We start from the raw sequence: 256,464 nt of genomic DNA, 5'->3' as shown, positions 1-256,464 counted from the left end.
CACCTACAGACATGGCTGCTGGGGACACAGTAAAAAGTCTGACAACAACAGGTTTTAGTCCAACCGATTTATTTGATAATAGACTCACAAGCTTTCGGGTTAGTCCCTTCGTCAGGTGAATGGAGAGTTCTGGCCTCAGACAGAGCATATAAAGCACAGACAGTTTACAGATTACTGATTAGAATGTGAATCCTTACACCTAAGCTGCTGTTCAAGACCTGAAGTGGCTGACAATGTGAGTGGAAGGAGCACTGATCACAGTTTAAAGAGATGTGTATTGTCTCCAGACAGTACAGTAAGTGAGGTTTTGCAAACCCAGGCAAGTCACGGGGGTTACAGATAGTGCGACATGAACCCAAGATCCCTGTTGAGACCGTCCTCATGTGTGCGGAACTAGGCTATCAGTCTCTGTTCAGCGACTCTGCGCTGTCGTGTGTCGTGAAGGCCGCCTTGGAGAATGCTTACCCGAAGGTCAGAGGCCGAATGCCCGTGACCACTGAAGTGTTCGCCAACAGGAAGGGAACAGTCTTGCCTGGTGATTGTCGAGCGATGTTCATTCATCCGTTGTCGTAGCTCCTTCCACTCACATTGTCAGCCACTTCAGGTCTTGAACAGCAGCTTAGGTGTAAGGATTCACATTCTAATCAGTAATCTCTAAACTGTCTGTGCTTTATATGCTCTGTCTGAGGCCAGAACTCTCCATTCACCTGACAAAGGGACTAACCTGAAAGCTTGTGAGTCTATTATCAAATAAATCGGTTGGACTGAAACCTGGTGTTGTCAGACTTTTTACTGTGTTTACGCCAGTCCAACGCCGGCACACCCACATCATGCTGTGGACACACCCAGAGATCGGTGTGGTAGCACCTGATTGGACTCTTATCGATCAGGGTGATCAAGTCCTGATCAATTGATTGGCAATGGCCAAAACGGGGTATAAAGTGTGCTGTGCAACCAGGAATCTCTGTCTCTCTTTCTCTGACCCCACGAACAAGCTACAACACTGGTGAACCTCGCCAGCAAGAGGATAGCCACCACACCCGAGAAGGAAGGAAGGAAGAAAGACCACAGCTAGAGTGCCAGACCGGACCAAACTACACAGACAACTACCAAGACCAGTGCAGAGATAAAGGCCAATGGCTGTTTGGGTACTTGTCAGTCACACAAAGTTAAGTCAAGGTCTTGTGTTGTACTTGAATTCTAGTATTTCCTGTAAGATAACTTATTGTTGGTCGGGTGGGTGATTTATTGATTGTGTGGATTTAAATAAATATTGTTTGTACTAATAAGATGTCTACTTGTAGTTATTTGTCCACCATATAAGGGTTAAAATAGACCGATTTTACAATAAGAGAAAGATCAACATAGTGTGAGGTAGGTCCATTCAAAACTCTTGACAGCAGCAGGGAAGAGGCTGTTCTAGAGTTGGTTGGTACGTGACCTCAGGCTTTTATATCTTTTTTTTCCCGATGCACTGAAATGGAAGACAGCATGCTCCTGAGTGCATTCTTTTCTGCACACGTGTCTGATGATAATCGCGAGGGCGGGACACAGCAGATCCCCAAGATTGTATGTAAATTATAAACAGTGACGCCTGTGTAGGCACACACAGGCTTTGGGTGACTGTGTGTACTGAAAGCACGGGATCTAATGATATTTAATGACTTTTTAATATTCATTCATGGGACACGGGTGTCTCTGGCTGGCCAGCATTTATTGCCCATTCCTAGTTGCCCAAGGACAGTTGAGAGTTGACCATATTGCTGTAACTCTGGAATCAGGAATGTAGGCCAGACCAGGTAAGGACAGCAGATTTCCTCCCCTAAAGGACATTATTGAAACAGATGGGGTTTTTCTGATCATCGACAATGGTTTCATGGTCATCAGTAGATTCTTAATTCCAGATATATTTTTACTGCAGCTGTATAGGGCATTGGTGAGGCCGCAGCTGGAGTACTGTGTGCAGTTTTGGGCGCTGCACCTGCGCAAGGATATTTTGGCCCTGGAGGGAGTGCAGAGGAGGTTTACTAGGCTGATACCGGAGTTGAGGGGATTGAGCTATGAGGAGAGGCTGAATAAACTAGGCTTGTACTCGTTAGAGTTTAGAAGAATGAGGGGAGATCTCATTGAGACGTATAAGATGATGAATGGGATGGATAGGATAGAGGTGGAGAGACTCTTCCCGCTCAAAAAAGACAGTAGGACTAGGGGGCACAGCCTCAAGATAAAGGGGAGGCGGTTTAGAACGGAGTTGAGGAGGAACTTCTTCACTCAAAGGGTGGTGAATCTCTGGAATTCTCTGCCCGTTGAAGTGGTGGAGGCTGCCTCGCTAAATATTTTTAAGAAGCGGGTTGATTGGTTCTTGATAAGAGAGGGGATTAAGGGTTATGGGGAGAGGGCGGGAAAGTGGAACTGAGCCACAACAGATCAGCCATGATCTTATTGAATGGCGGGGCAGGCTTGAAGGGCTAGATGGCCTAGTCCTGCTCCTATTTCTTATGTTCTTATGTTCTGAGTTCAAATTCCACCATCTGCTGTGGCGGGATTCAAACCCAGTTCCCCAGAACATTGAGTAAGTGGAATAAATAATAGAATTAAATATGAATCACTTTCTGAAAAATGAGATTTACTTCCCCTTCTATTGCTTCCACTCTCTTGAGTTAATAAGACCTTGGACTGGTCAGTGAGGGTCAGTATTGGGATCAGTGAGTGAGAGTACCTAGTGAGGGCCCACTCTCAGATGAGTGATTTTATTATTGTCACAGGTATTGGGATACTCTTGTGAGATGTTACAGACAAAAACGTACTGTTCGTAGGGGAGAAGGTAAGAAGGTGCAGGATGCAGTGTTACAATTACAGATAGGTTGAAGAGAAAGATCAGGAATTTTCCCATCCCACCTGCCATGAGGATCTCGCAAAGGTCATAAGAACATAAGAAATAGGAGCAGGAGTAGGCCATCTAGCCCTTCGAGCCTGCCCCGCCATTCAATAAGATCATGGCTGATCTGTCGTGGCTCAGTTCCACATTCCCGCCCTCTCCCCATAACCCTTAATCCCCTCTCCTATCAAAAACCCATCAACCCGCGTCTTAAAAATATTTAGCGAGGCAGCCTCCACCACCTCAACGGGCAGAGAATTCCAGAGATTCACCACCCTTTGAGTGAAGAAGTTCCTCCTCAACTCCGTTCTAAACCGCCCCCCCCTTTATCTTGAGGCTGTGCCCCCCAGTCCTACTGTCCTTTCTGAGTGGGAAGAGCCTCTCCACCTCTATCCTATCCATCCCATTCATCATCTTATACGTCTCAATGAGATCTCCCCTCATTCTTCTAAACTCTAACAAGTACAAGCCTAGTTTATTCAGCCTTTCCTCATAGCTCAACCCCCTCAACTCCGGAATCAGCCTAGTAAACCTCCTCTGCACTCCCTCCAAGGCCAAAATATCCTTGCGTAAGTGCGGCGCCCAAAACTGCACACAGTACTCCAGCTGCGGCCTCACCAATGCCCTATACAGCCGCAGCAAGACCTCCCTACTTTTATATTCAATCCCCCTCGCTATGAAGGCCAGCATCCCATTCGCCTTCCTGACCACCTGCTGCACCTGCAAGCTGGGTTTTTGCGACTCATGCACAAGGACCCCGAGGTCCCTCTGCACCGTCGCCTGCATTGACGTCGGGTGGGAGTCTCTGGTTTTGGGGCGTCAGAACACCGAATCCCATCCTGGCTTAATGTGTGATAGGGCCACACAAAAGTGTGATGGCAGCAGGGAAGAAGCTTTTTTTTTAAAGTTTATTTATTAATGTCACAAGTAGGCTTACGTTAATGCTACAATGAAGTTACTGTGAAAATCCCCTAGTTGCCACCCTGTTTGGGTGCGCTGAGGGAAAATTTTACCATAGCTAATACACCTAACCAACATTTTTTTTTGGACTGTGGGAGGAAATCGGAGCATCTGAAGAGAGACAGGGAGAACGGCAGACTTCGCACAGACAGTGACCCCAAGCTGGGAATCGAACCGAATCCCTAGTGCTGTGAGGCAGCAGTGCTAAACCACTGTGCCGCCCTAGAGTCAGTTGGTGTGAATTTGCAGACTTTTGTATCCTTTTCCTGACAGAAGAATGTGGAAGAGAGTTAGCCCGAGGTGCATTGTATCCTCGATTAAACAGTCTGTTGCCCTGAGACAGCGGGAAGTGTAGACGGAGTCAACAGATGGGAGGCTGCTTTGTGCGATGGACTGGGCTATGTTTACAACACTTTTATAATGTCTTGCAGTCTTAGCCGGAGAGGGAACTAAACCAAGCTGTGATACATCTGGAAAGAGTACTTTCTAAGATGCATCTGTAGAAATTGAGAGCTGTAGTCAAATTTAGCCTCCTGAGAAAGTAGAGGTGTTGGTGGGCTTTCTTAATTATAGTGTTGGTGTGGAGAGACCAGGACAGGCTGATCATTTCCAACGCTGGGGTGAGTGAGTGAGGGTCATCAGTACTGTTGCCAGGCACTTTATATTTCACATTTTTCGAGTTTCTGCACTGGGAAATGGAAAATGAATCAACCATCACGGGAAGTGCAACACTTTCAAGAAATATGAGCTATATTGAAGAATTTCAATCTATTAATATAGAAATATATCTCAAAGTGCAACACATTATTAACAACCAAAGCTTTCACATTTATTCCAAAATGAAGTCAATTTCCTTGGTGAATATAAATATGCAGTTAGAGCCAACATGAATATTAACTGGCCAACATTAATAAAAGTTATTTATTAGACATCCGTTGATTCTGGAATAGAAATTGGGCTTCAGTTATGAATATTAATAAATGAATAATTACACAAGAAGTTATCTAAAGCAATAGAAAGGCTTAGTTGGCTTATTTGTGTAACTGAATTTGCCTCAATTAAAAAAAAACATTCAATGCAATAGAATGGAAAACGCCATGAATCTGTTTAATAAATTAACATGTTAAAATTGGACATCTTTTTGATGTTCTTATTATTCTATATTTTGTCAAATTAAAATATTCAACCCCTTAACCCCCGAAACAGGACCAAAGATATGAACATTATCATTGCAAATTAAGTGTCACATTATGTTGAGTTTCGTACACTCAATGGATTTGTTCGCAGAAGGGTGAGTTTAAAAAATAAGAAACTGCCTCCTTCGAAACAATGAATGTTTTCGTTGGTGAGACTGTGGTAAACAAAATGTGCAAGCTATCACCCTGTACGCAATCCCCCTGACCTTGTTTCTGCCATCTTTCTCACACAGGATGTTCAAGAACCCCATTAAGGGGTTCAAATCAGGACAAAAATGAGGCTAACTAAGCTCTCTCTCTGTTTGCTTGCCCCACTTTTTTAAAATTCATTCATGGGACCTGGCGCGTTGCTGGCTGGGCCAGCGTTTATTGCCCATCTCTAGTTGCCCTTGAGAAGGCGGTGGTGAGCTGCCTTCTCGGACTGCTGGGTTGACCCACAATGGCGTTAGGGAGGAAATTGCAGGATTTTGACCCAGCGACTGTGAAGGAATGGCCGATATATTTCCAAGTCAGGATGGTGAGTGGCTTGGAGGGGAACTTGCAGATGGTGGTGTTCCCTTGTCCTTCTAGATGGAAGTGGTTATGGTTTTGGAAGGTGCTGTCTAAAGAGCTTTGGAGAATTGCTGCAGTGCATCTTGTAGATAGTACACACTGCTGCTACTGAGCGTCGCTGGTGGAGGGAGTGGATGTTTGTGGATGTGGTGCCAGCAGGCTGCTTTGTCCTGGATGATGTCAAGCTTCTTGAGTGTTGTTGGAGCTGCACCCATCCAGGCAAGTGGGGAGTATTCCATCACACTCCTGACTTGTGCCTTGTAGATGGTGGGCAGGCTTTGGGGGAGTCAGGAGGTGAGTTTTTCATTGCAATATTCCTAGTCTCTGATCTGCTCTTGTAGCCACTGTGTTTATGTGGTGAGTGCAGTTGAGTTTCTGGTCAATGGTAACCCCAAGGGTGTTGACAGTGGAGGATACAGTGATGGTAACACTATCACTTGCCTGGGACTCACCATTGACTAGAAGCTGAACTGGACCACACAAATAAATATTGTGGCTACAAGACCAGGTCAGAGGCTGGGAATCCTGTGGCATGTCACTCACTTCCTGACTCCCCCAAACCTGTACACCATTTAGAAGGCACAACTCAGGAATGTGATGGAGTACCCTCCAATTGCCCGGATGTGTGTAGCTCCAACAACACTGAAGAAACTTGACACCATCCAGGCCAAAGTAACCTGGCCTCATTCATCATGTTAAACCCTCACTCCCTCCACCATGCACAGTGGCAGTAGTGTGCTCCATCTACAAGATGTACTGTAGCAAGCCACCAAGGCTTCTTTGATAGCACCTTCCAAAACCTGTAAGCCTCCACCATCTAGAGGGACAAGGGCAGCAGACACAGGGGAACACTACCACCAGAATATTCTCTTCCAAGCCACACACTGTTGTGGCTTGGAGCTGTATCACTGTTCCATCACTGTTGCTGGGTGAAAAGCCTGGAACTCCCTTCCAAACAGATTGGATTAGATTTAAGAAGGTACTGATCAGCATTTCTCAAGGACAATTCAGGATGGGCAATAAATTCTGGCCTTGCCAGTGATGCCCACACTTTCAGAACAAAGTTTTTAAAAATTTCACTGTATAGACACGAAAGGCTAGCCTTAAGTATCCAACCCTATATATGTTAATGCATGTGACAATAATAAATCAAACCAAACCAATGTCTGAGAGTGTGGTGGAGACAGATTCACACAGCGAGTGGTTAGGATCTGGAATGTACTGTCTGAGAGTGTGGTGGAGACAGATTTATACAGTGAGTGAGTCTCAGCAGTAGAGGTAAATGTGCATGCACTGATAAATATTCAACATCCCTGAGAGGTGATTGTAAGCAATTACCTTCAATGCATCATGAACAACCTTGCTTAAGTTCCCAGGTTTTTGTTTAAAGTTTATTTATTAGTGTCACAAGTAGACTTACATTGACACTGCAATGAAATTACTGTGAAAATTCCCCCTAGTTGCCACACTTGTTGGAAAACCCGGAGGTGGATCCTCTATGCAAACAGCTCTATGCAAACATTGTTTGAAAGATGATTTTGAAGCACGTCTTTTTGAGAGTGGAGTTTGGAGGCAATCATGTGACCACCATCAGGGGAGAATTTGAGAAGTGTACGGAAGATCGATTGAGTGGGATTGGCCATTTAATTTTAGAGTGGGGTGTAGCTTCAGGTGTGAATGAAGCTGAAAGCGCAACAGTTTGGCAACAAGGCGTCCCACACAATTAGTACCATTGATGGGATCCATTTTCATTTGATGCTCATACATGTACACATGAACGTGATTGTGTGCGAGCATCTGTGACTGGGTGAGGACTGTGAGCGTGCATATGTATGTTTGTGTGAGCATGTGTCTGTGCATATGTGTTTGAGCATGTGAGTGTACTTTTGTGCATGTGTGAATGTGTTAGCATGTGTGTCTTTGTGGATGTGTGCATGTTTGTGTGAGCATATGTATCTTTGTGTATGTGCATGTGTGTTCATGTGTGTGTGCGTGTGACCACGTGTGTATTTGGAAATAGGTATATATGGGTGTGGGCATGTGTGTCTTTGTGCATGTGTATATGTGAGTGTGTTTATACACGGGTATATGTGAATATAAGTGTGAATGTGTTCGTGAGTGTGAGCTTATGTGCATATTTGCTTGTGTGTGAGTACATATAAGCGTATGGGTGCGTATGAATGTGCGTGTGTGCATGTCATTAGTATGTTAATTGTATTGTTAAGGACATAGAAGTATGTTGATGTGTGAATGTACATGACATGAGTGAGTGTGTCAGTGTAGGCGTGCATGTGCATGTGAATGTGTCAATATGTGTGTGTGTGTGCGTGTGCATTGTGTGTGTGTCAGTGTGTGTGTGTGCATGTGCATAAGTATGTCAGTGTATGTGTGTGTGTGTGCGCATGTGCATAAGTGTGTCAGTGTATATGTGTGTGTGTATCAGTGCATCTGTGTGTGCACATGTGCGTGAGTGTGTCAGTGCGTGAGTGTGTCAGTGTGTGCACGCATGTGCATGAGTGTGTCAGTGTACGTGTGAGTGTCAGTGTGTGTGTGTGTGTACATGTGTGTGTGAATGTGTGTACATGACAGCACAAGACTACTCTGAAAAATGTTGAAAATACTTTGACAGCTGTTTACAATATTATTGAGTAAATTGGTTGAATATTTGCATTGTTCCCTATTCACTGTCTTAGAATAAATTCAGTCTTGTCGCATTTACAGCTGTAGTAAATAAATGAAGCTACTTCTTCGTGTTTCTGTAAACCACAATGTGAGTAGCTTGTTTAGTTTCCTGATCAAAACAGAACGAGTGCATTGAGGTTCATAAATTATTAATGAGGCAAGGGCCTGTGACAAGGTGACACAAATGCTGTACTGTTTGGATCATAATGTATTGCGTGTGATTTCTCTGATTGAAATCTAAAATAACAAGTAGTAATTTTAGAAGTCCCAATGAGTGAACAGAACAGCTGGCTGGCAGGAAATCTGGGGGGAAATTATTCTGTAACTGCAGAGAAATACCAAACAATACAGTTTCTGATTGTAACTCCAGAGGACAGAGAAACTCTCCCTCTATTACTGGATAAATTACTCTCAAATTGAGGCCCCAGTGATTCAACAACAACTTGCATGTCTGTAGCATTTGTGTACAAGAGTTGGCAAATCATGTTGCAGCTATATGAAACCTTGTAAGGCTATGTAAAACTACTTGCCTTTAAACATCCTCGCAATCTCACACAGAGCACTGTTCGTAACAAACATAAGAACATAAGAAATAGGAGCAGGAGTAGGCCATCTAGCCCTTCGAGCCTGCCCCGCCATTCAATAAGATCATGGCTGATCTGAAGTGGATCAGTTCCACTTTCCCGCTTTCTCCCCATAACCCTTAATTCCCCTTGTCTATCAGAAACCTATCTACCCGTGACTTAAATATATTCAGTGAGGTAGCCAACTACCCAGTCTTCTGGAGAATAGTGACCACGACACCACACAACCCTCCCATGGCAATCTCTGCAAGATGTGCCGGGTCATCGACACGGATCCCACTATCACACGTGGGAACACCACCCAACAGGTGCACGGTACGTACTCACGCAACTCGGCCAGCGTTGTCTGCCTGATACGCTGCAGGAAAGGCTGTCCCCGAGGCATGGTACATTGGGGAGACCATGTAGACGCTACGACAACGGATGAACCCCGCATGACAACGACCAGACAAGAGTGTTCTCTTCCTGTCGGGGAACACTCCAGCGGTCAAAGGCATTCAGCCTGGGATCTTTGGGTAAGCGTTCTCCAAGGCGGCCTTCATGACACACGATGAATCGCTGAGCAGAAACTGATAGATAAATTCCGCACACATGAGGGTGGCCTCAAACAAGACCTTGGATTCATGTCACACTACGTATAACCCCTACCATTTGGCCTGGGGTTGCAAAGTCTTACTAACTGTCCTGGAGTGAGGCAATTCACACCTCTTTAACCTGTGACTATCCTTCCCTCCACTCACACTGTCTCTATCTGTAAAGATATGATTACCTTGACGATGATTTGTAAAGATTCGCATTCTAACAATTAATGTACAACTGTGTCTCAGTTGTGACGTGCCAAGTGCTCATCCTGGTGCTTTTTAAAGGCTGTGAGGCATCCCACCTCCACCACCCTCCCAGGCAGCGCATCCCAGACCCTCACCACCCGCTGGGTAAAAAAGGGCTTTCCTCGTATCCCCTCTGACCACCCTGCCCTTCACCTTGAACTTACGCCCTCTTGTGACTAACCCTTCAACTAAGTGGAACAGCTGTTCCTTATCCACCCTCCAGCATCTCGATTTTATTCGCTCCACCATTGAACATAGCACAAGAAAGAAAAGCAGGAGCAGGCCATTCAGCCCTTCAAGCCTACCCCCCTCCCCACATTCAATACAATCATGGCTGATCTGTGCCGGCCTCAAGTCCTTTTCCGAGCCATTTCCCCATCGCCCTCTATTCCTCGATCTATCAAATATTTGTCCACCTCTGCTTTGACTACTTCTAATGATCCAGCCTCCAGCACCCTTTGGGGCAGAGAATTCCAGAGATTTTCTCCTGAAGGCTGGGTAGTTTGTTGCGAACAGTGTGAGGTTGCGTGGATGTTTACAGGCAAGTAGTTTTACATAGCCTTACAAGGTTTTATATAGCTGCAACATGATTTGCCAACTCTTGTACACAAACGCTACAGAAATGCAAGTTGTTGTTGAATTACTGGGGCCTCAATTTTAGAGTATTTTATCCAGTAATAGAGGAAGAATTTCTCTGTCCGCTCGAGCTGCAATCAGAAACTGTATTCCTGCAAGAAGGAATTTCTACACACCTCAGTTTTAAATAACTGGACCTTTATCTTGTAGAGATGTCCCCTTCTACAAGACTCTCCCACTGGTGAAAATATCTCACCATCTAACCCTGACAAGCCTAAAGTCATACCAACAACTGTTGTCAAGACCCCAGGCTCAATCAGAGCTCAAAGGATTAAATTGTACCGACCGAAAATAGCTTCTTCCCTGCTGCCATCAGACTTTCGAATGGTCCTACCCTGCATTAAGTTGATCTTTCTCTATACTCTCGCTATGACTGTAACACTTCATTCTGCGTCCTTTTCTTTCCTTCTCTTTATCCATATGGCGTGCAAGGAACAATACTTTTCACTGTACGCTAATACACGTGACTATAATAAATCAAATCAAATTATACGAGGACAGGTTGCACAGACTGGGCTAGTAATTTCCTGACTAAAGGAGATGAAGGAATGATCTATGTGATCAGAGGATTTGAAAGGGTTTGAATCTGATGGTGGCGTCAACATCAGCAGGACCTGACCTCAAAGTTAGAATGAGGCCATTCAGCAGTTTGGAAAGCAAACCTTCACACACCAACTGTTAAAAACCTGGGACTCTCCGTCCCAAAAGGCTGTGGATCGATTGAGAAATTCAAAGTTGAGTTGAATAGATTTCTTTGAGGCAAAGGGGTCAAAGAGTTACAGAACCAAGGCAGGTGGGAGGGGTGAATTTTTGGCTGCATTGCTTGGTGTTGCCGTGCCATCACTGGAATGGTGACCCAGGCTAACCCTCGGCGGACAAGGGTTCAAATCCCACTGTGATAGCTGGTGCAACTTACATTCAATTAATAAAGTTTGGACTTATATCTGCCTCAGCAACAGCCACTACAAATCAATTATTGCAAAAGACCTATCTGGTTCACTAGCCTCCCTTGAAGGAAGGAAATCCACTGTCCTTTCCCAATCTGTGACTCCAGAGCCACTGCAAGTTGGTTAATCTTAAACTGCCCTCTGAAATGGCTAAGAGAGTCACTCAGTTCAAGGGCAATTAGGGATGGGTAACAAGTATTGGCCATGCCAGTGAGGCTCACATCCCGTGTAATTCCAATTCCGATTCTTATCCCATACCTGGCATATTTTGTCGGTTTCCATAGCTAGTTATTCCTGGGGCAGATCGCTAGTCCGTTGCCAGGGGCTTATGGCTTGATGGGCACCACTCCGTATCAGTAATTAGAACATAAGAACTAGGAGCAGGAGTAGGCCATCTGGCCCCTCGAGCCTGCCCCGCCATTCAATAAGATCATGGCTGATCTTTTCATGGACCCAGTTCCACTTACCCGCCCGCTCACCATAACCCTTAATTCCTTTACTGTTGAAAAATTTATCTATCCTTGCCTTAAAAACATTGAATGAGGTAGCCTCAACTGCTTCACTGGGCAGGGAATTCCACAGATTCACAACCTTTTGTGTGAAGAAGTTCCTTCTCAACTCAGTCCTAAATCTGCTCCCCCTTATTATGAGGCTATGCCCCTGAGTTCAAGTTTCACCCGCCAGTGGAAACAACTTCCCTGCTTCTATCTTATCTATTCCCTTTATAATCTTATATGTTTCTATAAGATCTCTCCTCATTCTTTTGGATTCCAATGAGTATAGCCCCAGTCTACTCAGTCTCTCCTCATAAGCCAACTCTCTCAACTCCAGAATCAACCTAGTGAATCTCCTCTGTACCCCCTCCAGTGCCAGTATATCCTTTCTCAAGTAAGGAGGCCAAAACTGTACACAGTACTCCAGTGTGGCCCCAACAGCACCTTATATAGCTGCAACCTAACCTCGCTGTTTTTAAACTCCATCCCTCTGGCAATGAAGGACAAAATTCCATTTGTTTCTTAATTACCTGCTGCACCCGCAAACCAACTCCTTGAGGTTTCTGCACAAGGACACCCAGATCCCTCTGCACTGCAGCGTTCTGCAATTTTTTACCATACAATGACTGATCAGGAGTCTCTCCCGCTCTTACCGCCAGCCATTGGCGCGTTTGGAAGGATTTTGCAGATTGACACGCAACCTGTTTATCGCATATTGAATGCACCTTCTTTGGCCATCGAGTGCTGGGATGGGACTCGAACCTGGAACTCCTGGCTCAGAGATAGGATTACTACCCACTGTGCCAGAAGACCTTATCCTATGTAAAATAAAAATACATGAATAAAATATTGCGTTCAATTCTGGTCGCCACACTACCAGAAGGATGTGGAGGCTTTGGAGAGGGTACAGAAAAGATTTACTAGGATGTTGCCTGGTATGGAGGGCATTGGCTATGAGGAGAGGTTGGAGAAACTTGGTTTGTTCTCACTGGAATGATGGAGGTTGAGGGCTGACCTGATAGAAGATTACAAGATTATGAGAGGCATGGACACAATCAGAAGCTTTTTCCCAGGGTGGAAGAGCCAATTACTAGGGGTCATTGGTTTAAGGTGTGAGGGGCAAGGTTTAAAGGTATATGAGGCAAGTTTTTTACACAGAGAGTGGTGGGTGCCTGGAACTCACTGGATGTAGTGGAAGAAGATACAAATTGTCCCTGAACTATTCTCCCCGGAATCTGGTTTCCAATGGGGATACCATACGCATACACACGGGTCTAGGTAGGTGTAGGAAAATGCTTTGTTAAGATGGCGGCGCGGGCTCGTTGGGCCGAAGGGCCTGTTTCCTGTGCTGGGTTGTTCTTTGTTCTTTGATTTTAAGGGATGCCTTGACAAATACATGAATAGGATGGAAATAGAGGGACACGGTCTCCGAAAGTGAAGGGGTTTTACTTTACAATGTAACATGGTCGGTGCAGGCTTGGAGGGCCGAAGGGCCTGTTCCTGTGCTGTAATTTTCTGTGTTCTAAAAAGCTTGAATTGTCAAATGTCTTCTTTGGTTTGGTGCCAGTTTCTGTTGGTGAAGAAGCTCAGGATGTGTCACGGCGCTATGTAAATGCAAGTTGGGCGCGACGTCGCTTGTTGGAGGTTATCCAGGTTTGGAATTGAAGGAGAGGATGATACCTTGGCTGTGAATAAGCAGCTGTCTGCACATCTCACCGCTGATACACAAAGCGATGCCAACTTACCACAGCTATCCATCTGCGCGTAACTCAATCCCTCTCCTTTCACTCCTTTACTTGCCAGCTTTGAGTCAATTAGTCTCCGTAATTTTAGTCTGGGGACATTGCACCCTTCAATCTGATTGTATTTCACACGTAATGTCTGATATCTGTGAGTTTAGGAATTGGCAGCTAAATGTGCAGGTGATGACTAACAGAAATGATCATCTATCAATCTCTCACCTGCTAACCGGTTTCCCAATCCTGTTTGAGCAAAGTCAGCTTCTGATGTCAATTAGTAACAGGATTTTATTGGGTTTGGAACACAATTACAAAATCAATAACTCCTTAAGTAAACATTAACATTCTCATTATTACCCTGTTCCTGAGGCTCACAATTTCCTCAGAGTAATAAGTTTTTAAATCTGACTCCTATTCAATGATATCCCTAAAAATCCATACATTCCTGTAACTTTCTACCAAAATGTTTCAGTCTATCCTGGTTACAGCTCAGAGGGGGGGCCATTCAGCCCCTCAAGTCTGTGCTGGTTCTTGCAAGACACCCACTTTGCGAATTTAAAGTTTATTTATCGGTGTCACAAGTAGGCTTACATTAACGCTGCAGTGAAGTGACTGTGAAAATCCCCTGGTGGCCACACTCCACCGCCACATTCACCTTATACATGAAAGGCAGCACCTCTGACCGAGCAGCACTCCCTCAGTGTCAGCCTAGATTTTGAGCTCACTTTCTCTAGATGGAGGTTCGAACCCACAACCTTACGACCCCAAGAACTCCGCGTGACACCAACCAAAATGCCTGGAACAGATATAGGTCCTTAATTCAGATTTGCAGTTGTTTTTTTGAGAAGGAAATCTGCCAGAGTTATCCGGGCTGGCCTACACGTGACTAACTGACCTTTGAAAGGGCTTAACAAGCTCAAGGGCACTCAGAGTAGGCGGTGAATGATGCCCTTGCCAACAATTGCTACATCCCAATGAATCAACTAAAAACTTGACAGTGTGATTGTTATGATTGGTCAACAACTTTGATGGCAATCAGGGTAGTCATTGGCAAACGCGACAGAGCTCTGAGAACAAGGGAACTACTGAACCGCAAGACAAAGGAAGTTAATGGGTTGAGTATTGTGCAAAAAGCTTTTGTGAAAGGAAAAGTCCACGCCAAGTCTCTTGGAAATCCATGAATAGATTTCCTGGGTGCAAAGATATAGGAAAGCATTATTAAAGATTTATTTACCCCATGTGGTCCCGAGGGGTGTGGGTGAAACATAATCCAAGACCAGCACTTTCTTTCCATACCTGGCAGCCGCCTGTGAAACATTGAGCACAGTGTGAATGAGATGTAGCCGTGTATCAAAACCCACCTCACAAGCAGCTTATTCAGCCTTCCACGCCTGGCTCCACACTCCACTGAGCGGTAAAGTGCACTCACTGCTGTTATTTTAAAAGCAGCAGCCAATTTGCACACAGCAAGACCCCAAAAACCTGGGGAGAACTCCTCCGCCTTAGACATCCACCCAACAGACCACTTTACACACGAAAGACAGCACCTCTGACCAAGCAGCACTCCCTCAGCGTCAGCCTAGATTTTGAGCTCACTTTCTCTAGAATGGGGTTTGAACCCACAACCTTACACCCCCCAAGAGCTACATGTGAAACCAAGCAAAACACCTGGAACAGATGTAGGGTCTTAATTCAGATTTGCAGTTGTTCTAATTCCAGCAGATCGAGAAGTTTTCCATTTTCAAACTAGTTGGAAAACTTAGAAAAAAATCTCATAAAATTTTCCCAGGACAGAAATGTCAATTGCTCAGCATCATAGAGCCTTTTATGTGGTATGGTGTGCACAAAATAATATCTTTCACTGTACACTAATACATGGGACAATAATAAATCAGATCAAGTAATACAAGGACAGGTTGCACAGACTGGGCTAGTAATTTCCGGCATAAAAAAGATGAAGGAATGATCAATGTGAGGTGTTTAATATGATTAGAGGATTTGATAGGGTTTGAACCTAATGGTGGCGTCAACATCAGCAGGACCTGACCTCAAAGTTAGAACGAGGCCATTCAGCAGTGGTGTTGGAAAGCAAGCCTTCACACACCAACTGTTAAAAACCCGGGACTCTCCGTCCCAAAAGGCAACGGACCGACTGAGAAATTCAAAGTTGAGTTGGGTGGATTTCTTTGGGGCAAAGGGGTCAAAGGGTCACAGGGCCAAGGCAGGTGGGAGGGATGACACATCTCTTGTTCCACCAGAGGCCAAAACATCCTACACCGCTGCTACACAAATATCAAACATGTTCTATCGCCCGCCCACACTCTGGCAGATCAGACCATCAGGCTATGCTCCTGCTCCCAGCTTACAAGCAAAAACTGAAGCGGGAGGACCTGTCAAAGAAAGTCATTCAACGTTGGTCTGAGGAATCGGATGATCTCCTACGGGACTGCTTGGAGTCAGTAGACTGGTCAGAATTTAAAAACTCTGCGGCCAGTCTGAATGAGTACGCAACTACAGTAACTGGCTTCATTATCAACTGCGTGCCAAAGAAGCAAATCTGTGTGTTTCCCAACCGGAAACCGTGGATGAACTGGGATATCCATTGCTTGCTGAAGTCCAGGTCCGAGGTGTTCAAGTCGGGTGACCCTGACCTACACAAGAAAGCCAGATACGAACTAAGGAGATCCATCAAAGATTCCAATCGACAATACCAGACCAAGCTAGAGTCCCAGGCTAGCCACACCGACCCTTTTCGACTATGGCAATGTCTGCAAGACATAGCAGGCTACAAGATGAAGGCATGTAAAACCGCCGGCTCCAGCACACCCCTCCCTGATGAGCTCAATGCATTCAATGCCCGTTTTGAGCAAGAGGTCAGTGACAGCATGCCCTCCACCCTGGAAGCCCCAAATGAACCTGTACCTGGGTCACCATCACAAGCACCAGACCAGCCTTCTCAAAGGTCAACCCACGGAAAGCAACTGATCCGGATGGGGTACCTGAATGTGCACTCAGATCTTGCATGGATCAGCTGGCAGGGGTATTCACAGACGTGTTCAACATCTCTTTACAACAATCTGAGGTCCTTATCTGCTCCAAGTACCTAAGAAAAACCAAGCAGCGTGCCTTAATGACTATCTCCCAGTGGCTCTGACGTCCATCATTATGAAGTGCTTTGAAAGATTAGTCATGGCACAAATCAATTCCAGTCTCCTGGACTATCCTGGATCCACTACAGTTCGCCGACCACCACAACAGATCCACAGCAGACATCATTTCCCTAGCCCTGCATTCAACCCTGGAACACCTAGATAACAAGGATCCTGTGTCAGACTCCTATTTACCTACAGCTCAGCCTTCAACACCATTATTCCCACAAAATCCACCTCCAAACTCCGAGGCCTGGGCCTCGGCACCTCTGTCTGTGACTGGATCCTGACCTTCCTAACTCACAGACCACAATCAGTAAGGATAGACAACAACACCTCCTCCACGATCATCCTCAACACCGGTGCCCCACAAGGCTGTCTTCAGACCTCCATTATACTCTTCATACACCTATGACTGTGTGGCCAAATTCCCCTCCAATTTGATTTTCAAGTTTGCTGTAGTGGGTCAGATCTCCAACAATGACAAGACAGAGAACAGGAATGAGATAGAGAATCTGGTGAACTGGTGCAGCAGCAATAATCTCTCCTTCAATGTCAACAAAATGGAGGAGATTGTCATCGACTTCAAGAAGCGTAAAGGAGAACATGCCCCTGTCTATATCAACGGGGGCAAAATAGAAAGGGTCGAGAGCTTCATGTTTTTAGGTGTCCAGATCAACAACCTCTCCTGGTACCCCCCCCATGCCGACACTATAGTTAAGAAAGCCCACCAACGCCTCTACTTTCTCAGACTGAGGAAATTTGGCATGTCCGCTACAACTCTCACCAACTTTTACACATGCACCATAGAAAGCATTCTTTCCATTTGTATCACAGCTTGGTATGGGCTCCTGCTCTGTGCAAGACCGCAAGAGACTACAAGAGTTTGTGAATGCAGCCCAATCCATCACGCAAACCAGCCTCCCATCCATTGACTCTGTCTACACTTCTCGCTGCCTCAGCAAAGCAGCCAGCAGAATTAAGGGCCCCACGTACCCCGGACATTCTCTCTTCCACCTCCTTCCTTCGGGAAAGAGATACAACAGTCTGAGATCACGTACCAGCCCACTCAAGCACAGCTTTTTCACTGCTGTTTTCAGACTTTTGAATGGACCTACCTCACATTAAGCTGATCTTTCTCTACTATGACTAGCTATGACTGTAACACTACACTCTGCACTCTCTACTTTCCTTCTCTATGAACAGAACGCTTTGTCTGTATAGAACACAAAAAACAAGACTTTTCACTGTACGTTAACACATGTGACAATAATAAATCAAATCAAATCAAGTCAAAACGAAGCTTTGACCAAATTGTTGGGTGTTGCCGTGCCATCACTGGACTAGTGACCCAGGCTAACACTCAGCGGACAAGGGTTCAAATCCCACTGTGATAGCTGGTGCAATTTACATTCAATTAATAAAGTTTGGACTTATTTCTGCCTCAGCAACAGCCACTGCAAAACAATTGTTGCAAAAGACCCATCTGGTTCACTAATCTCCCTTTAGGGAAGGAAATCTGCTGTCCTTCCCCAATCTGGGCCTACATGTGACTCCAGAGCCACAGCAATGTGATTAACTCTTAAACTGCCCTCTGAAATGGTTGAGAGAGTCAGTCAGTTCAAGGGCAATTAGGGATGGGTAACAAGTATTGGCCATGCCAATGAGGCTCACATCCCGTGTAATTCCAATTCCGATTCTTATCCCATACCTGGTGGTGCACTAAGGCAGACTTTTAGAACAAGGAACAAAGAAAATTACAGCACGGGAACAGGCCCTTCGGCCCTCCAAGCCTGCACCGACCATGCTGCCTGATTGAACTAAAACCCCCTACCCTTACGGGGACCGTATCCCCCTATTCCCATCCTATTCATTTACTTTTCAGGACACCCTTTTAGAAGTCACTACCGTATCTGCTTCCACTATCTTCCCTGGCAACGACTTCCAGGCACCCACCACTCTCTGTCTAAAACAACTGCCTCGTACATCTCCTTTAAACCTTGTCCCTCGCACCTTAAACCTGTGCCCCCTGGTAATTGACTCTTCCACCCTGGGAAAAAGCTTCTGACTATCCACTCTGTCCATGCCCCTCATAATCTCGTAGACTTCTATCAGGTCGCCCCTCAACCCCTGTCGTTCCAGTGAGAACAAACCAAGTTTCTCCAACCTCTCCTCATAGCTAATGCCCTCCATACCAGGCAACATCCTGGTAAATCTTTTCTGTACCCTCTTCAAAGTCTCCACATCCTTCTGGTAGTGTGGCGATTAGAATTGAAGACTATATTCCAAATGCAGTCTAACTAAAATTCAATAAAGCTGCAACATGACTTGCCAATTTTTAAACTCAATGCCCTGGCCAATGAAGGCAAGCATGCCGTATGCCTTCTTGACTACCTTCTCCATCTGCGTTGCCACTTTCAGTGACCTGTGTACCTGTACACCCAGATCCCTTTGCCTTTCAATATTCTTAAGGGTTCTGCCATTTACTGTATATTTCCTATCTGTATTAGGCCTTCCAAAATGCATCACCTCACATTTGTCTGGATTAAACTCCATCTGCCATCTCTCCGCCCAAGTCTCCAACTGATCTATATCCTGCTGTATCCTTTGATGGTGCTCATCGCTATCCGCAAATCCACCAACCTTTGTGTCATCCACAAACTTGCTAATCAATCCAATTACATTTTCTTCCGAATCATTTATATATATTACAAACAGCAAAGGTCCCAGCATTGATCCCTGAGGAACACCACTTGTCACAGCCCTCCATTCAGAAACGCACCCTCTGTCTTCTTTGACCGAGCCAGTTTTGTGTCCACCTGGCCAGCTCACCTCTGATCCTATGCGACTTCACCTTCTGCACCAGTCTGCCATGAGGGACCTTGTCAAAGGCCTTAGAGTAGACAACATCCACTGCCCTACCCTCATCAATCATCTTCGTCACTGCCTCAAAAAACCCGATCAAGTTCGTGAGACACGATCTCCCCTTCACAAAACCATGTTTCCTTGCGCTAATATATCCATTTATTTCCAAGTGGGAATAAATCCTGTCTCGAAGAATTCCCTCCAATAATTTCCCTACCACTGATGAAAGGGTCCTCGGCCTGTAATTATCTGGATTATTCTTGCTATCCCTCGTAAACAAAGGAACAACATTGGCTATTCTCCAATCCTCTGGGACCTCCCCTGTAGCCAGTAAGGGTACAAAGGTTTCTCTCAAGGCCCCAGCAATTTCTTCCCTTGCCTCTCTCAGTATTTTGCGGTATATCCCATCAGGGTCTGGAGACTTCTCTCCCTTAATGTTTCTCAAGAACGCCAATACTTCCTTTTTTTTGATTTCAACATGACTCAAACTACCTACACATCCTTTCCCAGAGTCATCATTCACCAAATCCTTCTCTTTGGTAAATATTGACGCAAAGTGCTCATTTAATACCTTGCCCATTTCCTCTGGCTCCATGCCGAGTTTCCTTTCCCTGTCCTTGAGTGGGCCAACCCTCTCCCTGGCTACTCTCTTGCTCCTTATATATGTATAAAAAGCCTTGGGACTCACATTAATCCTGCTGGCCAATGCTTTTTCATGACCCCTTTTAGACCTTCTTATTCCTTGCTAAAGTTTCTTTCTACTTGCCTTGTATTCCACATTTGCTTTGTGTGTTCCCAGCTTCCTAGCTTTAACAAATGCTTGCTTTGTCTCTTTGACTAGGCTCACAATATCTCTTGTTATTGAAGGTAACTTGCCATACTTATCCTTCATCCTTACAGGAATGTGCCGGTCCTAAATCCCTATCATCTTACACTTGAAAGCCTCCCACAAGCCAGATGTTGATTTGCCCTCAAACATCTGCCCCCAATCTCCATCCTTTAGTTCCTGCCTAACATTGTTGTAATTAGCCTTCCTCCAATTTAGCACCTTAACTTGAGGGCTACACTTATCTTTATCCATCAGTACCTTAAAGCTTACTGAATTATGGTCACTTTTCCCAAATTGCTCCCCTACGGAAACATCGACCTCCTGGCTGGTCTCATTCCCCAATACCAGGTCCAGTATGGCTCCTTCCCTAGTTGGACTATCTACATACTGTTTCAGGAAGCCCTCCTGGATGCTCCTTACAAACTCTGCCCCATCCACGCCCCAAGCCCTAAGTGAGTCCCAGTCAATATTAGGAGAAGTTAAAATCTCCCACCACAATAACCCTGTTACTTGCCAAAATCTGCCTACATATCCGTTCTTCAATATCCCGCTGGCAGTTGGGTGGCCGATAGTAAACCCCCAACATTGTGACTGCACCCTTCCTATTCCTGAGCGCTATCCACATTGCCTCGCTGTGTGAGCCCTCCGAGGGGCCCTCCCAGAGTACAGCAGTGATATTGTCCTTGACCAGCAGCGTAACTCCCCCACCCCTTTTACAACCCCCTCTATCCCACCTGAAACATACGTATCCTGAAATGTTAAACAGCCAATCCTGCCCTTCCCTTAACCAAGTCTCTGTAATGGCAACAACATCAAAGTTCCTAGTACTAATCCAAGCTCTGAGTTCATCTGCCTTACCTCTTTCACTTCTCGCATTGAAACAAATGCACTTCAGTCCACCACACCCTCTCTGATTAGCAATCCCTCCTGCCTGCTGTGTCTTTGAGTCTTATTGGCCTGACTCTCTGGTTCCCCTTCAGCTAATTCACCTTTGATCTGGTTCCCACCCATCTGCCAAACTAGTTTAAATCCTCCCGTGTGACACTAGCAAACCTCCCGCCTAGAATATTTTTCCATAGCCACTTATTCCCGGGGCAGGTCGCTAGTCTGTTGCCAGGGACTTATAGCTTGAGGGGCCAGTATTGGCTGATCAGGAGTCTCTCCCACTCTTACCACCAGCCATTGGCGCGTTTGGAAGGATTTTGCAGATTAACACCCAACCTGTTTATCGCGTATCGAACGCACCTTCCTTGGCCACAAGTCCTGGGATGGGATTCGAACCTGGAACTTCCGTCTCAGAGACAGGATTACTACCACTGCACCGTAAGGTCTTTTCCCATGTTAAAAAAAATTACATTAATAAAATATAGTGTTTAATTCTGGTCGCCACACTACCAGAAGGATGTGGAGGCTTTGGAGAGGGTACAGAAAAGATTTACTAGGATGTTGCCTGGTATGGAGGGCATTAGCTATGAGGAGAGATTGGAGAAACTCAGTTTGTTCTCACTGGAACAACAGAGGTTGAGGGGCAACCTGATCGAAATCTACAAGATTATGAGGGACATGGACAGAGTGGATAGTCAGAAGCTTTTTCCCAGGGTGGAAGAGTCAATTACTAGGAGGCACAGGTTTAAGATTCAAGGGGCAAAGTTTAAAGGTGATCTACAAGGCAGATTTTTTACACAGAGGGTGGTGGGAGCCTAGATCTCACTGCCAGGGGTGATAGCAGAAGCAGGTACGATACTGACTTTTCAGAGGTGTCTTAACAAAGACATGAATAGGATGGGAATAGAGAGATATAGTCCCCGGAAGTGTAGGGGGTTTTAGTTCACACAGATAGCATGGTCGGACAGGCTTAGAGGGCCGAAGGGCCTGTTCCTGAGCTGTAATTTCCTTTGTTCTAAAAAGTTTGAGTTGCCGAATGTCTCCTTTGGTGGTTTGGTGCCAGTTTCTGTTGGTGAAAAACCTCAGGATGTCTCACGGCGCTATGTAAATGCAAGTTGGCCGCGACATCGCTTGTTGGAGGTTATCCAGATTTGGAATTGAAGGAGAGGATGATACTTTGGCTGTGAATAAGCAGCTGTCTGCACATCTCACCGCTGATACACAAAGCGATGCCAACTTACCACAGCTATCCATCTGCGCGTAACTCAATCCCTCGCCTTTTGCTCCTTTACTTGCCAGCTTTGAGTCAATTAGTCTCCGTAATTTTAGTCTGGGGACATTGCACCCTTCAGTCTGATTGTATTTCACACGTAATGTCTGATATCTGTGAGTTTAGGAATTGGCGGCTAAATGTGCAGGTGATGACTAACAGAAATGATCATCTATCAATCTCTCACCTGCTAACCGGTTTCCCAATCCTGTTTGAGCAAAGTCAGCTTCTGATGTCAATTAGTAACAGGATTTTATTGGGTTTGGAACACAATTACAAAATCAATAACTCCTTAAGTAAACATTAACATTCTCATTATTACTCTGTTCCTGAGGCTCACAATTTCCTCAGAGTAATAAGTTTTTAAATCTGACTCCTATTCAACGACATCCCTGAAAATCCATACCTTCCTGAAACTTTCTACCAAAATGTTTCAGTCTATCCTGGTTACAGCTCAGAGGGGGGGCCATTCAGCCCCTCAAGTCTGTGCTGGTTCTTGCAAGACACCCACTTTGCGAATTTAAAAGTTTATTTATCGGTGTTACAAGTTGGTTTACATTAACGCTGCAATGAAGTGACTGTGAAAATCTGCTTGTCGCCACAATCCACGACCACATTCACTTTACACACGAAAGACAGCACCTCTGACCGAGCAGCACTCCCTCAGTGTCAGCCTAGATTTTGAGCTCACTTTCTCGAGAATGGGGCTTGAACTCACAACCTTACGACCCCAAGAGTTGGGGATGAAACCAACCAAAACACCTGGAAGAGATGTAGGTTCTTAATTCAGATTTTTAGTTGTTTATTTATTATTGTCACGAGTCGGCTTATGTTAACACTGCAATGAAGTTACTGTGAAAATCCCCTAGTCACCACACTCCAGTGCCTGTTCGGGTACACTGAGGTAGAGTTTAGCATGGCCAATGCACCTAACCAGCGCGTCTTTCTGATTGTGGGAGGAAACCGGGAGCATCCGGAGGAAACCCACACAGACACGGGGAGAACATACAGACTCCGCACAGACAGCGACCCAAGCTGGGAATCAAATCTGGGTCTCTGGTGCTGTCAAACCTTTTTCATCAAAGTTCCAGCCAACTTTTCTGGCGTCCGCTAGGCTTTGGTGCAGAATCGCAGCTTGATGCATCAGATTTTTTTGGGATACAGCCCACATTGACTCATGTCCCACCAAGAACTTAAGGTGCAAAAAAGGACAAAACACAACATTGTTTTTAAAAGAAAAGCTAAAATTTCCCCAATTCCACCTGGAGTTGGGAGAAATACATGGGCTGATTCAGACTCAAACAAACTAGCTCATAAAAGAGGAGCTGGAGTAGGCCATTCAGCCCCTCTACCCTGATGTCATTCAATAAAATCATGACTGATCCGACTGTGACCTCAACATTCCTCATGGATTCATGTTGCTACCGGGAACTCTTACACGCCAGCGACGTGAATCAGAATTGCGCACACACTGCCTGGCTGCTGTAGAACCAGACAGCAAGGAGGCCTTTCAGTCCATCGTGCCTATGCTGGCTCTTGAGGGATAATTCAATTAGTCACATCCTCTCAATGTGAAGGGACAGATTCCTCTGGAAGAGGAACAGACACCTCCGAGAGAGGAGTTACTAGGGATTAATGTGGGAATTTTGGAATACTGGTGAAGTATTATTTTGAGGCATTGTATGTGATCAAGTGTAGCAGGTTTAGAATCCATGGTTCCAAGATTGGCGCCTTTCTCAGCCTCGTGTGTGTTGCTGCCTCACATATAGAGCCGGGAGGAAAATCAGCCATGATCTAACCTAATGGAAGAATGGGCGCAAGGAGCCAGAAGGCCTACTCCTGCTCCCAATTCATAGGTGCATGGGATAGTGTAGTGGGACCTTTAATCCAGATTGCTTTGGGGAGTTGGATTCAAATCCCATTACTGCAGCTGATGGAACTACCTGGAATATAAAACTAGCCTCGGTAACAATGATGCTTATAAAAACTCATCTGGTGCACCAATGCTCTTTAGAGGAGGAAATCTACCTGTGTTATCCGGTCTGGCTTACACATGACTAACTGATCGTTGAATTGGCCTAACAAGCCCATCAGCTCAAGGGTAGTCAGAGTGGGCTGTGAATACTGCTCTTGCCACATCCCAATGAATCAACTAAAAACCAGCGCAATCCCGCAAGAATGGAGGATAAGTATGGTAAGAATCTTGCATAAGGGAATTAAGGGTCATGGGGAGCAGGTGGGTAAGTGGAACTGATCCATTTCAGATTAGCCATGATCTTATTGAATGGCGGGGCGGGCTCGAAGGGCTAGATGGCCTAGTCCTGCTCCTATTTCTTATGTTCTTATAACGAGAGATATTGTGAGCCTCGTCAAAGAGAAAAAGGAAGCATTTCTCAAGGCTAGGAGGCAGGGAACACACGAAGCAAGTCTGGAATACAAGGAAAATAGAAAGAAACTTAAGCAAGGAGTAAGGAAGGCTAAAAGGGGTCACAAAAAATCAACGGCCAGCAGGATTAAGGAAAATCCCAAGGCTGTTTATACATATAGAAAGGGCAAGAGGGTGGCCAGGGAGAGGGTTGGCCAACTCAAGGACAAGGGAGGGAATCTATGCGTGGAGCCAGAGGTAATGGGCGAGGTATTAAATGAATACTTTGCATCAGTATTCACCAAAGAGAAGGACTTAGTGGATGATGAGTCTGGGAAAGGGTGTGTAGATAGTTTGAGTCATGTTGATATCGAAAAGAAGAAGGTATTGGGGTTTTTGAGAAGCATCAAGGTAGACAAATCCCCAGGGCCTGATGGGATATACCTCAGAATACTTATAGAGATAAGTGAGGGAATTGCTGGGGCTTTGAGAGAAATCTTTGTATCCTGACCGGCTACAGGGGAGGTCTCTGAGGATTGGAGAATAGCCGATATTGTTCTTTTGTTTAAAAAGGGTAGGAAGAATAATCCAGCTAACTATAGGCCAGTGAGCTTTACGTCAGTGGTAGGAAAATTATTGGAGAGGGTTCTTTGAGACAGCATTTACTCCCACTTGGAAATAAGTGGACATATTAGCAAGGGGCAATATGGTTTCATAAGAACATAAGAACATAAGAAATAGGAGCAGGAGTAGGCCATCTAGCCCTTCGAGCCTGCCCCGCCATTCAATAAGATCATGGCTGATCTGTCGTGGCTCAGTTCCACATTCCCGCCCTCTCCCCATAACCCTTAATCCCCTCTCTTATCAAAAACCCATCAACCAGCTTCTTAAAAATATTTAGCGAGGCAGCCTCCACCACTTCAACGGGCAGAGAATTCCAGAGATTCACCACCCTTTGAGTGAAGAGGAGGTTTCGTGAAGGGGAGGTCGTGTCTCACAACTTGATCGAGTTTTTCAAGGAAGTAACAAAGATGATTGATGAGGGTAGGGCAGTGGATGTTGTCTACATGGACTTCAGTAAGGCCTTTGACAAGGTGCCTCATGGCAGACTGGTGCAGAAGGTGAAGTTCGATGGGTTCAGGGATAAGATGGCAAGGTGGGTACAGAACTGGTTTGGACATAAATGATGGAGGGTAGAAGTATAAGGGTGTGTTTCTGAATGGAAGACTGTGACAAGTGGCATTCCTCAGGGATCAATGCTGGGACTTTTACTGTTTGTAATACATATCAATGATTTGGAGAAAAACCTAACTGGTTTGGTTAGTAAGTTTGCGGATGACACAAAGGTTGGTGGATTTGCGGATAGCAACGAGGACCATAAGAGGATACTGCAGGATGTAGATCGCTGGAGACTTGGGTGGAGAAATGGCAGATGGAGTTTAATCCAGACAAATGTGAGGTAATGCCTTTTGGAAAACCTAATACAGATAGGAAATGAACAGTAAATGGCAGAACCCTTAAGAATATTGATAGGCAGAGGGATCTGGGTGTACAGGTACACAGGCCACTGAAAGTAGCAACGCAGGTGGAGAAGGTAGTCAAAAAGGCATAAGGCATGCTTACCTTCATCAGATGGGGCATTTGAGTTTAAAAATTGGCAAGTCATGTTGCAGCTTGCAAAATATAGTGTTCAATTCTGGTCGCCACTTTAGCAGAAGGATGTGGAGGCTTTGGAGAGGGTACAAAAGAGGCTTACCAGGATGTTGCCTGGTATGGAGGGCATTGGCTGTGAGGAGAGGTGGGAGAAACTTGGTTTGTTCTCACTGGAACGGCGGAGGTTGAGGGGCGAACTAATAGAAATCTACAAGATTATGAGGAGCATGGGCAGAGTGGATAGTCAGAAGCTTTTTCCCAGGGTGGAAGAGTCAATTACAAGGGGTCACAGGTTTAAGGTGCGAGGGGCAAAGTTTAAAGGAGATGTACGAGACATGCTTTTTACGCAGAGGGTGGTGGGTGCTGGAACTCGCTGCTGGGGGAGGTAGTGGAAGCAGAAATGATAGTAACTTTTAAGGGAAAATAGAGGGGTATGGTTCCCAGAAGGTAGGGGGATTTTGTTTAGACGGGCAGTATGGTTAGTGCAGGATTGGAGGGCTGAAGGGCCTGATCCTGTGCTATAATTTTCTTTGTTCTTTGATATTTTGATTGTTATGATTGGTCAACAACTTCGATGGCAATCAAGATAGTCATTGGTAAACAAGATAGACCGCTGAGAACAAGGGAACTACTGAACCGCAAGACAAAGGAAGTTAATGGGTTGAGTATTGTGCAAAAAGCTTTTGTGAAAGGAAAAATCCACGCCAAGTCTCTTGGAAATCCATGAATAGATTTCCTGGGTGCAAAGATATAGGAAAGCATTATTAAAGATTTATTTACCCCATGTGGTCCCGAGGGGTGTGGGTGAAACATAATCCAAGACCAGCACTTTCTTCCCATACCTGGCAGCCGCCTGTGAAACATTGAGCACAGTGTGAATGAGATGTAGCCGTGTATCAAAACCCACCTCACAAGCAGCTTATTCAGCCTTCCACACCTGGCTCCACACTCCACTGAGCGGTAAAGTGCACTCACTGCTGTTATTTTAAAAGCAGCAGCCAATTTGCACACAGCAAGACCCCAAAAACCTGGTGAGAACTCCTCCACCTTAGACATCCACCCAACAGGCCACTTTACGCATGAAAGACAGCACCTCTGACCAAGCAGCACTCCCTCAGCGTCAGCCTAGATTATGAGCTCACTTTCTCTAGAGTGGGGTTTGAACCCACAATCTTACACCCCCAAGAGCTACATGTGAAACCAAGCAAAACACCTGGAACAGATGTCGGTTCTTAAAACAGATTTGCAGTTGTTTATTCGTAGGTAGGCTTACATTAACACTGCAATGAAGTTACTGTGTAAATCCCCTCGTCGCCACACTCGGCGCCTGTTTGGGTACACTGAGGGAGAATTTAGCACAGCCAATGCATCTTAACCAGCGCATCTTTCGGAGGAAACCGGAGCACCCGGAGGAAACCCACGCAGACACGGGGAGAAGGTGCCGTCTCCACACACACAGTGACCCGAGCCCAGAATCGAGCCCGTGTCCCTGGTTCTGTGAGGCAGCTCATTGTGCCACCGTGCCACCCCACAATTTTACACTCTAACGCTCTCGCCAATCGCCTTGGGGTAATTTATCATGTTCGGGGTGCTATATAAATACAAGTCGTTGTTATATCTCCACAGCGGGATAAACTCTGATTGGAACATGTTGCTGTTTGCCTTGCGGTTTTATTTACGTGACCCTTGAGAGCTTTGTACGGTCATTTGTAAAAAATATTCATTCACAGGATATGGGCATCGCTGGGTGGGCCTCGTATTTATTGTCCGTCCCTAACTGCCCTTGAGAAGGTGACAATGAGCAGTCTTCCTGAACACTGCACTCCCTGAGGTGTACATACACCCACAGTAGCTGTAATGGAGGGAGTTCCAGGGATTTGACCCAGCAGTGATATATTTCCCTGTTAAGACGGTGTGTGATTTGAAGGGGAACCTCCAGATGGTGGTGTTTTGCCAAAATAGAGCTTTATTTAGTTAAATGATCAAAGGAGAGCTGCACACCCTGGTGTCTGTTTTAGGTTTATTTATTAGTGTTACAAGAAAGGCTTACATTAACACTGCAATGAAGCGACTGTGAAAATCCCCCTCGTCGCCATACTCCGGCGCCTGTTCGGGTACACCGAGGGAAAATTTAGCGCAGTCAATACACGTCTTTCAGACTGTGGGAGGAAACCGGAGGAAACTCACGCAGACACGGGGAGAACACGCAGACTCCGCACAGACAGTGACCCACACTAAGAATCGAGCCCGGGCCCTTGGTGCTGAGAGGTAGCATAAGAACATAAGAAATAGGAGCAGGAGTAGGCCATCTAGCCCTTCGAGCCTGCCCCGCCATTCAATAAGATCATGGCTGATCTGAAGTGGCTCAGTTCCACTTTCCTGCTTTCTCCCCATAACCCTTAATTCCCTTGTCTATCAGAAATCTATCTACCCCGTGACTTAAATATATTCAGCGAGGTAGCCTCCATCACTTCAATGGGCAGAGAATTCCAGAGACTCACTACCCTCTGAGTGAAGAGGTTCCTCCTCAACTCCGAAAACTCAGTTACTGTGCAATTGTACCTTGCCCTGCCAGTCAGAAATAAGGTTCCAGCATCATTCTGAGGGGCCATGTGCAAAGGAAAACCTCAAGGTGAGGTAATTTATCAGGGTGAAGGTTTTACAAAGTTTATTTATTGGTGTCGCATTAGTAGGCTGACATTAACACTGCAGTGAAGTTACTGTGAAAAATCCCAAGCCGCCACACTCTGTTCGGGTGCACGGAGGGAGAATTTAGCACGGCCAGTGCGCCTAGCCAGCGCGTCTTTCGGACTGTGGGAGGAAGCCAGGGCGCTCAAAGGAAACCCACGCAGTGACGGGGAGAATGTGCAGACTCCACCACAGACAGTGACCCAAGCTGGAAATCGAACCTGGGTGCCTGGTGCTGTGAGGCAGCAGCGCCAACCACTGTGCCACCGAGCTATCCTTCAATAGGGGATTTTCACAGTAATGTAATTGTACTTGTGACTAATATATAAACTTTTAATAGTGTGGGAGTGATTTTTTAAGATGGGGCTTCTTTTCCCTGGACAGTGTCAATCTTGAGTGAAGTTGGAGTGACAGTCAGCCAGGCAAATGAAAGCCATGTAATCTCCTGGGAGTGAAAGGTAGAAGCCCATGTTTCCTTAGGGGCAATAAATTACTCTTATCATTTAATTCAAGTGCTGTTTGGGATTAGCTTGTTCTCCTCGTTGGTGCATTGAATCATTGGGTTGAAATAAGATTTGGAATCAAAGGCACACGAGCCAATTGTGGCAATGACAGTACTTCAACTGGAATCACTCACTTTAACCCTGTGTTCTTACCCTTTCCATGTACTCTTTAATCATCACTTACTTTTCAAATGCTTATCCAATTCCCTAGAAATGCTGCTCCAGTTTCTAACGCAGTGGGAGGCCTTCACAGGAGAAATTTTGAGAGTGCAGAGTTTGTCTGTTCCTGTCAGGATTAAAGGCAAAGTAAATAAGAATAAGGAACCTTGGTTCTCGAGGGATATTGGAACTCTGTTAAAGAAGAAGAGAGAGATGTGTGACATGTATAGGCAATAAGACATGTATAGGCTTGAGGAGTATAAAAAGTGCAAGAAACTACTTAAGAAGGAAATCAGGAGGGCTAAAAGAAGACATGAGGTTGCTTTGGCAGTCAAGGTGAAAGATAATCCTAAGAGCTTTTACAGGTATATTAACAGCAAAAGGATAGTAAGGGATAAAGTTGGTCCTCTTGAATATCAGAATGGTCAGCTATATGTGGAACCATAAGAAATGGGGGAGATATTAAATGGGCTTTTTGCATCCACATTTACTAAGGAAATTGGCATGGGGTCTACAGAAATAAGGCAAACAAGTAGGGAGGTCATGGAACCTATACAGATTAATGGGGAGGAGGTTCTTCCTGCCCTGAGGCAAATCAGAGTAGATAAATCCCCAGGACCGGACAGGATATTCCCTTGGACCTTAAAGGAGACTAGTGTTGAAATTGCAGGGTGCCCTGGCAGATATATTTAAAATGTTGGTATCCGTGGGTGAGGTGCCGGATGATTGGAGGATAGCTCGTGTTGTTCCGTTGTTTAAAAAAGGCTCAAAAAGTAATCCGGGAAATTATAGGCTGGTAAGTTTGATGTCAGTAGTAGGTAAATTATTGGAAGGAGCACTAAGAGATAGGATCTATAAATATGTGGATAGACAAGGACTTATTAGGGAGAGTCAACATGGCTTTGTGTGTGGTGGGTCATGTTTAACCAATCTATTAGAGTTTTTCGAGGAGGTTACCAGGAAAGTGGATGAAGGGATGGCAGTGGGTGTTGTCTACATGGACTTCGGTAAGGCCTTTGACAAGATCCCTCATGGGAGGTTTGTTAGGAAGGTTCAGTCGCTAGGTATACATGGAGAGGTAGTAAATTGGATTAGACATTGGCTCAATGGAAGAAGCCAGTGAGTGGTAATGGAGAATTGCTTCTCTGAATGGAGGCCTGGGACTAGTGGTGTGCCACAGGGATCAGTGCTGGGTCCATTGTTGTTTGTCATCTATATCAATGATCTGGATGATTATGTGGTAAATTAGATCAGCAAATTTGCTGATGATACAAAGATTGGAGGTGTAGTGGACAGTGAGGAAGATTTTCAAAGCTTGCAGAGGGATTTGGGCCAGCTAGAAGAATGAGCTGAAAAATGACAGTTGGAGTTTAATGCTGTGAGGTATTGCACTTTGGAAGGACAAACCAAGGTAGAATATACAAGGTAAATGGTAGGACACTGAAGAGTGTAATAGAACAGAGGGATCTGGGAATACAGATACATAATTCCCTAAAAGTGGCATCACAGGTAGATAGGGTCGTAAAGAGTGCTTTAGGTACATTGGCCTTTATAAATCAAAGTATTGAGTATAAGAGTTGGAATGTTATGGTGAGGTTGTATAAGACATTGGTGAGGCCGAATTTAGAGTATTGTTGTAGTTTTGGTCTCCTAATTACAGGAAGGATATTAATAAAGTTGAAAGAGTGCAGAGAAGGTTTACAAGGATGTTGCCGGGACTTGAGAAACTGAGTTACAGAGAAAGGTTGAATAGGTTAGGACTTTATTCCCTGGAGCGTAGAAGAACGAGGGGGGATTTGATAGAGGTGTATAAAATTATGATGGGTATAGATAGAGTGAATGCAAACAGGCTTTTTCCACTGAGGCTAGGAGAGAAAAAAACTAGAGGACATGGGTTAAGGGTGAAGGGGGAAAAGTTTAAAGGGAATATTAAGGGGGGGCTTCTTCACGCACAGAATGGTGGGAGTGTGGAATGAGCTGCCAGATGAAGTGGTAAATGCGAGGTCACTTTTAACATTTAAGAAAAACTTGGACAGGTACATGGATGAGAGGGGTGGGGAGGGATATGGTCCAGGTGCAGGTCAGTGGGACTAGGCAGAAAAATGGTTCGGCACAGCTAAGAGGGGCCAAAAGGCCTGTTTCTGTGCTGTAATGTTCTATGGTTCTAGGAGTTCCTTAAACCCCCCCTCCCGATTCTGAACATTCTCTGTATGAAAATCTTTCCTTCTTCAGCCTAGTGTTTTGAGCATTTAAAGGATAGCAAAAAGCATGGACAGAAATTTACCTGACTCCAGCCTTTTGCCAGTGGTGTTCCCGGATTGAGATCCTTCGATTGCAGAACATCCTTCAGGATCCTATGGGATTGTAGGGAAAGTTCAGCACTCCCAGGTTTGGGAAGTCCTGACCAGCGCTGTTGAGGTTCTTACCGTAACCGTAACTCTGGAGGGAGTGCAGCATGAGGGCCACAAATTAAGTCACCATCCTAGATAGATTGGACCCCACTCTTCTGGTGACCCTGGAAGGAGGCATTGCCTCTGCCTGCCTCCGATAAGACCAATGTGGAGTGCAGTTGGAGCGCAGATAACCGAGTGGACCTTTGGCCATCTCAATGGTGGTTGTGAGACGCCCCCTAGCAAGTTCTGAACAAGGACACACATTGGGTCCTAGTAGAATCAAGAAAAAGTTGGGGGATGTTTGCCCTGCCAGTAAAGAGGACATTCATAGAATGACAGATTTGTTGCAGCACAGGAGGAGGCCATTCGGCCCATTGGTCCTTGCTAGCTCACTGGAAGAGATGCATCATTCCCTCACCTTTTCCTGGTAGGCCTGCAATTTTTTTCCTCTTCAGATAATTATCCAATTCTCTTTGAGTGCCTCAAATGAATTTGCCTCCACCGCGCTCTCATCCCAGATTCCAAATGCTGACCGCTCGCTGTGTAAAAAAGCTTCACCTTGCTGCTTCTGCTGCCAGTCACCTCACATTGGCATCCACCGATTCGTGACCCTTCTGCCAATGGGAACAGTTCCTCTGGATCTTCCGCCGTATCTATCCAATCCAGACCCATCATCAGTTTGAAAGCCTCCATCAGATGGCTTTTTAATTGGTTTTCTTGGGAAAGGAACTCAGCTCCTCCAATCTTGTGATTAACGCTGCAGTTTGGAGGGAAGGGGTCAGGACAAGTGGCATTGTTTTCAACTCGGGTAATTCAAATGGGATTAACACAACTCAACAAACACTGGCAGGTTGGAACAGTAAGGCTAGAGACAGTCCCTTCGACAGAAGGTTACTGGAAGACAATGAGTGCTCAAACACATCATCATGGATAGCCATCCCTTGGATATTGTAATGGACATACATCACTCATCTTGCAGTCTGAGTGGCCTATCTGCCTCATGGGGGCGGTGCGGTGGCACAGTGGTTAGCACTGCTGCCTCACAGCGCCAGGGATCCGGGTTCGATTCCTGGCTTGGGTCACCGTCTGTGTGGAGCCTGCACATTCTCCCCATGTCTGCATGGGTTTCCTCTGGGTGCTCTAATTTCCCTCCACAGTCTGAAAGACGTGCTGGTTAGGTGCAGTGGCTATGCTAAATTCTCCCTCAGTGTTACCCGAACAGGCAGCTAGGGGATTTTCACGGTAATTTCATTGCAGTGTTGATGTAAGCCTACTTGTGACATGAATAAATAAATAAACTTTATTTGAAACAAGTTCTGTTGCCCACACTGGCATTCCACAATGTAACAGAATAAGCAACAGAATGATGTTGTTAGCTGTGACTCAGCGCTCTAGCCTCTGGGTCAGAAGGTTATGGGTTCAAATCCCACTCCTTCACTTTGAACACACAAATCCAGGCTGTGACTCACAGTGCAATACCGAGGGTGTGCTGCTCTGTTGGAGGTGCCGTCTTTTGGATGAGATGTTAATCTGAGGGCCCGAGTTATAAGGAGAGGCTGGATAGACTGGGATTATTTTCCCTGGAGCGTAGGGGGATTAGGGGTGATTTCATAGAGCTCTATAAAATAATGAGGGGCATAGGTGACATAGATAGGCAACACCTTTTTCCAAACGTGGGGGCTCAGGTGGATGTAAAAGATCCAATATTCAGAGAACAGCTGGGGGGGTGGTTCTCCTGGTGTCCTGGCCAATACTTATCCCTCAACCAATATCAGTTGTTACAACGCAGAGGTTAATGTCCTTTACCTTGCTTAACTGTTCCAGAATAACGTTTGGAGATTCATTAACAGAAAGACCTGACACACTTCAAGGGAATAATTAAGAAGTTATTTATTTAACCATCTGGGAACTTTAACTAAACAAGTAACATATTAATTACAGTAAGGTTCGACTGGAATGCTGTTCAAATAAATACAAGGGTCATTCATTACCAAAAAAAAAACTAACTTAGTCACTCTCAAAAAACATAGAAACAGGTTTTGTGGCTTTGGAAAAACCTCTGGTGTTCTTTTGTTGAATTCGCTGTCAGTAAACTGTTTCTGATTTGGTACTCTTTTGGGAGATCGATGGAGAATTCTCTTAAGAGATCAAAGAACAAAGAAAACTACAGCGCAGGAACAGGCTCTTGGGCCCTCCACCCTGCACCGACCATGCTGCGCGACTGAACTAAAACCCCCTACCCTTCCGGGGGCCACATCCCTCCATTCCCATCCTATTCAGGTATTTGTCAAGATGCCCCTTAAAAGTCACTGTTGTATCTGCTTCCACTACCTCCCCCTGGCAGCGAGTTCCAGGCACCCATCATCCTCTGGGTAAAGGACCTATTTGTTTAGTTGGCAGAGGACTGCTCTTGGTCTCTCCAAGTCTTGAGAAATGGCAGCTTTACAGTTCAACTTCACCGAACTGAACTAACTGAAGGAAATTGACTTTCTATTTTTATCTTACTGATAACCCTATCCATTTTTTTACACCAGGATTGGCCTGATGGTGTCAACAACAGCAATTTCAAATTTGATGGGGTCCTGATGGCTGAGTGTCTTCTTTAAACTGATAGGCTATCAAAGTGTAAAAGCCTGTTACCAAAGCAACCCTGATGCTATGTCCTTGTTACAACTGTGGCAATCTGTGTCACTTGTATCTTAAACATCCAAGAACTGAATGCAAGACCAGGGACCACGTTTCATAAGCTCAACTCCCCAACACAATAAAACCTGTTGAGTATGGCGTTGCTGTTTGCGGGAGGTTGCTGTGTGAACATTGGCTGCTGCATCTCCAACATCGCAACAGGAGATACACTTCAACGGATCTAAATATTTTGGGACATCTTGGAATTAAAAGTCCTGCCTATTTATAGGTAGTGAAGCTCGAATCGAAAAGAGTGATTCATTTTGATTTGATTTTTTTTTACTACCACGTGTATTAGCATACAGTGGAAAGTATTGATTCGTGCCTGCTATACAGACAAAACATACTGTACATAGAGTACATAGAACAAAGAACATTACAGCGCAGTACAGGCCCTTCGGCCCTCGATGCTGCGCCAACCCGGTGGAACCAATCTAATGACCCTCTAACCTAAACTATTCCAATGTTATCCACATGCCTATCCACTGACCATCTGAATGCCCTTAGAGCGTTAGGGGAGAAGGAAAGGAGGGGGTGCAGAATGTAGTGTTGTGGAGTGGGCAGAAGGGTGGAGTTGAGGACGAGGGAAGATCAGCCCTGATCGTACTCAATGGCAGAGAAAGCTCGAGGAGGTGAATTGTCCACTCCTGTTCCCAGTTCTTGTATTTTTATAATGATCAAATGATCTTCTGCTTTAGCAGGGGATCTCCAAACTTTACAACACGACGGCCACATCATATATTTTACACATTTTCACAGGCCAAAGGGAAAAAGTGGTTCTAAAGTTAGGGGGTTACTCTTATAATTAAATTATTTTTCTAAAAAAGACGCCAAGTAATTTTAAATTCATTGTGGTTGGTGATTGTGTTACAGCAGCACACTGCAATTGGCTGCAGCAGATGTCAATCACATTGTGGGTGGGTGTTGCACTGAGCACATCACTCTACGATTGGTCGGAATTGCCACTGTCATTGTCCTCGCTCATGTCAGACAGATGGAGCTTACGGATTGGGTAGAGCAGCTGTCACTCAGACAATGCAGAGTGGCAATTGGGTAACAGATGTCTCAATCGCTGATTCGTTTAATGAACTGTCTGTCACAGGACGGCAGCTCTGATTGGACAATAGGCTAGTAAAGAGGGCGGGGATTACCATGGGTCCATCAGACACCGGGCAGAGCGGCGGCAAATGTCCGGCCTGTGGCTTCCGTCCCCGCGTCCGGGTCCTGAGTCAGCGGCGAGGCTCCCGTCCCACCCCACTGGCTGTGGGTCAGATGTGGGCCGTAGTTTGGAGACCCATGTTCTATAGAAACATTGAAACATAGATGATAGGAGCAGGAGGAAGCCATCTGACCCTTCGAGCCTGCTCCGCCATTCATCACGATCATGGCTTCATCTATCCTTTATCCTTCATTGGATGAGAATTTAGGAGGCATGGTTAATACGCTTGCAGATGACACCAAGATTAGTGGCGTAGTGGACAGTGAAGAAGGTAATCCAGAACTGCAACAGGATCGTGGTCAATTGGGCCAGTGGGCTGACGAATGGCGGATGGAGTTTAACTTAGATAAATGTGAGGCAATGCATTTTGGTAGATTGAATCAGGGCAGCATTTACTCAATTAACGATAGGGTGTTGGGGAGAGTTATAAAACAAAGAGATCTAGAGGTACAGGGTTCATTTCTCCTTGAAAGTGGAGTCACAAGTGGACAGGGTGATGAAGAAGGCATTTGGCATGCTCGGTTTCATTGCTCAGAACATTGAATACAGGAGTTGGGACGTCTTGTTGAAGTTGTACAAGACATTTGGAATATTGTGTACAGTTCTGGTCACCCTAAACTAGAAAGAGTGCAAAAAAGATTTACTAAGATGCTACCAGGACTTGATGGCTTGAGTTATAAGGAGAGGCTGGATAGACTGGGATTCTTTTCCCTGGAGCATAGGAGGCTTAAGGGTCATTTTATAGAGCTCTATAAAATAATGAGGGGCACAGGTCAGCTAGATTGGAGTCTAAAACTAGAGGGGAGTCTAAAACTAGAGGGCGTAGGTTTAAGGTGAGAGGGGAGAGATACAAAAGGGGCATTTTTTTCATATAGAGGGTGGTGAGTGTCTGGAACAAGGTGCCAGTGGTTGTAGTAGGAACGGATACAATTTTGTCTTTTAAAAAGCATTTAAACAGTTACATTGGGTGAGATGGCTGTCGAGGGATATGGGCCCAATGCGGGCAATTGGGACAAGCTGAGTGGTAAAAATGGACCAGTTGGACCAAAGGGCCAGTTTCCAGGCTGTAAACCTCGATAACTCTATTTCAGAACATCTGGAGTAATTGGATTGGTTTCTGTCACCCAACTTTGGGACATAGTCTGGGATAGATCGCCCCTCACCCCCCTCCTTGTTGATGGTAGAAGACTTTCAGACTGTCTGACCCCACTCTCCTCCTTTTCAAAAGAGACATCCACCAAAATGATCTCTGACCAACCAGCTTTATTTTGTATGAGGTAGGTCCATTCAAAAGTCCGATGGCAGCAGGGAAGAAGCTGTTCTTGAGTTGGTTGACAGGTGACCTCAGAGTTTTGTATCTTTTTCCCGAAGGAAGAAGGTGGAAGAGAGAATGTCCGGGGTGCGTGGGGTCCTTAATTACGCCGGCTGCTTTTCCCGAGGCAGCAGGAAGTGTAGACAGAGTCAGAAGTGCCATCTGCAGGTGCAATTCGCAATGTCATACAGTCATAGAGTCATAGAGGTTTACAGCATGGAAACAGGCCCTTTGGCCCAACTTATCCATGCTGCCCAATTTTTACCATTAAACTAGTTTCAATTGCCCCGTGTTTGGTCCATATCCCTCTTTACCCATCTTACCCATGTCTGAATGCTTTTTAAAAGGCAAAATTGTACCCGCCTCTACGACTACCTCTGGCAGCTTGTTCCAGACACTCACCATCCTCTGTGTGAAAAAATTGACCCTCTGGACTCTTCTGTATCTTTCCCCTCTCACCTGAAACCTACGCCCTCGAGTGCCCTCTAGTAAAACCAAGCATGTTGAGTTGGACATTGCCTTGTACAATGAAAAGAGTGTGATTTCTTTTGTTCTACTGCAAATAACATAGAACAAAGTGCTCCTGATGATGCTATGATCAATGTTTCTGGACCAAGGATCATTTTTATTGAGCCAATTCACCAAAGTGCTTGTTTCAACATCTGTGCTGGACGGCTAACTCTGTAACCGCTGGAGGGTAAAGCTCCCCGACCAGTGTTGTAAAAGGAGGGAACAGCTCATTAAAAAAAAACATTCTTTTCGAATAAATTCAAATAAGGAGCTTTGAACCCGTGTGTTTTGCCACATCAGGAACCGTTATGAAAGAGGACCTGACTGTTGCATTTTATGATACGAATTTTACGAAACTTACATCTACCTTCCCAGTAAAACCACCAATTTGTCTGGTGCTGGTCGCTGAGGGCAATGTCCCAAAGGTGAAATTTTTAAACATTTGGCAGCCCTTAATTCTGTGCAATGAACTATATTCAGGCCCATGTTTTCAAAATCTATATTAATCCAATTTCTTCCTTCCATTTGTCCACCAAATTCCTTTGTCATCATTGTTTCAGCATTTTAATTTTTAAAATGGGGTGGCGTGGGGGCCCAGTGGTTAACACTGCTGCCTCACAGCGCCAGGGACCCGGGTTTGATTCCTGGCTTGGGGCACTGTTTGTGTGGAATTTGCATGTTCTTCTTGTGTTTTGTGTAGCCACCGGTTTATCCCTATAACCCCATGCATTTACTCCACTAATCCACCTAACCTGCACATCCCTGGACCCTAAGGGGCAGTTTAGCATGGCCAATCCACCTAACCTGCACATCTCTGGACCCTAAGAGGCAGTTTAGCTTGGCCAATCCACCTAACCTGCACATCTTGGGACACTAAGGGGCAGTTTAGCTTGGCCAATCCACCTAACCTGCACATCTCTGGACCCTAAGAGGCAGTTTAGCATGGCCAATCCACCTAACCTGCGCATCTTGGGACACTAATGGGCAATTTTGCATGGCCACTCCACCTAACCCGTGCATCTTTGGGCTGTGGAAGGAAACCGGAGCACCCAGAGGAAACCCACACAGACACGGGGAGAACACAGACAGTGACCCAAGCCTGGAATCGAACCCGGGTCCCTGGCGCTATGAGGCAGCAGTGCTAACCACTGTGCCACCGTGCCATTCTATCAATTAGCAGCAGTATCGGTGGACCATCTCTTTCCTTTGAAATCAAATAACTCTAATAAAAAACAGTCAGAAGGACAAATATGTGAAAATATATCACGCACCGTTCAAATCAAAAATCCCCAAATTCCCTTTTCCAATGGTGTTTATTCATTTCAAGCTGCTTGCAATACCGGCTGTGTCCAGTAGATGGGTCTCAATCTGCACTTTATGGATCATTGAGGTACGATACTTGTCATTGGCTCCTGGAGATTGTAGACATTGGGACAGTTTTCCTTGGAGAAAAGAAAGCCAAGAGGAGATTTGACCAAGATATTCAAAACCCTGAGTGCTATGGACAGGGTAAATAGTGAGAAACTGTTCCCACTCAAGATAGCATCAGGAACTGGAGGGCACAGATTCAAAATAATGGAGAAAATGAGTAAAAAGGGCTATGAGGAAGATTTCCTTCAAACAGAGGGTGATTGGAATTGGAACAGAATTCCTGAGAGGGTGGTGGAGGTAGGATTGATCAAGGTATTCAAAAAGCATGGTGGCGCAGTGGTCAGCACTGCTGCCTCACAGTGCCAGGGACCTGGGTTCAATTCTGGCTTTGGGTCACTGTCTGTGTGGAGTTTGCACATTCTCCCCGTGTCTGTGTGGGTTTCCTCCGGGTGAAAGGAAAGGTGGGCGGGTGCACAGTCCAAAGATGCGCGGGTTAGGTGGGTTGGACGTGCTAAGTTGCTGGTTAGTGTGGTTGTGGGGAGGGTCTGGGTAAGGTGCCTCTTCAGAGCGTCAGTGCAGACCCGATGGGCTGAATGGCCTCCTTCTGCAGTGTAGAGATACTGTGGTCCTATGGAATTGGGTTACTATCTGAAAAGGGAGAACGTGCAAGGTTACGGGGATACGTTGGAGGAATGGGATTAGATAGGATGTTCTTTCAGTGAGCCAGTGCAGACCAGATGGGCTGAATGGCCTCCTCCTGAACTGGAAAGGTTTGCGATATTAAGAGCTGTACCATATCCAGACTGAAAAGTATATTGGCTGCAATCTATATATCACAGAATGATTATCCAAGCATTCATTGAATCCTACACTGCAGAAGGAGGCCCATTGAGTCTGTACTGACTACAGTCCCACCCAGGGCCCTATCCCCATTACCCCATGCATTTACCCCTAGCTAATCCCCCGACACTAAAGGGCAACTTAGCACGGCCAATCCACCTAACCTGCACATCTTTGGATTGTGGGAGGAAACCGGAGCACCCGGAGGAAACCCACGCAGACACGGGGAGAATGTGCAAACTCTGCACAGTCACCCAAGCCCGTAATCAAACCCGGGTCCCTGGCACTGTGAGGCAGCAGTGCTAACCACCTCCTGAGGGGCGATCGAGGAGATTAAAACGTTAAGAAGGATTTGATGGGGATTGGGAGAAACAATTTCATCGGGTGGGGAGACAAGGGATCAGGGACATAATCTCGAAACTGGAGACAAGCCACTGCAGAGAGAAATTCAGAAACATTTATTCGCACAATGGGGACTAAATAACTGGCACTTTTTCTCCTCATGGGCTGTTGATACTGGGGGAAAAAAATCAAACCTTTCTACATTGAGACCGATGGATTTTAGCTCGACATGGAGTTTTGGTGTCACAGGAGGAGGCCATTCACTCATCAAGTCTGTGCCGACCCTCTGCAGAGTAATCCAGTCTGTCCCATCCCCCGTTCTATCTTGCGCGGAAGGCACAGTGGTTAGCCAGAGATGCAGGTTCGATTCCAAGTTTGGGTCACTGTCTGTCAGAGTCTGCATGTTCTCCCTGTGTCTGCGTGGGTTTCCTCCCACAGTCTGAAAGATGTGCTGGTTAGGGTGCATTGACCATGCTAAATTCTCCCTCAGTGTACCCGAACAGGTGCCAGAGTGCGGTGACTCGGGGGATTTTCACAGTAACTTCATTGCAGTGTTAATATAAGCCTTACTTGTGACACTAATAAATAAGCTTCAAACAAAGACCTGGTGACTTAATTAAGGTTGTTCATGTTGCGTTGAAGCCAATTGCTTACAATCATCTTTCTTTCAGGGGTGTTGAATATTTATCCGTGCATGCACATTTACCTCTGCTCCTGAGATTAGGGGTAAGTGTTTCTCTGGAAGGACAGATTCTCAGCTGTAAGCCTATTAGTGACAATAATAATTTTTTAAAGAATCTTCATAGCCCTGCTAGTTTATTTCCGTCAAGCGTCCATCCAATTGCCTTTTGAAATCATTCACTGTTTCTGCTTCCATCACCCTCGTAGACGGTGAGTTCCAGATCATTACCATTCGCTGTGTTAAAACGTAGCAAAAGACATGGAGTGGAAGTGGGTGAATGGAGTGAGGTGCAGACTATGGAACAGTAGCACAGACTCAAGGGGCTGTTCGGCCTTCCCTCTGCTGGTACAACGGCCAATGCACCAAACAAAAATGCATCTTCAACCTTACAATATTTACACATCCTTTGGAATAATTTCCTCTTTCCTGGAATGTCGGTGTGGTTACACTTCCAATAAAGGTTTTCCTTACGATACATCTGCGTCTCCTGACCAGATGAAAGCAAATATTATTCCTGACCAGTTGCTAATGCTGTTATTTCGATATTAATCTCTCCCCACCGCAAGTAATTCACATCCACCTTACTGGTAGTGAGTGACTCAAATTAGAACCCAGGGTAGTCTAGTCTCTGCCAAGTCAGAGACTGTAACCTACCTCATAGCCCCTTTCCTCATTAACATTCACACACAGATATAAACCATGAGAGACAGGTAAAGGCCCACTTCCTTGTCATTTGGACTGGGAGGATAGATCGGAGAAGTTATGGTCCTTCCTTCACTGAGAGTTCCCTTCCTCCACTGAAACCCAGCCTTCCGTGTGGAGTTCCCTTCCTCCATTCAGATCCTCTTCCTTCAACAGAGCCCCCCGCTCCTTAGAAGCATGGAATCCCAACTTCACAGAAGAGGCCATTCAGCCCATCGAGTCTGCACAAAGTCTCTGGCAGAGAATCTTACCCTGGCCCTCTCCCCCGCCCTATCCTCATAACCCCACACATTTACCCTGGCTTATCCATCTCTGCTGCACATTTTTGGACACTAAGGGGCAATTTAGCATGGCCAATCCATCCATGCTGCACATTTTTGGACACTAAGGGACAATTTAGCATGGCCAATCCAACTAATTTAAACATCTTTGGACAATAAGGGGCAGTTTAGCATGGCCAATCCACCTAACCTACACATCTTTGGACACTAAGGGGCAGTTTAGCACGGCCAATCCACCTAACCTACACATCTTTGGACACTAAGGGGCAGTTTAGCACGGCCAATCCACCTAACCTACACATCTTTGGACACTAAGGGGCAGTTTAGCATGGCCAATCCACCTAACCTACACATCTTTGGACACTAAGGGGCAGTTTAGCATGGCCAATCCACCTAACCTACACATCTTTGGACACTAAGGGGCAGTTTAGCATGGCCAATCCACCTAACCTACACATCTTTGGACACTAAGGGGCAGTTTAGCACGGCCAATCCATGTAGAAAATTGAAACATATAAGATGCTGAAATGTGTTGATAGGCTGGATGTTTCCTCTTGTGGGAGATTCTGGAACTTGGGGGGGGTGGTTACTAGTTAAAAATAATGGTGTTGTGAGACTTCTTGTTGTGTTTACCCCAGTCCAACACCGGCATCTCTGCATCTCATCCTCCTAAGGCAGAGGTGAGGAGAACTCTTTTCTCTCTGAGGGTTGTGAGTCTCTGGCACTTTCTTCCTCAAAAGGCGGTGGAAGCAGAATAATTTTAAGGCAGAGCCAGATAAATTCTTAATTAACAAGGGGGTGAAAGGTTATCGGGGGTGGGCGGGAATATGGGGCTGAGGTTACAATCAGCTGGGATCTTATTGAATGACGGAACAGACCCGAGGGGCCGAATGGCCTACTCCTGATCCTAATTCAGAGGATTCCCGGAGCGCTGTCTGTGTGATAACGTGTTTATACATTTTCAGCTGAGTTCCGAGTGTGGATGGAGATCTGTGCCTTTAATTCCCCTCGCCTCCCGATGGCCTTTATCCAGGTTATATCTCACCGTTCAGACTTTCTAACTCAGTGAGCAGACAAGAGTGACGTACAGCGGAACTGAAGGGGAAGTAGGAATGTGTAGGGAATGACTAATCTGGTCCGAGTGTTGGACATGATGTGGAGATGCCAGCGTGGGACTGGGGTGAAGACAGTAAGGAGTCTCACAACAACAGGTTAAAGTCCAACAGGTTTGTTTGATAGTAAATGCCACGAGATTTCGGAACGCTGTTCCTTCATCAGGTGAGTTACCCTGAAACCCTTATGTATATATTTAGTGTTCAATTAAGGGCCTCATCCCGCTGATGCTGGTATTAAACATTGATGTGGAGATGCTGGACTCACCTGACAAAGGGGCAGCCAGCACTCCGAAAGCTAATGGGTTTGCTATCAAATAAGCCTGTTGGACTTTAACCTGGTGTTGTGAGACTTCTTACTGTGTTAAACATAGAATCATAGAAAATAGGAGCAGGAGGAGGCCATTTGGCCCTTTGAGCCTCCTCCGCCATTCATTACGATCATGGCTGATTGTCCAACTCAATAGCCTAATCCTGCTTTCTCCCCATAACCTTTGATCCCATTCACCCCAAGTGCTACATCCAGCCACCTCTTGAATACATTCAATGTTTTGGCATCAACTACTTCCTGTGGGAATGAATTCCACAGGCTCACCACTCTCTGGGTGAAGAAATGTCTTCTCACCTATGTCCTAAATGGTCTACCCTGAATCCTCAGACCGTGACCCCCTGGTTCTGGACTCCCCCCACCATCTGGAACATCCTCCCTGCATCTATCCTGTCCAGTCCTGTTAGAATTTTATTAGTCTCTATGAGATCCCCCCCCCCAATTCATCTGAACTCCAGCGAAAACAATCCTAACCTAGTTCCTTGGCACTCAGTGGCTGATTGATGAAGCCAGCATCACGAAAAGCCATCCCCCTCCCCACTCACCCTCACCATGTGACCCCCACCCTGCCCCCCCTCTCTCACCTTTGCCTGGGGTCTCTCCTTGATCTGAGGCCTCAGATGGGTGTTGTACCGGCAGCAACCACCACCTCTGCAGTGGCGCTGCTGAGTAGAGAAGTCCATATGGGGAGAAGGTGTTGTCACGGTAATGTCACTGGGCTACTAATCCAGAGGCTTGGGTTAATGTTCTGGGGACAGGGGTTCAAGCCACACCATGGCAACTGGAATCTGGAATATAAAGATTGCCATAAAAACCCGCCTGGTTCACTAATGTCCTTTAGGGAAGGAAATATGCCATCCTTACCCAGTCTCGGCCTACATGTGACTCCCGAGCCACACCAATGTGGCTGACCCTTAACTGCCCTCTGAAATGGCCCAGCAAGCCAACTCAGTTCAATAGCAGTTAAGGCCGGGTAACAAATGCTGGCTTTGCCAGCGACCCTCACATCTCCTGAAAGAGATGGCGACTGGAACTTCAACCTTCTGAGTCCTTGGTCCCAGGGGGTCTGTCACTGGTCAGTAAAGTGCCTGAGTGACACAAGATACCTTTCTGGAAAGAGGCAAACTCAGTGGTTTCACCGACAGAAGGCAAGACCTCCATCTCCACCACAGTAGACCAGGTTAGGTAAGCTAAGTGGCTCGCCTATCTAACACTTTTCCATTCCTGTAAAGTGCCAGTTCACTGCCTGTTGCACCAACGGTGATATATTTTCAAAATCAGTTTGCAGGAGGCGAACGTTTGGGGAAAACCGGCACTTATTCCCCATCCTCATTTATCCTCGAGCGAAGGACCATCCTCTGCGGTTTGAAACAACAGACACTACTTTAATGAAACATCATTAAAATTATGAGAGGCATGGATAGAATGGAGGGTCAAAGTCTTTTTCCCAGGGGAGAAGTGTCAATTACGAGGGGACATCGGTTTACGGTAAAATGGGGAAAGTTTAAGGAGATGTAAGGAGTGGATGAGTTTTTTACATGGGGGGGTGGTAAGTGCCTGGATTGCATGGCTAGAGGAGGCAGTAGAAGCAGATTCCATAGCAATCTTAACAGATACATGAATAGGCTGGGAATAAAGGGAAAAGGACCTTCTGCATAGAGGCAGAAGGTCTTTAGAAAGACGTCATGTGTTGGCAGAGACTTGGTGGGCCGAAGGGCCTGTTCCTGTGCTGTACTGTCCCCTGTTCTTTGACGTTGATGTGGGTCTGGAGTCACGCGTAGGCCGGATCCCATAAGGATGGCCGATTTCCTGCCCTGAAGAGTCACCGGTGATTTAGACGTCCGATTCTGGGGCAGGCGAGGTGGTAAAATTCCGGCCGGTGAGTTTTTGCCACAGATTCACGTCAACATTTACCAAAACTGCTTATTTCATATCCAGAAATTCTGAAACAGAATTCGAATTCTCAAACTGTGCTGCTGAGATTGTGAACATAAATTCTCCCTGTTACCCAATCAGTAATTTAAAAAAAGATGTCTTTAATTGGATTTATTCAATATTAAAATGGATTTATAGCCAACATTAACATTCCATTTCACCGTGCCATCAATGTCCCGATTAGAGAGAAGGAAACTCTTCCATTTCTCATGTTTTTTACAACCACCAGACGTTTCAAAGCCCTTTGCACCTGATTAAGTGCTTTGGGAAGGGTAATCGCAGGTGTAATGTAGGGAGCGCGGCAGCCAATTTGCACACAGCAAGATCCCATAAACAGCACCATGATAATAACCAGATGATCTGGTTCAGGGATGCTGGACATTACTCTGCACCCTGGCACTGCCAGGGGGCAATACAAGGCAGCACTGGCATGGAGCAATGCCAGGGGGCACTGGCATGGGGCAATGCCAGGGGGCAATGCAAGGGAGCAGTGGCACGGGGTGACGCTGGGGAAACACCAGAGGCATTGGCATGGGGCACTGGCAGGGGACAATACAAGGCAGCACTGGCATGGAGCAATGCTGGGGAAATGCCAGGGGCATTGGCATGGGCCACTGGCAGTGAACACCTGGAGGGAGCACTGGCAGGGAGGGTTACCCTCCTCCATTGGGGGCCATTCTCCTTCCGGATGTTTGTTGCCTTCAGCCGTTGGGGGTCCCCACGTCCCTGAGAGGGAGGCCTTATATTTAACTTTGAGATTGGATCTCCCGGCATTGCCACTGTGCCTGGGCCCTGCCCCTCCAGCTGGCTGTGCGATCCTCACCGGCGTTCGAACTGTTAACTCAGGCCGGAACAGGTGGCTGGGACGTCGGCAGTTTCGGCTTTTCACACCTGATCCATCACGCTGTGCAATTATGAGAAAACGCCGGGGGCAAAACACTGAATGAGACAGATGCTGCCTTAATTTTCCAGCATTCCTCCCCCCACAACCCCTTGAAGGATCCCCCCACCCCTCGCACCCTGACATGGGCTGTGTTGCCCATGGGCACTCTGGAGGTAAGTTGACAGATAGTGCCCGTCTCCTTGCTCCACCTTCGAGCCCATGTTGCCTTATCTCTGATTTTGAAGACCAGCAGTGATGTGCGCCCATGAGACTTGACCTGTGGTGGCAAGGTGGGGGTGGGGTGGGGGGGGGGGGGGGGGGGGGCGGTGTGAGAACCGGGTGGCCACGGTGCTTTTTGCCAATCCATTTGAGACGGAGTGGTACGGTGTGCTACATACGTGCCTGATGCCGGTTGACGATATGTAAAGCTGGAACTCCTCGCTGGTAAGCGCTATCCCATTGTGCTTCCGGCATACCTGATGTGGAGATGCCGGCGTTGGACTGGGGTAAGCACAGTAAGAAGTCTCACAAGACCAGGTTAAAGTCCAACAGGTTTATTTGGTAACATGAGCTTTTGGAGCGCTGATCCTTCACCAGGTGAGTGACTCGCCCGATGAAGAACCAGCGCTCCGAAAGCTCATGCTACCAAATAAAGCTGTTGGACTTTAATCCAGCAAACCATGAGTGGCAAGGGCTTGCCTTAACTTTTCCAATTTTGCAGAAGAAGTCGTGGATTTAATTTCATGGATATCTTGGCATTTTGTGTGTGTGTCGACTACAAGTAGAGACATAGTGGCCAAGCGTGGGTCTACAGAATCAATATGGAGTCTTACCCATGGCCAAGGGTGTATCGGGGCTGCCAGGAGTAACATTTGTTGCAGCTGGCATTGGTCGCACCGGTTGACCATACTTTCTACATCTGTGTCTAACCCGGGCCAGAGCTGTGGATCCAACATCTTGGACATCCCTGGGTGGGCGCTGTGCAGTTTCACCAGTAGTAACTTCCTGTGGACATGGGGGCGGTCACCCTCGCTCCTCGCAGGGGGACGCTGCCTCCACACCTCCATTCATCCTTCCTTGTTTAGTTGTTCAGACACTGTATTGTAACGCCAGGCATGAAGAACCACATGCTTAACTCTGGACAATGCTGAATCCTTCTGAGCCCAGTATTTCATCTGTTATGATGATACGAGTACTGTGTTGGGGAAATCCAAGGCAAAGATAATTTTTTGTGACACTGGCAGGGTTGGTGTACTATCCAGCAGTGGGAGACGTCTCAAGGGGGTCTGCGTTTGATATTTGTGTCCCCAGTCTCTGTAGATTCATAAACGGCAAACAATAAAACCCAATACTATACTCTCGCATATGCTACTTGAAGGATGGCTTTATCTTCTCTAAGTAAGCCTAGCAGGGTGAGCGATCCTGTGTATGCTTAACTCTGTTTACTTCATTTATGCAAATACTTAATTTTAAGGGAAAATGCTGGAAAATCTCAGCAGGTCTGGCAGCCTCTGTAAGGAGAGAAAAAGAGCTGACGTTCCGAGTCCAGATGACCCTTTATAACAGGTGAGCTACCTACTTGACGGTGCGTGGCTGGGGTGGCACATTGATACAGTGGTTAGCACTGCTCCCTCACAGCGCCAGGGACCCAGGTTCAATTCCGGCTTCTGGTCCATGTCTGTGTGGAGTCTGCGCGTTCTCCCCGTGTCTGTGTGGGTTTCCTCCGGGTGTTCCAGTTTCCTCCCACACCACAAAGATGCGCAGGTTAGATGGATTGGCCACGCTAAATTGACCCTAGTGTCAGAGGGATTAGAGGGTAAATATGTGGGGTTATGGGGATAGGGCCTGGGTGGGATTGTGGTTGATGCAGACTCGATGGGCCAAATGGCCTCCTTCTGCACTGTAGGATTCTACAATTCCATTGTTTCTTGTGTGCTATGCAGACAAAGCATACAGTTCATAGAGTGTGTAGGGTGGAAGGAAAGGAGAGGGTGCAGAATATAGTGTAACAAAAGGGTGACAAGAAAGATCACCAAATCTGTCAGAGATTTAAAAAGAGCATTATTGGGGAGTTTAAAAGAGTTAGAGCAGAGTTTTAGAAGCATAGAACGCGAGTGAAAAGTAGAATTAGAGGGCATGCTGAGGACAGCTCACAAGAAGTTCCCACGCTCCGGCACCATCTCATTTTTTGGGGATAGGGCAGGGAGAGGGCCCGGGTAAGATACTGTCAGAGAGTCGGTACAGACATGATGGGCTGAATGGCCTTTTGAATGTATTCAGGAGGTGGCTGGATATAGCTCTTGGGGGCAAATGGGATCAAAGGTTGAGGGGAAGAAGCAGGATTAGGCTATTGAGTTGAACGATCAGCCATGATTGGCAGAGTAGGCTCAAAGGGCCAAATGGCCTCCTCCTGCTCCTATCTTCAATGTCTCTGCTTGACAGGGATTCTATGGATTTTCTGATTTATTCAGTGTTAATTACGTAACTAGGTAAGCCTCAAGGATAGAGTAAATAGTACGGATACAGGTACAGTCCTATCTCCAAACCGTTCTGCAGTATCATGAGATGATAGTGTAAACATGGGAACCACTGGTTTAAAAAATAAAGTAAGAAGTCTCACGACACCAGGTTAAAGTCCAACAGGTTTATTTGATAGTAAACACCACGAGCTTTCGGAACGCTGTTCCTTCATCAGGTGAGTTCTGAAACCTGTTAGACTTTAACCTGGTGTTGTGAGACTTCTTACTGTGTTTACCCCAGTCCAACGCTGGCATCTCATTAAACCCAAGGTTCATCTACTAGCTCTACCATTCTGATAGACATGTGACACAAGAGTTATGGTGTTGACTAATCATAACTATCTGTCTCTAATGATTATTCATCGGTGGTGACAGACCTGGGAAGGGGAAAATTGCAAGAACTGGAAAGCTTTGGAAAAGTACATCTCCCAAAGTGACATGTTACTCCCACACCTGCTACACTCACTGTCTGTCATGTCTCAAATGACTCACGTACCGTGTCTCAAAATATTATTTACTGGGAGAAGTCTTATCTAAATTTGAATTTGAATGAATCGGTAATAACTGCTTCCATCATTCCCTGAGGGAATCTGTTCCATCGATTGCCCACTCGCTTGTTCCACCCAATACAATAGTTTAGAACTTATTCTCCCTGGGTTAATTAAAGGAGAACCAGTGGATGTGGCGCCTTTGGACTTTCAGAAGGTTCTTGATAAGAGGTTAGCAGGAAAATTAAGGCACGTGGGATATGGGGCCATGCAATAGCCTGGATCGAAAATTGGCCAACAGATGGAAAACAGAGAGTAGGAATAAATGGGTCTTTCTCTGAATGGCAGGCAGTTAGAATCAAAGAATCCCTACAGTGCAGAAGGAAGACATCGAGTCCATTGACCATAGTTCCACCCAAGCTCTATTCCCGTAACATAGAATCATAGAGCCCTACAGTGCAGAGAGAGGCCCTTCAGCCCATCGAGTCTGCACTGACCACAATCCCACCCAGGCCCTCCATATTCCTACATATTTTACCTGCTGATCCTTCTAATCTATGCATCTCAGGATAGTAAGGGGCAAATTTAACACGGCCAATTAACCTAACCTGCACATCTTTGGACTGTGGGAGGAAACCAGAGCACCCGGGGGAAACCCACACAGACACGGGAAGAATGTGCAGACTCCGCACAGACAGTGACCCAAGCTGGGAATCGAACCCAGGTCCCTGGAGCTGTGAAGCAGCAGTTCCAACCACTGTGCTACTGTGCCACCCCTTACATAACATATTTACCCTGCTGATCCTCTGACACTAATGGGCAATTTATCATCGCCAATCAACCTAACCCACACATCTTTGGACCGTGGGAGGAAACTGCAGCACCCAGAGGAAACCCACGCAGACATGGGGAGAATGTGCAAACTCCACACAGGCAGTGACCCAAGCCAGGAATTGAATGCAGGTCCCTGGCACTATGAAGCAGCAGTGCTAACCACTGTGCCACCGTGCTGCCGTTACTGCAGGGATCAGTGCTTGCACCCCAGCTGTTCACAATAATTATACATGACCCGGATGAGGGAACCCAAATGTAATATTTCCAAATTTGCTGATGGCAAAAAACTGGGTGGGATTGTGCGAAGTGAGGAGGATGCGAAGAGGCTTCAAGGTGATTCAGACAGGTTGAGTGGGCAATCACATGGCAATGCAGTGCAACACAGCTAAATGTGAAGTTATGCACTTAGAATCATAGAATTCCTACAGTGCAGAAGGAGGCCATTCAGCCCATTGAGTCTGCACAGACTCTCCAACAGAACATCTTACCCAGGCCCACCCCCCTATCCTATCCCTGTAGTTCCACACATTCATCTCACTTTTCCACCTTACCTACACATAGAATCGTAGAAAAGAATCATAGAATCCCTACAGTACAGACGGAGGCCATTCAGCCCATCAAGCCTGCACTGACAACAATCCCCGTAACCCCACATATTTACCCTGCTAACGCCCCCGAAACTAGGGTCAATTTAGCACAGCCAATCAACGTAACCCACACGTCTTTGGACTGTGGGAGGAAAACAGAGCACTCAGGGGAAACCCACGCAGACACAGGGAGAATGTGCAAACCCTGCACAGTCTCCCAAGCTGGGGGTTGAACACGGATCTCTGGCGCTGGGGGGGGCAGCAGTGCTAACCATTGTGCCACCATGCTGTCCCTTTGGACTTTGGTGTGAAAAACAGAAAGGAAGAGTGTTATTTAAATGGTGATATATTGGGAAGTGTGGATGTACAAAGGGATCTGGGCGTACACTGGTCAATGAATGGCAAATGCAGCAGGCAATTAGGACGCCAAATGTATGTTGGCCTCCATTGCAAGAGGATTTGATTCGGAAGTGGGAGGTCTTATACATGGCCTTGGTGAGACCACACCCGCAGTATTGTGTGCAGTTTTGGTCTCACTACTTAAGAAAGGGTATACTTCCCAAAGAGAAAGTGCAGAGGAGATCCATTAGGCTGATATCGAGATTGGCTTGTCTGTCCTATGAGGAGAGATTGGTTCAAATGGGCCTGTATTCACTAGAGTTTAGAAGGATGTCAGGAGATCTGATTGAATGTATAAAATTCCAACATTTCTGGACAGACTGGATGCGGGGAGGATGTTTTCCTTAGTTGGGGAATCTAAAACCAGGGGACAGAGTCCCAGGATATGGAGTAGACCATTTAGGAGCGAGATGAGGAAGTATTTCTTCACTTAGAGGGTGGTGTATCTGTGGAATTCTTTACCACACAGTGCTGCGGAGGCCAAGACACTAAATGTATTCAAGAAAGAGATAAATCATTTTTTAGATGTTTGGCATCAAGGGATGTGGGAGAAAGCGGGAACACGGCTTTGAGATCGAGGATCAGCCACGATCATAGTGAATAGCAGAGCAGGCTCGAAGGGCTGAATGGCCTAATCCTGCTCCTAGTTTCTATATTTCTCTGTTACCTAATACCCTTCAAACAATGTCCTCTGTTTCTGCACTTCTAGACTAGGTGAAGTAGCTTGTCTTGGCCAACGCTTAACAAAATAAAACTAGTTGCATTTATATAGCACCTATCACTACTACAGATATCCCAATGTGCTTTACAGTCAATGAAGTACTTGTTTTTGAAATGCAGTCACTGTCATTATGTCAGGACCATGCACAGGGAGATCCCATAAACAGCAAGGTGAGAAGGAATTTGTTTTCAATGATGTTGATTGATGGGTAAGGGAGGATCCTAATCTAAATAACAACACTGGAATGGTATGTCCTCACAGCCTTGCCTTTCCCCGTGAGTCCGGAGCTTTGCAACTTACAAATTCGTCCAAAAGTGTGCAAGTTAGGTGGATTGGCCATGGTAAAGTGCCCCTAAGTGTCCAGAGATGTGTAGATTAGATGGCTTATGGGCAGCAGGGTGGCACAGTGGTTAGCACAGCTGCCTCACAGCGCCAGGGTCCCGGGTTCGATTCCCAGCTTGGGTCAGTGTCTGTGCAGAGTCTACATATCCTCTCTGTGTCTGCGTGGGTTTCCTCCGGGTGTTCCGGTTTCCTCTCACAGTCCAAAGATGCACGGGTTAGCTGCATTGGCCACGTTAAATTGCCCCGGGATGCGTTGGAAAGAGAGATTAGCGGGGTAAATATATGGGGTTACAGAGTTAGGGCCTGGGTGGGATTGTTGTTGGTGTAGACTCGATGGGCTGAAAGGCCTCCTTTCTACACCGTAGGGATTGTATGATTGGCCGTGGTAAATATGCGGGGTTATGGGCCTGGGTAAGACACTCTTGGGGGGGGGCCACCTGTCACCGCTTCGATCCCCGTGGCGGGTGGAACTGGAACATTCGCCCCTCTGTCAGAGAGTCAGCACGGACTCGAGGGGCCGAATGGCTTCTTTCTGCACTGTAGGGATTCTATGATTCAATTTCATTGATCGAGTCCCAGGAATCAAGGCAGTGGTGGGTGGCACAGTGGTCAGCACTGCTACCTCACAATGCCAGGGACCCCAGTTCGATTCCCAGCTTGGGTCACTGTGTGGAGTTTGCGCATTCCCCCCGTGTCTGCGTGGGTTTTCTTCGGGTGCTCCGGTTTCCTCCCACAGTCCGAAAGTCGGTTAGGTGCACTGGCCATGCTAAATTCTCCCTCAGTGTGCCCAAACAGGTGGCAGAGTGTGGAGACAAGAGGATTTTCACAGTAAATTCATTGCGGTGTTAATGTATGCCTACTTGTGTCACAAGTAAAACAAAACTTTAAACTTTAAAAAGACCAAGGGCAATTAGGGCTGGGTAATTCCAATGGAGCCCACGTCCTATGAAGGAAATTTGGCAGGTCAGCTGCGACTCTCACCAACTTTGACAGGTGCACCATAGAAAGCATTCTTTCTGGTTGTATCACAGCTTGGTATGGGCTCCTGCTCTGCCCAAGACCGCAAGGAACTACAAAAGGTCGTGAATGTAGCCCAATCCATCACGCAAACCAGCCTCCCATCCATTGACTCTGTCTACACTTCCCGCTGCCTTGGAAAAGCAGCCGGCATAATTAAGGACCCCACACGGACCCCGGACATTCTCTCTTCCGCCTTCTTCCATCAGGAAAAAGATACAAAAGTCTGAGATCACGTACCAACCAACTCAAGAACAGCTTCTTCCCCACTGCCATCAGACTTTTGAATGGACCTACCTCGCATTAAGTTGATCTTTCTCTGCACCCTAGCTATGACTGTAACACTACACTCTGCACTCTCTCCTTTCCTCCTCTATGATCGGTATGCTTTGTCTGTATAGTGCGCAAGAAGCAATACTTTTCACTGTATACTAATACATGTGACAATAATAAATCAAATCAAATGAACAAACAAAATAAAGATTTTAGCAAGATAAGTCTGGGGTTTTTTTTTGAAGTTTTGGATCTGGTTGCCTGGTAGAAACTCCAGCGAGCACTAGGACCGAGCAGATACTGCACTGCCAGCAAGGCAGAGAGAGAGAGAGAGGGTGAGGGAGGGAGAGGGACCGCCCTGTGTGTGTATGTGTGCAGGAGGCTGGCATTGCTGGCTGTGGCTGGCGGAGAGGGGAGGGGAAGGATGATCAGGAACGGGGCTCGGTGTTTGGGGCTGCCGCTGCGCTGGCAGCTGGAGTGAGTGAGTGAGTGTGTGTGTGTGTGTGTGTGTGTGAGAGAGAGAGAGGGAGGGAAGGAAGGAAGCAGCGGAGGAGAGCAGCAGAGCCAGCACTCAGCATCAGCAACACACACACACACACACACACAGCCCAGCCATGAAACAGGGGCTCCTGGATATCATGAGGATGAGCAGAAAATGCCGCATGGTCCTAGTCACTTGTCTTGGATCATTTGTCCTGGTGATCTTTTATTTCCAAAGTATGTTACATCCAGGTAGGTCAAATTCTTCAACGTTTCAGATGTGTGTTTTGTTTCATTTGCTCCCGTTTCTGCTGCTAATCCAATATTCCCTTGTCCTGATATTCTCTTGTCCCAATATCCCCTTATCCCAATATTCCTTTCCCCTAATATTCCCTTATCCCAATATTCCTTTCCCCTAATATTCCCTTATCCCAATATTCCCTTATCCCAATATTCCTTTCTTCTAATATTCCCTTATCCCAATATTCCCTTATCCCAATATTCCTTTCCCCTAATATTCCCTTATCCCAATATTCCCTTATCCCAATAGTCCTTTCTTCTAATATTCCCTTATCCCAATATTCCTTTCCCCTAATATTCCCTTATCCCAATATTCCCTTAACCCAATATTCCTTTCTCCTGATACTCCCTTATCCCAATACTCCTTTCCCCTGATATTCCCTTATCCCAATATTCCTTTCTCCTGATATTCCCTTGTCCCAATGTTCCCTTGTTCTGATGTCCAATTCCCCTTCCCCATCATTTTTTCAATGTGTGATTTTTTTTTAACATCTCTGTTGTGTTGTGTTAAAAATAAAAGGTGTGGTGGGGGGGGAGGTTCTCCTCCATGGAACTGGGGGCAATACCATTCTCCCGGTAGGTTCCCCCCTCTCCCACCGGCACCTTTCAGTGAGGAGGGGAGGGGGGGGGGGTTATATTTCAGCAGGGTGGGGGTCGGGTGGGGGTAGTTGCTGCCAGGGGAGAGAGACCTTGAGACACTGAACAGAAGCCTGACTTGAAATCCTCCTTCCCCTGGTAATGTTACAAAGGGGAAGGGGAAGACTGTGAAGCGGTGGGGCTGGTGGTAGTAAAACATGCCCTGGCGAGGGACTGAGTGCTTGGATACTGTGTATGGAAGCTGCTTTTTAAAAAGGGGGTGGGGAGACCATTCCGTGTGTGTGTTATCAATGAATAGAGACAGCTACAATTGTTGCCCCCCATTCCCGTCTCTCTTTTGGACAGCTATATTTAAAAACTGCAACACCTTTCCCTGAGTATACAGTCTAATTTTCTACCACATGTATAAATGCCAATTGCTTTCCAAAGTTTTCTCACTGAGTGCCTGTTTAACTTAGAAATCCAGTCACTTTTTCCTCTTTGCTAAATGGAGGTTTTTTTTCTCTCTCTCTCTGGTGAAGGGATCGTTTATATTTTTGCCAGGAGTCTCTTGTACGGGAGAAGTTGAATGGACAGTGGGAACAGAGCTGTGGGGGAAGCGGCTTCTCACTCACTCACTCAGTCAGTCAGTCTGAGGCAGAACGGGAACTGAGAGTAAAGAAGGGAGTTTGAGAGCGGGAACTACCTTTTACCCGCTGATATCAGAACAGAAAATGCTGCAAATACTCAACAGTGACTGCGGGAAGGGAAATCCCTCCAGAGATAGTGTACAAATCCCCCCTACTTCCCTGTCTCCTCCAGAACTAGTGATCCTAATCTTCCTATTCCCCTCCAGACCTAGTGTACTAGTCTCCCTACCCCCTCCGCAGATAGTGTCCTATCCCCCCTTACCTCCCTACCCCCTCCAGACCTAGTGTACTAGTCCCCCTACCCCATCTGGAGATAGTGTCCTATCTCACTACCCCCCCTCCCCCCCCCAGAGCTGGTGTCCTAATCTCCCTACCCCCTCTCCAGAGATAGTGTCCTACCACCACCCCCCCCACCTCCCCACCCCCTCCAGACCTAGTGTACTAGTCCCCCTACCCCATCTGGAGATAGTGTCCTATCCCCCTACCACCCTCTCCCCTCCAGAGCTGGTGTCCTAATCTCCCTATCCCTTCCAGAGCTAGTGTACTAATCTCTCTATTCCCCCTGTCCCCCCCCGAGCTAATGCCCTATCATCCCTACCCCCCCCCCCAGAACTAGTGTCCTATCCCCCCTAACAACCCCCCTCACAGACCTAGTGTCCTATCATCCCTACCCCCCCCAGAACTAGTGTCTTCATCTCCCTACCCCCTCCAGAGCTAGTGTACTGGCCTCCCTATCCCCATCCAGAGCTGGTGTCTTCGTCACACTCCCACCTCCTATCCTTCCAGCCAGAACCCCCTCACCTCCTTCCAGAGTTGGCCATGAGTAACTGGGAGATTTGCTTGTAAGCTGAAGAAGAATCGGGAGAGAGGGTTTGCCTCTGTAGAGATCCTGACTCCTTGTTTCACCCGGTTAAACAAATCCCCAAAGCAAAGTGTAGACGTAAGTGCACTCAGCTGTATCCTTACTTAATGCACTCTTCTGTTAGCACAGTTTTTTTTCTTTTTTTAAGTTCCTTTATTGATAAATAGTAATTCTTAGTACGTTCAGGACACAAAATAAACTGAGTTGCGTTATGTTAGATGGATTAGCCAAAATATGTAGGGTTTCAGGGATAGACCGGGGGATAAGGCCTGGGCAAGATGCTCGGTCAGGGTGTGGGTGCTGACTCGATGGGCTGAATGGCCTCTTCAGCGTGGTTGTGATTCAGCTGGGTGCTGAAAGCTTGTTCGCAGGGGTCGGTTTTAAGGAAACGAGGTGGGATGGAGGGGGTGCAGGGGAGGGCATTTTGGGGATGGGATCCAGATGCGGGCACAGTGGTTAGCACTGCTGCCTCACAGAGCCAGGGACCTGGGTTCGATTCCCAGCTGTGTGGAGTTTGCACGTCCTCCCTGTGTCTGCGTGGGTTTCCTTTGGATGCTCTGGTTTCCTCCCGCAGTCTGAAAGACGTGCTGGCTTAGGCTGTATTGACCCAAACAGGCACTAGAGTGTGGCAACTAGGGGATTTCCACAGTAACTTCATTGCAGTGTTAATGTAAGCCTACTTCTGACTAATAAATAAGCTTTAAACTCACTGTTGTAGCAAACCAGCTTGAGCTCAGCAGTGCCACGCAAGTAGCAAGGAGCATACTATTTGTTTTAGAAAATGACATTGCCTAAGGGAAAACTCCCCCCCCCTTCTTTCTCCATCTTTGGTGTCCATCCACCTGCGAGAGTGGTGCCTGACCTGAGAGATGGTGCTCCAGGCAATGGAGCACTCCCTCAGTGCTGCACTGGGTCTAGCCTTCGCGGGGTGTGTGGCCTTGCGAAACAGCAGGGACTGTTTGGAATTTACATAGCGCCTCTGATGCGGGCAAATAATTCCCAGGATGCTGAGGGAAAGCATACCATTCACAGAGTACACAGAGGAGAAGGTAAGTAGAGGCTGCAGAATCATAGAATCCCTACAGTGCAGAATGATGCCATTCGGCCCATCAAGTCTGCACTGACCATAATCTTATCCAGGCCCAATCCCTATAACCCAACATATTTACCCTGCTAATCCCTCTGACGCTAGGGTCAATTTAGCATGGCCAACCAACCTAACCTGCACATCTTTGGACTGTCGGAGGAAACTGGAGCACCCGGAGGAGACCCACGCAGGCATGGGGAGAATGTGCAAACTCCACACAGACAGTCATCTGAGGCCAGAATTGAACCCAGGTCTCTGGCGCCGTGAGGCAGCAGTGCTAACCACTGTGCCACCGTGCCGCCCAGGTATAGTGTTGCAGTCATAACTAGGGTGATGACTAGTTAGTTATTGTAGCCTAGAGAAAGACCAGCTTAATATAAGATAGGTTCTTTCAAGTGTGATGGCAGCGGGGAAAAAGTTGTACTTAATTGGCCGAAGAGGTGGGCCTTAAAGATGGACAAAAGAGGTGGAGAGGCAGAGGGGTCTTGGCGGGGGGAGGAATTCAGTGATTCCATGAGCCATTATTGTGGGTGCGGAGGGCAAATTTGATGTACCAGGGACCAGAATTTGAGTAAACGGAGAAGGGAGGGTGGGAGGCTGTGGTGTAACAATTTTCATTTTAATTACATGTCTGGAAACGTGCAGCTGCTGAAAGTTTACATTGTGATCGAGATCCTCGATTTAAAAGGGGAAAAGCTCTACCAAAGGACACATACGGACAAGCTGTGTTTTCACAACTGTCAGCCCTGGTAAACTGATTGTAAGGAGCAGTCTGTTTGAAGAAAAAGTGCACTTCTGCAATTGGATCCCATGTAACAGGAGAAATTGTAATTGTGGTTCTGTTTGGAATCGGGGGGGGGGTAAGTTGGGTATGGATTGTGCTCACATTGACTTTGCCATTTCCAAAGCAGATGGAAACATGTGTGTTTTCATAAGCTTTTGGTGAACTTATTATCCTGTACAACACTGTTAGTTTAACTTTTATACTCTTATCGCTGCAAGTTGTTTATATTGGTGTGTCTAGTGTTGATATAGAACATTGCGCCTTTCTTTGAAGTTTAAAGTTTATTTATCAGTGCCACAATTAACACTGCAATGAAGTTACTGTGAAAATCCCCTAGTCGCCACACTCTGCCTGTTTGGGTACACTGAGGGAGAATTTACGGTGGCACAGTGGTCAGCACTGCTGCCTCACAGTGCAAGAGACCCAGGTTCGATTCCTGACTTGGGTCACTGGCTGTGCAGAGTCTGCATGTTCTCCCTGTGCCTGCGGGGATTTCCTCCGGGTGCTCCGGTTTCCTCCCACAGTCCGAAAGATGTGCTGGTTAGGTGCATTGACCCGAACAGGCGCTGTAGTGCGGTGAGGAGGGGAATTTCACAGTAACTTCATTGCAGTGTTAATTGTGACTAATAAATAAACTTGAAAAAACTTCAGAATTTAACGCAGGCAATACTCCTAACTAGCACATCTTTCAGACTGTGGGAGGAAACTGGAGCACCCAGAAGAAACCCACGCAGACACGGGGAGAACGTGCAGACTCTCCACAGACAGTGACCCAAGCTGGGAATCGAACCCAGATCCCTGGCACTGTGAGGCAGCAGTGCTAACCACTGTGCCACTGTATCTGTGGCCCGAATGGTGAACAATTTGTCTTACAAAACTTCCCATCCTGGTTTGAGTGTCTCTCCCCCCAGGCGTTAGTCATCTTACCGCCTGATAACCCTTGAAGGGTAAATCAGGGATTTCTCAATTATGACCTTACGGCAAGTCCACAGCTGGATTTGGGACACTTTGCAGCATCATTGTTGGTTCTGTGGCAATTGTTGTCCTTGTTATGTGTCTGAGAATTCCCATCACCACTGTGCGGAGTGACACTCTTAACAAGATTAGGGAGAAATGTGTTGGGTAGGCAGCCCACAATTTACTTGCCTGCGTTGAGCACCTTTTTATGCACACTTCACAGCAGGGAAGGAGACCATTCAGCCCGTCTCGCTCCTGCTGGTTCGTAAAGAGTTATCCAGTTTGCCCCACCTACTCCCCTGCTCTTTCCTGGCAGCCCCGCACGTTATGGACTGCACGGTGGCTAGCACTGCTGCCTCACAGTGCCAGAGACCCAGGTTTGATTCCTGGCTTGGATCACTGTCTGTGTGGAGTTTGCACATTCTCCCCATGTCTGTGTGGGTTTCCTCCGGGTGCTCCGGTTTCCTCCCACAGTCTGAAAGATGTGCAGGCTCGATATCTTGGCCATGGCAAGTTGTCCCTTCATATCCAAAGATGTGCAGATCAGGTGGATTAGCTGTGCTAAATGTATGGGACTACGAGGATAGGGCAGAGCATGGCTGGGCTACTCTTTTGGAGAGTTGGTACAGACTCAATGGGCCAAATACCTTATTCCATAGAACCCCTACAGCGCAGAAGGAGGCCATTCAGCCCATTGAGTGGGCACTGACAACAATCCCACCTCAGACCCTATCCCCACAACCCCACACATCGACCCTGTCAATCCCTCTAACCTACACATCCTGGGACAGTAAGGGGCAATTTAGCAATCAACCTAACCTGCACATTTTCGGACTGTGGGAGGAAACCGGAGCACCCGGAGGAAACCCACACGGACATGGGGAGAGCGTGCAAACTCCACACAGACAGTTACCCAAGCCGGGAATTGAACCCAGGTCCCTGGCGCTCTGAGGCAGCAATGCTAACCCCCGTGCCACCGCACCACCTGTCTGCACTGTGGGGATTCTGTGATTATTATATTACAAGTTACACATCCAATTCTTTTCTGAAAGTTAGCATTGAATTTCCTTCTTTTTGGAGAAGGTGGGGAAGGAGAATTAAATCCCAACAACTGTTGCTTTGTATGTAAGCTGCTCGATGGGCAGTGAAACACAAGGAGATAGTGTCAGAGGAGGCAGTGTACTCACCTTGCATTGTCCTTATATGTAATATTGATGAGCTGTGAGAAATGGAGCTTTGCAACAGAAGGTTGTGTGCCTCCAGGAGGCTGCTGGCTTGAATTAAATAAACGATGGATCAGTGTCAGTGATATCAAAAACAGGCTCTCAAACCATCTTGTTCGCCCCAAAGAAGCTTCTGGCCCTCAATTTTTTGGTGGTCAGAGGCAAAGGAATTCAAAGACGTACTTTGTTTTGCTGTACCCGAGGCTGGGTCACAGCATCAGGTGACCCGGGTTCAATTCCGGCCTCGCGTCACTGTCTGCGTGGGGTTTGCACGTTCTCCCCGTGTCTGCGTGGGTTTCCTCCAGACGCTCCGGTTTCCTCCCACAGTCCGAAAGACGTGCGGGTCAGGTTGATTGGCCGTGCTAGATTGACCCCCGGTGTGAGGGGGATTAGCGGGGTAAATGTGCGAGGTTATGGGAATAGGGCCTGGGTGGGATTGCGGTCGGTACCGACTCGATGGGCCGAACGGTCTCTTTCTGAACTGTGGGCATTCTGTGACTGTCACGGAGCTGGAAGGGTTTTGTTCTAAGCTTTTTTAAATGGGTGTTTCATGTTGATAAGACTGTACGGCCAGCATTTTGAGAGCGAATGGGGATTCCAACTGCTTCAGGTTGTTCGATCATCCGTCACAGAGCTGCCTCACGCTTGTGACTGGCGGGTCCCCGCAGTGTGCGGTTGGAAAAAGGGGGACTAATGCAAATAACCAACTAAGCAGAATTTCTCATTGTGTTGCGAGGCCACCAGCTCACAGGGAGATAGCCTCAGTGACTAGACAGCAGGACAAACAACGCAAGGGTAGACGACCAGGGAATTACGTATGTGATCTGCTCCTCCACAATCTGCGATGAGGCAATCTGTCTTCTCAACGACCCTTTGCATTCCAGGTATGTGAGGGGCTCTGTCTCTCTCTGACCTGCAGTAGAGGTCACAGCACATTCTCTGAAGCTGCCTCTTGCCATCTGAATGCAAAGTGTTTGTGCTCAGGCCTTACCCATTGGGACTGTGCTCTCAAATCCAGACAGAAAAGGACATTACCTTCATTAAGAAAGATTTTATTTGTAACACACTCATCATGGCCTTTGGACATCCCCAAAGCATTTTACAGCCAATGAAGTAGTTTTAAAAGTTAGTCCGGGTTGTAATTTGATTTTGATTTGATTTATTATTGTCATATATATAGGTATACAGCGAAAAGTATTATTTCTTGTGCGCTGTACATTCATAGAGAAGGAAAGGAGAGAGTGCAGAATGTAGTGTTACAGTTATAGCTAGGATGTGGAGAAAGATCAACTTAATGCAAGATAGTTCTATTCAAAAGTCTGATGGCAGCAGGAAAGAAGCTGTCCTTGGGTCGGTTGGTATGTGACCTCAGACTTTTGCATCTTTTTCCCAACAGCAAAAGGTGGAAGAGACAATGTCTGGAGTGCATAGGGTTCATAATTATGCTGGCTGCTTTTCCGAGGCAGCGGGAAGTGTAGACAGAGTCAATGGATGGGAGGCTGGTTTATGTGATGGATTGGGCTACATTCGCAACCTTTTGTAGTTCCTTGCGGCCTCGGGCAGAGCAGGAGCCCATTACCAAGCTGTGATACGACCAGAAAGAACGCTTTCTATAATGCATCTGTGAAAGCTGGTGAGAATTGTAGCTAAGATGCCAAATTTCCTTAGTCTTTTGAGAAAGTAGAGGCATTGGTGGTAGATAAATTATACACAGTAAATCCCATGTACAATAATGTGATAATGACCAGGTCATCCACTTAAGAGTCCAAAGGCCGAGATTTTACAGCCTCGCTCTTCCCAAACCACAAAAGCCCACCTGAGGTCAATGGACCTTCCCATGGTCCACCCCTCATCCGCTCCAATTCCCGTGACGGGCAGTATGGGAAAATTTGACCCATAGAGTCACACAATGCAGAAAAGGCGCTTCAGCCCATCGAGCCTGCACTATCTCCTACTGATATTGACTGAGGGAAAATCATCGTCTAAGATGCCAAGAAGAATACTCTTGCATCTCTTTAAACAATGTCATGAGACCTTTTAGACCCCCGTTTAACATCTCATCAGTAATGTAGCACTGCCTCCCTACTGTAAGAGCGTGTCAGTCTGGAATATGTGGGAAGTGGTACTATCAGACTTTAGTTTTTCACATTCACATTAATCAGAAAATACATCTTCAAAGCTCATTCTCTTTTCTCACCACAGTTACGTAATAGCGGGTGCCATTTTTGGAGCCGTACTTTCAAAGCCCAAATCTTATTGGTCAATATGACTGAGCATCGTGAACCTCTCTGAATTCCCCCATCTCACCTCTAGATTCGATTGTTTCTGACACCTCGACATTCACCCTGACTGAAATCCAACACATCCAGAACCTACATCTATCCTACATCACATTTTAAACATGTTGATCAGTTCAGCAATCACAGAATCGCAGAATATGACTGAGCAGAAGAGACCCTTCGGCCCATCAAGTTTGCATCAGCGCACCTTTAGACCTTTAAAAAACGATCTTGGACTCCTATCTCTTCCACCGAGACTAAGGGCCTCTTCCTTGAGCTCCCGCGTTCTTTCTTCCTCTGCAGAGCAACTTTGTGTCGAAGGTGCCATGCGAATGCAAGTTGTTGTTGTTGTTGTAAAAGTGCTATGTAAATGCCAGTTTTTGTTACAAAGGCACCACCTAAATGCAAGTTGTTGTTATTGTTGTAAAAGTGCTACGTAAATGCCAGTCATTGTTATAAAGGCGCCATATAAATGCAAGTTGATGCTGATGAGGGAGGAAGACTCGATTGGGAAGATTATAAATTGTCGCTCGAGGCTGTGAAGCGATCACGCTGCCTACACTTCCCTTTCTTGTGGAAGATCTGTTTGGATTGCAACAATATAAATAACTGATATTGCTTAAGGACATCCTGAAACCGTTTCTGTTGATGATGAGGGTGATCAGATCCCCACTGCCTTTCCCTTTCTAACAGCCCTGTACGGGCTCCTGTCCGTTGGTTCCCAAATATGGTGGGTGCTTGAAGAGTACACGTACCAACTGAGATCTCAGTTACAATCACTGACTCCACTGCACTTCGAACAGGGTTCAGCGCGTGACGAGAAAGTGCTGATCAGTTAGCTCCTGGGTAGAATTAGAACAAAAGTGTGCAGGTTAGCTGGATTGGCCATACTATATGGCCCCTTAGTGCCCCATGATTTGCAGGTTAAGTGGATTGGCCATGCTAAATTGCCCCTTAGTTTTCCATGATGTGTAGGTTAACTGGATTGGCCATGCTAAATTGCCCCATGGTATCTGGGGGCGTATACGTTAGGTGGATTGGCCATGCTCAATTGCCCCTTAGTGTCCGGGGATGTGTAGGTTAGGTGGATTAACCATGCTCAATTGCCCCTTGGTGGCCCAATGTATGTAGGTTTGGTGGATTGGCCATGCTAAATTGCCCCTTAGTGTCCGGGGATGTGTAGGTTAGGTGGATTAACCATGCTCAATTGCCCCTTGGTGGCCCAATGTATGTAGGTTTGGTGGATTGGCCATGCTAAATTGCCCCTTAGTGTCCGGAGATGTGTAGGTTAGGTGGATTGGCCATGCTAACTTGCCCCTTAATGTCCCAAGATATGTGTAGGTTAGGTGGCTTGGCCATGCTAAATTCCCCCTTAGATGTGCAGGTTAGGTGGATTGATCATGCTAAATTGCCCCTTAGAGTTCCAGAATGTGCAGGTTAGGTGGACTGGCCATGCTAAATTGCCCCTTAATGTCCCAAGATGTGTAGGTTAGGGGGATTAGTGGGATAAACCTTGGGGTTACGGGGAACAGGTCTGGATGGGATTGCCCCTTAGTGTCAGGGGGATTATGTGGGGTTACAGCAATAGCGCTGGGGCGGGATTGTTGTTGATGGGCCAAATGGCCTCCTTTTGCTTTGTAGGGATTCTATGATTGTATGAGAACAGTGTAATGAGTTGAGCGTGTAATCTAGGCCAAATTTAAGTCACAGGTAGATAAGTTTCTGATAGACAAGGGAATTAAGGGTTATGGGGAGAAAGTGGGAAAGTGGAACTGATCCACTTCAGATCAGCCATGATCTTATTGAATGGCGGGGCAGGCTCGAGGGGCTAGATGGCCTACTCCTGCTCCTATTTCTTATGTTCTTGTGTTCTTAATGCTCGTGCAGAGCTGAGAAACTGTAGCACTGACAAAGGTGTCAGCTTCTGGATTGCTTTGTTTAACTCTGGGCCTCCTTCCCCTCTCAGGATGATGTTAAAGCTTCCCTGCCGCTATTCTGGAGCACAGTTGTGTTGTACCTGGTTTCCTCGTCAATACTTAACATTCAACCCACAGCAATTCAATCATTGGTTGAATTGGGGTTTGTGGAGAGCTTGTGCACCCATTGGCTGTCGCGTTTCTGATATTACAACAATGGTCAGACCGCACTTGGAGTACTGTGCGCAGTTCTGGTCGCCTCACTACAGGAAGGATGTGGAAGCCATAGAAAGGGTGCAGAGGAGATTTACAAGGATGTTGCCTGGATTGGGTGGCATGTCTTATGAGGATAGGTTGAGAGAGCTTGGCCTTTTTTCCTTGGAGAGACGAAGGATAAGAGGTGACCTGATAAGAGGTTTAGAAGATGTTGAGAGGTATAGATAGGGTGGATTCTCAGAGGCTTTTTCCTGGGGCTGAAATGGTCACTATGAGAGGACACAGGTTTAAGGTGCTGGGGAGTAGGTACAGAGGAGATGACAGGGGTAGGTTTTTCACGCAGAGGGTGGTGAGTGAGCGGAATCGGCTGCCGTCGTTGGAGGCAGATTCGATAGGGTCTTTTAAGAGACTTATGGATGGGTACACGGGACTTAATAGGATTGAGGGTTATAGGTAAGCCTAGTAGGTCTGGATGTGATCGGCGCAACTTGTGGGCCGAAGGGCCTGTTTGTGCTGTAGTATTTCTATGTTCTGAAAAGCCCTTCATTGGACGTCAAGTTCTTTGCGACGCCTTGAGGCCATTAACAGCGCTGTATAAACATCAGTCTTTATCTCTAATTACATGACAGAAAGAGAAAGTTTTAATAACTCGAGGTATGCAATTGCCGCCACGATGGGAGCTGAAAACAAGACTCAACCCACGGAGGGGGAGGGGGGATGGATATGCCACCCAGAGCAGACACAACGTGTGCGGTGACAAGATCATACTGGCACGTAGCAAGAGATCAGGGTAGTGAATGGTGAGAGGATAGAACACCTCAGAGTAGAGGGGACCGAGAGGTGATCTGATAGAAGGCTAAAATCATGAATTTGTTTTGATAGGGTAGACACAGAGAAGATGTGGGACGATTCTACATTGAGCACTGTAGATAAAAAAACAGTCATTCGTATATCCTGTAAGGAATTTCAGGTGTACTCCTTAACTCATTATTTGGTTAGAATATGGAATTTGCTGACACAAGGTAAATGGCAAAATGCTCTAAAGAAGAATCTTAAAAGACGTGCTGGTTAGGGTGCTAAATTCTCCCTCGGTGTCCCCAGACAGGAGCCGGAGTGTGGTGACTAGAGGATTTTCACAGTAACTTCATTGCCGAAGCCACCTTGTGACAAATAAATAAACTTGATAAATGTACAAGAGGGAAGAAAATAGAATGATATTCTGATAGCGTCAGATGAAATCAGATAGAAAGAATGCACAAATACTCGCGCAGACCAAAAGACCTGTTCCTGTACTGTAAAATTCCTGCTTAATTATATATCATAAGTCAACTGATAATGTTATACAGGATCTGGAGTCACTAAAGTGCAGGTAATTTTCAGAAAATATATAAACACCAGTGAGAGAGGTGAAAGAAAAGATAAGCAGGATTTGGAAGGATACGTGGATATTATACAGAACAAGCAGACTGTTCGGCACCAGGAGTTGGCCACTAGGTTACTCTGATCCAGAAAGCCAGCTGTTGAAGGATAGAAGTGGGGCCAATCTTTCCACACTTTTATAAAAATTTATTCACAGACTTATACAATAGGGCGGCCTAGTGCTTAGCGCTGGTGCCTCACCGCGCCAGGGACCCAGGTTCAATTCTGGCCTTGAGTCACAGTCTGTGTGGAGTTTGCATGTTCTCTGTGTCAGCGTGGGTTTCCTCCGGGTGCTCTGGTTTCCTCCCCCAAAGATGTGCTGGTTAGGTGCATTGGCCGTGCTAAATTCCCCCTCGATGTACCCCAGTAGGTGCTGGAGTGTGGCAACTAGGGGATTTTCACAGTAACTTCATTGCAGTGTTAATGTAAGCCTACTTTTTTACTCATTCGGGGGACATGAGCGTCGCTGATAGGCCAACATTTATTTCCCATCCCTAGTTGCCTGAGGGCAGTTGAGAGTCAACCACATTGCTTTGGCTCCGGGTTCACATGTAGGCCAGACCAAGTAAGGACGGCACAGTGGGTTGGCACCGCTGCCTCGCAGTGCCAGGGACCCGGGTTTGATTCCCAGCTTGGGTCACTATCTGTGTGGAATTTGCACGTTCTCCCCGTGTCTGCGTGGGTTTCCTCCGGGCGCTCCGGTTTCTTCCTACAATCCAAAAATGTAGGAGTTAGGTGGATTGGCCATTCTAAATTGCCCCTTAGTGTCAGGGGGACCAGCTAGGGTATATATGTGGAGTTTAGGGGATAAGGCAAACTCAAAGGGCTGAATGGCTTCATTTGCTGCACTGTCGGGGTTCTATAAAGATTTTCTTCCCTAAAGGACATTAATTGACCTGTTGGGTTTTTCCGACAATCGATAAAGTTTTATGGTCATCAGTAGATTCTTTATTTCAGATTTTTCTACTGATTTCAAATTCCACCACCTGCCGTGGCAGGATTTGAACCTGAGTCCCCAGGACATTAGCTGAGTTTCTGGATTAATAAGTTAAATTAAGTTAAAGTTCATTAGTCAAAAGTAGGCTGACATTAACACTGTCAGTGTTACTGTGAAAATCCCCTAGTCATCACTCTCCGGCGCCTGTTTGGATACACTGAGGTGGAATTTAGCATGGCCAATCCATCTAACCAGCACGTCTTTTGGACTGTGGGAGGAAACTGGAGCACCAGAGAAGACCCACGCAGACGCGGCGAGAATGTGCAGACTCTGCACAGACAGTGACCCAAGCCGGGAATAGAACCCGGGTCCCTGGCTCTGTGAAGCAGCAGTGTCTAGTAATAAATACTAGACTAATAGGCTAGCAATAAAAGAGCTGGCTTTCAAAGAGCTAGTGCGGATGCAGTGGGCTGAGTGGCCTCCCTTCTCTGCTGAAATAGGGCCTATTTTCAATAATGCTTTCGCCCCCTGCCCCCGCTCCCCAACCCCCACCTCTACCCGCCCTTAGTCAGCTTTGGTGAGTTGATGCTGAATGGGCGATGGGGCTAAAACTAACCAGACTAATCAGGAAACAAGAGCTCTTTGATTTCCAGTGGAAGTGGTCGAGAATCTCTTAAAAAACACGTCCAAGGCAGTGGAGTGAGGAAATTGTTGAGCTTGTTTCTTTGTGAACTGTGGGACATTGGTCGGAATCTTTGACCTGTCTCTGCCTTGCTGAGTCACTGAAATAAATCATCGGCCGTGGCAGCTGGCATTCTCTTTGCCTCCTTGGGCTTGGGTCAAGAGGTCTCCTCGTTGCTACAAAGGACTGCTCAGGAGTTTGCTGGCGTTGGCCCGGATTGCTGGGCTGTCCAGGTTAGACCAACTCTCCTCAGTGGGCAGACCTCCGGGGTCAAGGGAGTGGGGGGAGAGCAGCATTAATCTGAAAAAAGTATGCTTTCATCTTTAACTAACCACGTTTTGTACTTTAAACACGGGATGGTGAAAACCTTAAGCAAAGCCTGCTCTGTGGTGGACTGACTAAAAATCAGAGCGGATATATATTTACAACGGCGAGCTTTATGCTGTTTCTACGTTCGAGTTTTAGCGTGTATTCTGAAGGGGAGAGTCATCTTTTTTCCGCTATCTTAATCGCAGAGCTACCTGGAGTTCCCATGTCACATCTCCCATAAATAACCTCGTGCATCCAGTGTACAGACGCAGAATCATCAAAGTAACACCATAAACACAGCAGCCTTTATAATTACAGACTACTGTGTAATTGTTCCAGTGAGTCAGCCTCCCATTATTCAGCCATTAGTTGAGTTGTTTTTGCTACGTGTGTTTGAGGTCATGGCTCTGTGTTCTCATTGGGAGAGGACTGTTGCAATGCCTGTACTAACAGGCTGCTCTGCCGAGTCATTGGAGTTTTGTCAGAACCACGTTGCCTTTTGGGAAGGTGCTTCCTTACAAGGGCAGAGTCTGGGGAGAGTTAATTTGACCAGTTTCACATTCCTGAGTGGCAGCACCAACATAGACTAGAGTTGATTTGGTTTATTATTGTCACATGCATTGCGATACAGTGAAAAGTATTGTTTCCTGTGAGCTGTACAGGCAAAGCATACCGTTCGTAGAGTACGTAGGGGAGAAGGAAAGGATAGGGTGCAGGTAGGGGCGGCACGGTGGTTATCACTGCTCCCTCACAGCGCCAGGGATCTGGTTCGATTCCCAGCTTGGGTCACTGTCTGTGCGGAGTCTGCACGTTCTCCCCATGTCTGCGTGCGTTTCCACTGGGTGCTCTGGTTTCCTCCTACATGTCCGAAAGACGTACTGGTTAGGTGCATTGGCCGTGCTAAATTCTCCCCCTGTGTACCCGAACAGACACCGGATGATTTTTGCAGTAACTTCATTGCAGTGTTAATGTAAGTCTAATTGTGACACTAACAAATAAACTTTGAAGAATATAGTCTTACAGTTACTGATCGGGTGAGGCGAAAGATCAGCTTAATATTTGATTTTTTTTATTCATTCATGGGACATGTGTATCGCTCGACTGGCCAGCATTTATTGCCCATCCCTGGTTGCCCTTGAGAAGGTGGTGGTGAGCTGCCTTCTTGAATCTCTGCAGTCCACGTGCTGTGGGTTGACCCACTATGACGTTAGGGAGGAAATTGCAGGATTTTGACCCAGCGACTGCGAAGGAACGGAGATATATTTATTTGATTTATTATTGTCACATGTATTGGCACACAATGAAAAGTATTGTTTCTTGACAGTGTAGATTGACAAATTTGAAGCTCCTGGGAACAAGAGTGTTAATAATAAAAGGGATTGCAACTAAATGTGAGGAGAGGTGCATCTGTCAGAGGAAAGAATTTTAACTTGTGTTTGCACCTGTGAAATGTGTAGAGTAAAATAACAGAAAGTCTGAAAGGTGCTTGGAATGTGAGAACATGTATTTACTGCTTTGAATATCTGTTTTAATTTGGAGCAGCCTGATATGTGGTGGGTTACTTGTAACTCACTACTTCCTTGGCATCAGACAATTGGGGATTCAAGTCCCACTCCAGGACTGAGTATGAATTCAAGACTGATACCGGAGAGGAGAACTGAGGGGGTGCTGCACTGTCAGAGGTGCCGTTTTTCTGATGAGATATTGAACCGTGGCCCTCTCTGGCCTTTTGGTAGTCAAAGAACAAAGAAAATTACAGCACAGGAACAGGCCCTTCGGCCCTCCAAGCCTGCACTGACTATGGTGCCCAACTGAACTAAAACCCCCTACTCCAAGAACTCCTAAGAGTTCCACAGGAACTATCTTAAAGAGGAGCAGTGGGGTTATTCCTGGTGTCTTGTTCAATCTTTATTCTTGGTCATAATCAGATTAATTGGTGCATAGTACCATGTAATACCTACAGTGCAGAAGGAGGCCATTTGGCCCATCAAGTCTGCATTGACTATCCAACAGAGTATCTTACCCAGCACCCCCTGCTGTGCTGTCCCTGTAACTCTGCACATTTACCATGGCTAATGCCCCTAACCTACTCATCTTGGGATTACCATGGCTAATCCGCCTAACCTAAAGGGTGGCACGATGGCACAGTGGTTAGCATTGCTATCTCACAGTGCCAGGGATCCAGGTTCAATTCCAGCCACGGGTCACTGTCTGTGTGGAGTTTGCACATTCTCTCTATGTCTGCGTGGGTTTCCTCCGGGTGCTCCTGTTTCCTCCCACAGTCCAAAGATGTGTGGATCAAGTTGATTGGCCACGCTAAATTGACCCTAGTGTCAGGAGGACTAGCAGAGTAAATATGTGGGGTTAGGGGAATAGGGTCTGGGTGGGATTGTGGTCAGTGCAGACTCGATGGGCCGAATGACCTCCTTCTGCACTGTAGGGATTCTATGAGATACCCAGTGGCCGTGACAGGCGCTATATAAATGAAAGCCTTTCTGTTTTTCATTGCGTTCCCTGTGTTCGCAAAGAATGGTGCGTAGCTTTCAAACACAATTTTCTTCACCCGAGCGGCAATATTATCTCAGGTTCAGTTGTTACGCTGTCAGGAAAGCACGGGGAATTTGACATGTTATGCTACTCCTATCTTGCTGAAGATCAGCAGTGGCATGACTTAACCGAGAGATAAATGAGGGAGACTTGTTACACCCTAGAAGAGGAAACTGGAGCATAATTTCCACTTTGACTGAGAAAGTTTTCGGCAATTACTCAGCATCAGGTGTGCGTTGCGTTACTTAATCACAAGTTCATCGCAGACTGAGAATAGAAATATGTTTAGCCGCCGGCTTCCTGGGGCAAAGCCCAAAAGCCTTAAAGCCAAGCGTAGCGTGGCAATTAGTGCAGCTCCGCAGAGTGTGGATATGCTCAATTACACAGAACGCTGAGATCAATAAAAATAAAGAAGTAGATGGCAGGGTATTTTAAGCAGTTGCGAGAGATGTATTTATGGTTTGCCAACCACAACGTAGAAACCAATCAGTCTATTTCTTTAAAAAAAATCCTGTTTCGTAATTGATTCAAATTACAAGTTATCCAAGGTGGTCTTGGCAGAATCCTGACAGTGCAGAAGGAGGCCATTTGGCCCATTGGGTCTGCACCAACTTTCTGACAGAGGAACTTACTCCACCCCCTCACTCCCTATCCCCATGACTCCACACATTTATCATGGCCAATCCACCTAATCTACACATATCTTGGGACACTAAGAGGCAATTTAGCATGGCTAATCCACCTAGTCTACACATATCTTGGGACACTAAGGGGCAATTTAGCATGGCCAATTCACCTAATCTACCCATATCTTGGGACACTAAGGGGCAATTTAGCATGACCAATTCATCTAACCCTACATATTTTAGACACTAACGGGCAATTTAGCATGGCCAATCGACCTAACCTACGCATTTTTAGATACTAAGGGGCAATTTAGCATGGCCAATCCACCAAATCCTACATACTTTAGACACTAAGGGGCAATTTAGCATGGCCAATCCACCAAATCCTACATACTTTAGACACTAAGGGGCAATTTAGCATGGCCAATCCACCAAATCCTACATACTTTAGACACTAAGGGGCAATTTAGCATGGCCAATCCACCAAATCCTACATACTTTAGACACTAAGGGGCAATTTAGCATGGCCAATCCACCAAATCCTACATACTTTAGACACTAAGGGGCAATTTAGCATGGCCAATCCACTTAACCTACACATCTTTAGATACTAAGGGACAATTTAGCATGGCCAATTCACCTAACCTACACATCATTGGACACTAAGGGGCAAATTAACATGGCCAATCCATCTAACTTAAGCATCTTTAGGCACTGAGGAGCAATTTAGCATGGCCTATCCACCTAACCTAAACATCTTTGAATTGTGGGAGGAAACCGGAGCACCCAGAGGAAACCCACACAGACACGGGGAGAACGTGCAAACTCCACACAAACAGTGACCCGAGGGCAGTATCGAACCCAGGTCCTTGGCGCTGTGAGGCAGCAGTGCTAACCACAGCTAATGAGAAATAGGTTTCCAAAAGATGGAGTAAACAAGGAGAAACTGGGCGACATTTTCTGGCCCACCTGCCCTGAGACCGAAAATTCCGACCCCGAGTTTGCAGATCAGTCAGATTTTCCGTCCCGCCTACGGCGATTTCTGAGGCCGGCGGGACTGGAAAATTTACCTCAACTTTTTGCTGGTGGGTAGGCGGACAGAGCATGCAGGTTCCAGATAATTGGCGGAGGAAGCCGAGGGGAGATGGAAGAGATTTTTTAGTGTCAGCGGTGAGTTACAAGTCATCATGATCTGGAATGTTCTGCCTCAGAGCATGGAGGAAGGAGGTTCAATTGTAATTTCCATAAAGGGAACTGGATATGAAAAGCAAGGAGAGAAATCATGGAATCCATGGAATCCCTACAGTGCAGAAGGAGGCCATTTGGCCCATTGCACTGGCAGCAATCCCACTCAGGCCCTATCCCCACAACCCCATATATTTACCCAAATTGCCCTGACGCTAAGGGACAATTTATCATGGTCAGTCCACCTCACCTGCACATCTTTGGACCCTGGGAGAAACCGGAGCATCTGGAGGAAACCCACGCAGAGACGAGAACGTGCAAACTCCACACAGGCGGAGACCCGAGCCGGGAATCGAACCCGGGTCCCTGGTGCTGTGAGGCAGCAGTGCTGACCCGTGTGCCACTGTGTCACCCCTTTGGGACATGGGATGAAGGCTGGGGAGCGGAACCCCTCCTCCTCCACCTCCAGGCACCACGCACTGAGAGAGCGCTGGCAACCATGGACTTCCATGGGATTGGCCCATGATCAGGCTTGATAAAGATGCGCGGTGGTTTGCCGCTTCTGCAGTGTGGACGAACAGGAAACTCTCCCACTCTTACCGCCTGCTGTCAAGTGCATTAATCACCCTGTTGGCTACGTTATCAACACACCTTCTGCGACCATCAAGTCCTGAAGCAGGCTGGCAATGGCCATCTGTCCCAATGATGTTCACTGGATCCATTACCGAGAAACCTTACACAGCAACCTTTGTTAACGCTGAAAGAGTGAGCGACCAAACCAGGTAAGAGAAAAGACTATTTCAGGAAAAGCTCTTCCCCAACTTCCCAGGGCAATGAAAGAAATGGCAGCACGGTGGTTAGCATGGCTGCCTCACGGCGCCAGGGACCCGGGTTCGATTCCTGGCTCGGGTCTGTGCCTGTGCGGTATTTGAACATTCTCCCCGTGTCTGCGTGGGTTTCCTCCGGGTGCTCCGGTTTCCCCCCACAGTCCTAAGATGTGTGGGGTTAGGTTAATTGGCCACGGTAAAATTGATCCGGGTGTCAGGGGATTGGCAGGGGAAACACGAGGGGCCGTGCTAACGTGCCCCTTAGTGTCGGGGGAACTATCTAGGGTAAATGCGTGAGATTATGGGGATAGGTTCGGATTGTGGTGGGCGCAGACTCGAGGGGCCGAATGGCCTCCTTCTGCACTGTGCGGTTCTATGGATTCTATGAAAGAAACTCCCCAGAAAAGAAAACGGGGATTTGGATATCACTGAATGAGCAGTGAAGCTGGCAGGCTCTCTGGCAATGGTTTTTACCTGGTTGTTGGTAGGACTGGCTCTCAATCTGTACTTGTGTCTGCCCTCATTATTGTCTCCAGCCTGTGTTTCGGGAGAATGTGTCTGAGCGCACACATGACTGACCAAAGCTGATGGATCGGATTAAACTTAAAAGCGCCTGTTTGGATCTAAGGAGCTGGCAGCGTTTACCAGGAATGTCTTCCTTCCTGGACACTGGGTGGGAATGGGAATTTGGAAATTGCCCTGGTACTTTCTGCAGGCGTCCAGCGCTTGGTTATCTTCTGTATTTAGTCAACTCATTCGCCCTGCTTGGAACTTACATGTCGTACAGCTGAGTCCTGCAATCACTGGCTGTACCGTGAGGGTCGACACTGTCAATCTGAGGCATTTCTGCTTCACTGGATACTTGTTCTAAATGTAATCCTTTTGATATCTGAGCACCCGGTTAAAGGAGTGGTTAGAAGCGGTTTTTGAAGTTTATCTCTGATGCTGGTGTTCCAGCTCCAGGGGCCGTCTCTTCATCCCAGATCCCAGCACGGTGGCCCCCACCTCTCTGCCCCTTCCTTTCCATTCTCACATCTCCTGTAGACGTATTAGCCCAGCGTTTCACCAAGGCTGCAACCTCTGACCAAACTCAGGCTGCACGCAAAGCCAGCGCCCCCCCCCCCACAACAACACACACACACACCCCGCAAACCCACCCCCCTTCACACCCCATCCCCCTCAACACACACACCCCACCAACCCACCCCCCCTTCACACCCCATACCCCCCACACACACCCCGCAAACCCACCCCCCTTCACACCCCATACCCCCCCAACACACACACCCCGCAAACCCACCCCCCTTCACACCCCATCCCCCTCAACACACACCCCCCGCAAACCCACCCCCCTTCACACCCCATACCCCCCCAACACACACACCCCGCAAACCCACCCCCCTTCACACCCCATCCCCCTCAACACACACACCCCGCAAACCCACCCCCCTTCACACCCCATACCCCCCCAACACACACACCCCGCAAACCCACCCCCCTTCACACCCCATACCCCCCCAACACAGACCCCGCAAACCCACCCCCCTTCACACCCCATACCCCCCCAACACACACACCCCGCAAACCCACCCCCCTTCACACCCCACACCCCCAACACACACACCCCGCAAACCCACCCCCCTTCACACCCCACACCCCCAACACACACACCCCGCAAACCCACCCCCCTTCACACCCCCCCACACACACACACCCCGCAAACCCACCCCCCTTCACACCCCATCCCCCTCAACACACACACCCCACCAACCCACCCCCCCTTCACACCCCATACCCCCCCAACACACACACCCCGCAAACCCACCCCCCTTCACACCCCACACCCCCCCAACCCACCCCCCTTCACACCCCATACCCCCCCAACACACACACCGTAAACCCACCCCCCTTCACACCCCATACCCCCCCAACACACACCCCGCAAACCCACCCCCTCACACACACTCTACACAACCCCACCTCCCGCACACACCCACCCCCCCCACAAACCCCGCAAATCCACCCTCCTCACACACCCAACCCCCCCACACACACCCTGCCAACCCACCCCCTCACACACACTCCACACACCCCCCCACACACACTCCATACAACCCCACCCCCCCCTTACACACCCCCCACACACTCCCCACAAACCCACCTCCCCTCACACACACACACACACACCGCAAACCCACCCCCCCCACACAAACTCTACACAACCTCACTCCCATCACACACCCACCCCCCACACACATCCCACCCCCCTCACACACACTCCACAAAACCTCACCCCCCCACTCAACCCCCCCACACACACCCTACAAACCCCCCCTCACACACACCACACAACCCTGACCCCCTCACACAACCCCCCCACACACACCCTACAAACCCCCCCCACACACACACCACACAACCCTGACCCCCTCACACAACCCCCCCACACACCTCACCCCCCCCCACACACACCCTGCAAACCCACCACACCACACACACTCCACACAACCTCACACCCCTCACAGACCCACCCCCCACACACACACCCTGCAAACACAAACCCACTCACACACACAACCCCCCCACACACCTCACCCCCCCACACACACCCTGCAAACCCACCCCACCACACACACTCCACACAACCCCACTCCCCTCACACACCCACCCCCCCCCACACACACCTCACACCCCTCACAGACCCACCCCCACACACACACCCTGCAAACACAACCCCCCTCACACACACAACTCCCCCCACACACGCCGCAAACCCACCCCCCTCCCTTCACACACACTCCACACAACCCCATCCTCCTCCCACCCCCACCACACACACCCTGCAAACCCCTCCTCACACACACCACACAAAACCATCCCCTCACACAAATCCCGCAAACCCACCCCTCACAGACCCACCCCTCACACACACTCTGCAAATCACCCCCCCACACACCCATCCCCCCCGCAAACACAACCCCCCTCACACACACAACCCCCCCCACACATGCCTCAAACCCACCCCCCCTCCCTTCACACACACTCCACACAACCCCACCCCCCCTTACACACCCCCCACACACTCCCCACAAACCCACCCCCCTCACACACACCCCATACCCCACCCCCCCCCGCACACACCGTGCAAACCCACCTCCCCTCACACACACCTGACAAACCCACCCCCCTCACAGACACCCCCTCCCACAAACCTACCCCTCCCACACACACTACACAAATCCCCTCTCTCACAGACAAACTTCCTCACACACACACCCTGCAAACCCACCCCACCCACCCACACACACACACACACACACACTATATAAATCCCCTCTCTCTCACACACTCCAGGCATACCCTCTATCTCATGCACACACACACAGGCACACACTCACACCCCACCCCCCTCACACACACCCCACAAACCACCCCCCTCACACACACCCCACAAACCACCCCCCTCACACACACCCCACAAACCACCCCCCTCACACACACCCCACAAACCACCCCCCTCACACACACCCCACAAACCACCCCCCTCACACACACCCCACAAACCCACCCCCTCACACACACCCCACAAACCCACCCCCTCACACACACCCCACAAACCACCCCCCTCACACACACCCCACAAACCCACCCCCTCACACACACCGTCAGACACATGCACTCACTCTCTCACACATGCACCACACAATTGTCCGTCACACAAACTGTCACACACCAGACATACAATGCACCACATACATAATTTTGCACATTCAAACATACACTGTCGTACACACACACACACATGGTGCAGACAAAGCACCAAGTATGACTGCCTTAACATGTTGTCAATCCTGATCTTCCATGGCAACAAGTCATATTAACGCGAGCAAATATTTGAGGAAATATCATTCCGTTATGAATTTAAAAGGGAAAGCACAGTTTAATATCTGGAGGTTTATTTGACAGGACAAGTCTATCCGAAGGGAGCGCTGAGATAAATGGTAGTGACAAGGTTAATGTAACGTTATAAATTCAAGTGAAGCTTTTTATTCCAGGTGCCAATACTGGTTTGCTGGAGTCAGCTCTTCAACTTACTGAACCTTCCTCACCAAAGAGATCAGAATATTGAGTAATTTCACACTGGGTCACATATTCATCTCAAGCCCAATTAATATTTCATTTCACAGATCGCCATGAGGATGAGCAGGTCCATTCGAAGGTTAAAAATTTTTTTTTTTTTTTGCGAGGAGTGTGGTTGTGACAGGCGTTTTGTTACCCTTCTCTGGGGCTTGCTGGGACATTTCAGAGGGCAGTGCGGAGTCAGCCATGTTGCTGAGGGCCTGAACCCACGGGTAGGCCGGACCAGGGGGAGACGGCAGAACCAGATGGGTTTTTACAGCAATCGGTGGGTGATTGGACCGAAAGATGTAGCAGCAGAAGGAGGTCATTTGAGTCTGTTTCACCCATTCAGTGAGATCATTGGATCCTTGCAGTGCAGAAGGAGGCCATTCGGCCCATCAAGTCTGCCTCAGCTCTCTGACAGAGCATCTTACCCAGGCCCTGTTCCCAGAACCAAACTGCTGCTCCCCGAATCTACACATTTTGGGACACTATGGGGGAATTCAGCCTGGCCTACCCATCAAACCTGCACATCTTTGGACCACGCGGGGAAACTGGAGCACCCGGAAGAAACCCATGGAGAAATGGGGAGAACATGCGGCACTGCCATTGTCAGTGCCAGGGTGCAATGAAAATGGCAGTGCGCCATTGTCACTGCTTGGGGGATGGCTGGCCAGAGGGGCGTTTGGGGAAGGGGGGAGTTGTTGGGGGGGAGTGGGAGGGTTTGGGTCACCCTTGTGCCTGCCTGGTTTGGGGGGAAGGGTGACCTGTTATTTTAGTGGTGGTGTGTGGGGTGGGGGGGGAGGAGGATGCCTCTGAGAGGGTTAGGTGGGGCTCCCCTTGTCAACAGGGGCATCACCATTTCCACAGTGGGGGTGAGGGGGCCCTCTCTCTCTGAATGTGGAGATTAACTAACTACGCCTTGGTCTTGGTGTTGGCAGGCTGGCCGAGGTGCCAGCCAAGAGGCACTACCAGCAGGAAACATTCCAATATTCCCGCTGGCGGCAGCATTTTTGCCTTTTATTTCCCCCCCAGAGAATCGCCATCTTTTGGCTGCAATGTTAATCGGAGAACCCTGGGCGGAATTCTCCAGCTGCGTTGGTCTAAAAGCCAGGAATTCCCACCCGACTGTTAGGGGGGGTTCCACATTGTCCGCAACCCGCCCGCTAAAATTCCAGTGGCGGGCGGGATGGGAGAACTCCGGCTTCTGTCTGCGCTCTCAGGTGTAACTCAGAGATATCCAGGCAGTATTATGTCAAAGGTCGGAGGGATTAGTGGGTATAATGTGTAGGGATATGGGGGTAGGGCCTGGGTGGGATTGTGTTCGGTGCAGACTCGATGGGCCGAAGTGCCTCTTTCTGCACTGTCGGGTTCTGTGGAAGTGCAGCGGAGTTTGCCCAGTGTTCTGACCGATAGCTATTCCTCAGTCTACATCGCTGAGAAGCAGAGGTGATCTGGATCTCTGCTATCAGTCGGTTGGTGTGTGTTGCGTGCAGATTAGCTGCCACACTCTCCTGCACGACATGGACAAGTGTTTCAGCGGCTCTGAAGATATTTGAAAGAAAGGAAATCTTGCATTTAGACCACACTTTTCACAATCTCAGGACATTGCAAATAACCGCGGCCCCAGTGAAATCTTTTTATCTCTCTGGAGCGTAAAAAGCTGAGGGGTGATCTTATAGAGGCCTATAAAATAATGAGGGGCACAGATCAACGAGATAGTCAATATCTTTTCCCAAAAGTAGGGGAATCTAAAACTAGAGGGCATAGGTTTCCTGTGAAGGGGGAGAGATACAAAAGGGTCCAGAGGGGCAATTCTTTTCACACAGAGGGTGGTGAGTGTCTGGAACAAGAGATAGTAGTAGAGGCGGGCACAATGTTGTCTTTTAAAAAACATTCAGATTGTTACATGGGTACGGTGGGTATAAAGGGATATGGGCCAAACGCGGGCAATTGGGATTAGTTTAGGGGTTTAAAAAAAAGGGCAGCATGGACAAGTTGGGCTGAAGGGCCTGTTTCCATGCTGTAAACCTCTAGTCCGCGTTGTAACGTAGGGGATATCGATTGATACCTAGCAAGCTCACACAGATAGCATTGCCATACTGACCGAGTCATCTGTGTTTTTTTAATGTAAGACAAGTAGGCTTACATTAACGCTGCAATGAAGCTGCCGTGAAAATCCCCTAGTCGCCACACTCTGGGCGCCTATTTGCCTACACTGAGGGAGAATTTAGCACGGCCAATGCACCTAACCAGCGCGTCTTTCGGAGAAAACCGGAGCACTTGGGGGAAACCCACGCAGACACGGGGAGAATGTGCAAACTCCACACCCAAGCCCGGAATTGAACCCAGGTCCCTGGAGTTGTGAGACAGCAGTGCTGACCACTGCGCCACTGGGCTGCCCCCCATGTGATATTGGTTGAGGGAACGTTATTAGCCCAGGCACCAGAGAAAAATCCCCTGCTCTTTTTCGAAACAGGGCCAGGGGATCTTTTCCATTCAACAGGCAGAAAAGAAAACAGGAAATGCTGGAAAATCTCAGCAGGTCTGACAGCATCTGTGGGGAGAAAATGGAGGCAACGGTTTGAGTCTAGATGACCCTTCGTCAGAGCTATCCCAGGGTCATCCAGACTCCAAATGTTGGCTCTATTCTCTCTGCAAGAAGTCTCACAACTCCAGGTTAAAGTCCAACAGGTTTATTTGGTAGCAAAAGCCACTAGCTTTCAGGGCACTGCTCCTTCGTCAGGTAAATGGGAGTTCTGTTCACAAACAGGGCATAAAAAGACACAAACTCAATATACAAAGTAATGGTTGGAATCCTTGGAATGATTAAAGACTTTAAGACTTGATTACCTGTAAAGACTCGCATTCCAACCATTATTTTGTAAATTGAGTTTGTGTCTTTATATGCCCTGTTTGTGAACAGAACTCCCACTTACCTGACGAAGGGGCAACGCTCCAAAAGCTAGTGGCTTTTGCTACCAAATAAACCCATTGGACTTTAACCTGGTGTTGTGAGACTTCTTACTGTGTTTACCCCAGTCCAATGCCGACGTCCCACATCCATTCTGTCTCCACAGATGGCGTCAGGCCTACTGAGATTTTCTAGCATTTTCTGTTTTTGTCTCAGATTCCAGATTTGCAGTATTTTGCTTTTATTTAAGCAGGCAGAAGGGGCTGGTTTAATATCTGAACAGTCATTCTGAGAGTCTGGGACTGAACTATCGCTAGGTAACTTTCTGTAAGAATAGCCTTCAGATATAGAAACACTTCTAAATGACAGGGAGGCGATGGCCTCGTGGTATTATCGCTGGATACTCAGCCAATGTTGCGGGAACCCGGGTTCGAATCCCGCCACGTCAAATGGTGGAGTTTGAATTCAGTAAAATCTTGCCAAATTTTCAGGAAAAAAACCCATGGGAAAGGAAATCTGCCGTCCTTACCTGGTCTGGCCTACATGTGACTCCAGAGGCACAGCAATGTGGTTGACTCTCAACTGCCCTCGGGATGGGCAATAAGTGCTGGCCCAGCCAGCGACACCCATGCCCTGTGAATGAGTCTTAAAGAAGTATAGAATCACTACAGAACGAGACCATTCGGCCCATTGGGAATCAAGTAGATAAGGTTGTTAGGAAGGCATACGGTGTCTTGGCGTTTATTGGTAGGGGGATTGAATTTAGGAGCCGCAGCGTCATGTTGCAACTGTACAAAACTCTGGTGCGGCCGCACTTGGAGTATTGTGTGCAGTTCTGGTCCCCACATTATAGGAAGGATGTGGAGGCATTGGAGAGGGTGCAGAGGAGGTTTACCAGGGTGTTGCCTGGTATGGAGGGGAGGTCCTATGAGGAGAGACTGAGGGATTTGAGGTTGTTTTCGTTAGAAAGAAGGCAGCTAAGAGGGGACCTTATTGAAACATATAAGATGATTAGAGGTTTAGATAGGGTGGACAGTGATAGCCTTTTTCCTCGGATGGAGAAAGCTAGCACGAGGGGGCATAGCTTTAAATTAAGGGGTGGTAGATATAGGACGGACGTCAGAGGTAGGTTCTTTACCCAGAGGGTTGTGAGGGATTGGAATGCCCTGCCTGCTGCAGTTGTAAATGCGCCTAGTTTGGGGGCGTTTAAGAGATCCGTGGATAGGTTTATGGATGGAAAGGGATTGGTTTAGGTTAGAGGGTCATTGCTTTTTAATTGGTCGGCGCAACATCGTGGGCCGAAGGGCCTGTTCTGCACTGTAATGTTCTATGTTCTATTGAATCTACACTAACCACAATTCCACCCAGGGCTTATTCCCATAAATCCACATATTTACCCTGCTAACCCCCTGACACTAATCCTCCCTGTTATTTATCGCGGCCAATGCATCTAACCTGCACATCCTTGGAGTGTGGGAGGAAACCCATGCAGACACGGGGAGAATGTGCAAACTCCACACAGACAGTGATCAAACCCGGGTCCCTGGAGCTGTGAGGCAGCAGTGCTAACCACTGTGTATTTATACATCCGAACACTTCCAAAAGACATATATGTATCAAATGTGATGAAATCTAACATTTGCAGATGGAGCCAAGGCTGACAAATTGCATCTGGAACAAAGCCATAAAATTTACAATAGATCTTTGAGGAACAATTGCTGAGTAATGGCTGACTGAACTGTCTATGAATTCATCAGGCAGATATTTCCAGCAATTCCAGGAAAGGCAGGAACTTTATTTCACAACTGATCACAGAGTCTGACCAGAATTTAGCAAAATGACAGAACCCTACACTGCAGAAGGAGGCCATTCAGCCCATCATGCATGTGCCAGCTCTCCAAGAAAGCTACCCAATTACTCCCCGCCCCTTTATTTTCGGAAGGTGTTAAGACGTGGGGGAGAGAGATTCACGGAAATGGTCCCGGCGATGAGAGGCTTCAGTTGTGTGGGTGGATTGGAGGAGCTGGAACTATTCTGCTGGAGAAGCCAACGTTGAGAGGTTGATAAAGATGTTCAAAATCTGGACAGAGCCGTCAAGAGGGAAACTGTTCTCATCGGAGGGGAGAGAAGGAGTTGGGGGGGAGAGGGCTGCTGCTCAAGAACCAGAGGTCACTGGTATGGTGAATGGTGGCATTGACATGAGGGAAGTTAGACCCTGAATGAGTGGTCTGTGTGACACGGTGACGCACTGGTTAATACTGCCATGTATTGAATAGGTTGGGAATAGAGAGATATGTTCCCCAGAAGGGTAAGGGGTTTTAGTTCAGATGGGCAGCATAGTCGGTACAGGCTTGGAGGGCCGAAGGGCCTGTTCCTGTGCTGTAATTTTCTCTGTTAAGTAGCCACTAAAAAGTCACTGTGGTATCCGCTTCCACTACCTCCCCCGGCAGTGAGTTCCAGGCACCCACCACCCTCTGTGTGAGAAAACTGCCCCTTCTGGGCATGGTGGGCTTTTGTACCTCTCACCTTAAACCTAAGCCCTGTAGTTTTAGACTCCCCTACCTCTGGGAGAAGATGGTGACTATCTAGCTGATCTATGCCCCTCATTAATTTATAGACCTCTATAAGGTCACCTCTACACTCCAGGGAAAAGAAGTCCCAGTCTTTCCAGCCTCTCCTTATAACTCAAACCACCAAGTCTTGGTAGCATCTTAGTAAATCTTTTCTGTACCCTTTCTAGTTCAATAATATCCTTTCTATGATAGGGTGACCAGAACTGTGTGCAGAGATGCTATTTTATTCTTTGAACACTCATTATTATTTACTTGGAAAGGATAATGGAGTCATATTTTTGGAGCTGTACTTTATAATGGATTCTAATCTCTGACAGTGAAATAAAATATGCTGTGTTGTTATCACCTTGCCGAAACCTCAGCGTAGTTATAAAGGTCAGATAACAAAGGCTAATGATTTATACAGATAAATGATTTCCCTCTCACATTGCCCTTTGTGTAAATGTTATTGCTTCTCTATCGTGTTCTGGGTAAGAGGCGTAATACCCCAGTTAATCTTTGACTATCGCCATTGTGTCGAGACCCATTCTGTGCCAGGGTGGTTAACGTTGTACTTTCATCATTGCTGATGAGGCAGGCGTAGCTGTTAAAAATGTGGGCCGAGGGGGCAGAGGCCATATAAGGACGGGCAGCGGAATGAGTAACTGTAAGGGCACACAGTTGCCAGATGGAGGTGTAGTTCAGCGGAGTGTTTTTTCCTGTGTTCGGTGGAGGAAGAGGGGGGAGAGCAGAGTTTGGTTATCCCCTGATCGTGATCCAATAGTTGGAGGAATATTCCGGTGGCACAGCGGTTAGCACGGCTGCCTCACAGCGCCAGGGACCCGGGTTCGATTCCTGGCTCTGGTCGCTGTCTGTGTGGAGTTGCTGGCATTTGACTGGGGTGGGCACAGTGAGAAGTCTCGCAACACCAGGTTAAAGTCCAACAGGTTTATCTGGTAGCACGAGTTAAGCATTTGGTTCACAAACAGGACATATATAGACGCAAACTCAACCTCTTTGTAATTGAGTTTGTGTCCGTAAATGCCCTATTTGTGAACCAAGCTCTTCCATCACCTGATGAAGGGGCAATGCTCCAAAAGCTCATGCTACCAAATAAACCTATTGGACTTTAACCTGGTGTTGTGAGACTACTTGCCGTTTGGAGTTTGCACATTCTCCCCATGTCTGCGTGGGTTTCCTCCGGGTGCTCTGGTTTCCTCCCACAGTAAGAAGTCTCACAACACCAGGTTTAAGTCCAACAGGTTTATTTGGTAGCAAAAGTGGCTTTTGCTACCAAATAAAGTCCATGGACTTTAACCTGGTGTTGTGAGACTTCTTACTGTGTTTACCCCCAGTCCAACGCCGGCATCTCCACATCATTCCTCCCACAGTCCAAAGATGTGTAGGTTAGGTTGATTGACCATGCAAGGGGATGAGCAGGGTAAATATGTGGGGTTACGGGAGCAGGGCCTGGGTGAGATTATGGCCAGTGCAGACTCGATGGGCTGAATGGTCTCCTTCTGCACTGTAGAGATTGTATTATTCTGACCAGATAATGGGTTTCTGGTGATGCTGATTGAGGGACAGCTATTCACCTGGGGGGCTGGGGAGAACTCCCCTGCCCTTCTACTGTAACAGCGCCATTGAATCTTTGACACCCACCCGAGCCAGCCAAAAGGGCGTCGGTGTAGAGCCTCATCCAACAGAAATGGTCGAACGAGGCAGCTGGGAGGGATGGAAGTGGTTTGGTTAGGGTGGGAACACTTGAGGGTAAGAGTAGCTATTTTGGTGATTCTCTTGCCGCGTCCTTACTGGTCAGTGGTGATATTAAGCCTCCACAAATGTCACACACAACCCCAACCATGCCACTTACATTCTAATTATCCCATCCTCGCCTACTGTAATAACTAGGCTTCAGTGAGCTGGCAGGTTAGAAATAGGATCCATTGCATCAGGGAATGATTACAAGGTTTGGCCCTGTAACGTCATGTACGAATCCAGAATGATTGATAATGCATGAAGCAATACCAAGTAATTATGTAGCTGGTTTATGACTCCTGTACATGGGTGTGATGCACCAGAATTCTAAAATTGGGTCAGATATAATTTAGGATTTAATCCAGACTCATCCCTCCCCAACCTAGCATTTGGATTCTTTGTGGAAAAATCTTAAAATTGACTTATTCAAATCATTTCATTGCAGTTTCTGAGCTTTTGGATCGTAAAGATTCAATATTACTGGACTGGGTTATATTATATATCTGGAGTCTTGCTGTTCATTTGGCAGTGATTTTAGCTCAGAGCTCTGACAGAACTGGGGTGGGTGTTCAGATCAAATGACGCACGAGTACATATGCCCTAACTCCAACCCGATTCTCCCCGGTCACTGTTTCAACCACGCATTTCTCTTTCGGCCTCACGTCAATCCTGGATGTTTTGGCAATATTCGGACCCCCATTCTATTAGCCCGCTGAGCAGGGTTCCCTATTCAGTGTAGATCCTGTCCTGTCCTCTGAGCGGGCAGCTTTCCAATAGGAGGGCTGGATAAAGATGAAACCTCCACTTGGGACTCTGGCCACCACTCCCCGAAAAGGGTCTGGTTCCGTGGCCACACCGCACAGAGTATCTTGGGCATCATGAATATGACCTGCTTAACTTTGCCCAGTGGGAAATCTTGTGGTGCAGTGTGTGACGTCCCTGTCTCTGTGCCAGAAACTCCAGGTTTGAGTCCAATCCCAGGACGTGGTGGCCAAGGAAGGTGCATTCATAACGCGGTCGAACAGGTCAACCTGCTAACGCTTCCAAACACGCCAATGGCAGGTGGTAAGAGCGGGAGAGACTCCTGGTCAGCCATGGCTTGATGTGGAATGGTGCCCCTCGAGCTTGAAGCCCCCTGGTGACAGACTAAGACCTTTCCAAGAATTAATAGCTATGAATAGCTTATGGGTGACATGGTGGCACAGTGGTTAGCACCGCTGCCTCACATCGCCAGGAACCCAGGTTCAATTCCGGCCTTGAGTCACTGACTGTGCGGAGTTTGCACATTCTCCCTTTCACTTTCTAACAACTTTTCCCTGAATTCTTTATTGGCGATTTATAATTGTGACTCCTAATTCTGATCACCCCTGCCATTGTCTAACCCAATCAGACCCTTCCATAATATTAAAGATCTCTATCTGGTCAGTGAATCATAGAAACCCTACAGTGCAGAAAGAGGCCCTTCGGCCCATTGAGTCTGCACCGATCACTTTCCCGCTTTCTCCCCATAACCCTTAATTCCCCTGTCTACCAAAAACCTATCTACCCGTGACTTAAATATATTTAGCGAGGTAGCCTCCACCACTTCAACGGGCAGAGAATTCCAGAGATTCACCACCCTTTGAGTGAAGAAGTTCCTCCTCAACTCCATTCTAAACTGCCTCCCCTTTACCTTGAGGCTGTGCCCTCTAGTCCTGCTGTCCTTTCTGAGCGGGAAGAATCTCTCTACCTCTACCCGATCCATCCCTTTCATTATCTTATACGTCTCTATAAGATCCCCCCTCATCCTTCTAAACTCCAGCGAGTACAGACCCAGTCTATTTAGTCTCTCTTCATAGTCCAACCCCCTCATCTCTGGTATCAGCCTAGTGAACCTCCTCTGCACTCCCTCCAAGGCCAAAATATCCTTGCGCAAGTGCGGCGACCAAAACCGCGCACAGTACTCCAGCTACGGCCTCACCAATGCCCTGTACAGTTGCAGCAAGACCTCCCTACTTTTATATTCTATCCCCCTCGCTATGAAGGCCAGCATCCCATTCGCCTTCCTGACCACCTGCTGCACCTGCAGACTGGGTTTTTGCGACTCATGCACAAGGACCCCCAGGTCCCTCTGCACCGTAGCACGCTGCAGCTTTTCGCCCTTTAAATAGTAATCACAATCCCACCCAGGCCCTATCCCCACACCCCTACATATTTTACCTGCTAATCCCGCTAACCTAAGCATCTCAGGACACTAATGGGCAATTTTGGCACGGCCAATCAACCCAACCCGCACCTCTATGGACTGTGGGAGGAAACCGGAGTACCCGGAGGAAACCCACGCAGTCACGAGGAGAATGTGCAAATTCCACACAGACGGTGACCCAAGCCGGGAATCGAACCCAGGACCCTGGAGCTGTGAAGCAGCAGTGCTAACCCACTGTGCTACCGTGCCACAGCTTTTCTAGCGAAAGGGATCTCACTTTGTTCAATCATCACTGATGTTATAGACATTACGCCTCGGCTCCTGGCAACCCTCCCCTCGTTCTGATTTACTAGCTCGCTTACTATCCGGGGAGAGTGACAGAGAGAGGAGACGGAAGCATTTCCTTCTCTTCATCCACCCCCTCAGTACCACTCAAAGCAAAAGGTGAAGCACGATCGTTCTCCTGAGGTGTGGATGGCTCCCACGGGGCCACTCTTTCCCCAGTGCAGGTGAGAGGTCAATCTTCTTACTAATAAACCCGGAGTATAGATTATACCTCCGCTCCATCTCCTGATGTCTTGCTGAGTGAAGATACAGTTCGTACTACCCCTTTGGGAGATTCTGAGACCATGAAATGTGCCATTTAAATGCAATGTTTTTCCTGCATTCTTGACAGTCCGAGAGAGTAACATGTTGTATCCTGGTCGCTGCTGAAAGAGACATGTATCTAATCAGTGTTTCCTGGCCTCAAACCTCCCAAAGCCAACAAATTTCTTTTGAAATCTACCTCCCATTTCAGAGGGCATTTAGGATTATAGAATCATCAAATCCCTATAGCACAGAAATAGGTCATCGAGTCTGCAGCAACAATCCCACCCAGGCCCCCAACCCCATGTATTTACCTTCCTAATCCCCCTGACCCTAAATGGCAACGTAGCATGGCCAATCCACCTAACCCGCGCATCTTTGGACCGCGGGAATGTTGGGTTGTATGAATACGAAAATGTAAAATGAATTTGGAGCGTGGGAGGAAACCGGAGCACCCGGAGGAAACCTACGCAGACACGAGGAGAATGGGCAGACTCCAAGTTAGGGTTCCAACTCAGGAGGGGGTGGATTCAGGACAACATTGAACACTCGTATTAAAAGTCTCCACCCTGGAGGAAGTTTACACTCTCTGCAGAGTCGTTGCTCCTCCGTGCCAAGGGGCGACGGAAGTGATTGTTGACTTCAGGAAGAGATGGAAATGACGACAGGATGCCTGAAGCATTCCACTCGACCCAACCTCCTGTGAAAAAGAACTGGAATCCTTGCCTCAGCAACCCAAGGGATATGTTGGGGGGTGGGCAGGGTGGTGAAGAAAAGCTAAAACATCATTACAGAATGTTCCTGAGAGCATTGAAAGTGGTGGCTTACTCAAATCTTCACTTTACGATGGGGGGGTGGGGGCTTGCTAATGACCTGCCCCGTGAGTGAGCCAATCCGTGTGTTAGTGACAGGCTGCTCCCTTAATCATGGGAAAGAAAGACAGCGGCTAAGGGGAGATCTGAGAGGTTTGCAAAACTGTTGTCGTTCATCCATCGTCATCGATGAGGACCTCGACACCATTAGTCATTTTGAGGCTGGTTGCGGTGTGTCCGAAGATTTGTGCCAGTGTTTCCCAGGCGGTCGTGTCAATGTCAAGCGACTTCAAGGAGGCTTTGAGTGTGCCTTTGAAACGTTTCTTTTGCCCTCCATGCGGGCGTCTTCCAGCAGAGAGTTCCCCAAAAAGGAGCTACTTAGGCATGCGCTCGTCTGACGTACGGATGACATGACCTGATCGCCGGGTCTGCGCTCTCATCGGCAGTGTGTGGACTGATGGTAGACTTGCTCTAGAGAGAACTTCAGTGTCTGGTACTTTGTCTTGCCACCTGATGCGTAGTATTCTGCGAAGACAAGTCAAAACTATGAGAGGCGTAGACAGGACGGACAGTCAGAGGCTTTTTTCCCAGGGTTGGAAGTGTCAATTACAAGGTTCGAGGTGAGAGGGGGGAAAGTTGTAGGGAGATGTGTAGGGGAAGTTTTTCCACGCAGAGAGTGGTGGGTGCCTGGAAGGCGCTGCCAGAGGAGGACATTAGCAACATTTAAGAGGCGTCTGGATTAGGGAAGGAATAGAGGGATACGGGCAGTGTGAGGGCAGGTTTTTTTTAGTTTAGTTAGGGCAAGGTGATTGGCATGGGCTTGGGGAGGGCCGAAGGGCCTGACCCTGTGCTGTACTTTCTTTGTCCTTTGTTCTGCCACAAGTTGCAACCAATTGAGTCAATTTCTGGAGATTGGGAATCTCAATGCCTCTACTCTCTTTGTTCTTTGTGCATTCACGTAACGCCTCTCATCGCCAGTGGACTTTTCAAAGCACCCTGCAGCCAAGTAAACACTTTCTGAAGGATAGAGAGTGTTGTAACGGAGGAAACGGGGGCAGCCAGTGTGTACACAGCAAGATCCCCAAAGCAGCAATGAAATAACAGTGATGCTTGGATGCTGGTCAGGTCAGTGAGTGGGAGGGAGGATTTTACCCCTGTTCTTCACCGGCATGGGAGCATTGGGAGTGGACGAGCCCGCTGGCTCACCGATATCACTTAAGAAAGCTCAACCATAGATTAGCAATAACTCTTGGTGCGGTTAGATTAGATGAACAAATTTGGTTGACGGTCCTCTCCCCACTGAATCAACACTGACGTTAACTCATTTCCTGGCCATGATTGAGCGCGGCACTAAGATAGCAAACAAAAAGGATGTCTTGCAAACGTGATAAAGCATTTCTCTGCTGATCAACTGTTGTTCAGGCCACTCCGCTGAAAGTGAAAGTAATCAGCTACTCTGAAATGTTGACTCGAAAACTGCTGGAGATGTCAGTTTCTATTTTATAGCAGTATTGTTTTTTTTGCCTACGTGCTAACCCGTGTTATAGAAACATAGAAACTAGAAGGAGGAGTAGGCCACTCGGCCCTTAGAGTCTGCATCGCCATTCATTTTGACCGTGGCTGATCATCAAATTCAATATCCTTCCTCCCACACCCCTTGATCCCTTTAGCCCCCAAGACGATACCTAATTTCTTCCTGAAATCACAGTTTCTGTGAGTCCCCCTCTGACTCTTGACCCCTTTTTAAAACTGATTGCTCAGTATCACAAGTAAGCTTACATTAACACTGCGATGAAGTTACTGTGAAAATCCCCTAGCCGCCACACTCTGGCGCCTGTTCGGTACACTGAGGGAGAATTTAGCACGGCCAGTGCACCTAACCGGCAGGTCTTTCGGACTGTGGGAGGAAACCCACACAGACACGGGGAGAACACGCAGACTCCACACAGCCAGTAATCTGAGTCGGGACTGGAAATTGGGTCCCTGGCGCTGTGAGGCAGCAGCGCTAACCACTGTGCTGCCTTGCCACACACGAAAGAGAAAGCTCTTTATATAGGTAGCTTTTCATTCTTTTTCAACATACCCCTTCAATACTGAGGGGCTATATCTAATTTCTACTTGAAATCAGACAACATTTCGGCTTCAACTACATTCCGTGGTAGTGAATCCCACACATTCACCACCCTCTGGGTGAGGAAATCTCACCTCAGTGTTAAAAAGTTTCCCCTTTCTCCTCAAACGATGAACCCCTAGTTCTGGACTGTGCTTTTATTAAGATATCCACCACTTATAGGGTCATGGGGATAGGGTGGGGAAGAGGGCCTGAGTAAGATAGTCTGTCAGAGAGTCAGTATAGACTCAACGGGCTGAATGGCCTCTTCCGCACTGTAGGGATTCTGCATTTCTAATCTACACCTCGCTTGCCGATATCTGCCGTGCTGTTAATCATTTGTCAGTAGCCTACAGGTCAATTCTAAGCACCCTGACTATTTTGGGGTGTACGACAATCTCTTCCCTTGAATCAGTGATCTCGAAGGCTCGGCTGATGCCAGGCAAAGCGGGGTCCTCAGCCGTTCCGATCAGCCCAGGCGAAGGGCTGGAAACACTCAGCAGGTCAGGCAGCATCTGCAACAGAACTATTGTTTCCTATCTTTGACCTTTTGTCAGAACGTCTGACAGAAAGTCATCTGTCTTGAAACAGTTCAGTCCGTTCCTCTCTCCACAAATGCGGCCTGACCGATTGAGTATTCCGAGCGTCCAGTGTATTCACTTCAGTTCGTTAATCACGGTTTGTTCAAGTGCGTTAGTCATGAGTGGTGAGACTCTGATACAGACCCGTTGCCCAAGCTGCAGTGTTAGTGCTGCTACACATTCGCTGAACTCCATTATGTTGGAGCCCATGGGCGGCACAGTGGTTAGCATTGCTGACTCACAGCACCAGGGGCCTGGGTTCGATTCCCGGCTTGGGTCTGTGCAGAGTCTGCACGTTCTCCCTGTGTCTGTGTGGGTTTTCTCCGGGTGCTCTGGTTTCCTCCCACAGTCCGAAAGACGTGCTGGTTAAGATGCATCGGTCGTGCTAAATTCTCCCTCGGTGTACCCGAACAGGCGCTGGAGTGTGGCGACTAGGGGGTTTTCACAGCAACTTCATTGCAGTGTTAATGTAAGCCTTACTTGTAACACTAATAAGTAAATTCTGTGTAGTGTCAATGCCGTGCCTTGTCTGAATCGCTAGCCTGCCTGAAAATGACTAGATGGAATTGTACATTTCCAGATAAAGTATTCATTGCAACATGGCGATATCAGCAACGACAGCCAACAATTAAGAGAGGCAATCATTAAGTGAGATTCCCTGGATCAAGTATGTTGAGTTGATTTGATTTTTTTATTGCCACATGTATTAGTATACAGCAAAAAGTATTGTTTCCTGCGCACTATACAAAAGCATACCGTTCATAGAGAAGGAAAGGAGGGAGTGCAGAATGTAGTGTTAGCTAGGGTGTAGAGAAAGATCAACAAAATGCGAGGTAGGTCCATTCAAAAGTCTGACAGCAGCAGAGAACAAGTTGTTCTTGACTCGGTTGGTATGTGAGCTCAGACTTTTCTATCTTTTTCCTGAAGAAGGTGTGGAGAGAATGTCTGGGGTGTGTGGGGTCCTTAATTATGCTGGCTGCTTTTCCAAGGCAGCGGGAAGTGTAGACGGAGTCAGTGGACGGGAGGCTGGTTCGAAGGATGGATTGGGCTACATTCATGACACTTTGTGGTTTCTTGGGCAGAGCAGGAGCCCATTCCAAGCTGTGATACAACCAGAAAGAATGCTTTCTATGGTGCATCTGTAAAAGCTGGTGAAAGTCTTTGTGGACTTGCCAAATTTCCTTCGTCTTCTGAGAAAGTAGAGGCGTTGGTGGGCTTTCTTAACAATGGCATTGGCATGGGGGGTACCAGGACAGATTGTTGGTGATCTGGACACCTAAAAACTTGAAGCTCTCGACCATTTCCACCATATGGATGGAGTTTAGGTACAGATCAGCCAATGGAATGGTGGAACAGACTTGACGGGCGGCATGGCCTCCTCCTATTCGTATGTCCGTTGTTAAAAATTAGCTCATGGGAACTGGGCACCGCTGGCTGGGCCAGCATTTATTGCCCATCCCTAACTGCCCTTGAACTGAATTGGCTTGTTAGGCCATTTTAAGAGTCACCCACATTGCTGTGGATCTGGAGTCGAATGTAGACCGGACCAGCAGATCAATAAACCAGATTGTACAAAAAAACCCAAATGTTTCATTGTCATATTTCAATTGCGATCATATTTCACCATTGGCTGTGGTGGGACTTGAACCTGCATCCCCCAGGATTATGACCCTGGATCAGTGGGCAGTACCCTGGACAATACCGCTGTGCCACCACCAATGCCTCTCCTTTGCTTTACCTTTACTTTAATGGATAGAACACCTTTGCCCAGCTAGGAGGTGTGAAGCAAGCTCACCAATGGAGGGATATCATCTGCCTCAGTTGGTACCTATCAGCTGTAAGCTAAGTGAGGCTGGCATAGTGGGTAGTGCATAGCGGGATGGCACGGTGGCACAGTGGTTAGCACTGCTGCCTCACTGCGCCAGGGAACTGGGTCCGGTTCCCGGCTTGGGTCACTGTCTGTGCAGAGTCTGTACGTTCTCCCCGTGTCTGCGTGGGTTTCCTCCGGGTGCTCCGGTTTCCTCCCACACTCCAAAGATGTGCGGGTTAGGTTGATTGGCCGTGCTAAATTGACCCTAGCGTCGGGAGGATTGGCAGGGTAAATATGTGGGGATAGGGCCTGAGTAGGATTGTGGTCGGTGCAGACTCGATGGGCTGAATGGCCTCCTTCTGTACCGTAGGGATTCTATGATGATGGAAATGCCAGATTAGTGAAGTGAGCTGGTGTTTGAGTTGACGGGTGGTGCTGGTGTAAGGGGGAGGAAAGCAGATTGAAAAATTAGGAGCTTTAATTTGCCTCTAATCAGTACGAGAAAGGAAAGCTGCCAAGTGGAATTAAAAATTCATCTGGTGTTCATTGCTGCCATCATTCTCTTTGGACAACTGTAATATGACCAATAACTCAGTGAGATACAGCAGATACAACACTTCAACACCCAAGGCCCTGTGTGGGTCTGGCACCCATTTCCTTTAACAAAGGTCGCATTCTGTGTTGCCTCTCTAACAGTTAATGCCTTGTCATAGAATCCCCACAGTGCAACCGGAGGCCATTCAGCCCATCAGGTCGGCACCCCAAGTCCTAATCCCACAACCCCACATATTTACCCCACTAATCCCTCTAACCTACACATCCCAGGGCACTATGGACAATTTAACATGTCTAATTCACCTCGCCCGCATATCTTTGGAGTGTGGGAGGAAACCGGAGCACCCGGAGGAAACCCACGCAGATACGGGGAGAATGTGCAACCTCCATAGTGACCCAAGCCGGGAATCGAACCCGGGTCCCTGGAGCTGTGAGGCAGCAGCGCTGACCACTGTGCCACCAGGCCGCCCACCGTGGCAAATTAGAAATTGCAGAGGTTTAGTGGAACTTGCCGCCAGCGATGTTTCTGGGCTCAGCAGTCGCTGTGTGTTTTCCTTTTGAGTCACCAAAAGTGACATTTGGTACATTCTGCTCAATAGGGGAGTCACTATGACGAAGGCTGCTTGAAGAAGGCCCAAACTCTGACAATCTTTTGTATTCTGTGCCTCATGGCAACACCGTGGTTAACACTGCTGCCTCACAGCGCCAGGGATCAGGGTTCAATTCCCGGCTTGGGTCACTGTCTGTGTGGAGTTTCTTTCAGGTACTCCAGTTTCCTCCCACAGTCCAAACATGCGCAGGTTACGTGCATTGGCCATGCTAAATTGCTGGTTTTGGCCCAAAGATGTGTAGCTTAGGGGAATTAACGGGGTAAATAAGTGGGAATTGGGCCTGGGTGGGCTGCTCTGTCGGAGAGTCGGCGCACATCCGATGGGCTGAATGGCCTCCTACTGCACTGTAGGGATTCTATGATTCTACAGCGCCAGGGACCCAGGTTCAATTCTGGCCTTGGGTGACAATCTGTGTGGAGTCTGCACATTCTCCCCATGTCTGTGTGGGTTTCCTCAGGGTGCTCCAGTTTCCTCCCACAATCCAAAGACGTGCGGGTTAGGTTAGGTTGCCCCTTCGTGTCAAGGGGGCGAGCAGGGTAAATACGTGGGGTTATGGGTGGGATTGTTGTTGGTGCAGGCTTGATGGGCCGAATGGATCTTCTTCTGCACTGTAGGGATTCTATAATTTTACAAAAAAAGTGCGACTCACCCAAACAAGTTTAGTTCTCAAGATCAGGGACGGGGTGCAGGAACCTCAGGCCAGGAGATCGCACCTGGAGTATTGTGCACAGTTTTGGTCCCCTTATTTGAGAAAAGATGTAGTGACATTGGAGGTAGCTCAGAGGAGGTTCACTAGATTGATTCCAGAGATGAGGGGTTTGTCGTACGAGGAGAGATTGAACAGTTTAGGCCTATACTCTCTGGCATTTAGAAGAACGAGGGGAGATCAAATTGAGGTTTACAAGATGATAAAAGGTGTGGATGAAGTAGACACGGAGAGGATGCTTCCTGTTGTGGAACATTCTAGGACGAGAGGCCTTAGGATATAGGGGAGCAAATTTAAAACAGAGTTGAGGAGAAACTTTTATTAGACCTTTTATCAACTTCTCCCAAAGGGTTGTGAATCTGTGGAATTCGCTACCCCAAAGTGCGATGGATGCTGCGACAGTGAGTAAATTTAATTTAAGGAGGAGTTAGATTTTTAATGGATTGAAGGGTTATGGGGAGAAGGCAGGAAAATGGACAGCATATCAGCCACGATCGAATGGCGGAGTGGACTCGATGGGCCGAATGGCCTAACTCTGCTGCTTTTATCTGATAAGGTGTCATGAGGATGCATAAAAACTCACCACTGATCAATTTATTTCTGGCCCGAATCTCTGTGCAGAGGGAGCACGGGCCTCTGCCTTGTTCATTAGCGGGGAAACCGGTGCGGAGGATGTTAAATGGGAGCGTCATGCTGCTACTGCAGCAAGCATTGAGATGATCAATGCGTGCTGTCTTCAAGATGACTGGTGATGCCAAAGCAGAGACGCAGTCTTTCTTGCGGCAGCTTATTGCCTTGTTCTCCTCCCGCTTTGCCCAGTACCCCAGCCATCCCCTATCCGTACACGCTCAAAAGACCATTAAATACCTATCGCCTGTTTCTCTTACCCTTTAGAGTGACATTGACAAATGTTAACAATGTAATTGACAAGAATTAACATGGTGCAACCCACACATCCGGAGTGGAGACAATAAGAAGGTGTTAAGAACACAGCAGAAAATGATTAATTATTTTTCCAGCTTTTGCTTTTAAAAATAGTGACATTTACAAACCCAAGGGCAGAAGGGTAATGTTGCAGTGGGACCTGTTAGTTAAATATTACCCAGATTACGTGTGAGTTGCTTTGACTGGTCGTTGATTAACATGTCAGCCAAATGGATTGTTTTAAAGAGTATTTCTCTCCGTGTCCATGGTATTTGATCGCCTTTCACAGCGCTGACAGCCAGCAGGGAGACCCAACGAGCGAGGACACCGCTAAACATGAGCTTTCTGGTGCATTTGTGTGTGAGAATTCCCGGTGTATAGAACCAAGCACTGAGGGGAAAAATAAGGGGGCTGTTTTAAGTTGGATTGCAATTTTGGGAGAGTGTATTTTGTTACATGTATGATATTACCGTGGCGACCCACAGGTTCGCAAGCTGTAAAGGAAATATGGAAGCCATGTAGAACGATGCACAAATGCTAGTCTTTTTGTCGGCTTAACTGCAGAAATCCATCCGCAGGATAGCGCTGGCTGTCGACACAGTCACATTTATAAATGAAGGCAGTTTAGAACCAAAAGATAATTTGAATATTGCAGCTGTTTTAAGAAATCACTCCATCGCAGAATCCCTACAGTGCAAGAAGGAGGCCATTCAGCCCATCAAGTCTGACCTCAATCCCACCCAGACCCTATTCCCGTAACTCCACACATTTACCCTGCTAGTCCCTCTGACACTTGGGTCAGTTTAGCACGGCCAATCAACCTAACCCCTACATCAGAGTTGCCCCTTAGTGTCAGGGCGACAAGCTGGGTGAATGCATGGGGATAGGGCTGGGTGGGATTGTGGTCGGTGCAGACTCGATGGGCTGAATGTCCTCCTTCTGCAACGTAGGGATTTTATGATCTATGATCTTGTATGATCTTTGGAATGTGGGAGGAAACCAGAACTCCCGGAGGAAACCCACGCAGACATGGGGAGAACATGCAAACTGCAGACAGACGGTCACTGATAGCCAGAATTGAACTCAGGTCCCTGGTGCTGTGAGGAAGCAGCGCTAATCAACATTGTGCCGGATATCAAGAGGGACCATGTGAACTGTTCCCTATTGGGTGGTTTGGGCGTGAGTCTTGGCAGGAGGGAACCTCTAATGTGAGACTGGGAGTTAAAGAACAAAGAGAACAAAGAAAGTTACAGCCCAGGACCAGGCCATTCGGCCCTCCAAGCCTCTGCTGATCATGATGCCTGCCTAAAGTAAAACTGTATGCACTTACAGAGTCCTTACCCTTCCATTCCCACCCTATTCATATATTCTTTGACAAAAAGAGTCACCTGGACTCGAAACGTCAGCTCTTTTCTCTCCTTACAGATGCTGCCAGACCTGCTGAGATTTTCCAACATTTTCTCTTTTGGTTTCAGATTCCAGCATCCGCAATAATTTGCTTCGATTCATGTACTCGCCTATTTGCCCCTTCAATGACACTATTGTACCTGCTGCCACCACCTCCCCAGGCAGCGCATTCCAGGTGTGTACAGGTCTAGTTGTTGGAACTAGGCTTGAACATGCGTTGAGCTCTTTTATGTATAGTTTAATCGTTCCTTCAATAAGTCAGTATTGCCGTTCAAGGCTTTGTCATCCTGACACCTCACACCAGGCACGGCCAATCCGCATGTCGTTGGAACGTGGGAGGAAACCCACGCAGACACGGGGGGGAGAACGTGCAGACTCTGCACAGACAGTGGCCCAAGCCAGGAATCGAACCCGGGTCCCTGGCACTGTGAGGCAGCAGTGCTAACCACCGCACCGCCCTAATGACTAATAGTTTCTGAAATAGACTAATCTTCCAAGCTATTAAACGATCATCTTACTCACAAGAGCCAGAAGATAATTAAGGATATGAAGCAGTGTAAAACTCAAGAGGGGCTAATGAAAGAACTCATCAAATTTAAAATGCCAGCAGTATAACATGTTCGCCAGCACTGCCTCATCGCAATTGCCCTCATTACGTGAGCCTTGACATCCCTCAGAGGTGGAAACACCTTTGTTTTCAATCTTTTTTAGAAGCTCCCAGACATTTCTTAATTGCATGAAATTGTCTACTTTGTTTGGAATGAATTCTAAATGGATATTGCTGCTGGTTTGTAATGATCGGTTACGATTTCTGGCAATGAAAAACAAAGTGCTTAAAAAGGTCAATGGTTCAACGGCCGTACAGTCTGAAAATACCAAATAACTCATTCTTATTTCACCTGGCCACAGGACATGAGCATTGCTGGAGTTCAAAGCTTGTCTTTCAGTGTCACAAGTAGGCTTACGTTGACGTTGCAGTGAAGTTACTGTGAGAATCCCCGAGCCGCCACACTCCGGGTACACTGAGGGCGAATTTAGCACGGCCAGTGCACCTAACCAGCACATCTTTCGGACTGTGGGAGGAAACTGGAGCACTCGGAGGAAACCCACGCAGACACGGGGAGAACGTGCAGTCTCCACGCAGACAGTGACCCGAGCCGGGAATCGAACCTGGGTTCCTGGCACTGTGAGGCAGCAGTGCCAACCACTGTGCCACCGTGCCACCCCTTCTTTGTTAACCACCTCCGATTGCCTTTGGGAAGGTGGCAGTGAGCTGCATTCTCAATCGGCAGTGAGGGAGGGAGTTCCAGGACTTTGACCCAGGACAATGATATCGTTTTATGCCATGTCTCACGCCGAGCCGGCAAGATGGCACAGTGGTGAGCGCTGCTGCCTCGCAGCGCCAGGGACCCGGGTTCAATTCCAGCCTCGGGTCACTGTCTGTGCGGCCTTTGCACGTTCTCCCCGTGTCTGCGTGGGTTTCCTCCGGGTGCTCCGATTTACTCCCACAGTCCAGAGATGTGCGGGTTAGGTTGATGAGCAATGCTAAATTAACCCTAGCGTCAGGATATTAGGTAAATATGAAGGGTACGGGGATAGGGCCTGGGTGGGATTGTGGTTGATGCAGACTCGATGGGCTGAATGGTTTCCTTCTGCAATGAAGGGAGTCTGTGGATTCTGAGATAGTGTGTGGCTCGGAGGGTAATGTGCAGAAAGTGGTGTTCCCTTGTGCCTGCTGCCTCTGTCCCTCTCGGTGTTAAAAGTCAGGGGTTTAGAAGGTGCTGTCGAAGGGAGTTTGGTAGTTTGTGTTAATCTGGAGTAAACAGTCACATCTTTTTGTAATGTATCAAATATCAAAGTTTCTTTTAAATTTTCAGTTCAATTTATCCCCATCATTGCCGGTGAGATTCTGTGATAAATTACTGTGCAGTCAGATGGTTCGTTTCAGAATCACAGACTCCTCCTGTAAGATTGACATGATCTTCATTATATTCTCAACACCCAAGTGCCTTGGGCATAATTGCCTCTGCAGCCTTGATGTCCATTGATTAAGTTTCCCGATAAAGATACCGGGGGGCTTCCCGACAGTGTGTTAACGAGCTGGAAATATTGAAATTAACATTCCTGGTTAAATGCATTTACAGAGTCATCACAATCGCGAATAAATGTTTGGCAAAGCTTCTCTTTTCATCTCATTTGTGCGCAACACAGTGACTTCAATCGTACTAAAGTGTAGCGGCGGAGTAGATGCCTATCTTTGCTGCTCTTGTGGGGGAGGCGAACTGCAGACTCTTTTTTGAGCGTCGACGTTGCTCATTTCTGTTGAAAGAAAAGCCTGTATTTATACTGCGCTAATGGGCGGCACGGTAGCACAGTGGTTAGCACTGCTGCTTCACAGCTCCAGGGACCTGGGTTCGATCCCTGGCTTGGGTCACTGTCTGTATGGAGTTTGCATATCCTCCCCGTGCCTGCGTGGGTTTCCTCCGGGTACTCTGGTTTCCTCCCACAGTCCAAAGATGTGCAGGTTAGTTGATTGGCCGTGCTAAGAAATTGCCCCTTAGTATCCAGGGATGCGTAGATTAGAGGGATTAGTGGGTATAATATGTAGGGATATGGGGCTAGGGCTTGCGTGGGATTGTGTTTGGTGCAGACTTGATGGGCCGAAGGGCCTCTTTCTGCACTGCAAGGTTCTATGATTCATGAACAGCGGTGGTTTCAAAGAACCATGTAGCCAATGACATGCTTGGGTGGCACGGTGGTGCAGAGGTTAGCACTGCTGCCTCACAGTGCCAGGGACCCGGGTTCGATTCCTGGCTTGGGTCACTGTCTGTGTGGACTTTGCACATTCTCCCTGTGTCTGTGTGGGTTTTCTCCAGGTGTGAAAGACGTGCTAGTTAGGTACATTGGCCATGCTACATTCTCCCACAATGTACCCGAAAAGGCCCCAGAGTGTGGCAGCTAAGGGATTTTCAGAGTAACTTCATTGCAGTGTTAATGTAAGCCTACTTGTGACACCAATAAGTAAACTTTAGATTATTTACTTTTGAAGCAATACACATTGCTGAAACTTCTCATCTTACACACTTCAGGACAAATGCAGAAATGCCAAATTTCAGAGGATCACAACAGTTTATACTATAGTAGAAAAGGGCGCTGATTGGTCGGAAAATCAACCCTGATTGGGTGAGGTGTTGCTATGCAGAAAGCAGCCCTGCTTGCAAGACCCAAAACAAAACATTTGCTGTTAGATGCGATGCTGCGTCTGGATGGCACTTTCTGAACAATCCTGAGTGTGCTTAAATCTGCACTAATCACCACTTTAAAATAATCAGCTTGCAACTTGACACATTTGCTAAAAGTTTTCCTGGCCAATATTTATCTCCCAATCAATGTCACGGAAAGTACATTATCTGGTTATTCTCAGTTTGCTGTTTGTTGGAACTTGCTTTTACTTTGCAAAATTGGCTGTTGTGTACAGTGATTACAATTCATTATTACTCAGTTGCTGCAGGGCACTTTTAGACATCCTGTGGTGATGGAAGGTGCTATACAAAAGCAAGTCTTTCTTTTAGATCTTTCTACAGTGTACAGCCTTACCACGCTGTGTCTCCCCACCATACGACCTGCGGCATTTTGAAAACAGGCCAACCACTAGCACAGCTGCCTCAAAGCGCCAGGGACCAGGTTCGATTCCGGCCTTGGATCACTACCTGTGTGGAGTTTGCATGCTAAATTGCCTCTTAGTGTCCAAAAATGTGGAGGTTAGGGGGACTGACCATGCTAAATTGCCCCTTAGTGTTCAAAGATGTGCAGATTAGGTGTACTGCTCCAAAAGTAAATTATCTAAAGTTTATTTATTGGTGTCACAAGTAGGCTTACATTAATACTGCGATGAAGTTACTCTGAAAATCCCCTAGTCACCACACTCTGGTGCCTGTTCGGGTACATTGTGGGAGAATGTAGCATGGCCAATGCACCCAACCAGCACGTCTTTCACACTTGGAGAAAACCCACGGAGACACGGGGAGAACGTGCAAACTCCACACAAACAATGACCCAAGCCAGGAATTGAACCTGGATCCCTGGTGCTGTGAGGCAGCCGTGCTAACCATTGTGCCACCGTGCCACCCAAGTATGCCGTGGGCTACACGGTGCTTTGAAACCACTGGTGTTCATTAGTGTCCAAAGATTGCAGATTTCATTGTCATTGAAATAGACAATGTCATTATCTTATAGGTCTCTATAAGATCCCCCCTCGTCCTTCTAAACTGCAATGAGTACAGACCCAGTCTATTTAGTCTCTCTTCTTAGGCCAACCCCCTCATCTCCTCATAGCTAGGGTTAGAGAAAGGTCAACTTAATGCGAGGTAGGTCCATTCAAAAGTCTGACAGTAGCAGGGAAGAAGCTGTTCTTGAGTCAGCTGGTACATGACCTCAGACTTTTGTATCTTTTTCCTGACGGAAGAAGGTGGAAAAGACAATGTCTGGGGCGCGTGGGGTCCTTAATTATGCTGTTTGCTTTTCTGAGGCAGTGGGAAGTGTCGACAGAGTCATGGATGGGAGGCTGGTTTGTGTGATTGCCTGGGCTTCATTCACAACCTTTTGTAGTTTCTTGTGATCTTGGGCAGAGCAGGAGCCCATACCAAGCTGTGATACAACCAGAAAGAATGCTTTCTACGGTGTTCCTGTAAAAGCTGGTGATAGCGGTCATGCCAAATTTCCTTAGCCTCCTGAGAAAGTAGGGGCAGCACAGCGGTTAGCAATGCTGCCCCACAGTGCCAGGGACCCGGGTTTGATTCCCATCTTGGGTCACTGTCTGTGCGGAGTTTGCACGTTCTCCCCGTGTCTGCGTGGGTTTCCTCCGGGTGCTCCGGTTTCCTCTCACGTTCCAAAGATGTGCAGGCTAGGTGGACTGGCCGTGCAAAATTGCTCCTTAGTGTCAGGGGGACTGGCCAAGGTAAATGCATGGTGGTTTTGTGGTCAGTGTAAACTCGATGGACTGAATGGCCTCCTTCTGCACTCTAGGGATTCTCTGATGCTCTTCTATGATGTTTCACTACACTGTGAGCATGGCGTATTGCCATTGCCAGTCATACCTGCGTGGCCAAGGCAACATTTTATTGTTACACCTATTTTTCCTCAGATTCAACATAAATTGCAAAATGCTGAAGGATGATTCTCACACAGTTGTGTTACTGGCAAGGCATTCTTTTATAAAACTGCCAAGAGGATTTGTTCTGAATCTGATGCACTGTTAGTTCCCCAAGTCATTCTCCCAGATAATCCTTACACATACACAGCCACTGAGACAAAGGTTGATTACAGAATAGTGCTATTCTCCAGCTTCCAACGCAGCAAGTAAGGGGATTTAGCTTTTTTCTGTGCGGCAGGACACATCCTGTTTTGATTTCCCAAGGTTCTGGTAAAACAGATGGGATGGTCTAGGAATAGTCTGATGTGATTAAAGATTTTGTGTGGCAGGTTTGCAGAATTAAACTCATTACATGCCACATAGTAGCAGCGAACATGAACAGCTCTGAATTAGTCAGCCCCACACCAGGGACTTGAGCAGGGAATCTAGGCCGACACTCCACTGCAGCACCTACACAATGCTGCATTGTCAGAGGTGCCATCTTTCGGATGGGCCGTTATGGCGGCACAGTGGTTAGCGCTGCTGCCTCACAGTGCTAGGGACCCAGGTTCGATTCTGGCCTTGGGTGACTGTGCACGACTGTAACTGTGACTGAGATGACATTTTCTCCCCGCATCTATGTGGGTTTCCTACAGGTGCTGCAGTTTCCTCTTGCAGTCCAAAGAGTTCTTATCGGGTTGATGGGTTTTTGATGAGAGAGGGGATTAAGGGTTATGGGGAGAAAGCGGGAAAGTGGAACTGAGCAGCGACAGATCAGCCATGATCTTATTGAATGGCGGGGCAGGCTCGAAGGGCTAGATGGCCTACTCCTGCTCCTATTTCTTATTTTCTTATGTTCTTATGTGCAGGTTAGGTGGATTGGCCATGCTAAATTGCCCCTTACTGTCCAAAGATGTGCAGATGCGCAGGTTAGGTGGATTGGCCATGCTAAATTGCCTCTTAGTATCTAAAAATGTGCGGGTTAGGTGGATTGGCCATGCTAAACTGCCCCTTACTGTCCAAATGTGTGTAAGTTAAGTGGATTGGCCATGCTAAATTGCATGCACGGATTGGCCATGCTAAACTGCCCCTTAGCGTCAGGGAGACTAACAGGGTAAATACTTGGGGTTACTGGTATAGGGCCTGGGTGGGATTGTAATTGGCGCAGACTCGATGGGCTAAATGGCCTCCTGCACTGCAGGGATTCTAATGATTCGAATGCCTTTGGCTAACAAAAACCCAGATTTAAAATTTACCCTCGATGCCATTTGCGGGAGAGCGTTCCTAACCTCCTCTACCGCTCCTTGTTTGCTGAACAATTTCATTCCTTGGGATGTTTTTAATGAGGTTAGAGAGGGTTACAGAAGAGCGAGATGTCTTTAGCAATGCTCGGAGCACGGTGACATGCACAATCAGCAGAACAGAATCATTTTAATCGTGGCGCGATTGCTGTCATGTGTAAAGATGGGTTTACAATAACACAACAAAGGACAGGAATTGCTGGGGTCTCTTTTATTTTGATTCTTGTGCCCGCTGAACTGTAGAATTTCTTTCTGCTGTCGGTTTGTTTTAAGGGTGGTTTTGCGCAGGGCTGACATTTCTTTCCACTGTCTTCAGATGACGGTAGTGCCCTTTCCGATTCCCTTTACCACCCAAGTTCTCCGTATCTATACCGACTCCACTGCCCCAGGAGTTAGCCAGTGCCCTCACTGCCCAGGATTGGCGATTCCATTAAGACAGGCTCAGCACGAGTCGCCGCGGATTCCCGGGTGACGCCCAGCTTTCCGACGTGCCGGGGTGTTCCAGCTGGTTGGCCACGCGAGCAGAAATCCGAGCGTGTGGCAGCGACGACAACTCCCCCCCACCCCCCGCAGCCCCTGTCTTTAATCTTTGTACGTGGCCACTCAACTCTATCATTAGCGCGTCTTTAAGAGAACAGTTCCACTGTGGAATGTAAACACTGAAGATTGCAATCAGGGCCAATCACAATAGCCAATTGTTCGAAACGCTTCAGAAAATGCAACATTACAGGGTATGAGTCTGTCCCAATGTTTTCTTCTAATTGAGCGTCTGCCCCTTTCTGTTCCCTGAGCTTGTCTGCAACAAAAAGTCTGACAACACCAGGTTTTAGTCCAACCGTTTTATTTGATAATACTCACAAGCTTTCGAGGGGACTGCCTCTTCGTCAGGTGAGGACACTAAGGGGCAATTTAGCATGGCCAATCCACCTAACCTACACATCTTTGGACACTAAGGGGCAGTTTAGCATGGCCAATCCATCTAACCTACACATCTTTGGACACTAAGGGGCAGTTTAGCATGGCCAATCCACCTAACCTACACATCTTTGGACACTAAGGGGCAATTTAGCATGGCCAATCCATCTAACCTACACATCTTTGGACACTAAGGGGCAATTTAGCATGGCCAATCCATCTAACCTACACATCTTTGGACACTAAGGGGCAATTTAGCATGGCCAATCCATCTAACCTACACATCTTTGGACACTAAGGGGCAATTTAGCATGGCCAATCCATCTAACCTACGCATCTTTGGACAGTAAGGGGCAATTTAGCACGGCCAATCCATCTAACCTACACATCTTTGGACAGTAAGGGGCAATTTAGCATGGCCAATCCACCTAACCTACGCATCTTTGGACAGTAAGGGGCAATTTAGCACGGCCAATCCATCTAACCTACACATCTTTGGACAGTAAGGGGCAATTTAGCAGGGCCAATCCACCTAACTACGCATCTTTGGACAGTAAGGGGCAGGTTAGCATGGCCAATCCATCTAACCCGCATATCTTTGGACAGTAAGGGGCAATTTAGCACGGCCAATCCATCTAACCTACACATCTTTGGACAGTAAGGGGCAATTTAGCACGGCCAATCCATCTAACCTACACATCTTTGGACAGTAAGGGGCAATTTAGCACGGCCAATCCACCTAACCTACACATCTTTGGACAGTAAGGGGCAATTTAGCATGGCCAATCCATCTAACCTACACATCTTTGGACAGTAAGGGGCAATTTAGCACGGCCAATCCATCTAACCTACACATCTTTGGACAGTAAGGGGCAATTTAGCATGGCCAATCCATCTAACCTACACATCTTTGGACAGTAAGGGGCAATTTAGCACGGCCAATCCATCTAACCTACACATCTTTGGACACTAAGGGGCAATTGACTCTCCATTCACCTGACGAAGAGGCAGTCCCCTCGAAAGCTTGTGAGTCTATTATCAAATAAAACGGTTGGACTTAAACCTGGTGTTGTCAGACTTTTTACTGTGTTTACGCCAGTCCAACGCCGGCATACCCACATCTCGTCTGCAAAGGCAGTATTTATAGGGACCAGTCTGTACATCGTGAAAGATGATGCAATCACCTCCTCAGTTCTCTCTCTCTCTCCTGCTGAACACAACATTGAGCTTGTTCGGTCTGTCACTGTCGTACTGGGTTCGTGGGTAAGTCGGGGGGGTGGGGGGGGGGGCGGAGGACGTACGAATGCGAGATTGCCCAAGTCACTTTCAACTCCCGTGAGGCAGCCCTCTGACCTTTCAATGAGTGACGAATGACGTTCGGGTGGAGACTATCATGGATGGAGTTTCCTGGAATATTCGGAGCAAAGGGGGGGCAAAGGGAGGCCTGTAAACTTCATTGAGAGAGTTCTCCAGTTGTTGTCACCACCCACCCACTCTCCTTCCCCGCGGCTCTTCACACTGATAAGTTTTCGGAAGCTGTTTCCAGCCAGCCTTTGGGACAGCACGTTCCAGATAGCAACGACGTTCCGGTGTGAATAAGCTTCAATCTTTTCCCTGCTTCTTAAGAAGCTTTATGGGGGTCGGTTAGCTCAGTTGGTTAGATGTCTGGTGTCTCAAGCCGTAGGGTTGTCGGCCCAATTCCTCATCCCAACCGAATCTGACTTGGGACCCGCCTCCATTTTCCCTCTTTTTATCACTTATCATAGATCATAAGATAAAGGAGCAGAATTAGGCCATTCGGCCCATTGAATCTGCTCCTCCATTTGATTGTAGAATCTATAGAGTTCCTATAGTGCAGAAGGAGGCCATTCAGCCCATTGAGTCTGCAGCAACCACAATCCCACCTGGGTTTAATTCCTGTAACCCCACATGCTTACCCAGTGAATCTCCCTGACACTAGCATCAACTTAGCACAGCCAATCCACCTCACCCACACATCTTTGGGCCGTGGTAGGAAAACTGGAGCACCTGGTAAAAACCCACGCAGACATGGGGAGAATGTGCGAACTCCACACAGACAGATCAATCCCATTCTCCTGCCTTTTCCCTGTAACCTTTGGTCCCCTTACCAACCAGGAACCTATCCATCTCTATCTTATAGACACTCAATGACCTGGCCTCCACAGCTCTCTGTGGCAATGAATTCCACAGATTGCTGAAGAAATTCCTCCTCAGCTTGGTTCTAAAAGGTTGTCTCTTTACTCTGAGGCTCTGTCTTTGGATCCTAACCTCTCCTAGTAAAATAAACATCTTCCCCACGTCCGCTCTATCCATTCGTTGTGAATGGGTGTCCCTCAAGCGATGTAACCACTCTCTCTAACACAGAGAGAGGAAGAGATGCCAGTGGCCTCTCGGAGAGGGAGAGAGAGGAAGAGATGCCAGTGGTCCCTCGGAGAGGGAGAGATGCCAGTGGACCCTCAGAGAGGGAGAGATGCCAGTGGACCCTCAGAGAGGGAGAGATGCCAGTGGGCCCTCAGAGAGGGCGAGATGCCAGTGGACCCTCAAGGAGTATGGCTAATTACATAATATTAAAGCAAATCCCCCTGTCAGTGGAAACAGCTTCTCTTTATTTGCTGTATCAATGTCCCTTATCATTTTGGAGAACTCTATTAAATCTCTCCACAGAAAAGAGAGAACAATAGTTGGACAAAAGTGGTTTTGAGCGTTGCGAGCTGTTTGCTTCCTTTGTGGTCCCAGCACATGGGTGTTACATGTCGTGTAGAAGTGTTAGCGACTGAACAAAAGTTTCTCAGACTTTCTTCACAACCCCGCCCCAACCCCCCTCCTCAACCCCACCCATTTGGACCACTAACTGCGGTGATAATGCTTTAAAAAGAAGCTTGCGTTGAAACTGCACTTCTCACAACTGCTGGATAGGTCGTATATTTGTTGAAAACAGTCTAACAGTCACATTCTGGGTCTTTTTAAACCACTTGCAACGCGTCTGAGGATGAACAGCGTCGTCCTAGGTCGCAACAGAGCGTCAAGGGGCCAATTCTTGTCATATGGGACTCTTTAAGAAGCAGCTACATGATTATGATGTATTAACATATGTTTTTGTTCACACTTCTGTCAGATCTATTTTATGTAAAGCCATGTTCAGACAGAATTCTGTGGCAACATTAGCGGGCGATGGATTAGTGAGTCAGAGAGTTTGAAATCTAACAGCGGTAGAGATACAGTTGTTAAGGCGCCTCAACGAGTTTATCACCTGAGCTTCATCTGACAATCCCGCTCCCTTTTGGTCAGTGAGGTCCGCTCGTAATGTCAACAGCGCTGATTGATTTACAAAGGGAACGACAAGCGTGAGATAGCGGAACATGGCAGCTAATTACAAACAGTTTCTTTGACTTTCAATCTGTTATTGTCTCACCGTTGGCCTTCAGCTGCTAAAGCCCCTCCGCTCTGGAATGCCCTCCCCGCATTTATTTATTATTGTCACAAGTAGGCTTACGTTAACACCGCAATGAAGTTACTGTGAAAATCCCCTAGTTGTCACATTCCGGCGCCTGTTCGGGTAACACTGAGGGAGAATTTAACATGGCCAATGCGCCCTAACCAGCACGTCTTTCAGAATGTGAAAGGAAACCGGAGCACCCGGAGGAAACCCACGCAGACACGGGGAGAATGTGCAAACTCCACACAGACGGTGACCCGAGCTGGGAATCGAACCCAGGTCCCTGGCGCTGTGTGGCAGCAGTGCTAATCACTGTGCCACTGTGCTTCAAGTTTTTAGGTGTCCAGATCACCAACAACCTGTCCTGGCCCCCCCCATGCTGACACTATAGTTAAGAAAGCCCACAACATCTCCACTTTCCCAGAATACTAAGGAAATTTGGCATGTCCGCTATGACTCTCACCAACTTTTACAGATGCACCATAGAAAGCGTTCTTTCTGGCTGTATCACAGCTTGGTATGGGCTCCTGCTCTGCCCAAGACCGCAAGGAGCTACAAAAGGTCGTGAATGTAGCCCAATTCATCACACAGACCAACCTCCCATCCATTGACTCTGTCTACACTTTCCGCTGCCTCAGTAAAGCAGCCAGCATAATTAAGGACCTTACGCATCCCAGACATTCTCTCTTCCACCTTCTTCCGTTGAAAAAAGGATACAAAAGTCTGAGGTTATGTACCAACCGACTCAAGAACAGTTTCTTCCCTCTTCTGTTAGACTTTTAAATGGACCTACCTTGCACTAAGTTGATCACCCTAACTATGACTGGAACACCACATTCTGCAATTTCTCCTTTCCTTCTCTATGAACGGTATGCTTTGTATAGCGCTCAAGGAACAATACTTTTCACTGTATGTTAATACATGTGACAAATAATAAATCAAATCAAATCCTCACTATCTCACTTTAAGATACTCCTTAAAACCGATCTCCTTTATCGAACTAACGGTCAGCTGTTCCCAAAGCCCCAGACGTGACTTGATGCCGAATGTTGTTTGCCGATGCCACTGTCAAGTGTTTTGCCACCTTAATGGTGCTGCTGTGCCTTCAGAACAGGCCGGCAAGGTGGCATAGCTCTCTTATCTTCTTGAGAGTTTCACTTTAGTTTCATATAATTATTATTCCACCAAGTGAAATCTTTTTAAGTCCACCTTTGATTCGGTTCCATCTGACAGCAATCTATTGTTCCGCGACCAATGGGACATCCTGAGATGTTTATCTAGTGTTAAACTAACATTTTCCTACACTTGTTATCGGCCGATCAGTACACACTGGCTTGTCTTTTAATTGGGTTTACTGAGGTGAAGAGCCATTGCTTTAAGGTCAGGACTGGTTCAATAGCCTGGAGATACTTCAAATTGACTTAAAGGTCCCTGCTTAACAGGCCCAGGCTAAAGGCTAACATTCCTGCAATGTAAAGAGAAATCAGTGGGGATATTTTGTTCGCAGACTTCGGGACAATCTGATGAACCCCTTCCTTGGATTTGCGTGTAAGAGCAAAACCAACACCACGGTTGGATTAATGCCCCCTAAATAACCATGACCTCATTCCTTCCTGGCCTTGTAACCCTCTCCAGTCTCATATCCCTTGGTAAACAAGGTGGGGGTGGGGGCGAGAGGTTACTGTCAGATCAGCCATGATCTTATTGAATGGAGGAGCAGGCTTGAGGGGCCAAGTGGCCTACTCCTGCCCCCTAACTCGTATGTTCCTCTGTAGCCTCTTCCATGTCTGGCCCTCTAAATCTTCCTGATTTCCATTGCCGGCCTCGTTTTCGGCTTTCTGGACCCTAAGCTCTAAGAGGGAATCCCCCCCCCAAACCCTCCCTAACTCCCTCCCTGTATCTCCATGGGTTTCCTCCAGGAGCTCCGGTTTGCTCCCACAATCCAAAGATGCGGGTTAGATCCAAAGATGGCCATGCTAAATTGCCCCTTAGTGTCAGGGATTAGCAGGGTAAATACGTGGGGTTACGGGGATTGTATCTAGGTGGAATTGTTGTTTGTGCAGGCTCAATGGGCCAAATGGCCTCCTTCTGCACTGCAGGGATTTTACAATCTATCCTAAGGTTCTAAACCCACCAGCCTCACTCTCTTAAAATCTGCTTAAATCCTATCTCTTTGACCAAGTTTTTGGTCATCTGACCCTAGTATCAGCTCATGTGATTTTTATATGTAATATTCACTGTGAAGTACCTTGGGACATTTTACTGTGATACAGGTGCTATATAAATGCGAGTTGTTGGTGTTGTTACCCGCATAACTTGGCCCAAAGAAAGCCAATATTATCCCACCCATCGCTGGGAGAGTTTTGGGGTGAATTCTAAAAGACACACCTCGATGTTGAGTTCTGATCTCTCAGTCCAAGGCCCAGCAAGTGTAGATAGTGGTCCTTAGGACAACACTCCATGGGAGATGTGGGTCCCTGCTTACAGCTCAGGGAGATTTTGTACAAACTATGGACCACTTTGTAAATGCATGATTTTTTTTATTCATTCATGGGACGTGGGCATTGCTGGTTGGCCAACATTTATTGATGTGGAGATGCTGGCGTTGGACTGGGGTAAACACAGTAAGAAGTCTCACAACACCAGGTTAAAGTCCAACAAGTTTATTTGAGAGTAAACACCACAAGCTTTGGAACGCTATCCCTTCGCATTTACAGCATTTATTGCCCATCCCTAGTCGAGAGTCAACCACATTGACTCTGGAGTCACATGTAGGCCAGGTCAGATAAGGACAGCAGATTTCCTTCCCTAAAGGACAGAAGCGAACCAGATGGGTTTTTTCGACAATAGCCGATTGTCTACAGATGATAACAGCCCATCTGTAGATTCTTAATTCCAGATTTTCTTTATTGAATTTAAATTCCACCACCTGCCGTGATGGGATTCGAACACAAAACCCGGAACATTAGCTGAGCTTCTAGCGATAATACCACTAGGCCATCGCCTTGCCCTACTTGTCTCAGTTGTTTGCCGGGGGCTATCTCTGATTAAAACAGAAGATCATCCAAAGCCACTCACTAATCTGCAGGTGGATATTTGAACGTTTAGTAATCATCCTCCTTGCCTCGGCACACTTATCGTGGTAAATTTCAGTCATTGTAAAGAGAAGGGAACTTCTAATGCATTTCTTCTTGCATCTTGGTTCTTGATTAATAAGGCGTTCCGGGGAGAAGGCAGGAGAATTCCAAACGGCCTAATTCTGCTCCTATGATCTCTGGTTGTCCCCGTGTGTTTTTAACGACTAATTTTGTACTTCTAAACTGTGGGCGGCTGCTGGAGTGCAGGAGACGTGGCGGCCTATTTGTGCACAGCAAGATCCCACAAACAGCAATGAGATGATGGCCAGATTCCCGCTTTTGTGGTGCTGAGGGAGGGATTGTTATTGGTCAGGATGCTAGGGAAGACTCCCTCGGCCCTTTCACACCTGCCTCAGAGAGGCGGAGGGTGGTGGGGGTGGGGGTGGGGGGGGGGGGGGGGGTTGCCCTCAGTTTTACCTGAGGCACACTACGTCCGCCAGTCTAGCACTCCCTCGGTCTCGCGCTGGATTGTCAGTGGGGAATGTGTGCTCCAGCCTCAGGAGTGGGGCTGGCGACGATTGATTCCCGCCTGAATCAGACACAAGAAATCCTGCCACTAATGAAATACAGACGGGCGGCTCGACCTAAACTTCCTTCTGTCCCCTCTTCTGTTGCAGTGATGCGCCGGACGCCCTTCGGAGTGGACATCTGCTGCAGGAAAGGATCAAGGACCCCGCTGCAGGAGCTCCAGAACCCAACCCAGGTCAGTACCCTGCGAGCCGAGCACGTGCGACGCACTCTGACCTCGCAACAGGCAGACAGCAGTCCAGCACCCAGCGAGGAAATCCCCAATTCGAGCGGTGGCAGGGTGCCAGGGAATGCCAGACTCAGATGCCTTTGATCTGTCTACTGGGATTATACAGAGGATCCCGGAGGGGTTTTCTTCTGTTGGAAATGTTTATACTGCAATGAATCGACATGTAGCGTGTTTCGCAGATTGAGCGAAGCGCTTAGTTCACTTTGTCTCTTGTTTTTTTTTTTGACGCTGAGCTTTGTAAAGGTCCGAAATGTGGCAACGGCCAAAGGTCGAGACAACGTGTAGCCCAGCGCGGTGTGGGATTACCTTGTTATCCCAAACTCACCCTGGACATAACCCTCTGCTGTGTTAGCTATGGAAATGTTAGTTGGACGGGATGCAAGTGACACAATGAACCTTGGCATTCTCACAAGATAATTCTTCATTTCCTTACTGCTGGATATTAGTTTATGCAGCGGCCCAGGTGCATTTTACAGTCTGGAAAGCTTTCATGCGCTCAAGAGAGACATCAAAAAACCCGACAGTCAGAGAAAAGACAGAGACTACACCGCATCCAGCTGACACTTGAAAGGCCCTTGTATCATCAGGGAGTGCAAATCCCTCTAAATGTGAAAGATCGTAGCAGCTTTTGTGATGAGATCGGCTAATTGTTCAGTGGTCAGCGTTGCTGCCTCACTGCACCAGGGACCCGGGTCCGATTCCCAGCCTTGGGTCACTGTCTGTGTGGGCTTTGCACATTCTCCCCGTGTCTGCATGGGTTTCCTCCGGGTGCTCCGGGTTTCCTCCCACAGCCTGAAAGACGTGCAGGTTAGGTGGATTTTTACTGTGAGACAAAACACCCCTCACACTAAGATTTCCGAGTCAGGATGGATTGGAGGTGGTGATGTTCCCGTGTACAGGCTGCCCTTGCCTTTCTCTCTTCGATGTTGGGACCTATTTTCTTTCACATTGGCGTCACGGTGGTGTACTTAACGGGTTTGCTCCGAACTCCTGCCCATACTGCTCTCAATGAAGGTTGGAGTCTGTATTAACATTGGACTAAAATTAGCAGGACAGCGTTATAATTAGGTTGCTGCCCGCTCTGGGAAGGAATCCAATCTGAAGGGGCGGGTGATTCTTGATAGACCTCATGTTCCAATTTTTGGCCGTGCCCCATTCAGTAGGGCATCGGGATTCCTGCCAGCTGCCTGCCAAGGTCCTGAACTCCCCCACCACCCCTCATTATCTTAGACTATCATCCAAAGTTCGAATGAGCTCCTTTGGGCAGGGCTATCTCAGTGGGTTTCAGCGTTCTACGATCCCTACAACGCAGAGGAGACCATTCGGCCCATCGTGACTGGCTGAAAGGGCATCCCACCCAATCCCATTGTCCCAAATATTTTACCCTGCTAATCCCCCTAATCTACATATTTTTGGACTGTGGCGAGGTGGGGGGGGGACAAAATCGGGGCACGCAGAGGAAACCCACACAGACACGGGGAGAATGTGCAGCCTCCAGACAGACAGCGAGCCGAGACGGGAATCGAACCCGGGTCCCTGGCGCAGTGAGGCAGCAGTGCTAACCATGGTGCTGCCCTGATTGGCTCAGATCGAAACATGAAGCAGGGAAGTTGGAGAATGAGGTTCTTACTCACTGTCGGCAGTCTTGTGTTATTGTGCAAAAATGAGATTGACACTGATTTGGGTGAAACTCGCATCTAAATGTCTCACTTCTTCATCTCAGCAACAGAAATAGCTCAAGGTTTTGCTGGCTTACAATACATCCCTTTTCTCCAAAATAAACCTTAACCAGCGCTTTTCCACCAAGTGCTTTGAGGGGGCGATGGGGGAGAGAGGGGGGGCAAAGGTTCCGAGGGTCATTCCGAATGATGACGACGTTCCTGTGGGGTGGGGGATGCTTGGTAAGCTGAACGCCAGCTGTGCCAGGCTTTCTGACAGCGCTGTCCTCGTGCCAGTTAAGTCATCTGATGGCACAGCAAGTCATTTGCGGCGGGGGGGGTTGGTGGTGGGGGGTGGCATGGTGGCACAGTGGGGTTAGCGCTGCGGCCTCACAGCGCCAGGGGCCCGGGTTCGATTCCCGGCGTGGGGTCACTGTCTGTGTGGTGTCTGCACGTTCTCCCCGTGCCTGCGTGGGTTTCCTCTGGGTGCTCCGGGTCTCCTCCCAACAGTCAGATCAGGTGCATTGACCCAAACAGGTGCCGGAGTGTGTGGCGACTAGGGGATCCTCACAGTAACTTCATTGCAGTGTTAATGTAAGCCCACTTGTGACACTAATAAATAAACTCCGAAACTTCTTAAATTGGTTACTTTGGGCTGGGGATTTTTAATCAGAGAATGCTTTCATTCTTAAGTTTGGAAGCACTTTCTTACAACGCACTTCATTTGGGTGGAGAATTCCAGACTGTTGTGCTGTTTGATGTGAAAACTTTACCAGTGACTCAAAATTTCCCACTTCACTTATTGAGTACGCTGCAGTGTTGGAAGGGTCATACAAGGTTACTGTTTGTTTTGTCTCGCAGCTCTCTTACAGCCCTGCCCTGTTACTCTGCAGCTGCTTTTTACACTGAAGCTGCCACAGTGCCCACGGCAAGCTTTCTGATCACTGGGGCCTACACACAGTCGGATGCAAGGACCCAAAGTAGATTTGGCGGGTTCGCACTGCCGTGAAGCCCCTGCGTCTTCGCTCTGCCTCTGACCTGTCGCGATTTGGCGAGCTCACCCTCATGTTACCATCGGGCTTGGGTGCTGGGAGCCAGTGGCGTGAGGTGCAGAGTGTGCCGTGCTTTGGAAAGCTGCCAAGGGTCCTGATGGGGTTAGATGGAGAAGATGGGGTTGTGGAATTATAGAGTCACTACTGTGCCCTTCAGCCCATTGAGTCTGCACTGGCTCTCTGACACAGTAACCCCACGCACTTGCCATGGCTAATCCATCTAACCCACACATCTTTGAACACTAAGGGGCAATTTAGCATGGCCAATCCACCTAACCTACACATCTCTGAACACTAAGGGGCAATTTAGCATGGCCTATCCACCTAACCCACACATCTTTGAACACTAAGGGGCAATTTAGCATGGCCAATCCACCTAACCCACACATCTCTGAACACTAAGGGGCAATTTAGCATGGCCAATCCACCTAACCCACACATCTCTGAACACTAAGGGGCAATTTAGCATGGCCTATCCACCTAACCCACACATCTTTGAACACTAAGGGGCAATTTAGCATGGCCAATCCACCTAACCCACACATCTCTGAACACTAAGGGGCAATTTAGCGTGGCCAATCCACCTAACCCACACATCTCTGAACACTAAGGGGCAATTTAGCATGGCCAATCCACCTAACCCACACATCTTTGAACACTAAGGGGCAATTTAGCATGGCCAATCCACCAAACCTGCTTCCCATTGGACTGTGAGAGGAAGCTGGAGCACCCGGAGGACAACACACATAGACACAGGGAGAATGTGCAAACTCCGTACAGGCAGTCATCCAAGGCCGGAATTGAGACGGCACAGGACGGAATTGGGGTGTCACAGCGGTTAGCACTGCTGCCTCACAGTGTCACGGACCCGGGTTCGATTCCGGCCTCAGGTCACTGACTGCGTGGAGTTTGCACCATCTCTCCAGGTCTGCCTGGGTTTCCTCCGGGTGCTCCAGTTTTCTCCCACAGCCCAAAGATGCGCCGGCTGTGTGGATTGGCCGTGCTAAATTGACCCTGAGTGTCAGGGGATTAGCAGGGTAAATATATGGGGCTATGGGGAGAGGACCTGGGTGGGATTGTGGTCGGTGCAGACTCGATGGGCTGAATGGCCTCCTTCTGCACCGTAGAGATTTTGTGAACCCAGGTCCCTGGCGCTATGAAACAGCAACGCGAACCTCTGTGTCACAGTCCACCAGCACTGGCATGAATTGCTTGCCTTCTTAGCATTAAGTGATGAGCATTAGCTATAGGAGAGATTGGACAAACTTGGTTTGTTCTCACTGGAGCGACGGAGGTTGAGGGGAGACCTGATAGAAGTCTATAAGAGGCATGGACAGAGTGGATAGTCAGAAGTTTTTTCCCAGGATGGAAGAGTCAATTACTCGGGGTAAGGTCTAAAGGAGATGTACAGAGAGTAGTGGGTGCCTGGAACTCGTTGCCGGGGGAGGTAGTGGAAGCGGATATGGTAGTGACATTTAAGGGGCATCTTGACAAGTACATGAATAGGATGGGAATAGAGGGATATGGTCCCCAGAAGGGTAGGGGGTTTTAGTTAAGTTGGGCAGCATAGTCAGTGCAGGCTTGGAGGGCCGAAGGGCCTGTTCCTGTGCTGTAATTTTCTTTGTTCTTTACTTCTGCACTCTAAATACTTTGTTAATATACAACATGTATATAGTATATAATAGATAACACATATCAGTGTTAACTTTGTGGGAAGGATGGTCCCTAAGCTTCAAGAAGCACTGGACTAACAACACAATAACTGCCTGAATGAAATGTTTAGTCCAGTTAAGCAGCATAGAGGTGCGCTGAGTCAGAGAAGCAAAAACGAGGCGTAAAATGTTTCACACAAGTGAAATATCTCCAGTAAACAAACCACTGCAAGTTGATACCATTCTTGCCATGTCCTTCAATGGCTCCAGTAAGTGTTAAAACAGTCATTACATTGTTCCGTGCTCCCCACTGTCCTTGTTGGCTCTGACGCTCAGTCTCACCACAGTGGCATCCAACTCTCCCATGACTGTCTCACCACGATGGATTAGCTTTCTGAGATCTGCTTTCTGTTCATCATTGTCCTTGTCTCCATCCCCTGGGATTGCAAGCCCGGGAGGATGTGACTAAGACTGGCTGGAATTTGCAGTCATGCCCACTCTCCCTCAGTTCCAGAATATTCCGGGTATGGCAAAGTGATTAGTGGGCAGTGTTCCTTCCGATTCTTCTTTGTTTCTTGTCGGCTGTTTGTCACACCGCAGGGTGTATTCAATATTACTGAGTGCCCATTGACACACTGGACAGTTTAGAACAGAGTTGAGGAGGAACTTCTTCACTCAAAGGGTGGTGAATCTCTGGAATTCTCTGCCCATTGAAGCGGTGGAGGCTACCTCATTGAATATGTTTAAGTCACGGGTAGATAGATATCTGATCGATAAGGGAATTAAGGGTTATGGGGAGCAGGCGGATAAGTGGAACTGATCCACTTCAGATCAGCCATGATCTTATTGAATGGTGGGGCAGGCTCGAAGGGCTAGATGGCCTACTCCTGCTCCTATTTCTTATGTTCTTATGACACGTACATCCGGGTCTTATCTGAGGAAGGATGTCCTTGCTATAGTGGGATACAGCGAAGGTTTACCAGGCTGGTTCCTGAGGTGGTAGGTCTGTCATATGAGGAGAGATTAAGTCGGTTAGCACTGTATTCACTGGAGTTTAGAAGAGTGAGAGGGGATCTCATGGACACTTATAAACTTCCAACACAGTTAGTCAGGGTAGATTCAGAAAGAATGGTGGGGGAGTCCAGAACTAGGTGTCATAGTTTGAGGATAAGGAGTAAACCTTTTAGAATTGAAGTGAGGAGAAATGTCTTCACCCAGTGGGTGGTGAATGTGTGGAATTCACTCCCACAGAATGTAGTTGAGGCCAAAACATTGTGTGATTTCAAGAAGTGATTTCAGGAAGGCTTTTGGGGCTAAAGGGATCAAGAGATATGGGGGGGGGAGGTGGCAGTGAGGGATCAGGATATTGCACTCGATGATCAACTATGATCAAGATGGACAGTGGAGCAGGCTCGAATGACCGAATAGCCTACTCCTGCTTCTAGTTTCCATGTTTACTGTGGACGCTGTATTCTCAATAGAGCTCTCCTTATTTCGTCCTTTGTGCTGATGTTTGAAGATTAAGGAGGATGATTAGTCAGTTCATCATCAGGCTAGTGTTGCAACAGTGGTAGCTTGCAGAATCACCCTGATACCACTGCCTTTTTTTGAGAAGACAGCCATGATTTTAAAATGGCGGCCGGAATTCTCCAGTCTCACGCACCCCGACAACGCTGCCAGCACTCAGCCAAATCTCCAGTCACTGCAGCGGGACTGGAAAATCCAAGCCACGGGTAAGGTCAGCGTACACGGAGTGGCAAGAAAATTTTTCTTTTATTCGTTGGTGGGACATGGACGATGCTGGCTGGCCAGCATCTGTTGCCCATCCCGAGTTGCCCTTGTTCAGAGGGCAGTTGAGAGTCAACCACATTGCTTTGGGTCTGGAGTTACATGTAGGCCAGACCGGGTAAGGACGGCAGATTTTCTTCCCTGAAGGGCATTGCTGAACCAGATGGGTTTTTTCCGACAGTGGTTTCATCAATAGATTCTTAATTCCAGATTTTTAAAATTGAATTCAAATTCCACCATCTGCTGTGGCGGGCTTCGAACCCGGGTCCCCAGAACAATAACTGAGTTTCCGGATTAATAGTCTGGCAATAATACCACTAGGCCATCGCCTTCCCTGTGTGGGATGTGCTGAATAAACTGGGCTTGTACTCGTTAGAGTTTAGGAGAATGAGGGGAGATCTCATTGAGACATATAAGATGATGAATGGGATGGATAGGATAGAGGTGGAGAGACTCTTCCCGCTCAAAAAAGACAGTAGGACTAGGGGGCACAGCCTCAAGATAAAAGGGGGGCGGTTTAGAACGGAGTTGAGGAGGAACTTCTTCACTCAAAGGGTGGTGAATCTCTGGAATTCTCTGCCCGTTGAAGTGGTGGAGGCTGCCTTGCTAAATATTTTTAAGACGCGGGTTGATGGGTTTTTGATAAGAGAGGGGATTAAGGGTTATGGGGAGAAAGCGGGAAAGTGGAACTGAGCAGCGACAGATCAGCCATGATCTTATTGAATGGCGGGGCAGGCTCGAAGGGCTAGATGGCCTACTCCTGCTCCTATTTCTTATGTTCTTATGTGGGGGAGTGCTGTGACGGTGACGGGAGTGGTTCAAGCCTTGAAGTGAGCAATGCCTCTGGGGAGTCAGGGGATTGACTAAAAAACAATCAACTGTAAATTTCCACAGAGCTCCTGCCTGAACCTGGTCTGATCCACTGGACGGAGGGGTAAGGTGGGATTGAGAGTGGGGGTGGGGGCGGTGGAGAGGGGAGGGAAGGGGGGTTGGGAGGAGAATGTGGCCAGAAAATCCGAGCCAAGAGGGACAAACGAGACTCTGTCGAGGCTTCATATTGGGCCTAGAGGCGCACTCACAGCCCCACAAACAAATGTAGAATAAAATATTTCCATATTGACATGCTTAGGCCTCTCCTTGTGTAGGATATTTTTGGCGTCTGATCTACATAGCAAAGATGGAGATAGCTCAGTAGGGTTCTCATGTACTAGTTCAAAAGATCAGGCTCAGAAAGTAACAGGGTCAGACACTTAACCTTATTTTAGCGTTGACCTCTTGCCAGCCAATGTCTCGGCCAAAACCCACATCCTCATTTTCTTAAAAGGAATTTCACTTCAGGCGTCGTTTTATTGTGTAATCTTCCTGTAGCAGGGCAGCATGGTAACACAGTGGTTAGCACTGCTGTCCCACGGCGCCAGGGAGCTGGGTTCAATTCCAGCCTCGGGTTACTGTCTATGTGGACTTTGCACATTCTCCCCGTGTCTGCGTGGGTTTCCTCCTGGTGCTCCGGTTTCCTCCCACAGTTGAAAGATGTGCAGGTTAGGCAGATTGGCCCTGCTAAATTGCCCCTTAGTGTCCAAAAGGTATGTAGGTTAGGGGTTTAGTTGGGTCAATCTGTGAGTAAGATGCTCTGTTGGTGAGTTGGTGCAGAGTTGATGGATCAAATGGCCTTCTGCACTGTGGGGTCTAACTTTGTCAAGTATTTTTCAAGTTTTGACCCCGCAGTTGTTATATCTCTTGATTATACTCAAGAGGAGATAGTGGCATAATGGTATTATCACTGGAGCAGTAATGCAGGGTCCCAGGGGACCTGGGGTTCGAATCCCACCACTGCAGGTAGCAAAATTTGTAGTCAACAGAAAAGATCTGGAATTAAGAGGTCTAATTGCTCACTAATGTCCTTTAGGAAGGAAATCTGCCATCCTTACCAGGTGTTTCAATGTCCTCTGAAATGGCCTAGCAAGCCGCTCGAGTCAAGAACAATTAAGGATGGGCATTAAATGCAGGCCCAGAACGCATAAAGAAAATTGCTTGTTGCTACAACCTTCAGTGGTTGTGTTGCTAGGTTTATTTGAAGTTGAATGGGAAGAGGCCCAACTAGTGTAGTCAAGTAGATCTGTTGGGCTAAATTCTGATTCTATGCGGTAAATTCAGTTTGGTGCTGGCAGAGTTCACTCAGTGAGCCCAGGTTGATGTGGCAACATTCACACTTGCCGACATTAAATGATTAAACTACTAGACGTCTTAGTTGGTTCACACAGCCCCAAATTGATCCCACTGCTTTGTTTAACCTGTTTAATGGTTTCTGTTTAATGCACAGTCTACAAGGGTCATTTGTCCTTACATCGATCCTTGGGCCACACAGCTAACTAGGAACACTAATAACCAAGTCATTGAGTTTTATTCCTTTTGCTGCAACTTTATATTTAATACCTTTTGGCCTCCATCATTCGTGTGACACTTTATTTGGCCATCGTTTATTGTCCATCGCTAGTTGCCCTTGAGGGCAGTTGAGAATCACCACATTGCTGTGTCGGCCAGACTGGGTAAGGACAGCAGATTTCCTTCACTAAAGGACATCAGTTTTTCCGACAATGGTTCATGGTCATCAGTCAATTCTTAATTCCAGATATTTTTTACTGAATCCAAATTCCACTGTCTGCCGTGGTGGGATTCGAACCTGGCTCCCCAGAACATTAGCTGAGTTTCTGCATTAATAGTCTAGCGATGATACCACTAGGCCGTCCCTGCCCCGGGAGGTCATTTGGCCATCTATGTGGTTAAACGGTGGCCTCCGGCCTGGCCATTGTTGGGATGATTCCATCATCATGATCACCTTTCCCCCAGTTGGCCCACTAATAGACACTCATCGAGGGGAAGGCATCAGGCAGCAGATCCAGTGTGCGATTCTCCAACCTTGCCACCGGTCCTGTCCGCTATCCCATCTCTACGGGACCAGGAAGAATCAGCCTCATGCTGTAAAGAATGCAGATCCTGGATTGATTGAAATTTCCAAGTCTCAGCGAATGCTCTGGGGACCCGGGTTCCAATCCCGCCACAGCAGATGTTGGAATTTGGATTCAATAAAAAACATCTGGAACTAAGAATTGACTAATGACCATGAAACCATTGCTGATTTTTGTTTGCTACAGGCATCATGGGATATGGATCAACTTTGGGTGGCGCAGTGGTTAACACTGCTGCCTCACAGCGCCAGGGACCTGGGTTCAGTTCCAGCCTTGGGTCACTGTTTGTGCGGAGCTTGCATGTTCTCCCCGTGTCCGTGTGGGTTTCCTCTGTGTGCCCCGGTTTCTTCCCACAGCCCAAAGACGTGCTGGTTAGGCGCATTGTCGGTGCTAAATTCTCCCTCCGTATACCTGAACAGGAGTGTGGCGACTAGTGAATTTTCACAGTAACTTCATTGCAGTGTTAATGTAAGACTACTTGTGACTACTAAATAAACTTTCAACATTGGGTAAAGATACAGATCACTGATGAGTTAAAGTTTATTTATTAGTCACAAGTAAGGCTTGCATTAACACTGCAATGAAGTTACTGTGAAATTCCCCTAGATTGAGAAAGATTGATCAAATTGAACTGCAGAAAAGCTGATGGTGCCTCCACATTCTCTTCAATATGTTATATAATTTTATCAAAGAATGGACCCAATTAGTCTCCTCGGCATGCACAACCTTTTTAAATCCACGTTAAGTACTCCTGATTAGTCTGTACATTTTTAATTGCTCCTTAATATTACTGTTGTAATCTCCAGCAGTTTTGCCTCTACTCATGTGAGCCTAACTGGTTTATAATTATTTGACTTAATTATCCCTTTTCCAAAGAACATTGGAAAGTTGTGGTCAGTAACCCTGGAATGTCCTTGCATTAGATCCCTGAGTATCCTGGGATATGCCTGAATCGGGGGACGAATTAGCTTAAAGAACCTTTAACCCATTTAATTACCAATTCCGTTCCAATACTGACTCTCATCGGTTATGGCAGCCATTTTATCGCTGCCTTCATGATGGTGTCAAGCAGATGGCAAGACCAACATAAGGTTCATAAATATGAGGGTACAATGGAACTTGGAGCCATTGTATGATGTGATGTGGGTGATGCTAGAATGAGAAGATATATAAGGAGAGAACAGTGCACTGCACTGCCCGGTAGTTGGAACCACTGGCAGCTCGGTGGCGCAATGGTTAGCACTACTGCCTCACAGCGCCAGAGTCCCAGATTTGATTCCCGGCTTGGGTCACTCTCTGTGTGGAGTTTCCACGTTCTCCCCGTGTCTGCATGAGTTTCCTCTGGGTACTCTGGTTTCCTCCCACAGTCTGAAAGATGTGCAGGTTATGTGGATTGGCTGTGCTAAATTGCCCCTTAGTGCCCCAAGATGTGCAGGTTAGGTGGATTGGCCATGCTAAGTTGCCCCTTAGTGTCCAAAGATGTGCAGGTTACATAAGAACGTAAGAAACAGGAGCAGGGGTAGGCCATCTAGCCCTTCGAGCCTGCCCCGTCATTCAATAAGATCATGGCTGATCTGAAGTGGAACAGTTCCTCTTTCCCGCTCTCTCCCCATAACCCTTAATTCCCTTATTGATCAGGAATCTATCTACCTGTGACTTAAACATATTCAATGAGGTAGCCTCCATCATTTCAATGGGCAGAGAATTCCAGAGATTCACTACTCTCTGACAGAAGAAGTTCCTCCTCAACTCTGTTCTAAACTGACTCCCCCTTATTTTGAGGCTGTGTCCTCTAGTTCTTGTTTCCTTTCTAAGTGGAAAGAATCTCTCCGCTTCTACCCTATCTAGTCCCTTCATTATCTTATATGTCTCTATAAGCTCACCCCTCAGCCTTCTAAACTCCAACGAGTACAGGCCCAATCTACTCAATCTCTCCTCATAAGCTAATCCCTCATCTCCGGTATCAACCTGATGAACCTCCTCTGTACTCCCTCCAAGGCCAATACATCCTTTCGCAAATAAGGGGACCAAAATAGCACACAGTACTCTAATTGTGGTTAGGTGGATTGGCCCTGCTAAATTGCCCCTTAGTACCCAAAGATGTGCAGGTTAGGTGGACTGGCCATGCTAAATTACCCCTTAGTGTCCAAAGATGTGCAGGTTAGATGGATTGGCCATGCTAAATTGCCCCTTAATGTCCAAAGATGTGCAGATTAGGTGGATTGGCCATGCTAAATTGCCCCTTAGTATCCAAAGATGTGCAGGTTAGATGGATTGGCCATTCTAAATTGCCACTTAATGTCCAAAGATGTACAGATTAGGTGGATTGGCCATGCTAAATTGCCCCTTAGTATCCAAAGATGTGCAGGTTAGATGGATTGGCCATTCTAAATTGCCACTTAATGTCCAAAGATGTGCAGATTAGGTGGATTGGCCATGCTAAATTGCCCCTTAGTATCCAAAGATGTGCAGGTTAGGTGGATTGGCCATGCTAAATTGCCCCTTAATGTCCAAAAATGTGCAGATTAGGTGGATTGGCCATGCTAAATTGCCCCTTAGTGTCCAAAGATGCGTGGGTTAGATGGATTACAGGGCAGGGGGAGAGGGCCTGGATGAGATACACTGTCAGAGAGCCGGCGCAGACTCAATGGGCTGAATGGTCTATCCTTCACTGTAGAAATTTTATGATCCTGTTATTTGAAACATAGCCCCAGGCCTCATCATCTCGATTAATAGACCTGGAATGATGCTACCTGACCCTCTGTTTAACAGTAAATGGCTGAATGCATTGCAGTTGAATGATTCAGTGACTGCCTGCGTAAAGTCAATTACACACAGTGCTTTCTTAATCGCTGCTGACCTCTTGATGACTGGTATTGTCTCTCTGTGTATCACTGATCACTAACTTGCTTGTTCTGCTTACTGCAGTTGTGGAACAGTCATTGTAAAGCTGAAGATTAACTCAAATCTTCCCATGGAGATCCCCCAGTTCATCCATATTGAAAGTAATTTGCATGATCCAGTCATCCACACATACACCACCCTCAAAATATATTCAATTATTAACTCTTCAAGGGTCTTTCTTGACTGAATTCTAATCAACGATTAGAGGACTTGACTGGCTGGGTGGGGAGAAAAGCTATTTTATAGAATCGTAGAAACCCTGCAGTGCAAAAGTAGGCCATTCGGCCCATCAAGTCTGCAAGGACCACAATCCCACCCAGGCCCAATTTCCATAACCCCATGTGTTTATCCTGCTAATCCCCCTGACATTAAGGGGCAATTTAGCATGGCCAATCCACCTAACTCGCCCATCTTTGGAGTGTGGGAGGAAACCGGAGCACCCGGAGGAAACCCACGCAGGCGCGGGGAGAATGTGCAGACTCCGCACAGGCAGTGACCCGAGGCCGGAATTGGACCTGGGTCCCTGGCGTTATTGAGGCAGTAATGCTAACCACTGTCCCAACTCGCCATCCTAGTTCGCCTGGGGTAGGGGAGCAGGATTCCAGAACCAGGGCGCATGATCTTAAAATGGGGGCTAGGCTCTCCAGGGGTGACGTGGGAACCCAGTGGATGTAGGAAATCTGGAAATCCCTTCCCCAATAAGCAGCGGAGGTTAGGGGGTCAGTTGAATATTTCAGCTGAGATTGGTCGATGTTGGTATTTGTTAGGTAAGTGTATTAAAGGGTTTAGAACCATGGCAACAAGTGTTTGATAACAAAGACCATCGCAAGCCATGTTCAAAATGCACGTCAGAGCAAGCTCGAGGGGCTGAATGGCCTACTCCTGCTTCTAGCTTCTATGTTGGAAGTCCGAGCGTACAGAGCACGTGTCATCTAGATTTGATCTGATTTATTTGATTTATTCAGCTTGGTTCCAATAAAATGACAGAAGCAGCTCAAGGGGCTGAATGGCCTTGTTCCCCCTATCCAAGATTCTGAATGATGTAGCAATCTCCCCCTGCAGGCTCCATATGACAAAAAGTTACTTTTTGTCTCTGATTCAGCAATATTTGTTAAGTCATGAAATAAAAAAATTGGAAGTGTGGCTTGTATGCAGAATAATTTGACGTTATTTATGCTTTTCTGGCTTCTTGGCGCATTCGGTTGGTTCTTTCTCCTCACTCCAGCTGCTAATTCATTGTGTGGTTACGGTACACAGGCCACAGTGGGAGGGTTAGTAAGCCTGAAATAGCAAAACCAGCCAGAACAACGTGAACATCCATCCAAACTGCTCAATGTGTAACCATAAATGAACAGCAGCAGCAACAATTGAGTGTTGAAAAGCTTTCTCTCCTAATTGTTGTCCCTTTATTGACAATGTGGGCAGGTAAAAACTTCACTTAAGAAAGCATCGTCGTGGCTGTAATGTGCCATCCCTCTCCAGCTCACTCCCTCTCAGGCGCACTGCTCTTTCCAGAAGCTTCCTCACCACCATCGCCTGAAGGATACGCAATCAAAACATGAGAATTTTAATGGCGGCAGCCTTTCCTCTAACAAGATGATGATTTGTGCCATAGTGGTCAACTCTGCGATGAGTATCGACGGGGGTGGCTCACAGGCCCCACTCTGTCTCACAGGCCCCACTCTGTCTCACAGGCCCCACTCTGCCTCACAGGCCCCACTCTGCCTCACAGGCCCCACTCTGCCTCACAGGCCCCACTCTGCCTCACAGGCCCCACTCTGCCTCACTGGCCCCACTCTGTCTCACTGGCCCCACTCTGTCTCACAGGCCCCACTCTGTCTCACTGGCCCCACGCTGTCTCACAGGCCCCGCTCTGCCTCACAGGCCCCGCTCTGCCTCACAGGCCCCGCTCTGCCTCACAGGCCCCACTCTGTCTCACAGGCCCCACTCTGCCTCACAGGCCCCACTCTGCCTCACAGGCCCCACTCTGCCTCACTGGCCCCACTCTGCCTCACTGGCCCCACTCTGTCTCACTGGCCCCACTCTGTCTCACAGGCCCCACTCTGTCTCACTGGCCCCACGCTGTCTCACAGGCCCCGCTCTGCCTCACAGGCCCCGCTCTGCCTCACAGGCCCCGCTCTGCCTCACAGGCCCCGCTCTGTCTCACTGGCCCCACTCTGTCTCACTGGCCCCACTCTGTCTCACTGGCCCCACTCTGTCTCACTGGCCCCACTCTGTCTCACAGGCCCCACTCTGTCTCACAGGCCCCACTCTGCCTCACTGGCCCCACTCTGCCTCACTGGCCCCACTCTGCCTCACTGGCCTCACTTTGGCTCACAGTTCTCATTCTGGCTCAAAGGCCCCACTCTGGGTCACAGGCCCCATTCATTCTCAGAAGCCCCACACTGACTGACAGGACCCATTCTGACTCACAGGCCGCACTCCAGCATATCTTACTGCCTGACGAGGACTTGGCAGACTTACATGTTAGACCTCAAGATGAGCAAAACTGAACAACATTCAGTCAGTTCTGGTGTGTTAAGTACAGGGGAGATGAAGGAATAAAAGGAAATATCAATTGGGATGAAGTGGAGTAAAGAGTGGGAGGAGGCTGGCATGGTACTTAACAACAACAACAACTTAAATCTCTGTAGCACCTTTCACGTAGCCAATTGTCACAAGGGCTTCATGGAAGAGTAATAACATTAGAGCAACGTTTGATGCTGGCCTGGTTGGGCCGAGTAGCCTGTTGTGGTGCTGTAAGTTCAGAGTAATGATGTGATTCAGGGACAGTGAAAGGGTGGTTCTCACTCATGTTTGGAAGCTGTGGTTTTTCTGTGCGAGCTTTCTGTAAATGATGAGAGTACAGTCAGTGGCTGACAGTGATACAGGTGGAAGAGTATCGAGAACTCAAGTCAATGGTGGGAGGTTTGGCTTATTTTGACATTAGTTTTATGGGAAATAGTCATGGTGCTGATGACACTGCAGATCAGTCCTCTCAGTCGTAATGTCTGGAGTTTATCAACAGCTTGTCAGGTCACTAAATGTAAAAATACACCCTATTAATTCTCTGCTCCCTCCTTTCACACTCTCCATTTTATCTCATGATGTGGAGATTTTTAATTTGATTTGATTTATTACTGTCACGTGTTAACATGCAGTGAAAAACATTGTTTCTTGCGCGTGGTACAGGCAAGGCATACCGTTCATAGAGAAGGAAACGAGAGAGTTGCAGAATGTAAAAGAGTTAGAATGAAGTTTTAGAAGCGTAGAGGGAGAGTTAAAGATAGAATTAGAAGGTATGATGGGCACCACTTGCCAGAAGTCGCCTCGTTCTGGCCCCATCTTAGAGTCAAATTAAATCAAATCAAGTCCACACCTCTTTAACCTGTGATTATCACTCTCTCCACTCGCACTATCTGTACCTGTAAAGACTTGATTCCCTGTAAAGATTCGCATTCCAACCATGATCTTGCAATTGTGCCTCTGTCTATATATGCCATGTTTGTGAAACCTGCCTCTCCACTCACCTGATGAAGGTGCAGTGCTCCGAAAGCTCGTAATTCCATATAAACCTGGCAATGTGAGACTCCTTACCGTATCTCTATCGGGGAGTGCTGTGCTATCCAGATGACATGGCGCACACTTTTTACACCCACCCAGCCCACGTGACACATCCTTAGCTGGGGAAGCAAAACAAATCAGGCTCTTAATGTCTCTTACACTTTCCCAGGATGGGTTAGCAATTAAAGGACCACACCTGGAGTATGGAGTGCAGTTTTGGTGTCCATATCTGAGGAAGGGTGTCCTTGCTATAGAGGGAGTACAGCGAAGGTTTACTGGACTGATTCCTGAGATGCAAGTCTGTCATATAAGGAGAGACGAGGTTGGTTAGGATTATATTCACTGGAGTTTAGAAGAGTGAGAGGGGATCTCATAGAAACTTATAAAATTCTAACAGCGTTAGACAGGGTAGATGCAGAAAGAATGTTTCTAATGGTGGGGGAGTCCAGAAAAAAGTTAAAGTTTATTGATAAGTCACAAGTAGGCTTACATTAAGACTGCAATGAAGTTACTGTGAAAATCCTCTTGTCGCCACATCCTGGCGCCTGTTCAGGTAGACTGAGAGGGAATTTAGCAATGCACCTAACCAGCATGTCTTTTGGACTGTTGGAGGGAACCGGAGCACCCAGAGGAAGCCCATGCAGACACGGGGAGAACATGCAAACACCGCGAACTATAGGATCGTAGAACCCCTACAGCGCAGAAGGAGGCCATTCGGTCCATTGAGTCTGCACTGACAGCAATCCCACCCTGCCCTTATCCCCGCTTAGTTATCCTACTAATCCCTCTAAGCTATCACATCCCAGGACACTAAGGGTTAATTTAGCATGCCCAATCAACCTAACCTGCACATCTTTGGACTGCGGGAGGAAACCGGAGCACCCAGAGGAAACCCACCCCGGGTCCCTGGAGTTGCGAGGCAGCAGTGCTAACCACTGTGCCAATTTGATGACTGGGAGTCCCAGTTTGAGGATAAGGGGTAAACCTTTTAGAACTGAGGTGAGGAGAAATTTCTTCACCCAGAGGGTGGTGAATGTGTGGAATTCACTGCCACGGAAAGTAGTTGAGGCCAAAATGTTGTGTGATTTAAGAAGAAATTAGATATAGCTCTTGGGGCTAAAGGGATATGGGGAGGAAGGGGCGATCAGGATATTAAATGTAATGATCAGCCATGATAATAATGAATGGTCAAGCAGCCTCGAAGGGCCAAATGGCCTACTCCTGCTTCTAACTTCTATATTTCTAAATATCCTCCTCACCAGACAGTGGGGAGTGGGCCTGGGTAAGATGTTCTTTGCACAGTCTCGCAACACCGGATTAAAGTCCAACAGGTTTATTTGATAGTAAACGCCACAAGCTTTCGGAACAGGCGGTTCCTTCATCAGGTCAGATGTCCTTTCAGAGAGTTGCTGCAGACTCTATGATTCTCTGACTTTTCCATTGGCCCATTGTGAGGGATGGAGGGGTCTCACTGACACCACTGAAAAGCTCTCTGTGTAAGTTCTGTGAGAGCTGGTGAAAAGCTCTTGATTTGACTTTTGCCCGGTAACTCCACACATCACTGATTTCCCCGCAGGAAACCCACACTGAAGTCCAAACATTTTCCAGATATCCCTGTTTAGCTTTGCACCAAACAGGAAACTCTTTGGAATTCCAGCTCCTTATTTCTTGTTATATTTTGTTGATATATTGCCAAAGAAATGAATTAAGTCTTGTCTGCACTTTCATAGAATCATCAAATCCCACCTAGGCCCTATTCCCCATAATCCCGCACATTTACCCTGCAAATCCCCCAACACTAAGGGGCGATTTAGCACGGCCAACCCACCTAACCTGCACATCTTTGGAGTGTGGGAGGAAATTGGAGCACCTGGAGGAAACCCACGCAGACACGGGTAGAATGTGCAAACTCTGAACTACAATGTATAAATAAACCCCACGTTGATTGATCTAAACCAAAGAGCTTTGTACCATATTCCTTCTTAAATTCGTGTAGCCTGTAACTTGTATCAGAACAGCTCCATCTCTTAGCATCATAGAATACTTACAGTGCGGAAGGAGACCATTTGGCCCATTGAGACTGCACCATTTCTCCGACAGAGCATTTTATCCCTGTAACGCATGTATTTATCCCAGTAATCTCCCTAACTGACACATCTTGGGACACTAAGAGGCAATTTAGCATGGCCAATCTAGCTAAGCCGCACGTTTTTGGACTGTGGGAGGGAATCGAAGCACCCAGGGGAAACCCACATAGACACGGGGAGAACATGCAGACTTGACACAATCTCTTGAGGCAGGAATCGAACCCGGGGTCCCTGGCACTGTGAGGCAGCAGTGCTAACCACTGTGCCACCCTAGTGCCACTCCTGCGGTCCTTGTGGTTCTTCTTTTGTGGTTTTTCAGATCTTTCTCTGACACAAAGGTAACTCTCCATTCTCAGAGGGTTACTTGTGTACTGCCTCCCTCCGCAGTTTGGCTGAATAAGGTTCACTGGGCTCATGCCTTCGCGCTCCACACCCGAGCATTAGCTATGACTGTAACACCACGTTCTGCGCTCTCCTTTTCTTCTCTATGAACGGTATGCTTTGTCTGTGCAGTGCGCAAGAAGCAATACTTTTCATTGTATGCTAATAGATGTGACAATAATAAATCAAATCATTGAAGTCAAATTGCTGACAGAGAACTGGTGGTCGCACTCCGAGATAAAAGTGTTCCGGAGTGCTACTCCAGAGATGTGAGAGCTTATATCCTGAGTGCTGGCACGCCATGAGATCTGTCTTCCAACTCAGACCCAACCAACCTCACCACCGGACAGGAAGAATCTCATGAAACAGGGCAGCGAAGGTGTTGTGCCATCATCTATTCCTCAGCCTACACCACCCGCATCGTACACCTGACCAGTGGTCTAATTTCTCTGGGATCTTGCTGTGCTTAACTTAGCTATCTTACAAGGTGGAGATGCCGGTGTTGGACTGGAGTGGGCACAATAAGAAGTCCCGCAACACTAAGTTAAAGTCCAAAAGAGAAAGTGCTGGGAAAATCTCAGCATCTGTAAGGAGAGAAAAGAGCTGATGTTCATGTCCTGATGACCCTTCTTACAGTTGCTGCCAGACCCGCTGAGATTTTCCAGCGTTTCCTCTTTTGGTTTCAGATTCCAGCATCCGCAGTAATTTGCTTTTATCCGGGTTGAAGTCCAGCAGATTTAGCTGGAATCACGAGGTGCTCCTTCACCAGGTGAGTGGACACCGTTCGTTCGTGTGTATTCACCCATCTGATGAAGGAGCAGTAATTCATATGTTTTTGTCTTTGCGTGTGCGTGTTCTTTGTGTGCTTTTCAACATGTGTTCCTGTTTGTATATGTGTTCCTGTGTGTTTGTGTGTGTGTGTGCGCTAACATGTGTTTTCATATTTGTGTGTGCGTGCTCCTGTGAGTCTGAACACACATATGAACAGGAACACAGACACAGGAACAAATATGCAATGGTGTGAATACATGCACGTACGAACAGGAACACACATACGAACAGGAACACACACTTGTGTTTCACCACTGATGTGACCATTTTAATTGAGCGATATCCATTTTGCCAATGCCGAGTGTCACTTGACTTTTCTCTGACAAAGGGCAATGTTGTATTGTGCGTGAGCAGATCGTGCCAGAGCAGTGAGGCAGTCAACGTCTGTCATTTTAATCATTTTGTATTTTGCAGCATGGCTGTATCAGGATTGCAAAACTTCATTATCACTGAGCCCCCAGAAACACAAAGACACACACTAACATCCATAGGAAAGTACACAAACCAGAACACACAAACACACAAAGAACACCCGCATGGATGTGAACACACACACACACATGCATGAATTTGAACACTTGCAGATGAACACACTAGAGAGGCTGGAATGTTATGGCCATTCACGTCGGTGGGATTTTCCCACCCTGCGGCAGTGAACGGAGATTTGACTGGCCGGCAAATTCTCCAAACTCGCTGCAGTGGGAGCTTGGAGTGAATGGCTGGTAAGATCGCGTCCACAGACTCACAGGAGCATGCACAGACAAACATGAAAACACACGCTAGAGCGCGCACACACACACACACACACACACACGGGAACACATATACAAACAGGAACACATGTTGAAAAGCACACAAAGAACATGCACATGCAAAGATGAAAACATATGCTGGAACACACACACACAAGAGCTCATATACAAACAGGAACACACATGGAAGAAAGCACACACAGGAACACACATATGAACAGGAACGCACACAGGAACAAATATGCAATGATGTGAATACATGCACATACAAACAGGAACACACACTCAGGAACACACACATATGAACATAAATGCACACACAGGAACTCACACAGCTACACACACATATGAATACATAGATACAAACAGGAACATACACAAACACACACACAGGAACACGTGAACAGGAATGCACACACACGAACATGCAAAAAGGAACACACATACAAGCACAGACATGCACACATACACACGTTCACACTTAGGCACATGCACACACACGTATGAACCCACATGTAAACACAGTCCCGGTATAGTTTATGTTTTTGAAGAGGCGTGTGGTCTGAAGTGTTAGTCTGCACTCCCACCTGTGTTCCGATTGGAAACTCTCAGTGTGCGCAGGCTGGCCCAGATTGGAAAGATTATCCAGCACACACTGTCATTTCCAGTTACTGTCATTTATACCTGACATCTGAGGGAGGTGGAGATTCGTAACTTTAATAACTGCAGTCCATGTACGCTGATTGTATTAGAATTTAAAAAACATTGGCGGAAACTATTACAAATAGTGGTTTGTTAAAAAAAAGTTAAATACTTTTCAAAACACGGTTGGAAAATGTGTGTCACATACACGAGAGGGTTTGATAAGTAATTATACGGTTAGTCTTTACCTCCCAAACACCATGTTCAATATTGTTGAATGCAGGGGAGAGGAAGGTGAACTGATTAATGTCTACACAGGAGGGCCAGCATGCCTCAGCATTAACGCACAGGGGCGGCACGGTGTCACAGTGGTTAGCACGACTGCCTCACAGCGCCAGGGACCCGGGTTCGATTCCCGGCCTTGGGTCACTGTCTGCGCGGAGTCTGCATGTTCTCCCCGTGTTTGTGTAGGTTTCCTTTGGGTGCTCCGGTTTCCTCCCACAATCCGAAAGACGTGCTGGTTGGATGCATTGGCCGTGCTAAATTCTCCCTCAGTGTACCCAAACAGGTGCCGGAGTGTGGCGACTAGGGGATTTTCACAATAACGTCATTGCATTATCAAAGCAAGTCTATTTATGACACTAATAAGTCAAATTTAAACACTGAATTATGTTTCTTGCTTATGAAAGGCTCCCTGGATTCCTGCTACAAAATTGCTGCCTCCCTAAGGTTCATGTTTCACTTGTCTAACATCTAACACCTCAGCACCTGAAGCAATGAGTGCCCTGTTCCTCACTGCACTGACCCACAAACACTTGACAACGTTAAAGGTCACAGGTCGGAAACTAATTTGTACCGAAAGGATTAAGGGAATCAAGGGAAATGGGGATTGGGCAGAAGAGGTTCAGACATGACGAACCTGTCAGCTGTTGTTGGGTTGGCTCTCACCTCTGAGCCACACGGTTCTGGGTTCAAGTCCCACGTACTGCAGATCTTTCCACAAAACTCAGGGCTGGCACAACAGTGCAGTACTGAGGGAGTACGGCACTGTCAGAGGTGCCGCCTCCCAAAGAACAACAAGTGCTAAACACTGTGCGGCGGCAATGCTAAACATGGCGGCACAGTGGTTAGCGCTACTACCTCACAGTGCCAGGGAGCCAGCTCTAATCCCGGCCTTGGGTCACTGCCCGTGTAGAGTTTGCACGTCCTCCCCCATGTCTGCGTGGGTTTCCTCCCATACTCCTCAAAGATTTTTTTTTATTGTATTTATTAGTGCCACAAGTAGGCTTGCATTAACACTGCAATGAAGTTACTGTGAAAATGTGCGGGTTAGGTTGATTGGCCGTGCTAAATTGCACTACGTTGTCAGGGGGATTAGAAGGATAAATATGTGGGATAGGTCAGGCTCGATGGGCTGAATGGCGGTGCAGGGATTCTATGTATCTAAAGGAATAAAGAACAGTACAGCGCAGGAACAGGCCCTTCGGCCCACCAACCCTGTGCTAACACATGACACTTTTCTAAACTGAAGATCATTTGCCCCTGCGCGGTCCACATGCCTCTATTCCCGGCCTATTCATGTTGGATAAGACATAAAGTCAAGGCCCTATCAGCGTACTCAGAGTTTGAAAGAAGAGTAGGCACTTTCTGGAAGAAGGTCAGGGATGTTATTCCCAGAGTTCCGGACAATATTTCCCCCTCTGCCAACATCATAAGAACATGTGGAGCGGGACTCTCCCCCCCTGCCCCTCCCCCGCTTCCCCGTGTGTTGCGGCGGTGGAAGTGACCCTCCATTGGCCAGCAGTAGGATCTTCCAGTCCCGTCGCAATCAGTGGGGCTTCCTGTTGTTCGCACCTTTTTGTGCTGGGGAGCCTGTGAGAGGGAGTTGGGGGTGTGTGGCGGTGTGAGGGGGGGACCACTTTACCAATGGCTCCTCATATCAGGGGGAACAGAGGATCCCACTGCTGGGAATGGCCAGAAAATCCTGCCCACTATCCGTTCATGATAGTGTTTATGGGATCTTGCTGTGCGCAAGTTGGCTGCTGCGTCTCCGACAGTGACTTCACGTCAGAAGGTTCTTTGTTGATTGTAATGCTGTCTGAGACACCCTGAGTGCTGAAAGGTGTTAGATAAATAAAATCTCTCTTCAGCTGCCTTGTTTGTCCAGGATTGCATAATCACCAAACTGTTGACTTGCTGACGAATTGTGTAGACAGAGCTCGCTCCGTGACTCAGCGACACTTTTCACTGCCAGTGCCTGAGAGAAGAATGAAAATTCAGCCAAGTTCTGCAGTCGGTAGGGACCCGGGTTCAATTCCAGCCTCGGGTCACTGCACGTTCTCCCCATGTCTGCGTGGGTTTCCTCCGGGTTCTTCAGTCTCCTCCCATACTCCAATGATATGTAGGTTAGGTGCATTGGCCATGTTAAATTGCCCCTTAGTGTCCAAAGATGTGCAGATTAAGTGGATTAGTTATGCTAAATTGCCCCAAAATGTCCAAAGATGTGCAGGTTAGATGGATTGGTCTTGCTAAATTGCCCCTTAATGTCCAAAGATACGCAGGTTAGGTAGATTGGTCATGCTAATTTGCCCCTTAGTGTCCCAAAGATATGTAGGAGAGGCTGGATAGACTGGGACCTTTTTCTCTGGAGCGTAGCAGGCTGAAGGGTGGTCTTATAGAGGTCTATAAAATAATGAGTCGCACAGACCAGCTAGAGAGTCAACATCTTTTCCCAAAGGTAGGGGAGTCTAAAACTAGAGGGCACGGGTTTAAGTGAGAGGGGAGAGATACAAAAGGGCCCAGAGGGGCAATTTTTTCACACAGAGGGTGGTGTGTGTCTGGAACCAAGCTGCCAGAGGTAGTAGTGGAGGCGGATACAATTTTGTCTTTTAAAAAGCATTTAGACTGTTACATGGATAAGATGGAAATAGAGCGATATGGACCAAATGCGGGCAATTGGGATTAAGTTAGGGCTTTAAAAAAATGGGCGTCATGGACAAGTTGGGCCAAAGGATAAATCTCTATGACTGTATGAACTAGGTTAGAGGGATTAACCATGAAAAAATGTGTGGGGTTACAGAGACAAGGTGAGGAAGAGAGCTTGGGTAAGATACTTTGTTGGAGAGTTGGTCTAGACCCGATGGGCTGAGTGGCCTCCTTCTGCACCATAGGGATTCTATGATTCCAGCTTCCTTTCTCATTGAGCTGAGAAAGTTTCTCCTTCATTTATTTAAGGAAACGTGGAAAAATAAGCATCTTCCTTCAGTCACCTCAGTTGCCTTCAGTCCTGGCCAGCCAGGCTGATGTGTTTGAGCGCAGACAAGGGCTGATTCAGTACTGTGTTCTCATTCAGTATCATCGAGTGCCGTGGCCAAGTCTCTCTCGCCTCCTCTCTCCCTGTGTATATACACAGAGTGAAGAAGCTGATGAAAGAGAGAGGATTATTTGTGCGTGGGATTCTTCCCCTCTCTATTTTTCCCTGTCACCAAACCAAGAATCAGCCCACTTTAAATGCCAGCCTGAGTTGAGACAGCTGGTTTTAAACCACCCCCCCCACCACACTTCCCTATCGGGCGAGCCTATACCACTTGTCTAATCGGGGAGCTCATACTCACCAGGGGTCCATGGGGATGACTTGTCTAATCGGGGAGCTCATACTCATCAGGGGTCCATGGGGATGACTTGTCTAATCGGGGAGCTCATACTCATCAGGGGTCCATGGGGATGACTTGTCTAATCGGGGAGCTCATACTCAGCGGGGGGTCCATGGGGATGACCCCCCACACAGCCATCACAACAGCTCCCATTTTTCAGAGAATCGATTATGAACTCCTTTCAAAATTCAAACTCCCCCAGCATCTTGCTCCATCTCTCCTCTCTAACCTCCTTTCCCCTATATCCCCTCCCGCCCGCTCCGCCTCTCTCACTGACAGACAGTTGTCGCTGGCAATAACCTTTTCAGTCACCTCACACTCTTTCTCGCTAAGTCCTTGCACCTTCAAGAACCCTCCTTGACATTTAGCAGCACGGTGGCACAGTGGTTAGCACCGCTGCCCCACAGCGCCAGGGATCCGGGTTCGATTCCCGGCTTGTGTCACTGTCTGTGCACGTCCTCCCCGTATCTGCGTGGGTTTCCTCTGGGTGCCCTGCATTCTCTGTGCCTTGCTTCACGGCAGTGGAAGCATTTGGTTAGCGGTGAGGTTTTCCAGTCTCACCACCGCCAATGGGGTTTCACCGTCAGATGCACCCCCTCACTGCAGGTTTCCCCATGACGGAGGTTCAATGTCAACGGGACTGGAAGATCCTGCTGGCGGGAACGGCTGGATAATTCCAGCCATTGAATTTGATCATTAAGCACTGTCATTATCACAATGAAAACACAGTAAGAAGTCTCACAACACCAGGTTAAAGTCCAACAGGTTTATTTGGTAGCAAAAGCCACCAGCTTTTGGAGCCCTGCTCCTTGGTCAGGGAACTCCCACTCACCTGACAAAGGGACAGGGCTCCAAAAGCTAGTGGCTTTTGCTACCAAATAAACCTGTTGGACTTTAACCTGGCGTTGTGAGACTTCTTACTGTGTTTACCCCAGTCCAACACCGGCATCTCCACATCATGATTATCACAATGGCCATGCCTATGATCCCATAAAAATCCCTACAGTGCAGAAGGAGGCCATTGGGCCCATCGAGTCTGCGCCAACCACAATCCCCACCTATTCCCGTAACTCTACATATTTACTGTGGTAATCCCCCTGACACTAAGGGGCAATTTTAACACAGCCAATTAACCAAACCAGCACATCTTATAGATGTATATTGTACAATATCATTACATACCATTATCATTGGGGCAGCACGGTAGCTGCTTCACAGTGCTAGAGATCCAGGTTTGATTCCCGGCTTGGGTCGCTGTCTGTGTGCAGTTTGCACATTCTCCACATATCTGCATGGATTTCCCTCAGGTGCTCTGGTTTCCTCCCACATTCTGAAACACGTGCTGGTTGGGTGCGTTGACCCGAACAGGTGCTGGACTGTGGCAACTAGGGGATTTTCACAGTAAGTTCATTGCAGTCTTAATGTGAGCCTCACTTGTGACAGAAAGGATAGCAGAACTAGAGGGCACAACCTCAAAATAAGGGGAGAGGGCAGTTTAGAACGGAGTTGAGGAGGAACTTCTTCTCTCAAAGGGTGGTGAATCTCTGGAATTCTCTGCCCGTTGAAGTGGTGGAGGCTACCTCGCTGAATATATTTAAGTCACGGGTAGATAGGTTTCTGATAGACAGGGGAATTAAGGGTTATGGGGAGAAAGCGGGCAAGTGGAACTGATCCACTTCAGGTCAGCCATGATCTTATTGAATGGCGGGGCAGGCTCGAAGGGCTAGATGGCCTACTCCTGCTCCTGTTTCTTATGTTCTTAAATAAATAAACTTTTACTTTACTCTGTGTGGCAGTAACTGTCCAGTATCTTTTTTTTCTTCACTCGAGGGACATGGGCGTCAGTGGCTGGCTCGCATTTATTGCCCATTGCTAGTGAGGCCTACATTTGTTGCAGATGCCTACACTGTGCCACTGTGCTGTCCTTTCAGTTTGCATCAAAGGAATGGTTACACTGCAGCAATAAACATGGCTATCTTTTTTATAAACTTATTGGACTTTTCAGAATTCAAGCCACTCATTCGATATTGCCTTGACCTGAATTTTTTTTTTATTTCAAAAATATACTTTATTCATAAAAATCTCAATTAAACCATTGCAAAACTACATGTCTATAAATTTCAAACAGTGCTCACTACTTCCCCCAGAGAAAGCTGCCCATATTAATCGGATGATCCAGGATCTTTATAGTATTGCTTGCATCTTCCCCCTCATTAAGTTTAAACTTTATTTATTAGTGTCACCAGTGGGCTCACATTAACACCACAATGCAGTTACTGTGGAAATCCCCTAGTTGGAATGTGGCAAACAGGGGATTTTCACAGCAGCTTAATTGCAGTGTTAATGTAAGCCGACTTTTGACTAATGAATAAACTTCAAACTAAACTTTGGTCGCCACACTCCAGCGCCTGGTCTGGAGAACTTAGCACGGCCAATGCACCTAACCAGCACGCCTTTCGCTCTGTGGGAGGAAACCAGAGCACCCGGAGGAAACCCACGCAGACACGGGGAGAATGTGCAAACTCCACACAAACAGTGACCCAAGCCGGGAATCAAACCCGGGTCCCTGGCGCTGTGAGGCAGCAGTGCTAACCAGTGTGCCACCGTGCCTGCGTTAGTTATAGGAGATCCTTGACACTTGGCAGCAGCGATGTCCTCATACATGCGAAGCAGCATTGAAAAATTGATGCAGACGGTAAATGCAAATATAAAGTTAATTTTTCAGGCCCAGTGAGATGGTTCACGCGTAATTATAACTTAGTGAGCCATGCAAAACTCCAGATACACCTCAATCAACAAGGCTTTTTCAAGGGATTTATGGAAAGAATGCGGTGATGAATGTGGAAGTTCATGTCAATTCAGTGATTTCTAATTGATTTCTCTTTGAGAGGGCCTCAACAGTGCCCCGTGTGGAAGAGCAGGAAATCACCGACAGCCCAGATTGCCACGTTTATAACTGCGCACGTCCAGAGGTCGGAGGTTGCGATCAGTTTCACACAATAAGATTGATGGACAGGATTTTCCAGATGCACTTGCCTCAAAACCGGAAAATCCCGCCCGAGGTCAATGAACCTTTGTGTGGAACCACCACCTCACCCCCCCCACCCTCCCCCTATTTGCCCACCTCCCCCCACCGCTACGATTCCCATGGCGGCGGGACAGGAAAATTCTGTGTGGTGAATGGACAGCGTCATCATCATTACAACCGCAAATTCTGAGCTATTGTGACAACTTCTTCTAAACGCCCCCACAGTGCTTCCATGGGATGTACTAGCTTTCACGTACTTTCCCTGTGCTCCTCGCTCAGCCCCCCTCCCCCACCCCCAGTTCTGTTTTGTGGGTTGTTGAGAAGTAATAATCCATGCTTTTGTTTCTAAAATAAAATGTGAATATTTTAATTGGCTGAGACCTTAGCCAGATGAAAGGTTGGGTGCGGTGATCAAATCCGGTTTAGTACAATCACCAGTTTGTTTCCTCCTGGCTACTCAATGTAAGAACACTTTTAATTAACTAGAAGCCACCTTTATATAAAAAAAAATTTGTGAGATGTAAGTGTTGCTGGCAAAGTTGGCATTTATTGCCTATCCCTAATTACCCTTGAGAAGGGGTGGTAAGCTGCCTTCTAGAACCACCGCAGTCCCTGTGGTGTAGGTATACCCACTGTGCTGTTAGGGAGGGAACTCCAGGATTCCAGTGAAGGAACAGCGATATATTTCCAAGTCGGGTTATTGAGTGGTTTTGGAGGGGAGCTGACAGGCAGTGGTGGTATTCCCAGGTATCTGCTGTCCTTGTCCATCTAGATAGGTGACAGATGTAGGAGGTAGTTCTGTTGGAGCTCTGGTGAGATGCTGTGCATCTTGTGGATGGTACACACTGCAGCCATCTTTCTTCAGTGATAGAAGAAGTGAATGTTTGACATGGTGGATGTGGTGTCAATCAAGCAGGGCTGCTTTGTACTGGATGGCGTCAAGCTCCTTGAGCGTCGTTGGAGCTGCACTCATCCAGGCAAGTGGGGAGCGTTCCATCACACTCCTGACTTGTGCTGTGTAGATGGTGGGCAGGTCTTTGGAGAGTCCCATTGAATGCTCTTGTTGATTGACTGGCATTTCTGTGGTATGACTGTTGCTCGCCACCACAAACCCAAGCCTGGATGTTGTCCAGGTCTTTCTGCGTGCGGGCGTGGATCTGAGAAGTCACACATCATCTTGAACACAGTGCAATCGCCATTGACCTTATCTTGGCAGGGACGTATTTGATGAAGCAGCAGGTTACTGGAGATTAAGAGCTGCGAGGCAGCGAACCTTTCCATCCCCTTGCTGATAATTGGGAGTTGAATACCTGGATTGGATTTGGCTTGCCTTTTGTGGTATGCTTTGCCTGTATAGCACGCAAGAAACAATACTTTTCACTGTGTGCTAACACAGGTGACAATAATAAATCAAATCAAAAATATTTGTTTGATGGACAAAGATTGCAGAAACGTAGAAATCTAGAAACATAGAAGATAGGAGCAGGAGGAGGCCATTCAGCCCTTCGAATCTGCTCTGTCATTCATTACGATCACAGCTGATTGTCCAACTCAATAGCCTAATCCTGCTTTCTCCCCATAACCTTTGATCCCATTCGCCCCAAGTGCTATATCTAACTGCCTCTTGAATACAGTCAATGTTTTGGCATCAACTACTTCCTGTGGTAATGAATTCCACAGGCTCACCACTCTTTGGGTGAAGAAATGTCTCCTCACCTCCGTCCTAAATCATCTGAATCCTCAGACTGTGACCTCTGGTTCTACGGGATCTAAGGTTATGGGGGGAAAAACGGGATTAGGCTATTGAGTTGGATGATCAGCCATGATCGTGATGAATGGTGGAGCAGACTCGAAGGGCTGAATGGCCTCCTCCTATCTTCTATATTTCTACGATAACGTGTTGGAGTGAGGTCTTGTAGCATTCCAATGGCTTGCTTCAAGATCTCCTCGCTTGGTGTTGGTGGCCATTGATTGAGGGCATGGAACAGCCTGAGCCCTCTGCCATGCTTCCTTCAGTCTTCTATGATGTATCTTGTTGACACGCGGCACCTGGCAGAAGCTTTGGCGCTCGGTCTCTCCCTTCGCCCCCACCTTCGCAATGAATCATTGTGGAGTCCCGTCGGCCGCTGGCTATTCACGCACACAGGATAGCTGTGGAGGACGCTGCCCCTGTTGTAAGCTCCCTCAGTGTACTGTGCATCTGGTGGATCCTTGCCAACGCCAGCTTTGGCAGCCAGCGAGGAGCAAGCTGAATGGTAGGTCTTTGAGTTTGTCCTGAGATCTGAATGACTTGCTGGTGTTTCACCGCGGGAAAAAAAACAGTGACATTGGACCCTGACCAGGAATCGCATCTCAAAAGCCTCGCTTCATAGCAACAACTGCTGAAGAAGATTACTGTAACAGGAACTTCCGGATGGAAAATTCCACTGGGTTTCCAACATCCAAATGAGGTGAATTTTTAGGATCACTGAATCCCAACAGTGCAGAAGGAGGCCATTCGACCCATCGTATTTACACCGACTGTCTGACAGCACATCTGACCCGGGCCCCCCTCCTTAGTGCTATCCCTATAATCCCACACATTTCCCATGGCCAATCCATCTAACCTGCACACCTTTGAACACTACAAGGCAATTTAGCCTGGCCAAGCCACCTAACTTACACATCTTTGGACACTAAGAGGCAATTTATCATGACCAATCCACCTAACCTAGACATCCTTGGACACTAAGGGGCAATTTAGCCTGGCCAATCCACCTAACTTACACATCTTTGGACACTAAGAGGCAATTTATCATGACCAATCCACCTAACCTAGACATCCTTGGACACTAAGGGGCAATTTAGCCTGGCCAATCCATCTAACCTACACATCATTGGACACTAAGAGGCAATTTAGCATGGCCAATCCATCTAACCTGCACACCTTTGAACACTACAGGGCAATTTAGCCTGGCCAATCCACCTAACTTACACATCTTTGGACACTAAGAGGCAATTTACCATGACCAATCCACCTAACCTAGACATCCTTGGACACTAAGGGGCAATTTAGCATGGCCAATCCACCTAACCTGCATATCTTTGGACACTAAGGGGCAAATTACCATGACCAATCCACCTAACCTACACATCTTTAGATTGTGGGAGAAAACCTGAGCACCCGGAGGAAACCCACACAGACACAAGGAGAACGTGACAACCCCACACACAGTCAGTGACTCAACACTGATATTGAACCCGGGTCCCTGGCGCTGTGAGGCAACAGTGCTAAACTGTGTGCCACCGTGCCACCCCTCATTTTAATCCCAAAAAAAAACTGCTTTTCGTTCTCTGTGAGGTTTCTTTCCACTGTGTAGCATTGAGAAGCAAGTGTTTAATGGCTGAGGTGTGATAGATATTGCCCAGGCTATGAATTAATCCTTCATCCCAGATACAGAAGTGTAACTTTTCCGACTGCACGCGGCCAACAAGGAGCTTTGTCCGAGGGAGTGTGGATCTGGAAAAAACAGTGCCTGTGTAGCCGTGGTTTTCCTTCCGTTACGAAATTTACTTAAGAATTTTTTGTTTCAAAAACTTTCCGGGTTGTTATAACGATGCGGTTTGGAAATAATTGGCTATAAAAGCCAGGGTGAAGGCGAGGAGGCAAATTTTGATTTTTAACCCAGTGAGTTCTTACTGTCAGTAAGGGGCGGGGTTCTTCGATCTGATTTGTTCCTGCCCCACTGCCAGCGAGAATGGTGGATTTGGCGCTCAGCCAATACCCCATTACCTGCAGCAGCGCCAGAGAATCCCAGCCGCGGATGATCCCAGAGATTTCTGGCAAGGATCCATACCGGTTAATGAAGCTGGAATGAATACACAGAGCCTTTCTTTATTGAGAGATTTTATTGACTTACTGGGTCTCACAGCTCTCCTTCCACTCCATGCAGTGTCCCAGCCGTCCCCTATTTATACGTGCTCAAAGACCATACATACCCATCGCCCTGTTTCTCTGACCAGTAGCATTGTCATTCACAATAGCAAACCTTAACAACGTCATTGAGAAAACGGATTCAAACGTGCATTTCCAAAGAGGAATTGGATTTTTACTTCTGAACTAAAAACTTTGTCGGGCCTTTGGGGGAGAAGAACAAAGCAAGCAAAATGATAGTCCTTTCAGAAAGCTAGCAGGGCTAAGACGGGCCAAGTGGCCACCTTCTGTGCTGTATGATTGGGTATGATTCCACAGCAACTCTTATTTCATTTCTGTTGGCCATGTCTCAAAACCTGTGGACTAAGACGGACAAATGATAGATGAGAAACAGCTTGAGGAAAGAGAAAAGTTGAGCAGGACCCAAAATGGAAGAGTCTGTCGGAACACAGACAAGGAAAGACCATCAAGTTTACCTATTACCATTCTGGTACTTCCATGATAAAATGATGATGAAGTTGTGCTGCAGCAACCGAGGCCACACCTGGAGTATTGTGTGCATTTTTGGTGCCCTTATCTGAGGAAGGATGTCCTTGCTATAGAGGGAGTGCAGTAAAGGGCTGATTCCTGGGATGGCAGGTCTGTCATATGAGGAGAGACTAAGTCAGTTAGGATTATACTCATTGGAGTTTAGAAGAATGATTTCATTTTGATTTTGATTTGATTTGATTTATTATTGTCACGTGTCAGTATACAGTGAAAAGTATTGTTTCTTGTGCGCTATACAGACAAAGCATACTGTTTATGGAGAAATATATAGAACATAGAACATTACAGCGCAGAACAGGCCCTTCGGCCCACGATGTTGCGCCGACCAGTTATAAAACAATGACCCTCTAACCTAAACCAATCCCTTTCCATCCATAAACCTATCCACGGATCTCTTAAACGCCCCCAAACTAGGCGCATTTACAACTGCAGCAGGCAGGGCATTCCAATCCCTCACCACCCTCTGGGTAAAGAACCTACCCCTGACATCCGTCCTATAACTACCCCCCCTTAATTTAAAGCCATGCCCCCTCGTGCTAGCTTTCTCCATCCGAGGAAAAAGGCTATCACTGTCCACCCTAACTAAACCTCTAATCATCTTATATGTTTCGATAAGATCCCCTCTTAGCCGCCTTCTTTCTAACGAAAACAACCCCAAATCCCTCAGTCTCTCCTCATAGGACCTCCCCTCCATACCAGGCAACATCCTGGTAAACCTCCTCTGCACCCTCTCCAATGCCTCCACATCCTTCCTATAATGTGGGGACCAGAACTGCACACAATACTCCAAGTGCGGCCGCACCAGAGTTGTGTACAGTTGCAACATGGCGCTGCGACTCCTAAATTCAATCCCCCTACCAATAAACGCCAAGACACCGTATGCCTTCTTAACAACCTTATCTACTTGATTCCCAACTTTCAGGGATCTATGTACACATATACCTAGATCCCTCTGTTCATCCACACTATTCAGAGTCCTCCCATTAGCTCTATGCTTGACACATCTGTTATTCCTGCCAAAGTGAATTACCTCACACTTCTCCATATTAAACTCCATCCGCCACCTCTCGGCCCAGCTCTGCAACCTGTCCAAGTCTCCCTGCAAACTATGACACCCTTCCTCACTATCTACCACCACCTCCGACTTTGGTGTCATCAGCAAATTTACTAATCCACCCAACTATACCCTCATCCAGATCATTAATAAAAATTACAAACAGCAGTGGTCCCAAAACAGATCCCTGAGGCACACCACTTGTAACTGAACTCCATGACGAATACTTACCATCAACCACCACCCTCTGTCTCCTATCTGCTAGCCAATTCCTGATCCAATTACCTAGATTACCCCCAATCCCATACATCTGCATTTTCTGCAGAAGCCTTCCATGGTGAAATGAGAGAGTGCAGAATGTAGAGTTACAATCATAGCTAGGGTGTAGAGAAAGATCAGCTTAATGCAAGATAGGTACATTCAACAGTCTGACAGCAGCAGGGAAGAAGCTGTTCTTGAGTCGGTTGGTACCTGACCTCAGACTTTTGTATCTTTTTTCCGACAGAAGTAGGTGGATGAGAGAATGTCCAGGGTGCGTGGGGTCCTTGATTATGCTGGCTGCTTTGCCGAGGCAGCGGGAAGTGTAGACAGGGTCAATGGATAGAAGGAGACTGGTTTCCGATCTCATAGAAATTTATAAAATTCTAACAGGGTTAGACAGGATTGATTCAGAAGGAATGTCCCCAGTGGTGGGGGAGTCTAGAACTCATAGTTTGAGGATAAGAGGTAAAGCTTTTACAACTGAGGTGAGGAGAAATTTCTTCATTCAGAGGGTGGTGAATGTGTGGAATTCACGACCACAGAATGTAGTTGAGGCCAAAATGTTGATTGATTTCAAGAAGAAATTGAATATAGCTCCTGGGGCTAAAGGGATCAAGGGATATGGGAGGAAGTGGAGAACAGGATATTGAGTTCGATGATCAGCCTTGATCATGATGACTGGCGGAGCAGACTCGAAGGGCCGAATGGCCTACTTCTGTTTCTAATTTCTATGTTTCTATTAGATGGAACTTGCAGTGCAGGAACAGAGTATGGTATCAAAGAATCATTCAGGCTGCACATTAGTCTCTCCTCACACCATTTCACCCATCGGTATATCCTTTATGTCTTTCTGTCTAAGGTAACTTAGCTTCCTTATAAGCCAATGTTGACTAATTGTAACTATGATAACGTCCAATAGAGGAAGGAGGTTCTCCAGGACGTTGCCTGTTTGACCGTGAGGAGAAGTTGAATCAACTACGATGGTTTTCACTGGAAAGGCAGAAGCTGTGGGGAGACCTGATAGAGGTCTGTATAATTATAAGAGGCACGGACAAGGTGGATAGTCAGAGGCTTTTTCCCAGGGTGGAAGTGTCAATTACAAGGGGGCACAGGTTCAAGGTAAGTGGGGGGAGGGGGGGATGTTTAAGGGAGATGTGTGGGGGAAGGTTTTTCATGCAGAGAGTGGTGGGTGCCTGGAACGCGCTGCCAGAGGAGGTGATGGAAGCAGGCACATTAGCAACATTTAAGAGGCATCTGGATAGGTATGTGACTAGGGAGGGAATAGAGGGATATGGACTGAGTAAAGGCATAAGGGTTTTTTTAGTTTAGTTAGGTCATCCTGATCGGCACGGGCTTGGAGGGCTGAAGGGCCTGTTCCTGTGCTGTACTGTTCTTTGTTCTTGTTCCTTGTTCTTCAGTCGGCAGTGGACCTGAAAATGAGACTATTGCTACGGTTGTGTGAGAGGGGAGTAGTTTTGACACCAAAGTTAATGTTATCGACCAACTTCACCTTGAACCCAATGGATTGGGTTATCCCTTCTTCGATTTGGATTCATCTCAACTAGGTTTTGCCCAGTGGTCATTGTCAAGATCATACTTTATTTCTTGAGGTTAAATCCTAAATCATAGAATCCTACTGTGCAGAAGGAGGCTATTCGGCCCATTGAGTCTGCACTGAACACAATCCCACCCAAGCCCTATTCTCGCCATCCCAGATATTTACCCTGCTAAGCCCATGTCACCAGGATCAATTTAGCATGGCCAATCCATCTAACTCACACATCTTTGGACTGTGGGAGGAAACCGGAGCACCCAGAGGAAACCCACGCAGACACGGGGAGAATGTGCAAACTGCACACAGACAGTGACCCGAGGCCGGTATCTAACCCGGGTCCCTGGCGCTGTGATGTTGCAGTGCTCACCACTGTGCCACCCTATGGTTCCACAAAATTCCAGCGCTGTGGGAAGCTCCATTGAAGTTCAAATCCTAATCCTGGAAATTGTCTATCCTGATGAGTTAGTGCAAGTATGCACTGCATATTTTTATCTCCACACGACAGCCGGTGCTGCTATTTTAACGGATCTAAAACAAGCTCCAGCGTCGGCACACGGTCAGAGGAAAATCAGATTTTTGCTCTTCCGAGCAGCACTCTGAGCCGCAGGAGAAAGTTGTTCTAGACAAGGAGTACTCTTGTATGAACCAGACTCTGCTGTATTCAAACCAGACACTTCAATTACAGAGACACTCCAATCATATATTATCCATACGTACCTTTCCATATCGCAGCTGGACTGGGAGCTGAGTTATAATTTCCATCCAACACTGGGATCTACATACAGGCTGGTGGAGAAGCAAGCAGTCTGTAATATTCTGCACTGGTCTTTATTTTTCCATTGACATGGAAAATATTGCCAAATCTCTTAAATTCAAAAACAAGAGAAAGAGACAGTGCAACGAGTAAATAAACCTCCAAAGAGACATAAGAACATAAGAAATAGGAGCAGGAGTAGGCCATCTAGCCCTTCGAGCCTGCCCCGCCATTCAATAAGATCATGGCTGATCTGTCGTGGCTCAGTTCCACATTCCCGCCCTCTCCCCATAACCCTTAATCCCCTCGCTTATCAAAAACCCATCAACCCGCGTCTTAAAAATATTTAGCGAGGCAGCCTCCACCACTTCAACGGGCAGAGAATTCCAGAGATTCACCACCCTTTGAGTGAAGAAGTTCCTCCTCAACTCCGTTCTAAACCGCCCCCCCTTTATCTTGAGGCTGTGCCCCCTAGTCCTACTGTCCTTTCTGAGCGGGAAGAGTCTCTCCACCTCTATCCTATCCATCCCATTCATCATCTTATACGTCTCAATGAGATCTCCCCTCATTCTTCTAAACTCTAACGAGTACAAGCCTGGTTTATTCAGCCTCTCCTCATAGCTCAACCCCCTCAACTCCGGAATCAGCCTAGTAAACCTCCTCTGCACTCCCTCCAAGGCCAAAATATCCTTGCGTAAGGTGGAAGAGAGAATGTCCGGGGTGCGTGGGGTCCTTAATTATGCTGGCTGCTTTGCCAAGGCAGCGGGAATCGTAGACAGAGTCAATGGATGGGAGGCTGGTTTGAGTGATGGATTGGGCTACATTCGTTTGTAGTTTCTTGCTGTTTTGGGCGGAGCAGGAGCCCATACCAAGCTGTGATACAACCAGAAAGAATGCTTTCTATGGTGCATCTGTAAAAGTTGGTGAGAGTTGTAGTGGACATGCTGAATATCTTTAGCCTTCTGAGAAAGTAGAGGCGTTGGTGGGCTTTCTTAACTTGCTCTGTGAACTGCAGTAGGAAGAAGATGGGGAGGCAGTTGAGGAAGTGGCTGCTGAGTTGCCACAAGCTCATTTCATCCAGTTGGCACTGATCAGTTCATAGAATCACAGAATCCCTACAGTGCAGAAGGGGGCCATTCGGCCCATCAAGTCTGTGCCACTGGACAATGGACTCAAAACAGACTTTGAAGTTTATTTACTCATGCCACATGTAGGCTTACATTGTCACTGTAATGAAGTTACTGCGAAAATCCCCCAGGTGCCGTACTCTGGCACCTGTTCGGGTACACTGAGGGAGAATTTGGCATGGCAATACACTTAGCCGGCATGTCTTTCGGACTGTGGGAGGCTAAGGAAATTTGGCATGTCCTCTGCAACTCTCATTCATTTCTTCAGGTGCACCATAGAAAGCATTCTTTCCGGTTGTATCACAGCTTGGTATGGGCTCCTGCTCTGCCCAAGATCGCAAAACACTACAAAGCGTGGTGAAAGCAGCCCAGCCCATCACGCAAACCAGCCTCCCACCCATTAACTCTGTCTACACTTCCCACTGCCTCGGGAAAAGCAGCCAGCATAATCAAGGACCCCACCCACCCCGGACATTCTGTCTTCCACCTTCTTCCGTCAGGAAAAAGATACAAAAGTCTGAGATCACGCACCAATTGATTCAAGAACAGTTTCTTCCCTGCTGCTGTCAGACTTTTGATTGGACCTACCTCGCATTAAGTTGATCCTTCTGTACAGCCTAGCTAAGATGCAACACCACATTCTGCACCCTCTCCTTTCCTTCACAGATTTTCACAGTAACTTCATTGCAGAGTTAATATAAGCCTACTTGAGACACTAATAAATAAACTTTACTTTTACTTTAGAATTCCCATTTTCAGCTGGCTTAAAACAGTGGAAGTTTAACCTTCCTCTAATTCCACTGACGTTTCTTTTTGCTATTCAGGGCATTATTGGCAAGGTCAGCATTTGTTGCCCATCCCTAATTGCCCTTGAACTGTGTGTTTGCTAGGCCATTATAGAGGGCAGTTAAGAGTCAACCACATTACTCTAGTTTAGACCAGTTAAGGATGAAAGATTTCCCTCCCTGAAGGATATTATTTGATTTGATTTATTATTGGTATACAGGTGAAAAGTATTGTTTCTTGCGCGCTATACAGACAAAGCATACTGTTCATTGAGTGCATAGGGGAGAAGGAAAGGAAAGATTGCAGTATATAATGTTGCAGAACAACTAGGGTGTGGAGAAAGATCAACTTCACGTGGGGTAGGTCCATTCAGCAGGGAAGAAGCTGTCCTTGAGTTGGACGGTACATGATCTCAAACATTGGTATCTTTTTCCCAATGGAAGAAAGTGGAAGAGAGAATGTCCGGAGTGCATGGGGTCCTTAATTATGTTGGCTGCTTTTTCGAGATAACAGGAAGTGTATACGGAGTGGATGGGAGGCTGGGTTAGATGATGGACTATACTCACAACCCTTTGTAGTTTCTTATAGTTTTGGTTAATATATGGCAGGCTGCTGAATTTCCATATCCTCCTGAGAAAGTAGAGGTTTTAGTGAGCTTCCTTAACTGTAGTGACAGCTCGGAGGGATCAGGGTAGGTTGTTGGTGATCTGAACATCGAAAGACTTGAAACTTTTGACCATTTCCACTTCGTCACCTTTGATGCATGTCCTCCACTGCACTTCCTGAAGTCGATGACTCTCTGTTTTATTCACATTGAGGGAGAGGTTATGAACCAGCTTGGTTTTTATAAGAAGGGAAGACCGTTGCTGGGGTCAACTAGCTCTACATTGCAAATTCATTAATTGAAATTAAATCCCGACGTGAACTTTCAATAGCTGCCCTCAAAATGCCTGTACCTTTTGCGGCACGCATCGTTTAATTGCACTACGCAGTCGCTTTGTGTTATACTCTGCTTACTGTGTGACATGCCCCACAGAGTGGGTTAAACTGTACACAGCGCCCTAATACAGCAGTCTAAGTCATAAAAGATTATCGTTGTCTCAAAGTCGCCTTCCAAACTCTTGTGTGACCCTGGGAAACTGTCAACATCAGCTCATGCTGCCTTATTGCAAACATTTGTGCCAGTGTGTGTGAAACGCTGGCAAACTGTGCAGACTTTCTGACTAATGGGACTTCACAGCATGAACCCTGACAGTACATAATGAACAGTAAAGCTTCGTGACACTGGGGCACTTACTGCTGGCTCTTTCTGTTGGGCTCCTTGGGTAGTAATTCAAGCCAGATCTTCCGATGTTTTAGAAGCTTTAAGAGGATGAAATAAACATTTGATAAGCAGCAAGAGTTACACAGCCTTTGGTTATTAAGGGGCTCTAGGTAGATATTTTCAGAGGGAGAGAGGCAGCCATGTCACGAGAAAATGGTGTAATGTTCCATTTCCATGACTGGTATAGAATCCTTAGAATCCCCTACAGTGCAGAAGGAGGCCATTCGGTCCATCATCGAGTCTGCACAGACCACAATCCCACCCAGGCTCTATCCCCACAACCCCATGCATTTACCCTAGCTAGTCCCCCTGACACTAAGGAGCAATTTAGCATGGCCAATCCATCTAACTCGCACATGTTTAGACTGTGGGAGGAAACCGGAGCACCGGAGGAAACCCACATAGACACGGGGAGAATGCACAAACTCCACCCAGACAGTGACCCAAGCTGGGAATCGAATCTGTGCCCCTGGCGCTGTGAGGTGGCGGTGCTAACCACTGTCCCACTGTGCCGCCTCTGTCTGTAGGAAACCTTTATTTTCGAAAGGGTAGGGATTGAAATTACAATATTGTTTAAGTTTATTTATTAGTGTCACAAGTAGGCTTACATTAACACTGCAATGAAGTTACTGTGACAATCCCCTAGTGGCCACACTCTGGCGCCTGTTTGGGTACACTGAGGGAGACGTTAGCAAGGCCAATGTGCTTAACCAGCACACCTTTCGGACTGTGGGAGGAAACCGGAGCACCCGGAGGAAACACACGCAGATACGGGGAGAACGAGCAAACTCCAGATAAACAATGACCCAAACCAGGAATCGAACCCGAGTCCCTGGTGCTGTGAGGCAGCAGCGCTAAACCACCGAAGCATAATAATGGAAACAGCCATGCGCAATAAAAAGGCTCAACATTTTAATTACAATAATGGACAAGAGTTTTTTATATGGAAATATTAATTAATTTGTTGGAAGTGTCGGATTTATGTCAATCCTCAAACTAAATTGGAACAACAGCTCACCCTGGCTGCAAATACCTCAGCCAAATCTTCAGGGCAGGCTAGAAGCTGGAGCTTTCTCTCATCCAACAAAGCCCCTTGAGATCTACAATGTTCCGCGTTTGCACTGAGGCATCGACTAGCCAGCAGGGCAGGGAGGAAAAGGAGAATTCCAAATGTCTAAATACCAAACACATCCCATTGTCATTCACCAATCTAAAGCCGAACCCAACCGATCTTCATTTGGGTTCACTTGTCGAAGGTGAACAATTCTCCCCGTTCTTTCCCACTGGGGCTTTAAACACATTAAGATGGGCAACTTTTACTGCAAAGAAACTTACCCGCTGAGCTTCCTGTGCTGAGGCCCAACTTTAATTGTTGTCAAACCTGTTTGTAAGTTGTTTTAACAGTCATGATCCAGACTGGAGTCCTCCACTCATTCATCAAGTTATATCGATGCTCCGGGGCAAAAACACACTATTGGTTCTGTCGGTCTCATGTGGCATCGTTGGTCGCCATGAACCTGTCCCCACCCCCTGTCCATCTCACCCTTCTGTTCTTTATTCCCTCGTGCGCTTACCTTCCCCTTAAGTGCACCAAGCCTAATTGTCTTCACTCCTCTTTCTGACAGTGAGTTCCACTCTCTAACCACTCTCCTGGTAAAGACTTCTCCTGCCTTTGCCATTGGTTTTAATTTTGATTTGATTTGATTTGATTTATTATTGCCACGTGTTAGTATACAGTGAAAAGTGTTGTGTCCTGCGTGTTATACAGACAAAATATACCATTCATAGAGAAGGAAATGTAAGTGTGCAGAATGTAGTGATATAGTCATGGACGGCACAGTGGTTAGCACTGCTATCTCACAACAAGGACCAGGGTTTGATTCCCAAGTTGAGTCACTGCCTGTGTGGAGTTTGCACATTCTCCCCATGTCTGCGTGGGTTTCCTCCAGGTGCTCCTGTTTCCTCCCACAGTCTGAAAGACAGGCTGATTACATGTATTGACCCAAACACTCGCTGGAGTGTGGCAACTAGGGGAATTTCACAGTAGCATCATTTCAGTGTTAATGTAAGCCTTACTTGTGACTAATAAATAAATAAACTTAATAAACTTTAAATAGCTAGGGTGTAGAGAAAGATCGACTTAATGTGAGGTAGGTCCATTCAAAAGTCTGAAGGCAGCAGGGAAGAAGCTGTTCTTGAATTGGTTGGTACATGACCTCAAACTTTTGTATCTTTTTCCCGATGGAAGAAGGTGGAAAAGAGAATGTCTGGGGCGCGTGGGGTCCTTAATTATGTTGGCTGCTTTTCCGAGACAGCGGTAAGTGTAGACAGAGTCAATGGATGGGAGGCTGGTTTAAGTGATGGATTGGGCTTCATTCACAACTTTTTCTAGTTCCTTGCGGTCTTGGGCAGAGCAGGATCCCATACCAAGCTGTGATACAACCAGAAAGAATGCTTTCTATGGTGCATCTGTAAAAGTTGGTGAGAGTCGTAGCTGACATGTCAAATTTCCTTAGACTTCTGAGAACGTAGAGGGGTTGGTGGCTTTCTTAACTATAGTGTCGGCATGGGGAGACCCGGACAGGTTGTTGGTGATCTGGACACCTAAAAACTTGAAGCTCTCGATGATTTCTACTTCATCCCTGTTGGTGTAGACGGGGGCTCTACGCTTCCTGAAGTCGATGATAATCTCCTCCGTTTTGTTGACATTGAGAGAGAGATTATTGATGCCGCACCACTTCACCAGACTCTCTATCTCATTCCTGGTGATTGTCGCATGTTTAAGGGCCTTATGTTCATTCAATAATTATATCCCTCCCATGTAGCGCAGGAAAAACTCCTCCCGCGACAACACCACTGAGGCATCAGGAGGTTAGTCGTGGGTGGGAGATGGGGGAGGGGGTAAGGGAAATGGGCAGGAGGTGTGCCCCCCCCCCGGGCATCTACACTATGGCCTCAGCTTTTCACTGCATTCATCTACGGCTTACAACGAAAGAAAGTGTAGGTTTGCTGATAATGTTCGGGTTAGGTCCCTCTGTAAATACCATAAATGGGAAAGGATATTGTGTCGATAGATCAAGTGAGTGAGCCGAACCATAGCTGAAGGACGTTTCCCCTCAGGGGGGCCAGAGTTTAAAAATAAAGGGTCTCCTACTGAAGACAGAGATAAGGAGAAATGTTTTCTCTTAGAAGGTAATTAGTCTCCATCCCCAGCAAGCGATGGAGAGCGACATTGAATATTTTCAAGGCTGAGTTAGATGAATTAGAATAAAAACATTGAATCCCTACAGTGCAGAAGGAGGCCTCTCAGCCCATCAAGTCTGCACCGACTTCCCGACAGAGTATCTTACCCGGGCCCTCTCCCCCACCCTATCCCCATAGCCCCACGTATTTCCCCCACTAATCCACCTAAGCTAAACATCTTGGGACACTAAGGGGCAATTTAACATCGCCAGTCCATCTAACCTGCACATCTTTGGAGTGTGGGAGAAAACCGGAAGAAACCCACGCAGACACGGGGAGAATGTGCAAACTCCAGATAGACAGTCACCTGAGGCAGAATTGAACTCAGGTCCCTGGCGCTGCGAGGCAGCAGTGCTAACCACTGTGCCACCGTGCCACAAATAGAATAATGCATTTAGCTCCGAGCATCTCACCTTAAGAAGCATCCTGAAAGGGAGCGCAGCACATCCTTATCCAAATAACACTGGGATGAGGAGCATGTAATTAGAAGGACAGGACTGCCTTGAATAGAGATGAAGGGGTGATTTAATCGAAGTGTTTAACACAATTCAATGATTTTAGGAGCTCGGTTGGATAGAAGCCCTTTCCTCTGACAGGGGATCCAGAATGAGGGAGCGTAAACTAAAAAATTACAACAGTTTGTGAAAGTCACGAGATCATGGAAGCATTTCTTTAGCACAACTCCTGCAAAAAGCTTGGTGCCATTGAAGGTTTTCCACCTGTGATTTGTTACATAGGAGATAAAAGGGATTCGGAACCAATGCAGGTAGGTGAAGTTCAGATAGAGGGCGTCCATTCTTTAGTTAAATGATGGACCAGACTAAAGGGGCTGAATGGCCTACTCCTATTCCTAACATTTCTATTAGAACCACCTCACTTGCCTTATAAAGAACTGATGCTGCAGGAATTACTTTGCTTTTAACATGATGTTAATAAATGTGATGGACTCATTAAGATGCATGTTATCTTTCTTGGGTGGCACAGTGGTTAGCATTGCTGCCTCACAGCGCCAGGGACTCGAGTTCAATTCCGGCCTTAGGTGACTGTCTGTGTGGAGGTTGCATGTTCTCCCCGTGTCAGCGTGGGTTTTCTCTGGGTGCTCCGGTTTCTTCCCACAGTCCCAAGATGTGTAGGTAAGGTGGATTGGCCGTGCTAAATTGATCCCTTGTGTCTAAAGTTGTGCAGGTTAGGTGGATTGGCCATGTGAGATTGCCCCTTAGTGTCCACAGATTTGTAGGCTAGCTGGATTGTCCATGCTAAATTGTCCCCTTGTGTCCAGAGATGTGCAGGTTAGGTGGATTGTCCATGCTAAATTGACCCTTAGTGTCTAAAGACGTGTAGGTTAAATGGATTGGCCATGCTAAATGCTCTCAGTTTGTGAGTGTGTGTGTGATCCTGAATTGGAGAAAGTGGTTAATTGAAAGTTAAAAAGTGAAGTTTCCCCGCTTTTGGCAATGGGGCAGGAGCGGGGAATTTGAATAGATGTTCTGGTCATGGCATAATGTGAATTTTATGGAGAATTCTTGTCAAAGATGGGGATCATCTCTGGGACATCTCATTAGCATCTTGTTTTGACAAAATCAGGCGAGGTGGGGAAGGGGGTTTGAGGGACAGGAAGAGAGTAAGGAGCAGCGATAGTTGGATCGTTACAACTTCTCCTGAAGCATAATTTAACTTCCAAAATATAGAACAGGAATTGAAACACAACAGGGGAATTGACGGATATCTCCAGTGTGGCCGACCGGCATGGGGATTACACTATAATAGACAATAATTACCTTGTGCGAGCCTATGAATAAGGCAGTTGTTTGAGTTCCTGCACAGTGGCCTCCTTCCTCCACACCACTCACCAGTCACTTTGTCAGGTATTTATTCCAAAGTTGTGTTTATCCGAGTTATGAGCCGCTGTTGAAATGCACCTTTTCCCCTATCATTGGAGATTCAGCAAATGTAGTCAAGTATTTTTGGATGATTGAGAAAAAAAGCCCATGTTCTAGTTCACTGCTCCAACTTACTCCACCTGAATGATAGCGCGACATTGTCCACAACTGGTTATGAGGGTACGGAGTTTAAATGAAATGTGGGGACGTTGGTGTGGTGGTATTAACATTGTAGGAGTGAGCTGCATGACATGCCAACACTATTAAGTTAAGAAAGCCCACCAACGCCTCTACTTTCTCAGAAGGCTAAGGAAATTTGGCATGTCAGCTACGACTCTCACCAACTTTTACAGATGCACCATAGAAAGCATTCTTTCTGGTTGTATCACAGCTTGGTATGGGCTCCTGCTCTGCCCAAGACAGCAAGGAGCTATAAAAGGTCGTGAATGTAGCCCAATCCATCATGCAAACCAGCCTCCCATCCATTAACTCTGTCTACACTTCCCGCTGCCTCGGCAAAGCAGCCAGCATAATTAAGAACCCCACGCACTCCGGACATTCTCTCCTCCACTTCCTTCCTTTGGGAAAAAGATACAAAAGTCTGAGGTCACGTACCGACCGACTCAAGAACAGCTTCTTCCCTGCTGCCGTCAGACTTTTGAATTGACCTACCTCGCATTAAGTTGATCTTAGCTATGACTGGAACACTACATTTTGCAGTCTCTCATTTCCCTCTCTATGAACGGTATGCTTTGTCTGTATCGCGCGCAAGAAACAATACTTTTCACTGTATGCTAATACATGTGACAATAATAAATCAAATCAAATCAAAATGTGGTTGACTCTTGGGCATCTAGGGATGGGCAATAAATGCTGGCCCACCAGGGACACCCATGTCTTATTTATTTATATTAGCTCCGTGGAATAATGTTCTTGCAAATTCCAACCTGGCAGCTGGGTAATTGAATGAATAAATCTGACATGAAGAATAGAGACAGACCATTTGACCCTTCGAGCCTCCTCTGAAATTGTGGAGACGATGGCCAAGTGGTATTATTGATAGACTCCAGGAACTCAGTTAATGATCTGGGGACCTGGGTTCGAATCCTGCCACGGCATGTGGTAGAATTTGAATTCAAGAAAAAGATATCTGGAACTAAGAATCTACCGATGATCATGAGTCGGTTGTCGGAAAAACCCATCTGGTTCAACACTGTTCTTGAGGGGAGGAAATCTGCCATCTTTACCCGGTCTGGCCTACATGGGGTGGGACGGTGGCACAGTGGTTAGCATAGCTGCCTCACAGCGCCAGGGACCCGGGTTCAATTCGGGTCACTGTCTGCGTGGAGTTTGCACATTCTCCCCGTGTCTGCGTGGGTTTCCTCCAGGTACCCCTGTTTCCTCCCACACTCCAAAGAGGTGCGGTTTAGGTTGATTGGCCGTGTTAAATTAATTCTTAGTGTCAGGGGGATTAGCAGGGTAAATATGTGGGGCTACAGGAATAGGGCCTGGGTGGGATTGTGGTCGGTGCAGACTCAATGGGCCGAATGGCCTCCTTCTGCACTGTAGGGATTCTGTGATGATAATGATAACCATGAAATTATGGGATTGCTGGAAAAACACTTCCCTTCCGGAGGAATAGATCTGCCTACATGTGACTCCAGATCCACAGCAATGTGTTTGACTCTTAAATGCCCTCTGAAATCGCCCAGCAAGCCACTTCGTTCAAGGGAAATTAAAGATGAGAAGCAAGTGCAATGAAGCTCACATCCCATGAAAAATAAATTAAGAAGATCTTCTGTGAGCAAAACTAGGGCGTAACTTGTGGCTTATTTAAAACGTACATAGAAAAATGATAGAATCCCCACAGTGCAGAAGGAGGCCATTTGGCCCATTGAGTCTGTACTGACCACAATCCCATCCAGGTCCCATTCCCGTAACCCCACACATTTGGTCTACGTTTACTTTATCAAACCTTTTTAAAAGTTATCGAACAAAAATGGCACTGCGGCACATAAGGAGATATTAGGACAGTTCATAAAAAGCTTGGTCAGAGATACGGGTTTTAAGGAGTGCCCTAAAGAAGGAAAGAGAGGCAGAGAGCTGTGGAGAGAATATTTCAGAGCCCGGGGTGCAGGCAGCTGAAGGCAGGGCCGCCAGTGGTGGAGCGATTACAATCAAGAGGCCAGAATTGGAGGAGCGCAGATATTTCAGAGGACTGCAGGGCTGGAGGAGATGACAGAGAGAGGGCGGGGTAAGGCTGCGGAGGGATTCGAAAACAAGAATGAGAATTTTAAAATTAACTATGAGCCAGTGCAGGTTGACAAGCACAGAGGGTGATGGGTCAATGCTGTGAGTTAGAACATGGACAGCATAAAATTTGGATGGCCTCAGGTTTGAGTTCAAGCTGGAGTGCCGTAGAACCATAGACTCCCTACAGTGCAGAAGGAGGCCATTTGGTTCATTGAGTCTGCATCAACTGTCCAAAAGAGCCCTATCCCTATAACCTCACACATTTCCCGTGGCTAATCCACCTAATCTATACGTCTTTTGGACATTAAGTGGCAATTTAGCATGGTCGATCCAGCTAACCTGCACATCCAGGGACATAAGAGGCAATTTAGCATGGCCAATCCCATCTAACCAACAGTTCTTTGGCCACTAAGGGGCAATTTAGCACAGCCAATCCCATCTAATCTACATATCTTTGGACACTAAGGGGCAATTTAGCACAGCCAATCCACCTAACCTACATAAATAAAAGCAAATTACTGCAGATGCTGGAATCTGAAACCAAAAGAGAAGACACTGAAAATCTCAGCGGGTCTGACAGCATCTGTACGGAGGGAAAAGAGCTGACGTTCCGAGTCCAGCTGACCCTTTGTCAAAGCTAGTATAAATATCTCCCACTTTCTTTGCCATTTAGCTTTGACAAAGGACCATCTGGACTCGAAACGTCAGCTCTTTTTCTCTCCTCACAGATGCTGCCAGACCTGCTGAGATTTTCCAGTGCCTTCTCTTTTGGTTCCATCTAAGCTACACATCTTTGGACACTAAGAGGCAGTTTAACGTGGCCAATCCACCTAATCTGCAAATATTAGAATGAAAAAGATTATTTGGTACTTTTATTGAACTGGTCACATCTCGGTGCGTTAGAAGTGCTTTACCATCATCTCTGTACTTGTTGAGTCGCTGCTGCAGTGTCGGAAACACAGCAGCCAAAGTTGTAGCAAAGACACAGAGGGAGCAAGGTGATAATGGCCAGTGAGTTTGTTGTGAGATGTTAGCTGAAGGATAAATATGATGTTGGGGAGGATTCTCCCTGCCATTCTCTCGGGAGCGCCCCGGGGATGTTTGACGTCCATCTGAGCAGGTAGACGATGGCTTGATTCAATCCGAAAGTTAGGATAGCCCACAAGAGATTTACGAGATAATGAAGGGGATGGATAGGGTAGAGGTAGAGGGGTTCTTCCCGCTTAGAAAGGATAGCAAGATTAGAGGGCACAGCCTCAAAATAAGGGGGGGAGCAGTTTAGAACGGAGTTGAGGAGGAACTTCTCCACTCAAAGGGTGGTGAATCTCTGGAATTCTCTGCCCGTTGAAGTGGTGGAGGCTGCCTCGCTAAATATTTTTAAGTCACGGGTAGATAGGTTTCTGATAGACAGGGGAATTAAGGGTTATGGGGAGAGAGCAGGAAAGTGGAACTGATCCACTTCAGATCAGCCATGATCTTATTGAATGGCGGGGCAGGCTCGAAGGGCTGGATGGCCTACTCCTGCTCCTATTTCTTATGTTCTTACAATGCGGCCCTCCCTCAGTACCGCACTGGGAGTGTCGGCCTGGTTAGACGCTCGAGTCTTTGGCGCGGGGGCTTCGAATACGCCATCGTCTGACTAGAGGAGGGGAGAGCTATCACCCTCTGTGAAGTATTTGTTGAAAGTCAGTCTGTTGAAAGACGGTTCCTTAAAAGAAGTCCTCTAAGAGCAGTAATTATTAGACGCTGGAGTGCGTACTTCAAACGGAGGGCCTGTGGAAACAGGTTTCCCTCGGGCACAGACCTATCTTACCTAACAGGGTGCACGTGTGTGTGTGGCATTCTCTGAGTTGGCAGCCACCAGGAGCAGATGCTGCCAGGGCAAGGGGGAGAGGACACCCTGTCTAGACTCTCGGCTTACGGTGGCTCGGGGCAACGTTTGTGTGTCCCGGCATCTGAATGACTCTGAGCAGCGAAGGAATCGAGAATGAAAACACCACCCCTTTAATTTTTACGAGCTAGGCAGTGACTGAAGTGCTTGTTAAAATGTAAAAAGCAATGAATACTCAGACTGTTTGAACCACTGGGAGCTGCAGCTGTGCTGCTTTCCTGAGTAAAGTTTGCCGCGAGTCAGAAAGGTGTCTTTGGTTTGCGGAGCAGCGGGAGGAAGCAGTGTTTGTTTGGGGGGGGGGGGGGGGGGAGTGGGGGTGTTTCTGGGAGGGGCTGCAGTTGTCGCAGGTGTTGCAATGTAGCAGTCGGGTCACTATCTGTGCGGAGTCTGCACGTTCTCCCCGTGTCTGCGTGGGTTTCCTCCGGGTGCTCCGGTTTCCTCCCACAGTCCAAAGATGTGCGGGTTGGATGGATTGGCCGTGCTGAATTACCCCTTAGTGGCAGGGTGAACACATGGGGTTATGGGGATAGGATCGGAGTGGGATTCATAGAATCCCTACAGTGCAAAAGGAGGCCATTCAGCCCATCGAGTCTGCGCCATACTCAATCCCACCCAGGCCCTACTCCTGTAACCCCACACGTTTACCCTGCTAATCCCCTGACACTAGGGTTAATTTAGCACGGCCAATCCACCTAACTTGCGCATCTTTGGACCGTGGGGGGAAACCGGAGCACCCGGAGGAAACCCATGCGGACATGGGGAGAACATGTTAACTCCACACAGCAAGTAGGCCGGAATTGAACCCGGGTCCCTGGTGCTGTAAGGCAGATTGGCTGTGCTAAATTGCCCCTTAGTGTCCCAGGATGTGTAGGTTAGAGGGATTAGCGGGTTGGAGGTGTGGGGATAGGGCCTGGGGTGGGAATTGTTGTCGGTGCAGACTCGATGGGCTGAAGTGCAGACTCGATGGGCTGAATGGCCTCCTCCTGCACTGTAGGGATTCTATGGGACTCCAGAGCCACAGCAATATGGTTCACTCTCAACTGCCCTCTGAAATGGCCTGACTCAGCTCAAGGGCAATTATAAGAATGGACAACAAATACTGGCCAGTCAGTGAAGCCCATATCCCCTGAATGAATAAAATAGCGTGCTGTCCTCTCCATATGCCTTTGCCACCTTAAACAATCAATACACGTGCGTCAGCTGGGCCCTCTGCCCCGCACTCTCTTTTAGAACTGTAGCACTCTCTTTTAGAACTGTAGCACTCTCTTTTAGAACTGTAGCACCCTCTTTTAGAACTGTAGCACCCTCTTTTAGAACTGTAGCACTCTCTTTTAGAACTGTAGCACCCTCTTTTAGAACTGTAGCACTCTCTTTTAGAACTGTAGCACTCTCTTTTAGAACTGTAGCACCCTCTTTTAGAACTGTAGCACCCTCTTTTAGAACTGTAGCACCCTCTTTTAGAACTGTAGCACTCTCTTTTAGAACTGTGGCACTCTCTTTTAGAACTGTAGCACTCTCTTTTAGAACTGTGGCACTCTCTTTTAGAACTGTAGCACTCTCTTTTAGAACTGTAGCACCCCCTTTTAGAACTGTAGCACCCTCTTTTAGAACTGTAGCACTCTCTTTTAGAACTGTAGCACTCTCTTTTCGAACTGTAGCACTGAGTTGATACAGCCTCTTCCCATCTCTTTACCCTAACACATCACCTCACACCTCTCTGTATTAAATTCTGTCTGCTACTGTCTGCCCTGCTAACCCGTCAATGTCTGGTTGCTGTCGATTCTCATCATCCTCACCGCTCTCTGCTCCTCCGGGTTTGGTATCATTAACCAGTCTTGAAATTTTACTCTGGCGTTTCATTACCCAGTCATCTTATATACAGCAGCGACATGAACAACAGAGGGTGCAACATTGACCCTTGGAGAACACGGCTGTCTCACATCCTCCAACAATCTCAAAAAACAACCATTTATCACTGCTGCTTTCTGGCTTTGCGACAACTCCTTGTCCAAAATGATACTGATCCTTCTGTCAAGTGAGCCACAATTTGGGTAACTTTGGCTTCATTTTCCTTTTTGTTTATTAATTGTAAATTTATTTTGGACTCTGTTTGACAGGGTGGGGGAGTTGGAGGGGGGAGGTTTAGTGATGAATCTCCAGGCGGTTACACGAACAGGGAGGGAATAGAGGGACTCGGACCGAGTAAGGGGAGAAGGTTTTCTTTAGTTTGATGTGGAGATGCCGGCGTTGGACTGGGATGGACACACAGTAAGAAGCCTCACAACACCGGGTTAAAGTCCGACGGGTTTATTTGATAGCACGAGCTTTCGGAGCGCCGCTCCTTCATCACCTGACTCACCTGATGATGGGGCAGTGCTCCAAAAGCTCGTGCTACTAAATAAACCTCGACATTCAACAGCCAGCCAGGGCTGCGTTCCATAGAATCACCAGCACAGTACAGAAGGAGGCCATTCGGCCCATCAAGTCTGCACCCACCACAATCCCACCCAGGCCCTATCTCCATAACCCCATGCACTCACCCAAGCTGGTTCCCCTGACTCTTAAGGGGCAATTTAGCACGGCCAATCCACCTAACCTGCACTTCTTTGGAAGGGAACCGGAGCGCCCGGAGGAAACCCACGCAGACACGGGGAGAACATGCAAACTGCACACAGTCAGTGACCCAGGCAGGGAATCGAACCCAGGTCCCTGGTGCTGTGAGGCAATCTGTTGCATTTTAACCTGGCATTGTGAGACTTCTTACTGTTCCTTTAGTCGGCGCGTCAAGATCGGCCCAGGCTTGGAGGGCCGAAGGGCCTGTTCCTGTGCTGTACTTTGTTCTTTGGGGTGAAATTGCTTGTTCTTTTGAATTTGCACTGTGCAGTATTCGGATAAAGCTGTTAACCTGTTTCATTTTGATGTGGGATTTTGCACAGTGCAGTTTGATCACAAGTCATTAAGGGGAACTTCAGTCTAAATGCGGCTGCAAACAATGGCCTTTATTCTTGCACTTATTTTTTGGAATGTATCCAGTCTGCAGTGTTTCTAATGCTCGCTCAGAGCTAATTGTAGGGGGATTTAATGGGAATTTAGAGGGATTGACAAAGATTGGGACTTTCCGGACCGCAAGCCCCCCCCCCGCCACCATCCCCTGTCCCCCACCCCACCCAGCCCTGCCACCCTGCCCCCGCCCCCCCCCCAAGCACATTTCAGAAGTGGTCCACCATTGGCTGTCAGCGGGATTTTGTGATCCTGCTACTGTCAACAGGGTTTCCCATTCTATGCATCTCCCCCACCCACCCCCGCCACCCCCCCCCCCGCCCCCGCGCCCCCCTCCCCCCCACCCCCCAGGGAACCTGCGGCTTGTGGGAGCCCCCCCCACCGGTGAGAATGGCCGAAAAATTCCAGCCAAAGTACTGAACGGCGAGGTGCGGGAAATGTCTTTTAGGCAGCGAGTGTGGTGCGGACCCAGAATCATAGAATCCCTACTGTACAGCAGGAGGCCATTCGGCCCATCGAGTCTGCACCGACCACAATCCCTCCCAGGCACTATCCCCATAGCCCCATGCTGACACTGCACGGCCAATCAACCTAACCCACACGGGAGCACCCGGAGGAAACCCACGTAGAGACGGGGAGAACGTGCAGACTCCACACGAACAGTGACCCGGGGCCAGGAATCGAACCTGGGACCCTGGCGATGTGAGGCAGCAGTGCTAACCACCGTGCGTATTACCTGAGAGTGTGACAGGTTCAATCATAGCATTCAAAAGGAACTGATTGAGAAGCAAAGAGAAATGCAGCGCTACAGGGTAAGAGCAGGGCAGAGAGGGGCCTGCAGATTAGCGAAGGGCTGAATGGCCTCAAACCTGTGCTGTAACTATCGGATAATTCTATCTGGAGTCGGGCTGCTGTTAAGGGTTCGCGCAATCCCCAGCGATAGAATTTTGATTTTGTCAGGAGTAAAACTTGGAGCATTTGTGTCTGGGGTCAGGTATTCCGCGCACAGTAACAGCTTATGAAGCAATTAGAATGTTACGAGTAAAGTAACACAGCCAAACAGTTCAGGTTTGTCAATTCAGATCTTCACGCTGGACTGGTTTTGGTAGGGGCTGCTTCTCTTGCCCGGTTCCTGCCGGCAAAATAAATTGTGACTGGGATAGCTTGTGACAGATAACGTCCTTCCTAAGTTGGTCGCCTCTGCTGGACTTTTCCTTTAAAGTCACAAAGATTTACTGGCGAACAGTCTTGAGTCTTTCTGCTTTGCTACTGACTGTGTCACAGTCAACCAGGCTCCATTTGTAACACTTGGGGCGAAGGGAATCAAATATTGGTGGTGGGGGGGGGGGCGGGGGGGGGTGCAAGGCAGGATCCCTCCCCCCCAACACTGCCCACCCCCCCCCCCGGGGAACCTGCGGCGGGGGTTTTGCCATCTTGCGGGAGATCCCGCTGGTCAGATTGGCCAAAAAATTCCAGCCAAAGAGTTGAACGGCGAGGTGAAGGCAATGTCTTTTAGGCATCGGGACTTGGAATCATACAATCCCTACAGTACAGAAGGAGGCCATTCAGCCCATCGAGTCTGCACCGACCGCAATCCCACCCACGTCCTATCCCCATAACCCTATTTTTACCCTAGCTAGTCCCCCTGACCCTAAGGGAGACTTTAGCGTGGACAATCCACCTAACCTGCACACCTTTGGCCTGGGGGAGGAAAGTGGGGCACCCGGAGAAAGCCCATGCAGACATGGGGAGAATGTGCAGACGCTGCACAGGCAGTCACGGAATTGAACCCGGGTCCCTGGCGCTGTGAGGCAGCAGCGCCAACCACTGATACCTCAGCTGAAAGGTGGTATCTCCAGCTGTGCAGCACTCCCCCAGCATGCCACTCAAATACCAGCCTGTGTTACGTTCGGAAGTCAGCAGCTTTCTTGGCCAGAGACGCGAGGGTTTCTGCTGAGCCTCGGGTGACACTTGCGCAACTTGATCGAGAGGGGCCTTGTACTCGTTAAGCCAGTGTGAATGTTTCCACGTCGGAGGCTCACTATTCATGCGGATTGTTCTTTGTCCGACTGCGGTTGACAATTTGGAGGAACTGGTGTTGAACAGTGAGTGGATTGAAGGTGTTTGGCCTCTTGCCTGAATTTGTCTCATTTGGGATTCAGGCAGCCAGCAGAGAGAGAGAGAGAGAGAGAACATTCATCCCAGGTGCCAGAGGTGGATGGAAAGTGTGCTATTTCACTGCTCCAATCAAAGTGCTTTTTTGGGCCTTTTTAAGAAATCCACAAGTAGTGAGATAAAATGAGGTAGACGTAGAATCATACAGCAGAAAAAAGACCCTTCAGCCCATTGAATCTACACCAACGATAAGACATAGAAACAGGATTAGGCCATTCGGTCCATCGAGTCCATTCCGCCATTCGAACATGGCGGATATGCTCCTCATCCCTATTTTCCTGCCTTCTCCCCATAACTCTTCAACCCATTACCAATTAAAAATCTAACCCGTCCTTAAATTTACTAAGTGTCCCAGCATCAACCGCACTTTGGGTTGGCATATTCTACCATTAAGCTTGCGCTAATCCCGTTTCCCGCACTTGTCCCATATCCTCGAAGGTTGTGATCTTTCAAGGGCTCATCCAAACATTCTTTAAAAGGTTTCCGGCCTCCATTACCTTCCCCGGGCAGCGCAGTGCAGATCCTCACCACCCTCTGAGTGAAAAGGCTTTTGCTCAAATCCCCTCTGAATCTCTTGCCCGGCACTGTAAAACTGTGCCCCCTTGGTTCAAGAAGATGGCAAGCCCCCACCTTCTTCTCGAGGGGCAATTAGGGATGGGCAATAAATGCTGGTCTGGCCTGTGAGGCACACTTCCTATGAAATAGTAAGAAGAAAGTGAACCTAAAGTTCCCCTATTCGGCCTCAGAAGGTTCACCTTCATTGGAAGAAGGATGATGTCTCTCTCTCTCTCTCTCTCTGCGATATTTGATTCTAAATTTGTCATCTGCAAGTTCTAACCAGTGGCTCCAGCCTTGACGTTTGAATTGACGATATTGAATTTTCTGCTTTATAAACTCCGATTAGACCCAGAAACTGAAAGGAGAGATGTTCCATCAGCAGAAGGATCGAGAAATCACGTAGCCACGGCACGTAAATCTCCCCTCACACCTTTCTATATATCCACATCCTCAGCACTGTAGTATCTATCTGGACATATCCCAATGGGACGGTCCTCACAAAGGCAGAGCTCCCAGGGCTGATGGAACTCATCGAGCTTTGGTGGCTTGGGCATGCCCGCAAAGCCAAAGAGACAGACAAATTTTACACTGTAAGGATACTGAACAGATTATACCAAATACCAAATGGGCAGCACAGAAGCCCAGTGGGTTAGCACTGCTGCTTCACAGCTCCTGGGTTCTATTCCCACCTTGTCTGTGTGCAGTCTGCACATTCTCCTCGTGCCTGCGTGGGTTTTCTCCGGGTACTCCGGTTTGATGCATAGGTTGGAGGGATTAGTGGCTAAATGTGTAGGGATATGAGGTTAGGGCCTGGGTGGGATTGTGGTCAGTGCAGACTCGATGGGCTGAATGGCCTCCTTCTGCACTGTAGGGTTTCTATGATTCTAAAGAGCTCCCGTACGGTGAGGTAGTCGGAACCAGGTGACTCGGGGGATGTCCAAGGCTGCGTTTCAACAATGTTTCCGAGCGTGACATCAAAGCCCTACATCGAGTATCACAGCGGACAGTAACTGGCTGGTGGAAGGGGGGAGATGCTGCGATTTCCTGGAGACTGGCATCCACTACTATGATGACCAGTGGCGACGGCACCTTGGCAACAGGTGCCAAGGCTGAGGAACGACAACTCACGATGCCATTTGGCAGCTTCCTGGGCCTTCCATGTGGCAGAAGCAGCTTCTGACAGATGGACCTCACAGCCATCAGTGTTTGCACATTCTCCCCGTGTCTGCGTGGGTTTCCTCCGGGTGCTCCGGTTTTCTTCCACGCTCCGAAGATGTGCGGCTTGGTTGGATTGGCCATGCTCAATTGCCCCTTAGTGTCAGGGGACTAGCTAGGGTAAATGCATGAGGTTATGGGGATAGGGCCTGGGTGGGATTGTGGTCAGTGCAGACCTGATGGGTTGAATGGCCTCCTTCCGCGCTGCAGGGATTTTATGATTCAATACGGGTGCTGTTGTACAGCTGGTCAAAAATTTCATTTCAAATTTGACCTCGCATTTTCTCTTGCGATTGAACTGTATTAGAAAGTCAGAACTGAAGAAGCAGTAACTCATTTTAAATTCAGTGGGCAGCATGGTGGCACAGCGGTTAGGACTGCTGCCTCGCAGCGCCAGGGACCTGGGTTCGATTCCCGCTCGGGTCACTGTCTGTGTGGAGTCTGCACATTCCCCCCGTGTCTGCGTGGGTTTCCTCCGGGTGCTCCGGTTTCCTCCCACAGTCCAAAGATGTGCGCGTTAGGTTGATTGGCCACGGGTCAGGGGGATTAGCAGGGTAAATGCTTGGGGTTACAGGGATAGAGCCTGGGTGGGATTGTGGTCAGTGCAGGCTCAATGGGCTGAATGGCCTCTTTCTGCACTGTAGGGATTCTATGATTTCCACAGCATATAGACTGTTCCACTAAATGAGTAAGAAGTCTCACTCGTTTAGTGGTTAAAGTCCAACAGGTTTATTTGGTAGCACGAGCTTCACTAAATAGGGACCTAGGGCACTTTGCCTCTCCCTTACTGCTATGCAACTTTATGGGCGAGATTTTCCAGCCACTCTCACCCCGAATTCGGAAAACTGCACCCGAGGTCAATGGACTTTTCCATGGTTGCGATTCCCATGTACTAACAACGGGAAAATTAGCCCCTATATCTCACAGATCTTAGCTGCCAAACACCGGGGTAGGGGGGGTAATTTTCCCATCTCTCCTGCCACGGGAATCGGAATGGGCGAGGGGCGGACCATGGAAAGATCCGTTGACCTCGGGCCGAATTTTCCGGTTTCGGGGAGAGCACGGTTGGAAAGCCCCGTCCCTTAGTTTCACTTAAAATGTCTTGTCAGGAAAGTAGATGAAAATCCAGAAACAAGGCAGCATTCTCCCGCGCTAAATCCCTGTAACTTCCTGTCCAGTGATGGGTCGGTGAGGTGGATTAGCCATGGTAAATGCATGCGGGGTTAGGGAGGGGGATAGGGGTGGAGTGTAATGGCTTCAATCATTGGGGATGGCCTACTGGAGTATGAGCTCCCTAATTAAGGATCCAACTGATGGGCCAATCAGGGAGTCTTTGCCTTGTATTTAACCGGGAGTGTCAGTTCCTCTGGCACCTCCCTGGAGGTATACTGCTGGCTGCGAGCACTCTGTGTACTAGTATTAGAGTTTATGAATAAAGGAATTTTGGTGAAGGGACTTCTCCCCAGACTTATTACAGTGGGCATGGAGAGCGGGCGGGGGGTGTGTGGGGGGGTGGGGAGTGGTGGTGGTGGAGGGGGGATGGGGGCATTGCCAGTGTGCCTGGGTAAGATGCTGTTTCAGAGAGTCAGTGCAGACCCGATGGGCCGAACGCCCTCCTCGTGCACTGCAGGGGTTCCATGGTAGTTATTCCACACTGGCAGGTTTGAAGGAATTGGTCTGGACTGGTGGATGTTATTGGAAAATGTCTGGTTTTGAGTTTGCTGCCACTCAGAAGCGATGATTTGATTTGCTTGAGGTGTCCGCCTTCAAGCTGACAGATCAGGAATTCCCCACAAATGTTATTTTGGGTTTGTGAGTGGAGGCCAGAGACAGGTTGCGTGGAAAAGCTGTTTAATTTGATGCACGTCTCGGTTAAGTCTATTTTAAATTGTATCGGTGTTTGATGTGCTAATCTATCCTGTCACCACAGGCAGTGCAGTGAGATGGTGCAAAGCCTGTCGCAGTGTAGAATTGGTTAAGCTCCAATAGATTACCGCTCTCAGAATCACCAGACAGCTCCCAAAGTCAGACCATTTTGTGAAGTAATTTTTCTTTCCCAACTTCCCTTTTACTTTCACCCAACCCTTCCCTTGATCGTTTGCTCCAGGTTTCATTTCCAGTGTGGATCTGCACCAACTTTTCCATCCAGGCTCTATCCCCATAGCCCCACAATATTTTCCCCGCTAATTCCCCCCCCAACCTCCGCAATTTGGGACACTGAGGGACAATTTACAGAGGGTGGTGGGTGCCTGGAACTCGTTGCCAGGGGAGGTAGTGGAAGCAGATACGATTGTGAGTTTTAAGGGGCGTTTTGACATACACATGAAGAGGATGGGAATAGAGGGATATGGTTCCTGGAAGGATAGGGGGTTTTAGTTCAATCGGACAGCATGGTTGGTGCAGGCTTGGAGGGGCAAAGGGCCTGTTCCTGTTTTGTAAATTTTTTTGTTCTTTGTTCTAATTTTAGCATGTCCAATCCACCTGACCTGCATATCTTGTTCATGGTTGGTTAAGCAGACTTCCCTATACATATCCCTATCACTGAACTCTGAAGTGAATGACTTTGAGACTCTGTAAGCAAGTGGCACAATGATTAGTACTGCTGCCGCACAGCGCCAGGGACCTGGGTTCAGGTCCTGGTTTGGACCACTGTCTGTGTGGAGTTTGCACATTCTCCCCATGTCTGCGTGGGTTTCCCCGGGTGTTCCGGTTTTCACCCACAGTCTTAAAGACATGCTGGTTAGGTGCATTGGCCGTGATAAATTGGCCATGTTATCTTCGGACTGTGGAAGGAAACTGAAGCACCTGGAGAAACTCACGCAGACACGGGGAGAATGTGCAAACTCCATGCAGACAGTGACCCAAGCTGGGAGTCTAACCCCGGTCCCTGGAGCTGTGAGGCAGCAGTGCTAACCACTGTGCCACCGTGCCGCCCCATGGATATGAGTTACTCATGCCAACCGACTCAAGAACAGCTTCTTCCCTGCTGCTGTCAGACTTTTGAATGGACTTACCTTGCATTAAATTGATCTTTCTCTACACCGTAGTTGGTTAGGTGTCACAGTTGAGTCTGACTCTGTCCTCCTGGCCACCATCACCTCCAGATGAAAAACTCTGGCACTGGGGGAATGCTTCTGTCTGTTGACTCGGGGGCAAAACACTCACCTGTTGCACATTGTGGGAGGACAAAAAGCCATTGACCACTTCTTAAAATAGAAACACAGTTTAATAGGGTCACATTTCTCTATTGACTGGGCGAGGAAGGTGAGGATGGTGTGACTGGATTAGACGTGGCTGGAAGAGATGGTGGCAGTCACTTTGAGTGCTGTGAAACAGATTAAGAACAGTAACTATCGTACTGAGATAATATTGTACAGGGTAAGGGTATTCAAACAGGAGGTCACAGGCAGCCTGCAGGACAGTTCACTAAGACTGTCTGTGGACTTCCTTTGGGTTTAGCTCAAGTTCAACCAGAACAGGAGCACACTGAAATATAGGACTCAAATGAGAGAAAGCTATAGCCTCCAAAGTGTATGGTGATATTGGGCAGCATGGTGGCGCAGTGGTTAGCACTGCTGTCTCACAGCGCCAGGGACCCTGGTTCGATTCCCTCCTTGGGTCACTACCTGTGTGGAGTCTCCCTGTTTCTGTGCGGGTTTCCTCCGAGTGCTCTGATTTCCTCCCACAGTCTGAAAGAGATTTGATTTGTCATATGTATTAACATACAGTGAAAAGTATTGTTTCTTGCGTGCTGTACTGACAAAGCATACCACTCAGAGAAGGAAACGAGAGAGTGCAGAATGTAGTGTTGCAGACATAACTACGGTGTGGAGAAAGATCAACTTAATGCGAAGTAGGTCCGTTCAAAAGTCTGACAGCAGCAGGGAAGAAGCTGCTCTTGAGTCAGTTGGTACGTGACCTCAGACTTTTGTATCTTTTTCCCGACGGAAGAAGGTGGAAGAGAGAATGTCCGGGGTGCGTGGGATCCTTAATTGTGCTGGCTGCTTTGCCGAGGCAGCGGGAAGTGTAGAGGAGAGTCAGTAGATGTGCTGGTTTGGTGAATTGGCCATGCTAAATTGCCCCTCAGTGTTCCCGAACAGGTGCCGGAGTGTGGCGACTAGGGGAATTTCACAGTAACTTCATGGGTGCTATTCGGATTGGCGGTTGGTGACTAGTGGAGTGCCCCAGGGGTCGGTGCTGGGGCCTCAGCTATTTACCATTTATATAGATGATCTGGAGGAGGGAACCGAGTGTATGGTGTCGAAATTTGCTGATGACACCAAGATTGGTGGAACGGCAAATTGTGCGGAGGGTGTGGAGAGTCTGCAGAAGGATCTGGATAGGCTGGGCGAATGGGCCAGGAAATGGCAAATGGAGTTTAATGTTGGCAAGTGCGAGGTGGTCCACTTTGGTAGGAAGAATGGTAGGAAGGACTATTACTTACATGGCGAAAAACTGCAGCATGCGATGGTGCAGAGGGACCTCGGGGTCCTTGTGCATGAGTCGCAAAAACCCAGCTCGCAGGTGCAGCAGGTGGTCAGGAAGGCGAATGGGATGCTGGCCTTCATAGCAAGGGGGATTGAATATAGAAGTAGGGAGGCCTTGCTGCGGCTGTATAGGGCACTGGTGAGGCCGCAGCTGGAGTACTGTGTGCAGTTTTGGTCGCCGCACTTACGCAAGGATATTTTGGCCTTGGAGGGAGTGCAGAGGAGGTTTACTCGGCTGATACCGGAGTTGAGGGGGTTGAACTATGAGGAGAGGCTGAATAAACTGGGCTTGTACTCGTTAGAGTTTAGAAGAATGAGGGGAGATCTCATTGAGACATATAAGATGATGAATGGGATGGATAGGATAGAGGTGGAGAGGCTCTTCCCGCTCAGAAAGGACAGTAGGACTAGGGGGCACAGCCTCAAGATAAAGGGGGGGCGGTTTAGAACGGAGTTGAGGAGGAACTTCTTCACTCAAAGGGTGGTGAGTCTCTGGAATTCTCTGCCCGTTGAAGTGGTGGAGGCTACCTCGCTAAATATTTTTAAGACGCGGGTTGATGGGTTTTTGATAAGAGAGGGGATTAAGGGTTATGGGGAGAGGGCGGGAATGTGGAACTGAGCCACGACAGATCAGCCATGATCTTATTGAATGGCGGGGCAGGCTCGAGGGGGTAGATGGCCTACTCCTGCTCCTATTTCTTATGTTCTTATGTTCATTGCGGTGTTAATGTAAGCCTGCTTGGGACACTAATGAGTTAAAAAAAAATACCAGACTAACAATCTGCTCTGAGCATCTGCTGAGTTTTAACAAGGGATAGCCAATAAATGCCAGTAGGGAAGGTATTTGAATCACCCCTTTCCTTTTCTGTTGCTGTGGCCTCTCCACAGGAACCGGGGTTACAGTTTGCCGCGAAGGTAGGCCATGAAGCAGATATGTCAAGTTGATAAAAGTTGGATCGCTCAAACTCACCCAGGATTAATGATAAGCCGCTGAATTGTGCAGGAACACAAAGTAACGACTTTGTTTTTCTGAGAACATTCTGGGAGTTGACCTAATTCCTGCCGTGAAACCTCTCCACAGGACCAGAGCTTGAAACCTGGCCTTCGCGAACAGTCAGACTTAACAAACCCTCTTTGAACTACAGATTTTCTTGGCTCTCCGCTGGACTGTGGGGCAGGAGGATTTCAATGAGCGCTACATTGCACATTGAAGGTCAGAGGAATGGGGAGAGAGAGAGACACATATCCCACTGGATAGTCGTATTTCCTTCACAGTGATTCACGAGCCGAATCATGCACCGTCAATACAGGCTACAGAGCTATAAGCCCATAAGATATACGAGCAGAATTAAGCCATTCAGCCCATTGCGTCAGTCCCACCATTTGATCATGGCTGACATGTTTCATAAGAAATAGGAGCAGGAGTAGGCCATCTAGCCCTTCGAGCCTGCCCCGCCATTCAATAAGATCATGGCTGATCTGAAGTGGATCAGTTCCAGTTTCCCGCTTTCTCCCCATAACCCTTAATTCCCTTGTCTATCAGAAACCTATCTACCCGTGACTTAAATATATTCAGCGAGGTAGCCTCCACCACTTCAACGGGCAGAGAATTCCAGAGACTCACCACCCTTTGAGTGAAGAAGTTCCTCCTCAACCCTGATCTAAACTGCCCCCCCCCTTATTTTGAGGCTGTGCCCTCTAGTCCTGCTGTCCCCTCTGAGTGGGAAGAATCTCTCTACCTCTACCCTATCCATCCCCTTCATTATCTTATACGTCTCTATAAGATCCCCAACAGGGTTTCACAACCCTGTTCTCCTACCTTTTGATGTGGAGATGCCGGCATTGGACTGGGGTAAACACAACAAGAAGTCTCACAACACCAGGTTAAAGTCCAACCAGTTTATTTGATAGTAAGCTTGTGAGATTACTATCAAATAAACTGGTGGGACTCCAACCTGGTGTTGTGAGACTTCTCACTCCTGCCTTCTCCCCAGATCCCTTCACCAATCAAGAACTTATCTATCTCTGTCTTAAATATACTCAATGACCTGGTCTCCACAGCCTTCTGTGGCAAAGAATTCCACAGATCCACCACCCTCTGGCTGAAGAAATTCCCCCTCATCTCGGATCTAAAGGATCATCCCTTTACCTTGAGGCTGTGCCCTCAGATCCTAGTCTCTCCTACTGAAGGAAACATCTTCCCCCTATCTATTCCGGCCTTTCAGTATTCTGTAAGTTTTAATAAGATTCTCCCCTCATCCTCCGAAACTCTGTCAAGTGCAGTAAGTCCTCAGATGCTCCTCATACAGCAAACCTTTTATTCCAATTGCCAACAACTTGATCATTACCATCCCTTGTTGAACTACAATATTAGGATGCAATTTGAGCACAGAGGGAATAGTAACAAGAGGTTGCATTTAGAGAACACTCTTAATCATGGAATCCCACAGTGCTGAAGTAAGCTATTTTGCTAATCGAGTCTGCACTGACTCTCTGACAGAATGTCTTACCCGGGCGCTATCCCCCTAACTCCACACATTTCCAATGGCTAATCCATCTAATCTACACATCTTGGGACAGTAAAGGGCACTTTACCATTGGCCAATCCCATCTAATCTACATATTTGGGACACTAAGGGGCAATTTAGCACGGCCAATCTACCTAAACTACACATCTTCGGACTGTGGGAGGAAACCGGAACACCCAGAGGAAACCCACGCAGATGCGGGGAGAATGTGCAGACTCCACACAGTGACCCAAGGCCGGAATCGAACCCGGGTCCCTGGTGCTGTGAGACAGCACTGCTAACCACTGTGCCACAGTACCACCATATCAAAGTAGGTCAAAGTACTTCACAGGAGCAATATCAAAACAAAAATTGCATAAAGAAAACTCAGAGCAAGTGACCTAAAGCTTGATTAATGAGGTTTTAAAGGACATTCTAAAGGATTTGATTTGATTGAACTTGATTTATTATTGTCACATGTATTAGTATACAGTGAGAAGTGTTGTTTCTTGTGCGCGATACAGACAAAGCATACCGTTCATAGAGAAGGAAAGGAGAGAGTGCAGAATGTAGTCATAACTAGGGTGTAAAGAAAGAGAAACTTAACATAGGTAGATCCATTCAAAAGTTTGATAGCAGCAGGAAAGAAGCTGTTCTTGAGTTGGTTGGTACATGACCTCAGATTTTTCTATCTTTTTCTCGATGTAAGATGGTGGAAGAGAGAATGTCCGGGATGCTTGGGGTTCTTAATTATTTTAGCTGCTTTTCCAAGGCAGCGGGAAGTACAGACAGAATAATGGATGGGAGGCTGGTTTGAGTGATGGACTGGGCTTCGTTTACGACCCTTTGTAGTTCCTTGTGGTCTTGACCAGTTCACCAGATCCTCTATCTCATCCCTGTCCTCTGTCTCGATATAGTTTGAGAAGGAGATCAAGATGGAGAAACAGAAAGGTTTGGCAAGGAATGCCAGATGGCTGAAGACACAGATGCCAACAGTGCAGCAACAGAAATTGGGACAGACTAGAGGGTTAATTGGGAGAAACGCAGAGATCTCAGAGTGTTTGGGGGCTGGGTCTCATTGGAGTGATAGGGAAGAGGCCATGGAAGGATTTGAAAACAAGAACTAGAACTTTACGCCAGATGTGTTGTGTGATCTGGTATGAATGTCAGAGAGCAGAGGGAGTGATAGCTGAATGGGGTTTGGTGTGTGCCCGGATAGAGGTGACAGAGCTTATGGACAGGATCAAAATTAGGAAGCCTGCCAGCTGGGAGGTAGGCCAGAAAAATCTGAGATTCGTAGCTTAAGGCTGGTTTGATGTAAATCATTGCAAATTTCTGGAATATTCCACAGAGTTTGCGGATTGTGTAGTAAGTGAATACAAAGGACCATTCCTCCAATTCCCAAAAATGTCCAGTCCTAGGGGTGTTGACAGATTTCCAGAAATGTATCTTTCTTAAATCTGCCCTAGACAGTGGTCGGATTTTTACCACTCGGTACGAGCTTTGTCATAAAATACCGGCCAGTGAGCCAGATACCTGGTTAATGGCGTAGTCTCGCAATCAAAGGATGCAGGGAAATTTCCAACATGTGCTAAGCATGACTTTCCCGTTTATTGAAAGCCAACTTATTGGAAAATCACATACATGAGTAGGACATTGATGTATATATGTGTGTGTGCACACATGTGTGTGCATGTATGTGTGTGTTCGTGTGTGGTATATCTTAAACCAGGCTTATGTTCCTTTCAGTATAACATATGCCACTCAATGGTATGCCAGTCAATGTCTCCAGTTACCTCTCTTAGTCCCATATCCCTCTAAATTCTAATCGAATAAAAATTATCCATCGCAGTTTCTCTGAAAGTTCTGATCATCCCCCAGTGCCACTCTCTCTCCAGGAATAAGATCCAGATTTCCATTAGCCTTTGTGTGAAGAACTTGTGCTTAATTTTCCTCTGAGATGCTTCACCCAAATCTCCTGATACATGCCCTTACCCTTGGATTTCCCCATCAAAGGAAATAATTTCTCTGTACCAAACCTACCAAATCCTTCACATGTTATATTGAAAGGAACATAGGCCTGGTTTCAGATACACCACATGTGAGCACATACATATATGCATGCACATGTGTGCATACACACACATGCACACATACACACGACCATGCACTGCATTCACATGTGCACATATGAGAACATACTGCATGCACATGCACACATAGTCACACGTGATTACACACAAACCATACGCATGCACACTCAGATACATGTGCACAAACACACATGCACACAGACACACATGCAAACCACATACATACACACACAGATGCACATGCATGCACGCATATGCATGTGCATGGACACATGCTCACATACACATGTGTACATTCTCACACACGCATGCCCACAAATGCAAACACACATACACGCATATACACAGACACATACATACACAAGCACATGCATGCACACATGCACACAGCATACAAAAGCACGTACACACAGGCATATGCGTGTGCACGCACACACACACACACAAACACATATGCACACACATGAAAGCATACATGCGCCCACGTACACACACGCACGCACTCACATCCTTACGATGCCTGCCTTGTTCGGTAAAGCTGCCAGCTGGAAGTTGGAATGTTTACCCAGTCCACACGGGTCGAGTGGGCTCTTTACTCTGGCTCAAAAGCCAAGTGTGATTGGGATGCTGATTGACGGTCGGTGGGAGGTGGAAGGTGGGCGGTGGGGGGGGGGTGGAAAGGTGGAGGAAGCTGTGACCGCTCCTCCTGCTTTCTCCCACAGAGCTGGCGGTGAAATGTTTCCCCCAGCTCGGTCTGATTATTTGTGGAGACGTTGCCTGGAACGAGAGGTCGAAGCCGGCCGGCCAGTGAAAGGAGTAACTGTGCGTTCGGGCGAACAGGCCGGTATTCTTTCAGCGGACAGAATCCCGCGAATAATGCTGGTTTTAGGGTGGAAATCGGAGCTGCTTATTTTGACTGAAGGCAGAGCGATGGTGGTGTACTCTTTCTGTCATCGGCCCATCTGTGTTTACTTTCGTTGTTTGGCTCTTGCGGCTTTTTGTTGAGTGGTCAGTTATTAAGACGTGAGAACCCCCGGCCCTGTCAGTGAGCAGTAAGTGCCCCTGATCCGCTAACCCTCCCACGGTAAAATCATAGAATCCCTACAGTGCACAAGGAGGCCATTCAGCCCATCGAGCCTGTGCTGACTATCCCACCCAGGCCCTATCCCCTTAACCCCCCGTATTTACCCCGCTAATCCCTCCAATCTACGCATCCCGGCCCCTCAGGGGAATAGGGGTTAAGGGGGATGAGAAATATATCAGCCATGATTGAATGGCGGAGCAGAATCGATGGGCCGAGTGGCCTAATTCTGCTCCTATGTCTCACGAACACTAAGGGCAATTTGGTCAATGCAATCTAACCCACACATCTTTGGACTGTAGGAGGCAACCAGAGCACCCAGAGGATACCCACACAGACACGGGGAGAATGTGCAAACTCCGCACAGACAGCGGCCCAAGTCGGAAATCGAACCCGAGTCCCTGGCGCTGTGAGGCAGCAGTGCCAACCACCGTGCCACCGTGCTGCCCCCATGGCATTCCGGAACACTAAGGGGCAACTTACCATGGCTTACATTAACACTGCAATGAAGTTGCTGAGAAATTGCCCCAGTCGCCACACTCTGGTGCTTGTTCGGGTGCACTGAGGGAGAATTTAGCACGGCCAATGCACCTCACCAGCACGTCTTTCAGACTGTGGGAGAAAACCGGAGTACCTGGGAGGAAACCCATGCAGACATGGGGAGAATGTGCGAACTCCACACTGACATTGACCCAAGCCGGGAATCGAACCCAGGCCCCCGGCGCTGTGAGGCAGCAATGCTAACCACTGTTCCATCAGAGAATCTCAGCAGAGAAGAAGGAGGCCATTTGGCCCATTGAGACTGCACCAACAACAAACCCACCCCGGCCCTATTCCCGCAACCCCACATATTTACCCTGCTAATCCCCTGACACCAACAGGCAATTTAGCATGGCCAATCAATCTAACCCACACATCTTTGGAGCTGTGGTTCTGTGGGTTGTACCCTTGTCTTTGAGTCAGAAGGTGTGGGTTCAAGTCCACTAAGGACACATGAGCATAAAAACCTCCAATGACGTGGGACACGGGTGTCACTGGCTGGACAGCATTTATTGCCCAGCCCTGGTTGCCCAAGGCCAGTTGAGAGTCAACCACATTGCAGTGGCTCTGGAGTCACATGTGGGCCAGACCAGCTAAATGTGGCAGATTTCCTTCCCTAAAGGACATTAGTGAACCAGATGGGTTTTTCCGACAATGGTTTCATGGTCATCGGTAGATTCTTAATTCCAGATATTTTTAAATTGAATTCAGATTCCACCATCCGCTGTGGGGGGATTTGAACCCAGGTCCCCAGAACATTAGCTGTTTCTGTGTGTGCGTGTGTGTGTGTACAGTGTATGTGTGTGTGACAGTGTGCATGGTCTGTGTGTACACTGTGTATATGTGTGAGTGTGTGTACATGGTGAGTGTGTGTATTAGTATGTGTGTGTATACATAGTGTGTGTGTGCACACTGTGTATATGTGGGTGCACACTGTGTATATGTGTGTGTACACAGTGAGTGTATGTGCTTGTGTGCATACACTGTGAGTGTGTGTGTTTATGTGTGTACACAGTGAGTGTGTGTGTGTATACAGTGAGAGTGTGTGAGCGCAGTGTGTGTGTGTACACTGTATATGTGTGAGCAGTGTGTGTGTATGCAGTGTGTGTGTGTACACAGTATGAGTGTGTGTGTATACTCAATGAGAGTGTGTGCGTGTGCAGTGTGTATGTGTACACTGTGTGTATATGTGTGAGCGATGTGTGTGTATGCAGTGTGTGTGTGCTTGTGTGTGTATACAGTGAGAGTGTGAGCTCAGTGTGTGTGTGTACACTGTATATGCGTGAGCAGTGTGTGTGTATGTAGTGTGTGTGTATATACTGTGTACATGTGTGAGTGTGTGTACACAATGAGTGTGTGTGTGCGTGTGTGCGCGAGTGTATCTGTTTAGTATAATTCGGCCAAAGCTTATTTAATGAAACTGACAATGGTTCTGATTTTCCCGAGGGTTTAGCCAGGCAGCAGCAAGTGGCAGTTGTACAGATATCTTTTTCAACAATTGAGTTTATTTTTGGTGTGTGAAATCTGCACTTTTACATTAAATGAGATATTCACACAATGCCTGAACTGTTCCAGCAGACTCCCGCGGAACACACTGAGCGTTACTGAGGGACAGTCCTAATGGCTCTGCCTTCATAGAAATCACAGAAACCCTTCAGCGCAGAAAGAGGCCATTCAGCCCATCGAGTCAGTACCGACCACAATCCCACCAGGCCCTACCCCTATACCCCTACATATTTACCTGCTAATCTCTCTAACCCACACATCTCAGGACGCTAAGGGGCAATTTAGCACGGTCAATCAATCTAACCTGCACATCTTTGGACTGTGGGAGGAAACCAGAGGAAACCCACGCAGACACGAGGAGAATGTGCAAACACTGCACAGACAGTGACCCGAGCCGGGAATCGAACCCAGGTCATGGATTCATGGCATAAAATGGCTGCTGCTCTCTGCGTCCAACTCTGCATTCATCTGGAGTTTGAACAGCAACTCTCCGTCTGATCCAGATCAAAGTTCCCAATGCATTGGGTTTAAAAGCACCCTGTGACAGGCTTTGCCAGGCCTCACGCAGTGTACCTAGAACACCGCCCAGCTCACCAGATACTTAAAACCAACTCGTTAAAGACTGTCCATAAAAGGGGTCCAAAGGAGATTTATTCCAATAGTACAAGGGATGGGGGACTTTAGTTAATGTGGAGAGAATGGAGAAGCTGGGATTGTTCTCCTCAGAGCAGAGAGGGCGAATGCATGGCAGATGCAGTAGAACATGGATAATTGCAAGGTTATCCACTTCAGTAGCAATAACATGAAGGCAGGTTATTATTTGAATGGGTGTACATTAAGAGAGACGGATACCCAGCGAGATTGTGTGTCCCCATGTACCCAGTCGCTGACAGTAAACACGCAGGTACGGTAGACACTGAAAAAGGCAAATGGGATGTTCATAGTTTTATCCATCTGTGGGACACGAGCGTCACTGGCTGGCCAGCATTTATCACCCATACTTAGTTGCCCTTGGAGGACAGTTGAGAGTCAGCCACATTGCTCTGGCTCTGGAGTCACATGTAAGCCAGACCAGGTGAGGACGACAGATTTTCTTCCCTAAAGTGAACCAGAGAGGTTTTTCCAACAACGATGTGCAGCAACAGCCTGTACAGGAAAAGGCACAGAGGACATTTCCGCGAGACGGCTCATGCTGTGGGGCACCTGACCCGGGGAGGGGTTGAGGCTTTGGGCCGACGTGGAATTCCGTCCGAACAGGGGAAATGCTTGGATGGGATCCCAACGCGCGCGTACGCCGTCTCGAGACCGCGTGCGGTTTCGGGGCCGAGCTCGACCGCCCTACGGCCTTGGATAGGCTTTGGCCGCGCGCTGGACGGACACCCCAGCACACGAGGGCTCACCCAGCCCTCTCCTCCACCATCCAGCACATTCCCCGATCCTGGTCACCCCGGCGTCCGCAGCCTCCCTCTCCGTCAGCCACCTGAAGTTATAGGGCTGGAGACAAGAGACGTCCAATCCTGACGGGGGGGGAAACCTCATCCTATTGAAAAGACCTGGATGTTTTTGATGTTTTATTAGTCAGGGTGGGGGATGTAGGATTTGCCCCTTTCCCCGGACTCTGTGAAAGGTGACCTCACTGGAGTGGATGTTACGGGCAGGTGGATAAAGCAATGGCAGTACGTGGGCCAAGAGGTTAACAGGCTGGACTAGCTGCCCTGTGCCCACCTTTCCTGGTGGAGAGTCCCAATTGAACCTTGGATACCAGGCCCTGAATAACAATTCTTAACAAAGTGCCCCTTCCACAAGTTCTGGCCCTGCGGCATCAGAGCTCCAGGACACAGTGACGGCGGAAATTTAACTTGGCTGTGTGTGAACGTTGACCTTGAGCGAAGACAGAGCCATGGGGTGACACGGTGGTTAGCACCGCTGCCTCACAGCGCCAGGGACCCGGGTTCCATTGGGTCACAGTCTGTGCGGAGACTGCACGTTCTCCCCGTGTCTGCGTGGGTTTCCTCTGGGTGCTCCGGTTTCCTCCCATAGTCCAAAAGATGTGGGGGTCAGGGTGCATTGGACGTGCTAAATTCTCCCTCAGTGTACCCGCACAGGCACAGGAGTGTGGCGACTAGGGGATTTTCATAGTAACTTCATTGCAGTGTTAATGCAAGCCTACTTGTGACACTAATAAAATCATAGAATCCTATTGGAGGCTATTCAACTCTTGGAGTCTGCACTGACCATGCCAGCCCTAACGCCATAATCCTAGCTAACCTCCTTGACACTAAAGAGTAATGAATAAACTTTAAACTTAAATATGAGTCACTTTGGCTTGAATTGTGTCTGTTGCTTACAGTGAGAGCAGAGGTTTGGGTTTAGAGACTGCGACACGTCAGGATTCGACCCTGACGCTGGATTTGGGATTTCAGCTGACGGAAAAATCTCAGTCATTCCGGCGGGGAAACCTCCCATCCTGTGTTGACGTCTAATGGCGCACAAAGCTCTCTCTCACCCTTGAAGTGCTCTTAAAACAGCAGCGAGGAGTGGGAGCCTCCTTCAGCTGCTGCTCCTGCTGGGAAGTGACAGGGGACCTTAGGTCAACAAGTGACTGTATCAACAAAGCTTATTAGTACAAGAACCATTTCGGGACTTTACACACACATGCTGGGGACTCAGCTGATGGAGGCCCATGAATCATCTTAAAAATGTTGGGGAGTTGGAGGGGGAATGGATAGCTGGAAAAGACTCAACTGAGAGTTCCTGTATTGCTGGAGAGCTGAATCATAGAATCTACAGTGCACCCAGGCCTTACCCCCATGCATTTACCCTAGCTAGCTCCCCCTGACACTAAGGGGCAATTTAGCACGGCCAATCCACCGTACGTCTTTGGACTGTGGGAGGAAATCGGAGCACCCAGAGAAAACCCACGCAGACACAGGGAGAACGTGCAGACTCCGCACAGACAGTGACCCCAAGCCGGGAATCGAACCCGGGTCCCTGGTGTGCTGTGAGGCAGTGGTGCTAACCACCGTGCCACCCAAACTGCAGGAGAATTGTGCACCCAATTGGTTTTTGATGCTTCTTACTCACACGTGAATCGGAAATCTCCAAGAGATGGCATCGGTTTCCCTTTAAGAGAGAACCCATCCGAGGCTGCCCCTTTAAGTACAAGTGGCTAGTTGGTAATTGGTCGTAATGTGTGGAACGGGGAGTGTTCAATCCAGCTCCTTTGGGTCACAATAAATAACCAATTAAACGCAAGGAAATAAACTGAGGGACAGATTAAAGGGCCAGCTCCCCTTAAAGGGACACTGTCTTAAACAAAAACAAAGTTTTAAAACATATTCATTAGTCACAAGTGGGCTTACATGAACACTGCAATGAAAATCCCCCTAGTTGCTGCACCCCAGCACCCTGTTCGGGTACACTGAGGGAGAATTTAGCATGGCCAATGCACCTAACCACCATGACTTTCGGACTGTGGGAGGAAACCGGAGCATCCGGAGGAAACCCACACAGACACAGGGAGGACGTGCAGTCTCCACGCTGACAGTGATGCCAAGCCGGGAGTCAAACCCGGGCCCCTGGCGCCGTGAGGCAGCAGTGCTAACCACTGTGCCATCGTGCTGTCCACATCACAATGCAAAGCAAAACATGATGAAGAGCGAGCGTGAGCTCCAAGGACACAATGCGCAGGAACTGGATTTGCTACTAATGCTCACAATTAGGTGGAAGCAGTTTTAAACAAAGCCAAAAGTTTTGTACTTTCACGAGTCGAACTGGGCCTGTTCCAGAACTTTCTGATGGGGAGATCAACGTATCTTTGTGTGTCTAAACTGGCTGAAACCCAAACCAAAAGGAAAAGGGGCAATCTAGCTGAGAGTTTTTAGTTAAGGCATCCCTCGTGCTATGTTGTTTCAGTGTCTGGTACACAGCTAATTCAACAATGGCTTTTGCAACCACATTCAATATTAACGCACGCGAATCAAACAGGATGGTCTGAAGTGATATCAGAAGCAGTCGCACCTTCTTTTCCACTTGCTCTGTATTTTTTTTCAGTGTAAGCACATGTATTTATAGAACTATCCGGCACAGAAGGAGGTTGTTTGTGCCATCATGCCTATGCTAGCCCTTTGAAAGAGCTGTCCAAGAAGCCACACTCTCTCTTGATCTTTCCCCATAGTCTTGCAAAATGTTTCTCCTTCAATTAGAGAATCCTGACAGTGCAGAAGGAGGCCATTTGGCTCACCGAGTCTGCACTGACTCTCCGAAAGAGATTCTTACCTAGGCCCTTGTCCCTGAACCTCGCGCATTTATCCAGCTAATCCTCCCAACCTACACACCTTGGCACACTATTGGACAATTGAGCATGGCCAGTCCGCCCAATCTACATGTCTTTGGAGCATGGGAGGAAACTGGAGCATCCGGTGGAAACCCACACAGATACGGGGAGAATGTGCAAACTCCGCCTGAGGACAGAATTGTGCCCGGGTCTTTCGTGCTGTGAGGCAGCAGCGCTAACCTCCCACCGTGCCACCCTAATCATTACGTAAAATTTAACAGACCAGCCAAAGACTTGTTATGGAATGATACCGTGCAGAAGGAGGCCATTCATCCCATCAAGCCTGCACCCGACCACAATCCCATCCAGACCCTGTCCTCATAACCCCATGCACTTACCCAAGCTAGTCCCGCTAACACCAAGGGTCAATTTAGCATTAACCCACGCGTCTTTGAACTGCGGGAGGAAACCGGAGCGCCTGGAGGAAACCCACGTGGACACGGGGAGAATGTGCAGACTCTGCACAGACAGTGACCCAAGCCAGGAATCGAACCCGGGTCCCTGGCCCTGTGAGGCAGCAGCGCCAACCACTGTGTCACCGTGCCGCCCACTTTGTTGACTTTGGGCTGGAGGTGGGACTGGAAAATCCCGGCCAAAGCAGCCAAAACAAAACAAAATGTTTTCCTCTGAAGCCAGTGACGTGGAGAGGTGAAACAGCCGACTCCCAGTATTCTCTGCAGCATTTACAAAGGCTAGGTGGTCTTCATTCAAGGAGGAATTGACTATGATCACTTCACAGCTTTAGTCCTGTTTACCTGCTCTCAACGTGTGTGTTCAATCCAGGTACAACTCTGAACAATTCATGATCAGGATGTGGGCGTCGCTGGCACGGCTGGCGGGTGAGCTGGTCATGATCATGTGACTGGGAGCTTGCTCAATGCAGATTGGCTGGCACATTTCCCATGTGGCAAAGCTATAAAAGTACCTGATTGGCTGTAATGAGCCCTGAATGAAACACACTGTATAAACGCTAGGCTTCCTTCCTTCTTACAAATAAATGGCTTCACCTCTTAGAAGTTGCCTGCCTACTGGAAGTCTAGTGAGGGCCACAAGGAGCCAGCAGAATGTTTATTTTGTGTGGGTTTCTCCCAGGTGCGCCAGTTTCTTCCCACAGCTTGCATCACTGTCAGTGTGGAGTCTGCACATTCTCCCTGTGTCTGTGTGGGTTTCCTCCGGATGCTCCGGTTTCCTCCCACAGTCCGAAAGTCATGCCAAATTGCCCCTTAGTGTCCCAAGATATGCAGGTTAGATGGATTAGCTGTGTTAAATTGCCCCTTAGTGTCCCAAGATATGCAGGTTAGATGGATTAGCTGTGTTAAATTGCCCCTTGGTGTCCCAAGATGTGCAGGTTAGGGGGATTGGCCATGCTAAATTGTCCCTTGGTGTCCCAAGATGTGTAGAACGTAAGAACATAAGAAATAGGAGCAGGAGTAGGCCATCTAGCCCTTCGAGCCTGCCCCGCCATTCAATAAGATCATGGCTGATCTGTCGTGGCTCAGTTCCACTTTCCACGACAGATCAGCCATGATCTTATTGAATGGCGGGGCAGGCTCGAAGGGCTAGATGGCCTACTCCTGCTCCTATTTCTTATGTTCTTACGTTCTACACATCTTGGGACACTAAGGGACAATTTAGCATGGCTAGGCAGGATAAATGTGTGGGTTTGTGCAGATAGGATCGGGGTAAGCTGTTCTGTCAGGGAGCTGTTGCAGATTCAATGGGCAGAGTGGCCTCCTTCTGCACTGCATTTGAAGCACCCCAGAATTATAGGGAGGGGATAGCTTGATCTTGGGATTGGACGTAGCTCGGCACAACATTGAGGGCCTGTACTGTGCTGTAATGTTCTATGTAACTTGGGGACTCGTTGCAACTGGTGAGTGAAAAGACGGTGGGGATTCATCCTTGAAAGGTGCAGTTGTGCGAGAAAAAAGCATAAAAAGGTGATTGAACCCTCGTTAAGGTTTGAATCTGACTACAAGAGGCACATCAAAGCCAAGAGTGTGCTTACATTGGAGGGTAGCATTGCTGTATGGTGCCGGTTACAATTTACATTGTAACCTGCTGTGTTTGCCTTGCTCAAAGCCAAGGATTGATTTAATGTTGCTTAGCGCTCAGTTGGTGCCAAGGACGAAACAAATGCCTCAGATAAGAGATCATTTCATTGATATCATCCAGAGGGATTGGCTTCATTCCTCTGTATGTACGGAAAGCTGTTAAACAGCGCCATTAAACAGAGGGGTGCCCAATCCAGGAAAGCAGAAAACCATTTTACTTACACACAGGACTTGGGAGTTCTGCCCCATTTGGATTCCACCGCACCGTATCTTGTTAACGTAATTGTAATGAGGTAGGAAGTTGTTGCCTTTCCCTCGCTGGAGAAGGTTATCTAAATAATCAGTTGGGAGCTCAGCTATCAGCCTCAGAGACGTCACTGTTCCCAGAGCAAGGGCTAGTTTCACTGGAGAAGGGATTCTTTTTGATTTATAATGAGTGGGGCCTAACCTATTGTGTAGGGTATTAGTCACAAGTAAGGCTTACATTAACACTGCAATGAAGTTACTGTGAAAGTCCCCTAGTCGCCACACCCTGGTGCCTGTGCGGGTACACCGAGGGAGAATTTAGCACAGCCAATGCACCCTAACCAGCATAGTCTTTCAGATAGTGGGAGGAAAGCAGAGCAGCCAGAGGAAACCCACGCAGACACGGGGAGAACGTGCAAATTCCACGCAGGCAGTGACCCAAGCCGGGAATCGAACCCGGGTGCTGTGAGGCAGCCGTGTGAGCCACCGTGCCGTCCCACTTTACATTTGCCTTTCTGTTTGGATTACAAACCAATGGAACTAGACGGGTTACAAGAAAGGTGTAGAGTGAGCAGGGCTTGCAATGTCGCCTATTTTGTATCCATTTAGCCAGAGGGTGGTGAATCTGTAGAATCCATTGGAGGCTGTGGACTATTAAGTGTATTTCAGAAAGAAATAGATAGGTAAGGGGGTCAAAGATTCTGAGAAAAAGGCAAGAGAATCCTCATTTCCTATCTAGGATGGCACGGTGGCACAGTGGTTAGCACTGCTGCCTCACAGTGCCAAGAACCCGGGTTCAATTCCAGCCTCGGGTCACTGTCTGTGCAGAGTTTCCACGTTCTCCCCGTGTCTGGGTGGATTTCCTCTGGTTGCCCTGGTTTCCTTCCACAGTCCAAAGATGTGCAGGTTAGGTTGATGGGCCATGCTAAATTGACCCGAGTTGTCAGTGTAAGAAGTATGTGGGGTTACAGGAATTGGGATTGTGGTCAGTGCAGACTCGATGGGCTGAATGGCTGCCTTCTGCACTGTAGGAATTCTATGAATGGGGTTGAGAAATTTATCAGTCATGATTGAATGGCAAAGCAGACTCAATGTACAGGGTACTGGTGAGGCTGCAGCTGGAGTACTGTGTGCAGTTTTGGTCGCCGCCCTTGCGCAAGGATATTTTGGCCTTGGAGGGAATGCAGAGGAGGTTCACTAGGCTGATACCGGAGATGAGGGGGTTGGACTACGAAGAGAGACTAAATAGACTGGGTCTGTACTCGTTGGAGTTTAGAAGGATGAGGGGGGATCTTATAGAGACGTATAAGATGATGAATGGGATGGATAGGATAGAGGTGGAGAGACTCTTCCCGCTCAAAAAAGACGGTAGGACTAGGGGGCACAGCCTCAAGATAAAGGGGGGGGGCGGTTTAGAACGGAGTTGAGGAGGAACTTCTTCACTCAAAGGGTGGTGAATCTCTGGAATTCTCTGCCCGTTGAAGTGGTGGAGGCTGCCTCGCTAAATATTTTTAAGACGCTGGTTGATGGGTTTTTGATAAGAGAGGGGATTAAGGGTTATGGGGAGAGGGCGGGAAAGTGGAACTGAGCCACGACAGATCAGCCATGATCTTATTGAATGGCGGGGCAGGCTCGAAGGGCTAGATGGCCTACTCCTGCTCCTATTTCTTATGTTCTTATGTTCTTATAAGATAATGAAGGGGATGGATAGGGTAGAGGTAGAGAGATTCTTCCCACTTAGAAAGGATAGCAGGACTAGAGGGCACAGCCTCAAGATAAGAGGGGGCGCAGTTTAGATCGGAGTTGAGGAGGAACTTCTTCACTCAAAGGGTGGTGAATCTCTGGAATTCTCTGCCCGTTGAAGTGGTGGAGGCTGCCTCGCTAAATATATTTAAGTCAGGGTAGATAGGTTTCTGATAGACAAGGGAATTAAGGGTTATGGGGAGAAAGCAGGAAAGTGGAACTGAGCCATGACAGATCAGCCATGATCTTATTGAATGGCGGGGCAGGCTCGAAGGGCCAGATGGCCTACTCCTGCTCCTATTTCTTATGTTCTTATGTTCAATGGGTTGAATGGCCTAATTCTGCTCCTATATCCTATGTATTATCACACGATATCATGGTCTGGCCCCAATGTGAATGATAATGTTAATCTGGTGGTGGGTGAACAAGATTCCACAGTAATGTTACCATAACCCACACTGTGGTCTGTACAGTTTTACAACTGATACTTTGCATACCAACATAACTCCACACAATTAGATTACTTTTACAAATACCCCCAGCCAACAAAAGAAAGCAAGAAGTAGGAGCAGATGTAGAGCCTGCTCCAGCAGTCAACACACACATGGAGGAACCTCTACATCAACTTCATAGAATCCCTACAGTGTAGAAGGAGGCCATTCGGCCCATCATGCCCACACCAATAACAATCCCAGCCAGCCACTATCCTTGTAACCCCATGTATTTACCTTGTTAAACCTCCTGACACCAAGAGGGAATACAGCATGGCCAATCCACCTAATCCGCACATCTTTCGGGTTGTGGGAGGAAATCGGAGGAAACTCACGCAATGTGCAAACTCCACACAGACAGTGACCCAAACTGGGAATTGAACCCAGGTCCCTGGCACTGTGAGACAGCAGTGCTAACCATTGTGTCACCGGTCCGCCCATTTTCCTGTCTTATCTTGATCCTCTTGTCTTTCAATCTCAGTAGTTTCACCAGCCTTGCGATGGCAGGATTGTAGTATGAGGAGAGATTGGCTCGACTGGGCCGTGTACTGTAGTGATCAAGAAGGCGAATGGAATGTTGGCCTTTATAGCGAGGGGGATAGAATATAAAAGCAGGGAGGTCTTGCTGCAACTGTACAGGGCACTGGTGAGGCCGCAGCTGGAGTACTGTGTGCAGTTTTGGTCGCCGTACTTGCGCAAGGATATTTTGGCCTTGGAGGGGGTGCAGAGGAGGTTCACTAGACTGATACCGGAGATGAGGGGGTTGGACTATGAAGAGAGACTAAATAGACTGGGTCTGTACTCACTGGAGTTTAGAAGGATGAGGGGGGATCTTATAGAGACGTATAAGATAATGAAGGGGATGGATAGGGTAGAGGTAGAGAGATTCTTCCCGCTCAGAAAGGACAGCAGGACTAGGGGGCACAGCCTCAAGATAAGGGGGGTGCAGTTTAGATCAGAGTTGAGGAGGAACTTCTTCACTCAAAGGGTGGTGAATCTCTGGAATTCTCTGCCCGTTGAAGTGGTGGAGGCTACCTCACTGAATATATTTAAGTCACGGGTAGATAGGTTTCTGATAGACAAGGGGAATTAAGGGTTATGGGGAGAAAGCGGGAAAGTGGAACTGATCCACTTCAGATCAGCCATGATCTCATTGAATGGCGGGGCAGGCTCGAAGGGCTAGATGGCCTACTCCTGCTCCTATTTCTTATGTTCTTATGTTGTATTCACTGGAGTGTAGAAGTATGAGAGAGGGTCTCACTGAGACACATAAAATTCAGATAGGGCTGGACAGACTGGATGCAGGAAGGATGTTTCCTCTGGCTGGGGTCAAGAACAAGGCGTCAAAGACTCGTCTGCCCCGAGCTGAGGGGTCAACTACCAGGGGGACAGAGATTTAAGGTGATTGGACTAGAGGCGACATGAGGTAATGCATTTTCACCCAGAGGGTGCTGGGAGTCTGGGATTCGCTGCCTAAGATGGTGATTGAGGTTGAATCATTGAACTCACTTAACAGGGACCTGGACCTGCAGCTGAAGTGCTGGAACCTACAGGATTACAGACCAGGTACTGGAAAATGGAATTTAAATGAATAGCTGGTTCCTTTTCTTGCCACTCCAGGCCCACCCCCAACCTGTCCACGTACCAACCGACTCAAGAACAGCTTCTTCCCTGCTGCCCTCAGAGTTTTGAATGGACCATCCTCGCACTAAGCTGATCTTTCTCTACACCCTAGCTGTGACTGTAATACTGCATTCTGCACCCTCTCATTTCCTTCTCTATGCATGGTATGCTTTGTCTGTGTAACGTGCAAAAAACAATACTTTTCACTGTATGCTAATACATGTGACAATGATAAATCAAATCAAATCGAATTAAATCAATGCTACCAGGGGTGTACAAAGCCTAGGGGAGCCCCCAATGTGAGGCCCTTATGTGGCCTATTTTGAGGCTGGTGGGAGTTTGCCAGGGCCAGGTCGACGCTCCAGGGGGTGGGTGGAAAGTGAGGGGGTGGAACACTGTCGTCAACGCTCCCCTTTCCAGATCTGGAGCACTCGCTCTCCCCCTACCACCCCACCCCCCCTAACCTCCGCAAGGATTCTGCCTCCCCCCCGGCATGGGCATTCCCTCCACACTTAACCTTTCCTTCAAATCCAGACAAAGCACACCTCTTGTCCACCACCTCCCTCTGCCTCCCCCCACCCGCCCCCCCCCACCACCTCGCCCCCGTTCCCCACTCCACATCCTCCCTCCGCACCTTGAGAAACTAAAGGTCAAATCCGATACAGCAATGGCAAAATGGAGTTAAATTGACTCTGGGTTGGACCGTTTGAGAGGTGGGGTGGGGGGGGGGTGGGGCGGGGGGGGGGAGGTGGACTGTTTAACAGCAAAGTGGCCAAACTCAGGCTGGGTTGGACAATAGTTTTACGGTTAGGAAGGAACTGGTGTAAGAGGAACTGATGTGACAGGCAGTATGTTCCGTTATTATATAACCATACTTGCATAACCCGTGAGATTGCACACACTTTCACAACCCACTGAATCATTAACGTTCCATTCCTTGTTACGACATTGCACCAGTTTCCATCACAAAGTGATGATTCACTTTGCCCCTTCAGGCCTGGGGTGGAAACAATGTCAAAGTGCCCAGGGTTTGATTGGTCATGATGGCAACTGCTGTGAATCTTACACAGAAAAGGGAGCTTGTGTTCTGTAGCTTTCTCTTTGTCTGAGTAAATCTGATTTGATTTGATTTATTATTGTGACATGTATTAGCACACAGTGAAAAGTATTGTTTCTTGCGTGCTACACAGACAAAGCACACCATTGTTGGAGAAGGAAAGGCAAGATTGTAGTGTTACAGTCATAGCTAGGGTGCAGAGAAAGATCAACTGAATGCAAGGTAGGTCCATTCAAAACTCTGATGGCAGCAGGGAAGAAGCTGTTCTTGAGTCGGTTGGTAAGTGATCTCAGGCTTTTGTACCTTTTTCCCAACAGAAGAAGGTGGAAAAGAGAATGTCCGGGGTGTGTGAGGTTCTTAATTATGCCGGCTGCTTTTCCTGAGGCAGTGGGAAGTGTAGACGGAGTCAACGGATGGGAGGCTGGTTTGCGTGATGGACTGGGCTACGTTCACGACCCTTTGTGGTTTCTTGCGGTCTTCGGCACAGCAGGGTTCATGTGAAACAATAAGCAAATTTAAATAAGATTATTATTATAGGGCAGCATGGTGGCACAGTGGTTAGCGCTGCTGTCTCACAGCACCAGGGATGGGGGTTCAGTTTCCAGCTTGGGTCATTGTCTTTGCACATTCTCCCCGTGTCTGCGTGGGTTTCCTCCGGATGCTCCAGTTTCCTCCCACAGTCCAAAGGTGTGCGGGTTAGGTGGATTGGCTGTGCTAAATTGACCCTTAGGGTCAGGGGGAGTAGGTTGGATAGATGCATGTGGGATTACAGGGAAAGGGCCTGGGCGGGATTGTGGTCAGTGCAGACTCGATGGGCCGAATGGCCTCCTTCTGCACTGATTATTGTTTTAGACTGTCAAAAGCTTCACTAGCAGGTTGTTGCAGGAATCCATGTTCCTCTGATTTCTTTAGGAGTTTAGCTGATAATAAACCACAATGAAAATTGGGTACAGGACATGATTATCCTCTAAAAAACATCCTGTATACATCACCCTGACAGTTATAGTTCCCACACTATTATACTATAAATGAGCGATATTATGTCACATTGGAAACAGATTGTTAATATAGTGATACAGCACGGAAACTGACCCTTCGGCCCAGACAGCCAGTGTTGACCATGGCGCTGTCCCAGCTATTCCCAACTGTTCGTGTTTGGCCCATATTTCACTAATCCTTTACCATCCATGTACTTATCCAAATGCTTTTTAAATGTTGCTCTTCAACCTGCCTCAAACACGTTCCCTGGCAGCTCATTCCATACACGCAGCACCCTCCATGGGAAGAAGTTGCCTCTCGGGTCCCTTTGAAATCTTTTCCCCCTCTCACCTCAAACCCCTGCCCTCTAGTTTTCGATTCTCCTTCCCTAGGCACCTACTGCACAAAACCAGGTTGAAACCACTGAACTATCTCAGCCTGGTTGGCACCCCATCCACCAACTTAAACTTCACCTCCTTCTGCCCCTGGTGTACCGTGACTGCCTTGTTCACCATCTCCACTGAGTTTATAGAGTCACTGGGGTTTACAGCATAGAAACAGGCCCTTCTGCCCAACTTGTCCATGCCGCCCTTTTATTTTAACCACTAAGCCATTCCCAATTGCCCGCATTTGGCCCATGTCCCTCGATAGCCATCCTACCCTTGTAACAGTCTAAATGCTTTTTACAAGATAATGAAGGGGCTAGACTTACAAGATAATGTAGGGGATGGATAGGGTAGAGGTAGAGAGATTCTTCCCGCTTAGAAAGGATAGCAGGACTAGAGGGCACAGCCTCAAAATAATGGGGGGGGGCAGTTTAGATCGGAGTTGAGGAGGAACTTCTTCACTCAAAGGGTGGTGAATCTCTGGAACTCTCTGCCCATTGAAGTGGTGGAGGCTACCTCGCTGAGTATATTTAAGTCACGGGTGGATAGATTTCTGATAGACGAGGGAATTAAGGGTTATGGGGAGAAAGCGGGAAAGTGGAACTGTTCCACTTCAGATCAGCCATGGTCTTATTGAATGGCGGGGCAGGCTCGAAGGGCTAGATGGCCTACTCCTGCTCCTACTTCTTATGTTCTTATGTAAAAGACAAAATTGTACCTGTCTACTAATACCTCTGGCAGCTTGTTCCAGACACTCACCACCCTCTGTACCCTTTTGTATCTCTCCCCTCTCACCTTAAACCTGTGCCCTCTAGTTTTAGACTCCCCTACCTTTGGGAAAAGATATTGACTATCTAGTTGATCTGTGCCCCTCATTATTTTATAGACCTCTATCAGATTGCCCCTCAGCCTCCGATGCTCCACAGAAAAGAGTCCCAGTCTCTCCAGCCTCTCCTTGTAACTCAAACCATCAAGTCCTGGTTGCTTACTAGTAAGTCTAGTTATATCACAACAGCCCTCCCATCTCCCAAATCCGTGACCTCTGCCCCCTTGAAGGTCAAGAGCAGGAGGAAATATGGGAATGCCAACACCTCCAGGTTCCCCTCCGAGCCACGGCATTCCGATTTGGGCAACGTCGCTCATGGCCCCGGATCAAAGGGTTGGAACAGGCCTCCCTGTCTCACGCGTAGGGAGTGTCCGCACATCAGAGCTGCAGCAGTTGAAGAGGGTGGCTCCGCTAGGAACACACAGTGGCCTTGCTAGCAACATCTGTGTCCTGAGTGAAAATAAAACTCCAAACCCTTCCAGCTGGCATGACGAGGGAGTGTTTCACTGCATCAAGTTGTAGTCCCCATGCTCCAAATTCCTGTGGGTTTCCGAACATCTGAACACAATGATCATTGTACAGGTATCTGAATCTGTTTGTTGCATTTCTGCTCCATTTAACTGGAAATTTAGCTCATCAATCAATCAACAAATTCCACTCATGAGAACAGATGCAATGGGAGTTGGAACAAAGCCTGTGCCAACATTGAAAATATCTAATATGAAAACTTAACGAGCTGGATTCTATGACATAATCTCCACATCCAGACAGCACGGTGGCGCAGTGGTTGGCACTGCAGCCTCACAGCACTGGGTTCAATTCTGGCCTCGGTTCACTGTCTGTGTGGAGTTTGCACGCCCTCCCCGTGTCTGCGTGGGCTTCCTCCAGGTGCTCCGATTTCCTCCCGCTGTCCAAAGGTGTGCGGGTTGGGTAGATTGGCCGTGCCCAATTGCCCCTTAGTGTCAGGGGGACTAGTTAGGGTGAATGTATGGGGTTATTGGGATAGGGCCTGGGTGGGATTGTGCAGACTCCGTGGGCCGAATGGCCTCTTTCTGCACTGGAGGATTTTATGATAGAACAAAGAACAAAAACAGCCCGGGAAACAGGCCCTTCGGCCCAACGAGCCCGCGCCGCCACTTTAACATTACGAGTCCCCCCCCTCCACCCATGACCCTTATCAATGCTTAATGATCATTCTATAATTTCTGCAATCTGCCACTCCATCATGCAAAGAAGATCCAATTCTATTGATTTGTTGATTCCACTCTGCTGGGTTTGATCGGAGGATTTTTTCCTGATTTAAGAACTTTTTGTTTAATTCTTTCAGGGTCATGGATGGTCGCTGGCTAGGCCCGTATTTATTGCCCCTCCCTAATTGCCCTTTAGTGGGGAGCCACCTTCTTGAGCCTCTGCAGTCCTTGGCGGTGTAGGTACACGCTTGGTGCTGTTAGGGAGGGAAGCAGGAGGGTGGGGGACCATTCAGCTCCTTAACCTGTTTTGTCATTCAGTTAGACTGAGTGAGGCTAAGCCTTGGTTCAGTTGGTAGTAATCTTGCCTCAAAGAGACTCCAGAGGCTTAAGCACAGAATTGAGGCTGACACTGCAGTGCAGTACTGAGAGAGTGCTGCACAGTTGGAGATGCAGTTTACTGGGAGTATGACAATTGGGCTTCAAATTGGATCAGAAAATTGCTCCAAGTGCCTGGCGTCTGTGTGGTTGTGGTACTGGACTCACAAACTGGAGGCAGCGAGATTAAAAACCCGCCATGCCAAGCTTTGAAATTTAACCACTTCAGTCATTGCTTTAATATGCAGCATGCCGTGTGATCCAGTCTCAGTCCCACTTTGACCTGTGAGCAGATCGCGCACAGCTCTGCCGCTGGTGCCTTCGGTTTTTCTGCTGTTATATAAATGTTCCCCTGCACCGAGTTTAAATAAATGAACCCACAGTGTGTTTACACAATCCCTTCTGAGTGATTACTGCTTCTAAATCATTATAGAAACACGCCAGGAATTTGTGGTTTGGGACAAGGAATTGGACTCACAGGAGGGTCGAGTACAGACGGACGCTATTTGGTCCATCATGCCTGTGCCATCTCTTTGAACGATCTATCCAATTACTCCGCCTCCTGTTGTTCTTTCCTCTCAGGCTCCCAGACTTCTCCTTTTTATGGATTTATTCTTTTGAAAGTTCCAGTTGAGTCTGCCTCCACCACCCTGTTTCAGGCTGGGCATCTCAGATACACACAGATAGTCTGCCGATAGTCTTCAATTTGAGTTGTCTAGTTACAACTCTGCTGCCAGTGGGGACAGTTCCTCCTCAGTTACTCTCTCAAAACCCCAGATTTTTTAAAAACTCATTCGCGAGACATGGGTGTCGCTGGCTGGCCAGCATTTATTGCCCATCCCTAGCTCCCCTTGAGAAGGTGGTGGTGAGCTGCCTTCTTGAATCGCTGCAGTCCACGTGCTGTGGGTTGATCCACAATGCCGTTAGGGAGGGAATTCCAGGATTTCCAGCGACTGCGAAGGAACGGCGATATACTTCCAAGTCAGGATGGTGAGTGGCTTGGAGCGGAACTTGCAGGTGGTGGTGCTCCCATGTATCTGCTGCCCTTGCCCTTCTAGATGGAAGTGGTCGTGGGTTTGCGCGGTGCTGTCTAAGGATCTTTGGTGAATTGCTGCAGTGCCCGGCTTGTTGGTGGTGCACACTGAGCGTTGGTGGTGGAGGGAAAGGATGTTTGAAAACCTCAACTAACTTTACCCTGAACCTTCTCTGGCCCCAGGAGAGCAACCCCAATGTTTCGAGTGTCTCCACATGACTGAAGATCCCCTTCCCGCTTCCACCTGGAAGATCTCTTGTGCGCCATCCTCCCCCATTATACCAATGGAAACCGTTTCTCCTTGTTTACTCTGTTGTAACACACCCTTGAGGTTTGAACACTAACGGAGTACAAATATCTGTCAGATGGCGGCGAGAATCACACTGGCTCCCTCAGGGAAGGGAAACAAGCCCCCCCCAGTCTCCCATCCCCCAGCACCCAGCCAGTCTAACTCCCTATGTATTAAATGCTAATATCTTCCAATAGTTATCTTCATTATTACTAATCACATTTCGCTTTCTTGCCTTCCCAGCCCCCAACATTTTTAGCATTATAGTAGGAGGCCTTTTTGTTTTAGAATCATTATCGAATTCCTACAGTGCAACAGGAGGCCATTCAGCCCATTGAATCTGAACCGACCACCATCCCCCCCACCCCAGGCCCTATTCCCGTAACCCCACACATTTACTCTGCCACTCCCCCTGACATTAAGGGGCAATTTAGCATGGCCAATCCACCTAACCTGCAAATCTTTCGGACCATAGGAGGAAACCGGGGCACCCGGAGGAAACCCATGCTGACATGGGGAGAATGTGCAAACTCCACAAAGACAGTGACCTGAGGCTGAAATTGAACCTGGGTCCCTGGCGCTGTAAGGCAGCAATGCTAACCACTGTGCCACTGTGTATTAAAGGTGCTATATAAATGCAAGCTGTTGTTGATCCATTAAGAAATGAAGGAATTGAAGATGAGATATTCTCACTGGCGTTGATAATATTGAAGCTTCTTTATTAAGTTGTGGGAGATCTGACTTTCAGAAATAACTGTTCCTGTTTCAATCCATTTAAGGTTTAGTGATGAACTATAATTTGATCTAATCTACAAATGACTGGTCATGGTTTCGATTAGTTTTTGATGATGTGGTTAAAGGCAATGAATTTGAATATTTGTGGATATGATCCAATGGGAAATGTTGCTCAATGCAGGAAGTCAACTTTACATTTTTCTCATTTGAGTCACAATGTCTATAAATGTTAAAGTTGAACCCCTCTGGGGAGTGTGTCACTGAGTCTGAGAACGTTAGTGAGTGAGTGAGTGTGTGTTCTCAGTGTGAGAGTGCATGTGTGTGTGTGTGTGTTTTTGTGTGTGTGAATGAGTGACAGTGTGTGTGTGTTCTCAGTTTGTGTGTGTGTGCGTGTGTTCTCAGTGAGTGTGTGTGTGTGTTCTTAGTTTGTGTGTGTGTATGTGTTCTCAGTTTGTGTGTGCGTGCATGTGTGTGTTCTCAGTGTGAGAGTGTGTGTGTTCTGTGAGTTTGTTTGTGTGTGTGTGTTTGTGTGTTCTCAGTGAGTGTGAGTGTGTGTTTGTGTGTTCTCAGTGAGTGTGAGTGTGTGTTTGTGTGTTCTCAGTGAGTGTGAGTGTGTGTTTGTGTGTTCTCAGTGAGTGTGTGTGTGTGTTCTCAGTTTGTGAGTGTGTGCATGTGTGTGTCCTCAGTGTAAGAGTGTGTGTTCTGTGAGTTTGTTTGTGTGTGTGTGTGTTTGTGTGTTCTCAGTGTGTGTGTTTGCATGTTCTCAGTGAGTGTGAGTGTGTGTTTGTATGTTCTCAGTGTGTGTGTGGGTGTGTGTGATTGTGTGTGTTCCTTCCTTTCTGCTGAACCCAGTGATATCGATGGTGTCAAACAGTGCACGTCACAGACAACAGCCTGACCCCGAGGATTCTTAATCCCCTTTGCCAGTTCCTCCGAGGTAGATCGGTGGAAGCCTCAAACCTCCTTCAGTGCAGAAGTTTTGCTGATCTGCTGTGGGAAATTCCTCACACAGACCTCAGATGTCCGCCTGTAACTGTAAGCATTGGACAGTTACTAAGCCACGTGCTACAGTATCCCAAAGAAACAGGATACGAGAGAACCCTCCCAGCAAGCCCAGGGCATTCCCACTGCAGTTTACTTGGTGGAACCTTTGCCTCTGAGGCTGAGAGTGGCCTCGCTCGTCCCATAACTGCAAAATCCTGCCCTTAAAATCACAGACCATTCCATTGTCCGCCCCTCACTCACTCCGATTCCCGTGGCGAGCGGGAAGGTAAAATGCCAGCCTATGGGTTCAAGTCCCATCCTAGGATTTGTAACATCCAAAGCTGCCATTCCAGCGCCTACTGAGGGACAGCTGCAGTGTTGGAGATGCCTTCTTTTAGATTGGGTCGGGTGTAAGGGGGGTGGCGAGGGGTATTACCAGCCTCTGGCGCCAGTGGGATTCTTGGGTCCCGCTGTACTGAACGGGAATTCCCCCTGAGTGTCAAGTTCTCCATCCTCACTCGCAGCGGTGGTAGAGTGTGAACCTTCGGAAAATCCTGCTTGAGATGTTGGACCGAACCTTCACCAATCTGTCCAGCTCGATGGAAGGGAACCCCACCCCCCCACCCCCTGGCCCTCTTCCAAAGCTCTTATCTCACAACAGAAACAAGATGACCTCTGTGCTCTTGGTGGGATCTTGCTGTGTACAGATTGGCCGCCGTGTTTCCTGCGTTCCACCAGCGGCGACTACACCCACGCCACCTCATTGGACAGCATGTTCAGGTCATTGGCTGAGGGTGGAACCAAAAGCTCCTGCCACCGGCCAATGGCGGGCCACCTCCTTCGCTGCCAATGCTGCGCCGGGGCCCGAAAATCGCGCTGAAGTGCACTGGCGTGTCAGGCGCTATATAAATGCAAGTCTTTATTTTTGGACAAATGACAGGAAATGCTGGAAAATCTCAGCAGGTCTGACAGCATGCGTGGAGAGAGAACCGAGCCAACGTTTCGAGTCTGGGTGACTCTTCTTCCGAGCTACTTAAGATGTTTCACCAAGGCATTACCAGCTCTGAGGAAGGGTCCTCCAGGCTCGAAATGTCGCCTCTACTCTTTCTGTCTCTCCACAGCTGCTGTCAGACCTGCTGAGATTTTCCAGCAATTTTCTGTTTTCGCTTCAGATTCCAGCACCCGCAGTATTTTGCCTTGATTTTTCTTTTAATGCCAGTTTCATATTTCAACTGACCATCACAACCTGTTGCTGTGGTCAGCTGACCCCTCAGATATTCGCCATGGCAACACAGTGGTTAGCACTGCTGCCTCACAATGTCAGGGTCCTGGGTTCGATTCCCGGCTTGGGTCACCGTGTGTGTGTGTGTGTGTGTGTGTGTGTGTGTGTGTGTGTGTGGAGTCTGTACATTCTCCCAGTGTCTGCGTGGGCGTGCTCCAGTCTCCCCCCACACAATCAGAAAGGCTGGTTAGGTTTGACTTGATTTATTATTGTCACATGTATCAGTACACAGCAAGAAGTATTGTTTCTTATGCACTATACAGAGAAAGCATACTGTTCATAGAGAAGGAAACGAGACAGTGCAGAATGTAGTGTTAACAGTCATATCTAGGGTATAGAGAAAGATCAACGTAATGCAAGGTAGGTTTGTTCAAATGTCCTAACGCAGTAAAAAGTCTCACAACACCAGGTTAAAGTCCAACAGGTTGATTTGGTATCACGAGCTTTCGGAGCGCTGCTCCTTCATCAGGTGAATGCAGGATTTGTTTCACAAACAGGACATATATAGACACAAACTCAATTACAAGATAATGGTTGAAATGCAAGTCTTAACAGGTAATCAAGTCTTTACAGGTACAGACAATACGAGTGGAGAGAGGGTTAAGCACAGGTTAAAGGAGTTAAAAGTCTGACAGCAGCAGGGAAAAAGCTGTTCTTGAGTCAGTTCATACATGTCCTCAGACTTTTGTATCTTTTTCCCAATGGAAGAAAGTGGAAGAGAGAATATCTGGGGTACATGGGTTCCTTAATGATGCTGGTTGCATTGCCGAGGCAGTGGGAAGTGTAGACAGAGTCAATGGATGGGAGGCTGGTTTGTGTGATGGATTGGGCTACATTCACGACCTTTTGTAATTTCTTGCTGTCTTGGGCAGAGCAGGAGGCCATACCAAGGTGTGATACAACCAGAAAGGATGCTTTCTATGGTGCATCTGTAAAAATTGGTGAGAGTTATAGTTGACATGCCAAATTTCCTTAGCCTTCTGAGAAAGTACAGGCATTGGTGGGCTTTCTTAACTAGTGTTGGCATGGAAGGGGGGAGCCAGGACAGGTTGTTGGTGATCTGGACACCCAAAAAATTTGAAGCACTGGACCATTTCTACTTCGTCCCCATTGCTGTAGACGGGGGCATGTTCTCCACTCCCTGAAGTCGATGACAATCTCCTGAGAGAGGTTATTATCACCGTACCAGTTCACCAGATCCTCTATCTGCACTGCCCATGCTAAATTCTCCCTCGGGCGCCAGAGTGTGGGGAATAGGGGATTTTCACAGTAACTTCATCGCAGTGTTAATGTAAGCCTACTTGTGACTAATAAACAGACTTTGCTTTTTTTTTCTGAGGGGGACCACTCACCAGCAGAAAGCACGACTGATCCCACCCGTTACCCCGCCCCACTCGCAAGCGCAGGATTAAACCGACTGGCGTTTCCCCCCACCATAGCCAGTCCAACATCAACCCTGGTGACGGGGATAAGATGTGGAGATGCCGGTGTTGGACTGGGGTAAACACAGTAAGAAGTCTGACAACACCAGGTTTAAGTCCAACCGATTTATTTGACAGTAAACTCACAAGCTTTCAGGGTTTTGTCAGGTGAATGGAGAGTTCTGGCCTCAGACAGAGCATATAAAGCACAGACAGTTTACAGATTACTGATTAGAATGCGAATCTTTACAACTAACCTGCTATTCAAGTCTTAAAGAGGCCGACAATGTGAGTGGAAGGAGCACTGATCACAGGTTAAAGAGATGTGTATTGTCTCCAGATTGTACAGTAAGTGAGGTTTTGCAAACCCAGGCAAGTCACGGGGGTTACAGATAGTGTGACATGAACCCAAGATCCCTGTTGAGGCCGTCCTCATGTGTGTGGAACTTGGCTATCAGTCTCTGCTCAGCGACTCTGCGCTGTCGTGTGTCGTGAAGGCCGCCTTGGAGAATGCTTACCCGAAGGTCAGAGGCCGAATGCCCGTGACCACTGAAGTGTTCGCCAACAGGAAGGGAACAGTCTTGCCTGGTGATTGTCGAGCAATGTTCATTCATCCGTTGTCGTAGCGTCTGCATGGTCTCCCCAGTGTACCATGCTTCGGGACATCCTTTCCTGCAACGTATCGGGTAGACAATGTTGGCTGAGTTGCAAGAGTATTTACCGTGTACCTGGTGGATGGTATTCTCACGGGTGATGATGGTGTCCACGTCGATGATCCGGGGATAAGAGCAATGGTGCATGACTAATCGGATCGCTTTTTCACAAGAGTGATGGGCCAGATGGTTGCACTGTGAGTCCCGTGATCCGATGACAAATATCCGTGATGTGAAAGGGATAGAGTTCCCACGCGCTGTGTGTTGCTCCGATGGGCAGTGACCAACAATATCCATATGGTAGCAAACCGGTGTTAATAACCAGAATTTGACACGGTATAATCTCGTGTTTCCTAATGCCTGGTGTCACCCCTCTGGCACCTCCCCAGTTCTTGCAGTGTGGCCATGATGTGACTGAACCTTATCTGGAGTGTGTGCGCCGACCTGTTCGAATCAGAACGTCAAATATAACCAGGCTAAGCTCAGCCAGCATTGCTTAGGCTCAGAGAATCACTCGCTCCGTTATGGCGTGGAACCTTATCAGCTAGATTGAAGAGTGCGATAGTGATTGTAATCACTGCACACAGTGTTCCATTCACAGTATTAGTGGCTCATTCGCAGCACTTACGAACCGGATAAAAGCAAATTACTGCAGGCGCTGGAATCTGAAACCAAAAGAGAACAGGGCAGCACGGCGGCACAGTGGTTAGCACTGCTGACTCACAGCGCCAGGGTCCCGGGTTCAAATCCCGGCTTGGGTCCCCGTCTGTGTGGAGTTTGCACATTCTCCCCATGTCTGTGTGGGTTTCCTCCGGGTGTTCCGGTTTCCTCCCACAGTCCAAAGATGTGCGGGGTTAGGTGGATCGCCCGTGCTAAATTGCCCCTTGGTGTCAGGGGCCTCAGCCAGGGTAAATGCATGGTACTACGAGGATAGGGCCTGGGTGGGACTGTGGTCAGTGCAGACTCGATGGGCCGAATCGCCTCCTTCTGCTTTGTAGGGTTGTATGAAAATGCTGGAAAATCTCAGCAGGTCTGGCAGCATCTGTAAGGAGCTTCTCTGCCATTCACACCTTCTATTCTCTCCATGGGCTGCCATTAGCAGCCTTTCCCCTTGTTTCTGTGGCTGTGACTCATCTTTCATTCCCTCCCCCTGCTGTATAAATATCTCCCACTTTCTATGTCTTTTAGCTTTGACAAAGGGTCATCTAGACTTGAAACGTCAACTCTTTTCTCTCCTTACCGATGCTGCCAGACCTGCTGAGATTTTCCAGCATTTTCTCTTTTGATTGGAGGGTATTTGCACCCTCGGTTGCCAGGGTAAGTCTGCCAGGTTCCAGAGTTCGTGATTGGCTGATTTCCCCTCTCTGACTATCCTCAGCAGCCATCTTGAATCCTTGAACTTCAACCTTTGACCCAACCCACTCATTGGTCCCTCTGTCCAGGCAGTGTCCTCCGCTGGATCCTCATGTCAAAACCTGGCATCCAATATCCTCTGGTTCCTGTCTCCCAAACTCCCAACTCTCACATCCGTTGAGTGGCACCTTCCCCACGAGTGGCCGGCCTACCATTAAACGGAAAGATTAAAGAATGAAAGAGTGCAGGGAATAAAACTAAATGGATTGAGAGGTCAACAGGCGCCATCTGTTTGGAAAATAAGGCAGTGTCCTGGGGAGCGATGGAAAGTGGCAAGTTGTGAGAACGTTGCTTCATTAAGAAGCAGCGCACTGGGAGAGGGGACCACAATGACACAGTTGACTGAATCCATCTGTCCCTGCTCTGATGTGAAAGGCTAAAAGCAGCAAAGGCCCAAGCTCTCCTTCTGTGTTTCTGTGAGCGTGTGTGCATGGGTGTGAGTGTATGTGTGTGTGTGCATGGGTGTGAGTGTGTGTGAGAGTGTGTGCATGGGTGTGAGTGTGTGTGTGTGTGCATGGGTGTGAGTGTGAGTGTGTGTGAGTGTGTGCATGGGTGTGAGTGTGTGTGTGTGTGCATGGGTGTGAGTGTGTGTGAGAGTGTGTGCATGGGTGTGAGTGTGTGTGAGCGTGTGTGCATGGGTGTGAGTGTGTGTGAGAGTGTGTGCATGGGTGTGAGTGTGTGTGAGAGTGTGTGCATGGGTGTGAGTGTGTGTGAGTGTGTGTGCTTGGGTGTGAGTGTGTGAGAGTGTGTGCATGGGTGTGAGTGTGTGTGAGAGTGTGTGCATGGGTGTGAGTGTGTGTGAGAGTGTGTGCATGGGTGTGAGTGTGTGTGAGAGTGTGTGCATGGGTGTGAGTGTGTGTGTGTGCATGGGTGTGAGTGTGTGTGAGAGTGTGTGCATGGGTGTGAGTGTGTGTGAGAGTGTGTGCATGGGTGTGAGTGTGTGTGAGCGTGTGTGCATGGGTGTGAGTGTGTGTGAGAGTGTGTGCATGGGTGTGAGTGTGTGTGAGAGTGTGTGCATGGGTGTGAGTGTGTGTGTGTGTGCATGGGTGTGAGTGTGTGTGAGAGTGTGTGCATGGGTGTGAGTGTGTGTGAGAGTGTGTGCATGGGTGTGAGTGTGTGTGAGCGTGTGTGCATGGGTGTGAGTGTGTGTGAGAGTGTGTGCATGGGTGTGAGTGTGTGTGAGCGTGTGTGCATGGGTATGAGTGTGTGTGAGAGTGTGTGCATGGGTGTGAGTGTGTGTGAGTGTGTGTGCATGGGTGTGAGTGTGTGTGAGAGTGTGTGCATGGGTGTGAGTGTGTGTGAGCGTGTGTGCATGGGTGTGAGTGTGTGTGAGAGTGTGTGCATGGGTGTGAGTGTGTGTGAGCGTGTGTGCATGGGTATGAGTGTGTGTGAGAGTGTGTGCATGGGTGTGAGTGTGTGTGAGAGTGTGTGCATGGGTGTGAGTGTGTGTGAGCGTGTGTGCATGGGTGTGAGTGTGTGTGCATGGGTGTGAGTGTGTGTGAGAGTGTGTGCATGGGTGTGAGTATGTGTGAGAGTGTGTGCATGGGTGTGAGTGTGTGTGTGTGCATGGGTGTGAGTGTGTGTGAGAGTGTGTGCATGGGTGTGAGTGTGTGTGAGAGTGTGTGCATGGGTGTGAGTGTGTGTGAGCGTGTGTGCATGGGTGTGAGTGTGTGTGAGAGTGTGTGCATGGGTGTGAGTGTGTGTGAGAGTGTGTGCATGGGTGTGAGTGTGTGTGAGCGTGTGTTCATGGGTGTGAGTGTGTGTGAGCGTGTGTGCATGGGTGTGAGTGTGTGTGAGAGTGTGTGCATGGGTGTGAGTGTGTGTGAGCATGTGTGCATGGGTGTGTGTGTGTGAGTGTGTGTGCATGGGTGTGAGTGTGTGTGCATGGGTGTGAGTGTGTGTGAGAGTGTGTGCATGGGTGTGAGTATGTGTGAGAGTGTGTGCATGGGTGTGAGTGTGTGTGTGTGCATGGGTGTGAGTGTGTGTGAGAGTGTGTGCATGGGTGTGAGTGTGTGTGAGAGTGTGTGCATGGGTGTGAGTGTGTGTGAGCGTGTGTGCATGGGTGTGAGTGTGTGTGAGAGTGTGTGCATGGGTGTGAGTGTGTGTGAGAGTGTGTGCATGGGTGTGAGTGTGTGTGAGAGTGTGTGCATGGGTGTGAGTGTGTGTGTGTGTGCATGGGTGTGAGTGTGTGTGAGTGTGTGCATGGGTGTGAGTGTGTGTGTGTGTGCATGGGTGTGAGTGTGTGTGAGAGTGTGTGCATGGGTGTGAGTGTGTGTGAGCGTGTGTGCATGGGTGTGAGTGTGTGTGAGAGTGTGTGCATGGGTGTGAGTGTGTGTGAGAGTGTGTGCATGGGTGTGAGTGTGTGTGAGTGTGTGTGCTTGGGTGTGAGTGTGTGAGAGTGTGTGCATGGGTGTGAGTGTGTGTGAGAGTGTGTGCATGGGTGTGAGTGTGTGTGAGAGTGTGTGCATGGGTGTGAGTGTGTGTGAGAGTGTGTGCATGGGTGTGAGTGTGTGTGTGTGCATGGGTGTCATTGTGTGTGAGAGTGTGTGCATGGGTGTGAGTGTGTGTGAGAGTGTGTGCATGGGTGTGAGTGTGTGTGAGCGTGTGTGCATGGGTGTGAGTGTGTGTGAGAGTGTGTGCATGGGTGTGAGTGTGTGTGAGAGTGTGTGCATGGGTGTGAGTGTGTGTGTGTGTGCATGGGTGTGAGTGTGTGTGAGAGTGTGTGCATGGGTGTGAGTGTGTGTGAGAGTGTGTGCATGGGTGTGAGTGTGCGTGAGCGTGTGTGCATGGGTGTGAGTGTGTGTGAGAGTGTGTGCATGGGTGTGAGTGTGTGTGAGCGTGTGTGCATGGGTGTGAGTGTGTGTGAGAGTGTGTGCATGGGTGTGAGTGTGTGTGAGCGTGTGTGCATGGGTGTGAGTGTGTGTGAGAGTGTGTGCATGGGTGTGAGTGTGTGTGAGAGTGTGTGCATGGGTGTGAGTGTGTGTGAGCGTGTGTGCATGGGTGTGAGTGTGTGTGAGAGTGTGTGCATGGGTGTGAGTGTGTGTGAGAGTGTGTGCATGGGTGTGAGTGTGTGTGAGCGTGTGTGCATGGGTGTGAGTGTGTGTGAGAGTGTGTGCATGGGTGTGAGTGTGTGTGAGCATGTGTGCATGGGTGTGTGTGTGTGAGTGTGTGTGCATGGGTGTGAGTGTGTGTGCATGGGTGTGAGTGTGTGTGAGAGTGTGTGCATGGGTGTGAGTATGTGTGAGAGTGTGTGCATGGGTGTGAGTGTGTGTGTGTGCATGGGTGTGTGTGTGTGAGAGTGTGTGCATGGGTGTGAGTGTGTGTGAGAGTGTGTGCATGGGTGTGAGTGTGTGTGAGCGTGTGTTCATGGGTGTGAGTGTGTGTGAGCGTGTGTGCATGGGTGTGAGTGTGTGTGAGAGTGTGTGCATGGGTGTGAGTGTGTGTGAGCATGTGTGCATGGGTGTGTGTGTGTGAGTGTGTGTGCATGGGTGTGAGTGTGTGTGCATGGGTGTGAGTGTGTGTGAGAGTGTGTGCATGGGTGTGAGTGTGTGTGAGAGTGTGTGCATGGGTGTGAGTGTGTGTGAGCGTGTGTTCATGGGTGTGAGTGTGTGTGAGCGTGTGTGCATGGGTGTGAGTGTGTGTGAGAGTGTGTGCATGGGTGTGAGTGTGTGTGAGCATGTGTGCATGGGTGTGTGTGTGTGAGTGTGTGTGCATGGGTGTGAGTGTGTGTGCATGGGTGTGAGTGTGTGTGAGAGTGTGTGCATGGGTGTGAGTATGTGTGAGAGTGTGTGCATGGGTGTGAGTGTGTGTGTGTGCATGGGTGTGAGTGTGTGTGTGTGTGTGCATGGGTGTGAGAGTGTGTGCATGGGTGTGAGTGTGTGTGTGTGCATAGGAGAGTGTGTGTATATGGGTATGAGCGTGCAAGAGAGTGTGTGCATGGGTGTGAGCGTGTGTGAGAGTGTGTGCATGGGGGAGTATGTGTATATGGGTGTGAGTGTGTTTGCGTGGTTGTGAGTGTGTGCATGGGTATGACAGTATGTGTATGGGAGAGTGTGTGTACATGGGTGTGAGTGAGTGTGCGTGGTTGTGTGCGTGGGTAAGTGTGTGTGACAGTGTGTGTGCATTGGCGTGAGTTTTACACACATATACCCTCTTGTTAGCGATGCAGCTGAACAATTTTGAATTTATGAAATCATAGAATGACAGCTTGGTTATAGCACCGAAAGAGGCCATTCAGCCCATCACACCCGGGTTGGCTCTCTGCAAGAGTAACGCAGCTAGTCCGAGATCACTGCCCTTTCCCTACAGCTCAGGAATTCAGCAGCTAATCCAGCTCCCTGGCTGTGTCTGCCTCTGCAACCCACTCGGGCACTGCGTCCCAGAGAGACTCAGGCAAGCTGGGAAGACACTGAGGAAAGGAGCAGCGTAGGGGGGGGGGGGGTGCGGGGGGATGGAGGAAAGTTCGACATTGATGCGGGAGGCTGGGAAACGGCCAGTGGCAGAATTTCACCCCGCGTCTCTTAATCCCCTCTTGTGGCTTCAGCCAAAGATTGGCGGAAACGCAGTGGCTGTCGTGTGCTCGCCGCGGCTGGTGGCGTGTCCGTGGCAGCAGGTGGAGGGAAAGCCACGCGGAGTTTGCAGACAGCAATCCGTCCGAGGTGCCACTCCTCCTCGCTGAGTCCAAACCTCGCGGCTGAGTGGACACCCTCAATCCACGCTGCCTCGCACGACCTTCTAAACCGAGGGTCGGTAACTCACTCTGGGCCTCGTGCGGAAGGTAGGAGGGAAGGCTCCCCCGCCCACCCCCACCGCCCCACTGAGAGACGGGAGACTTTGGGATGAGGTTTTATTGGCACTTGCACCCGGCATCCTCCAGTCACGGAACGTTCACAGCACAGAAGGAGGCCATTCGGCCCTCTGCGTTTGTGCTGCCTCTCCAAATGAGCAACGCACCTAGTGGCATTTTCTAGCCATGGAATCCCTACAGTGCGGAATGTAGCAGTCGGGTGACTGCCTGTGTGGAGTTCGCACCTTCTCCCCGTGTCTGCTTGGGTTTCCTCCGGGTGCTCTGATTTCCTCCCACAGTCCAAAGGTGTGCCGGTTAGGTTGATTGACTGTACTAAATTGCCCCTTAGTGGCAGGGGGATTAGCAAGGTAAATATGTGGGGTTACAGGGATAGGGCCTGGGTGGGATTGTGGTCGGGCAGGCTCGATGGGCCAAATGGCCTCCTCTGTCGGAATTCTATGATTCTGTTCTATGAGTGCTGGAGCAGATGTGATGGGCTGAATGGCCTACTTCTGCTCCTGAATCTTCGGGGCTTAGAGATAATTGTTCAAATCCCTCTTCAATGCCTCGGTTGGACCCTGCCTTCACCACACCCTTAACCAGCACCGCGTGAAAAACCTTCTCCTCATGTTGGATTCTATTGCCAATTAACCTGCGCCCTCTCTTTATCTACTCTTCCATCACAAGCCTCTATCTTCGTTAGCCGTAGAGTGGGGAGAGTTCGGGGGAACACGCAAACCATTTCAACGACGTGATTGAGACAGAGTACAGGAGTGAGTGGGTGTGCTTAAAGATTTCCACCGGAGGGGTTGCCACGCTACACAGTCCTTTACCCGCGGGTCATTCACGTGGTTCAATCACGCGAATATTTATCAGATCAACTGCTCAGTCACCCGTCTGTTTCCAAAATCTCAGGCACAGCTGCCAACTGGGTCAGTTCAGCGTTGGAGAAATAAAGTGTCATTGGCCAGGTCAACTGTAAAACATTTCCAAAGAATTTAGCCTCGGGGGGGGAGGCAGCGGCGTAGTGGAATTGTCACTGGACTAGTAATCCGCAAAGCCAGGGTCTCCTCTGGGGACCCGGGTTCGAATAAGGACATAAGAAATAGGAGCAGGAGTCGGCCATCTAGCCCTTCGAGCCTGCCCCGCCATTCAATAAGATCATGGCTGATCTGAAGTGGATCAGTTCCACTTTCCCGCTTTCTCCCCATAACCCTTAATTCCCCTTGTCTATCAGAAACCTACCTACCTGTGACTTAAATATATTTAGCGAGGCAGCCTCCACCACTTCAACGGGCAGAGAATTCCAGAGATTCACCATCCTTTGAGTGAAGAAGTTCCTCCTCAACTCCGTTCTAAACCACCCCCCCTTTATCTTGAGGCTGTGCCCTCTAGTCCTGCTGTCCTTTCTAAGCGGGAAGAATCTCTCTACCCCTACCCTATCCATCCCCCTCATTATCTTATACGTCTCTATAAGATCCCCCCTCATCCTTCTAAACTCCAGCGAGTACAGACCCAGTCTATTTAGTCTCTCTTCTTAGTCCAACCCCCTCATCTCCGGTAGTGAAGCTCACCATTCAACTGTTAAAATCTGAAATTTAAAGAAAAGGTCTGGATTTAAAAGTCTTAATGATGAGTCCCGTCGATTGTTGTAAAAACCCATCTGGTTCACTAATGTCCCTTTAGGGAAGGAAATCTGCCGTCCTTTACCTGGTCTGGCCCACACGTGACTCCAGAGCCATTCAGTTCCAGGGCAATTAGGGATGTGCAGCAAATGTTGGCCTCGCTGGCGATGCCCACCTCCCATGAGAGAACAAATTGGGGCAACAGGATGGCACCGTGGTTAGCGCTGCCGCCTCACAGCACCAGGGACCCGGGTTCGATTCCAACCATGGTGGGTTTCCTCCGGGTGCTCCGGTTTCTCCCACACTGCAGAGATGTGCGGGTTAGATGGATTGGCCGTGATACATTGACCCTTAGTCCGGAATTTTCCCAGCACTTCCGCCCCATTTCCGGGGGGCGGGCGAGGCTCGGGGATTGGCATCGGGCGGGATCGTACGAACCTTAGGCAGACGTGCCAGTGCAATCCCACCCTTAGTGTCTAGCGGGGTAAACGCACGGGGTGACGGGAATAGGGCCTGGGTGGGATTGCTGTCAGTGCAGACTCAGTGGGCCGAATGGCCTCCTTCTGCAACGTAGGGGAGGCGATGATTCCGTGAAAATAAACGTGGGAGGCAGAAGGGATGTGTGACGGTGGTTTGGGATGTCGGGTAATTGTTTAAATGAATATCTTGTTAAGGCGATGGTTTGGAATAGAGTGTGTTTTACATTGTAGATGAGGGGATGATCAGAACAGATTCGCTGAGGCTGCACTTTGTGTGAGGGAACAGCAGGAAGCTCTCAGAATTTCCATGTGTAGTTTACAGGAACGTCAAGGAGAATGACATCAGTGTAAATATATACGCTGTGATTTGGCAGGTACTGTAGTGCAGCACTGGGAGAATACAGCCAGCTGGAGGCCCTGGACTTTACAGTGACATTACCAAAGAGGTGATGGGACCACGATATTCACCCAGCCACACTTGTGTTGTTGAGGCAGATCAGGGAACGCAATTACCTCTCTGTCCGGTTAGACTTGACGAATAATTTTTTTAAAAAAACACAGTTTGAACAAGCCCACGTTTCCAGTCGGGATGGCGTTTCCGTCAGAGCGCTGGACAACACGCAGCCTGGGTGCTTAACTCCACTGAATGGAAACAGGATCCCAATCGAGGATGCAGGGAGGGGTTTTCCAGCCGCACCTGCTCCAAGATTAGACATTCCTGCCCCAGGTCAATGTACCTCTAAATGATCCAACAAATTCTCCATGATTTCCATGGTGGACGGGACAGGAAAATCTACCCTCCTGTTTCCTCTAGTGAGTGTGTCCAGAACATAGATTCCTTGCATTGCAGAAGGAGACCATTCAGCCCATCAAGTTTTGACTTGATTTGATTTATGTATTAGCATACAGGGAAAAACATTGTTTCTTGCGCGCTATGCAGACAAAGCATACTGTCCATAGAGAAGGAAGGAAGAGAGTGCAGAATATAGTGTTACAGCCAGAGTTAGGGTGTAGAGAAAAATCAACTTAATGCGAGGTAGGTCCATTCAAAAGTCTGACAGCAGCAGGGAAGAAGCTGTTCTTGAGTCGGTTGGTACATGATGTCAGACTTTTGTATCTTTTTCCTGACGGAAGAAGGTGGAGGAGAGAATGTCCGGGGTGCGTGGGGTCCTTGATTATGCTGGCTGCTTTGTCGAGGCAACGGGAAATGTAGACAGAGTCAATGGATGGGAGGCTGGTTTGCGCGATGGATTGGGCTAAGTTCACGACCCTTTGTAGTTTCTTGAGAGTCTAGACCGACTCTCTGACAGAGCATCCCACTCGGGCCCCATCCCCGTAACTCCAGATATTTACCCCTGTAAACCCCCCCTTCACTTACACATCTTTGGACAAGTGTGCCTGGGGATTGAGTGAAATTCTCAAAACTCTTGATCATTTTTGTTGGTAAGATCATTGAGGGATTTGGAACCTCTAAGTGGAGCTGCGATTTGAAGGACAGGTTCGAGGGGCTGAATGGCCTCCTCCTGGCCCCTGTATTCTCCCTCTGACCAACTAGCCTCTGTGGCGGCTTCATTCATTGGCCAATCAAGTGGGTGGAGCGTGACTTCAGTGGAAATTCTGATTGGCCGATGTAAAACAGGCCGGCGTTTAACATTATAGCAGAGGGTCGGGATTTAGCCAATCACAGCTTCAGGAAGGCGAGCGATACGAGTACACACGGTCCATAGGCAGTCAGTCCAAAAAACGGTCCCTATGGTATTAGAGGCCCAGCCATCGGGAGAATCCGTGCCAACGTGTCAACTAATCGGCCAAAATTTTCATTCCCCTGTGGAGTAGGAGCCACATTCGAGATGCAGGGACGCCTCCCGTTTGGAGTTTGCGCCAAGGCATTTCTAATTATAGAGGCACAAACAGACTGCCTGTTCTGTCCACGCCAACACCACAAACTGCTTCTGATTCCCAGTGGTCAGTGGAGAGTTGGGAAAGTTTCCATTCCCACTTTCAAAGCCTACGCTTAAACTGGACCAGTTGACGGGCAACACGACGGCTCACTGACTATCACTGTTTGCTGTGCAGTCACCGGGACCCGGGTCGGATCTCCGACTTGGGTCGGTGTCTTGAGGGAGTTTGCACATTCTCCCCGTGCCTGCGCGGGTTTCCTCCGGGTGCTCCGGTTTCCTCCCACACCCCAAAAACGTGCTTTTGGGCTGATTGGTGTTAACAAGTTGTCCCTAAATTGGACCTCCCTTAATCGGGCGCACATACAATTCTCTAAATTTGCACCCCTTTATTGTAGAGTCCATGAGATGTAGACAAAAGTCGTAGGTGGAAGAAGGATTGGAATGAGGCACTCACTGGGTGTTAAAATGGGCGGCACGGGCTTGTAGGGCCAAAGGGCCTGTTTCCTGTGCTGTGTTGTTCTTTGTAATCCCTACATTGCGGACGGAGGCCCTTCAGCCCATTGAGCCTGCACTGACCACAATCCCACCCAGCCCCTATCCCCGTGTATTTACCCTGTTAATCTCCCTGACACTAAAAGGGACAATTTAGCTTGGCCAGTCAACCCGATCTGCATATCCTTTTGGAGTGTGGGAGGAAACCGGAGGAAACCCACGCAGACATGGGGAGAACGTGCAAACTCCACATGACAGTGACCCAAGCCGGGAATCGAACCTGGGTCCCTGATGCAGTGAGGCAGCCACGCTAACCGCTGTGCCACCGTGCCATTGTTTGACTGGCGCTGGCCATTTCGGTTCCCCTCACCCTGCCCTGGCTTTACGACTAAAGCCGGATAAAAACCCCTTCCAGCCTCGGGAAGCAGGAAGTGGATCGCGAGAAGGTGAGGCTTGAATCCAGTGAGGCAGGTAGCTTCAATGTCCCCGAGGAGAGCCGCTGGAGAGAGGATCAGTTCCATAGCACTTGGATGTGCCTTGTACTCCTTCCTTCCCCAAGCTTATGCAAGGGTTGTGGGTTGGAGGCCTGGTCTGGGGCCTGAGCGCAGAAATGAAGGCTGACACTCCGGTGAATGCTGAGGGATCGCAGCCCTATCAGAAGTGACGGCTTTGTGTTGAGATGTTAAAGAGTCTCTTTCCCTCTCCATTGGACACATAACCCATGGCTTGCCAAAGAAGATCAGTGGAGTTACCTCTGGTGTCCTGACCAACTCTTGTCCCTCAATCAACATCTCAAAAAGTATGATGTCTCACCGCACCAGGTTAAAGTCCAACAGGTTTATTTGGAATCACGAGCTTTTGGAGCGCTGCTCCTTCATCAGGTACTGATAGGTACGGCAGCGATTTCTCCAACCTCGCCCGTGGCTGGGATTCTCCAAGCTCGCCCGCGGCTGGGATTCTCCAAGCTCGCCCGCGGCTGGGATTCTCCAAGCTCGCCCGCGGCTGGGATTCTCCAAGCTCGCCCGCGGCTGGGATTCTCCAAGCTCGCCCGCGGCTGGGATTCTCCAAGCTCGCCCGCGGCTGGGATTCTCCAAGCTCGCCCGCGGCTGGGATTCTCCAAGCTCGCCCGCGGCTGGGATTCTCCAAGCTCGCCCGCGGCTGGGATTCTCCAAGCTCGCCCGCGGCTGGGATTCTCCAAGCTCGCCCGCGGCTGGGATTCTCCAAGCTCGCCCGCGGCTGGGATTCTCCAAGCTCGCCCGTGGCTGGGATTCTCCGACCTCACTCGCGGCTGGGATTCTCCAAGCTCGCCCGCGGCTGGGATTCTCCAAGCTCGCCCGCGGCTGGGATTCTCCAAGCTCGCCCGCGGCTGGGATTCTCCAAGCTCGCCCGCGGCTGGGATTCTCCAAGCTCGCCCGCGGCTGGGATTCTCCAAGCTCGCCCGCGGCTGGGATTCTCCAAGCTCACCCGCGGCTGGGATTCTCCAAGCTCGCCCATGGCTGGGATTCTCCGACCTCACTCGCGGCTGGGTTTCTCCGGTCTCGCCTGTGGCTGGAATTCTCACCCGCGGCTGGAATTCTCCGACCTCGCCCGTGGCTGGGATTCTCCAAGCTCGCCCGCACAGGGATGCTCTGACCTCATTCTTGACTGGGATTCTCCAGTCCCGCCGCAATGAATGGGGATTTGCATTCTCCAGTCTCGGTGGCAGGGGTGGAGGTAGGAGAATACCGACCCGTCTCTGGGTTTTCACTTCAGTTGTGTATTTTGCTGTGTGAGACACAAGGGGAAAATCGTGTTGGTGTAGCTTCTACCTCTGGTGGTCAGCCAGCGGATTGTCCATCCTAGTTTAAAGTTACCCTCACGCTGTTGTAGATACATTTTGCTTTCGATTGAATTTCTCTCTGATGGGACTGGACAGACGATGCCTGGAAATCTCTCTCAGTTTTCCCATTTGTACACATCCCTTTCTCCTTCTGTTTATCTTGGCGAGAATTCTGTTTGGATTCTGGTCAGTAAAAGCCACCTTGGCCTGGTGGGGACTCTCTCGACTCAAAGTCAGGACCCAACTCTGATGTTTAAATTCCCTGAAATTAGGCTGTCGTTCACCAAAGTTTGAAGTTTACGCATTATTGTCACAAGTAAGCTTACATTAATACTGCGATGAAGTTAGTGTGAAAATCCCCTAGTCGCCATACTCCTGTGCCTGTTTGGGTGCACTGAGGGAGAATTTAGCACGGCCAATGCACTTAACCAGCATGTCTTTTGGACTGTGGGAAGAAACCGGAGCCCCTGAAGGAAACCCACGCAGACACGGGGAGAAAATGCAGACTCCGCACAGACAGTGACCCAAGCTGGGAATCGAACCGGGGTCTCTGGCTCTGTGAGGCAGCAGTGCTATAACCACTGTGCCACCCCACCATCAGAAGTGCGGATTTGATTTGAGTTATTATTGTCGCGTATATTAGTACACAGTAAGAAGTATTGTTTTTGCGCGTTATACAGACAAAGCATACGTACATAGAGAAGGAAATGAGAGAGTGCAGAATGTAGTGTTACAGTCATAGCTAGGGTGTAGAGAAAGATCAGCTTAATGCAAGGTAGGTCCATTGACAGCAGCAGGGGAGAATCTGTCTTTGAGTCGGTTGGCACGTGACCTCAGACTTCTGTATCTTTTTCCTGGTGGAAGAAGGTGGAAGAGAGAATGTCCGGGGTGCGTGGGGTCCTAAATTACACTGGCTGCTTTTCCCGAGGTAGCGGGAAGTGTAGACAGAGTCAATGGATGGGAGGCTGGTTTGTGTGATGAATTGGGCTACATTCACGACCTTTTGTAATTCCTTGCCGTCTTGGGCAGAGCAGGAGCCCAGACCAAGCTGTGATACAACCAGAAAGAATGCTTTCTGTGGTGCATCTGTAAAAGTGGTTTTCAGATGGGACAGTAAAGCAGTTATCCCGTGCCGGTGAATTGAGTGACTGTCAGAGACCCTAAGGCACGCACTGAAGTAAATTATTTCTGGATCCGAGTCAATATTACTCCTTCAATCAAAACAAGGAAACAAAATAGGTTATTTGTTCACCGTTGCTGCTGATGAGTCCCTAATGTTTTTATCCACATGACAGTCACTCCATTAGTTTCTACAGATTGCTTTGCTGTTTGTTTTTGTGTGTGTTGTATTTAAATGCAAATTTTTTTATCAATAAGACTTAAATTTATCTCCCTACCATTTATCTTCTGCCCAAAGCACACATCAATTTGGGTACATGATTCAGCCAGGGCCCACACACGGCTGAGGGTAAGCTCAGAAACAAATCTAACTACTTACTCTCGCCCTATTTCAATTCTGGGAGTGTTTTAATTCACTCCTCAGTGTGGGCGAGGCATGAACTTTCCTGCTACCCAAGTGCCAGGCACTGACCATCCCCAACAAGGGAAAGTCTAACTTTCTCCACTTTAAATGGCATTACCATCGCTGCATCCCCCCACCATCTACATCCTGGGGGTTACCATTGATCAGAAACTCAACTGGACCAGCCATATAAATACTGTGGCTGCGGGAGCAGGTCGTGGATAACTCACCTTCTGACCCTCCAAAGCCTGTCCGCCATCTACAAAGCGCATGTCAGGAGTGTGATTTTTTAAAAATTATTCTTTTATGGGACATGGGTGTCCAGGACATTAGCTGAGTTTCTGGATTAATAGTCTAGTGATTATACCACTAGGCTGTGATGTTGAACGTAGCCCAATCCATCAGACAAACCAGTCTGCTATCCATTGACCCTGTCTACACTTCCCTCTGCCTCGGCAAAGCAGCCAGCATAATTAAGGACCCCACGCATGCCGGACATTCTCTCTTCCACCTTCTTCCATCAGGAAGAAGATACAAAAGTTTGAGGTCATGTACTAATCGACTCAAGAACAGCTTCTTCCCTGTTGCCATCAGACTTTTGAATGGACCTACCTTGCATTAAGTTGATCTTTGTCTACATCCTAGTTATAACACTACATTCTGCACTCCCTCCTTCTCTATGAACATAAGAACATAAGAAATAGGAGCAGGAGTCGGCCATCTAGCCCTTCGAGCCTGCCCTGCCATTCAATAAGATCATGGCTGATCTGAAGTGGATCTGTGTGCAGTTTTGGGCACCGTACTTACGCAAGGATATTTTGGCCTTGGAGGGAGTGCAGAGGAGGTTTACTAGGCTGATGCCAGAGTTGAGGGGGTTGAGCAGAGGGACCTCGGGGTCCTTGTGCATGAGTCGCAAAAACCCAGCTTGCAGGTGCAGCAGGTGGTCAGGAAGGCGAATGGGATGCTGGCCTTCATAGCGAGGGGGATTGAATATAAAAGTAGGGAGGTCTTGCTGCAGCTGTATAGGGCATTGGTGAGGCCGCAGCTGGAGTACTGTGTGCAGTTTTGGGCGCCGCACCTGCGCAAGGATATTTTGGCCCTGGAGGGAGTGCAGAGGAGGTTTACTAGGCTGATACCGGAGTTGAGGGGATTGAGCTATGAGGAGAGGCTGAATAAACTAGGCTTGTACTCGCTAGAGTTTAGAAGAATGAGGGGAGATCTCATTGAGACGTATAAGATGATGAATGGGATGGATAGGATAGAGGTGGAGAGACTCTTCCCGCTCAAAAAAGACAGTAGGACTAGGGGGCACAGCCTCAAGATAAAGGGGAGGCGGTTTAGAACGGAGTTGAGGAGGAACTTCTTCACTCAAAGGGTGGTGAATCTCTGGAATTCTCTGCCCGTTGAAGTGGTGGAGGCTGCCTCGCTAAATATTTTTAAGAAGCGGGTTGATGGGTTCTTGATAAGAGAGGGGATTAAGGGTTATGGGGAGAGGGCGGGAAAGTGGAACTGAGCCACAACAGATCAGCCATGATCTTATTGAATGGCGGGGCAGGTTCGAAGGGCTAGATGGCCTACTCCTGCTCCTATTTCTTATGTTCTTATGAAAGGACAGTAGGACTAGGGGGCACAGCCTCAAGATAAAGGGGGGGTGCGGTTTAGAACGGAGTTGAGGAGGAACTTCTTCACTCAAAGGGTGGTGAATCTCTGGAATTCTCTGACCGTTGAAGTGGTGGAGGCTACCTCGCTAAATATTCTTAAGATGCGGGTTGATGGGTTTTTGATAAGAGAGGGGATTAAGGGTTATGGGGAGAGGGCGGGAAAGTGGAACTGATCCACTTCAGATCAGCCATGATCTTATTGAATGGCGGGACAGGCTCGAAGGGCTAGATGGCCTACTCCTGCTCCTATTTCTTATGTTCTTATGTTCTTATGGATCAGTTCCACTTTCCCGCTTTCTCCCCATAACCCTTAATTCCCCTGTCTATCAGAAACCTATCTACCCGTGACTTAAATATATTCAGCAAGGTAGCCTCCACCACTTCAATGGGCAGAGAATTCCAGAGATTCACCACCCTTTGAGTGAAGAAGTTCCTCCTCAACTCTGATCTAAACTCTCCCCCCCACCCCATTATTTTGAGGCTGTATAGCGCGCAGGAAACAATACTTTTCACTGTGTGTTAATACATGTGACAATAATAAATCAAATCAAACCATCGCCTCCACACTTGCCTGAATGGGTGCAGCTCCAACAACACTCAAGGAGCTTAACATCATCCAGGACAACCTTGATTGGTACCCCCTCTACCACCAACACGCGGTAACACGGGTGTGCGCCATTTACATGATGCACTGCAGGAACTCACCAAGGCTGTTACACTAACATGTTTCACACCTGCAGCCCAGACCACCATATACACTCAACACAAGTCATACAGCCGCTCGGGGTGGGGTGGGGGAGGTGTCCTATACAATATCTATCCCCTCTTTTCACTATGGCTGAAAGGCCTTAGACAGCTACTTTCCCCCATTGGGCCTCTGTGGGCAGCTGTCCCAAGCTTTATTGCGTCCCTCAGCGCATCGTCCTGGGTTCTGGAACGTGCCAGTCTGCAACACTCGATCGGGACAATTCTTTACACCGGAAGGCCAGCTGGTGCTGCATGACCTGCTGAACATTTCCAGCACTTCATAGAACACCTACAGCACAGGAGGAGGCCACTCAACTCATCGAGTCTGCACTGACCACAATCCCAGCCAGGCCCTATTCCCGTAACCCCACACATTTACCCTGATAATCCCCTTGACACTAGGGTCAATTTAGCATGGCCAATCCACCTAACTGTGCATCTTTGGAGTGTGGGAGGAAACCCACGCAGACACAAGGAGAATGTGCAAACTCCACACAGATCCAAGCCGGTTACCGAACCCAAGTCCTAGCGCTGTGAGGCAGCAGTGCTAACCACTGTGCCACCCTGAGGGAGAATTTAGCATGGCCAGTGCACCTGACCAGCATGTCTTTTGGACTGTGGGAGGAAACCGGAGCATCCGGAGGAAACCCGCACAGATACTGGGGCAACATGCAGACTCCGCACAGACAGTGACCCAAGCCAGGAATTGAACCTGGGCTCTGGCTCTGCGAGGCAGCAGTGCTAAGCACTGTGCCACTGTGCCTGTCCTATTTGGGATTCCCGGCATCCACAGTAATGTTCCCTTTTGTTTTGACATGTCGCCCCCCGCAATGTGCAAAAGATTCTATTCTTTTGGCCTTGGCAAGTTTACTGGAGTGCGACATAGCCCTGGGAGCCCAGCCTGATTTGGACAGTCAGTGTCTCGTACAAGATTATCCCTGCTTGTTATCATTGAAGGTTTATTTATGTAAGTTATGCACGCGTCCTCCGAGATACTGCGGCTCCTTCTATTTGAAATCAGCAGAACATTGAATTTGGGAGTTATTTGCAAAGCCCAAAAGCTATTGGATCTTTTATTCATTGAGAGAGAACACAGTCAGAATAAATTTCTGATTGGAATCTGATCCAATGGCTTCAGCCTGTGAGGTTTTATTCACCTGCATTTCCCACCTATGAAGTTTATTTATTAGTGTCACGAGTAGGCTTACATTAACACTGCAATGAAGTTACTGTGAAAATTCCCTAGTTGCTGCACTGAATGGCCTTTTCCCCAGGCTTCTCCTCTGAATGGACTGTCTTTGTGGAACAGCTCCTTAGCTAACTGTGTGCAGGATATATATATATATTTTGTATTTAACCCTTTCATTGGTCATGAGTGTTCTTCCATCATTATTAGTGTGGGTATTACTCTCTCTCAGTGGGTATGATTTGATGGTGGCACCAAGACATCAACACACATGATCTTTGTGTGATGTAATACATGAAACAGCGTTGTGCGAATCACAACACGTGACTTCACTCTACACCATCAACTGCAAATTACGTGGGCTTTTTTGAAGATCAGCACGAGAGAAAGAAGGTTATAATGATGGGGTTTGATAGCTTGAGGTAGGGTAAGAGGAGGTTTCTGTACAGCATTCACACTGGGATAGGCCTCTTGGGCCGAATGGTCTGTTTCTGTATCATAATCATTTTGCAAAGGTCCTGAACAGGCTGCTCAACTGTAGAATGATTGGCCGTTAAGGTGCTGGCTCCACACCAGATAGAGTTAGAGAGCTTCCTCTCGCTTTCTCTCTCTCTCTTTCACTCTCTCTCTGTCTCTTTTTCTCTCTCTTTTACTCTCTCTCTTCCGCTCTCTCTTTCTCTGTCTCTTTTTTTCTCTCTCTCTCTCTTTCAGTCTCTCTCAGTCTCTTTCTCCCTCTCTTTTACCCTCTCTCTTCCGCTCTCTCTTTCTCTGTCTCTTTTTCTCTCCCTCTCTCTCTTTCGGTCTCTCTCTCAGTCTCTTTCTCTCTCTCTTTTACACTCTCTCTTTTGCTCTCTCTTTCTCTCAGTCTCTTTTTCTCTCTCTCTCTCTTTCGCTCTCTCTTTTCTTTCTCTTCCTCTTTTACACTCTTTTCTCCCTCTTTTTCTCCCTCGCTATCTCTTTTTCACTCTTTGTCTTTCTTTCTCTCTCCCTCACTCTCTTTCGCTCTCTCTCTCTTTTGCTTTCTCTTTTCCTCTTTCTCTTTCTCTCTCCCCCTCTCTCTTTTCTCTCTCTCTCTCTTGTTCTCTCCCTCTCTAAGTCCAGGCTGCAATTATAACTACAGCACTACTATGAAGAGTCACTGTGAATCAGCCCTGATAGCAAGGCTGCCCTTTCAGGGAGGTACCCGACTCTGAATGACTATTCAAGCTTAAAAAAAAACACTTTTCGTACTTGTGGACTGCTTTGTGATGTGCAGTTACATTCAGAGAGAACAGAGAGGAGTCAACAGCAGATAAGTGTGTGCGATATTTAGTCTATTGGGCTGTGTTTCAAAGGTTTTTAATTAAAACTGGACAAACTAAGAACAAACTGGGAACAGAAGCTTGGCTCTGATAGGTGAGATTTAGTTCAGCACGCTGGAACTAATTGCTATAATGATTCAAGTTCTGGGAACATAAGGGAGTAAAGGAGGAGGTAGTTGGCTACCCCATGGACTAATCTTTCAGCAGAATGAAATAACTGTTATCAACATTTATAGGTGAAGGTTCAAGAAGTTCTTGGAACTAGTTTAACACAAGTGTCCCTGAAACTCTGTCACCCAAATCGAAACTCGCACCAAAGCCCGTTCACTCGGGAATTGGGAATTTTCCCAAGGGCAAACTAGGGATGGATAATAAATACTGGCCAGCCAGCCAAGCCCATTGATTTGATTTGATTTGATTTATTATTGTCACATGTATTAACATACAATGATAAGTATTGTCTCTTGTGTACTGTACGGACAAAACATACCGTTCGTAGAGAAGGAAATGAGAGAGTGCGGAATGCAGTAGTTACAGTCATAACTAGCGTGTAGAGAAAGATCAGCTTAATCCAAGATAAGTCCATTCAAAAGTCTGACAGCAGCAGGGAAGAAGCTGTTCTTGAATCGCTTGGTACGTGAGCCCAAACTTTTGTATCTTTTTTCCGACGGAAGAAGGTGGAAGAGGGAATGTCCGGAGTGTGTTGGGTCCTTATTTATGCTGGCTGCTTTGGGTACAAACTCTTTTGCAGAGACAATGGGAATGGTTTTGCTGTCTCTCTGGAATCCAAACTATGGGGATAGATCTTAACAGAGAAATTAGGAGATGGAGTAGGCCATTTGGCCCTTCGAGCCTGTTCCAACACTCAATATGACCAATCCTGATCCTCTTCAATCTCAAAGCCACACTCCAGCTTTCAACCAAGATCCCTCATGCCATTCAAATCTCAAAATAAACTTTGCACTATGTTATGAAACCAGTGGGTAGTCTGGTTTACACCTTAACTACAAAAGCAATCTACATTTATATAGCACCTTCTAACATCGTGACATGTCCCAGGCTGCTTGGCAGGGACATCAGAAAACAGAATATAACACTGAGCTGCCAAGGAGACAATTGGACAGATACTCGGTCAATGAGATTGATCTTAATGGGATTGAGGGAGGAGGGAGAGAGAGGGGAGGGAGAGAAAAATGGAGAGAGGGAGAGGCAGAGAGAGAGGAGGGATGTGGAGAGGTTTAGAGAGGGAGTCCCAGGACACCGGACACGGCCAGTGTTAGAGCAAGAGGCCAAAGTTGGAGGAACTCATATATCTCAGAGGGTTGTAGGGATGGAGGAGGTTACAGAAATAGGGAGGTTGTAGGGGCTGGAGGAGATTACAGAGTTAGGAGGTTGTATATTTGGAGGAGGTTATACAGATAGGGAGAGTTGTAGCGACTGGAGAAGGTTGCAGAGATAGGGAGGGTTGTAGGGGTTGGAGGAATTACTGAGTTAGGGAAGACCGAGGCCATGGAGAGGTTTAAAAACAAGGGTGAAAACTCAAGGCTTTAGTAAACCTGAAGCTACACCTGTTGAGGAAGTCAAGGCTGATGGTGAGGTAAGGATTAGATGTCAGTTTGGACGTGGCAGAAGAACATCCTTCCCAACTCTCTTATTTCCATTGAATTCAACGGAAGTAAAAATAGCGAAAAGCTGTTCCAATTTGCTATCACTAATTTGCACAGTGTTAGCATGGAAATGCCACAGCATAGGAGGAGTCCATTCGGCCCATTGCTGTGGTGTCAGCTCAGTGAAAGAGCTTTCCAACTAGTCCCATCTCTCTTGTCTTTTCCCAATGGCCTTTCCAGATTAAAGAATTTCCCCCAATTTCCCTTCATCACCCTGTTTGACAAAGTGGTGGATTCCTCTCAGCCAAATATGAAGATATTAAAATAAGTTGCTACTTCTAGAATTGTTTTGGGGTTACCATTGACCAAAAAGGGAACTGGACTAGCCATATAAATACAGTGGCTACAAGAGCAGGTCAGAGGCTGGGAATACTGTGGCGAGTAACTCACCTCCTAACTCCCCAAAGCCTGTCCGCCCCAGCTACAAGACACAAGTCAGGTGTGAGATGGAATATTTCCCACTTGCCTGGATGGGTGAAGCTCCAACAACACTCGAAAAGCTCGACACCATCCAGGACAAAGCAGCTGATTGGCACCACATTCACCACTTTAAGCATTCATTCTCCTGCCACCGATACAGAGTAGCAGCAGTGTGCACCATCTACAAGATTTACAGCAACATCTCACCAAGACTCCTTTGTCAGCACCTTCCAAACCCTTGACCTCTACAACCTTGACGGATAAGGAGCAGCAGACACATGGGAACTGCCTGCAAACTCCCCTCCGACACCATCCTGAGTTGGGAATAAAGCGCTGATCCTTCACTGTCACTGGGTCAAAATCCTGGAACTGCCTCCCTAACTGCACTGCGGGTGTACCTACATCACAAGTGATTCAAGAAGGCAGCTCGCCACCACCTTCTAAGGGGCAGCTCGGGGTGGGTAACGAACGCTGGCCTAATCAGGGATGCTCAAATCCCATAAAAGAATAGAAAAAAAGACCCTTATAACATTCCGAGAATCAGTGAGAATATTTTATAATGCGCTTCCAGAGGAAATGTTACAACTGACTGAGCACTGTGATTAATGCCATCCTATTATGTCACCCTCATTATATTTCCATTCACTTTGATATCTGCTACTGGCTTCAATAAAGGCTTTACAAGAGATATTAAAACCAGATTGTGTGACAGGACTGAATGAGTTACGTTTACGATATTCCCCCGAGTAATAATTCCCCGGCTGCTGTTGCACAAATGTATCCGCGGGAGGTTAGAGGCGGGGAATGTATCCTGAGGGAACTGAAGAGAGTTAATGACCTTGATGTGTGACAGAGAGGTCTCCAAACGGAACCTCTTCACATGTGCCCAACTCTGCAGAGACAGCAAAGTTTAATTTGGCATTCAGAAGCTGGGGTTGCTCTCCTCAGGAGCAGAGATGGTTAAGAGGGGGCGGCACAGGGGTGGCACAGTGGTTAGCACTGCTGCCTCACAGCGCCAGGGACCTGGGTTCGAATCCCAGCTTGGGTCACTGTCTGTGCGGAGTTTGCACGTTGCCTGCGTGGGTTTCCTCCGGGTGCTCCGGTTTCCTCCCATAGACTGAAAGATATGCTGGTTAGGCCATGTTAAATTCTCCCTCAGTGTACCCGAACAGTTGTGGCGACTAGGGGATTTTCACAGTAACGTCATTGCAGTGTTAATGTAAGCCTACTTGTGACAATAATAAATAAAGATATAAACAAGGTGTTCAAAAGGTTCTAGATAGAGTAAATGAAGGGAAACTGTTTCCACGAAAGGAGTGTTAGTGACCAAGGAATACAGATTTAATTGGCAGAGGTGAATTATTAAGATTATTATTAATGCTTTATTAGTTATTTTAATAATTAAGGATTATTATTTCCCCGTGCGTACTCTATGAATGGTATGCTTTGTCCATATCGCGTGCAAGAAACAGTATGTTTCCAATACTGTATTGTACTGTACTGTATCCCAATACACATGGCAATAATAAATCAAATAAAAATTATTAAGATATGTCGTCTGAAAGAGCAATGGAAACAAATGTGGAGGAGGTTTTCAAAATTGAAATGAAGGTGTTGGACAATGTTGGACATTGGAGGGAAATGAAAAATTGTGGGACAGATTTTCCCCATTCCACCTGCCATGGGCACCAGTTTCCTTTTTATTCATTCGTGGGACATGGGCGTCGCTGGCCAGCATTTATTGCCCATCCCAAGTTGTCGTTAGAAGGCAGTTGAGAATCAACCACGTTGCTGTGGCTCTGGAGTCACTTGTAGGCCAGGCTGGGTCAGGATGGCAGATTTCCTCCCCTCAAGGACATTAGTGAACCAGACGGATTTTTCTGACAATGGTTTCATGGCCATCTGTAGATTCTTAATTCCGGATTTTTTTTTTTTGTTGAACCCTAATTTCACCATCAGACATGGTGGGATTCACACCCAGGTTCCATTAGCTGAGTTTCTGGATTAATACTATAGTGATAATGCCACTGGGCCATCGCCTCCCCCTTGTGACCCCAGTGGATTCTTGCCCGTCGCAGTGAGGCAGCGAGATTGGCCAGTTGTAATGCCAGTCAAAGGTCAGGTTGATGAATCCACGCAGACAAATTGCCAGAGGTACCATCACACGAAGCTGCTTCCAGTTTCGATGTTTCAGTGCTCCTACATGTGGATGAAATTGCGAGCAAAGTGGTTTCTCCTGACTCACCTTATTATCTGCAACGTGCTGTCAAATATCCTCGTGATCCAAAATAGTTCATGCCTGCGCCAGCTTAAAGAGGCTCAGGGCGTTGACTTATTAAGAGATTTTGCAGAGCGGGGGAACTGACTGATGCAATAAAGTCTGCCTAACAATGAATGCTGAACACAGGACAAGGCGATGAAAAGGCAGCTAGTTTCAGCCAGATGTACTGAGTGGACGGTCCCTATCTGACTGTGCTTGAGGTCCAAGCATTAAGGGGTGGCACGGTGGCACAGTGGTTAGCACTGCTGCTTCACAGCGCCAGGAACGCAGGTTCAATTCCTGGCCTTGGGTCGCTGTTTGTGTGGAGTTTGCACGTTCTCCCTGTGTCTGCGTGGGTTTCCTCCGGGAGCTCTGGCTTCCTTCCACATTCTGCTGGTTAGGGTGCATTGTCCTGAACAGGCGTCGCACTGTGGCAACTAGAAGCTTTTAGCAATAACTTCACTGCAGTGTTAATGTAACTCTCACTTTGACTAATAAATAAACTTTATTTTTAAGAGTGCCAATCTTCAGCCAATTCAATTCCCACTACGTGATATCAATAAATAGCACTGGATACTGCAAAGATAATTGGTCCTGACAATATTCCGGCAATTGTACTGAAGACCTGTACCCCAGAACTTGCTGTTCCCCTAGCCAAGCTGTTCCGGTACAGCTACAACACTGGCATCTACCCAACCAGGTGAAAAATTGCCCTGGTACATCCTGTACATAAACAAACAGGACAAATCCAACCCGGCCAATTACTGCCCCATCAGTCTACTCTCAGATAAAAGGTGTCATTGGCAGTGCCACCAAGTCACACTTGCTCAGCAGTGATCTGTTCAGTGGCGCCCAGTTTGGGTTCCCCCAAGGTCACATCTCCGCCTTGGTCCAAACAGGGATAAATGAGTTGAGGTGGGAGTGACTGCCCTTGACATCAAGGCAGCGTTTGACTGTGTGGCATCAAGGAGCCCTCGCAAAACGGGAGCCAATGGGAATTTGGAAGGAACCGGCTGGAGACATACCTGGCTTAAGTGTGGGGGTGGTCAGTAGATGGACCTATCACACCACCAGGGCATCATTTATGGTGGTGTAATAGGTCCATCCTAGATAAGCACTTAACCTAGCTGCTTCCTCAATAATCAGGGACCTCCATCACTAGGTCAGAAGTAGGGATATCCCATCCAAAAGACAACACCTCTGACAGTGCAGCAGTCCCTCAGTGTCCCGTTGGAGCCTAGATTTTCATAGAATCCCTATCGTGCAGAAGGAGGCCATTTGGCCCATCGAGTCTGTACCATACTCAATCCCACCCGGACCCTATTACCATAACCCACATAACTACCTTGCTAATCCCCTTGACACTAGGGTCAATTTAGCACGGCCAATCAACCTAACCCGCACATCTTTGGAGTGTGGAAGGAAACCGGAGCACCCGGAGGAAACCCACGCAGACACAGGGAGAATGTGCAGACGCCGCACAGATAGTAACAAGAGGCCGGGATTGAACCTGGGTCCCTTGGCACTGTGAGGCAGCAGTGCTAACCACTGTGCCACCACAGTCCTGGAGTGGGACTTGAACTCACACCCGCCCCCCCAGAGGCCAGATTGCGACCCACTGAACTAGGACAGACAAAATGAAGGACTGACGCACTAAAATGTAACACAGTGGCCTGCCAATTGCTGTCTCGTACACAGGGATTCTCTGCACGTACTCTACACTTAGTAACCGTGGAGTGTGACTTATTAGCAGTCTGGACAAATCGGACATAATCAAAGTAAACGTCAGCCTTCACAGATCTTAACCAGATTAAACTGCAGTTTGGCTCCTCTGCCAAATGTAAGTTAACAATTAATCAAATGTCACTCTTATCATGGCTGTTCCTTCGCCTCAACAACACAGGCTTATCAGCTCAAAGGCTTTCATCTATTGGGAGCTCATATCTGTGTCCGCCTGATATTCTGGGGAGTAATTATTATCAAAGCCTCAGATAACGTCAGTTAACAGAATCAATCACTTCACCATCCAACTTTGCAAGTCCTATTTCGCCCCCCACTCCCGTTTGGTACACGTGGTCACAATGTTATCGGATTCGCTTTCCCCGGATGACAGCGGTGTGCCCATTTCTGACATGGATTCTGGGAATCGATGGGAAAAGGCAGGTCGATTGATGATGTGATCACCATAAAAACTACAGCTGGAATTTTACGGGACGGGCGAGGTTCGCAGAACGGAAATCTCAGTCGGCCTCAGGTTGGCATTTCGCAATCTCATCCGAGCGGAGGCCATTAAATCCCGCCTTACGTGTTGAACTTCAGGGCCCAAATTGAAAATACTGGAAAGGGGGCAGCAGGGTGGTTAGCCGGGGACCTGGGTTCGATTCCCCGCTTGGGTCTGTGTGGAGTCTGCACATTCTCCCCGTGTCTGCGTGGGTTTCCTCCCACAGTCTGAAAGACGTGCTGGTTAGGGTGCATTGGCTCCCTCGGTGTACCCGAACAGGCGCCAGAGTGTGGCAACTAGGGGATTTTCACAGTAACTTCATTGCAGTGTTAACGTAAGCCTACTTGTTTCATTAATAAATAAATAAAAAGTTGAACTAAATGTGGCAAAATGTGTCCGTCTCTGGGCTGAATTAGAATCTGTACTGGAATTATCCGTGGGATGGTGAATTTGCAAAATAATTTAATTGCTCCCTATTGAAGCGCTTCAGGGGAATATATTTTAGCAAAAAACTTCTTTGTCAAAGGGATAAGTTTTTTGCAATGGAAATATTTAGCGAAAACTTGCCCGATACAAACTCCAGCCTTTCAGACATTCGAAAGTTAATTTTTTAAAAAATAAATAAGATAAACAGACCTGTTGTGTCTACAGAAACAAGTGGCCAACTTCCATTGATTACGTGACCTCGACATTTAGATCAGAATAGATATCTTACCCCTTCCAGCCCTGAAAACTGGTGGTTGGTCCCAGGCAGACTTTCAGAGCCATACAGAGCAAGATATTCTGTGTTTATCTATCCAAATATATTAATGTTCAGAGGGAGTAAATAGGTAACAGTTTAGACAAGTGCCATCAGTGGTTAGCACTGCTGCCTCACGGTGCCAGGGACCCGGGTTCAATTCCGCCCCTGGGTCGCCGTCTGTGTGGAGTCTGCACATTCTCCCCATGTCTGCGTGGGTTTCCCCCCACAGTCTGAAAGACGTGCTGGTTAGGGTGCATTGGCCGTGCTAAATTCTCCCTCGGTGTACCCGAACAGGCACTCCAAAGAAGTACAGGTTAGGTGGATTAGGCGTGCTCAATTGCCGCTTAGTGTCCCAAGATGTGAAGGTTGGGGGCGTCAGCCATGGTAAATGTGTGGGGAAATGGGGATTGGGTGGGTGGTGTGCCTGGGGAAGTTGCTTTGTCGGAGAGTCAGTGCAGGCTCGATGGGCTGAGTGGCCTGTTTCTGCACAGTCGGGATTCTATGACGTGAGAGAACATTTTAAGTACTTATGGGCATTGCAATGAATAAATTACTACCTTAATATCAACAGCACCTTATGCTGATGAGATTTGATGGTGCGCCCAAAGGCAATGGATTGTTGAAAAGCTTGCTGCATTTCATGGCCCCACCTCCGACTGTGACAGCACCATAAAATTCTGCCATGTATTTTGCGTTTGAGTGACCGTTAATTCTTGGGCCGGGAGTTTCCTGCCCAGCCGCGCTGAGTTTGGTGGTAGAAAAGGTGGTTTGCCATCGGTCGCCAGCGGGGTTTTCCAGCCCCGCTTTGTGTGGCTCGTCCACCCAGCTGCCAAGACTCCCGCCACGGGAGGGGGGTCACCTTCGGTGGGACTGGAAAATCCCACCAGTAGCAAGAGCAGGAAAATCCCACCTTTGGTGTTTTATAGAATTGGCAATGTAGTTACATCTTCGGCGGTTGCGGGGGGTGGGTGGGTGGGTTGCGATCTTGGGCCCGCGTTCACCGTCCATGCGAATGCCAGCGGGGGCTCCAGATGTGGAAGTTGCTGGACTCCCCCACCCCTCATGGAACGTGTCCTTGATTGTGGGGGGGGTGGGGTCCCTGGAGAGATGCCAACTCCAGAGTTTTGAATGGCAAGGGATGCCCTTGAGACCTCCATGGTGGGGAGGGGGGGAGGCTTACTTAGGTTCTGATTGGGGCACCCTTTAAAGATGGCGCTCAGTGCAGCCAGGATTTGCCACCGTGGTGAGGCTCCCCTCCCCTGTATGATGCAAGCCCCTTCATATTTTTGGCAGAATGTGGTAAGGTCTGGAGAGAAAACCGACCGGTTTCTCTGGAGAGAGCGAGAGAGACATGCCCGTTTTCTCACCGGGAACAAGATTCTGCCATTCTTCCCAAACATAAGAACATAGAACATAAGAAATAGGAGCAGGAGAAGGCCATCTAGCCCTTCAAGCCTGCCCCACCATTCAATAAGATCATGGCTGATCTGTCGTGGCTCAGTTCCACATTCCCGCCCTCTCCCCATAACCCTTAATCCCGTCTCTTATCAAAAACCCATCAACCCGCGTCTTAAAAATATTTAGCGAGGCAGCCTCCACCACTTCAACGGGCAGAGAATTCCAGAGATTCACCACCCTTTGAGTGAAGAAGTTCCTCCTCAACTCCGTTCTAAACCGCCCCCCTTTTATCTTGAGGCTGTGCCCCCTAGTCCTACTGTCTTTTTTGAGCGGGAAGAGTCTCTCCACCTCTATCCTATCCATCCCATTCATCATCTTATACGTCTCAATGAGATCTCCCCTCATTCTTCTAAACTCTAACGAGTACAAGCCCAGTTTATTCAGCCTGGATTAAATTCCGAAAGGCTGGATCTACTGAGGAAATTGTGGTCTTTTAACAATGAATTTGAGGAATGGTTTTTAACACTGAGAGGCCACTGATTAAGTTGAAGTGTCTGAGTTGAATCATCATCTGCAGAATTGCCTGCGTCCATGAAGCCTGGTTACATTATAAACCACATTCACATTATACACAGTGACATTACAGTTATGTTGTATTGATGGAGAGGTGATGGCCTAGTGGTATTATCACTAGACTATTAATCTAGAAACTCAGCCTATGTTCCGGGGGATCCGGGTTTGAATCCCGCTACGGCAGATGGCGGAATTTGAATTCAGTAAAAAAAAATCTGGAATTGAGAATCCACCGATGACCATGAAACCATTGCCGATTGTCGGAAAAACCCATCTATTGCACTTGATGTCCTTTGAGAAGGAAATCTGGGCCTACGTGTCCAACGATGTGTGGGTTAGGTGGATTGGCCATTGCCCCCTAGTGTCAGGGGGACGAGCTGGGGTAAATGCATGGGGTTATGGGAATAGGGCATGGGTGGCATTGTGGTCGATGCAGACTCAATGGGCTGAATGGCCTCTTTCTGCACTATAAGATTTTATGATGTGACTCCAGGGCCACAGCAATGTGATTAATTCTCAACCACCCTCTGAACAGAAGCAATTAGGGATGCGCAATAATTTTTTTTTATCCATTTGCGGGACATGGGCACCACTGGCTGGGACAGCATTTATTGCCCATCCCTAGTTGCCCTTGAGAAGGTGGTGATGAGCTGGCTTCTTGAATCTCTGCGGTCCATGTGCTGTGGACCTACAGTGTCATTAGGGAGGGAATTCCAGGGTTTCGACCCAAAGCTGGGTGTCCAGCAATGCCCGTGACCCACGAATGAATAAAAAAATTTGTATTTGGAAGTTTCAACAATCTAGCTCCTACTTTTTCCAATAACCCTGCGTCAGTAACATCAGAACAGAATAGTGAGCCACAATGTCCTTGTTTGACAGAAACTTCGGAAATACTTAACAAAAAACACAAGAAAAGCTTGCCCATGCACAAAAATAGTAACAGAAATGCCCAGGTTGAACCCTTCAAGCGATAGCAATTTCCTTTTGAGTACACGGCACGGTAGCACAGTGGTTAGCACTGCTGCTTCACAGCTCCAGGGTCCTGGGTTCGATTCCTGGCTCGGGTCACTGTCTGTGTGGAGTTTGCACATTCTCCTCGTGTCTGCGTGGGTTTCCTCCCACAGTCCAAAGATGTGCGGGTTAGGTTGATTGGCCGTGCTAAGAAATTGCCCCTTAGTGTCTAGGTTAGAGGGGATTTGTGGGTATAATATGTGGGGGTGGGGCCTGGGTGGGATTGTGTTCAGTGCAGACTCGATGGGCCGAAGGGCCTCTTTCTGTACTGTAGGGTTCTATGACCTATGATCTACAGTGTCATCCATAGCTCTAGCTGTGAGTGCGTGTTGCTGGACTCTCTATTCTCAGACCTCCACCTGATCTGTCTCAGTTCAAGCCTGCAAACTCCCCTCAAAATTAAATGACACGTTAAAACCTTTAAAGCTCCAAGCTTGTGAGCGGGGAAGTGAGGCAGTGCCAGGCTAAAGTAATTATTTTTATTTGGCACACTGTTTATTTTCTCTCTCGGAAAGGCCCGTTCTGTCAGCGCAAGGTGTCACATCTGGAGCTTATTAACGTGCTGCAGTTCTGTCTGACGCTCAGGCTAACAGCGTTATAATGAGTTCTGAGGAAGCCCGTGTAAAACATGAAAGGAAATCAGATGGAAATTGGTTCATGCTGGCGTTACATTGCAACTACCCACGGGGACAGTCGCATCAGCATTCTCAACAAATAAGGCCCCGTGACCAGCCCTGGCCATCCAACAGCCGGCTAGAAGCGAGGAGAGAAGCACATGTGGAGACGCGAAGCGGATATGCCAAGGCGCTGCCTGCTGCGTGGTACGGCCAATGTGCTCCCCTCGCGACTAATTAAGAGCCAGCCTGCTGGACGTCAGCCGCTTCCAATTAACAGGAAGCTGTGGTAGCAAACATCAGCCTCCACTCTGTGGGTGTCAACTAATCATTTCTGAGTCTGACGGTCATGGGTTCAAGCCCAACTCCGGGAGTGTGACGATCCGGGCCTACCGAGGCAGTGCTGCACTGTCAGCGATGCTGCTTTTCTCATGCACTTTTCTAATGAACCCGGTGCCTTATTCTAAAGGAGGGTTACGCCTCTGGCCAATATTTACCCTCCTTGAAACCCGCCTCTTTGATCCGACAGAAGGTTGCCCTACATCTCCCGCTTAGGCTCGGAACCCTCTCACATCTCTCTGCGCGAGGTACATCATTATTCTGCATTAAAAACACACCTCCCGCCCATCCGTTGACTCTGTCCACACTTCCCGCTGCCTCGGCAAAGCAGCCAAGGACCCCACGCGCCCCGGACATTTCTCTCTCCCACCTTCTTCCGTCGGGAAAACGATACAAAAGTCTGAGGTCGTGTAAGATCAGCCATGATCTTAATGAATGGCGGAGCAGGCTCGAGGGGCCAGATGGCCCACTCCTGCTCCTAGTTCTTATGTTCTTTGTACCAACGACTCAAGAACAGCTTCTTCCCTGTAGCTGTCAGACTTTTGACTACCTCGCATTAAGTTGATCTTTCTCTACACTCTAGCTATGACTGTAACACCACATTCTGCACTGTCTTGTTTCCTTCTTTATGAACAGTATGCTTTGTCTGTATAGCGCACAAGAAACAATACTTTTTACTGTATGTTAATACATGTGACAATAATAAATCAAATCAAAATCAAATACCCGAGTGCGAATTATTGTCATAAAGACAACGTAACCAGCCTCTGCATTCTTCTGTAGAAGGTAGATCAGGGTGGCACAGTGGTTAGCACTGCTGCCTCACAGCGTCAGGGACCTGGGTTCGATTCCTGGCTTGGGGTGGGATGCTCATGACCTTCTGCTTTACGTCCTGGTTTGCTCGACTGGTTAGCTTCCCTCAGACAGTCACGCCTTTCTGGATGTCTAAGGGTCAAATCCAAATACCCCCAGAAGTGTTCTCTTTTTTATAAGGAACCCCTGGAGCACTTCCTCCTGCACCAGGGAAATTAGGGTTCCAAAGCCAGGCAAGTAGATTCTTAATTCCAGATTTTTTTATTGAATTTAAATTCCACCATTGGCCATGGTGGGATTTGAACCTGGGTTCCACCATCTGTGGGGTTCAGGGGACCCGAATGGTCTCTTCCTGCTATCTGTGAGCTGATTTCCATTCTGAGCACTAGCTACCAGAGTTAGCTTCTATTTGATGTTTTCAATGGCTGAAAGAGAGGAGGAGGTGGCATTGATTGACTAAAAGAAATGGGAGAGTATCGATGTGTTATTCTACACGTTGACTGAAGTGATATTTTCTTACGTTTTATATTTTTGTGCATTGCGGTTCTTTGATTGGATTTGATTTATTATTGTCACATGTACTAACACACAGTGAAAATATTGTTTCTCGCACGCTATACAGACAAAGCATGACGTTCACAGAGACAGAAATGAGGGAGTGCAGAATGTAGTGTTACAGTCATAGCTAGGGTGTAGAGAAAGATCAACTTAATGCGGGGTAGGTCCATTCAAAAGCCTGACAGCAGCAGGGAAGAAGCTGTTCTTGAGTCAGTTCATACATGCCCTCAGACGGAAGAAGTTGGAAGAGAGAATGTCCGGGGTGTGCGGTGTCCTTAATGATGCTGGCTGCTTTTCCAAGGCAGTGGGAAGTGTAGACAGAGTCAATGGATGGGAGGTTGGTTTGACTGATGGATTGGGCTACATTCATGACCTTTTGTAGTTCCTTGCGGTCTTGGGCAGAGCAGGAGCCCATACCAAGCTGTGATACAACCAGAAAGAACGCTTTCTATGGTGCATCTGTAAAAGTTAGTGAGAGTCGTAGCTGAGATACCGAATTTCCTTAATCTTCTGAGAAAGTAGAGGCGTTGGTGAGGCTTTCTTAACTATAGTGTCTGAGAGAAGTGAAATCACCTGATGGTTCTGTGTAGTCGGGGCACGAACACATTCTTAATTCTTTAATGTGTTTTCTTTCAGTATCAATTCTCAACCACAGAACTCACACATCAGATAAGGAGGAATCGAATCGCTCAGACATGTCAAGCCAACAGCGCCCGGAGTCGTAAGAGGCGGGTTTTGACCTCGGACGACCTGAAGCATCTAGTTGTGGACGAAGACCATGAGATGATCTACTGCTACGTGCCCAAGGTGGCCTGCACAAACTGGAAGAGGGTCATGATGGTCCTCACAGGGAGGGGCAAGTACACCGACCCCATGGAGATCCCGGCCAACGAGGCCCACGTCTCGTCCAACCTGAAGACGCTCAACCAGTACAGCATCCCAGAGATCAACCACCGCTTGAAAAACTACCTGAAGTTCATGTTCGTGCGCGAGCCGTTCGAGAGGCTGGTGTCGGCGTACCGGAACAAGTTCACCCGGCGCTACAACACCTCCTTCCACAAGCGCTACGGCACCAAGATAGTGCGGCGCCAGCGCAAGAACGCCACGCAGGCGGCCCTGCTGAACGGCGACGACGTGAAGTTCGAGGAGTTTGTGGGCTACCTCGTCGACCCGCACACGCAGAAGGAGGAGCCCTTCAACGAGCACTGGGAGACGGTCACCTCGCTGTGTCACCCCTGCCACATCCACTACAACCTCATTGGGAAGTACGAGACGCTGCAGGAGGACGCAAACTATATCCTGCACCTGGCTGGCGTGGGGGACTACATGAAATTTCCCACCTATGCCAAATCCACCAGAACTACGGATGAAATGACAGCTCAGTTTTTCCAAAACATCAGTGCTGCCTTCCAGACGAAACTGTTCAACCTGTACAAATTAGATTTTGTAATGTTTAACTATTCCACGCCCAACTATCTGAAGTTGGCGTGAGTGGCAGCCTGGTGGGTTTATTTAAGTTGTTGCAAAAAAAACAAAAAAAATTTTTTTTTTTTTTGTTGTTCTTTCTTTTGTAATTTTGAATGAATATTTTCTGGATTGCTGCAAGCAGCAAGAATTGGAAACTATTTAAGTAACTTTGTGAGGGAGAGTGGCTGTCTCTCTCTCTCTCTCAGCGAAGGGTACGGGCTGGTTTTGAAAGATTCCGTTTCTGGTGACGCGGAACGCGACCCCTTCTGCGTCAGGCAAGAAGAACCTGTCGGTTGAAATCGGGAGCCTCCGAGGTTTTGGGGGGGGGGGGGCGGGGTTGGTATCGTTGGGAGCACCCTCAGTATCTCCCCCCCACCCCCACCTCAAAAAAGATAAGCACAAGTTCCCTCTGATTCGATTGTCATGAACTCGAGTTGGAAAGGAACTGTGGTTGGCTTTTCAGAGTTCCATCAGCGTCTCACCGATTCCGAGTATTGCAGAGCTTTTCATTTTGTTTTTGAGGGTGGCGTTCGCCCGGGGATTGGAGAACCAAAACCCAAATGCGACGGTTTGTTTTAGTCTCAGCGGGCAGCTACACGATGGAGCCGTTCGTTGGGTTCGCCAAACTGCTTACTGGCTTCGAGAAAGCCAACCGGAGGCCTTTGGCCCCCTGGGGGACCGCAGACTCGCTACAATCACCGGGGTCGCCTTTGCGTATCTCTTCCGCAGAGCAGCAGACCCCGCACAGCCTTGCCTGGGGGCCGATATTTACTGCTGGCAGCAACTAACGGGAATCCGGAGCCAGGGTGGGGGTTGGGGGGGGGTGTTGGGGGGGGGGAATGGTTTGTGGGGTAACCTTGCTTAGGATTTTCCAATATGACTGCGGGCAGCCGGACTCTCCCCTTCCTCGCTGGGACCAATCCCGCCAGACACACAAAGCCCTGCTGGATAGTTTGTTATTTGCCTTGAAGGGGGAGGGGGGTAAGAGAGGGTGTCGCTTTCTTCACCCCGCTCGCCACCGCCCCCCCCCCCCCCCCACCCCCCCCCACCCTTGGAATGCCCCGGAAGGGGAAAAGAAAAACCGCGTTGGGCGACTGTAAAGCCAACGTTCGATTGCGCGCACGTTGGATAAATTCAACTGCTGGTGGAGAATCCGAGAGGGGGGAGTCGTTTTAAAATTAAAACGACCTTTCCTTCAAACTGTGAAGCCATGATTTACACCGAAGGACGGAGTATTCCGACGTCTCGCCGCCTTTATTCCCGAACTTTCACCCACGGCTCAGCACTGCCGTCGCAATCAAAAATGTGAAAAATGATGTTTGCAGAAGGTTTAAACCATCAGATTAAAATCCTGAGGCGACCCAGCTGCTCAGAAATGCAGACATTGTGTGTGTTAATGATGGTACTAATGTGTTCTTTGGTCTTGGGGCCTGGGTATCAACGGCAAGGCCTAGTGTTTGTTAAGCATCCTGATATCCCCTTGAGGAGGTTGGGGGAGTTGGGGAGGAGTGGGGGGTGCGGGAGGGAGGTGGTGGACCTTCCTCTTGAACCACCGCAGTGTGGCGAAGGTGCTCGCCCAGTGCGGTTAGGTAGGCGTTTCCAAAACGTTGACCCTGCCACGATGGAGGAATGGGTCCAGTGGGGATGAGGCGGTGGCATTTGCTTGCCTCGGATGCCCCCCTCTCTCGCCCTTCCAGGCGGCAGGATTGGCAAGTTGCCACAGCTCGCTGCCTGCTCAGCGGAGGACGGAGACTGGCTAGCTGTAGAACTTCAGTAGAGATCTCCCTCCGCCCCCCAACAGCAGCAACTCAGCTGGATCTCTCGCCTTTCCGTCGATCTTGCCCCAGATGGAAGATTGGGAGGATTTGTCACTCTAAGCGCCGATGTGTAAGTTGCACCTCGGCGTAGCTCCCCTACATTGGATAAGTAATCTGGGACTTCCGAGCGACCGAACACTGTGACGATGGTGGAAAGTCCTTGCGGAGAAGGATGGTTCTGCTGCTCCGCTGTTCTCCTGCCAACTGAAGTGGAGGGAGAAACATCCGCAAGAGAACTGGGCAGCCACCATTTGCATTTGCCTTGGTTACGGTGAGAAATCTGGAAAGATGTGAAGGCTAATTCAGCGTACGGACAGCAATGGACCTCCATTGGAACAAAATGAAGTTACTTTACTCGCTTCTACGTCTGTGTTCTGTCGCAAACACTCCAGCCCAAGTATTATATCCAGCAGTTCTTCATTGACTTGCCAACATATTTAAGTGCTTGGTTAAATATTTATTCAATTAGCACAGTTTTGTCAACAGGTTCATTAAGTTACTTAAAAGTGGCACTAATAGTTGATAGATTATTGATGTGATTGGTAAGATTTTGAGATGTCTGTTTCAATGACAGGTGTGCTGTTAAATACAAAAGTGAAAATGTCTGGTTCTGAAGGGGTACGAGCCTTTCGCCAGTGAATTAATTGCTGGCTAGTTTTCTTTTTTGCTTCCCTTTGCTCTTTTTCATTTCCCCTGTCTTGTCTTCCCGATAGCCAAGTATTTGTTATTCCTAGACGTATTCTTAGATGTATAGACACTGGGACTTCTACTGAATTTACGCTGACAGAATATGTGAGCAGCGTAATAGGAACCAGAACAGCCATTGGAGGATATTCCTGCGAATAAAGAGTCTTCAGTGCTTTTAGGTAACTTAAAAGAGTTTTTGTGATATTACTCTTGTTGAAGAGAGTGCTATTTTCTTACATGCATGCTCAAAAGATTTGTGGACAAGTAATTTAACATTAGCTTTTGAATTCTGTCTATTTATCTATCTAGCTATCTATCCATTTTCTATCCTATCTATCTTTTTATCTCTCTTTCTTTCCATCTCTGTAACTATCTCTACCTCTCCTATCCATCTCAATATCTATCTCTCTTCTCTATCTCTATCTCTATCTATCATTTATCTCTGCCTGTCTCTATCTATCTTTGTCTATCTCTGTATCTATCCAACTCTCTGCCTATCTATGTCTCATCTATCTGTGTCTATTTCTGCATCTTTCTCCCTCTCTATCTATCTCTCATCTATCCCTCTCTATCATTGCTGCATTTATTTCTCTCTCTCTTTAAGATATATATCTTTCTGTAAGGGTGGGATTATGTTCGGTGCAGACTCGATGGGCTGAAGGGCCTTTTTCTGCACTGTAGGGTTCTATCTCACTATCTATCTCTCCATCTATTTCTCTCCTTATCTGTCTCTCTTCAATCTATCTGTATCTATCTATCAATGTATCTATATCTCTCTCTCTCTATATATATATATCTACCTCTCTATCTATCTCTCTATCTGTATGTATCTCTCTCTATCTCTCTATGTATTTCTCTCTATCTCTCTATGTATCTATCTCTCTCTATCTCTCCATCTATTTCTCTCCCTAGCTGTCTCTCTTCACTCTATCTATATCTATCTATGTATCTATATCTCTATCTCTCTCTCTCTTTCTATATATAAATATATATATCTACCTCTCTATGTCTCTCTCTCTCTATCTCTCTCTATGCATCTATCTCTCTCTATCTCGATTTTGTCTGCTGGATTTTGTCTATGTAAGTTACTGTTGTAATATGTTGACTTGATCATTCAGCCTTTCTTGAGAGTTACACTCAAGCATGATTAATTATTTTTCTAAATAACTTTCATTAAAATGCGGGATGAAAATGATTGTTTTGCCTCTTTATTCCGAAGCCTGTACGAGCTGTTTATTTGATAGCTCTTAAGTAACGGAGTGACTCTTGGCTAATTCTAATGCAGCACTGAGGGAGCACCGGACTGTCAGAAATACATTGGCTGGATTTTACACTAAGGAAGGGCTCCCCAAACATCACTGTAAATTTCAGGGGCGGATCCGCCTCTGCTTTAATTATTTTTGGGTGATGGATTGTTAATTGGTATGGGGGTGGGACTTCCATCCATCCCCCAGGAAGATGCCCTGCCTCATTCAGGCCAATCAGAGGCCAGCAGCTCTGCAGGCTGGCAGCGCCAAGCAGGGGCGGTGGACACTGTCGGTAGTGCAGGTAGACCAGGCAGGTGACATTCAGCCAGGGACCCAGACACTCAGGTGAGTCCAAAATCTTGCTGGGGCTTATCAGCCTGGGCCTAGTGAGGGGATGTGGGGGGCATGTTGGACAGGGCAAGGGGGGGAAGAGGAGGAAGTTCGGCAGATGTGGAGAGACAAAGGGCAGCACGGCGGAACAGTGGTTACATAAGAACATAAGAAATAGGAGCAGGAGGAGGCCATCTAGCCCTTTGAGCCTGCCCCGCCATTCAATAAGATCATGGCTGATCTGTCGCTGCTCAGTTCCACATTCCCGCCCTCTCCCCATAACCCTTAATCCCCTCTCTTATCAAAAACCCATCAACCCGCGTCTTAAAAATATTTAGCGAGGCAGCCTCCACCACTTCAACGGGCAGAGAATTCCAGAGATTCACCACCCTTTGAGTGAAGAAGTTCCTCCTCAACTCCGCTCTAAACCGCCCCCCCCTTTATCTTGAGGCTGTGCCCCCTAGTCCTACTGTCCTTTCTGAGCGGGAAGAGTCTCTCCACCTCTATCCTATCCATCTCATTCATCATCTTATACGTCTCAATGAGATCTCCCCTCATTCTTCTAAACTCTAATGAGTACAAGCCTAATTTATTCAGCCTCTCCTCATAGTTCAACCCCCTCAACTCCGGCATCAGCCTAGTAAACCTCCTCTGCACTCCCTCCAAGGCCAAGATATCCTTGCGTAAGTGCGGCGACCAAAACTGCACACAGTACTCCAGCTGCGGCCTCACCAATGCCCTATACAGCTGCAGCAAGACCTCCCTACTTTTATATTCAATCCCCCTCGCTATGAAGGCCAGCATCCCATTCGCCTTCCTGACCACCTGCTGCACCTGCAAGCTGGGTTTTTGCGACTCATGCACAAGGACCCCGAGGTCCCTCTGCACCGTCGCCTGCTGCAGTTTTTCGCCACATAAGTAATAGCCCTTCCTACCATTATTCCTACCAAAGTGGACCACCTCGCACTTACCAACATTAAATTCCACTTGCCATTTCCTGACCCATTCGCCCAGCCTATCTAGATCCTTCTGCAGACTCTCCACACCCTACCTCCCAGTGCCAAGGGCCCAGTTTCAATTCCCAGCTTGGGTCACTGTGTGGAGTTTGCACGTTCTCTCCATGTCTGCGTGGTTTTCCTCCGGGTGCTCCGGTTTTCTCCCACAGTCCAAACATGTGCGGATTGGGTGGATCAGCTAAATTTAGTGTCAGGATGATTAGCAGGATAAACACGAAGGGTTATCATAGAATCCTACAGTGCAGAAGGAGGCCATTTGGTCCATCTGCACCGATCACAATCCTACCCGGGCCCTATCCCCATGCATTTACCCTGGCTAGTCCCACTGACACTAAGGGGCAATTTAGCATGGCCAGTTATGGGAATAAGGCCTGAGTGAAATTGTTGTTGGTGCAGACTCAATGGGCCAAGTGGCCTTCTTCTGCACTGTAGGCATTCTTTCCATGAAAAGTGTATAGTTGAGGCCACTGATTGATAAGATGACCTCGGAAGGAGGTGCCCTCCCCTAGAACTGACCCAGACAGCTCAGAGTTGAAGCGGCTGAATCGAACGGTAGGCCCAACCTTCTCGCGCCGCCATTACATCGGACTGATGGTGGGGTGAGGCCCTTATTTGGACTTTAAACGTCCACTTAAACGCCTCAACCGGGCCATGGGCAGGTGGTCCACCCAACACACCATAAAGGTCATGCAGGGGGCAGGGTCAAGAACATCTTTGATGGCGTACGTGCTAATTCACAGGCCTGCCCACCTGTCCTGTAAAATTCAGCCCCCTCATTCAGATGAGCTATTGGTGGATGTAAAAGATCCCACGTTCCCTATTTCCATAAGGAGTGAGAGAAACATTCCTGGTGACCTGGACAAGGAACAGCAGACACATGGGAACACCACCACCTGCAAGTTCCCCTCTAAGCCTCTCACCATCCTGACTTGGAAATTTTTTTTAAATTAGAATTTCTTAAATTAAATTCCGTTTAAATTTAAATGGTTAGCTTATGAAGAGAGATTGGATAGGTTAGCTTATGAAGGGAGATTGAATAGACTGGGCCTGTACTCGTTAGGGTTTAGAAGGCTGAGGGGGGATCTTACAGAGACATATAAGATAATGAAGGGGATGGATAGGGTAGAGGTGGAGAGATTCTTCCTGCTTAGAAAGGACAGCAGGACTAGAGGGCACAGCCTCAAGATAAGGGGGGGGTGCAGTTTAGATCGGAGTTGAGGAGGAACTTCTTCACTTAAAGGGTGGTGAATCTCTGGAATTCTCTGCCCATTGAAGTGGAGGCTACCTTGTTGAATATATTTAAGTCACAGGTAGATAGATTTCTGACAGACAAGGGAATTAAGGGTTATGGGGAGAAGGCGGGAAGGTGGAACAGATCCACTTCAGATCAGCCATGATCTTATTGAATGGCGGGGCAGGCTCGAAGGGCTAGATGGCCTACTCCTGCTCCTATTTCTTACGTTCATTCACGGGATGTGGGCCTTGCTGGCTAGGCCAGCATTTATTGCCCTTCCCTAATTGCCCCTGAGAAATATCCGCCTTTACTTCACTGCCAGTGGGTCAGAACCCTAGAAACTCTCTTCCCAACAGCACTATGGGTGTACGTACAGGCATTGCAAAGATTCAAGAAGGCAGCTCACCACCACCTTCTCAAGGGCAGTTCGGGACGGGGAATGTGCTAATCAAGCCAGTGATGTCCAATCCTATATAAATGCATTTTTTTTTAAAAAATGATGTACGAGGTAAGTTCTTTTACACAGAGGGTGCCTGGAACTCGTTGTAGGGGGGAGATAATGGAAGCAGATAAGACAGTGAGCTTTAAGGGGCAAATACATGAATGGGGTGGGAATAAGGTCCCCGGAAGGGTAGGATTTTAGCTCAGTCGGGGACAGCACGGTCGGTGCAGGCTTGGTGGGCCGAAGGGCCTGTTCCCGTGCTGTAATTTTCTTCGTTCTTTAAGAAGTTGGTGGCGGCTGTTGTTGAAGGATGTGAGTAAAGGGCGGTTAAGTGTATCCGATTGGCTTGCACCGAGGATAAATGCCAACAGCAGACTTGTAGGATTTAACAGGCTGTTTCTATGTAATTGAGCCGTTTTCGTCCAGAGTCGGGAGAAATTGTTTCCACTGGCAGGAAGAATTGGTAACCGGAGGGACGCAGACTTAATATAATTGGCAAAAATTTATATGTATATATATATATATATATAGGGTCGGAGATGACAAGAATTGTGCAGAGGGAGTTTTTTTTTTGCAATCTGGAATTCGCTGCCAGGAAGGGAGCAGGGAGCAGAATCAACACAAACTTTGGAAAAGGGGATGTATATTTAAAAGGTGGGGGGGGGGGAATCCACTTGCGCGGGGTAGTGGGGCGGGGGGGCGGGATTAATGGGACGGCTCTCGCAAAGGGCTTGCACAGCCGCAGTGGGCCGAAAGGCCTCCTTCCGCGCTGGGTGGGCGCCGCCCGGCGGACTGGCGAGGCTGGCGGGATACCCGCTTCCTGGATTAACCCTTCGGACTCGCCGGCTGGGCTGGAAAGGCCTTTTAAAAAGACAGCGGCTGCCTGAAAGGCCTTTTTGTCCCAAGTTAAATGCTGCGAGCAGATATTTGCTCCAGTGTGGGCAGACCGAAACCCGGATCACACAGAACATTTTCACACACCCTGCCAAACAGGAATGGTATTTTGACTGCGCAGCAACAACCCAAGGTGCGAGCACATAATGTTTCTTAGGTTACACAAGACCTGAAGAAAATCCTCACAGCAGAAGGCAAACAAGCCAGGCATAGAAGAGCGAGTCTCGGATATCATATTATAAAAGGGTTCTGTATATACCAATGATCTACGCACTAAAGAGTTACTGTACTTTTCCATTAGCTTTCCTGAAAAAAAAACCTGCCTGGAACGTTCCAGTGTTACACTGGCTGTGTAAGACTGGAAAGTAACCCTCTTTGTTAACACACGGCCTTCTCCCTGAAGAATTCTGGTACTCCCAAATCGCCCTCATACGGAGACGATGGTTTTTATTTTACGTCCCCGTTAAAAAAATACACACAGTGAAGAGGGGAGAGCAAATAAAGTGATTTAAGACGTGGCGAACTGGGACTCCTAATAAAGTCGCCCCATTTATCAAACTGTCACCGACGCGCACACAGGCCCCAGCCGAACATTTCGAAACGTCGGGAAATAGGAGCAGGAGGAGGCCATTTGGCCCCTCAGTCCCGTCCCACCATTCATTTTGATCACCCAACTCAATAGCCCGATCTCGCCTTCGCTCCGTATCCATTGATCACTTTATCCCCAAGAGCTATATCTAAACCCTTCTCGAGAACATACAGGGAATTTTCCCAACCCATTCCACAATGGGAATCGTAATGGGCAGGTACATGGACCATGCAGGAGACCTAACTTAAGAACATAACATAAGAAATAGGAGCAGGAGTAGGCCATCTAGCCCCTCGAGCCTGCCCCGCCATTCAATAAGATCATGGCTGATCTGTCGTGGCTCAGTTCCACATTCCCGCTTTCTCCCCATAACCCTTAACCTTGGAGGGGATTTTCTTGGGCCAGAAAAGAGGATCAAAAGGGCCTTGGGATCCGGGTCCACAGGTCTCTTAAATCGGCTTCGCAGGTAGAGGATGTGGTCGAGAAGGTGTATGGTGTACTGGCCTTCATCAATCGAGGGATTGAGTTTAGGAGTCGGGTGATAATGTTGCAGCTTTATAAGACCCGAGTCAGACCCCTCTTGGAGTACTGTGCACAGTTCTGGTCGCCTCATTACAGGAAGGATGTGGAAGCTATTGAGAGGGTGCAGAGGAGATTTACAAGGATGTTGCCTGGATTGGGTGGCATGCCTTATGAGGATAGGTTGAGGGAGTTTGGTCTTTTCTCCTTAGAGAGACAAAGGGTGAGAGGTGACCTGATAGAGGTGTATATGATGGTGAGAGGTATAGATAGGGTAGATTCTCGGAGGCTATTTCCCAGGGCTGAAATGGTTGCTACGAGAGGACACAGGTTTAAGGTGCTGGGGAGCAGGTACAGAGGAGATGTCAGGGGTAAGTTTTTCATTCAGAGGGTGGTGGGTGCCATCGGTGGTGGTGGAGGCAAATTCAATAGGGTCTTTCAAGAGATGGGTACATAGGACTTAATAGAATTGGGGGTTATAGATAAGCCTAGTAGGTATGGATATCATCAGTGCAACTTGTGGGCTGAAGGGCCTGTTTGTGCTGTAGTTTTTCTATGTTCTATGTTCAGAAAATCCCACCCACAATGTTTTGGCCCCAACTGCTTTTTGTGGTAGTGAATTCCATGGGCTGACCTCTCTCTGGGTGAAGAGATTTCTTCTCTGTCTTAAATGGTCTATCTCAGACTGTGACCCCCTAGTTCTGGACACCCCCACCATCAGGAACATCCTTTTTGCTTCTAGCACCCTGTTAGAATTTTATTGGGTTTTTATTAGATCCCCTTTATTCTCCCAAACTCACCAGCTCAATCCCTCCTAATCCGTCAGACCCAGAATCCCAGGAAACCTACCAAAAATTCAATTCTATTTGAGAAAGTGCAGCCCTTCTTTAAAATAGAAGTCCTGTTAGACATGACCTGTTTAACGGACTGTTTATCTTCATGAAGCCTTGGGTCACTGTCTGTGCGGAGTCCGCATGCTCTCCCCGTGTCTGCGTGGGTTTCCTCCGGGTGCTCCGGTTTCCTCCCACACTCCAAAGATGTGCAGGTTTGGCCATGCTAAATCGACGCCTTGGTGACCCAAGATGTAGACTGGGGGAGGATTAGCCATGATAAATGTGCGGGGTTATGGGGATAGGGTGGGTGAGTGGACCTGGGTAAGGTGCTCTGTCAGAGAGTCGGTGCAGGCTCGATGGGCCAAGTGGCCTCCTTCTGCGCTGGAGGGATTTTACGGCTCTATGAAAAGTGTTTGACAAATAATTTTTGGAGGATGAGGAAGCAGAGAAGATGTCTCATCGCTGATCAGGCGAAATGCAGCAACTTGCAACTATACACCATCTCGTAAACCACTTCACATGAACATTGTCAAAGCTAAACCAGGCCACATACAAGCTGATGTTCAGGACAGGTGACCAAAAGCTTAGCCAAGGAGGTAAGTTTTAACGATTGTCTTAAAGGACGAGATATAGAAGGTGGTGCGATTCCGTGAATGTATTCCGGAGTTTAAAGTCCAGCCATCCAAAGCTCAGCCACCAAGAGGGACTAAATATGGGCGGCACGGTGGCACAGTGGTTAGCATTGCTGCCTCACAGTGCCAGTCACCCAGCTTCGATTCCCAGCCTTGGGTCACTGTCTGTTTGGAGTTTGCACATTCTCCCCATGTCTGTGTGGGTTTCCTCCGGGTGCTCCGGTTTCCTCCCACAGTCCAAAGATGTGCAGGTTAGGTTGATAGGTGCAGAGGAGGTTTACCAGGATGTTGCCTGGCATGGAAGGACTGAGTTACGAGGAAAGGTTGGAGAAACTGGGGCTCTTCTCCTGAGAAAGACGGAGATTGAGGGGAGATATGATAGAAGTATATAAAATACTAAAGGGAATAGATAGAGTAAACAGTGGTAGGCTTTTCCCTAGATTGGGGACAATTACGAGAGGTCACGATCTAAGGGTGAGGGGGGAGAAGTATAATTTGGATATGAGAGGAAGGTTTTTCACGCAGAGGGTCGTGGGGGTATGGAACGCACTACCGAGTAGGGTGGTGGAGGCAGGAACATTGGACTTGTTTAAGGTTTACTTAGATAGACACATGAGCGAAGCAAGGATGGAGGGTTATAGTAGAGGGTATTAAATAGGGTTAGAGCCTCGGGACGACACTGGAAATGTAGTTTTTATATGTTAACGTATTGTCTTTTTATTCCACAGGGTCGGTCCACCTTGTTGTCAAACGAGGGGCATGCACACGGTGGGTCGTGCGTGGGCTGCTCTTGGAGGTTCCGGGAGTGGCCTAGTACTTCGTGTCGGTGTGTGTGCTTAATCCTGGACCAGCAGATGGGCACCGCAACAGCTCAGTGACTAGCACTGCTAGCTGTGCAGATACATGGATTTGGGCCTGTGTCTGTGGGAGTTTGCGCATTCTCCCTGTGGTTGCGTGGGTTTCCTCTGGGCGCTCCGGTTTCCTCCCACACCCCAAAGGTGTGCTCTTAGGCTGATTGGTGTATCAAATTGACACTATTCTCCCCTGGATCTGACTAAGTTAGGGGTTCCACTCACATAAACACAGGGCAGGGTAGGAGGATGCAGCGGCGCGGGCTCGTTGGGCCAAAGGGCCTGTTTCCCGTGCTGAGTTGTTCTTTGTTCTTTGTTCTAAAATTGCCCCTTAGTGTCCTAAAATGCTTCGGTTAGAGGGATAAGCAGGTAATAATATGTAGGGATATGAGAGTAGGGCCTGGGTGGGTTTGTGGTCGGTGCCTCTCATCATCGCAGTGCCATTGCATAGGGGATGATGATAGACATTGGATCTAAACTGATGACCGGATTGTAATGTTGCTCTCTGCTAAACCTCGACGCTGTAAATTATTGCCACACATTGCACGTGGTTCCCTCACTCAAGTAAGAATGGAAGCAAGGGGAGAGCAGTCACACCCAACTGGAGAGATGTTGGAAGAGGAGGAGGATGGTGTGGTAAACGGTTACCACCACGACAGACATGTCGAAAAGAAGAAGGAGGGAAACTTTACCTTTGCCCCAGTAATTCTGACACAATTCATTTCGGTGCTCTGAAGGCTGAGCGTGGAATTCTGGGAAAGGCGACAGTACATTCAAGGATGGTGATGGCCAACAGGGGTGTTACTGTCTATCCTGGCACCACACAAACTGGCCCTTTGGCACCTGACCCATAGGGTTACCAACTATGATTATATTCCTAGAGGTTTCATCACATGATTTGCACCCCCCCCATACCCACACTCCAGCCAACAGTTGGCCAACACACCCATTCTTGCGTCATATCACTATCCTGCACCAATTAGTGAACTGAAAGGCTCATTACCCTATTGGATGATGGTCATCCAAACATCTGGCAAAAGAGAAAATGACAAAACCGAAATCTTTAGAAGTTTCAACGTTTTTAAGTTTACTTGGGGCGGCACGGTGCTACAGCTGTTAGCATGGCAGTCTCAAAGCGCCAGGGATCCGGGATCCATTCCGGCCTCTGTCTGTGTGGGGAGTTTGCATGTTCTCCCCATGTCTACGTGGGTTTCCTCTGGGTGTTCCGGTTTCCTCCCACAGTCTAAAGACGTGCGAGTTAGCTGGATTGGCTATTCTAAATTGCCCCTTGGTGACAGGGGGACCAGCTAGGGTAAATGCACGGGGCTTTGGGGATAGGGCCTGGGTGGGATTGTTATTGGTGCAAGCTTGATGGGCCGAATGGCCTCCTTCTGCTCTGTCGGGATTCTATGATTTATTAGTGTCATCAGTAGGCTTACATTAACACTACAATGAAGTTACTGTGAAAATCCCCTAGCTGCCACACTCCGGCGCCTGTTCGGGTACACTGAGGGAGAATTTAGCACGGCCAATGCATCCAACCAACACGTCTTTCGGGCTGTGGGAGGAAACTGTAGGAAATCTTTTTGGAATCCTGATGGTTTTTCTCCAAGATGTCACGCAGCGGTGACCTGGAGACGATCTTCGATTCCTGGAGACTCCGGGTCAATCCTGGAGGGTTGTTGCCACCCTACCAACCCCTTGCGGACTTGCCTCAGGATTGCTGCCACCTGCACCTCTTGGGCCAGCCCTGAGATGCTGGTGATTGACCGAGGGTCAATGATCTGTCCTGTCACAAAGGATCGGAACTGGTGGCTTCCGAAGGATCCCTTCCAAGACGCTGGCCCGTGTATTCACAGAAAGAGGTCTCGCAACACCAGGTCAAAGGTGGATCTCCAAGAAGATTGCGCATTATCGACACAGAACATTAACCTGGTGTTGTGAGATTTCTTATTGTGTTTACCCCAGTCCAACGCCGGCATCTCCACACCGTGTATACACCAGAGGCTGTCAACCAGCGATCTGTTCCATAGACCATAGAACCCTACAGTGCAGAAAGAGGCCCTTCAGCCCATCAAGTCTGCACCGAATACAATCCCACCCAGGCCCTACCTCCATATCATACCCACTAATCCCTCTAACCTACGCATCCCTGGACACTAAGGTGCAATTTCTTAGCACGGCCAATCAACCTAACCCGCACACCTTCGGACTGTGGGAGGAAACCGGAGCACCCGGAGGAAACCCACGCAGACACGAGGAGGATGTGCAAACTCCACACAGGCAGTGACCCGAGCCGGGAATCGAACCCTGGGAGCTGTGAAGCAGCGGTGCTAACCATTGTGCTACCGTGCCGTTCCGTTCCCCTTTTGTCCTCAGAGCTCCGTGAAACGGTCAACTTAAAGTCTTCAGAAGCAGCTGCCCCCCCCGCTCAGCCCCTCTCCCCCCAACAACACCCCCTCCCCGCACCCCCCCAACCCTCCCTCCCCCCTACTCCGTCATCCTGACCACGAAAGCTGCAATAAATCGGGGATTTTATTCACGGAATGCTGCCAGCGGAGGCCTGTTGCGTGGTGTTAATTCCAGCTACAGTATTCGACATTTAGAAGTCCACAGAACACCCGTTTTGTCCGCTCTCTCGCAGCAGAAAGCCACGCTCGCATTTAAAGGCCAGCGGGGACATTGGGAGCTCGCAGCTAATAAACATTGTCCGCGCTCTCTGTCGCACACACAGTTGTAGCCCTTATTCGTTTCAAACAGCGAGGGAACGCAGAGGTAAACAATGCCTCAGGTTTCATTAACTCCCACCGCACAACCCACCCCCCCCTCCTTCCCACAGCAAAGTGTCACACGTACGCCCCCGGCGATGACAGACCATTGGCCTACTGCAGTTGTGGGTCCCAGGAGACATGACAGGACCCCACGGCATAGGCTTTCCCCATTACAAAAAGATTTAAGAAAACCAACCCCCCCCTCCCCGTTTCCTTGTGGCCTAATCCCGGGCTGGGATCTTCCCCGCTCCCTCATTGACAGCTGTGCCTTCTGTAGCCTTGGTTCCTCGCCTCCGGAATTCTCTCTTCTCCCTGCCTCACCGCCTCTTTCAAGACTCCCCTCCAAGCTGCTTGACGTCTCTGATCGAGAATCTGCTTCCCTGGGCTGGAATTCCTCTACTGTCCACGTCCTTTCTCCACCGCCAGCGAGTTCGGAGAATTTGACGCTCAGCCAAATTTTCGTTCATTGCAGCGGGACTGGAGAATCCCAGCCAGCTGGAAAATTCCAGCCCTGATTGCTCCCCATGTAGCCCAGTATCCCAATTTTCTATGCCTATGAAATATACTTGGGACACGTGGCCTCACCAAGGGCTAAATAAATGCAACCTCCTGTTGTTGTGGGGTTGCCAACGCACCAGGATTGACCTGGATTCTCCAGGAATGAAGGATTCCAAGAGGGTCTCACAGCGCCAGGGACCTGGGTTCGATCCCAGCTTGGGTCACTGTCTGTACGGAGCCTGCACATTCTCCCCAGGATCCGCTGCCAATCGATTAGTTCTGCCTTCCCCCCCATCCTGTTCCCTTTTGCCACTCATGTCCCCATTCTCCCCCTCCACCCACCTCCCTGGTGTCCAGGTCAATATTCACCCCTCAATCGACGTCACTAATACAATCTATCCACTCACTTTCACGTTGCTGTTAGTGGGAGCTTGCTGTGCACAAATTGGCTTCTGACACTACAACAGTGGCGAGGCTCCAAGTTCATTGGCTGTAAAACAATTGTCTATGATTTGAGGACCTGGCACAGTGGCACAGCGGTTAGCATTGCTGCCTCACAGCGCCAGGGACCCGGCCTCAGGTCAATGTCTATGTGGAGTTTGCACATTCTCCCCGTGTCTGCATGGGTTTCCTGCGGGTACTTCAGTTTCTGCCCACGGTCCGAAAGATGTGCTGGTTAGGTGGATTGGTCATGCTAAATTGACCCTTAGTGTCCCAAAATGTCTAGGTGAGATGGATTGGCAGGGCAAGGTGTGAGTTGCCTGTCAAAGATAAGATACACTGTCAGAGAGCCAGTGCAGACTCAATGGGCCAAATGGCCTCTTTCTGCACTGTCAGGATCTTGTGAAATAGTCCACCCAGCATCCTACATAATGAGCTGAAAAGTGGCATAAATAAATAAGCGGAATAAAAGACACAATGTCAGCTGTACGAGTCTCATAGAAATTCCATTTAGGAAGGAGATGAGGAGACATTTCTTCACCCAAAGAGTCACAGAGGTTTACAGCATGGAAACAGGCCCTTTGGCCCAACTTGTCCATACTGCCCTTTTTTTTTAAACCCCTAAGCTAGTCCCAATTGCCCACATTTGGCCCATATCCCTCTATACCCATCTTACCCATGTAACTGTCTAAATGCTTTTTAAAAGACAAAATTGTACCTCTGGCAGCCTGTTCCAGACACTCATCATGTTCTGTGTGAGAAAAAAGCCCCTTTTGTATCTCTCCCCTCTCACCTTAAACCTACGTCTTCTAGTTTTAGACTCCCCTACCTTTGAGAAAAGGTATTAACTATCTAGCTGATCTGTGCCCCTCATTATGTTAAGAGTGGTGAGTCTGTGGAACTCATTACCACAGGAAGTAGTTGATGCCAAAACATTGAATGTATTCAAGAGGTGGCTGGATATTGGAGTGAATGGCATCAAAGGTTACGGGGAGAAGGCAGGATTAGGCTATTGAGTTGGATGATCTGCCATGATGGTGATGAATGGTGGAGCAGGCTCATAAGAACATAAGAAATAGGAGCAGGAGTAGGCCAACCAGCCCTTCGAGCCTGCCCCGCCATTCAATAAGATCATGGCTGATCTGTTGTGGCTCAGTTCCACATTCCCGCCCTCTCCCCATAACCCTTAATCCCCTCTCTTATCAAAAACCCATCAACCCGCGTCTATGGCCCCCTCCTGCTCCTATCATTTCTATGGAATAATGCACCATATCTCAGGGGCGCACAGCTGGGTGCCTCGAGTTCCAAGAGGTTTTTTTTATATATGAATTTGTGGTTAAAACCTGCCTGACTGCAATGTCTTATACAGCTGCTTGCGTGCATTTGACGGATTAGGTTAATGGAAATGTTTTCGTTGCCAGTGTCCTTGGCACTCTTAACGGGTTGTTACAAACTCAGGCCGGTCCCATTTAATCGTGCTGTGATTGCTGTTATCTCCTCAGATGTACAGACAATGGCCTCCATTGCTCCAAACAGAGAGCCTTTCTATTTTCGGCACATCTCGTGGGGCTCGGGAGAATTTATTTTGTGGAAATCTCACCGCTTTCAAACCTCACCTCCGCGGGGCAGAGATGAAGTAACTTGCCGGGTTGACGCGTGCCAAACACAAGCTTTGAACATGCACTTTACACTCAGGCTTCTTGGCAATTTAAAACACGGGAGGTGTGACAAAAGAGTCTCTTTGGAATGTGCGCCAATATTTCCTGGGATTGAAAAGAAACATTATCATCACGCTGGAGCCTGGGTTGTCGAGATTTTTAACTCGGTTATCACTAAATTATGATGTTTCTTTGAATATAACTGTTGACGGGGGAGGTGGGGGAGTGGGGTGCGGTGAGATGGAAGGGGAGTGGGGTTTGGGGGGGGGGTTAGAATTGGGTACCACTTACCATCAGCACCACCTACTGGTTCGGACCACATCTACAAATCATTGAAATGTTATGTTATTATTCCAAAGTGAGATGCCTTTCACTTTAAGCACACCCAAAAGGAATAACTTTGCATTTCTGTAGCGCTGTTCACATCATAGAATCCCTACAGTGCAGAAGGGGGGGGGGCCATTCGGTCCATCGAGCCTGCACCGACAACAATTCTACCCTATTCCTGTAACCCCACATATCTACCCTGCTAATCCCCCCTGAACACTAAGGGGAAATTTAGCATGGCCAATTAACTTAACCCTCACAGGGCAACACGGCAGAGCAGTGGTTAGCACTCACAGCACCAAGAACGCGGGGTTCGATTCCCGGCTTGGGTCACTGTCTGTGTGGGTTTCCTCTGGGTGCTTCTGTTTCCTCCCACAGTCCAAAAGATGTGTGGGTAAGGTGGATTGGCCATGCTAAATTGCCCCTTAGTGTCAGGGGGACTAAGTAGGGTAAGTGCATGAGGTTATGGGTATCGCGCCTGGTTGGGATTGTGGTCAGTGCAGACTCAATGAGCCACCTTCTGCGCTGTAGGATTTTTTATGATCTTTGGACTGTGTTTAGAAACTGGAGCATCCGGAGGAAACCCACACAGGCACAGGGAGAATGTGCAAATTCCACACAGACAGTGACCCAAGCAGGGATTGAACCCGGGTCCCTGGGGCTGTGAGGCAGCAGTGCTAACCACCGCGCCACATCCTCAGGGTGCTTCACAGCCAACGAGCCTGGACCCTCGTCACTGTTGTAGTGTAGGAAGCTGATTTCTGCACAGCAAGCTCCCACAAACAGCAATGTGAAAGTGAGTGGATAGTCTGTACTTTGTGACATCAGTTGAGGGGTAAGTAATGACCCAGACACTGAGGGAGGGGTGGGTGGAGGGGGAGAAAGGGGACAGGAGTGGAGAGGGGGGAGAGGGGGAACGGGATGGCTGTGGGGAGCAGAACTAATCGATCAGCAGCAGATCCTGGAAGCCTGAACGAGACATGGAAAAGGCTGGAAACAAACTCGGCATCTGTGGAGAGAGAAACAGAGCTAACACTTCAGGTCTGTGAGCTTTCAACAAAACTGGGAAAAGTTAGAGATGTCAATAGATTCTTGAGCAAGAGGCGGGGGTGATGGCCTAGTGGTATTATTGCTAGACTATTAATCCCGGAATCAGGGGACCTGGGTTCAAATCCCGCCACAGCAGATGGTAGAATTTGATTTCAATTATAAAAATCTGGAACTAAGAATCTACTGATGACCATAAATCGATTGTCAGAAAAACCCATCTGGTTCACTAGTGCCCTTTAAGGAAGGAAATCTGCTGTCCTTACCTGGTCTGGCCTACATGTGACTCCAGATCCACAGCAATGTGGTTGACTCTCAAGTGCTCTTGGGTAACTAGGGAAGGTCAATAAATGCTGGCCCAGCCAGCGATGTCCATGTCCCATGAATGAATTGAAGAAAAGGTGGATGGGGCACGGACAAGAGGATGGGGCACGGATCTTGAATCCAAGGCAAAAGGGAATGGAGATGGGGCAAGAAGAGAAACAAATGGACAACAGGGAGGTTCTCTGGTTTAATACATTGCTGATTGTAGCTTATCAGGATTTATGGCCGATTGCAAATAATGCAGGGTATAGAACATATTGAAACCAGAAAGAGGCAAATTCAGCTTCAATCTGGCAATCTTGCACAACATTTTTTGATTAGAGAAAACACTAATGGTATTTTGAAATTGTTGGCAATGTTTTGAGGCTTGGCAATTGTTACGACTGTAAATTATTCCTCCAGACTCAGACTGTTATTGAGCTGTACAATCACACAAGATGTAACTACAATGTTCATGTGAAAGGCTGTTTTTATAGAATAAACAGCCACCACTCAGATATATATATCTATGATAGTAATGTATATTGAAATATATCGATATACATCAATATCATATTTATATATCTGGGATACTAATAATCAGAGAAAGACATTTATCACAAAAAAGCACCATATATACACACACACACACAAACACACACACAAACATGCACACACAAACACGCACACATTCACACACACACAAACATGCACACACGTACACACACAAACATGCACACACACAAACATGCACATACACACACATGCAAACACGCACACACACATAAAACACGCACACACAAGCAAACACACACATACACACACAAACACACACGCAAACACACATACACACACACAAACACACACCCACATACATACACACACACTCACACGCAAACACACATCCACACACACACAAACACACACACATACACACGCACACTCACACACAGAACACACTTACACACACACACACACGCACAACATACACACATGAACACACACCACTCACACACACACACACACACATACACACACACTATTTGCTGTCTAAGGAAGGTTTCCTCAAGTCGCTGTTGAATTGTTTCTCTTTGGGTACCACATACCCACCAGGTACACGGTACATACTCTCACGACTCGGCCAACGTTGTCTACCTGATACGCTGCAGGAAAGGATGGGGAGACCATGCAGACGCTACGACAACGGATGGCAACGCTATGACAACAGTCACCAGGCAGGAGTGCTCCCTTCCTGTTGGGGAACACTTCAGCAGTCATGGGCATTCAGCCTTCGGTCTTCAGGGAAGCTTTCTCCAAGGCGGCCTTCAAGACAAATGATAACTCAGAGTCGCTGAGCTGAAACTGATAGCCAAGTTTCACACAGATGAGGACGGCCTCAACCAGGATCTTGGATTCATGTCACACTATCTGTAACTCCCACCATTTGGCCTGGGCTTGCAAAATCTTATTAACTGTCCTGCCTTGAGGCAATCACACCTCTTTAACCTGTGATTATCCCTCTCTCCATTTGCACTGTCTCCATCTGTAAAGACTTGATTACTCGCATTCCAACCATTATCTTGCAATTGAGTCTTTGTCTATATACGTCGTGAACCCAACTCTCCCCTCACTTGATGCAACGGTGCTCCGAAACCTCGTGATTCCAAATAAACCTGTTGGACTTTAACCTGATGTTGTGAGACTTCTTACTGTGCCCACCCCAGTCCAACGCCAGCATCTCCCACACCATGTTTCTCTATGGGGACAGTTTCTCTATGGACCACCCACTATTTCTGGAAAAACCCCTCCTGGACTTAAAGAAATATTAAAACATCTGCAAAGAGGAAAGTCCACCAAAACTAAGCCTGAGCTGTGGTTCAGTGGCTCCAGTCTTGCTTCGGAGACAGAAGGATTTTCATTCAATCCTATTCCACACTCTTGGACACAAAATCCTCTTCACGGCAGTTCTGGGGGAGGCCTGCACGTTGTCTTTCTGATGAGATGTTATCCCAATGTTCTATGAATCATCTAGAAATGAATAATTTGATTAGGGAGAGTCAGCACGGTTTTGTGAAGGATACTCGTGACAATAATAAATCGGGCCACAAAAATAAATGAATTGGGGCGGCGCGGTAGCACAGTGGTTAGCACTGCTGCTTCACAGCTCCGGGGGCCTGGGTTCGATTCCTGGCTCGGGTCACTGTCTGTGCGGAGTTTGCACCTTCTCCTCGTATCTGCGTGGGTTTCCTCCGGGTACTCCAGTTTCCTCCCACAGTCCAAAGATGTGCGGGTTAGGTTGATTGGCCAGGCTAAAATTGCCCCTTAGTGTCCTGAGATGCGTAGGTTAGAGGGATTAGTGGGTAAAATATGTGGGGGTATGGGGGTAGGGCCTGGGTGGGATTGTGGTTGATGCAGACGCGATGGGCCGAATGGCCTCTTTCTGCACTGTAGGGTTCTATGATTCTAGGATTCAAATCAAAAACATAAGTTCTTTCTTTCAGATAGACATGAGGGCCAAATGACCTGTTCCTAAGTCCTGTGTTCCTTCTTCTTCACCCATTCATTTCAAAAACAGGGAGTCAGGAACTTGCCTTGACTCTTCTTTCGTCAGCTCAAGAGATAGGCATAGAAATATTGAAGTCACTATCAGTACTGATCAGCCGAGAGCATCAGCAGGTCTGGAGTAGATTTCCCTGATCCGATTCCACTCGGTCTACAAATGCCAATATTAACTCTTCTCTACTGATCCTGCTACTGGTTGCAGGATTTGTTCTCATTGGAATGATGGAGGTTGAGGGGCGACCTGATAGAAGTCCACAAGGTTATGAGGGGCATGGACAGAGTGGATAATCAGAAGCCTTCTCCCAGGGATGGCGAGTCAATTACTAGGGGGCACAGGTTTAAGGTGCAAGGGGCAAGGTTTAAAGGAGATGTACAAGGCAAATCTTTTACACAGAGGGTGTTGGGTGCCTGGAACTCGCTGCCCAGGGAGGTAGTGGAAGCAGATACGATTGTGACTTTTAAGGGGCGTCTTGAATAGGATGGGAATGGAGGGACGTGGTCGGCGGAAGGCAGGGGGAGTTAGATTTTTAATTAGTAACGAGTTGAAAGGCTACGGGGGGAGGGCAGGAAAATAGGGATGAGGGTGCTCCGGTTTCCTCCCACACCCCAAAGATGTGCTCTTAGGCTGATTGATGTAATAAATTGTCCCTAAATTATTCTCCCCTTAATCTGGTTTCCAATGGGGGTACCATAAGCATAGACATGGGTCAAGGGTGGAGGAGGAAAAGCACATTGTTAAGATGGCGGCGCGGGCTCGTTGGGCCGAAGGGCCTGTTTCCCGTGCTGCATTGTTCTTTGAGTATATCAGCCATGATCGAATGGCAGAGCGGGCTCAATGGGCCGAATGGTCAATTTCTGGTCCTATAATCTTGTGAAGTGTGGGGGGGGGTTTTAGCTCAGTCGGGCAGCATGGTCAGTGCAGGCTTGGAGGGCCGAAGGGCCTGTTCCTGTGCTGTAATTTTCTATGTCCTATCACACAAGCGCACTCCGCAGTCAGAAACCACCCCCCCCATTATTTTGACCTTTTTCTATTAAAGCATTTGCCGGCCAGAATCCCACTCCTGTGGAATTCTAGATCCAATATTCCAGCGGCGTTTCAGACTCAGCGAAAAGACACAGACCGCCGGCCTCCGAAATCAGTCCCAGCACCGAGCGTGGAAGGAGTACAATGAATGCTCTGAAATGGGGAATTCCATCATCCAGGGAACCTGTCCAGGAGATAGAAACTCTCGGGGGGGGGGTGGTGGGGAAGCCAATCTTTGCGAGTGTACGATTAAACGGACAAATGGGCCATTCAGTGATGCTCACTTGCATGTGGCAAGCTCGATTAGATAAGAACAAGGCTGAGAACAGTGTGTGCTGGGCCACATTCAGTCCCACCATTGTTCAAGTGCAATTAGTGAGTTGGGCAGCCACTTCCCCTCAGCAAACTCACTCAACAGCCTCGTGTTTGTCTGGAATTATATTAGGCACAAAAAAAGGGATTAAATGTGAAGCTTTTAGTTGCGCTCTATTATTACACAGAAGCAGAGGGATCGCTGTCTAATTTGATGAATCATTAATGAGATAATTCACACCGTTTGCGCCATGGATTCCTTTCTCCTGCTAAACTCGCAGCAACGTCTCAACTCATTCTTCTCCAAGTTATTCCTCCTGACGTACTATTCAGTGCCACATCAGACATTCTGTGTCTCGCTGATTAATGGTTTGGTCTGACTGAACGCAGATGTTTGGGTTCCGGAGAGCTCGATGGCGCTACCCAAACCAAGAGGTGGGGATGCCGGCGCTGGGCTGGGATGGGCACGGTCGTGAGACTTCTTACTTTACCCAAACCAAGGCTGAGGGTTCAGATGCTTATCACGGTGGTTAGCACTGCTGCCTCACAGCGTTAGGGACACGGGTTCGATTCTCGGCTTGGGTCGCTGTCTGTGTGGAGACTGCACATTCTCCTCGTGCCTGCGTGGGTTTCCTCCGGGTGCTCCGGTTTCCATCCACAGTCTGAAAGACATGCTGGTTAGATACATTGACCACGCTAAATTATCCCTTAGTGTACCCGAATAAGAGTGTGGCGAATAGGGGATTTTCACAATAACTTCATTGCAGTGTTAATCTAAGCCTATTTGTGACACTAATAAATAGGCTTTAAAACTTTAATCAGTGCAAATGCTGTAACAAATGTCACCGCCCCTATCAGAACCATTATTGTAGGACTTCCCCAGACCAATCAGCAGATGTGGATCCACATACTGGTACTAATCCAGGTTATAAGGTGTCTGAGATGCAACAGATAAATCTTTCTTCTCTGGCTCTATGCTGAGTTACATCAGCGAAGCATTTGATTGCTTAAACATGGCATGTGAGGAACCAAGACTTCTGTTGGAATGCAAAAGAATTCTTCTCTACATTGTGTGATTGACTTGGGCATGTGACAGGAAGAGGACCCATAGGTGATGAATCCATTAAAGGATTGTGAACGTAGCCCAGTCCATCACGCAAACCAGCCTCCCATCC

General features: G+C 48.0%; 1 protein-coding gene across 1 annotated transcript; it reads left to right on the top strand.

Annotated features, from left to right (window-relative positions):
- Positions 1-54,125: 54,125 nt before the first annotated feature.
- Positions 54,126-234,055, top strand: LOC145344559 (carbohydrate sulfotransferase 11-like). Its single transcript, XM_080191754.1, has 3 exons — positions 54,126-54,368; positions 111,689-111,774; positions 232,425-234,055. The coding sequence occupies exons 1-3, from the start codon at positions 54,251-54,253 to the stop codon at positions 233,277-233,279; spliced, it is 1,059 nt and encodes a 352-aa protein (XP_080047880.1). The 5' UTR covers positions 54,126-54,250; the 3' UTR covers positions 233,280-234,055.
- The last annotated feature ends 22,409 nt before the right edge of the window (positions 234,056-256,464 follow it).

The sequence above is a fragment of the Carcharhinus amblyrhynchos genome, chromosome 6 (genome assembly GCF_965287045.1).
Source record: "Carcharhinus amblyrhynchos chromosome 6, sCarAmb.v2.hapA, whole genome shotgun sequence".
Taxonomy (NCBI): Eukaryota; Metazoa; Chordata; class Chondrichthyes; order Carcharhiniformes; family Carcharhinidae; genus Carcharhinus; species Carcharhinus amblyrhynchos.
The sequence above is the reverse complement of the archived record's forward strand: the minus strand, read 5'-3'. Positions and strand labels throughout refer to the sequence as shown.

Excerpts from the sequence above, each read along its gene's own strand:
- LOC145344559 (XM_080191754.1), top strand. The coding sequence starts at position 54,251 with ATGAAACAGGGGCTCCTGGATATCATGAGGATGAGCAGAAAATGCCGC. Across the intron at positions 54,369-111,688 it reads CCAAAGTATGTTACATCCAG|TGATGCGCCGGACGCCCTTC; the intron begins GTAGGTCAAATT and ends CTTCTGTTGCAG. Across the intron at positions 111,775-232,424 it reads AGCTCCAGAACCCAACCCAG|TATCAATTCTCAACCACAGA; the intron begins GTCAGTACCCTG and ends GTTTTCTTTCAG.